Source organism: Pongo pygmaeus, chromosome 10 (genome assembly GCF_028885625.2).
Source record: "Pongo pygmaeus isolate AG05252 chromosome 10, NHGRI_mPonPyg2-v2.0_pri, whole genome shotgun sequence".
Taxonomy (NCBI): Eukaryota; Metazoa; Chordata; class Mammalia; order Primates; family Hominidae; genus Pongo; species Pongo pygmaeus.
In genome coordinates, this window is record NC_072383.2 from 21992765 (window position 1) to 22212689 (window position 219925).

At 45.8% G+C, this 219925-nt stretch overlaps 2 protein-coding genes, 1 long non-coding RNA gene and 2 pseudogenes across 3 annotated transcripts; 2 read left to right on the forward strand and 3 right to left on the reverse strand.

The window, feature by feature from the left end:
• Positions 1-14861: 14861 nt before the first annotated feature.
• LOC129009332 (myosin-11-like) lies at positions 14862-159528 on the forward strand. The gene is given in 34 exon segments (XM_054442080.2): positions 14862-15206; positions 29766-29922; positions 54992-55043; positions 66625-66727; positions 70877-70969; positions 74514-74577; positions 77461-77559; positions 82072-82215; positions 90227-90322; positions 93468-93586; positions 95019-95171; positions 96787-96951; positions 98272-98445; positions 101303-101417; positions 104840-105033; positions 106988-107109; positions 107213-107282; positions 107426-107583; positions 109908-110016; positions 113178-113210; positions 113212-113310; positions 113400-113606; positions 114897-115034; positions 116405-116528; positions 117475-117646; positions 119531-119743; positions 122398-122542; positions 137368-137514; positions 140829-140916; positions 145587-145662; positions 148599-148709; positions 152621-152797; positions 155814-155981; positions 159392-159528. Coding segments are annotated over 32 exon segments (4191 nt in total). The 3' UTR covers positions 152727-152797; positions 155814-155981; positions 159392-159528.
• LOC134740361 (uncharacterized) lies at positions 148845-159284 on the reverse strand. Its single transcript, XR_010127774.1, has 3 exons — positions 159268-159284; positions 154249-154471; positions 148845-148914 (listed from the first exon to the last, which is right to left on the reverse strand). It is a non-coding gene; the product is annotated as an uncharacterized LOC134740361 (long non-coding RNA).
• Positions 157337-192307, forward strand: LOC134740360 (bMERB domain-containing protein 1-like). Its single transcript, XM_063672504.1, has 5 exons — positions 157337-159575; positions 171745-171818; positions 185062-185176; positions 187000-187082; positions 189327-192307. Exons 2-5 carry the CDS (start codon positions 171746-171748, stop codon positions 189539-189541), a joined length of 486 nt encoding a protein of 161 aa, XP_063528574.1. The 5' UTR covers positions 157337-159575; position 171745; the 3' UTR covers positions 189542-192307.
• On the reverse strand, positions 163008-164014 carry LOC129010677 (large ribosomal subunit protein uL22-like; annotated as a pseudogene).
• Positions 192308-192801: 494 nt separating the features above from the next.
• On the reverse strand, positions 192802-193286 carry LOC129009330 (large ribosomal subunit protein eL21-like; annotated as a pseudogene).
• Positions 193287-219925: the final 26639 nt, after the last annotated feature.

A 219925-nucleotide genomic window follows, 5' to 3' on the forward strand; every position in this document is an offset into this window, starting at 1 on the left:
ATAGAACTTTCCTGTACCAGGCTGAAAAATACAAGGCCCAGAGAGGGCAAGTGACTTGCCTAGCATCACCCAGCGAGTTTTGGGCAGAGCTGAGACTTGTAACTCGAAGACCTAAGGTCTTCCACAGGCTAATGAATAGCTTGTTTATGCTCAAAGGATGAAGCAGTGAGTTGTTAGGACGGGACTGTGAATAGGGCTGACACATTCAGATGTGTCAAACATCGCTAATGCCATCTCTGAGTAAATTAGGCTTCAAATAGATCTGGATTCTAATCCAGGCTCCAACTTTTACAAGGGAGGGCCTTGCATTTACCTTTCAAGACCTCGATAGGCTTAGCAGGAAAATGGGAATAATAGATAATGCCACTCTTTCATCCTTGGGCTTTTTGTCTAATTATATGAATTTATCTGTAGGATAAATTCCCAGAAATGCCCTTGCTAAGTTAAAGGGCATGCATATCTAAAATTAATAGATATTGCAAACGACCGGCTAAAGACATCGCAGGCTGGGCGCAGTGGCTCACGCCTGTAATCCCAGCACTTTGGGAGGCTGAGGCAGGTGGGTTACCTCAGGTCAGGAGTTCAAGACCAGCCTGGCCAACATGGTCTCTGCTAAACCCTATCTCTACTAAAAATACAAAAATTATCTGAGCATGGTGGTGGGCACCTGTAATCCCAGCTACTCGGGAGGCTCAGGCACAAGAATCGCTTGAGCCTCGGAGGCAGAGGTTGCAGTGAGCCGAGATCACACCACTGCACTCCAGCCCAGGCAACAGAGTGAGATTCGGTCTCAAAAAAAAAAAAAAAAAAAAAAAGGCATTGCAAATTGCAACTTGTTGCAGTCACATAGGACAGCAGTCCCCATCCTCTTGGCACCAGAGACTGGTTTCGTGGAAGACAATTTTTTCCAGGGTGTAGCGGGAAGGATGATTTTGGGATGAAACTGTCCCACCTCAGATCATCAGGCATTGGTTAGATTCTCATAAGGAACACACAACCTAGATCCCTCGCAGGTGGAGTTCACAATACGGTTCGTGCTTCTGTGAAAATCTAATGCTGCTTATCTGACAGGAGGCGGAGCTTAGGCAGTGATGGTCACTCACCCACCATGCCCTCCTGCTATGTGGCCTGGTTCCTAACAGGCCATTGACTGGTAGTGCAGCACAAGGGTTGAGGACCCCTGACATAGGAGACTATACATTTATTTTAAGCTGTGGTATGCCAGAATTGTAAAATATAAAACACGGTGGGGCTTTTAGGGCCAGAAATAATCAGTTCTTGCTCGCTTCCAGAAGCATCCTTCACAGGGGCTACCGTAACTCTTACCAACCAACTTCTCTTGGTTGGGAGGAAAAAATAGTGTTATGCATTAACAGAACTTCTTTCTGGAGTTACTTGAAACCGTTGGTATTCAGATGATTAGGCAGATGTCACAAGGCAATAAGAACGTGACAGGTTCACCATTCACTTTTTTTCCTGTGAAAGTGAGGTAGGGCTTTCTTGGGAACAAGCCCTTGGGAGGTGGGGTGATGTGAATGGTGAGGGGAGAGTGGAAATGGTGGAGTAGGGTCCGGGGCAAGAAAGGGACTTTCTGCTAAGAATTAATCGGGTGTCCATTTAATCTTAGCAGTCTGGATTCTACTCCTGACTCCAAATTTTACAAGTGGGGGCCTTGCATTTACCTTCCAGGACCTCGGTCATCTTAGCAGGAAAATAGCAATAGCAGGTGATGCCACCTTACAGAGCGCTTACGAGACAGTGAGATGGTCTATATAGGAAGCTGTCTGGCCTTATACGCGATGAATACAAAGGGCCCAATAAATAGAGTGGCTGTTAGGAATAATAGATCTAAACTGCCTTTGTGGTACTACCAGGGACCTGCCGAGCAGGTGCATTTAGAGTATCCAGTCCCTCTCCCTGTGACACATTTGGCGCCTCCCTACACCTGGACCAGACCTTGAACTAGGATTTCCACTGCAGAGGTCCTTCCAGCTGGCGAACTGTGTTGCAGATCAGGTTCAGAAAACTTCTGTTTTGCCTGAATGGCATTCATTCATTCGTTTATTTGAAATAGAGATGGGATCTCACTATGTTGCCCAGGCTAGTCTAGAGTTCCTAATTCAAGCAATCCTCTTGGCTTGGCCTCCCAAAGTGCTTGGATTACAGGTGTGAACCACTGTGTCCAGCCCTTTATGACATTTAGAATATGAGCAATTTTTCTTTTTTCTTTTGTTTCTTTTTGAGATGGAGTCTCACTGTCACCCAGGCTAGAGTGCAGTGGCATGATCTTGGCTCACTGCAACCTCCACCTCCCAGACTCAAGCAGTCTTCCCACCTCAGCCTCCTGAGTAGCTGGGACTACAGGCATGTGCCGCCATGCCTGGCTAATTTTTGTATTTTCTATAGAGATGGGGTTTCACCATGTTGCACAGGCTGGTCTCGAACTCCTAAGCTCAAGCGATCTGCCTGCCTTGGCCTCCCAAAGTGTTGAGATTACAGGCGTGAGCCACAGTGCTGAACCCTGCATGGTATTTAGAATATGAGCAATACTCTAACATCTGGTCTGGGTCACTCTGTATTACTTACCCGATCTCCAAAAACATTTGGGTTTGTGTCTCTGGTCTGAAATCTTCAGCCAATGGCTTGGCAGTAAAATCCTGAGGGAAGCTGTTGACCAGTTGAGGTGATGTGCAAATCCTATATGCTCTGGGCTCTGGGATATTTAATTTACTATTTATTTATTTTCGAGACAGAGTTTTGCTCTTGTCGCCCAGGCTGGAGTGCAGTGATGTGATGTCAGCTCACTGCACCCTCCACCTCTTGGGTTCAAGTGATTCTCCTTCCTCAGCCTCCTGAGTAGCTGGGATTACAGGCACCCACTTCCACACCTGGCTAATTTTTGTATTTTTAGTAGAGACAGGGTTTCACCATGTTGGCCAGGCTGATCTCAAACTACTGACCTCAGGTTATCTGCCTGCCTCAGCCTCCCAAAGTACTGGGATTACAGGCATCAGCCACCATGCCCGGCCTAATTTACTTTTTATTAATGCTGAAGCAGAGAGGGCAAAATCGTTTGCCTCTGAGTTCTTCTGGGAAAAATGAAACTGATGGCAAAACAAACTAAAGCAGCCTGACATTCTCAGTTGGTCCAGTTTCAGCCCTTTGACCAGGAGTCACAGACGGGTCCCATAAAATGGTAGAGCTGGGCCAGCCTACCATTGATTTCTTTTCCCTAAATGAAAAATACAAGGCCCAGAGAGGACGAGTGACTTGTCCAGAGTCACCCAGCAGGTTTGGGGCAGAGCTGAGACTTGTTACTTGACATCCTAAGGTCTTCCAGAGGCTAATGAATAGCTTGTTTGTGCTCGAAAAATGAAGCAGCCTGGGCGCGGTGGCTCATGCTTGTAATCCTAGCACTTTGGGAGGCTGAGGAAGGCAGATCACTTGAGCTCAGGAGTTCGAGACCAGCCTGGGCCACAAAGTAAGACCCCTGTCTCTACAAAAAAAATGCAAGAATTAGGAAATTAGCTGGGTGTGCTTGTGCGTGCCTCTGATCCCAGCTACTTGGGAGGCTGAGGTGAGAGAATGGCTTGAGCCTGGGAGGCAGAGTTTGCAGTGAGCCGAGATCACGCCTCTTCACTCTAGCCTGGGCGACAGAGCCAGACCCTGTCTCGAAAAAAAAAAAAAAAAAAAAAAAGTATGAAACAGTTGTTGGTCAGGACAGGACTGTAAACAGGGCTGACACACTCAGATGTGTCAAACTTCGCTAATGCCAAAGGTGACAGAGTCATTTGTTTTCATCGAAACATTCGAGAAAGTCAGATGAGGTGACTCACGCTTGTCATCCTAGAGCTTTGGGAGGCCAAGGCAGGAGGATTGTTTGAGATCAGGAGTTTGAGACCAGCCTGGGCAACATAGCAAGACCCCCATCTCTGCAAAAAATAAAATTAGCTGGCCATAGTGGCCCACACCTGAGTTGGGAGGATCCCTTGAGCCCATGAGTTTGAGCCTGCAGTGAGCTATGATTGCATCACTGCACTCCACCCTGGGCATATAGTGAGACCCTTCCCCCAACCAAAAACATTGAGAGCAGCTCTTGATGAGTGAACTGTGCTTCGTGGTCAGCAGTTCTGGGTAGTAATTTCAGAGATGTCCTTTCAGCCCTTGGAGCTGATGCAGGTCCTTAAACATGAGCGATGGTAGGTTGGGAGGGTTGGGAAGGTGCATCAAGGTAGATGAAGAGTGTCCCTGGGGTTGGGCCAACTGGTGGTCCGTCTCTGGTCCAATATGTTCATGTTGCCCCCGTCTGACCTTCTGCGGTTGGTATTCCGAGTTGAGTTTGACTAAGTGAGAGCTGCTCTCAGCTTTAACTGCCTTTCCCAAGACAGCCCTTGTTTTTATTCTAAAACTGTGGTTCTCAACTAGGAGCAGTTTTGCCACCCCAGGGGACATCAAGCAGTGTCTGGAGACATTTTTGATTGTCATAAGTGGAGGAAAGGGTGCTACTGGCATCAGGTGGGCAGAGGCCAGGGATGCTGCGGAACATCCCATGATGCACAGAAGAACTCCCCTCACGACACAGAATGACGCAGCCCAAGAGCCACAGGACAGAGTTTGTGGCCAGCTGCGGTGGCTCACGCCTGTCATCCCAGCACTTTGGGAGGCCAAGGTCGGAGGATAGCTTGAGGCCAGGAGTTTAAGACCAGCCTGGCCAATATGGTGAAACCCCATCTCTACTAAAAATACAAAAATTAGCCAGGCATGGTGGTGCATGCCTGTAGTCCCAGCTACTTGGGAGGCTGAGGCAGGAGAATCACTTGAACCAGGAGGTGGAGGTTGCAGTGAGCTGAGATTACATCACTGAACTCCAGCCTGGGTAACAGAGTGAGACTCTGTGTCAAAAAAAAAAAAAAAAAAGACTTAGCAACTATTATTACTAGTATTAGTATCATTAATTTGTCAGGCTCACTGAATTTTCTCAAGGGCAAATCTGTGGCCAAATGTTGTTTTGGGGACCAAAGGCTCATAGGAGCAAAATAGCTTTCAGGTTTCTGGATCTGCCAGAGACTTAAGTGTCCTGTTGTGTGTTTTGTGTCTCAATGAGGGAAAGGGAATATGTAGCACCTTCCAAATGGATTTGACCTTGACTGCCCCACTGTTTGAAGAGCTTCTCAACCTCCGCAGCTCCACCCCAGCTCAGATATTTCAGGGAATTAGGGTTCCAAGGAGCATGCTATGGAAAACACCATTCTAGCATGAGTCAAAGCTTCTCATCCCCCATCTTGCTGTCTTTTGACCAAAGCAGATTTTGCACATCATAACTCTCAGAGACATCAAAGACAGAGGGAATCCAGCCTGCTCCAAGCTCTCCTTTTTTGGACAGAGACTGAATCTTTGCACTTGATCTTGTTTGTGTTTTTAAGTCTGAGGTTAGACAGGGTCCCAGGCAATGGAGATGTGTGTGTCCTTTTATTTTTCTGTTGTAGTTTTTGCTATTTTTTCTGACTTTTAAGGCAACTCATCAACATGGCAATTAGAGCCCACTTAGGGCTGGGCGCAGCGGCTCATGCCTGTAATCCTAGCACTTTGGGAGACTGAGGCAGGCAGATCACTTGAGGTCAGGAGTTCAAGACCTCAGCCTGGGCAACACCGTGAAACCCCGTCTCTACAAAGAATACAGAAAAATAGCTGGGCATGGTGGCAGGTGCCAGTGGTCCCAACTATTTGGGAGGCTGGGGTGGGAGGATCACTTGAGCCTGGGAGGCAGAGGTTGCAGTGAGCTGAGGTTGTGCCACTGCACTCCAGCCTGGGCGACAGAGCAAGACCCTGTCTCAGAAACAAACAAAAAGTCTACTTTACTTGTCATGATGCTTAGAACAAATGAAACACTGTCCTAGCCCTCTTGGGATGTAATTGGCTACCATCTGCACAAACTCTTCATTATTGCACAATAATATCAATATACTTAATGCTACTGAACTGTGTTTAAGTGGCCGAGGTGGTGAATGTTGGCTGTATTTTACCACAATTAAAGATAAGAGGGAAGGAAAATGAAGTGTACTTTACAACCAAAAAAGTACACACACCATGGGTGTGCAGCTTGATGAATTTTCGAGAGGATACTTTTTTTTAGATGGGATCTCACTCTGTCACCCAGGCTGCAGTGCAGTGGCATGATCACGGCTCACTGCATCCTCGACCTCCTGAGCTTAAGTGATCCTCCCATCTCAGCCTCCTGAGTAGCTGGGATTGCAGGTGCACACCATCACACCCGGTTAATTTTTGTATTTTTGCTAGAGACAAGGTTTCACCATGTTGGCCAGGCTGGTCTCAGACTCCGGCTCAAGTTATCCTCCTACCTCAGTCTTCCACCCAGGTAATTAAAAAACAGTTTTTCTTAAAGGTGGGTCTTGCTGTGTTGGCCAGGCTGGTCTCGAACTCCTGGGCTCAAGTGATCCTGTCATCTTGGCTTCTCAAGGTGCTGAGGTTGCAGGCATGAGCCATGTCACCTGGCCCAACAGTTTGATGAATTTTCAGAAAGTGAACACTCATAGGGCTGGCATTCAGATGAAGATCTAGAGGTCAACCCTCACAAGCCCCCGTCACGTTCTGTCCTTGCAATCACTGCACCCCCGAGGCTCATTCATTCCTTATCTGAGTTCTATCACCATAGATTAATTCTGCCTGGTTTTGGACCTCAGTTTAACAGTCACAGAACCTGTGCTTTTTGTGACCACCTTCTTTTGCTCAAGGATGTGTTGTGAGATGTCCTTTTTTGTGGTGTGGAGCTGTAGTTTACTTCACCTGATTCAAGTCCTATTTTGGGTGTTTGTAATGTGTCAGGCACTGTGCCAGGTGCTTTAAAGGATCGATTCCTTCATGGGCATCTGACAAGCCCACCCACCTTATGTGAAAGGCAGAACCACGTAGACTCCAGAATGAGACCCAGGTTTGGGTCCCGGCTCTGACGCTTCTTTTTTTTTGAGATGGAGTCTGACTCTGTCGCCAAGGCTGGAGTGCAGTGGTATGATCTCGGCTCACTGCAACCTCCACCTCCCAGGTTCAAGTGATTCTCCTGACTCAGCCTCCCAAGTAGCTGGGGCTATAGGCACGTACCACCACTCCTGTCTAATTTTTAATTTTTGTATTTTTAGTAGAGACAGGGTTTCACCATGTTGGCCAAGCTGGTTTCAAACTCCTGACCTCAAGTTGTCCTCCTGCCTCGGCCTCCCAAAGTTCTGGGATTATAGGCATGAGCCATCACACTCGGCCTACTTCATCTTCACATCCTCCCATTTCTTTTATGCATCCTCCAGTTTCTCTCTCTCTCTCTTTCTTTCTCTCTCTCTCTCTCTCTCTCTCACACACACACACACACACACACACACACACAATCTGCTGCAACACCTTAAGAAACAAGAGATTATCAAGGAATTATTGAATACTTTGCCGCATTTCCTATTTTGCTGCCTGTTTAAACTAACCTCGGTTATACTATTAAAAGAAGACGCATCGTATCAAGCCACTTCTGTGACCATGGCTGTCCAGAAATAAACATAATTAAAGCATCCAATAGTAGTAAATGCTATTGGTTAGGAATGAGCGAAGTGGCTTAGAGTCGTGGGAAGTGGGAAAGGGCATAGAAACAGAAGGTACTTGGTATAGACCAGGAGTATCCTATCTTTTGGCTTCCCTGGGCCACCCCGGAAAAAGAAGAATTGTCTTGGGCCCCACGTAAAATACACTAACACTAATGATAGCTGATGAGCTAAAAAAAAAAAAAAAAAAAAAAAATCGCAAAAAAAAATTACACTGTTTTAAGAAAGTTTATGAATTTGTATCGGGCCGCATTCAAAGCCATCCTGGGCCACATACAGCTCATGGGCTGCAGGTTAGGCAAGTTTGGTGTAGAGAGTTTCATCTAAACCTCATGGCAGCTCTGTAGGGCACCCATTAGGTCCCCAGTATTAATACACAGTAAATCTGGGTCTCAGAGATCTACGTAAGTCGCCCAGAAGCACGCCTTCTGCAGTGGCAGAGTCACGTTTGAATTAGCGTCTGATTGCAAAGTCTGGATGTCTTTTCATGACTGCAGGTTATCTTACCTCTCAAGATGAGGCAACCAATCAAATTTTGCCAGCACCAATGAACTTGTATGTTATCTAGGCTCAGAAAGATCTTTTAGGCTAATGAAAATGCCCTATATTTATGAAATGTTCTCGTTGTCTGTGGCTTTCTCTTTTTTGAGACAGGGTCTCACCCTGTCACCCAGGCTGGAGTGCAGTGATGTAATCATAGCTCACTGCAGCCTCAAACTCCTGGGCTCAAGCAACCCTCCTGCCTCAGCCTCCTAGTAGCTGGGACTACAAGCATACATCATCATGCCTGGCTGATATTTTTTTAAAGGGATGGGGTCTTGCTATAATGCCCAGTCTGGTCTCGAACTCCTGGGCTCAAGCAATCCTCCTGCCTTGGCCTCCCAAAATATGGGATTATACGTGTGGGCTACTGCCAGCCTGTTTTCTTTCAATTATTTTTTAATCTATAGGTTCCCCTCCTTTTTGTTTGTATTTTATTTGTTAAAGAAACAGAGTCCTGGCCGAGCATGGTGGCTCACACCTGTAATCTCAGCACTTTGAGAGGCCAAGGCGGGCAGATCACCTGAGGTCAGGAGTTTGAGACCAGCCTGGACAATATGGTGAAACCCCGTCTCTACTAAAAATACAAAAATTAGCTGGGCGTGGTGGCATGCACCTGTAATCCCAGCTACTTGGGAGGCTGAGGCAGGAGAATCACTTGAACCTAGGAGGTGGAAGTTGCAGTGAGCCAAGATCCCGCCATTGCACTCTAGCTGGGCGACAGAGCATAGTCTCTCACCTTTGGGATTTTACTGCATTGTTTAACATGCTCTCCTGTGCCTTGCATTTTCCATAGACAGGCGTTAGATCTGGAGGCTTCATCGCCTTCATCCCCCATCTCCATCCCCTTTTCTTTTTAGCAAGAATATGTCATTAGTGGCAACGGCACTTCCTGTAGCGCCCCATCTGCAGGCATGTAATGTTTATAATGTCTAGTTAGCTCTCTCTTTTTGTGACGTTAGGGTTAATTAGTAGATTTAGGTGATGTCAGACGGACCCATCCCTTATAAAATTCCACAACAGCTCTTCATCTGATATAGTCAGTCTTGTGGTGGGGACCCTAGACCAGCATCATCATCATCACCCGGAAGCTGGTTAGGAATGCATATTCTTGGGCCCCATCCCAGTCCTACTGACTCAGAAGCTAATGCACCAGGAAATGTGAGCCCCCTTGGCCTAATGGTTTTAGCAATTACTGGTAGCCCTTGCCAACTTGCCAAGACTCTTTCTTTCTTTTTTTTTTTTTTTTTTTTTGAGACGGAGTCTAGCTCTGTCGCCCAGGCTGGAATGCAGTGGCGCAATCTCCACTCACCCACTCACTGCAAGCTCCGCCTCCCAGGTTCACGCCATTCTCCTGCCTCAGCCTCCTGAGTAGCTGGGACTACAGGCACCCGCCACCACGCCTGGCTAATTTTTTTTTTTTTTGGTAGAGACAGGGTTTCACCGTGTTAGCCAGGATGGTCTCGATCTCTTGACCTCGTGATCCTCCAGCCTCAGCCTCCCAAAGTTCTGGGATTACAGGCGTGAGCCACCGTGCCCGGACTCTTCCTTCCTTTCTTCTTTCTTTCCTTTCTTCCTTCCTTCCTTGGCAAAGTCTTGCTCTGTTGTCCAGGCTGGAGTACAGTGGCATGATCTCGGCTCATTGCAATCTCCACCTTTGGGGTTCAAGTAATTCTCCTGCCTCAGCCTCCTGAGTAGCTGGAATTACAGGCGCATGCCACTATGTCCGGCTAATTTTTGTATTTTTTAGTAGAGACAGGGTTTTGCCATGTTGACCAGGCTGGCCTCAAACTCTTGACCTCAGGTGGTCTGCCTGCCTGGGCCTCTCAAAGTGCTGGGATTACAGGTGTGAACCACCGTGCCCAGCTTGAGACCCACTATTTTATTAGCTTTATAAACAGTTACATCCTAGTTTTATTGTTCTCCATGTATTCACTGGAATTCTTCCATGTAGAAGGGAGTCTTTTTTAAGATAGGGTAAGTGGAGTCAGGGGCAGGACACTGTTGGTCTTACTATGAGCTAAGCCAAATTCAATAACGATTTTAAAATGCAGAAAGGAGGATTGTTAAACTTAGGACAATACATGTTGTCTACCAGATCTTTATTTCTCTTTCTGGATATCTGAAGTGATTATTCAGATTTAGATGGGATTTCCTCATTTCTCTGCTTTTATTTATTTATTTATTTATTTATTTTTGGATGAAGTCTTGCTCTGTTGCCTGGGCAAGAGTGCAGTGGCACCATCTCAGCTCGCTGCAACCTCTCCTTCCTGGGTTCAAGTGATTCTCCTGCCTCAGCCTCCCGAGGAATTAGGATTACAGGTTCCTGCCACCATGCCCAGCTAATATTTTTGTATTTTTAGTAGAGACCAGTTTTCGCCATGTTGGCCAGCTGGTCTTGAACTCCGGACCTCAAGCAATCCTCCTACCTCAGCCCCAACAAAGTGCTAGGATTACAGGTGTGAGCCACCGCACCTAGCCGCCACTTTTTTTTCATCAGCTACTATATCAGGTCTCCCAGCAGAAAATCTCTGAGCAAATCAACTTCCAGGTTTGTTTTTTGTTTTTTTGAGACTGAGTTTCACTCTTACTGCCCAGGCTGGAGTGCGGTGAGTGGCACAATCTTGGCTCACTGCAACCTCCACCTCCCGGGTTCAAGTGATTCTCCTGCCTCAGCCTCCCGAGTAGCTGGGATTATAGGCGCATGCTACCATGCCCAGCAACTTTTTGTATTTTTAGTAGAGACGGGGTTTCACATGTTGGCCAGGCTGGTCTCGAACTCCTGACCTCAGATGTTCCGCCGGCCTTGGCCTCCCAAAGTGCTGGGATTACAGGAATGAGCCACTGCACCCAGCAGCAGGTTTTTTAAATTAGTTTTTTAATTATTATTTTCAGCCCTGAAAGGAAAAAAATAGGTATTGGAATATCTGCCACTCCCATTCTGCCTTGCAAAATCTGCATCACCCAAAAGGTTGGGTTTCAGGGTTGGGTGCTCAGCTCTAGGGATCCAGGAGTGGGACATGGGTCTTTATTCTGTCGCTGTGGGATTTGGGGCCCAAGCATGGGGATTATCAGTGAATTCAAAGGAATTGTGAATTCCCTGCTGAAGGAGGGATGTCAACCACACATAGATCCTGGTGGCCATATGTCCCCACTTAGCCAGCAACTCAGTTCTTTGGATCCCAGCAGCAAGAGGTGGAAGGGGCTGTGAGCCAGTGTTTCCAGGACAGCCCCTGCAGCTGTGGTCAGAGAGTCAGGAACAGGGGCCCGGACAGGCCTATAGAGTGTGTTGTCTCTGTCCATCTCCTCATAAACGCATCTGGATAACAGGACAGATAATGTGAATCTACCATCAATGGGCTTCCCATGTAGAGAGGACACTTAATGACCTAATCTTCCATCAAGAGAGACTTCTCCTTTTTAATTTAGTTACCCTAAGGAACAATTTGTATAGAAAAGGCAGAATCAAGATTTTCACATTTCCACCCCACTTTCTGTACCCATTTAAAAAATAATGCATTTGGGGCCAGGTACGGTGGCTCATGCCTGTAATCCCAGCACTTTGAGAGGCCGAGGCTGGTGGATCACTTGAGGTCAGGAGTTTGAGACCAGCCTGGCCAACTTGGCGAAGCCCCGTCTCTACTAAAAATACAAAAATTAGCTGGGTGTGATGGTGCATGCCTGTAATCCCAGTTACTCAGGAGGCTGAGGCAGGAGAATCACTTGAACCCAGAAGGCAGAGGTTGCAGTGAGCCAAGTTTGCACCACTGCACTCCAGCGTAGACAACAGAGGAAGACTCCATCTCAAACAACAACAAAAATCATTTTGAACAAATGGATTTAAATATACTTGTCTTTCAACCCTTTTTGGGGTGTTGGGGTGATGAACATATAATTATTTTTCTTATTGATATTCACACTGTCTCATATTTGACCAGCTAGAACCCTAGTATAATATTTTGGTATGCAATTTTCTAGACTTTTAGAAATGTACACACAAACATATAAAGACAAATATTTTATGACAAATATTTTAATCAGCTTTATTGAGGTATAATCTATATAAAGTAAAACTCACCAACTTAAATTCAAGTTTTTTTAAGTGTATAGCTTGAGTGAGTTTTTTCAACTTAAAAAATTTATGTCTTAATTGACAAATGATCATACCTGTTCATGGGGTCCATAATGATTTTTTTAGTTGTTTGGTTGGTTGGTTTTGAGACAGGGTCTCACTCTGTGGCCCAGGCTGGTGTGCAGTGGCATGATTACAGCTCACTGCAGCCTTGACCTCCTGGGCTCTAGCCATCTTCCCATCTTAGCATCCTGAGTAGCTGGAACCATAGGCATGCACCACCATGCCCCGCTAATTTTTAATTTTTTTACAGAGACAAGGTCTTCTTGTGTTGCCCAGGTTGGTCTTGATCTCCTGGCCTCAAGGGATCCTCCTGTCTCAGCTTCACAGAGTGCTGGGATTACAGGTGTGAGCCACTGAGTCCAGCTCTTAGTAATGTTTTGATATTAATACATATAATGTGTGGGGAGATAAGATCGGATAATTAGCATATCCATCATCTCAAGCATTTACCATTACTTTTATTTTGCTACTTCCTATGTAATGACTGATCATCTCTTTGTGTTGGGAACATTCAATGTCCTTCTTCTAGCTCTTGGAAATGGTGTAATATTTTATTGTTCACTTTAGTCATCCTATAGTGGATAGAACATTCTTAATGAGTTTTGACAAATGTATACAGCCTTGTAAGCACCACCATGACCACAGGGAATACTTTTATCACACCAAAAGGTGGTGCCTCTTACCTCTTATGTACCTCTTCTGTGCCTCTTACTAATCCATTCCTTTCCTTGCCACTGGCAACTCTTTTTTTTTTTATTTTTTTGAGACAAGAGTCTCTCTCTGTCACTCAGGCTGGAGTGCAATGGTGCAATCTCAGCTCACTGCAGCCTCTGCCTCCCGGGTTCAAGCAATTCTCCTGCCTCAGCTTTTTGAGTAACTGGGATTACAGGTGTGCACCACCATGCCCAGCTAATTTTTGTATTTTTAGTAGAGATGGGGTTTTACCACATTGGCCAAGCTGGTTTCAAACTCCTGACCTCAAGTGATCCCCCCGCCTTGGCCTCCCAAAGTACTGGGATTACAGGTGTCAGCCACCATGCATGGCCTCCACTGGCAACTCTTGATTGCCTGTCACCATAGATATGCCTTTTCTATTTTGCCATTACTTTTTTTTTTTTCGAGACAGAGTCTCGCTCTGTCGCCGAGGCTGGAGTGCAATGGTGCGATCTCAGCTCACTGCATCCTCCACCTCCTGGGTTCAAGCAATCCTCTTGCCTCAGCCTCCTGAGTAGCTGGGACTACAGGTGTGTGCCACCACACTCCCTTAATATTTGTATTTTTAGTAGAGATGGGTTCTGAACATGTTGCCCAGGCTGGTCTTGAACTCCTGACCTCAGGTGATCCACTTACCTCAGCCTCCCAAGGTGCTGAGATTACAGGTGTGAGCCACGGTGCCCGGCCACCATTACTTTCAATCACAATAACCACACTTACTTTTGCACCAGCCTAATAGTTTTTCGTATTGAAGGAATAATACAGCGTGTGGCCTTTCTGGTTTGTTTCACTGAGCATGATGCTCTTGAGACTCATTTATTTTATTGCATAATTTCTTTCTTTTTACTGAGTTTCCAGTTATATACATTGGGTTGTTTATTTGTTTGTTTGTTTGTTTTTAAGGCAGAGTCTCACTCTGTCACCCAGGCTGGAGTGCAGTGGCTTGATCTTGGCTCACTGCAATCTTGACCTCCCAGGCTCAGGTGATTTTCCCACTTCAGCCTCCCAAGTAGCTGAGACTACAGGTGTGCTCTACCATGCCTGGCTAATCTTTTGTATATTTTGTAGAGGCAGGGTTTTGCCATGCTGCTTAGGCTGGTCTCCAACTCCTGGGCTCAAGTGATCTGGGTAATTCTATGTTTAATCATTTGAGGACTCTTATTTTGCAGTGCACAGTTAGACTTAACCATCTTCCCATATCAGCACGTGTAGACATACTTCCTGCTTCTTTTTTTTGTTGTTTTTTTGTTTTGTTGTTGTTTTTTTTTTTGAGATGAAGTCTCGCTCTGTCACCCAGGTTGGAGTGCAGTGGCACTATCTTGGCTTACTGCAACCTCTGCCTTCCGGGTTTGAGCAATTCTGCCTGAGCCTCCCAATTGGCTGGGATTACAGGTGCGCACCACCATGCCTGGCTAATTTTTGTATTTTCAGTAGAGACAGGGTTTCACCATGTTGGCCAGGCTGGTCTTGAACTCCTGGCCTCAAGTGATTCGCCCACCTTGGCCTTCCACAGTGTTGGGTTTACAGGTGTGAGCCACCTCGTCCAGCTCTTCTTCCTACCTCTTGAGCACTGGGTAGTAGTTCACGGTATGGAAATAGCATGGCTTATGTATCCAGCTCTATGTTGATGGACATTTGGGTTGTTTGAATTTTGGTATTTTAGGCGATGACACACATCCCTTTCTGAAGAGCCTTTGTGTGGTCTCTGTTCTTCGACCACCTACAAAATACTGCAGGTCTTTTTACTTGGTGGGATGTCTCTGCAGACCGAGTTCCTAGACAGGGCAAGGTGAGTGGTTGATCTGTCTTCCGGGCTTAGTTGTGGTCTGATTCTGACCCTGTTACCTTGTTCCACAGGGGACCAACAAGGCACCATGGTGCAGAAGGGACAACTCAGTGACGATGAGAAGTTCCTCTTTGTGGACAAAAACTTCATCAACAGCCCAGTGGCCCAGGCTGACTGGGCCGCCAAGAGACTCGTCTGGGTCCCCTCGGAGAAGCAGGGCTTTGAGGCAGCCAGCATTAAGGAGGAGAAGGGGGATGAGGTGGTTGTGGAGCTGGTGGAGAATGGCAAGAAGGTCATGGTTGGGAAAGATGACATCCAGAAGATGAACCCACCCAAGTTCTCCAAGGTGGAGGACATGGCAGAGCTGACGTGCCTCAACAAAGCCTCCGTGCTACACAATCTGAGGGAGCGGTACTTCTCAGGGCTAATATATGTGAGTATTGCAGGCAGCCAGGTACCTACTCCTGGCCTCATGAGGAAAGTAGGCATTAGAAATGTGTTGGGAGGGCTGGGCACAGTGGTTCATGCCTGTACTCCTAGCACTTTGGGAGGCTGAGGTGGGTGGATCACCTGAGGTCAGAAGTTCGAGACCACGCTGGCCAACATGGTGAAATGCCATCTCTACTAAAAATACAAAAAGTAGCCGAAGGTGGTGGTATGCACCTGTAATCCCAGCTACTGGGGAAGCTGGGGCAGAAGAACTGCTTGAACCCAGGAGGTGGAGGTGCAGTGAGCCAAGACTGTACCACTGCATTCCACCCTGGGTGACAGAATAAGACTCCGTCTCAAGAAAAAAAAAGGAAATGGGAGGCTGAAGATTTGATCGAGGGAGATTGCAAGATGAGGTGGAATCTTTCCAACGTGGGTTCACATCTCAGCCCTTGAAGAGGTTATTTCCCCTTTTGAAGCCTCGGTTTTCCTATCCATAAAATGGGAATAATCACCCTCATTACAGACAGGAGGTGTGACAATCCCATGTCATCACATATGCCAAGTGCCAAGACATATGATAAACTCTCAACAGATTTCATTGGCATCGTTCTCTGTCCTTCCTTCCTCTTGAAAATAAAGAAGAGCTCATAACCGCTTTGGAAAGGCTGGTTTTTCTTGGCAGCCAGGTGTGTAGGAGACATAAGGATGTGGCTAGGTTTTAGGGAGGTCTTCCTTGTCACAGAGGGGAATGTTCAGGTTGGTCCTAGGACTCTTTTAGGTAGACTTGCAGATCAGAGTGGACTAGAGATGGCACAATATGGTACCCACTGGCCACTTGTGGCTAACTAAATTTAGATTTAAATTAATTAAAAGAAACATTAGACCGGGTGTGGTGGCTCATACCTGTAATCCCAGCACTCTGGGAGGCCAAGGCGGGTAGATCACCTGAGGTCAGGAGTTTGAGACCAGCCTGGCCAACATGATGAAACCCCGTCTCTACTAAAAATACAAAAATTAGCCAGGCATGGTAATGCACATCTGTAATCCCAGCTACTTGAGAGGCGGAGGCAGGAGAATTGCTTGAACCCAGGAGGCAGAGGTTGCAGTGAGCTGAGATGGTGCCATTGTACTCCAGCCTGGGCAATAAGAGCGAAACTCCATCTCAAAAAAAAAAAAAAAAAAAATTAAAAACTTTATTGGCTGGGTGCATGGGCTCGCACCTGTAATCTCAGCACTTTGGGAGGCTGAGATGGGTGGATCACCTGAGGTCAGGAGCTCTAGACCAGGCTGGCCAACATGGTAAAACCCCGTCTGTACTAAAAATATAAAAATTAGCCAGGCGTGGTGGTGTGCGCCTGTAATCCCAACTACTTGGGAGGCTGAGGCAGGAGAATCGCTTGAACCCGGGAGACAGAGGCTGCAGTGAGCCAAGATCGCGTTATTGTACTCCAGCCTGGGCAATAAGAGCAAAACTTCATCTCTAAATAAATACATAAGTAAAAGAGATAAAAAATAACAAATTTATTTCTTTTGTTGTATTGGCCCTGGGTCAAGTAGTCAATAGCCACCTGTGGCTAGTGGCTGGTGTACTGGGTAGCATAAGTGCAGAATGTTCCCATTATCATAGAAAGTTCTGTTGGACTGCCTGGACTAGATGATTGGGCTTGGTGTGTGATGTTGTGGGTCATGGGTCACCAGACTGGTGCGCAGAGGTCACCCAACCCAGCCTACGTCTATCTCTTCTCTCTGAAAGGGCTTGCTCACCCTTGAGCAGGTTACCTCATGCTTCTGAAGCTTTGTTTCCTTTTCTGTAAAATGGATGCAAGAATAGTGCCAGCCTCTTGGGAGCCGGGCATAGTGGCTCATGCCTGTAATCCCAGCACTTTGAGAAACTGAGGCAGGTGGATCACTTGAGCCCAGGAGTTTGAGACCAGCCTGGGAAACACGACGAGACCCCATCTCTGCAAAAATTAATTAGCCAGGTGCAGTGGTGCGTACTCATAATCCCAGCTACTCAGGGAGGATGAGGCAGGAGGATCACTTGAGCCCAGGAGTTCAAGGCTGCAATGAGCTATGATTGTGCCACTGCACTCTAGCCTGGGTGACAGAGCGAGACCTTGTATGTTTTAAAAAAAAAAATAGTACCAGCTTCATGGAGTGGGTTACTCTAAATAGAAAGCACTTAATACACTTCCTGCTACATGTTAAGTGTAGGCACTGAAAATGTTAAGTGTTATTAGATTGGTTTTTGCTGTGGTTATGATCAGTTTTGATTTTACTAGTAAGATGTTCTTCTTCCATCACTTGGCATCCTTCTGTCCCTTTGGTCCTGGTCTGTACATTTTGCCAAATGAAAATTACAAAAAGCCCCTTGTCATCTCTAAAAATGTCCTGCACATTTTTTTCCTAATTAGGAAACTAAGACACGTTCACTACGGAACACTTGGAGAATTCAGAAAGCATAGTGAACACAAAACAGAAAAATTAGTCCTTAACCAGAGATGCGGTGCGTTCTTTGTCTCTTTGTGAGCATGGTATCTGTTTACATATTTAAAAGCCTGTTGGGCACACAGTTTAGTGACTTGCTCTTTTTTCCATTTGGAAATGCTCAGTGTTGGCTTGTGTAATGTATCTCAGGCAGCCCCAAAGATACCCCTCGTAAGGGGTAGTATAGAATCTGTCATGGGGATAGGCCATTTTTCCACTGTTCTTATAGATATTTCAGAAGGGGTTAGAGTGGCTTTTCAAAGAGCCAAATGCTAAGTAAGAGTGAGCAACTGAGCAACTCATAACTTTTTTTTTTTTTCTTTTTGAGATGGGGACTTACTCTGTCATTGAGGCTGGAGTGCAGTGGTTCCATCATAGCTCACTACAGCTTCCAAGTCCTGGGTTCAAGTGATCCTCTCACCTCAGCCTCCTGAGTAGCTGTGGACCTCAGGCGTGCACCACCACACCTGGCTAATTTTTAAAAAAAACTTTTGTAGAGACTGGGATCTCACTATATTACCCAGGCTGGTCTCAAACTCCTGGCCTCAAGCCATCTCCTGCCTTGAGTTTTCATGGCGCTGGGATTATAGGAGTGAGCCACTATGCCTGACCGTAACTATTAAATATGTCCTCCAATCCAAGTGCTGTACCTGGACACATTTTATTTTATTTAATACAACATCCCCTGAGTTAAAAATGTTTGCCCCTTTTAGGGAAGGAAGCTGAGGTGCAGTGTTGCAAAATGTATCTTTACTTTCTTAAGTAGGGGATGTCTCTTATCTGTGGCACTGTTTGTATGGAAATATTATTGATCTGGGGCTGTTCGTATGTTGGACATTTTCTTTTTCTTTCTTCTTTTTTTTTTTTTGAGATGGAATTTCACTTTTGTTGCTCAGGCTGGAGTGAAGTGGAGCAATCTTGGCTCATTGCAACCTCCACCTCCTGGGTTGACGTGATTCTCCTGCTTCAGCCTCCCGAGTAGCTGGGATTGCAGGGATGTGCCACCATGCCTCGCTGATTTTTGTATTTTTAGTAGAGACGGGTTTCACCATGTTGGCTAGGCTGGTCTCCAACTCTTGACCTCAGGTGATCCACTTGCCTCAGCCTCCCAAAGTGCTGGGATCACAGGCCTGAGCCACCATGCCCAGCCAGTATGTTGGATATTTCTAAAGAGGCCCGTCTGTAGGGAGCTAGAGGGAAAATTGGACTCTTTGGGGCCCAGGTCTTCCATCTAAGATGTATCGTCACCATCTAGGGAGTTTCAGGACAGGCCTGTGTATTCATCTCACCTGCTGTCCTCAAATAGAAATCAGAAAAAAAAAAAAAAAATAAGGGGCGTATGAAGGTCCTGAGACCCAAAATATCTTCTGACAGCAGATTAAAAATAAATGAATCAAAGCTTCAAATTCCTGCTATGCTTCTCTGGACAGATTAGATTAAAATCCTTTCAGCCTTGTGATGATGGCCCCGCTCTTCTCTTGTTCCTTTCTGGTCAGTTTAATTGCTTAATAGAAACTGTTGTCATGACAGAGAAAATAAAGAAGGAAAGGGGTTGGGGTGGGGGAGCACAGTGAGTTACTCTCCCAGCCCATAATAGCAGCATGCGTGACTCTTGTTAACAGGCGGGTAGTGAGGTGAGGCCAGGTCCGTGGTCTGGCATGCATGACTTTGCCCTCTGTGATGAAGATAAACTTTCTCCTCTGTTCTGCAAGGCTCGCCTCAAATGATGCGCCTTTGAGAAGGTTATGGCAGACCTCTTGTGCTCTTGGATCTAGAAGAGTCTATAGAAGCCAGAGGAGCTTGTCTCCTTATCTTAGAGATGCAGGTTCTGGGCTCAGCAATGTCTAGCAATCTACCTAAACCGCTGAAGACTTGTAGCATACCTGGCGGGGAGCATAGCTTTGATGCCTGGTCCTAAGGGTCTCTTGGTCTTCTGAATGCTGTCTTTTGGCTGAGTTTGTCTGCCTCGAGTGAGTTCGTTCCTTTCCTTTTCTTTTTTTTTCTTTTCTTTTCTTCCTTCCTTCCTTCCTTCCTTCCTTCCTTCCTTCCTTCCTTCCTTCCTTCCTTCCTTCCTTCCTTCCTCCCTTCTTTCTTTCTTTCTTTTCTTCCTTTCTTTCTATTTCAGTCTGTCTTCTTTTTTCTTTTTCTTTCTTTTGAGATGGGGTCTTACTTTGTTGCCCAGGCTGGAGTACAGTGGCATGATCTCAGCTCACTGCAACCTCTGCCTCCTGGGACTCAAGGGATCCTATCTCAGTCTCCTGAGTAGCTGGGACTACAGGCACGTAGCACCACGCCCGGCTAATTTTTTTTTGTTTTTGATAGAGGTGGGGTCACACCGTATTGCCCAAACAGATCTCGAACTCCTGAGCTCAAGCAATCCGCCCCCATTTGGCCTCCCAAAGTGTTAGGATTACAGGCATGAGATCGTGCCGCTGCACTCCAGCCTGGGTGACAGAGTGAGACTCCGTCTCAAAAAAACAAACAAACAAAAAAAAGGATGAGGATGCTGAGGCTTAGATGTGCTCAGTCCCATCACTGGAAAGTGGGCAGAGCTGGGATTCAGACAAGGTCTGTGTGAGTCCAGGGCCAGGGTGAATACCTATGATTAGTAGCAAAGAGCTCTTGGGGTAATAAGCTTAGAGCAGGAGGTGATGGTCATGGGCTGGAGCAGGAGGGAACAGTGCCAGAGGCCTTGTTAGCTTTGAGGTAGACAAGATTTAAGTGCAGAGCAAGAAGGAATTGAACCTTTTATTATGATTCTTTGAGCACCTAACTAGATGCTAGACTAATGATTACAACCTGCTAACACAGAGGAGTGATTTTTGTTTTTAAATTGAGTTAACTTAATATATCAAAAAAGGAAAGAAATCTGTTTCTGGCATTGCTGGAAAAAGCAGAGGACCTGACACTGCAGAATGCAGGGTGCGAGGTAGCAGTCCCTGTGAGATGGGCTTTTATGCTCTCTGCTTTTCCACAGACCCCACCACTCCCTGTCGTCTCCCAGGCCCTGGTAGCCATTGACCGTGGCACCTCTTTTGTTCACTCACACATGCCCTGCTTCACTCATGCCTTACCTGCTTTGTCTCTGTAGACAGTGGGACCCTCTACCCTAGACCAAACCTCTGGGGTTGGGAAAATCATGATCCAGAGCCAAGGTGGATGGGCCTCCTTGCTCATTGGAACTCCAAGCCCAAGTCCCCGACCCATGAACCCCAAAGGACATTTTTCCAGTTCTGGTTCTGCTTCTGGAATGCCCCAGGGGGTCAGGAGAAGCCCTCCTTCCAAACTTTAGCAGGTTACAATTTTTCCGTCTTAGAGACCTGGCCTAGCAATCTTAGCCCACTCTGGAAGTAGTGTCCTCCCAGGGACACAAGGAACAAGCAGATTGTGAACAGAGGCCTCCTGGGTGCCAGCCAGTGCACTGGTCCCTAGAGGGTAGAAAGACACTATAACTGGAAGCTGCCCTTTGTTAAGCCCCAGGAATTAGCCCTTCTGATCTTTTTTTTTTTTTTTTTTTTTAAGCTGGAGTCTCGCTCTGTCACCCAGGCTGGAGTGCAGTGGTGCAATCTTGGCTCACTGCAACCTCCATTTCCTGAGTTCAAGCGATTCTCCTGCCTCAGCCTCCCGGTAGCTGGGATTACAGGCGCATGCCACCATGCCTAGCTAATTTTTGTGTTTTTAGTAGAGAAGGGTTTTCACCATGTTGGCCAGGTTGGTCTTGAACTCCTGAACTCAGATGATCCTCCCACCTCCGCCTCCCAACGTGCTGGGATTATAGGCATGAGCCACTGTACCCAGCCTTCTGATCTTTCAAGTCATTATTGCTTGAAAGAACCTCCTCCAGTAACACAAGGATAATCTATGCAAAGACTGGAGGCAAACATGATTCACAGGTTCATGTATGTACACACACACACACACACACACAACAAACATAAGAAAAAGTCACTCCTTGTATGTTTTGCAGTATGATTTTCTTCCACTTAACCCTACCTTATAGTTTTTTCTTTCTGTTCATAACTATCTAGTCAGACTTAAAATACGTTTTTGAATAGGTAAGACATGCAAATATGAAATAAAATAGTATATAAGGGAATATAGAACTTCCCCCTTCATTCCTATTCCTCGCCCTTCCAGTTCCCCTTCTTAGAGACACTGTGGTTGCTGGTTACATATGTAGCCCTCCAGTCGTGTTATTTATTTATTTATATTATTTTTCGAGTTGGAGTCTCACTCTGTCACCCAGACTGGAGTGCAGTGGCATGATCTTGGCTCACTGCAACAGCCCCCTCCCAGGTTCAAGCAATTCTCCTCCCTCAGCCTCCCAAGTAGCTGGGACTACAGGCTTGCACCACCATGCCCAGCTAATTTTTGTATTTTTAGTAGAGAGGGGGTTTTGCCATGTTGGCCAGGCTGGTCTTGATCTCCTGACCTCAGGTGATCCACCTGCCTCAGCCTGCCAAAGTGCTGGGATTGCAGGCTTAAGCCACTGTGACCAGCCTATTGCTTTTTTTGTGATGAAGTCTCACTCTGTCACCCAGGCTGGAGTGCAATGGTGCGATCTCGGCTCCTACAACCTATGCCTTCTGGATTCAAGCGATCCTCCTGCCCCAGCCTCCTGAGTAGCTGGGATTACAGGTGTGCACCACCACACCCAGCTAATTTTTGTATTTTTTGTAAAGATGGGTTTTTGCCATGTTAGCCAGGCTGGTCTTGAACTCCTGACCTAAAGTGATCCACCCACCTCAGCCTCCCAAAGTGCTACAATTACAGGTGTGAGCTGCTCCATCCAGCCTCCAGTGCTGTTTTATACATATGCAGCCACATAGAGAGCCCCTCCTGCACCCTTCCAAAATGGCAGCACAGGCCACGGCTGTTGTGTATCTCAATCTTTGCATCTGACTGTGTATTTTGGCCATTCATCCATAGTAGTAGAGGGCCACTGCACAGTCTTCTGCTATAGGGATGAACCGTAATGATTAAGCCTGTCTGCTATTGACAGGTATTTAGGTTGTTTCTAGTCTTTTTGGTCTTAAAAGCAAGGCTGCAGCAAAAACACGTGCTTGGTGGACCACATCTGTCTCTAGGTTGGGTATTTAGAAAGCCGTGATTTTGCACTGCAGCGTCATAAAGAAGGTGTGATTATCCATCACTTTATTGAGGAAGCTCAGGTGTAGGTCTGTATGCACAAGTCAGACAGGTGATAAGGCAAAGCCAACACTCTGCCCAGGCCTGTGTGTGTGTGTTTTGTTTTTTTTGTTTTGTTTTGTTCTGTTTTTTTTGAGACCGAGTCTCCCTCTATCGCCCAGGCTGGAGTGGAGTGGCACAATCTCAGCTCACTGCAACCTCTGCCACCTGAGTTCAAGCAGTTCTCCTGCCTCAGCCTCCCGAGTAGCTGGGACTACAGGCACACGCCACCATACCTTGCTAATTTTTGTATTTTTAGTAGTGATGAGGTTTCACTGTGTTGGCCGGGCTGGTCTCGAACTCCTGACCTCAGGTGATCCACTCACCTTGGCCTCCCAAAGTGCCGGGATTACAGGTGTGAGCCACTGAACCTGGCCAGCCCTGTGTGTCTGAAAGCCAGTGTTCCTTCCACTTCCCTCCCTTCCTTCCCTGTTCCTCATTTCTGCTGCAGGCCCTGGGAGCACCCCCTGGTCAGGGCTCTGTGGCTGACCACATAAAGCGTCAGAGAAAAACTGGAGCTGCTTCCTAATATGGTCACAAGAGGGAAATCCTGGGCCTGCAGCTGGGACTTGCTGGTGGCACAGGGCCCATGAGATGACGGCTGGGACACAGGAGGCTGGGATGTTGAAACCTCTGAATTTAACCAGCTAGAGAGGGGCTCATGGGGCCAGAGAGGCAGAAACACAGCCAACTATGGTTGGGCTGGGTCGAGGTGAAGGAGAAGTGGCTGAACAATGTGGGAGGAAGAGCCAGAAGCTGAAGCCCCACGGCCCTGCCGTGAGATGTGCGGCTGCCTGCACCAGTCTTACCTTCACTCCATCGTCATACCCTGGCTTGCTTAGAAAGCTTTTACAGAACTCAGCAGATTCAGATCTACCTGGAAGTATGGATTAAGTGCTTGCTGTGTGCATGGCACTGGGAGAGATGTCCCAAACAAAGAGGATGAAAGTCATATTCCTCTTTCAGAAGCTGGTGATGGAGTTGAAAAGGCAGTGTGGTCCTTCCTTCTTTTTAAAAATTCATTTTATTCTTTTTTTTTTTTTCTTTGAGAGAGTCTCACTCTGTCACCCAGGCTGGAGTGTGGTGGCATGATCTCGGCTCACATAACCTCTGCCTCCTTGGTTCAGGTGACTCTCCTGCCTCAGCCTCCTGAGTAGCTGGGATTACAGGCATACGCCACCACACCCAGCTAATTTTTGTATTTTTAGTAAAGACGGGGTTTTGCCATGTTAGCCAGGCTGGTCTCAAACTCCTGACCTCAAGTGATCTGACCTCCTTGACTTCCCAAACTGCTGGCATTAAAGGTGTGAGCCACCATGCCCGGCCTCTTCCTTCTTTTTAAAAATTCATTTTTTTCTTTTCTTTTCTTTCTTTTTCTTTCCTTCCTTCCTTCCTTCCTTCTTCTTTTTATTTATTTTTTTTTTATTTTTTTTATTTTTTTTATTTTTATTTAGAGTCTCACTCTGTTGCCCAGGCTGGAGTGCAGCACCATGATCTCAGCTCACTATAACCTCCACCTCCTGGGTTCAAGTGATTCTCCTACCTCAGCCTCCCAACTAGCTGGGATTACAGGCGCCTGCCATCGCGCCTGGCTGATTTTTGTATTTTTAGTAGAGATAGGGTTTTGCCATGTTGTCCAGGCTGGTCTCGAACTCCTAACCTCAAGTGATCTGACCTCCTTGGCCACCCAAAGTGCTGGGATTACAGCTGACTGAGTGTCTACTCCGTGCCTGGTGCTGTGCGTGGTGCAGGACATACAGTAGTGTGGGGGTCACACTCCAGGAGGTGATATTTAGGCAGAGCTCTAAAAGAGGAGAGGGAACCAGCTGTGCAAAGATGAGGGGAAAAGTGTTCCAAGTGGAGGGAACAGCGTATTGAAGGCTCTAAGGTGGCAAGACTTTCCCTCTCATGAAATGAAGGGAGCATAGTAAGAGTCACTAAATAACATTGATTGAGCACCTACTACATACCAGCCACCATGCTAAGTGCTTTTGGAGCATTATCTCACAGCACACCTGTGAAGGGCTTGTTAGTATGCATCCCTGTTTTGTAGATGAGGATAAGTGAGACTCAGAGAGGTTAAGGGACTTGCCCAGGGTCACACAGTGAAGAAGTAGCAGAGTAAAGGTTCAAATTCAAGTACCCCATACCCAGTTCTGAGCCCTTAGCCACTGCCCTTTACTGCCTCCAGGTCAAGGGCTTGAGTGAGGACGGGTTGGGCTGTAAATGATACCTACATTCAAAAGGGGCGTGGCAGTGGACATGGCCCCAGAGGAGCTGGAGATGGAGTCGAGGCCTGAAGGAGGGTGGGGCTTGATTGACCCTTGTTCAGGTGACCACGGACGGGCGCTTTTCTTTGGGAGGCTTGTCCTGGGGACAGGGGACACCGATTGAACAGGACATAGCACCTGGCCTGGCTCAATGCAGTCCACTGAGTACCTACTGCTGCAGTGCAAGGCCCCCAGGTCACAGAGGTGAAGTCAGGCTGTCCCTGCTCCCAGGAAGCTGTATCATTAATTTATTCCCCTGGTATGTATTTAGAAAGCATTTAGTTAGCACCTATTCTATACCAAGACCTGTGCTGGGACTGAAGAGGAGAAAGAGGGGGTTCCCCAGCCTCAAGGCACTTGCAGCTGGTGTTTGCAGGATGGGTGGGAGGGTCCTGGGTGATGAAATGGGGAAGAGGGGTATCCAGGCAGGCAGCCCCCCACTCCCAGCCCCACCAGGCTGGATGTTGCTCCTGGGCCCTGCTTACCTCTCACCCTTGCTCTGCTTCTCCATTTCGGTCCAATGGAGCTGCTTATACCAAGCTGCTTGTAGTTCACCCCCATGGACCCCGTGTCCTGTTTTTCTGCCCATGTCCCTGCTTTGTCCTGAGCTGGTTAACACCTTGTTGTCCTTTAAGACTCAGCGCAGGGAATACCTCCCCACCTGGAGGTTTCCCTGACCACCCCCACCGTGGGTTAGGGCCTTCCCTTCCTTGTTCCTATCATTCTCTGTTCTTATGATGTGTTTTAATGTACTTGTCTCCCCCTCTGATCTAAGTTCTTTAAGGGCAGAAGCTATCATTGATTTCTTTATCTCCAGCCTCTGACATAGATGTGGTATATAGTAGGTGCTCAGTAAATGGTTGATGGCTATTTAGACAGGCATATGCTGACTCATTCATGTTCCTTTTAGTAGATGGTGAGAACCTCTGTCTCCATGAATCCTGTTTCTTTTCTTTTCTTTTTTTTTTTTTTTTGAGATGGGGTCTCCCTCTGTCACCCAGGCTGGAGTGCAATGGCACCACCTTGGCTCACTACAACCTCCCTCCACCTCCCAGGTTCAAGTGATTCTCCTGCCTCAGCCTGCCCAGTAGCTGGGACTACAGGCATGTGCCACCATTCCCTGCTAATTTGTTGTATTTTTGGTAGAGACAGGGTCTCACTGTGTTGCCTAGGTTGGTCTTGAACTCCTGAGTGTGAGTAATCTGCCCTCCTTGGCCTCCCAAAGTGCTGGGATCATAGGTGTGAACCACTGCGCCCAGCAATCCTGTACCTTCAAAGAATATCATTCCTCTGCAGCACCCCCAGACATTACATACCATTGTCCCTTAGCAGACTGAGCCCTGGAAGGACCTTCCCACTCTCTCTTTTTCTTTTTTTTTTTTTTTGAGACAAGGTCTCACCGTGTCACCCCAGGCTGGAGTGCATGGCACAATCACGGCTCACTGCAACCTCAACCTCCCAGGCTTAAGCAAACCTCCCACCTCAGCCTCCCAAGTAGCTGGGACTACAGGCAAGTGCCACCATGCCCAGCTAATTTTTAAATTTATTGTATAGATGGGGTCTCACTGTGTTGCCCAGGCTGGTCTCAGACTTCTGGGCTCAAGCGATCTTCCTGCCTTGACCTCCCAAAGTGCTGGGATTACAGGTGTGAGCCACCACACCTGGCCAGACTTTCCCACTCTCTAATTGGCTCCAGCCCTTGACTAAAAGCCCCTTGAGGGCTGGGACCCTGTGTTTTTTTTTTAATGTTCTAATGTAGTCCCAAAACGTTTTGCATGGCATCTGGGACATACAGAATGAATGAATGAAGGAATGAATGCAGGAAGGAAGGAATGAATGAATGAACGAATGAATGAACAATCAATAGTTTCTGTTTCTGTTGGATGGGCCTAGGCTGGATAGCATAATGGACCATGCTCATACCTGGGGGTGGGCCAGCCTGGGCTTGGTGCTGCCAGGATCTTCTTTGGTGACCTCGGTCAAGTCACTTAACCCTCTGTTGCTTGGTTCACTCTAGTTGTAACTGAGAGGTGGATCTGTGGTTCTCCCTAAGTCACTTGCAGGGAAGAGGATATGCTTTATGGCCATCAGAATCTTGGGCAGTACTGATGTTTATCGTTTGGGAAAAGCAGTTCCTGTGAGACGGGTTGCAGCCTGTCTCCTGAACTGTGACCTCAACCATGGGAAAATCTAGTATCCAGTAAGGAAAAATCATGACGATAGTGCCTTACCACGTACGGCATGGCGGGACTCACCTTGTGCCTTGACTCCTCCGTCCCTGATCTGATTATTTTCAGATGCTCCTATTCACCCAGTAGGACAGGACTGCTATTTTTTAAATGGTAAAGTGCATATAACGTAAAATTTACCATTTTAAACATTTTAAAGAAAACAGTGCCATGAAGTGCATTCACAATGTTGTACAGCCATCAATTTCAAGACAGGGTCTTGCTCTGTCACCCAGGGGCTAGAGTGCAATGGTACAATCATAGCTCACTATAACTTTGAGCTCCTGGGATCAGGCAATCCTCCTGACTCAGGCTCCCAAGTAGCTGGGACTACAGGTGATCACCACCATGGCCAGCTATTTTTTTTTTTTTTTTTTTTTTTTTTTTTTTTTTTGGAGAGAGGGGGTCTGGCTGTTGTTGCCTGGGCTGGTCTCGAACTCTTAGCCTGAAGCAATCCTCCCACCTTGGCCTCCCAAAGTGCTGGGATTACAAGCATGAGCCACTACACTCGGCCCCAGAGCATTTTTATAGCCCCAAAAGGAAACCCTATACCCGTGAGCAGTTCCTCCTCATTTCCCCCCTCTCTCCAGCCCCTGGGAACCGTGAGTCTGTTTTCTGTCTCCGTGGCTTTGCCTACTCTAGACACCTCATATAAATGAGATGATACAGGAAGTGACCTTTCGTGTCTGGCTTCTTTCACTAGGCGTATTTTCAAGCTTCATCCACATTGGAGAGCTGGTGTCAGTGTTTGTCTCTGTTTTCCAGATGGGGAAGGTATTAATGGTCACGAGCAGGTGCTCTGGGGTAACCAGGAGTTCTAGTTCCCAACTTCCCTCCAGCTGTGTAACCTGGTGACAACCTCACCACGCCTCACTTTGCCCTCCTGTCAAACAGGCAGTGGGGAAATCACTGTTACTGAGTAGTTGTGAAGATTCCATAAGGAGATGCCTCTGCCATCTTCCAGAGACTGAGTCACTGGGGTTTCTTCTTAGATATGGACATTGGAAGGTCCCAGAAAGAGATCAGAGGGTGGTGGGAGGAGAGAGAGGTTGGAGGATTATTACCTTTTCCTCCCTCCCTCCTGGACCACAGTTTTGGCAGTTGTGTTGCTATATGGCTGCGGATCCCTCTGGACAGCCCCTTTTTAGGGGTGCGTGGCTTTCTATGTCTCCAATGTTCAGTTAATGACATTCCCTCTCTGGCTGGGTGCGGTGGCTCCCACCTGTAATCCCAGCACTTTGGGAAGCTGAGACTGGCGCATCGCCTGAGCTCAGGAGTTCAAGACCAGCCTGGGCAATATAGTGAAACCCTGTCTCTACAAAAAATAAAATGAAATAAAAATTACCTGGGCATGGTTGTGCACACCTGTGGTACCACCTACTTGAGAGGCTGAGACGAGAGCATCACTTAAGCCCAGAAACTCAAGGTTGTAGTGAGCCAAGATCACCCCACTACACTGCAGCCTGGGCGACAGAGCAAGACCCTGTCTCAAAAAAAAAAAAAAAAAAAAAAAAAAAGGTAAACAACATTCTCTTCTGTTCTTGCTCTTCAGACTTAACTGCTCCCGTCACTGGTTGGGTTTCTTTAATTCTGCACACATATCTGTAAGCAGTCTCTTTATTAAATGTTCCTGAGTTAATATCCTAAGTGCGCTGTTCATTTTCTGTGCCACCTGTTAAATGATGAGCATTTAATACGATTGTGAACATCCAAAAAAATCCTGTGTAGTGCTTAGTTTGGTGCCCAACACATAGTAAGTGCTCAATGAACAGTGGCTGTTATTTAAGCCAGCGAGGTCCAGGGAGGTAAAGTGGCAGCTCGGAGGAGTGGAGCTGAGATTTGAACCCAGAGCTCTTCAAAACTCCACAGTTGGGCCAGGTGCAATGGCTCACACCAATAATCCCAGTGCTTTGGGAGGCTGAAATGGGAGAATTGCTTGAGCCCAGGAATTTGAGACCAGCCTGAGCAACACAGTGAAACCCACGTCTCTACAGAAAATACAAACATCAGCCAGGCCTGGTGGCACCCGCCTGTAGTCCTGGCTACTCGGGAGGCTGAGGTAGGAGGATCACCTGAGTCCAGAAAGGTCAAGGTTGCAGTGAGTCATGTTCACACCACTGCACTCCAGCCTAGGTGACAGAGTGAGGCCCCATCTCAAAACAAACACAAAACCCCCCAACAGTTGCAAAATATAACATAGGCAGCCTGGAAACCCACTCTCGCCCTTTCTCCTCTTGCCCCATACGTGGAATATCAGTGAGGCCTAGGATTTCCACTAAGACTCCAAGCTCCAGTTTCCCCATCTCTAAAATGAGAATACTGAGTGCTTCTGTGCGATCTGTCTTCCCTGGAGGAGGTCTGAAAGTAAGCTGGGTTCTCTGTCTGCAGACGTACTCTGGCCTCTTCTGCGTGGTGGTCAACCCCTATAAACACCTGCCCATCTACTCGGAGAAGATCGTTGACATGTACAAGGGCAAGAAGAGGCACGAGATGCCGCCTCACATCTACGCCATCGCAGACACGGCCTACCAGAGCATGCTTCAAGGTGACTGAACTCAGTGAGGGCTGCACAGGGCCAGCTCCAGGGAGCCCCTCCTGTCCTGCTTGTCTGCAGTTCTTGCCAGGAATGGGGAGTTTGGCAGGTGGTGTGAGGGACCAGGAGTTACTGTGGCTGAAAAAGGGAAAAAGCAAAAGGAACATCTGTGTTTGCAGCCTGGGAGGGTGAGGGAGAGCCAAGAGCTTGGGCAAATACGGGCATGGGCCCGCTCCAGCTCCAGCTCCGGGGTTCGCTGCCCAAGGGCCCTGCTGGGCCAGCTGTCTGCAAAGGATGGGAAGAGGGTGGGGAACAGCCCTGGGGCTGAGCCATTGTGGTCTGCGTTGACACCTACCTGTCCCTCAACCCCTGTGGGACTGTGGGTAAATATCTTTTCCTCTTCAGCCTCAGTTTCCTCATTTGTCAAAAGGGGTGATAGTCTCTATCTTGTAGCTTCTTGTGAAGATTGTTAATGCTGGTTTTTCCAAACTTAAGACTTGTGCCTATTACTTTCATGTTTATATGTTATTATTTTTACTATTGTTTTATTATTTTTGAGACAGGGTCTCACTTTCTCACCCAGGCTGAAGTGCAGTGGTGCGATCTCGGCTCCCTGCAACCTCCGCCTCCTGGGCTCAAGCAATTCTCCTGCCTCAGCCTCCCAAGTAGCTGGGACTATAGGTGTGGACTGCCATGTCAAGCTAATTAGAAAAAGGTGTTGTTTTTTTTTTTTTGGAAGTGACAGGATCTTGCTATACTGGTTGGTTTCAAACTCTTGGCCTCAGGCCATCCTCCCACTTTGGCCTCCCAAAGTTCTGGGATTATAGGCATGAGCCACTGCACCCAGGCCTTCTCACCCTCTATTTAGAACACTTTGGAGCCCCTGAAATAGCCACCCCCAAGTCAAACAGAGGGACTAGGCAGTTAATACAAACAAGTGTACCAGGTCAGGCAAAGAGTACAAGAAACTTGAAAACTCACACCCACTCTGAAAGGGCACCGACAGGTGGGAACCCAGGGATCTGAGTTGGGAGTTGAGAGGATCCCAATTCTGGAAGTTCTTGAGGCAGGAATCCAGGTGTGCCTGAGAGATGCCACGACCCCGCCCCCAAGGTAGAGGGACTCAGGTATAAGTGCCCCGACTTTCTGACAGTTAGCCAGACTCCACAGGTAGGACCAGAACCTTGGCCCCTCTAGGCAGGGCCTGCCGTTACCTCCAAAGACCAGCAGGTGGAGCCTTGCAAGGACAATCTTGGAGCTGTAATCTCAGGTTGTAAAGTGACGGCTCCTGGAGTTAGGTATCTGTCTTTGTATTAAACACACAAACACACACATTCTTTATGGTCTCCCTTGATGGAAGAGTATTTACAAAGTGGTTCGTGTACATCTTTGGGAAGCTGAGCATCACAGACTTCAGTGTTCCTGTCATTTGGGGTGCTTTCGGTTGCAAGTAAGATAACAACTAACTAAAGTGGCTTAACCAGTAGGAGTTCATTGCCTCACATAACAGGAAGTCTAGTGGCTGATTTCAGGGTTGACTTCCTTGGGATTTTTCTCAGCTTCTTCCTCATGGTCACAAAGTGGTAGCCATAGTTCCAGATATCACGTTTTCATGTGATAATATCCAAAAGCATGAAGGAAGTGGAGGGTAAGGTTCTTTTCCTGTGTCTCTCTCTTTTTTTTTTTTTTTTTTTAAGTCAGGTAGAGACTTGGTCATATGCTAACGCCTAAAGCAATCACTGGCAAAGGGGATTGGAGTGTTTATGATTTGTTTGAACCATTACTGGTTCTTTTTTTTTTTTTTTTTTTGCTTTTTTGAGACAGGGTCTCACTCTGTTGCCCAGGCTGGAATGCAGTGGTATGATCTCAGCTCACTGCAACCTCTGCCTCCCAAGTTCAAGTGATTCTCCCAACTCAGCCACCAGAGTAGCTGGGATTACAGGTGTGCGCCACCACGCCTGGCTAAGTTTTTGTATTTTTAGTCAAGACCGGGTTTCACCATGTTGGCCAGGCTGGTCTCGAACTCCTGACTTCAAGTTATCCACCCGCCTTGGCCTCCCAAAGTGTTGGGATTACAGGCATAAGCCACCATACCCAGCAATTCCTGGTTCTTTTCTGGAGCTGAGGTCCTACTAAGCACATTTTAATCTAAATACCAAAAAGAAATAAAATTCTGTTAGCAAAGGAGAAGGATGGGTAAGTATTTCTACAGTGCTCTGAAAAAATTTATTTGTAACTTTAAAAAGTCTTTAATATTGTATTTAAAGAACTTGCTGGCACCTATGATTCTATCGTCCAAAACTCATCACCATTAACATTTTGTTATGTGACCTTTCATTACACTAACTGAGCTAAATGGCATGAAATGAAGGAAATTTTTACTATCTGAAGATAATTCGTTCCAGAAAAAGATCACTTAGAACAGAGACCAAAGTTTCACTGTAGAATAGTATGTGTGCGGAGGAGGGAAAGAGAGTGGGCAAAATATTTGACTGAGCTTGAAAAATGACATTGCAGGCCGGGCACAGTGGCTCATGCCTGTATTCCTGGCACTTTGGGAAGCCCAGATGGGTGGATTGCTCGAGGTCATGAGTTCGAGACCAGCCTGGGCAATATGGCAAAAGCTTGTCTCTACAAAAAATACAAAAATTACTTTGGTGTGGTACCACATACCTGTAGTCCCACTTCTTGGGAGGCTGAGGTGGGAGGATTGCTTGAGACCAGGAAGTGGAGGTTGCAGTGAGCCGAGATCACGCCACTGCATTCCAGCCTGGGCGAGAGAGCCAGACCTTGTCTCAAAAGAAAAGAAAAGAAAAATGACATTGCAAATTATAAAAATAGGTTAATTTCATCTTACATGTAATAAAAATTTTATTTTAATTACAAGTAGGTGCTAATTTGTAGATTCAGTATAAAATGAATTAAGAGTGGATTTGGTTTTTTTTCCGTAACTTTTTTTGGGGTGAGGGGCAAAATCATGTGAGAGCGTAAAACGACATTCTTCATGTCATGCTTGACTTCCGCAGCCCGAGCTAAAGAGGACCATTTTTACAGATTTATTTCATGGGTCACCAGTTTTCCTAAGAGCTTCTTTTACTTTGGTGTTTAAGTCTCTCAAAGCCCCTGTGGTCTTAGTGTTCATTCAGCTGTGAATTGCCTTGAATCTTTTTCTTTCTTTTATCTTTCCTTTTTTTTTTTTTTTTTTATGGAGCTTCCCTCTTGTTGCCCAGGCTGGAGTGCAATGGCGTGATCTCAGCTCACTGCAACCTCTGCCTCCTGGGTTCAAGTGATTCTACTGCCTCAGCCTCCCAAGTAGCTGGGATTACAGGCATGCACCCACACCCGGCTAATTTTGTATTTTTAGTAGAGACGAGGTTTCACCATGTTAGCCAGGATGGTCTTGATCTCCTGACCTTGTGATCTTCCCACCTCAGCTTCCCAAAATGCTGGGATTACAGGCATGCACCACCACACCCGGCTAATTTGGTATTTTTAGTAGAGATGGGGTTTCACCATGTTAACCAGAATGGTCTCGATCTCCTGACCTTGTGATCTCCCACCTTGGCCTCCCAAAGTGCTGGGATTACAGGCATGCACCATCACGCCCAGCTAATTTTGTATATTTAGTAGAGACGGGGCTTCACCATGTTGGTCAGGCTGGTCTTGAACCCCTGGCCTCAGGTGATCCGCCCACCTCGGCCTCCCAAAGTGGTGGGATTACAGGCGTGTACCACCGCGCTCGGCTCCTGAATCTTTTTTTGGCCCTTCCAAGGCCACTGACTTTGCTAGTCACTGCACCTTATTTCGTAGAGCTGCCACTTGGTTTTGTGTTCATATCATGATGGTGGATATTGACACCCAGTAATTGGCAAGGTGAAGCCATTTAATTGTAGGTGGTGGAGAAGGAGGTTTCGGTGGAGTTTGATCGCTCATGTAGTCATCAAAGAATATTTTTGTGTTGTGGGGACTTTTGCTTTCCTAGACCAGCAGTCCTCAACCTTTTTGACACCAGGGACCAGTTTCATAGAAGTCAGTTTTTCCATAGACCACAGGGGAGAGATGGTTCGGGATGATTCAAGTGTATTACATTTTTTGTGCACTTTATTTCTATGATTACATTGTCATATATAATGAAATAATTATACAACTCACCATAATGTAGAATCAGTGGGAGCCCTGAGCTTGTTTTCGTGCAACTAGACAGCCCTATATGGGGGTAAGGGGAGACAGTGACAGATCATCAGACATTAGATTCTCATAAGGAGCACACAGCCTGGATCCCTCATGTGTACACTTCACAGTAGGGTTCGTGGTTCTATAAGAATCTAATGCCGCCTCTGATCTGACAGGAGGCAGAGCTCAGGCAGTAATTGGAGTGATAGGTAGTGGCTGTAAATACAGATGAAGCCCACTACTCACCTCCTGCTGTGCAGTACCAGTCAGTAGTCCAGTGGTTTGAGATGCCTGCCCTAGACCACCTCTTAACTGTGGGGCAATGTTGTAATTGACAAGGACACCCTGTGTTCATACATTTGATTCCTCGTGGGCTCTAGGTTTTAACACGAAGTTACATAGTCAGCTCTCTGAAACTACTTAGAAATGCTCACTTGACACGTAGTAAGCTCCAATAGGAAATGACAATCATGATTGAGCATATCGGCATGTCTCCAGTCCTAGCATTTTGGGAGGCCGAGGCAGGAGGATCAGTTGAGGCCAGGAGTTACAGACCAGCCTGAGCAACATAGTGAGCTCTTGTCTCCACAAAAAAATAATTAGCTGGCCACAGTGCATGAGTTTGTAGTCCTAGCTACTCTGGAGGCTGAGGCAGGAGGATGGCTTGAGCCCAGGACTTCAAGAATGCAGTGTGCTATGATCGTGCTATGGTATGTACTCCAGCCTTGGCAACAGAGTAAGACCCTGTCACAAAAGAAAGAAAGAAAGAAAGAAAATGAAAACCGTGAGTATGCACATCCATAAAAGATAAACTCTTTACTTAATTTAAATGTTAACCAACACCTGCTATGCACTTGTGTATTTTGGCATGACCTGTGCTTTCTGGCAAATCATTGATGGTGGACTCCAAAAATAAAAAGAATTGGGCCAGGCGTGGTGGCTCACGCCTGTAATCCCAGCACTTTGGGAGGCCAAGGTGGGCGGATCACGAGGTCAGGAGATCGAGACCATCCTGGCTAACACGGTGAATCTCCATCGCTACTAAAAAGACAAAAAAGTTAGCCGGGCGTGGTGGCAGGCACCTGTAGTCCCAGCTACTCGTGGTGGCTGAGGCAGGAGAATGGCATGAACCCGGGAGGCGGAGCTTGCAGTGAGCCGAGATCGCACCACTGCACTCTAGCCTGGGCAACAGAGCAAGACTCTGTCTCAAAAAAATAAATAAATAAAAAATAAAAAAAATCTCAAAAATCATGGAGAAAAATTTAAGCTTGGGAAGAATTCTGCTCATCTGCTTAACTTTTCCCCCCATTCCTAAGTAGGAAATTGGTTTTTGTGAAGAAACATGTAGGCCCAGTGTGTTGACTCCATTGATAAATGGCACTATCTCATTCTGTTAAGTCACTGGGCTGGGATCCACACTAAGCTTACCGTGAAGGTGGAGAGGGAAAGCTAGCACACGTGGCTTCTTCCTTGAGTTCTTCATGGAAAAGATGGGGTGTGAAAAGGTGGGATTGAGGAGGGATGGGTAACACATGTGCACTGAATATAAGATGAAGCATTGCATTTGTGTCACATGGACAGTAAGTTCCTGAGGACCTATAAACTCCATCCTTCTCTGCATGTTCATCATTGTATCTCCAGCACATTTTCTGGTGCCTGGCACATAGTAGCTGCTCAGTTAGTATTTGTTGAATGAATGAATTATTAGAGTTATAGAAAAGAACCTACCAGGGTCAGGATGGATGGGGTGGGTTATTTGAGAGAGGTGGGGCTTTATAAGCCTCGAAGAATGGTTTGCTAAGGTGAGAGAAAGAGGACAGAGATGGCTTTCTAGCCAAGAATAATAAAAGCATAAATGTAGGGTGAGAATGGGTATGATGAGTGTGGGAGGAGCTAGTTTAGAGGGGCTGACTAGTATACTGTGGCAGGGAGCTCAGAGCCAGAGCTCAGCCCTTTGCTGCCTCACAGGAGTTGGGAAAATGGGAGGGACTTTCTTAGAGATACTTTACAACATGGCCCCCTCCCAAATGGAAGCCAAGCCCCTTGAGGGTATGGGGAAGAGAAGCTGATATTTAAAATATGTATCTTATATCTGCATATGCATAAATTATGTCATGTTTATTTTTTAAATTCCACCCCTCCCTTTTTTTTTGAGGCAGAGTCTCGCTTTGCCACCCAGGCTGGAGTGTAGTGGCACGATCTCAGCTCAGTGGTATGATTTTGGCTTACTGCAACCTCTGTCTCCTGGGTTCAAGTGATTCTTGTGCCTCAGCCTCCCGAGTAGCTGGGATTACAGGCACACACCACCATTCCTGGCTAATTTTTGTATTTTTAGTAGAGACGGGGTTTTGCCATGTTGGCCAGGCTGGTTTCGAACTCCTGACCTCAGGTGATCTGCCCACCTTGACCTCCCAAAGTGCTGAGATTACAGGCATGAGCCACTGCGCCCAGCCGTAGTTTGTTTTTGGAAAAATGATACACACAAATTCAAAAGGTGAACTTCTCCCTTCAACCCTTGTGCATTAGACCCTTAGCTTCCCTCCCAAGAGACAACTATGGTTTCTAGTGTATGAGGTTTTCTCCTAGAGATATTTTTGCAAGTATAAGCAGATAGGTATCTATTTTCTTCCCTAAGGTTTCCCTACAAATACTAGCATTCCATAAATATACAGTTCTATATTTTGCCAGAGGGTGTTACATATCAGTGCACGTAGGAATTCCTTGTTCCCTTTTTTAAAAAATTGGTTTTTATTTTTGTTAAAAGTATTCACACAGATAGCTTAGAGTCAAGTAATTTTTGAAGGCTTGTTAAGAAAAATAGCCATCCTCTGCTACTTCTCAACTCCTTTAATTGATTTTTTTTTGTATTTACCACTATATCTCTAAAAACAACACTTGTTCATAGTGCTGCTATCTTATTTGTTTTCAATTTTAGGTATCATCTATTGACTTTCCTCTAAGAAAGATGAAATTTAGCTCATTCACTCCTTGGATTTGCCCCTACTTCCTCATTCCAACACACATGCCTCATCTCAGAGTCCCAATATAATTTTATCTTAGTTTTGACAAACTCAGTGTTCAGAGTTTCCATTATTATGACTATGTAATGCTATATAGAGTTTACATTATTATGATTATGTAGATGTTATTTGAATCTGCGCTGCACTGCTTTGTGACTACTTTTCTTTTTTCTGTATGACTTTTCTTTTTCCTGGAGTTAGCAATTGCCTTTTTTTTCCTCCCAACCTTGTTTTCCGTGTACTTAACCACCAAGTCTGCCCCAAATCCTCCTTCTAAATGTGTTAATCTCCTTTTAATATGTCCAGACATGTATTGGGGATCATATTGATATCATCTCCTTGAAGGTGATCTCTACTATAGCCTTCTGATCTGCCCTGGCTTTCTCTATAGCTAGTAGCTGTCATATAGGATCTTTTTCACCATCCTTGAAATTCCCTGTAATGCTTTCATAGTGGATTCCTTGTTTCCCAGCTTTCACGTCTTCCTCTTTCTTGCTTTACTCTCCTACTGAAATCAAGCACTTTGTCCAGTAGCTTCTCAAGAAAGAATGTATGTGATCTTGAGGCATTGAGAACTTCCATATCTGAGAGGCTTGATGCTTCTCTAACACTTAAAGGATAGTTTTTCTGGGTTTAAAATTTCAGACAAGAAAGTTGTTTTCAGAAAGTTATAAATAACTTTCTTGCCTGAGCTTTTTAAGGCATTTGTGTTGTTCCCTTCTAGTTTCAGTTTTGAGAACCAATCTGATTCGTGTGTGTGTGTTTGTGAGTGTGTTTTTGTGTGTGTGATTATATTCACCTTCCTGGCTGAAAATATTCGTGATCCTTTGTACATGACCAGTTTTTGTTTTTCCTCCTTCTCTAGAAGCTTTTAGACTGTCTTTGTCCCCCTATTCGTGATGATGGGACTTGCTATGAGTCCATTTTTGTTCGTTATGCTGGACACTTAGTGGCCCAATTAATCTATAAACTTGTGTCCACAAATTCTGGGAAATTTTGCACATTATTTCCTTGATGCTCTCTTTCTCCCTGTGTTCTCTGTTTCTTTTTCCTAGAAGTCTTTTTATTTCCATAATGGAACTCCTAGACCAATCCTATAATTTTAATCTCTTTTTCTTGTCATTTTCTTCACTTTAATGTTTTTAATTGTATTTTCTGGGCACTTACCTCAACTTTTTCCCCTAACCCTTCCATTGTGTTTTAAATTTCTGGTATATATTTTATTAAATTCCAAAAATTCTATTTTATTTTTAAATGTTTCTTTCATATGACATTCTTTTTCTGTGGATGCACTATCCTGTTTCTCAAAGGATATTTAATGCAGAGTCTATTTCCTCCAAGATACATATTTTCCTATTTGTTTTAACTTCTGTCTGTCATATTAGTAGATTTCTTCAGACATCTTGGGATTCTTGGCTATCCATTCATCTTGGATGCTTTAGTGCATGGGATACCAAATTGTTGATGGAAGCTCAGTGCTTGTAGGATGGGCTTGCTGATGTGCTTGGCTATAATATGAAAGCACTGGGCTACCCCATTAGGACACTTCTGATTTGTCTTTCAGTCTTTTGTTCATGGGCTAATCTGATTCTTCAGAGAAGGTTTGTAGAAAAATCTTCTGCCTGGAGGTTAAAGATTTGTCTAGCATCATTTTGAGGGTCTAGTTGAAAAGAAGCTGAGGGTTTCAAAATGTGGGGTGAAATTTATACATTACCTTCCTTCTTTCAGTATGGTTCCTGGTGTCCCCCCCAGGACAGAGACCCTCTGTTTAACCCTCACCAGAGACTAAACCCACCCCCTTCTGTAGGGTGTGAGAAGGGCAGTCACTTGGCTTCAGGGAGTGTAGAAGGTATCAGAGGGGTCTAAAAGTGCCTTATATTTGACCCAGTCCTTATGTTTTTGTCTCCTCCTTGATCTTTTCTTCCAGAGGCCCCTGGCATTGCCAGTTTTTGAGGTTTGGGATAGAAATGGGGAATTCTCTGTTGAAATTAGGTCGTTTCTCACCTTTCTTCACTGCTCACTTAGACTTTTCTTGGGACTTTTTTTTTTTTTTTTTTTTTAGATGGAGTTTCACTCTTATTGTCCAGGCTGGAGTGCAATGGCATGATCTTGGCTCACTGCAACCTTCACCACCCAGGTTCAAGTGATTCTCCTGCCTCAGCCTCCCAAGTAGCTGGGATTACAGGCATCCGCCACCACACACGGCTAATTTTTGTATTTTAAATAGAGTTGGGGTTTAACCATGTTGGTCAGGCTGGTCTCGAACTCCCGACCTTAGGTGATCCACCCAACTCGGCCTCCCAAAGTGCTGGGATTACAGGCGTGAGCCACGGTGTCTGGCCTTTTTCTTGGTACTTTTCAACGCTTATCCCATTTTCTGGCTTCCAAGATGGCTTTGCTGTTCTCCCCTCTCTAGTTCTTTTTAAACTGCCTCATGTATTTTTACACTTTTTGGTTTGTTTGTTTGTTTTTTTTTTGGGATGGAGTTTCTCTCTTGTTGCACAGGCTGGAGTGCAGTGGTGCGATCTCTGCTCACTGCAGCCTCCACCTCCTGGGATCAAGCGATTCTCCAGCCTCAGCCTCCTGAGTAGCTGGGATTACAGGTGCATGCCACCATGTCCAGCTAATTTCTGTATTTTTAGTAGAGACAAGTTGGCCAGGCTCGTCTCGAACTCCTGACCTCAGATGATCACCCACCTCAGCCTCCCACAATGCTGGGATAATAGGCGTGAGCCACCACGCCTGGCTTTTTTACACTTTTTTTGTTTTTTTGCCTTTTTCCCCCCCTTCTGTGTGGAGAACGGGGTCTTGTTGTATTTCCCAAGCAGGTCTTGAACTCCTGGGCTCAAGCTTTCCTCACACCTGTGTCTTCCTAAGAGCTGGGATTCCAGGCATGAGCCACCGTGCCCGGCTAAACTGGTTCATGTATTTTTGTAAAGTCTTTTACTGTTATTTTGGTAAGGTTTAGGAAGGAAGAGAGCTAAATGCATGCACTCAGCCTGCTATCTTCTCATGGGAATTCTCTCATGCCTTCTTTTACAGAGAAGCGATAATAATAATCATGGATTTTTATTATATGCTTCCTATAAAGCTCAGGGCTTTACAGAAATATTCTCAGTTAATCTTTACCACAAACCTACAAGGTGGACAGGACCAGCTTAGGAATTTTAAAATTAAGCCCTGAAACTATTAAGGTGCAGGCATATGTCATCAAAAAAAATTAAATTATAAAGTAAAGAAGGCTGACAAAATTGTTTTTGTTTTTGCTTTTTTTAGAGACAGGGTCTTGCTCTGTTGCCCAGGCTGGAGTGTAATGGTGCGATTATAACTCACTGCAACCTCAAACTCCTGGGTTCAGCAATCCTGCCTCAGCTTCCCAAGTAGCTGAGACTACAGAGATGCACCACCATGCTCAGCTAATTAAAAAAAAAAAAAAAAAGTGTTTTTTTTTTGTTTGTTTTGAGACGGAGTTTAACCCCTGTCACCCAGGCTGGAGTGCAATGGCGCGATCTCAGCTCACTGCAACCTCCACCCCCCGGGTTCAAGTGATTCTCCTGCCTCAGCCTCCTGACTAGCTGGGATTACAGGTGCACGCCACCATGCCCAGCTAATTTTTGTACTTTTAGTAGAGATGGTGTTTCACTGTGTTGACCAGACTCCTGACCTCAGGTGCTCCTGAGCTCCTGACCTCAGGTGATCCACCCACCTTGGCCTTCCAAAGTGCTGGGATTACAGGCATGAGCCACCGTGCCCAGCCTTTTTTATTTTTGAGACAGGTTCTCACTGTCACCCAGGCTAGAGTGCAGTGGCAAGAACACAGCTCACTGCAGGCTTGACCTCCTAGGCTCCAGTGATCTTCTCACCTCAGCTCCCCCAAGTAGCTGGGACTACAGCCACGTACCACCACACCCGGCTAATTTTTGTATTTTTTGTTGTGACGGGATTTCACCATGTTGCCCAGACTGGTCTTAAACTCCTGAGCTCAAGTGATCCACCTGCCTAGGCTTCTCAAAGTGCTGGGATTACAGGTGTGAGCCCACCGTGCCTAGTGAAAAAACTTTTTTTTTTTTTTAAGAGATAAGGTCTTAGTGTGTTGCCCAGGCTGGTTTCTCATTCCCGGCCTCAAGTGATCCTCCTGCCTTGACCTCCCAAAGTGCTGGGATTATGGGCATGAGCCACCGTGCCCAGCCTAAAGTTGCTATTTTTCCCATGATGTTTATCTTGGTGGTGCTTATGAAATGGCAACTATGGCATTCCTCCTCCTCGTGCATGCCTGCGTGGTGTGCCCTCGGCATATGCTTACAAGGTTTATTGGGTGATCCAACGCTAGCCGCAAGAGCTATTATTAGCCCCCTTTGACAGCTGGGAAAACAGACTCAGAGGAGTGGAGAACTTGCTGAAGATTTGTTAAGTGTCAGAGCTAAATATACACTTGGATTATCCTGACTCCAAAGCCAGAGCCCTGCTGGTCAGTCGGTGACACCGGGCAACCACAGGGATCCCCCTCAATCCTACGGAAAGCTGTCTACTGTCTTTCATCTCAGAGTGTTGACGGCTCAAAGCTTAGGAGGCTGGAGCTGAGTTCGATAAATGAACGTGATGAATAGGAGAAAAGCACCATTAAAGCCCTCTAGACAAGAACCACTTTGGATCCCCTCCATGGGTCCCTGGGTTGTAGGAGAGGCAGGAAAGCAGGTAAGATTCCATTCTGAGCCTCTGCACTTGCCCTGTGCGAGATAGCCACAAGTAATGTTTTGTCCTCACCTCATTAGCAACAAATGGCCATTCTCAGGGGATTATAAAAAGAAATAACAGCCAGGCTTTATCAGCTTGGGGCTCTTGGCTAAGTCCTCTCTAAGCTTAAGACAACTCTGCAGGTGGAGTGGTCCGAACGACTTTCTCCACTTTGCAAGTTCCCACACTGGGCTGTATCCCTCTGCCTGAGATTGGCAGCCCCTTGGGGGCTGGTTTCTGCTCACCCAACTCCCCTGAGGCTGCTCCCCAGTAGAGGCAGAGAGAGGAAGGGCACTGATGTCCTCAGGGCCCCTGCAATAGGTCAGGACCTGGGTTCACTGCTCCATCAATCCCACATTGCTCGGCCCTCACTAGCACCACACGGGGTGGGTGGCAGCCTCCCCATTTGATCGATGAGGAAATCTCAGCACACCTACTCGGCCCCAGAACTGAAAGTCAAACCTGGGGAACCGGCTTGGCTGCCCTCAGAATGTTACTCTTCCCTCCGAGGTAGTGTGGTATAGATAGTGTAGTATTCTTGTCCCCATATAACAGAAGAGGAAACTGAGGCCCCCAGAAGGCTAAGGGACTAGCATAGGCCTTGTGTCTTAGCCTGTTAAGGCTGCTATATCAAAATACCATAGACTGGGTGGCTTTTAAACAGATATTTGTTTCTCGTGGTTCTGGAGGCTGGGAAGTCCAAGATCAAGCTTGGTGTCTGGTGACGGCCTAGTAGTGCCTTCTTGCTGCGTCTCACATGGTGGAAGGGACCTGCTAGCTCTCTGGGTCTCTCCCCCCATGAGGATTGAACCCCCATGATCTCATCACCTCCCAAAGGCCCCACCTCCTAATATCATCACTTTAGGGGTGAGGATTCCAGCATATGAATTTGAGGGAGACATGAGCATTCAGACCATGACACCTTGTAATCAGAAAGGGGTTAAATATCCTTGGTTGAATATCCTGTCCTGCCGATTCAGAATCACTGCTGTCTGTAACCTCTTCCCTAAATCACTATTTTAGATGATGATGATGATGATAAAGATGATATTAATGGCAATTACTAAGCTCTTAACTGTGCTATGGGTAATTTTAAGCTCTTTCTGAATCCAGTGTGTTTTAATCATCTTCATGCCCTTGAAAGGTATGGATTTTTGTCGATTTCCCTGGTGAGGAAACGGGCCCTGGGGGCAGAGGTGATAGGGTGGAGCCAAGAAGTAATTCCCAGCTGTTTCCCTGCAGAGGCAGTGCTGCTACAAACATATCTCCAGGAAGGGGTACAGCCAAATGCTTCTCTGTCTCTTGTGGGTTTTGCAGTGGCTGAGACTTGAGGGGGGACTGTGTGTGGGAATGAATGGCTCTGTCTGACTCAGTCTTTACAGAGGTGCTAGGAGTATCTGTTTGGTGCTCTGACTAATCATGAAAAGTTCACGTTTTTATTTTTATTTTATTTTTATTTTTGGTACCCATGGTGCATTACAGGGAGGGAGACAGCAAAGGAGATTTATTTTTTAAAAAATAGTAAATATTGGCCAGGCACAGTGGTTCACACCTATAATCTCAGCACTTTGGGAGGCAGAGGCAGGCAGATCATCTGAGGTCAGGAGTTCGAGACCAGCCTGGCCAATGTAGTGAAACCCCATCACTACTAAAAATACAAAACCTTAGCCAGGCATGGTGGTGGGCGACTATAATCCCAGCTACTTGGGAGGCTGAGGCAGGAGAATCGCTTGAACCTGGGAGGCAGAGGTTGCAGTGAGCCGAGATTGCCCCACTGCACTCCAGCCTGAGCAACAACAGCAAAACTCCGTCTCAAAAAAAAAAAAGTAAATATTAAATTGAAAAAGGGACATACTTAAGGGAGTGAACTTGAAAAGCCCCAGCTGACACTTGGCAACACCTTCCTTGTTTGTTTTGGGCTTTTTTTGAGACAGGGTCTCACTCTGTTGCCCAGGCTGGAGTGTAGTGATGTGATCTCTGCTCACCTGAGCCTCAGCCTCTCCAGGCTCAGGTGATCCTCCCACCTCAGCCTCCAGAGTAGCTGCATACAGGCATGCACCAGTACAACTGGCTAATTTTTGTATTTTTTGTGGAGATGAGGTTTTGCTATGTTGTTCAGGCTGGCCTTGAACTCCTGAGCTCAAGTGATCCACCCACCTCGGCTTCCCACAGTGCTGGGATTATAGGCGTGAGCCGCAGTGCCTGGCCAGCACCTTCCTTTTTAAATTGCATGTGTCAGCCACCTCCCTCGGTGTCCTTCCAGGCTCTGGGGAGTCTGGCTCCCCATTCTCTTGTTTATCCAACAGTATTTTTTTGTGAGACAAGGCCTTGCCCTGTTGCCCGGGCTGGAGTGGAGTGGCACACTCATAGCTCACTCCAGCCTCCAACTCCTGGGTTCAGGTGATCCTCCCCTCTCAGCCTCCCAAGTAGCTGGGACCACAGGTGCAGATCATCACACCTGGCTAATTTTTTGATTTTTTGTAGAGATGGGGTCTCATTATGTTGCCCAGGCTGGTCTCGAACTCCTGGCCTCAAGCAGTCCTCCCACCTCGGCCTCCCAAAGTGCTGGAATTACAGATGTGACCCACCACGCCCAGTCATTCTAACGATATTGATTATTAGATGTTGCCCTAGACACAGCCTACTGTGCGTATGTGTAAATATGAATTGAATCATCCCACAAGTAGCTGCTAAGAAGACGAGGTCCAGGGAGTGAGGAAGTGTAGTCCTGGGGGCCTTGGGAGGACAGGGGAGGCCTCCTTGGAAGGTGAATTGTAGGCTTGACTAGGGAACTTGATATAGGTTCTATGAGGCTGCTGGGGCTGGAGCAGAGAGAAGAGGGAGAATGTAGGAGGTAGGAGTGGAGGCCCAAGAGGGAGGGTGTTGGTTTTCCTGTCTCCCACACCCCTTCACTGGCCAGTTCTGCTTTCATGTTTTTATTTATTTTATTTTTTTAGAGACAGAGTTTCACTCTGTCACCCAAGCTAGAGTGCAGTGGCACAATAATAGCTCCTGTAACCTCGAACTCCTAGGCTCAAGCAATTTTCCTGCCTCAGCCTTCCAAATAGCTGGGGCTACAGGCACACACCTCCGTGCCCAGCTAATTAAAAAACAATTTTTTTTTCATAGAGATAGAGGTCTCACTTTGAATCTCAAACTCCTTGCCTCAAGCAATCCTTCTGCCTCCGCCTCCCAAAGCACTGGGATTACAGGCATGAGCTCCTATGCCTAGCCCAGTTCTGCTTTTAAAATACCAGGGCTTCCTGTAGGTTTGGAAAATACCTGTTGGGTTGCAGCACAGGCTCTCAAAGTATCTCTTCTTACTCAGCATCTCATCCTAACCAACTCTGCCAGGAGAGTAGAGTGGGGAGATGAAGGCTGGAGAAAGAGAAGGGCCCTCACTTACAGAGTGGCTTAGGGCATGAGCTTTGGAGCTGGGTTCAACTCCCAGCTCTGTCCCGGCTATTACTTTGTGCCTCAGTTTCCTCATTTGTCCCGTGAGGATGATGACTGTGCCTACTCCAGTTGTTATAAGGGTAATTTGGTCAGTGTGTAGGGACACAGTACATGGACAGGACAAGTTCAACAGGCATTAGCAGTCAGCTACCGAGGACCCACCGTCAAGGGCCATGCAGTGGCGACGTTCACAGTCACATCACAGAAGATCCAGAGCATCTGGCATCTGCCTCCGTGCGGGGCATTATGCAGAGAGCCACTTTTCTACAGGTAATGGAGGCTGAGACCTTTCTTCCTTACTAGCCCAGGGGTATTGATGGCCCTGCAGAGACGGATTTTGATTACCTCTCACTGGATCCCCCAGCAGCCTGTTACCAGAAAGAAGGGCAGATGCAGGGAGCCTGGGTGTGTGCTCAGTCCCCGCTGGGTTTTCTCCTTTTATGGTCAGCCTGCAGTGCTCTGGCTCCCCAGCCAGAATCCACCAGCTTGTGTTTGGGCTTGGGCCGAAATAGCTGGTCTGTGGGGAGCTGGGTACCTCCTGGGAGTCCTCAGGCCCACAGTGGGGGAGGAACTGCTGAAGCCCTTTATCTTCTCAGGAAACGTGCCTGGGGTCTTGCACATCCAAGGCTGGATGGGGAGTCTGGGGAGGAGGAAGGGAGAGAGGCACGTTTAAGGATGGGGTGTGAGGTGACATGAGCCCCAGGGATCTGGGCTGGGAAGCTCAGCCCCAGGCGGGTCCTGATGACGGCGGCCACCCCCAGCTCCAGCCTTCCCAGCCTCCACGAAGGCTCAGTACTGTGTCCCTGCCCACTTCGGAGCTTCTGTCCCAGGCCCTCTGCTTGGGATGCTCTGCCTCGACCTCTCCCCAGGAGATTCTTTCACATTTTTCTTAATGCTGTTCAGTGGTCACCTCTGCCGTGAAGGCTTCCTGTCTTGCTCAGGTGGTGTCAAACAAACAAACAAACAAAAAACTTCACATCTATAGCACTTGGGTTCACATCTATCATAGCATCACTCATCTCTTACAGTCATTTCTTTGCCCATCTGACCCCCACCCTGGGTCATGAACTTCTCAAAAGCAAGGATAAGCAAGTCATGAAGCCCGGTGCATTGGCTTGAGCCTGTAATTTCAGTTACTTGGGAGGCGAAGGCGAAAGGATCACTTGAGGCCAGGAGTTTGAGACCAGCCTGGGTAATATAGTAAGGCCCTGTCTCTACAAAAAAAAAATGGAAAAAAAAAAAAACCATTAGCCAGGCGTAGTGGCATACACCTGTAGTCCCAGCTGCTCAGGAGGCTGAGATGGGAGGATCTGTTAGCCCAGGAGTTCCAGACTGCAGTGAGCTATGATCGTGCTACTGCACTCCAGCCTGGGCATCAGAGTGACACCTCATCTCTTAAAAAAGAAAAGAAATAAAAAGCAGATCTTATTGACTTTTGTGCTTTCAGTACCTGGCTCAGGACTCGTTTGTTGAGTGAATATGTGAACACGTGAATATGCATTTTCCATTGCTTCTACCTCGGTTGCCTCTCTGAGCCAGAGAGCAATTCAAAGTAACAAGCATTTCCTGAGCACCTACTATGTGTCAGGCATTGTTCCTTGTACCTGGGATCAGGCACAGCCCTTGACCTTCAGGAGCTCATTGGTTCATGGGAAAAGCATTAAAAACAAACAATTTTGTAATTGTTGGAAACCTAATAGATCTGCGTGAAGTGGAAGAAGCCAGATTTATAACGATTCAGAGGTGGTATAAAATGAACATCTTTTTAAGAAAGCTTTATGCAGTATAATTTAAATAAATTCATTTTAAGGATACAATTCACACCTAAATTACTTTGCAGCTATGTCTGCATAACTGTCTAAATTCACTAGTAGTTTACACGGTTATGCAGCCATCGCTGCAATATAATTTTATATTTCTATCATCCCCCAAAGAAATCTTGTGCACATTTTTTTGTCACTCCATATTCCTACCCGCAGCTCCTGGCAGCCACAAATTCACAAATCTACTTTGTATCTCTATGGATTTGCCTATTCTGGACGTTTCATATAAATGGAATCATATGTGACCTTTTGTGGCTGGCTTTTTTTTTTTTTTTTTTTTTGAGACAGAGTCTTGCTCTGTCGCCCAGGCTGGAGTGCAGTGGTACGTTCTTGGCTCACCACAACCTCTGCCTCCTGGGTTCAAGTGATTCTCCTGCCTCAGCCTCCCGAGTAGCTGGGACTATAGGCACATGCCACCATACCTGGCTAATTTCTGTATTTTTAGTAGAGACGGGGTTTCACTATGTTGGCCAGGCTGGTCTTGAACTCCTGACCTCGTGATCTGCCCACCTCAGCCTCCCAAAGTGCTGGGATTACAGGTGTGAGCCACCGCGCCCAGCCGGCTAGCTTCTTTCACTTAGTATAATGTTGTCAGGGTTCATCCACATTGTATCATGGATTCATACTATTTATATATTTTTTAAGACAGGGTCTGTCTCTGTCACCCCGGCTGGAGTACCGTGGCGCAATCTTGGCTTACTACAACCTCCACCTCCTGGGCTCAAGCCATTGTCCCACCTCAGCCTCTTGAGTAGCTGAGACCACAGGGATGTACCACTATGCCCGGCTAATGTTTGCATTTTTTTTTGTAGAGACAGGGTTTCACCATGTTGCCCAGGCTGGTTTTGGACTCCTGGGCTCAAGCAATCCACTTGCCTCAGCTTCCCAAAGTGCTGGAATTTCAGGCATGAGCCATGGCGCCCGGCCATAACATCCTTTCTTTTCATGGCTGAATACTATCCCACTGTCTGGGTAGACCACATTTTGTTTATCCATTTACCCATTGATGAACATTAGGTTGTTGCTATTTTTTGGATATTATGAATAATGTAAAGTCCATAATTGTTCCCAATATGGAAAAGAAAAACAAGAAAAACTCTGAATGCCATATCATAGATAGATGGCCTGTTATCATTCCATATCATCTGCACCTTTTTCCACCAAAATGTTTTGAGACATTTGTTAAATAAGGATCACAATGACGATAATTACTAAAATGGAGAGAACCTGTGGACCGTGGGAGCCACTAGGCCACGTGACACTCACATTTATAGAATTAGAGAAAGGCACTCTAATTTTTCTCAAAGCACTTTTCCTCCATCTGCTGAACGATTATTAAAATAAATACACACATCTACAATGACCAATGCAAATAGTTTCTCCATAGAGTTATGCAGTCTACAACATGCACTACTGTCCATGGCCATCATGCAGGTAGGAGATCAAGTGGAACAGTCTCCAACTCAGCTCTAGAAAAGTGCAGAGTTAGAGACGGTATCATGGAAGAGTTGACTCCCAAGATGATGTTTCAAATACAGATTAGGGTATATACCCAGAGAACTGAAAAGGTACTCAAACTAAAGCTTGTACAGGAATGTTCATAGCAGCACTATGCAGAATAGCCGAAAGGTGGAAATAACTCAAACGTCTGTCAATTGTTGAATGGATAAGCAAAATATGATCTATCCATACAATGTGATATGACTCAGCCACAAATAGGCATGAAGTCTGGGACCTGCTACAACATGGATGAACTTCAACCACATGCCAAGTGAAAGAAGTCAGACACGAAAGGCCACACATGTTATAATCCCATTTATGCAAAAATATCTAGAATAGGTAAGTCCACAGAGACAGAAAGCAAATTGGTGGTTGCCAGGGCTTATGGGGGAGTGACTGCTTAATGGGTAGAGGGTTTCATTTGGGGGTGACAGACTATTTTAGAACTAGATAAAGGTGGTAGTTATGTAACATTGTGAATGTACTAAACGCCCCTGAATTATGCACTTTATTTACTTTTTTATTTTCGTTACTATTTTTTGAGATGGAGTCTCCCTCTGTTACCCAGGCTGGAATGCAGTGGCACGATCTCAGCTCACTGCAACCTCCACCTCCCCGGTTCATGTGATTCTCCTGCCTCAGCCTCCTGATTAGCTGGGATTACAGGTGTGCACCACCGCGCCCAGCTAATTTTTGTATTTTTGGTAGAGACGGGGTTTTGCCATGTTGATCTCAAACTCCTGACTTTAGGAGATCCAGCTGCCTCGGCCTCCCAAAGTGCTGGGATTACAGGCATAAGCTACCGCATATTCACTTTAAAATGGTTCATTTTATGTAGTGTAAATTTTACCTCAATGGAAGAAAAAGAGAGAGAGAGAATGGATTAGGCCAGAGGAGAGGTGGTGGTGGGTGCACTGGGCAGAAGAAATCGGCTTTGCAAAGCAAGGAAAGAGTGACACTGCTTTGTACGGCGGAAAACACTGCTTTTGAGTCCAACACAAGCTCAGGCTTGGGGAAGGAATCAGATAAAAAGTTCCAGGATCTCAGAGTTCCCTGTGCTCCACATGGGTTGGCAGACAGCACCCACATGAAGTCCTTCTGCTCGAAACCAGCACCCTGCAAGCTTCCCACGCCTGGAAGTGGTATGTTTCCGATGGGAACGTCAGGCCAGAGGTCTCCCAGCAGCCCCCAGCTCGTAGCCTCGCTGGCAGCTCCCAGGCCTTCTCCTGGAGCCCGCTCCCTCTCCTGGGAGGCCTGTGAGTATCTGAGCCCATAAATCTCTCCTGCTCTGGGCCTAGGATTCACAAGGCTGCCAGGAAAGCCTGCCTCTCTCCCTGAAGGAGTGGATCAACATAGCCCATCTGTCTGTCCATCTCAAAATCTTTCCTTAAGATAGTGGAGGTTGTCTGGGCTGATCCCAGGAGGTTCTCTCTGCCTGGGTTCCAATCACAGGGTACCTGGTTCTTCTATCCTTCAGCCTCTTTTAAAAAATCACTTTTTAGTACTTTGGGAGGCTGAGGCGGGCAGATCACCTGAGGTCAGGAGTTCAAGACCAGCCTGGCCAACATGGTGAAACCCCATCTCTACAAAAAAAACAAAAATTAGCCGGGCGTGGTGGCACGCACCTGTAGTCCCAGCTACTTGGGGGTCTGAGGTGGAAGAATTGCTTGAAACCAGGAGGCAGAGGTTGCAGTGAGCCAAGATCGAGCCACTGCACTCCAGCCTGGGTGATAGAGCGAGACTCCATCTCAGAAAAAAAAAAAAAATAATTAAACTGGTTTCCCATTTTGCTCTGTCCTGGAGTGAATTTCTCCCGCTAAGTGGAAGCTAAAGACACAGATGTCTGTCTGTCTCCAGAGTATAATGGAAAGATTAAAGTTTGATTGATTTTTTCCTGTTTCTTTTTTTTTTCTTTGAGATGGGGACTTGCTCTGTTGCCCAGGCTGGAGTGCAGTGGCGCAATCTCAACTCACTGCAACCTCCATCTCCTGGGTTCAAGCGATTCTCCTGCCTTAGCCTCCCGAGTAGCTGGGATTACAGGTGCCTGCCACCATGCCTGGCTAATTTTTTGTATTTTTAGTAGAGATGGGTTTCACCATGTTGCCCAGGCTGGTTTCGAACTCCTGACCTCAGGTGATCCACCCACCTCAGACTCCCAAAGTGCTGGGATTACAGGTGTAAGCCACCACGCCCAGGCTCCTTTCTCTCATAAATAGGGACACCATTGATTTAGGTCTCACTCCAAGCCAGGATGACCTCATCTCAACATCCTTCTCTTAATTACATCTGCAAGACCCTTATTCTAAATAAAATCACAGGTGGGATACAGTGGCTCACGCCTGTAATCCCAGCACTTTGGGAGGCCGAGGCAGGTGGGTCACTTGAGCCCAGGAGTGTGAAACCAGCCTGGGCAACATAGCAAGACCCAATCTCTACAAAAAATACAAAAATTAGCCGGGCGTGCTGGCATGTGCCTATAGTCCCAGCTACAGGGTAGGCCGAAGAGGGAGGATTGCTTGAGCCTGGCAGGTTGAGGTTGCAGTGAGCTGAGATCACACCACTGTACACCCGCCTGGGTGACAAAGTGAGACCCCATCTCAATCAATTGATTAGTCAATAACATTGCAGTCTGAGGTTCTGAGTGAACATATCTTTTGGGAGTCACAGTTCAACCCACCCCAGTGACCTTGGGCAAGTTGCCTCACTTCTGAACCTCACTCTCCTTATTTGTAAAATGGAGGCAATGCCAGAACCACCCCAGGGGCTGCTGAGAGAATTCAGTGGGTCACTTCAACACAGAAGGAGTTCAGCATACGCCTGCAGTGAAGTGAGTGCTCGGGAGATCAGAGCTGTTAGTGGGATCGTAATGCGGTGGCTCTTTCTTTTCTGTCTTTTTTAAGCTTTGTGGTTATGATGGTTTCCTGAAGAACAATACCGACTCTTTTTCTATTGAGCATTTTTGGTGAGATGAGGAAAAGGTTGTATGTGTTCAAAGCACAAACATAACCCGGATAGAAGTAGAATCAGTGAAAGCAGGTCTTCCTTCTGTCCCTTTTCTCAGTACTTCAGGCTCAGGCCTGTTTGTTGGTTTTTGTTTGTTTGTTTGTTTTGTTTTGTTTTTGGAGTCTCGCTCTGTTGCTCAGGCTGGAGTGTAGTGGCGTGATCTCAGCTCACTGCAACCTCCACCTCCTGGGTTTAAGCAATTCTCCTGCCTCAGCCTCCGGAGTACCTTGGATTACAGGTGCCTGCCACCATGCCCGGCTAATTTTTGTATTTTTAGTAGAGACAGGGTTTCATCATGTTGGCCAGGCTGGTCTTGAACTCCTGACCTCAAGTGATCTGCCCGCCTCAGCCTTCCAAAGTTCTGGGATTATAGGTGTGAGCCACCACGACCATCCCAGGTCTGTTTTTAGAGATAGGGTCTCACTCCATTGCCCAGGCTGGAGTGCAGTGGTGTAATCACAGCTCACTGCAACCTGGAACTCCTTAGCTCAAGGGATCTACTGTCTCAGCCTCCCAAGTAGCTGGGACAAGGGGTACATCCATCACACATAGCTAATTAAAAAAATTTTTTTTCATAGAGACTGGGTCTTGCTATGTTGTCCAGGCTGGTCTGGAACTCCTGGCCTCAAGTGATCCTCCCATCTCAGCCTCCCAAAGTGTTGGGATTATAGGCATGAACCACTGCATCCTGCCTGTATATCTGTCTTTTTAAAACACAAAAGGTATAACACTATGCTACCTCATCTTTTATTTTTAGCTTAATGTATTTTGGATATTTTTCTGTGTCCATCCATAAAGCTCTGCCTGGTTCTTTTCAATGGCTGCCTGTTTTATTTATGTATTTATTTTTTATTTGTTTTTGAAACAGAATCTCGCTCTGTCGCCCAGCCTGGTGTGCAGTGGCGTGATCTCGGCTCACTGCAACCTCCGCCTCCCGAGTTCAAGCAATTTTCCTGCCTCAGCCTTCTGAGTAGCTGGGATTATAAGCATGTGCCATGACACCCAGCTAATTTTTGTATTTTTAGTGGAGATGGGATTTCACCATGTTAGCCAGGCTGGTCTGGAACTCCTGAACTCAAGTGATCCACCCTCCTTGGCCTCCCAAAGTGGTGAGATTACAGGCATGAGCCACTGCACCCGGCCTGCCTATTTTTAAATGTGCCATTATATAAACACACCAGAATTGAAACCCCAGAGTTGACTAGTCTTTAGGCCGTTTGTCTTGAGGATTTCATTCAACCAGGCCACCCAAACATCCATCTATAATCCGAGGGAAGAGAGAGAGAACTGATTGGAGTTGGGCATAGAATCTGAGGAATGTGCCCACCTCCAATCAGCTCTCCCTTAAGATTACAGATGGAAGAAAGAGTCATCTCTTTCACCTTGCCTTCTTCAGTCCCATCCATCATCCCATTCATATTCCCATCCATCCATCCATCCATCCATCCAACTCATTTAACCACCTATACACTCTGTCCTCCCTCCCATTCACCCACCCATCCACTCTCTCATCCACCCACTCATCCTTCCCTCTTCCATCCAACCTTCCATCCACCCACCCACCTACCCATCTACACACCCTTCCCTCCTTTCTTTTTTCTTTCTTCCTGTCTATCCATCCATCCTTCCTTCCTTCTTTCCATCCATCTATTCGTCCATCTACCCACCCACCCACTCATCCATTTGTCTTCCTGTCTCTTTACCTATCCATCTATCCATCCTTCCATCCAGCCATCTATCTACCTATTCACCCAACCTCCCATCCATTTATCCTCCCATCCATTTACCTATCCATCCATTCTTCCATCCACCCATCCTTTCTTCTTTCCTTCTTTCCTTTCTTCCTTCCTTCCACTCACTTACCCATCCACCTCTTCTTCCATCCTCCCATCCATCTACTCATCTATCCATCCATCCATCCATCCACCCATCTTCCCACCCATCTGCCCATCCACCCACCCACCTACTCACCTACTCATCTGCCTATCCACCCTCCCATCCATCTGTCTATTCATCCATCCATCCACCCACCCATCCATCTACCTACCCATCTACCCACCCTTCCATTTACCCATCTACACTTCCTTCCTTCCTTTCTTCCTTCCTTCCATCCACTCATCTTCCCATCCATCTACTCATCCGTCCCTCCATCCATCCATCTAACAAGCATAATTCAGCACCTACCATCTATCTACCAGTACTAGAGATACAATGTTAAACCAAGCCTAGGAGATTTTTGATGAAATGAAGCTTGTGAGAGCTGAGCACTGAACTAGTAGGACTGAAGCCAGGGAGTGGATTTAAGAAATGCTTGTTGCTGTGGCATTGTCTACCAGCAGATATGATGCTGGGATTTCTACACTGTTAGGTGACCACTGAAAGTGTTGGTAACTGTGTTCAGATCTCTCTTTGGGAAGGAAATGAGTCTTCAGAGCCTGGCTCCACCTCAGAGGCCTCTGTAAGAGTAGAAGGTGATGGGTAATGTCTGCTTAATCACGTCTAGTTCTTTTATGACCTCTGTATCTTTTGGGTTTTTCTGGTGGTAAACAAGAGAGACTGACCCTGTCATCTAATAGAGGAAAGGGATTTGTAGGGGAGTATGGAGGAGCTCACAGATGTAGCGGGAACACTGGTAATCAGGCTAGGTAAATGATAGAAACTGGGCTGCTTAGGCCCAGGGGCAGAAAGGAAGTCTGCCTTAGGGCTCTGTCCACCTGCTGTGCTTCCCTGTCCTTGACTGAGCTTGGAGTTTTAGGCCAGAGAGTCTGACCAATGCAGCCTGGAGCACATTCTTACCTCTTTGTTGAAGCTACTTGCGAGGCATTCCCACTAAGACTGTACATGATGGCAGGGGTGATGGGGGAAACCTCAAGGACCACAGGATGCTTCTGAAAGAAGAGGAAATGGATGCTGGATTTACAAAAAAACACAAATGTGCACAATACTATATTACAGATGAAGGAACTGAGGCATGGAGTTTAAGAATATTTGCCCAAGGCCACAGAGCGGAGAAGTGGCTAAGTGGGACCCGGATCTGTATAGATCCAACATCTGCGTTTGGTCCCTAACCTAATCTGGGTGGGGTGGGCCTCCCGGGACACCTCCAGAGCTGATGTGGCTGGATGCTAATGACTCCTGGATCAGTCAGGCTCCAGCATCTTTCTGGGGCTGCCTCTGGGACTTTGGGGCTGCACTTTTGGCTTTGGTCTTGGCCCCTGTGGCCTGGGCAATGAGCCCAGCTGAACTGTTGTCACTTCCAATGAGGCCAGCATGGAGAAGTTTTAGAATGGGAGGGCCCTGGGAGGAGCCGAGTCCAGACCCTTAGCTCAGAGCTCATTTTAATTCATGGCTCTTTTTTCTTTCTGTTTGCAGATCAGGAGGACCAGTCCATTCTATGCACATAAGTGGAACTGCTTTTTATTCTGTTTTTTGTTTGTTTGTGTGTTTGTTTAATCTGGAGTCGAGATCCAACCTATGAAAGAAAAGATCCATGAGTGCAGAGATCTTTGATTTGTTCATGGTTCCAAGTGCCTCTCTTTATACCTGGCACAGTGTAGATGCTCATTAAACATTTGTGATATATGGTCTTCTGTGGAGGCAGGCAAACTTAAACTCTTAATGACACCTGGTATCATTTGGTTCCATACCTCTCCTCCTTCAAAAAACTAGCATTTATTGAACATGTACTCTGTGCCAGGACTTGAACTACAGATTTTATATGCAGAATCTAATCTAATTGCATAACAGCCATCTGCGTTGATAGGGAAGATGTTAAACTATCACTTTAATATTTCACATTTATCAAGCCATAAACACATCAGTGCCATATTTGGTGATTGGTGTCACTGTTTCTTTGAAGACCTAGGTACACAGGCAGAAGATAGTAACTCAATTTTAGAATCATTCAGAGAGTTTTCACTATTGTATTTATATGCAAGTAACATATATTAATATATATTGTTGAGTCATTGACATTGAACTCACAGCCAGCAGCTCTGTGGCTGATGCCTGGATGAAGTTTATCTGATGTGTATTTCTTACATAATGGATATCACAACCTTATTGTGCTTGGAAACATGAGCCAACACTTGAGCACTATGCTGGGGACATTTTAGTATGTGTGCTGCCGAAGGGAGCACATCTGAGGGGACATTTTAAACTGCAAAATAACTAACAAAAAGCCACAAAAATACAAAAAAAGGTGGCACTAAATACACTACAAAAAGGACACTTGTTTACAGTATGAGAGTTGAAACTAGAAGGTAGAGCATTCCCCTGTTCAACCTGAGCTGGGAACGTGTGCATTGAGGGAATTGAATTTTCCTTGCTCTGCACATGTTCACAAATGACCACAAAAGTGCCATGAATATTGATTTTGGGGTTGTAAATAACTTTCAGTAGGTTGGTGAATTTGCAAATATGGAATATGTAAATAATGAGGATAGACTGTGCATATATATATTTACATAATATATAATATGTATTATATTTAATATGTTTATACTCATATATATATATTTTTGAAGGTCTGGAAGCAACTAAAGCTATAATCAACAGAGGTTATTTAAATAAAATATAGCATTTCCAGGTAGCCACTACAAAGAGTGAGGCTGATCTATTTATGCTCAGAGAGAACGCTCTTTATAGATATACTGTTGAGTGGAAAACACAAGGGCAAACCAGCATATGCATAATGTAACCGTGTGTGTCTTTAAAAAGAGCAGGAATGCATGGATGTGCATATGTTTCCTATTTGCATGAAATTATCTGGAAGGACAATTAAAAACTAGTAATAAGAATTGCAGATGGTGATGGATGGTAGGATGGCAATGAACTGTATCGAGAGAAGGTTGAAACAGTTAATAAGTTTGGGGTTGATACAGATAGAAAACCTGGAAACAATAAAACAAAGGCAATTATAAACTCCAGGAAAAACCAAAAGTTGGGATGGAAGGAGAAGTAATCACATTGGACTAAGGAGCCCAGCTGTGCAAGTCTGGAGTATTTATCTAACCAGATTAACTACCTGTGATGGAATTGGCTCTGTAGGGAAAGGGAAGAGGATTAGATGGGAACTGAATTCTCATATTCCATGGTAGGACGTAAACATTTGATGTTTGACAATGAATAGTCTGGATCTAGAGATATAATGCTACCTAGATATGTGGATATAAATGCTAAAACAACCTGCTGACCTGGTTTCCTAGTTTTCTGGCTTCCGGGGGTCACCTGCATTCCTTGGCTCATGGTCCCTTCCTCCGTCTTTAAATCCTGCAGTATGGTATCTTCAAATCTCTTTCTCTGGTCCCCCTACCTCCCTCTTATAAGGCCCAGTACCTTTGTGGTTATATTAGCCCCACCTAGATGATCCAAGACAGTCTCCTCATCTCAAGCAAACATATTCACAGATTCTGAGGATAGGCCATGGACATTCTTGTGGGGGCTGTTTTTCAGCTGACCACAGAGGCATTTGATCCTAGGAGCCAAACCCATGTGTGAGCCACATGTCATCTCCCCAGAAACCAAAATAGTGTTGCTCAACTGCCCTCTGTTGAGTGAATGAATTAAGTGTGGTAACAGAGAGGTGCAGGAAAGAGTAGGACTTTCAGATGGCTTCCTAGCTATGTAGCTATGCATGGATCACTTGACCTCTCTGAGCTGAGCTTATGGAGAGGCTGTGAAGATGAAGAAGAGGCCATCCCGCTCTCATTTCCAGCACCCATGCCATCAGCAGGTGCTGTTTCACCTAAAACAGTGCTGTCCAGCAGAACTTTGTGATGAGCATAAAGTTCACTTAAAATGTTCACTTAAAAGTTCACTTAATTGAGCTCTTAAAAAGTGGCAAGTATATTGCAGAACAGAATTTTTAAGATTATAGTTAATTTAGATAGTGGTTCCTGCCTTGGACAGTGTGATGCTGAAATATTTCTCATCTCTGTCCATTCCTCTGACTCCACCGCCTCTTTCTAGTTCAGGGTCCCATCACCTCTCACCAGGGCCTCTGTAGCAGTCTCTTAAGCTCCCTGCTCCCATTGCTTGCTTGCTTCCTTCCTTCAATAAATATACATTATAAGAATATTCATTCATTATTCATTGAATAAATTTTAATTAACATGCTGTCATAAAGTGTGGATTCCAGAACCTAACCCCTTGGGTTTGAATTCTGGCCCCATCATTGTATAGTTAGTTGTATGCTCTGGGAAACAGGTCAGTTCACTTCTCTGAGCCTCAGTTTCCCCATCTGTAAAATGGGAACAATAAGTGCCCCATTGGGTTGTTGGAAGGATGAAATGAGTCACTACATGTGAAGGACTGAGAAACGGGCCACTGCCCCATGGTGAGCACTTTGTAAGGATCAACTGCTATTGTAGTGAAAGTGCTCACTATTTTTTTTAAATCCTTCCTGCAATCCAGTATCCATCCTGCAGTTTGTTTGTTTGTTTATTTTTGAGATGGAGTTTTGCTCTTGTTGCCCAGGCTAGAGTGCAATGGTGTGATCTTGGCTCACTGCAACCTCCACCTCCCAGGTTCAAGTGATTCTCCTGCCTTAGCCTCCTGAGTAGCTGGGATTACAGGCATGTACCACCACACCTGGCTAATTTTGTATTTTTAGTACAGACAGGGTTTCGCCATGCTGGTCAGGCTGGTCTCGAACTCCTGACCTCAGGTGACCTAGGGAGCCTTCACCTCCCAAGTGCTGGGATTACAGGCATGAGCTGCTGTGCCTGACCCATCCTGCAGTTTGTTGTTGTTGTTGTTTATTTTTTTTGTTGAGACAGTCTCACTCTGTTGCCCAGGCTGGAGTGCAGTGGTGCGATCTTGGCTCACTGCAAACCCCGCCTTCTGGGTTCAAGCAATTCTCCTGCCTCAGCTTCCCGAGTATTATGCCATCATGCCCAGCTAATTTTTGTATTGTTAAGAGAGATGGGTTTTCTCCATGTTGGCCAGCCTGATCTCAAACTCCTGATCTCAGGCGATCCACCCACCTCGGTCAGCCTCCCAAAGTGCTGGGATTACAGGCATGAGCCACTGCACCCAGCCCATCCTGCAGTTCTGATTCTCCCCACACTGGTACTAAAGCCCCGTTCCCCTCCTGAAATGGTTTCCTGCACCCATGAGAATAAAACTCAGATTCCTTACTGTGACTTGGAAGACTGAGTGTGATCCGCTCTTCCCTTATCACTTCCTGCTGTCCCCCTCCCTTGTGGCCCTCCAGCCACACTGGGGGCCATTCTGTCTCATACCTGGGCCCAGCATTTCCCTCCCTTGGACCTCTGTCCATAGTGTTTGCCCTGCCTGGCCCATCCTTCCCTCCATCCTTCTCACAGGGCTCTCTTGTAACTTTCAAGGTTCAGCAACTCCCTGGCTTCCCCATCCACAGCCTCCCCTCTCCTCCCTTCCCCTCGATCTTCTCAGTCATATCACCCCGATGTAGCAATGATATCTCCACCACAAAATATCTTGATTATTTGTTTGTTTACTTGGCTGTTGTGTATCTCCATCTCCTGGAATGCAGCGTTAGCAAGGACTTGGCACACTGCCCACACATGGCCAATGCTGGAGAAGGAGGCCTTAACCGTTGTTAGGGAGGAAATCCCAAAACGATCCAACTTTTATTTGCAAATGCATCCGGTCAGCCCAGAACCACCAACATCTTCGGTCTCTGTATTCAATTTTATTTTGCTTGTGTGAAATTCAGCCAAAGTGACTTGAAGGACCTATAAGTTGACAGCAGGGCTGAGCTTTTAGGCATAGTTGGTGGTTAAGAGAAGCCAGGCTGGAACCAACTGTTTGGTTATGCAGTTAAGAAACTGAAAATTGGCCGGGCGCCGTGGATCACGCCTGTAATCCCAGCACTTTGGGAGGCTGAGGCGGGTGGATCACGAGGTCAGGAGTTTGAGACCATCCTGGCTAACACGGTGAAACCCCGTCTCTACTAAAAAATACAAAAAATTAGCCGGGCGCGGTGGTGGGCACCTGTAGTCCCAGCTACTTGGGAGGCTGAGGCAGGAGAATGGCGTGAACCTGGGAGGCAGAGCTTGCAGTGAGCCAAGATTGCACCACTGCACTCCAGCCTGGGCAACAGAGCGAGACTCTGTCTGAAAAAAGAGAAAAAAAAAGAAACTGAAAATTGGCTGGGTGTGGTGGCTTATGCCTGGAAACTCAGGGCCTTGAGGGGCCGAGTCGGGAGGGTTGCTTGAGGCCGGAAGTTTGAGACCAAACTGAGGAACACAGTGAGACCCCATCGCTACAAAAAAATTTAAAAATGAGCTAGATGCGATGGTACACACCTGTACTCCCAGCTACTCAGGAGATTGGGCAGGGAGGGTCACTTGAGCTTGGGAGTTAGAGGCTAAGTGAGCTATGATGGCACCACTGCACCTCAGCCTGGGCAACAGAGCAAGACCCAGAGACAGGAAGGAAGGAAAGGAAGGCAAGGAAGACAAGAAAGGAAGGAAAACTGAAAGCTGAATAAATGTAATTTTTAGGCCTGTGTTGTATTTTGTCTAGCATGTAATCCATCCAGTGTAATCAGTTTAATTAGAGGCCATGGGCCTGGCTGGAGAAAGAGCTGTGTGATCAAGGGGCTAAAGTAAGAGGAGGAGGGTGGTTTCACATAAAATTAGAGAGAGGTAGGGGGGTGCTTCCAGGCCCTGGGGAGGAGTTTAAACTTTCATCTAAAATGGATGACAGGCTGGGCACGGTGGCTCAAGCCTGTAATCCTAGCACTTTGGGAGGCCAAGGCAGGCTGATTGCTTGAGCTCAGGAGTTCAAGACCAGCCTGGTCAACACGGCAAAACCCTGTCTCTACAAAAAACACAAAAATTAGCTGAGCATAATGGCATGTGCCTGTAGTCCCAGCTACTTAGGAGGGTGAGGCAGGAGGATCTTGGCTCACTGAGCCTGGGAGGCAGAAAGTTGGCACTGAGCCAAGATTGAACCACTGCACTTCAGCCTGGGTGACACAGTGAGACCCCCATCTCAAAAAATATATATAACAATCAAATAAATAAATAAAATGGATGAGAACGTGCTAAGGGACTGAAGCCAAGGAAGGACAAACTTTGACCAGTGGGTCAGATCAGGCCCTTGTCTGTTTGTTCTAGATAAAGTTTTATTGAAACACAGCCGCACCCACTTGTCTACATATTTGCTTTTGTGCTGCAGTGGAGAGCTGAGCAGATGTGACAAAGAATGCATGAACCTCAAAGTCTAAAATATTTACTGTCTGACCTTTTACAGAAAGAGTTTGCTAACTCCTAGCTTAAACAGTGGGAAAATGTGAATATTATTTGTATTTTAATGGTAGGATGAATGTTGAAAATCATTATACAAACAATAACCTCTATGGAAGCAGTGGTTATAAAAGTAATAATAGGTGGGCACAGTGGCTCACACCTGTAATCCCAACACTTTAGGAGGCCGAGGCAGGAGGATTGCCTGAGGCCTGGAGTTCAAGACTATCCTGGGCAACTTAGCAAGACCACACAAAATCAAAAAATTAGCTAGGTGTAGTGACACATGCCTGTCATCCCAACTACTCAGGAAGCTGAGGTGGGAGGGTCATTTAAACCCAGGAGTTGGAGATTGCAGTGAGTCAAGATTATGCCACTGCACTCCAGCCTGAGCAACAAGCAAAACTCTGTCTCAAAAAAAAAAGTAATAATAACTAACATTTTGGCATACCTGGCGTTGTTCTAAGCACATTTTATATAAATATTCACTCATTTAATCCTCATAAGAATCATATAGAAGGTCAGGCATGGTGGCTCATGCCTGTAGTCCCAGCACTTTGGTAGGCTGAGGCTAGAGATCACTTGAGACCAGGAGTTCGAGACCAGCTTGGGCAACATAGCGAGACCCCTGTCTCTACAGAAAATTTAAAAATTATCCAGCTGTGGTGGTGTGCACCTGTAGTTCCAACTACTTGGGAGATTGGGATAGGAATATCACTTGAGCCTAAGAATTCTCAGCTGCAGTGAGCTATGATTGCATCACTGCACTCCAGCCTGGGCCACAGAGTGAGATCTTGTCTCAAAAAAAAAAAACAAAAACATACAAGGTAAGTGTTTTTATTATACCCATTTTATAATGGGGTAAAGAAACTGAGGTATGGAGAGGCTAAATGACTTGCCTAAGGTCACACAGGTAACTGGCAGAGCAGGGATTTGAACTTGAGCAACCTGGCCCTGGAGTCCATTATGCTATTCTGCCAATGGATGCTGTAGGGGAGAGAGGCGTTGCTTCTGCCTGGGGTTTTGCAGGATGTATAGGAGTTGTATAGTACAAAATGCCAGGGTGCTTTGCCAGTCACATAAAGACCAGGGACTGAATAGCTGTGAGGTTCATCAGAGACAATTTGGCTTTCCTACCAGTGGCAAACCACAGGCTGCAATGGACTTGGCAATATTCAACCCTGGGAGCCAGGACCAGCTGCAGAATTTGTAGAATTTTGCAAAATGAAAATGCTGGCTGAGTGCAGTGACTCACACCTGGAATCCCAGCACTTTGGGAGGCTGAGGCGGGCAGATCACATGAGGTCAGGAGTTCGAGGCCAGCCTCGCCAACATGGTGAAATCCCATCTCTACTAAAAATATAAAAATTACCCAGGCATAGTGGCGGGCACCTGTAGTTCCAGCTACTTGGGAGGTTGAGGCAGGAGAATCACTTGAACCTGGGAGGTAGAGGTTGCAGTGAGCCAACATCACACACTGCACCCCAGCCTGAGCAATAGAGCAAGAGTCAGTCTCAAAAAAAAAAAAAAAAAGAAAAGAAAAGAAAAAAGAAAATGCAGAGCCTTTATAAAGAATTAGGAAGAATTTCCAGATGGCAACATTAGAGTATTAAGCACAGGGTGGTCCCTGTGAGACAGTACAGGTCACACTCATGAAGCCAGCCTGGCTGAGGGGTTAAGTGGCCATTGAGTGGTTCCTCCCAGCCGCTGGGGCTGGACTGATTAAAAGGACTTTGCATTGGGGTGGTTACAAGGCCAGGAGGCCATAACGTGGTCATGAGTCTGGTCCTTCTCCAGGAAGAGGGAGCGCAGTACCAAATTCCCCAAGAAATAAGAAAGGAGTTTAGGGTGCTCAGACCAGGAAGGCATCTTCACCCCTAGAGGTCAGGGGTCAGAAAAGCCAAGCTATGAATGTTTCTGGACCAGCTCTGAGCACATCAACCTTCAGACACCCATGAGCCTGGAGCTTGGGATGTTTTCTTTGGCAGAACCTCCCAGGGCAATTTATTTTTCTCAACAGAACTTGGAAACAGTGGAGCCCAGCAGCTACATGGGAAGGGGTAGATTCCCAGAGTTTATGTCCCACTCCCCATCCCAGGCAAAGCAGAAGACCATAGCCATGGACGGGGCACGTTGATGTCTTTGGTTTTTTTTTTGTTTGTTTGTTTGTTTTTTGAGACGGAGTCTCATTCTATTGCTCAGGCTGGAGTGCAGTGGCACGAGCTCAGCTCACTGTAATCTCCACCTCCTGGGTTCAAGCAATTCTCCTGCCTCAGCTCCCTGAGTAGCTGGGACTACAGGCGCCCACCACCATGCCCAGCTACTTTTCGTATTTTTAGTAGAGACAGGGTTTCACCATGTTGGCCAGGCTGGTCTTGAACTCCTGACCTCAAGTGATCCACCCGTCTCAGCCTCCCAAAGTACTGGGATGACAGGCGTGAGCCACCACACCCGGTGATGTCTTTGTTGTAAAAGGGAGGAGGTGAGAGAGGTTCAAGGCCAGGATGGAAAGGAAGGAACTGTTGTGGGAAAGGAGACGTGAGCAGCAGCAGTCTAGGAGCACTGGTTTGTCAGCATGAAGAGTGTGTTCCACACGTGTTGTTGGTGCACACCGCTGTCCTGATTCTTGTCTTGGATCTGAATAGGTTCACGACCACCTACGCAAGTGGTTTCCTACATCCAAAAATTTCTCTCCTTTCTCTTGCTTTAATCGGAATCCATCCCCTTCACTTTAGAATGAAGTCTACCAAAGTTCTGACATTAGCCTGATTGAAGTAATTCATACTTAGGTGTGAATGACTGAGTGGCTTGGTTCATTGATTGGGGCAAGTAAAGCCTCCTGGAATATATGGCAGAACTCCGGTGGAGTGGGGCTGGGACTTCACTCTGTCTTTTCTCTTTGCTGATTTGTTAAAATAAAAGGGTAGGAGGCAGAACATGGGCCCTGGTGTCAACTGGACCTAAGTTCAAATCCTGCTTCTCCTCCATTTCCTATCTGTGTGAAAGCAGGAGCAATTGTGGGCTGGAGCAATTTACTTCAACCTCTCTTTGCCTCAGTTTCCCCAGGTGGGTGATGGGGATAATTAATAACTCTCTCATTAGATTGCTGGGTAGAGTAAATGAAAAGATTTGTGAGCCCAAAGCCTAGTACTGTGTAGGCCTTCAACAAATATCAATTCCCCTTCCCCTGCCCTTCTTATGGACTTAGAAAGCAAGTCCCTAGAGGGTTGGGCCTGTGTCATGGAACAACTTGGTGAAATGTAGTAAAAGGAATTCTGATTGCATTAGAATCAGAGACCTGACTTTCCATTCTGACTGTATCCCTTCTTTGCTGTGTGACCTAGGGAAAATTGCTTTCCCACTCTGGGCAAGACTCTTCCTTCTTTAATAACATGGAGGCAGGAAGAGGATAAAGGAAATAATTCATGTACAGCAGTTAGCAAAGGGACCCTTCCCCCTATATCCCCCCAATGACAAATGCCAATTCTTCTCTCTCTTAAGAGATGGGATCTTGCTATGTTGCCCAGGCTTCTCTCAAACTCCTGGCCTCAAGGCATCCTCCCAACTCAGCCTCCTGAGTAGCTGCGATTATAAACATGGCCAGTTCTCTGCTGCACCTGGCCAGTTCTCCTCTTTTACACACACACACACACACACACACACACACACACACACACACACACACACTCTGGTCTTAGTTTCCCCTTCTGGGGAAATGGGGTGATGCCTTCATGGTCCCCATTTCATAAACTGCCTCTGAGGCCATGTGAAATAATGTGACCATTGGGAAGGAAGGCCTCTAGGAAGGGAAGGGACCACACAAAGTCACTGAAAGATGTTTCATCATTCTTGGCCATCAGACACTTGATTTCTGGACAGTGGGACCTGTAGGATTAGGCCCAGCAATTTAGGCACTTTTTTTTTTCTTTCTCTTTCTTTTTTCTTTTCTTCTATTTCTTTTTTAAGCCATGAGCCAAGTTATTAATGGGCCCTTGGCAGAGAAAATTAATTTATTTCCTAATTAGGAAGAAGAGCAGAGACTGTACTAGCTTTGGTGGCACTGGTTCAGCACAGAGAACCTTGGGCTGACCTCGGGGTGAACAAATTCTTTTCCCAACTTAAAAAAAAAAAAAAAACTCTCTTATATTTTAGAGTATTAAGTGAGCTCAGAAAATAAGAGAGATAAGGCAAAGAAAGGAAACACAAAAAACAAAAGTAAACTGAAAAATAGAAGAAGACAATAAACAAGTGAAGTTTTGGTCAAGGCACTGTCCTTATCTTTCACTAGGAGTGGTGGGACATAGAGGCAGTATCTGGATGGAGCCGTTCCATTGTGATGAGTTCTGGTGGCCAAAACAGGCAGCTAGTTCACGAAAGCCATCTTGGTAAAAAAAAAAAAAAAAAAAAAAAAACAAAAAACTACCTTCATATTCCAGGAATACATACTTTTTTGATAAGACAAACCATGTCATGCTGATCTAAACATATCAGTCATTTACACTTTAGTGTGAATTACTTCAACTGGGCTTATTCTTAGATACTTGGCTGAGATCATCAGCTAGCCTCCTGATACATGGGGTGGGATTCCTCAGAGGATAAAGGGGCTTGCATCTGCCCAGTGACCAATGGGATAACTGGTTTTTTGGTAAACTTTTCTTTCCATAAGGGAGCTTCTTAAACTTTAGGTCCTGGTACTCCAGAGGCACTTAAGTCCTTTCTTGAAGGCTGCCTTGTGCCTGGTCTTTCCATTTCTAGCAATGCTAATGATGTCTGCAGGCGGATCACGAGGTCAGGAGATCGAGACCATCCTGGCTACCATGGTGAAACCCTGTATCTACTAAAAATACAAAAAATTAGCCAGGCGTGCTGGCGGATGGCTGTAGTCCCAGCTACTTGGGAGGCTGAGGCAGGAGAATGGCGTGAACCCGGGAGGTGGAGCTTGCAGTGAGCTGAAATTGTGCCACTGCACTCCAGCCTGGGGACAGAGTGAGACTCCATCTCAAAAAAAAAAAAAAAAAAAGTAGATGATTCCAAATAAACCTGTTTGGACCTATGTAAGAAAACTAAGGTTTTCTTGTTCACCCTATTTTTTAGAGATGAGGTCTTGCTCTGTCACCCAGGCTGGAGTGCAGTGGTGTGATCATGGCTCACTGTGGCCTCAAACTCCTGGGCTTAAGCCACCCTCCCACCTCAGCCTCCTGAGTAGCTGGGACTACAGGCATTCACCACCATGCCTGGTTAATTTTTCTTATTTTTGATAGAGTCAGGGTTGCGCTGTGTTGCTCAGGCTGGTCTTGAACTCCTGGACTCGAGTGATCCTCCTGCCTCAACTTGCCAAATAGCTGGGACTGTAGGCATGTGCCACCATGCCTGGCTAATTTTTAAATTTTTTTGTAGAGGCAGTGTCTCTCTGTGTTGCTGAGGCTGGTCTCAGACTCCTGGGCTCAAATGATCCTCCCACCTCAGCCTCCCAAAGTGCTAGGATCACAGGCATGAGCCACCGCGCCCGGCCCCCCTTTTCACTCTTTGTATCTGAATTCTTTTCTATGTCCTCTTGGAAGGAATAGATTGGGCATTGGACCTAGGCTGGGGACCCAGTTCAGCTCACTACCAGAGATGTGACCTTAGGCAAGTTACTTCCCCTCTGGGAGCCTCTGTTTCACCCTCTGGGAAATGGCGGTGATGATCATTATTGTCCTGCCTGGCTCATGGAACTGCGGAAAGGTCACCATGGAACGTGTGCATAGATGATGTTCCTGTGTCTTTCAGAGGCGAGTCTGGAGAGGGGAAAACCGAAAACACCAAGAAGGTCATTCAGTACCTGGCCGTGGTGGCCTCCTCCCACAAGGGCAAGAAAGACACAAGTATCACGGTGAGTGGCAGTTCCCAATCAGAGGCCATGATTTAGCCAACCAGTCTCCAGCTTGCAGCCCAACTGAGATACAAACAGAACATCGTTGCAAGAACTCAGGCTCTGGCTGACTACCCCTCCCCTGAAGACTCAAAGAGGGACCGTCTTTTTGGCAAGCAGGCCTATTGAGTATGGGTGATTTCTTGGCTCAGCTAGAAGCATCCCTCCAGAAGGGGGCCCGTTTTGTAAAATGATAATAAGCCCTTTCCTTCCACAGTGAAATCTTCCTCCACGTCGGGGCTTCTCAGTGGTGGCACTGATGTCATTTTGGAGCAGATAACTCTTCCTTGGAGGGGCTTCCCTGTGGCTCATAGAATGTTTCACAACATCCCTGGCCTCAACCCGCCAGATGCCGATAGCCCCCTTCCCTCCAGTTGTGACAACCAAAAATATCTCTAGACATTGTCAGATGTCCCCTGGGGTGGGACAGTTGCCCTAGATTGAGAAGCACTCCTTTCAGTGAATCTCTGTAATGTCCCAGGGGTTAAGGTATCTTTTGGGTTCCCAGATCCCTCCACGTGTCCCCCTGTCCCTGGGATGGAGATGCTGGCATCACTCGGCCCGTGGGCTTCAGTGCAATGCCATTCAGTAACTGTGGATTGAGCACCTACTGTGTGCCAGGCACCACTTGGGGTGGGGACCTGGGGATAAGTTTGAGAGATGTTGTTATTCTCTTCTCTGAGCTTCCGGACCTGTGGAAGAGCGCGTAGTTGTCAAAGAATCCCTCAAATATACAGAGATGACACAGTATGACTAAGAGCTTGGGAGGAAAAGAAGAGCAGATTTCTACAGTCATCTCCTCTAGGGCCCATGCTTCTCTTCCTCCTCGTGTGTCAGCCCTGCCCCATCTATCCCACAGGAGGGGGCATGTGGTAGGGCCACCAGGACTGGCCGGCACCTCCGTCTGCAGGTTCGTGGGTGGGAAGATGGTAGGATGGAGATCTGACCACGGCGTGGGGTGTCTCCAGTGTTCGCCATTCCAGATGTCGCTTTGCGCCCTCAGAGGGGACTCTGGGGCAGCCACCATGGCCGGCTTGTCTGGAGGCCCTTGGAGATCTAGGATGGGCACTGGTCGTGGCTTTGGAGAACTTTCCTTCTCCAAACAAATGCAGGAAACTCAAGATTCAGCATCCTAGAATTGTCTCTGGCAAGTTGGTTTCTAGCCATAGTGAGTGGGAACAACGGCCCCAAAGGCTGCATGGCAGTTTAAATACAGTTTCCACTGCCTTCCCTTTCCCTAAAGAGTAAACACAGGAGATAATACTTTCTAACAACTCATCGTTATCAAAGGCCTACTATGTGCTGCTTGTTTCGGCTGCATGTGTAAACACATCTCAGACATTGTCTCACTGCATACTGTTTTAAGGAGCCTAATGTGGCCCCAGTAATTATGAAAACCTTTAAAATGTCTGGATCTCTAAGAAATTAGAAAAAGGAGGGAATGGCTGAGCATGGGGGCTCATGCCTGTAATCTCATTGTTTCGGGAGGCCAAGGTGGGAGGACGGTCTGAGCCCAGGAGTTCAGGACCAGCCTGGGTGACATAGTGAGACCCTGTCTGTACAAAAAAAAAAAAAAAATCAAGAGAATTAGCTGGGCCTGGTGTGCATGCCTGTAGTCTTAGCTACTTGGGAGGATGAGGCAGGAGGATTGCCTGAGCCCAGTAGGTTGAGACTGCAGTGAGCTGTGATCGCATTCCTGCAGCTAAACAGAGAGAAAAGAAACAGTATCAAGGAAAAGGAGCTGACCTGTCTGTCTGGGGGACTCCAGGCTGTTTGGGGGGGATCAAAGTCATATATTCTCCAGCCCCTGATGTCCATGTGATGGAAATAACACTGACATTTGTTTTATAATGTGTTGTTCAACCACAGCAAGGCCCATCTTTTGCCTACATGAGTAACTGAGAGTGTTTTCCTGGTGTGTAAGGGAGGCACGGAGTGAATTTAGATCTGCATGATCCTGTTGCACCCACCGAGTCCCGTAGCTGGTGGTAGAAATGGGGTAGGCCCTAGAGTTTCACAACTTAAATCAGTAAATGCACCAAGATACCATCCTGTGGGTGTCTGATGCCAGGGAAGGGTGTGGGGGTGCATTTACCACCCACGGGACTCCTATTGGAGTCCCCAGGGTTGCGCTCCAGCCTGAAATGGATTTCTCCGGTTCAGAATGAACCCCTGCACCCTTCAAAGCATCCACTCCTGGTACCCTTGACTGGAACAACCTAGACAAAGACGTCTGCCCCATGTGGCTGAGTGTTGTAGGACTGTCGGGCCCCAAAGCTTCCCTGGCTCGATGGACAGTCGATGGCACAGCTGTGGCATGCCTCCCTCTTCTCTCCCTGCCATCATCCCTAAGTTTCTTCCCTCAGCCCTGTCCCTGGTACACCAGTGTGTCCCTGTGCATGCGTGTGCGGTGCGTGTCTGTCTCTTGCATGCTGGTTGCTTGACTCAAGCCTCCAGAAACAGTCTTGGAGGTCGCGATGCACTAGCTTTGGTGGCGCGGTAAGGCCCCAGCTACGCAACGCATAACCTGGTCCTGCTTGGACCTGTGCATATGTAAACTCTTCTCTAACACAGAGCTTGGGGGGCTGATGTATGGGTCCCAGCCTAGAGGAAACCCACAGGTGTCTTCCTTGGCTCCCAAAAAGATCATTCAGTCCATCTTAGTTAGACCCTGGGTGACCGTGTTGCAGATCAGAAGGAGAATTATAGTTCTTATTTGGGATCTGCTTTTGTGTGACCTTGGCCGAGTCAGTTAACTTCTCGGGGCTACGGTTTCGTCATCTATAAAATGAAGGGTCTGAACCAGGTGCCCCCATTTAAAGCTCTCTTGACAAGACTTTTCAACCTTACCTGCCAGAATCCCCATTCTAGAAAGGGAGCCTTTTTCAGAGAGCATGGAGACCCCAAGTTTATGTGAACAAAAGTGATTCCTTTAATCGTCTTCCCACCAACAAAGAAATGCCCATGGTGCTGCTTGTAAATTTCCACCAGTCTCAGCTGTGGTGATTCCACTTGTGGCTGAGATTTGTATGCGGATGAGGCTTTTGCTTCATCTTTCTCTGGGAGCTACATAAAGGAGGATGTGTGGACAAATCAAAACAGAAACAAATAGCAGCTTCCTGCTTTGTCCTGTAGACCAGGTACCCTGATGCCTTCCTGGCATGTGGAGGAATGAGGAGGAAGCCATGCCCATCCTTGTCCCCTCTAGACACTTTCCCGGCTCCTGTCCAGCCCAGCCCTGCTGCCTGGAAAAATGAGGAAGTGAAGGCAGGAGGGAGAACAAGGAGAAAAACTCCCAGAATCCAGGGCCTGGAGGCCTCGGGGTCCATCTGCGGCCGCCATGTTTTAGGGCTAGGCCAAGAGCAGCTCATTTGCTTTCCCAGCTTAACTTACCACATTGGTCCTTTCCTGCCATGATTAATCACGTGACCGCGTCTGCGCACAGGCATCCCTGCAGAGGGGGCCGGTGGGCTCTGTAGGGTCTCAGCTGCCTTTAACCCAATGAATGGAGCTCAGGCAACCTGCTTTGAAGCTTTATTCTGCAGTCCGCTAAGAGGATTCCTGGTGGGTTTTGTGCATTCCTTACTTGTCTGCTGTAGGAGACTTCAGAAAACCAGTCCTGAGAAAGGAAAAATTGCAACTTAAAAAAAAATTGCACTAAAATAATCAGAAGAAGGATTGTAGTGATTTAGCTTGAAGAAGGCTTCTTGTTAAACATGAACAGCAGCACGACTGCCATGTACAGTGGGACAGGTGGTGCACTGCACAACTCCGGGGGGCACCATTCATCATGATGTAAGTGGCATCACCGACATTGTACAAGGCAGTGGCTTTGAGTGGCAGTGATGTTGCACAGATGAGCAGGCCCTAGTCTTGAAAAAAGTGACCTTCCTAGGGAGCAGATGTCCTAGCTATTAGAGAGCTCAGACAGTTGCTTCTCTTCTGAAATCCTCCTGTAAATCTGAACATTAGCATCAGGGTCTAAGAGGAGGTAGGAGATAGGAGATAACCTGTGGGTTAAGGGTAGAGTTTTGTGACAACATCCATCCAAGGTAGAACTGTCAGGACCTAGGTTGCTTTCTCCAATAACTAGATGTGAATGAATTTTAGGGAGAGCTGGAAAAGCAGCTTCTACAAGCAAACCCGATTCTGGAGGCTTTCGGCAACACCAAAACAGTCAAGAACGACAACTCCTGACGATTCGTAAGTAGCAAAGCCATGTGGATTTTCCAGAAAAGCTTTGGTGTCATCTCCTGCCTGGGGCTGCAGAGTGTTTGCGTGCAGAGGTAGGAGGGGCGTCTGACCCTGGAGAGTTGGGCTGTACCTCACAATCTTGCAAGGGCTCCTGCCTCTCACTCTCTCATTCATTCATTCATTTATTCACTATTCACTCAACAAATATTGATTGGCCTGGTGCGGTGGCTCACACCTGTAATCCCAGCACTTTGGGAGGCTGAGGTGGGAGGATCACTGGAGCCCAGGGGTTCTAGATCAGCCTGGGCAACAAAGCGAGATCCCATCTCTATTATTAAAATAAAATTTAAAAAATTATTTATTGAGCACCTGGTATATGCTAGACCCTTATATCCAATACCATTTTATGTAACAAAACATGAATTGAGTGCCAACTATGTACCAGGCACACACCTCCTCCAAGAAATACTTAGTAAGTACCTACTGTATACAATTACTCTGGTAGGTACTTTTACATGTACCACCATTCTCTGTTTTTTTCTCATTTGCTGTTTTTATTAAGTGCCTACTATATACCAGGCACTGAGCGAGTCTCACAGGATTGCGATGAATAGTTCAGATATGGTTCCAGCCTTCGTGAAGATGGTTCTTCCAATTGAAGAACAGACAGTAAGTGAGGCAGGGGGTACTACCTTCTCACGCACACCCCCCCAGGCTCCAAAGCAAAAGGTTTTTGCCTGAGCCCAACAGGGGCAGGGGAACTCTGAAAGTGGGTGGTTGATGATATAGACAACAATGGTTTTATTGTACAAAAGAAGCGGTTGTCTCTGTAGCAGGGTCAGAAAGATATTTTAGTGAGAAAAGATGAAGGAAAAATTGCCTCTGCATTCCAGGAGAAAGGGGGTCTCTGAACTGTTGCTCACTGAGATGGGGCCCTGTGAAAGACTCTTTCCAGAAAACTCTGCTCTGCTGAGCATATTCACATGGTGGTCCCTGACCCTGCCATCCCCAAGGCCCATTTTAGTAACAAACAAACAATTACATAATGTCTCCTTTCCTCGCCCGAAATTAGAATCATAGATAGTATCACCTCCTACACATATTAGATGAATACATATCAGCATAATGCCCTAACTGGAATATGAAGAAAGAACATAAGACAATTCATAATAAAAGTGTGCATTTCAGGCCAGGTGAGGTGGCTCATGCCTGTAGTCCCAGTACTTTGGGAGACTGAGGTGGGCAGATCACTTGAGCTCAAGAGTTTGAGACCAGCCTGGGCAACATGGAGAAACTCCATCTCTACAAAAATAAATAAATAAATAAAATAAAGTGCATTTCAGCATATCAATGCTTGGGCCAGGCCACACCAACAGAAGACACAGTAAGAGACGGACACTTAAGTCTATCCACTGCGACAGCTACAAATACAAGGAAAAGGGTCAAGTTCAGGCACTGATGATGTTGGCATGGGATTTTCCAGAATGGCAACTGACTCTCAGTGAAGTGCTGAACCAAAGAACAATCTTCTCTAGAGTCACACAGATGGGATATTCTTGTATTAGAACAACATTTTAAACACTTGTTAATGCTTTTATTTAAAAACATGAAAATCTAGGCCGGGCACAGAGTGGCTCACACCTGTAAACCCAGCACTTTGGGAGGCTGAGTTGGGAAGATCACCTGAGGTCAGGAGTTTGAAACCAGCCTGGCCAACATGGTGAAACCCTGTCTCTACTAAAAACACAAAAATTAGCTGGGCACGGTGACATACACCTGTATTCCCAGCTACTCGGGAGGCTGAGGTGGGAGAATCGCTTGAACCCGGGGAGATGGAGGTTGCAGTGAGCCAAAGTCACACCACTGCACTCCAACCTGGGCGACAGGGTGAGACTCTGTCTCAAAAAAAAAAAAAAAAAAAAGGCATAAAAATCTAAAGACATAAAGGTTAGGTTCTAAGCCTGGCTAATTACAAGCAGATTTTTACCTCCATGAGTGTCAGGTGAGACACTGGAAGAGTCATAAGGGTTATAGACAAGGATTGGCATCAGAGACTCCAGGTCATTGCAGGACTCCCAAAATATCCTTGGCCCCACTGTTCACTAACAGCAGTGGCCCCCACCATCATGTGACAAGCCAAATAATGGCTTCCACCAATTTCCAAAATCTCCATAGCAGATGTGCCGCCTCCACTGAGAAGCACTGTGTTTGCATGTTCCAATTCTGTGCAATGTTTCTAGCCCATCGTAAATGGAAGCACGTGCAAGACAAATCCCTATAAACATCCTCCACTCACTGGCATCCCTGCCATCTTGGGAAGGAGAGTGAAGAAGGTGCCTGGGCCTTGCCTGTGACCAGCCGGCTCTCCCTGGCTCCATTTGGGATATGGTCATCCCAAATCACTCTACTGCATGTTTCCCAATGGAGAAAGTTTGAAGGTTTTGTCAAGGACTGAGCAAGCCTAGGGGATTGTGTCCACACATGCCAACACTTCCCACCATGTTATGTCATGATGGGGAAAGGATGAAATCCTGTCTCGCCTACTGAGGAAACAGGCAAAGGGTTGATGCCAACAGATGGAGGATTGGGTTCCATCCTTGGTTTCATGGCTTAGCTGAGGCAGGTAGATAGGGCCATCTTTGGAGATACTTGTTGAGCCTCTGGGATCAGGGACATGAGCCATTCCTGCCCAAAGGACATCCTACACAGGGCCTGCTTGGGCAGTGTGGCCAATGCATACTCATCTGTCCCACAGAAAAGGTTTAATCCATAGTTGGATGATGTGGATGCAGCATGTTTTGGAGCAGGATGGGGCCTGGGGAGGGAGCCCTCCAGCCCCTGAATATGGAAAAACCTTCTTTCTGCTTAGGGCCCTACCTCTCAGGAGCAATGTCACGTTGGATAAGTCACTTGATCTCTTTTAGCCTTAGTTTTCCCAGCTTTAAAATGGGAATAGTGGGCTGGGTGTGGTAGTTTACTCCTGTAATCCCAGCACTTTGGGAGGCTGAGGTGGGAGGATTGCTTGAGTGCAGGAGTCTGAGGCCAACCTGGGCAACATAGTGAGATCCTATCTCTACAAAAAATTTAAAAATCAGCCAGGTATGGTGGTGCATGCCTGTAGTCCTATCTGCTTGGGAGGGTGAGGTCATGGGGAAAAGGGGATTGCTTGAGCCCTGGAGTTCAAGGTTACAGTGAGCTGTGATTGCACCACTGCACTCCAGCCTGGGTGTCAGAGCAGGACCTTGTCTCTAATAAATAAATAAAATTTTTTAAATGGGGATAGCCATGATGGACTATGGTCATTGCAAGAGCCAAATGAAATTGATCTGTGAACATGTTTTACACGTTCTGTTGCTGTCAGGCCTGGGGTGGTTTCAGCTGATCAGATGTTGCTTCTGCCTGACAAGTTGACCTGTGGGGTTCTGAGCATTTGCAAGAATCTCCCCACCCCACCTCCGCGTCCTCTGTAACATCTCCCTCCTGCTTGCCCACAGCGTGGGGTTAAAGGCTGAAGCTGGGCAGCAAAGCCTGAACTTTGTTTTCCTGTTGGCAGGGCAAATTCATCCGCATCAACTTTGACGTCACGGGTTACATTGTGGGAGCCAACATTGAGACCTGTACCCTTTCCCTGAGTCTGGGCCAAATGGGTACCCCTGCCCCATACCAATCTCCTGCCCAGAGGCTGGGAAAGTCCAAGAGCCACCCCTGTCTTTCCAGCCTCTTAGGTTTCTTCCAGAACAAATCTCCCCTTAACAGCAGGCATTGTGGTGCAGTGGTTATACACGTGTGGACCGGACCCCTGGTTTGAACCCTAAACAAGCAGCCTAAGCCTGCATGTGATGCTCAAATGACCTGTCCCTTAGCTGAGTGACCTTGGGTTGGTTACTCCACCTCTCTGTGCCTCATCAGCAAAATGGGGATGATAATGAATGGTACCTGCCTCATAGAAATGTGAGAATAGAGTGAATGAACTCATATAAAGCTCTAGGCAGCATGCAAGGTGCAGAGTAAGGGCTGGCTACGTAGTGTCTGTTGTATGATCTTCACTTCATCCTTATCCAGCCATTGTCTGAGGCCAAATTCTGGACCTGTTGTCCTCTTAAAGAGTTGGTCTGTGATCGGCTCCACTTCTTAGGTAGGAAATTGATGAAAACAGAGTTTACCCAGAAGAATGCTGATATCGCAAGGAACAAGTAGAGCGTCTCTTTCATGAATCTGAGTGGTGAAGTGGAGCCAAGTTAGAAATTTCTGGACGTGGGGGAACAACCAGGTCTAGAGTTCAGTGACTGATCAGCCTCAGGAGCTTTGCAGGCGGCCCTAGGGCTCAAGGGTGTCGCGTGTTCACAGCTTCCTGTGGAACACGTGCTTGGCAATGAATAGGACCTGGGGGGCTGACTTAGCTTCTTTCTGCACCTGAGGTCCTCTAGCAGCACTTAGTGGTCCCATTTGTCCACGTTATGTGCCCTGGATAAGAGGGTGTGTTGTGGAGTGGCCTCCTCTCCAGTGTACTTGTCTAAGCTGTGGGGATTTGGGAAAATCACTGAAGCTCTCTGGGCCTCAGTTTTGCCTCAGTAAAATGGGGGTGATTGCACCTACTTTCTGGAGCTGGTGCAGTGGTTAAATGAAATAATATGCGTAATAATATGCACAGCCCTTGGTATGGTGCTGGGCCCAAAGTGAGCATCTCATAGGTGGTGGCTATTGTGTTAACAATGTTTTCTACGTTTCTACTTTAATCTGCCCAAACCAGCCAGGATTCCCATCCTGCAGGTGGGAGGGCTGCCAGGCTTCGGTCAAGTCCAGAGCCAGGGCCCTCTTGTCCTGCAGCCCTGCACACACCTCTCAGCAATCCATTTCCTTTGTTTAGAGCAAGCCCCAGGCATAGCCCCGACCTTCTGTCCTCAGCCTTCCTTTTAGATCAGTGGTTCTCAAAGTATGTTTCCAAACCAGCAGCATCAGCATCACTTGGGAGCTCCTTAGAAACACACATCTCAGCCAGGCACGGTGGCTCACGCCTGTAATCCCAGCACTTTGGGAGGCCAAGGCGGGCAGACCACTTGAGATCAGGAGTTCGAGACCACCTGGCCAATATGGTGAAACCCTGTCTACTAAAAACACAAAAATTAGCCAGGCATGGTGGCATGCACCTGTAATCCTAGCACTTTAGGAGGCCAAGGCAGGCAGATCACTTTAGGTCATGGGTTCAAGACCAGCCTGGCCAACAGGGTGAAACCCTGTCTCTACTAAAAATACAAAAATTAGCCAGGTGTGGTGGCATGCACCTGTAATCCTAGCACTTTGGAGGCCAAGGCAGGCAGATCACTTTAGGTCATGGGTTCAAGACCAGCCTGGCCAACAGGGTGAAACCCCATCTCTACTAAAAATACAAAAATTAGCCAGGCGTGGTGGCATGCACCTATAGTCCCAGCTACTCAGGAGGCTGAAGCAGGAGAATCGCTTGAACCCAGGAGGCAGAGGTTGCAGTGAGCCAAGATCACACACTGCCCTCCAGCCTGGGTGACAGAGCGAGACTCTGGCTCAAACATACGTGTGTGTGTGTGTGTGTGTGTGTGTGTGTGTGTGTGTATACCCGTGTACACCATGAGAAAGTCTGAAAATCAGTGCTTTCCAGATTGGACATGGGCTGTGGTAGCCCAGGCACTGCTAGCTGGCTTTAGGACTTGAAGAAGACAAGGTCTGCTGATCTAGCCCCATCATCCCGCACCATCACGCTTAGTGCTATGGAAATCCACCCAGTACAGTAGCCCAGCCTCCCAGCTGCCCTCTCCCATCACCCCGGCCCCTGTGATCTCCATGCCAGCCTCATCTGCCCTCCCCTCTACTCTCCTTCCTGCCACCCCCCATGGCGGAGCAGCTCTCCTGAAATTAATTAGTGTGGCGTGTTTACGGTCTGTCTCCCCTCCGTCCCATCAGACCCCACTCTTGGAATGGAGAACATGGAAGACAGCTTTGCCGCTTGCTAGCTGTATGATCTTGAGAAAGGACTTCTCTTCTCTGAGCCTCAGTTTCCCCTTATTGAAAACACCGATAATAGTTGCACTTACTTCCTAGCATACTTTGTGAGGCTTCAGTGAGACAATTTATGTCAATCGTTTCACATAGGAATGAATCATAAATCATAGGATCATAGAGGGTGTCATTATTTGTATTCTGTAATGTCTGAAGACAGCTCATTTTAAAGAAGATTTGCTGGTGATGGCTGTTAGGGGAACATCTCATTACCATTACCATCTTCCTGGAGACTTTTTATGCTTTTTCTTTTCACTCTATTCCCCTCCCTTCTTTTTGCATCTGAAGTCTGCTGGCAGCACCCAGTGGTTCCATTTGTCCACAGGGGCGATGGTCAAAGTTAGACATTACCGATCCCAGGGGCAGAACTGGAAAGTCATCCCGTGTGAATTGGGTGTGACAGGGATGGAGGTGGAAGACCAGAGGAACACCCGCAGTATCCCCAGAATCCCTAACTCCCTCCAAACCAGATCTGCTAGAAAAATCACGGGCAATTCGCCAAGCCAGAGATGAGAGGACATTCCACATCTTTTACTACATGATTGCTGCAGCCAAGGAAAAGATGAGAAGTAAGTGACTAGCAATGACATGTGATTGGATGGCTTGAATCTTCCCTTTCATCAGAATCCGGGGTTAAGGGATTGGCTATTAAAACAGTCTCAGATCCTGCCAGAAAGGACCATGTCTGTGAGTGACATATGAGCAGTTCTTCATCTCCTCCCAGTGAGTGAGTGTGGCTTGTGTTCAGTCATTCTCATTTACTGAGCACCTACTATGTGACATAGTAGCCATCAACTCCAATTAGACATTAGATCATTAATGATTCATGTCTAATTAGACCAGAGAGCATCAAGTCCAACTAGACACAATCTATGCCTTCAAGGAAAGGGAGAAAGACATTTGCCTTACTTGCCAATTTATAAAACTTGCAAATATAAAGATGCATTCTGGTTTTATAAGGAATTTTCAGGGGCAGCAGGGCTAAGCATTTTTCATTATACATGTTTTGCCAGTGATTTTGTAGAACAGGGGTCAAAACTTTTTCTGTAAAAGGCCAGATAGTAAATCTTCAGGCTTTGCAGGCCAGGTGGTTTCTGTCACAGCTATTCAACTCTGCCATTGTAATACAAAAGCAGCCACAGGCAATACATAAACCAACGAGCACAGGCAACACATAAACCAGTGAGTGCAGGCAACACATAAACCAGTGAGCTCAGGCAACACATAAACCAATGAGCACAGGCAACACATAAACCAATGAGTGCAGGCAACACCTAAACCAGTGAGCGCAGGCAACACCTAAACCAGTGAGCGCAGGCAACACACAAACCAGTGAGTGCAGGCAACACATAAACTAATGAGTACAGGCAACACATAAACCAATGAATACAGACAACATATAAACCAATGAGCACAGGCAGCACATAAACCAATCAACATAGGCAACACATAAATCAATGAGTGCAGATGCATCACTGTGTTACAATAAAACTTTATTTACAAAACAGGCAGTGTGCAGAAGTTTGCTGACCTCTGTTGTAGGGAAAAATGTTTTTTTATGTAAATACAATACACTGTATACGAAACTCCAGTAGGAAGTTATGAGTTCTGGACATGCAGTTGTTTACTAACTCTTAAAAATATATACAAATCACATAGCTTAAAAAAGAAATGGATCAGTGACTATCTGTACATAGTAGAGTCTACATGTTAGTAATAAGTTTTAAGTCTGAAATTTTATAGGAACAGTACAGACTTTGCTTTCCATCTCTTTTGTGGCCCAAGGTTAGTTATTTTGGTTAAGACAGTAACCAAAAGGATCTGTGTGAGCTCAGAACTTCACTGTGTCGGAGTGTATTGTAGAGCTCAGCTACTAGTGGGTGGCATTATCCATTATTTAAATTTCCAGTGTGGGGCGAAGTGGCTCTTGCCTGTAATCCCACACTTTGGGAGGCAGAGGCGGGCAGATTACCTGAGGTCAGGAGTTTGAGACCAGCTTGGCCAAGATAGTGAAACCCTGTCTCCCCAAAAATACAAAAATTAGCCAGGTGTGGTGGCTGGCACCTGTAATCCCAGCTACTCGGGAGGCTGAGGCAGGAGAATCGCTTGAACCTAGAAGGTGGAGGTTGCAGTGAGCTGAGATAGCACCACTGCACTCCAGCCTAGGCGACAGAGTGAGACTCTGTCTCAAAAAATAAAAATAAGTTTCCTTAATGGCTGGCTTTCGGGAACATAAGATATGAGGTGGAGCAATTTTTGGTAAAGGGAGAATGGTGAATGGATTTCTTATGTACCAGCAAACATGGTATATTAGCAGTTACAGTGCAGGACCCTGTGGAATGGGCCAGGGAAAAATGTTGACTTTCCTTTTCCTTTTATTTGGCACAAAAGAAAACAGTTTGGTTGTCTGGTACCTTGGGTTCCAGTTTTGTGCTTTGCCTCTGGTCTTCCAGAAATGGGCAAGTATAGGGCTCACAACTAAATTCCCAGGGGCCCTTTGTATTCTAGATGATAGAACTGGAAAGATGTTAGGCTTTTAGAGAGAACCAAATATTCCTAAATGCATCCAAACTCGGGATAATGAAGTCTTGGCAAAGACCTCAATCCTCGTGACTTGAATCAGGCATTTCAAGTTAATCCAAAAGTTTGAGTTAACTGGTGTCTTCGGTCAATTTAACCTCGAGTTTATCAAGCAACTTCCAAGTGACTTGACCCATAAAAGACCTTTATTTTAAAAGAAAAATATCTCGCTGACGTCTCTCCAAAAGTATAACCGAATCCAGCCTAATTAAAGATTGACCTGGAAGAGGATCCTTGATGTATTGGAGGGTATAATAAAAGCAAATGGTGCAGGAGAAAGAAAGGCAATTATAAAGTTGGGGGTGGGGGAGAAGCTGAACAACAACAAAGGAAATGTAATCATAGGATACAGTTTTACAGAGAATATCTAATTAATGTCATAATAAAAAGGGAGTTGGCAAACTATTTTCACTAAAGGGTCAGTAGTAAACGTTTTAGACTTTAAGAACCAGATGGCCTCTGTTGCAACTACTCAACTCTGTTGCCTAGTGAGAAAGCAGCCATGAGAAATAAACAAGGACATCAGAGCAGCTGTGTTTCAATAAAACTTTATTTACAAAAACAACAGGGGACCAGATTTGCCAACCTGTGATATGAGCCTTATATATTGATTCAACTAAAAATAGCTGGGGGTGGCTGGGCACGGTGGCTCACACCTGTAATCCCAGCACTTTGGGAGGCTGAGGCGGGTGGATCACCTGATGTCAGGAGTTCGAGACCCTAGCCAACATGGTGAAACCCCGTCTCTACTAAAAATACAACAAATTACCTGGGCGTGGTGGTGGGTGCCTGTAATCCCAGCTACTCGAGAGGCAGGAGAATTGTTTGAACCCGGGAGGCAGAGGTTGCAGTGAGCAGCCAATATTGCACCACTGTGCTCCAACCTGGGCAAAGGTGAAACTCCCAGTCAAAAAAAAATAGCTGGGGGAAAGGAAAGGTAGTATAAGAAAGCTGCATTTTTGCCTACCATAGCAGGAAGTCACTAGGTACTATCGAAACTTGACATATCCAGAAATCGCCTATTACAACGATTGTGCTTTGCCTCTGGTCTTCCAATAGGCCAAAAGCGCCTGTTACTTTTGGCGCTGAGGACTGGTTTCCTGAAAGAAAATTTTTCCACAGATTGGGCGGGCAGGGTGTGGGGGATGGTGTGGGGATGATTCAAGTGTATTACATTTACTGTGCACTTTATTATTACATTGTAATACATAATGAAATGATTATACTACTCACCATAATGTAGTATCATTGGGAGCTTGTTTTCCTGCAGTCCCATTGGGGGGTGATGGGGGACAGTGACAGATTATTAGGCATTAGAGTCTTATAAGGAGGGCGTATGTGCAGTTCACGACAGGGTTTGTGCTCCTATGAGAATCTAATGCTGCTACTGATCTGATGGGAAGTGGAGCTCAGACAGTGATGCAAGCGATGGGCAGCAGCTGCAAATAATGGATAAAGCTTCACTCGCTCACCTACTGCTCACCTGCTGCTCACCTCCTGCTGTGTGGCCTGGTTCCTAACATGGACCAGTACTGGTCTATGGCCTGTGGGTTGGGGAACCCTTGGCCTATTATATATAATACATAATGGAATATACATTATAATAGGCTAGTATATATAGTAAGCCTGTTCTGCAGAGAGATAGTGGTAACTGCCAGATAAAAAGCAGCTAAAAGAGATAAAAGCAGGTATTATGGAGTAAGGTAGGAGTTGGAGAAGGGATGTGACAGAAGAATGCTATTTTTCATTATAAACCTTTGGTAGTAATTGACTTTTAAAACTCATGTGCCTGTTTGAATTTGGTAAAAATGTTATAAATACATGAATAAGGCCAGGTGCGGTGGCTCACGTCTGTAATCCCAGAACTTTGAGAGGCCAAGGTGGGTGGATCACCTGAGGTCAGGAGTTCAAGACTAGTGTGGTCAACATGGTGAAACCCCATCTCTACTAAAAATACAAAATTTAGCTGGGCGTGGTGGCGGGCACCTGTAATCCCAGCTACTCGGGAGGTTAAGGCAGGAGAATCGCTTGAACCTGGGAGGTGGAGGTTGCAGTGAGCCGAGATTGCACCACTGCACTCCAGCCTGGATGACAGAGTGAGACTCTGTCTCAAAAAAAAAAAAATAAAATAAAGAGTAATGGTTGATCTAACTCTTCTGACAGCTTTGTCTCTGAAGGCAGGGTGCCTCTGGACAATTGAGGTAAAGGCATCCCTTCCTCCAGGTAAATGTAACTTCGTGCCAGGGATTGTGGCTTAGCAAGCAGAACCAAGGCTGGATATCAGCTGCAGTCACTGGTGCAGTGCACAACCTGCACCACTATGCAAGACTGGCAGTGGTTGGTGAGGCTGTCTACATGACGATGCATGAGGGTTTTAAATGGTCCAAGCCTTGAGAAAGGGAAAGGAATTATGATGGCCCAGACCCTTGACCAGATCTCTATCTCATGTTGAAATTAGAAGTGTGTCTTATTGACTCTGACCTCTCTTCCTCTCCTTCTAGGTGACTTGCTTTTGGAGGGCTTCAACAACTACACCTTCCTCTCCAATGGCTTCGTGCCCATCCCAGCAGCCCAGGATGATGAGATGTTCCAGGAAACCGTGGAGGCCATGGTGATCATGGGTTTCAGCAAGGAGGAACAGCTATGTAAGTCTCACACCTTGAGTCTGGAGGGTAGCCTGCCTGGATACCAATGGAACCTGTTAACTCTTTTCTGGTCAGGACAGATTTCTGCTCTCTGAATTCCCCACCTTCCATTAGGAAAAAAAAAGGAGGAAAATGAATTTTATTCTAGGTAGTTTGTTTGTATTGTAGAAAAGTGGCTGTATAAATAGGACTCTTTTAGTTGCAAGTAACCCGAGTTGGCTTAAACCAAAGGGAAAGTGACTAACTCACAATGTTGATAAGTTCAGGGAGGTTAGGCACAGTGGCTCAGGCCTGTAGTCTCGTGCTTTGGGAGGCCAAGGTGGGTAGATCACTTTAGGTCAGGAGTTCAAGACCAACCTGGTCAATTTGGTGAAACCCTGTCTCTACTAAAAATACAAAAAATTTAGCCAGGGCTGGTGGTGCACACTTGTAGTCCTAGCTACTCAGGAGGCTGAGGTGGGAGGGGCTGAGGTGGGAGGATTGCTTGAACCCAGAAGGCAGAGGTTGCAGTGAGCTAAGATCACACCACTCCACTCCAGCTTGGGAAATGGAGCTAGACTCCATCTCAAAAAAAAAAAAAAAAAAAAAAAAAAAAAGTTCAGGAATTCAAGCTTCAGGTACAGTGAGATCTAGGTGTTCAAAAGATTTTTCTAGAACCTAATTTCTTGTCTTCTATCTCTCTCTTGATTACATTGTTTCTCTGTAGGATGCAGTTTGTTGACAGTAACATGTCTGGGTTCCAGCCCTTATATTCTTTGGGTTTATGTCCAAAGAACAGAGTAGATTCCTGGCTTAAGTTCCTGAACGATGTGTCATTGACTCTGATTGGTTAGCTTAGGTTGATATGCACATTACTGAGCTATGCAGCATAGGCAGGGTTGTGGAAAGCACAGGGTGGTTTCATTATGGTCCCTAAGAATGGATTCTTGGAGCTGAAGGTAGAGATGTTGGCCTCATCAGGAACATGTGGGCAGGGTTTAGGGGAGGGGGAGTGATCAAGGCAGTGGATTTACTCAGGCTCTTCCTGGAGGGGTTGCTCTGGTGATCGATTGATACTGATAAAAATCATCCAACCAATGGCCAAGAAACACACTGGGTCTTGAGAACAGGACAGCTCAGAAAGAAATTCTTGGTCAGGACACTGTGTTTCTGAAATGATTTTCCTTCTGGGTTAGATGTGCCTCAGTGTTCAAGGTTAATCTCTTTCAGGAACACCAGGCCAGAACTGCGGAAAGTTTCCCTTCCTTCCCACGCCTACGCCTGGTTGGAGCCCCAGAATAGCACTGAGGTTGCTGAAATGCTGCATAAGGGGAGGGGCAGCTCCTCCAAAGATAACTTGGGGTCTAGAAAAATAAGGCTCTATGGGTCGGTTGACAAATGAATGGTGTGTGTGGGTCTTGGCCAGGGTCCCACATCAGAACCTAGTGCTGATAGCCTCCTTGTCTGAATGACATAGGCTCTCCAAGAATGATTCATTTTATTTGGGACAGGGGTCAGTTTTGCTTCTAATCTTGCTTTTAAATAACAATGAACAATGGTTAAGTATTTGCTGTGTGCCAGGAATTTACCAAATCCTTTTTTCTTAATGTACTACACTGTTCAGTATAGTTTTATTTAAATAATAAAAAACTGGAACAGGCTTTGCACAGTGGCTCATGCCTGTAATCCCAGCATTTTGAGACACTGAGGCAGGAGGATTGCTTGAGCCCAGGAGTTCGAGACCAGCCTGGACAACATAGTGAGATTCTGTCTGTACAAAAAAAAATAAAGAAAATAGAAAAAAACTGGAACAAACTAAAATAGGTTGATTGATAGAGGGTTTATTAAATCATTGTCTGTCCTTGTGAAAGAAAACAATGAGACCATTTAAATTGTTTTGCTCGGCATGGTGGTTCACGCCTGTAATTCTAGCACTTTGAGAGGCCAAGGCAGGCAGATCACTTGAGCTCGAGTTTGAGACCAACCTGGGCAACATGGTAAGATCCCTTCTTTACAAATAATACAAAAAATTAACTGGGTGTGGTGGTACACACTGTAGTCCCAGCTAGTTGGGAGACTGAGGTGGGAAGATTGCTTGAGCCCAGGAGGTCGAAGCTGCAGTGAGCCGAGATCACGCCACTCTGTCACCTAGGCTGGAGTACAGTGGCACAGTCTCAGCTTCCTGCAACCTCTGCCTTGCAGGCTCAAGCAGTTCTCCCAGCTCAGTCTCTCAAGTCATTGAGACTGCAGGCATGTGCTACCACGCCTGGCTAATTTTTGATTTTAGGGTTTTTGTTTTGTTTCATTTGAGATGGAGGCTCGCTATTGTCACCCAGGCTGGAGTGCAGTGGCACGACCTCGGCTCACTGCAACCTCTGCCTCCCGGGTTCAAGCAATTCTCTTGGCTCAGCCTCCCGAGTAGCTGGGATTACAGGTGCCCACCACCATGCCCCGCTATTTTTTTTTGTATTTTTAGTAGAGACTGGGTCTCACCATGTTGGCCAGGCTGGTCTTAAACTCCTGACCTCAGATGATCCACCTGTCTTGGCCTCCCAGAGTGCTTGGATTACAGGTGTGAGCCACCATGCCCAGCCCCCAGTGTTCTCAATGTACATTGGCACTTGCCAATTTCCACTTTAACCACAGAGACCAGACCCCAGGCCCGGCACCTTTGGCAGGCCCAAGTATCTAGCTAGAATTTGGTAATACTGTTTTCCTTGTATTTATATTTATAATTGCCATCTATTTATGGCAAGTGAAGATGATTTTTCACTTAAGATAGAGAAAGTTTTCTATTAAAACAAATGTAAGGAAGGAGAAAGAAGTAAATTTAAAGAAAATGGTTAAGCAAATAATGGAGCAGATGGTACACAGAGCAAGCATTCAGATGATGGCATGCAAATGACCAACTCTCATGGGAACCAACTTAGTCCCAAATGTACACCAACCCCATTTATAAACCAAGAGCAACTTCTAAACCCTCCATCAAGGGGCCTATGGAGAAGGGGGGTGGGTCAGGCTCCAGGCTGGAGCTTCATGAGGCTCCAAGTGACCAGGGGAGACTAGGATTTTCTCCACCACATTGGGTTCTTCAGCCTTGAACTCCTGGGCTCAAGATATCCTCATGTGCCACCATGCCTGGCTAATTTTCTTTTTCTTTTTTTTTTTTTTTTTTTGAGAGAGAGTCTCACTCTGTCGCACAGGCTGGAGTGCAGTGGCGCGATCTCGGCTCACTGCAAGCTCTGTCTCCTCCCAGGTTCATGCCATTCTTCCGCCTCAGCCTCCGAGTAGCTGGGACTACAGGTGCCCACCACCACGCCTGGCTAATTTTGTTTTTGTATTTTTAGTAGAGATAGGGTTTCACCGTGTTAGCCAAGATTGTATGAGTCTCCTGACCTTGTGATCCTCCCACCTCAGCCTCCCCAAGCGCTGGGATTCCAGGTGTGAGCCACCGCACCTGGCCCATGCCTAGCTAATTTTTTAATTTTTTATAGAGACAGGGTCTTGCTATGTTGTCCATGCTGGTCTTGAACACCTAGCCTCAAGCAATCCCCCGCCTCAGCCTCCCAAATCCTTGGGATTACAGCCATGAGCCACCATGCCTGGCCTGGTTATGCTGTTTCTAACATATTTTTAAGATGATAAATAAAATCATCTAAATTGTCCATCCTATGTCCCCTTGGTGGCACACATGTCTGGTGTTGGAAAGTCCTGTTTCTTATTCCTCAGTAAGAAGAGAGGTGTAAGGCCACTGTAAAAAATTAGCACAAACTTGATGTCTTAAAACAACAGAAATTTATTTTCTCCCAGTTCTGGAGCCCAGGGTTCTGAAATCAAGGTGTTGGCAGGAGCCAGGCGTAATGGCTCATGCCTGTAATCCCAGCACTTTGGGAGGCCAAGGCGAGAAGATCGTTTGCGGCCAGGAGTTCAAGACCAGCCTGAGCAACATAGCAAGACCACTTCTATACTAAAAATTAAAAAAAATTTTTTTTTTTTTTAAAAAGACAAGATGCTGGCAGGGGTTGTTGCTTCTGGAGGCACTGAGGGAGATCTGTTCCTTGCCTCTGTCCTGGCTTCTGGTGGCTCTGGCAGTTCCTGGCTTTTCCTTGGCTTGTCTCACTCCAGTCTCTGCCTCATCCTTCATGTGGCATTCTACTCTGTGGGTCTTCTCTTCTGTCCATCATAGACACTTGACATTAAATATAGGGCCTACCAGGTTAATCCAAGATGATCTCATCTTGAGATCTTTTGCTTGATTCCATCTGCAAAGACTTTTTTTTCCAAAATAGGCCACGTTCAGGCTGGGCGCAGTGGCTCATGCCTGTAATCCCAGCTGTCAGGGAGGCAGAGGCAGGAGGATAGCTTGAGCCCAGGAGTTCGAGACCTGCCTGAGTAATATAGTGAGACCCAGCTCTCCACAAAAAGGAAAAAAAAAATAAGTGTAACCCCCCCAAATTAGGCCACATTCATAGGTTCCAGGTGGATATATTTTAGAAAGACCAACCTTCAACCTAATATAGGTGGCTTCCACTCTTTACCACCTACTAGCCAGGCCCTTGCTCAGCATCTTACAAGACCTAAACTTCACAAAGTAGGTACTACTGTTACCATCTCCGTTTTGCAGATAGGGAAACTGAGGCTCATGGGACTTATTGAGACTCATGTAGAGTCTCTATCCTCTATTCATCCATGATTCATCCATCAATCAATCCTGTATTCATCCATCTATCCTCTACTCATCCTTCCATCACTCATCCATCCCTCCATCTACCCACCCATCCATTCATCCATGAACCCATCCTCTATATATTTATATATTCATTCATCCATCCACCCTCCATCTGCCATCCGTCCATCTCCCTCCCTCCCCATGTGTATCTGGACCCTGAACTAGGCTTTGGAAATTCAAAGATGATGAGATTTATAAGAAACAAAGCTGGGATTTGAACTCAGGACTCTAACTGCAGAGTGCGTGCTTTGCACCAGTGCACCAGGATGCTGCCAGCTGTCACCACCCTTGCTGTGTTGTGTCTCCTCACTGGTTTACTTCTTTGCTGTGTGCTAACTCTGCCCCAAGGCTCATCTCTTATGGCCTGGGAGCAGTGGCGTTCTTTTGTCACTTCTGGAATTACATTAACTATACCAGAAAGTGCAAATCAGTGGTTCCTGAGCCCACAGGAGAGATCGGCCACTACAACCTTCAAAATTTTTAAATGTTGGTTCCTAAAGTTTAAATATGGGTAGGCCGGGCACTGTGGCCTGTAATCCCAGCACTATGGGAGGCCAAGGCACATGGATCACTTGAGATCAGGAGTTTGAGACCAGCCTGGCCAACATGGTGAAACTCCGTCTCTACTAAAAATAGAAAAATTAGCCGGGTGTGGTGGCACACGCCCGTAGTCCCAGCTACTCTGGAGCCTGAGGCAGGGGAATTCCCCTGAACCCGGGAAGCGCGGAGGTTGCAGTGAGCCGAGATTGCACCAATGTACTCCAACCTGGGTGACAGCAAGACTCCATCTCAAAAAACAAACAAACAAAAAAAACAAAAACCATGGGTAGACTTCACATAAAAACTCTGGGTTTCCATTATCTGGAAAAATCAGAAGTTCTAGCAACACTGGGCTAGATGGAGTAGCTGCTGGTCCCTTCAGATGGGTTTGTGGCCTCCTTGGGTCCCCACAGTCCTCATTAGTTGGCTTTGTTCATTTAGACCAGTGGTTCTCTGCCGGAGGTGAGTTTGCCTCCCAGGGGACATTTAGTAGTGTCTGGTGACATCTGTGGTTGTCACAACTCTGTCGGGGTAACCACCGCTGACATCTAGTGGTTGGAGACCAGGGATGCGACTAAACTTCCCATGATGCCCAGGGCAGCTCCCCACAACAGAGAATTATCTGGCCCAGAATTTCTGCAGTGACAAGGTTGAGAAACCCTGAGTTGGCTGGCTCACCTGGGCTGTGCAGGCATTTCAGCAATCTTTAGTGTAAATTTACACTTTTAAAACTGTGAGTACAACTCTTCATAGTTTACAAAGCCTCTTTCATAGATGTTATGGTTAAAAGGAAGTGTCTTTCCAAGCCCTGTCAACAGCAGCTTCATTCATTTTGGGGAGAAGGCTTTCTGCCATAGTGAGTGGGAGCAAATGGGTGGGCGGTCAGCAGCTGGGTCCTTTTGCTGAGCTGAACCAGGGACCCCGTGGTGTGAGAATAGCTGTTGTGAAGGGCCTTGTAATGTCTGGTTTGGACTGAGGAACCGGAGAAGTCTGGGATCTCTAGGCTTTGTTCCTGGAACATAGTGACTGATTTGAAGCCAGAACTCTGGGTGATTTGTACCTGAGTTAAGCTAAGCCAAGAATTTGTGTTAATCATCATCCATTCTCCATCCATCCATCCATCTACCATCCATCCATCCATCCATCCATCTACCATCCATCCGTCATCCATCTGTCATCCTTCCATCCATCCATTCATCCATCCATTCATCCATCTATCTATCATCCATCCATCAATCCTCTATCCATCATCCATTCATTATCCATCCATCCATCCTCTGTCCATTCCATCTATCCATCTATCCTCTATCCATCCATCTATCCATCCATCCATCATCCATCTATCCTCTATCCATGCATTATTCATCCATCAATCCATCCTCTATTCATCCATCTATACTCTACTCATCCATCCTTCACCCATTCATCTACGTACCCATCCATTCCTCCATTCATCCATGAACACATCCTCTATCCATTTATTCATTCATTGATTCATCCATCCATCCACCTTCCACCTACCATCCATCCATCTCTCTCCCTCCCTCCCATGTGTATCAGGATCCTGGACTAGGCTTTGGAAATTCAAAGATGATTAGGGCAGGCCCCCCACTCTCCAGAAACTCATCATCTTGTGGGGATTTCAGACATAGAAACTATTGTAACCGTAACATGGCCTGAGTATGGAGTCAGAAAGGTTCCAAGTATTCTGGGAATACAGCGTTTTTGTTTGGAGACACCTGAACAACAAGTGGAAACAAATGTATATCTTCTTCATCCCAACATGGGCATCTGGTACACCCAGCAGAGTATGTAAGAAGTACAGGGTTTTTATTTCAAAAATCCTTTTATTGACATATGATTTACATGTAGAAAATTGTGTATGCCATAGCGTGCAGTGCAAAGAATTATTATAAACTGAACACGTCTGTGTAATTAGAATCCATTTTAAATAAGAGAATGCCACCAGCCCCACAGAAGCTCCAAAGTGCACCTTCTAGAAGCTTCCCTCAATTAAGGATAATCATTATCCTGATTTCTAACAGCATCGATTAGTTTTGCCTTTTCTTGGATGGACTGTCTATATATGGAGTTAGACAGTATGTTCTTGTTTCCATCTGTCCTCTTTTGTTCAGTATTTGTGTCTGGAAGATAAGTCAGGGTTTTTTTTTTGTTTTAGAGACAGGATCTCCCTACATTGCCCAGGCTGTATCAAGCTCCTGGCTTCAAGCAGTTCTCCCACCTCAGCCTCCCAAAGTGCTGGGGTCGCAGGCATGAGTCACCATGCTGGCCCCAATACATCAGTTTTGATTTTTGGTAGTTGTAGCTCATTCATTCTCACTGTTCTGTGGCAGGGGTTGCTAATACATTTTTCTGTAAAGGGTCAGATAGTAAATTCTTTAGCCTTTGTAGGCCAGACAATCTTTGTTGCAACTCATGAACTCTGCCAGTGTAGCATGCAAATAGTTATAGACAATATGTAAATGAATGAGTATAGCTGTGTTCCACTAAAACTTTATGTATAATAGCAAGCAGTGGGCCAGATTTGGTCCATGGGCTATAATTTGCCAGTCCCTGCTGCATGGTATTCCATTGTAACGCAAGGTTTTAAGCAACCATATGAAAATATTGAGCTCAGAATTTAGTTTCTTCAGAGGAAAGATGTAGGCTGACTCTGGGTCCCCAGTGGCTTTAGGCTCCAAAACTCCAGGGTACCTTGGCATTGACCTCTGTGTCTGCTCTGCTCTTCTCTCCCCACCTCAGCCATATTGAAGGTGGTATCATCGGTCCTGCAGCTTGGAAATATCGTCTTCAAGAAGGAAAGAAACACAGACCAGGTATCCATGCCAGATAACACAGGTACTTGCCACCTTTTCCCAATGACCAATGACTTTGGGGTTGGGGGGGTGGGGAAGGTGACATTTAACCATCGGTTATTTTTCAAGGTGAAGGTATCTGGGATTTTAACAACAGATGGACTAGGTTCTTATCACTCACTTTTCTTTTTTCAAACTTTTCAGTGCTCAAGACCCTATGTGGAAAGTTATTGAATCAGAGTGCAGGGATAAAAAAAAAAAACCTAATAGTTTTACTTATTTGTTCTTTTTTAAAAATACAAAATTTTACAGGTTTTAATAGAAACGAGGTCTCACTGTGTTGCCCAAGCTGATCTTGAACTCCTGAGCTCAAGTGATCCTCCCACCTTGGCCTCCTAAAATGCTGGGATTACAGGCAAGAGTCATCACATCCCACCCCAATAGTGACCAGACAAGATCCTGAGGGACCCTCTCTTCTAAAATACTCCACTTAATTGTTTTGTTAAAGAAATATTTCTCAAGCCCCTGCAATATGCCACTGGGATACAGCAGGAAATGACACAAGAATAGCTCTTCTTACGGTATCTGTGGTTGTCTTGGGGAGACAGACCTCAATTGCCCTGAGAATTAGGGGTGCCAGATAAAATACAGGATGTCCAGATAAATTTCAATTTTAGGTAAACAACAAACCTTTTTTTAAATTTTAAGTATGTCCCTTGTAACATTTGGACCACGATTATACCAAAAGAGTATTCTTGTTTATCTGAAATTCAGGTTTAACTGAGCATCCTGTAATTTTTCCCCTAAATCTGATAAACCTACCCACAAATAAACAGTATTTTGTGTTTTGAGAAGCTGGCCTGGCTACCACTATGCTTATTAGTGGCTGAGCTGAGAGCAAAACTTAGGTTTCTTATTTCCCAGCCCAGGCTGTATATTGTGTTGCTTTTTCTCGCTCCCTAGAGCCCACCTTGATCAAACCTGTTGCAACCGCTTACTGGGTTTACCTTGCCCACTGCCTAGTCAGAGCCAATTAATCAAGACAGGGGAATTGCGATAGAGAAAGAGTAATTCACGCAGAGCCGGCTGCATGGGAGAACAGAGTTTTATTATTACTCAAATCAGTCTCCTTGAGCATTTGGGAATCAGAGTTTTTAAGCATAATGTAACGGTTAGGGGGAGGCCAGTGAGTTGGGGATGCTGATTGGTTGGGTCAGAGATGAAATCACAGGGAGTCGAAGCTGTCCTCTTGCCCTGAGTCAGTTCCTGGATAGAAGCCGTAAGATCAGATTAGCCGGTTTCTCAGTCTGGGTGGTGTCAGCTGATCCACCTGGTGCTAGGGTCCACAAAAATATCTCAAGCACTGATCTTAGGTTTTACAATAGTGATGTTATCCCCAGGAGCGATTTAGGGAGGGTCAGACTCTTGTAGCCTCCAGTTACAGAACTCCTAAACCATAATTTTTAATCTTTGGGCTAATTTGTTATTCCTACAAAGGCAGTCTAGTCCCCAGGCAAGAAGGGGGTTTGTTTTGGAAAAGGGTTCTTGTGTTTTAAACTATAAACTAAGAGGTTGGGCATGGTGGCTTATGCCTGTAATCCTAGCATTTTGGGAGGCCGAGGCGGGTGGATCACTTGAAGTCAGGAGTTCAAGACCAGCCTCGCCAACATGGTGAAACCCCATCTGTACTAAAAATACAAAAATTAGCTGGGCGTGGTGGCAGGTGCCTGTAATCCCAGCTACTCAGGAGGCTGAGGCAGGAGAATTGCTTGAACCCAGGAGGCAGAGATTGCAGTGAGCCAAGATTGTGCCACTGTGCTCCAGCCTGGGTGACAGAATGAGACCCTGTCTCAAAAAAAAAAAAAAAAAATCTATAAACTGAGTTCATCCCAAAGGTAATTCGACTTACACCCAGGAATCGTTCAGTGGAGCTTGGAAGTTAGAAGCAAGATAGAGTCGGTTAGGTCAGATGTTGTTCAGTGTCTCAGTTATAATTTTGCAGTGGCAGTTTCATTCTCAGGTGTTTGTTATATATTAGAGTCCCTAAATCTGGCAAATTAATGGAATCCAGATGCCAAGGAAAGACCTCAGGGAAAGAGAAATGAAAAAGCGTTCTTACCAAGAGATGGGGGAAAAAATCCTAAAATAACTCTATTTACTATGTCTTGCACATGCAAAGCAGCATGTAATGCTATTTTCATGTTAAGGGATCAGCTCATGGTCACACCACTGCGCTTCAGCCTGGGCGACAGGAAGACTGCAGCTCAAAAAAAAAAAAGAGCATTTAGGTTGATTCTAGTATTTTGCTATTGCAAACAATGCTGCAACACATATCCTAGAAGGGTGAAACAAATGTTTATTGAATAGTAAGTATTCAATAAATGTTACTATTAGTAACTATTAAATAAATCTCAGGGGCCAGTGGCTCACGCCTGTAATCCCAGCACTTGGGGAGGCCGAGGTGGGCGGATTGCCTGAGTTCAGGACTTCGAGACCAGCCTGGGCAACATGCTGAAATTCCGTCTCTACTAAAATACAAAAGAAATTAGCTGGGTGTGGTGGCAGGCACCTGTAATCCCAGCTACTCAGGAGGCTGAGGCAGGAGAATTGCTTGAACCCGGGAGGCGGAGGTTGCAGTGAGCTGAGATTGTGCCTCTGCACTCCAGCCTGGGTAACAGAGTGAGACTCCATCTCCAAAAATAAAAATAAAATAAAAATAAATCTATCTATCTATCTATCTATCTATCTATCTATCTATCTATCTATCATCTCAGGGACTTTACATACTTTACCTTATTTAGTCCTGGGTACCAACAAGGTACTGAAGAGCTGACCCTTTTTAAAGCTGAGAAAAGCAAGATTCTGGGAGGGTAAAGAGCTTTTCCAAAGTCACATGACTTGGAAGTGTGAAGGGACAGGGACTTGAGACTAGAACTACCTGACCCTAAACCCCCAACTGGGGCCTACTTTAGCCCACCCCAATCATTGCCTCTCAGCAAAATACTGGGGAGTGTGACCACTAATGACAGCAGCCTTTAGGACACTTCAAGCTATATTCACGGTCAGTGGGTCCCATTTCCCCAAGAGAACCCGGTGTATTCACACATCACAAATGTCCCATGTGATGTGCCTTTCTGCCAAGCTGTTTCTTTTGTGATGCACTCGAGATGTTTCTTTTCTCCATCCAGCTGCTCAGAAAGTTTGTCACCTCATGGGAATTAATGTGACAGATTTCACCAGATCCATCCTCACTCCTCGTATCAAGGTTGGGCGAGATGTGGTACAGAAAGCCCAGACAAAAGAACAGGTAATGATGTACCTTCCGTTTGCTTATCACTTACCCATCCATGCACCCACCCATCTGTCCATTCATCCATCTATCCACCTGTTCACTCATTCATGTATTCATCAATCCATTCACCCATGGTCTGCCTCTGCATCTGTCCATCCATCCATCTTTCTGTCCACTCATTCATCTGTCTGTTCATCCATCCATCCATCCATCCATTCATCTGTCCACTATCTGTTCACCCATCATCTGTCCATCCCTCACTCATCCATCTGTCCATCCATGACCCAGCCATCTGTCCATCCATCCATCTTTCTATCCACTCATTCATCTGTCTGTTCATCCATCCATCCATCCATCCATTCATCTGCCCATCTATCTGTCTACCCATCATCTGTCCACTATCTGTTCACCCATCATCTGTCCATCTATCTGTTCACCCATCATCTGTCCATCTATCTGTTCACCCATCATCTGTCCATCTATCTGTTCACCCATCATCTGTCCATCCCTCACTCATCCATCTGTCCATCCATCCTTCTATCCACTCATTCATCTGTCTGTTCATCCATCCATCCATCCATCCATTCATCTGTCCGCTATCTGTTCACCCATCATCTGTCCATCCCTCACTCATCCATCTGTCCATCCATGACCCAGCCATCTGTCCATCCATCCATCTTTCTATCCACTCATTCATCTGTCTGTTCATCCATCCATTCATCTGTCCGCTATCTGTTCACCCATCATCTGTCCATCCCTCACTCATCCATCTGTCCATCCATGACCCAGCCATCTGTCCATCCATCCATCTTTCTATCCACTCATTCATCTATCTGTTCATCCATCCATCCATCCATTCATCTGCCCATCTATCTGTTCACCCATCATCTGTCCATCCATGACCCAGCCGTCTGTCCATCCATCCATCACCCATCCAGCTGTCATTCCATTCATTCATTAATTCATCTGTCCATCCATCCACCCATCCATCTCTTTATCCCTCATTTATTCAATACTAGAATATTCAAAGTCCCATGTCAGGTTTTGTTTGCTTGTTTTTTGTTTTTGAGCCAGAGTCTTGCTCCGTCGCCCAGGGTGGGGTGCAGTGGTGCCATGGCAGCTCACTGTAGCCTCTGCCTCCCAGATTTAAATGATTCTCCTGCCTCAGTCTCCCAAGCAGGCATGCACCTGCATGGGACTACAGGCATGCACCACAACGCCTGGCTAATTTTTGTATTTTTAGTAGAGATGGGTTTTTGCCATGTTGGTCAGGCTGGTCTTGAACTCCTGACCTCAAGTGACCCACCTACCTCGGCCTCCCAAAGTGCTGGGATTACAATGTGAGCCACCACACCCGGCCAAGAATAAAAATCTTCGCCACCAGCCTGGCTTATGTGAGAATGGAACCCATTGAGAATAACCGGGTTCTCCTGGTTCCCCTCTGCAGGCTGACTTTGCTGTAGAGGCTTTGGCCAAGGCAACATATGAGCGCCTTTTCCGCTGGATACTCACCCGTGTGAACAAAGCCCTGGACAAGACCCATCGGCAAGGGGCTTCCTTCCTGGGGATCCTGGATATAGCTGGATTTGAGATCTTTGAGGTACAGCTCGGTGGGATTGTAAGAGCCATGGTCTTGGTTCTCTGAGATGGGCTTTTTTTTGGAGGAATCATGATTTTGGAGAAAGGCATATAGATGGCTACTGTAGGATAGGAGGCTGTCTAGTTAGGGGTGAATCCTTGAGGGTATAAGAGACAGAAATCCAACAGGAAATGCATTGGTTTCTGGAACTGAGAAGGCCAGACATGTAGCTGGATCCTGTAGGCAGGATCTGATCTCCCACCATCGTTCTCTCTCTCTGTGCCTTCCTCCATATTGGCTCCATTCTCAAGCAGGCTCTCCCCTCATGGTGGCAAGATGGCTGCCACAGCTCCAGCTCCAGCCAGACTGCCTCTCAGTAATCCTGGCAAAAACAAAAAAAAACAAAAAACAAAAAAAAACAAAAAAAACAAAAAAACCCCCACATATCTCTTTTCTAACAGTTCCAACCAAAATCTTGGAATTAAGTCTCACTGACTCTTACTCAGCTGAATTGGGCTACATGGTCACCTCCAAGCCAAGAACTGTTTGCAGGAGCTTGCAATACCTCATGTAGTAGAAACATGGATATTGGATCCATGCCCATGGGTTTGAGGAAACTTCTCAGAGAAAGGGAAGGGTTTTTTTTTGTCTTGTTTTGTTTTTTGAGATGGAGTCTTTCTCTGTCGCCCAGACTGGAATGCAGTGTCACAATTTCGTCTCACTGCAGCCTCTGCCTCCTGGGTTCAAGCAATTCTCTTGTCTCAGCCTCCTGAGTAGCTGGGACTACAGGAGTGCACCACTATGCCCAGCTAATTTTTTCTTTTTCTTTAGACAGAGTCTCACTCTGTCACCCAGGCTGGAGTGTAGTAGTGTAATCTTGGCTCACTGCAACCTCCGCCTCCCAGGTTCAAGTGATTCTCCTGCCTCAGCCTCTCGAGTAGCTGGGAGTAGTGCCACCATGCCTGGCTACTTTTTTTTTTTTTTTTTTTTTAGTAGAGACGGAGTTTCACCCTGTTGGCCAGGCTAGTCTCGAACTCCTGACCTCAAGTGATCCAGCGGCCTCAGCCTCCCAAAGTGCTGGAATTACAGGCATGAGCCACCGTGCCTGGCCAATTTTTGTATTTTTAGTAGAGAGAGGTTTCACATACTATGTTTGCCACGCTGGTCACAAACTCCTGACCTCAAGTGATCCTCCCGCCTTGGCCTCCCTAAGTGCTGGGATTACAATCATGAGCACCACACCCGGCTGGGAGGTTTTAAGATTGATAGATATCCTGAAAGAGGTGTACTACCGAGTTACTTTCTCTCTGCGCCTCTGTTTTCACATCTGTAAAACGTTTCCACATTTGTACACGCAGTAGCATGCCTTACGAGGTTTGTCCATCCATAGATGGTTGTGCAGATGGAGGAGATAAGCATCTTTAGGGTGTGTGAGGGCCATGTGATGTCAACTTTGCCAGCCCTGGTGGACTCTAGGCAGCATGTTTTGGGGCCTCAGCCCCGTCTGGGTGCTGGGATGGCAGAACAGGATGTGGGCGAGCCATGGGGGCACTGTCGGGTGGAGCTTCTGTGAGGCTCTTTGTTTTCTGACTTAATACCAAGATGCTTACGCTCCGCCCCCATGCCATGTGCTCAGGTGAACTCTTTTGAGCAGCTGTGCATCAACTACACCAACGAGAAGCTGCAGCAGCTCTTCAACCACACCATGTTCATCCTGGAGCAGGAGGAGTACCAGCACGAGGGCATCGAGTGGAACTTCATCGACTTTGGTCTGGACCTACAGCCCTGCATCGAGCGGCCGGTGAGGGGCACGTGGGTGTGCGGGGCTCCGTCACACCTTGCACACGTGTGTGGCCTCTGTGGAGCTGACGTGGACCCCACACTCTCCCCGTGCGCACAGCATTCCCCCACCCAATCCATCACCCAGTCCTGAAAGGCTGTAAGCTGAATTCTTGTGAACTGTTATAATTTCCATTAACCCACATTTTCATATCAAAGGTATTTTCTTTAATTTCTGCCTTCCTTCCATCCTCTTTTTCCTTCCTTTTTTTTCTTCCCTACCCTCTTTCCCTTCCCTTTCCTTCTCCGCCGTTGCTTTTTTTTTTTTTTTTTTTTTTTTAATGACATGGTCTGACTCTGTTGCCCAGGCTGGAGTGCAGTGGCACAGTCTTGCCTCACTGCAACCTCTACCTCCCTGCCTCAAGTGATCCTCCTGCCTCAGCCTCCCAAGTGGCTGAGACTACAGGCATGCACCACCACGCCCAGCTAACTTTTGTATTTTCAGTAGAGACAGGGTTTCTACTAATTAACCGGGCCTGGTGGTGCACGCCTGTGGTCCCAGCTATTTGGGAGGCTGAGGTGGGAGGATTGCTTGAGCCCTGGAGGCAGAGGTTGCTGTGAGCCGAGATTGCACCACTGCATTCCAGCCTGGATAACAGAGTGAGACCCTGTCTCCAAAAAAAACTTTTCTAACAGGAACCCTATGTGAATTCAAGTCAAGCAACAAATTCATTTGCAAGAATTATGAACACGGCTGGGTGCGGTGGCTCACGCCTGTAATCCCAGCACTTTGGGAGGCCGAGGCGGGTAGATCAAGAGGTCAGGAGATCGAGACTATCCTGGCTAACACGGTGAAACCCCGCCTCTACTAAAAATACAAAAAATTAGCCGGGTGCCATGGCAGGCGCCTGTAGTCCCAGCTACTCGGGAGGCTGAGGCAGGAGAATGGCACGAACCCAGGAAGTGGAGCTTGCCGTGAGTCGAGATCGCGCCACTGCACTCCGTCTGTCTGGGCGACAGAGCAAAACTCTGTCTAAAAAAAAAAAAAAAAAAAAAAGAGAGAGAGAGAATTATGAACTCTTCATGATGTTGCGTGTTGCCCACTAGGGGGCAGCAGCAAACATTATGTTCTGCCTTCCATCCCTGTTACTGGTCCATTGGGCACAGGGTAATTTGAGGGTAGATTTGGAAGCATGGGGGTCATAAACTCATCTTTATATGTGGGCAAATACAGTATCAGATCTCGGCGGATGCCCATGCGTTGTGTATAGTTGGCCAGCTCTTCGTGGAATGCCCGAGGTTGGGTGTTCTCTCTGATTCAAGCCCTACTTGTCTCCCACAGAACAACCCTCGAGGTGTGCTGGCCCTGCTGGACGAGGAGTGCTGGTTCCCCAAAGCCACGGACAAGTCTTTCGTGGAGAAGCTGTGCACGGAGCAGGGCAGCCACCCCAAGTTCCAGAAGCCAAAGCAGCTCAAGGACAAGACTGAGTTCTCCATCATCCATTATGCCGGGAAGGTACCAGCCTCAGGGCCCAGGGGACTCTGTCTCAGGGGAGCCCTAGTGGCTGCTCAGCGCAGAGATAGTCTGAGAGTGGCAGAACCTTGGGCTGCCTGGAAACTGCAAAACCATCTGCTACTAAGCAAATCCCAACCAAGTCCTATTCGTAATTTGTCTACGCATCTGTAAGGCACCAGCTGTAGCCACTCTCATGTTTTCCAACCGTGATGTCCAGACAGTTATTTCTTTCTGTTTTTATTGAAGACAGGGTCTCGTTTTGTCGCCCAGGCTGGAGTGCAGTGGTGTGATCATAGCTCACTACAGCCTCAACTTCCTGGGCTCACACGATCCTCCTGCCTCAGCCTCCCAAGTAGCTGGGACTACAGGTGTACACCACCATGCCCAGCTAAATTTTTTTTCCTTTTTGAGATGGAATTTTGCTCTTGTCATCCAGGCTGGAGTGCAATGGCGTGATCTCTGCTAACTGCAACCTCTGCCTCCGGGTTCAAGTGATTCTCCTGCCTCAGCCTCCCAAATAGCTGGGATTACAGGCAACTGCCACCACACCCAGCTAATTTTTGTATTTTTAGTAGAGAAGGGTTTTGCCATGTTGGCCAGGCTGGTCTCAAACTCCTGACCTCAGGTGATCCACCCGCCTCGGCTTCCCAAAGTGCTAGGATTACAGGCATGAGCCACCATGCCTGGACGCTCAGCTAAATTTTTAAATTATGTGTAGATATGGGGTCTTGCTATGTTGCCCAGGCTGGTCTTCTATTCCTGGGCTCAAGCGATCTCCCTGCCTCGGCTTCTTGAAGTGCTGGGATTATGAGCATGAGCCACTGCACCTGGCCTCAGCCTGCTTTTCTTGTATAGACCCTAAATCCTTCCTGCTACAAGTTATACCCAACAGGCGGGGCCAACTGGAATGGGGTGACTAATACATCCACACCTGGCTTCAACAAAAATCTCCCATGTCACGGCCTTGAGTCTGCTATTGCCAGCCTGCTCTGGCCAGGGAAATCTATGATAGTTGTATTCATCATCATCATCATCATCATCATCATCATCATCATCATCATCAACAACATGCCTTGGCTGTTATTGTATAGGCCCTTGCCCTGTGGCTCTCAAGAGTCCTGGATAATGTACAAAGGACATAGCTTAGTCTGGCTTGCAGAATTGTAGTATTCTATTGACTCCTCAGTACCTACACTGCATCATGGGAACAAACAATGCTCTCTACCAGGGGCTGGCAATAGAGTCCAATCTGGCCCACAGCTTGTTATTGTAAATAAAGTTTTATTGGAACACAGCCATGCCCATTTGTATACATAATGTCTATGGCTGGCTGCTTTTGTACTACAGTGCCAGAGTTGAGTAGCTGCGACAAAGACTGTATGACATGGCTGGGTGTGGTGGCTCACACCTGTAATCCCAGCACCAAGGCAGGTGGATTATTTGAGGTCAGCAGTTTGAGACCAGCCTGGCCAACATGGCGAAACCCCGTCTCTGCTGAAAATACAAAAAAAAAAAAAAATTAGCCAGGCGTGGTAGCACACACCTGTAATCTCAGCTACCAAGGAGGCTGAGGCAAGAGAACTGCTTGACCCAGGAAGTTGGAGGTTACAGTGAGCTGAGATCGCACCACTGCACTCCAGACTGGGCAATGGAGAATGACTCTGTCTCAAAAACCAAAAAAAAAAAAAAAACCCCCCCCCAAAAAAAAAACAAATACAAAACACTGTATGACTTGCCAAGCCAAAAATACCTACTATCTGGGCCTTCACCAAAAGTTTCCCAACTCCTTGCCTATATTCAAGGGGGTATATGTTCCTTTAAGCATATAGAGAGACCACTTTTCTTTTCCCTACTTCATCAGTGGAATTTTTTTTTTTTTCAGTCTTCTCTCAGGTCAAGCCTAGCTGTTATCCTGATAACCCACACCCCATGATAACCCAGCAAAGCTGTATTATCAGTTCCTTTCATTTAATATTCACCATAATAAAAATTAGAGCTGTGGGCATGGTCAGTGTTGGAGTCAGGAGTGTAAAATGCCTAGATGTCCTTTTTCTGTATATCCACATATCAGGATCTCTGAGTTACAAATTATGCTCATTAGAGAGTGGAAAAGAGGATTCCATGCTTAATTAATTAATTTATTTATTTTGAGACAGAGTCTCACTCTGTCACCCAGGCTGGAGTTCAGTGGCGCAGTCTCAGCTCACTGCAACCTCCGCCTCCCAGGCTGAAGCAATTCTCCTGCCTCAGCCTCCCGAGTAGCTGGTATTACAGGCGTGCACCACCATGCCTGGCTAATTTTTTTTTTTTTTTTGTATTTTTAGTAGAGATGGGGTTTCACCATGTTGGTCAGGTTGGTCTCGAATGCCTGACCTCAAATGATCCATCCACCTTGGCCTTCCAAAGTCCTGGGATTACCGGCGTGAGCCACCACGCTTGGCCGCCATGCTTAATTTCTAAACCAGGATGATTGGGAAGATGATGAGGGGGTAATTTTGCATGTCGGTGGGAGGGCATCTGCCATCATGAAATCTCTTAATTGTGTATAACTCACAGGCACTGTGCTGGCTTAGGAGGAGGGAGGCTACCACAGCAGTGTTAGCAGGAGAATATGGAATGGAAACTAGGCTTTGCCCGCAATGGCTATCATTGGCTGATGTCCTACTACATGGGCACAGGTCCCTGGGCTGTTGGTCTCTTCATTGTTGTTTGTGGAGTCCCATCATGGTGGTTATAAACGTCATTTCCTCTCTGACCTCAGAAGATCTGGAAGGACAATGGGAGGGCTGGGGTCCTGGCCTTGGTTTCTAAGTTTCTAGTTTCCCAGGGCTTCTGACCAGCAGGGTGTCCTTGGCAGGTGGACTACAATGCGAGTGCCTGGCTGACCAAGAACATGGACCCACTGAATGACAACGTGACTTCCCTGCTCAATGCCTCCTCTGACAAGTTTGTGGCTGACCTGTGGAAGGACAGTAAGGCCTTCTCTGCTTGGGTCCATGTTCTGCCTTGAGCTGCAGAATTGAACACCCAAGTGCCCCGGCTCCCACACCTGCCCCAGGAAGGGGGGAGGCCTTTGCATGGGAGCAGGGCAGGAAGAGCATTGGCATGTGCTGGTGATGTCTTGTTGAAACAATCTCTTCCTGAATGGGGTTCCCTGTGCCCCTCAATCCTACATGTCCCGAGGGGATTGAGGTCCTGAGGTCGGGGCTCAGGCAACGGATGCAAGAAACAGCACGCCAGGCACGGGGAGTTAGACTGCCCTGTCCAGAGTCAGAAGGACTTCACTGCGTCTTGTCTCTGCCACCTCCTAGCTCCGTGGTCTTGGATGAGTCACCCAATGTCATTAAGCTTCATTGTCCTCATTAGTAAAACAAGGAAACACAATAATAGTTGCCGTCTCTACTAGGGGTATTGCGAGGGTTAAATTAGACCAGTGGTGCTCAAACTCAAGCAGGCATCACGACCCCCCGCAGGACTTTATTTATTTATTTAGGGACACAGTCTTGCTCTGTCACCCAGGCTGGAGTGCAGTGGTGTGATCATGGCTCACTGCAGCCTCCACCTCCTGGGTTCCAGTGATTTTCCTGCCTCAGTCTCCCAAGTAGCTGGGATTACAGGCACACACCACCACGCCTGGCTACTTTTTGTATTTTTAGTAGAGACAGGGTTCCCCCATGTTGGCCAGGCTGGTCTCAAACTCCTGACCTCAGGTGATCCGCCCGCCTCAGCCTCCCAAAGTGCTGGGATTACAGGTGTGAGCCACCGCACCTGGCCCTCTTTGAAGGGCTTTTTAAAACCCCGATGGCTGGGCCTACCCTAAGATCCGATTCTGCAGGTCTGGGGCCAGGGATGGGGTGGGCCTGAAAACGTTCATCCCAAGTGATGCTGCTGGTCTAGGGACCACACTCCGGCTCCCTTTGAGAACCAGTGAATAGATGATCCCTGTGAAGAGCTGCTGGAGTGATGATGAGGGGAGGGGGTTTGCTGTTTGTCCCTGGCCATCAGTGTCCACAGCAGGTTTTATTCTTGGCACAGGGCCTGTGGGCCTGGGGCTTACAGGACTGGTCTCCCCTTGTTTTAAGCATGCTAAAAAAGGCTCCAGGAGGGGCCAGCTGTGCCCTAACCATATGCCAGGCTCTGGGCCTGGGAAACAGCATCGCACCCTGGGTCTGTGTCACCCCAGGACACATGATGAAGCCTGTGGTCCCTCCTCTGCGGGACCCACAGTCTTATGGGAGAGATGAGACTCTCAAAGACAAGCAGACAGACAAGCATGAGGCTGCGCGCAGTGGCTCACACCTGTAATCCCAGCGCTTTGGGAGGCTGAGGCGGGAGGATCACTTGAGGTCAAGAGTTCGAGACCAGTCTGGCCAACGTGGTGAAACCCCGTCTCTACTAAAAATGCAAAAACTAACTGGGCATGATGGAGGGCACCTGTAATCCCAGCTACTCGGGAGGCTGAGGCAGGAGAATTGCTTGAACCTGGGAGGAGCAGGTTGCCATGAGCTGAGATTGTGCCATTGGACTCCAGCCTGGGCAAAAGAGCAAGACTCTGTCTTGAAAAAATAAAACTAAAAATCAAAAAATAAAAATAAAAACAAAAGCCCAGGCGCGGTAGTTCACACCTGTAATCCCAGCACTTTGGGAGGCCGAGGCGGGCGGATCATGAGGTCAGGAGATCAAGACCATCCTGGCTAACACGGTGAGACCCCATCTCTACTAAAAATACAAAAAATTAGCCGGGCGTGGTGGCAGGAGCCTGTAGTCCCAGCTACTCGGGAGGCTGAGGCAGGAGAATGGCTTGAACCCAGGAGGCGGAGCTTGCAGTGAGCCAAGATTGCGCTACTGCTCTCCAGCCTGGGCAACAGAGCAAGACTCTGTCTCAAAAAATAAATAAATAAATAAATAAATTAATTAATTAAAAATAAAAACAAAAAAAAATTAGGCGTGCTGGTGGGTGCCTGTAATCCCAGCTACTCTGGAGGCTAAGGCAGGAGAATCACTTGAACCTGGGTGGTGAAGGTTGCAGTGAGCCAAGATCGTGCCACTGCTCTCCAGCTGGGCGACAGAGCAAGACCTTGTCTCAAAAAAAAAAAAAAAGGTTGTTACACGGAATCTAAATGAGTACAAGGTGAAGAAATGGTGCTGTCCATGGCCTGTGGGTTGGGCTTGGCATATGCAGGACCTGCTGGGCTGGTAGAAAAAGAACCTTGGTGGTGGTGGTGGTGGTGGTGGTGGTGGTGATGATGATGATGATGATGATGATGATGATGATGATGATGATGATGATGGCTGGGCGCGGTGGCTCACGCCTGTAATCTCAGCACTTTGGGAGGCCAAGACGGGAGAATCACCTGAGGTCAGGAGTTCGAGACCAGCCTGACCAACATGGAGAAACTCCGTCTCTACTGAAAATACAAAAAAATTATCCGGGCTTGGTGGTGCACGCCTATAATCCCAGCTACTGGGAGGTTGAGGCAGGAGAATTGCTGGAACCTGGGAGGCAGAGGTTGTGGTGAGCCGAGATCATGCCACTGCACTCCAGCCTGGCCAACAAGACTGAAACTCCATCTCAATAAAATAAAATAATAATAATAATAATAATACCTACTTTTTGTTGAGCACTTACTGATGTGCCAGGCTTCTATCTTGGAGTGTGTGCTGTATCTTCTGCCTCAGAGTATTTATTCCGTGGATACCTACATGGTTACCCACTCATTTCTTACTGGTTTCTGCTCAAATATCGACTTAGCAGAGCCCACCGCCTCCTTATCTAAGAGAGCACCCTCATCACTCTCTCTCTGCTTTACCCTGTTTTTATTTTTCTACGCACACCTCACTACTCAAGATATTCCATACCTAACATCTGTGATCTCTGTCTGTCTCCTTCCCTGTGATATAAGTGGGGTGAGGGGCCGGGTCTTTTTTTGCTCACAGCGGTGTCCCCAGGGCCTGGAGCACAGAAGCTCCTCAATAACTATTTGTTGGTGGATGAAGGATTGGAGGCTGGCAGGGAATAAGTGCCTTCTGTGCCTTATTTTTTTAATCCCTGCCCTAGAAGGTAGATGGTGTTGTTTCCTCCCTTTTGTAGAAAGGGAGACTGAGGCACAGGATGGTGCCAAGCCAAGGCTAGTCAGTGAGTGGACAGCAAGAGCAGGCTTGACTCCTAGGTCAGCATGACTCCATCACAGGGAATTTGCTCTTTCTGCCACTCAGGTGCTCTCAGGATTTCCCCAATAGACAATACTTGGAAACCCTGACTGCCAAAGGAGGCATTAGTGATGGAAGGAAAGATTGGAGTGGGCAGGTTGGTGGGTGGGGCTGGGGCTGGGCCTCTGGCCTATTTAGGGGTGGGTGGGCCAGAGGCTGATGCCACCCTGGCTGTGCCCCATAGTGGACCGCATCGTGGGCCTGGACCAGATGGCCAAGATGACGGAGAGCTCACTGCCCAGCGCCTCCAAGACCAAGAAGGGCATGTTCCGCACAGTAGGGCAGCTGTACAAGGAGCAGCTGGGCAAGCTGATGACCACGCTGCGCAACACCACGCCCAACTTCGTGTGCTGCATCATCCCCAACCACGAGAAGAGGGTGAGGCCCGCCGCCCAGACCCTGGGGCTCCCAGAAGCCAGGGCTGCCCCAAGCGGTCACAGCGTCCCCCAGGCACCCTCCGCCCCTACCCACCCCGAGGACCCCATTTGCCATGGGGGGAAGGCTGTCTGAATCTCGGGCCCATTCCCCATCCCTGGAGGCAAAGGAGGAAGGGAGGACACATCCGGAGACTTTTCAGCCGTGGAGTTGCTGTGCAGGTCATCCAGCCACTCATTCATTCATTATCCCAGGAAGTATTCACTGGGCTCCACTCTGTCCTGGGTGCTGGGGAGACAGTGTTAGAAAAATTGTAGCTCTTGCCTGTGGGTTTCTCATAATCTGGTGCAGGCATCTTCAGCTTGGGCCGATTGTGTCCTCTATGTGGACATGTCTACAGACATTTTTGGTTGTCACAACCAGGAGGGGGCTGCTAGTCAGCATCTAGTGGGTAGGGGCCAGGGATGCCCTAAGCATTGTACAGTGCACGGGATGGTCCCTCAACCCCCAGCACAGAATCCCTGCAAGATGCCAGTAGTGCTGAGGTTATGGGAGACATGGGGAGAGGTAAACACACAGCTGATGATGGTGATGGAAAGTGGTCAATTACCAGAACACCAAAGAGCCAGGGCTCCTCCCACAGCCTCAGGACTCAGAGAAAGCTTCTGGTGAACTTGAACGTTAAGAATGTGTGGCCATCAACTTGGTGATGTGGAAGGCAGGGTCGGGCCTAGGATAAGCAGAGGGCCCAGGATAAGCAAGAGTGTGGAGGTGAGAAATGAGGGATCTAGGTAAGAAAATGCTAGATAGTGTCAGGCGTGTCGCTCATGCCTGTAATCCCAGCTACTCAGGAGGCTGAGAAACAAAAATCTGTTGAACCCAGGAGGCAGAGGTTGCAGTGAGCTGAGATTGCACCACTGTATTCCAGCCTGGGCAGCAGAGCGAGACTCCATCTTAAAAAAAAAAAAAGGAAAGAAAATGCTAAATAGGTCATTTCATGTTGCAAATGTGTGATGGCATGAGGTAGGAATCAGATGGTGTGAGGTAGGAATGAGGCTGAATGGGTAGGCAGGGGCTAGATCGTGGTGCTCCTTGTGTTCTTTCTGGAGCTTGGCCTTCTCTCTCTAGGGATGCCATTGGGGGTGTTTAAGTAGGGCTATGTCATGGTCAGATTTACATTTTAGGAAGTGAATGAGGGGGCTGGGCATATGCTGGCTCATGCCTATAATCCCAGCACTTTGGGAGGTTGAGGTGAGAGGATCACTTGAGACCAGGTGTTCAAGGCTAGCCTGGGCAACATAGCAAGACCCTATATCTACAAAAACATTTTAAAAAATTATCCAGGCATGGTAGCACATGCCTGTGATCCCAAATATTTGGGAGGCTGATTTGGGAGGATCACTTGAGCCCAGGAGTTTGAGGCTGCAGTGAGCCATGATCGCACCACTGGACTCCAGCCTGGGTGACAGAATGGGACCCTATCTCAAAAAATAAAAAGGACAAAGGGATTGAAGGGAGAGGCAAGACCAGAGAGAGAAGACCAGGTGGGTGGTTTCTGTGGTTGTCCAGGCAGGAGAAGATAGTGGAGGCAATGTGAGGAGAAGTGTAGGGGGTGGGGGGGTTGGGAGATATTTGGGAGCTAGAAGCAATTGAACTGCTGATGGACAGGAAGTGAGAGAGAGGAGGTGATGAGGAGGAAGCCCCAGGTTCCAGCCAGGCGATGCTAGTGTCACCAAGAACCAGAGAGATCGTGAGGCAGCCATTGCCAAAGCAAAGAGATGAAAACCCAGAGAGGGGGCACTGCTTTGCCCCTCGGCCCTCAGCTAAGCCCTCCCTAGGTGCTTCTGTTGGTACCCTCGTGGCCTGGCCAGGCGGGTCATCCAGGTAGGAGGTTTAGGGCTTTGCTGTGCCATGGGTCCTGGCCCCAGGGATCCACTGCCCTCTTTGGTCTTTGCAGTCCGGCAAGCTGGATGCGTTCCTGGTGCTGGAGCAGCTGCGGTGCAATGGGGTGCTGGAAGGCATTCGCATCTGCTGGCAGGGCTTCCCCAACCAGATCGTCTTCCAGGAGTTCCGCCAACGGTAAGTCCCAAGGTCTGGCCCAGGCAGGGCAGGGGGTGAGCGGGACTGGGCAGAGGAATGGATGCTGGAGGTACGCGCGGTGACTTCTGCTCTGTGTTTCAAGCTACGAGATCCTGGCGGCAAATGCCATCCCCAAAGGCTTCATGGACGGGAAGCAGGCCTGCATTCTCATGGTGAGCCCAGAAGTCCACCAGAGACCTCCCAACCTCTGGCCGCAAGCCACCTGCTGCTCTTGGCGGGACCGTTCTTACACATGTCATCACTGGCCAAATGGCACAGTGGAAATCAGGAGCTCTTCTTTTCCTTCCTTTTGCAGATCAAAGCCCTGGAACTTGACCCCAACTTATACAGGATAGGGCAGAGCAAAATCTTCCGAACTGGGGTCCTGGCCCACCTGGAAGAGGAACGTGATTTGAAGATCTCCGATGTCATCATGGCCTTCCAGGCGATGTGTCGTGGCTACTTGGCCAGAAAGTAAAGATGCTTTCCTGCATCCTAATAGCTCCAATGCAAATCACAAACAGGGGCCTTTCTGTTCTGATTCCCCGATTCTAAGAGGCCACCTGTTTAAGATGCATCATTGACTGAGTGACAGCCTTTTCTTGAAGGGGAAGAAATGCTTCTACTTTAAATAAATGTGCCAGTTATGAGTGCAGGAAGGGAACGAGTTTTAGACCTGGGTTCTCATCCTGGAAGCCCCAGTTTTTGCTGATGAACCTTGGGCAAGTTACTCTACCTCTCTGAGCTTCGAGTTTTTTAGCTGGAAACTGAGCATAATCATCTTGACCTCAGAGAGCTGTTCATGAGGTGTCACTAAGATAACACATGACGAGAGCTTAGAACAGTGCATGGTTCTTAGGTCAAAAATGATTGTTGTTGTTTTTACCTCCCTCCCTCCCTCCCTCCTTTCCTCCCTCCCTTCCTTCCTTTCTTCCTTTCTTCTTTCTTTTTGAGACAGAGTCTCTCTCTCTCTCTCTGTCGCCCAGGCTGGAGTGCAGGCGCACAGTCTCAACTCACTGCAACCTCTGCCTCTTGGACTCAAGCGATTCTCATGTCTGAGCCTCCCGAGTGGCTGGAATTACAGGTGCTCACCACTACACTGGGCGAATTTTTGTGTTTTTAGTAGAGACAGGGTTTCACCGTGTTGGCGAGGCTGGTCTCAAATTCCTGGTCTCAAGTGATCCACCCGCCTTGGCATCCCAAAGTGCTGGGATTATAGGCAAGACCCACTGCGCCCGGCCTAGAAATGTTAGAATTGGATAAACCATTGAGGAAAGAGGACTTGACTGTGTCTAGATCCCCATGTCCCAATAGGATTTATAAGGCAGGGTTTTGGAGGGTGTGATGTCCCAGCTGTTCTGTGAAGACTGGGAGCCAGGGAAGGGCTCGGGTTCCTCAATGAAACTCACACCCCAGGGACTGCAGGGACAGGTGGAGTCGCTCTCTGTCTGGGGTGTGTGTTGTCACTGGGCAGAGACCACACCCTCACCAGTAGGATCCTGATGTGTCAGGTTCATTCCTTGACACATGGACCCAAGATGGTCAAGGCCAGCTTTGGGAGCTCTTGGTCCTCCCACAACAGACCTAACTTGTCAAGTTTCGTTACTAAATTCCCTGTTGCTGTCCTTCCTGGTTCCAGGATAACTGGGGCAATTTTATTCTTAAAGTTTTCCCATGTCCAAGATGGCAGCCAAGCAGGGAAGACAGAATTGCGTTCACCGTTCTATCGTTTCTCAATCCGATAGCCCTTAAACGGGAAGAGTGCTGGTTTAGGGTCACAGTGTGAAATTCCTAAAACAACCCAGGAGAGAATAGGTTTGACAAGGCTGGGTGTGGTAGCTGACACCTGTAATCTCAGGCACTTCAGGAGGCCGAGGCAGGAGGATTGCTTGAGCCCAGGAGTTTGAGACCAGCCTGGGCAACATGGCGTGACCCCTATCTCTACCAAAAAAACTTTAAAAATTAGCTGGGCATGGTAGCATGTGCCCGTAGTCCCAACTACTTGGGAGGCTGAGGCAGGAGGATCATTTGAGCCCAGGAATTTGAGGCTGCAGTGAGCCATCATCACACCACTGCACTCCAGCCTGGGCCGCAGAGCCAGACCCTGTCTCTGAAAATAAATAAATAAATAAATAAGTTTGTCAGAAACAGCTGGTGCAGGCTGGGCATGGTGGCTCCTACCTGTAATCCCAGCACTTTGGGAGCCCGAGGTGGGTGGATCACCTGAGGTCAGGAGTTTGAGACCCGCCTGGCCAACATGGGAAACCCCATCTCTACTAAAAATACAAAAATGAGCCAGGCATGGTTGTGGGCCCCTGTAATCCAAGCTACTAGGGAGGCTGAAGCAGGAGAATCACTTGAACCCCGGAAGTGGAGTTTGCAGTGAGCTGAGATCGTGCCACCGCACTCCAGCCTGAGCAACAAGAGTGAAACTCTATCTTAAAAAAAAAAAAAAAAGAAAGAAAAAAGAAACAGCTAGTGCAGCTGGGGAGTATGGGAGCCCCTTTAGGAATGATGCACATAGTTGTGTTTTCTGAGTGGTGTTTGGATCTCAGCTAAGGCCAGGGCATGTAGTGAGCCCTGGGTCTTCCTTGTCCACTGAGAAAGGCTCTGGCCTGTGGATGATTTAAGTTGTTTGCAGCCAGACAATACAGGTGTCACACAGGGTTTCTGGAAGAACCAGAGCTGGGGAGAATGGGGTATGTCCCTGTGCAGGTTCAGAATGCTACGGGGCAGGGCTCTGTGGACAGCAGGGTGAGACTTCATGACCCCCGCACCTTCTCTTCCCCCCTCCCTAGGGCTTTTGCCAAGAGGCAGCAGCAGCTGACCGCCATGAAGGTGATTCAGAGGAACTGTGCCGCCTACCTCAAGCTGCGGAACTGGCAGTGGTGGAGGCTTTTCACCAAAGTGAGTGCTCTGCCCCAGCCCCCTTCCCAGGGGCCCGCAGCCCTGGTTCTGCACTCTGGAGCCTCCACATTTGGGACAGGAGGTGGTCGCAAGTGGGTGCGGAATGGAGGGCTCGAACTCAGACCTTGCGCATTGGTGGTTCTCTGGCCCGAGGAGGCCCTGTCCTTTGGCACACAGGCTGTAGCCAGGACCTTAACACAAAGTATTAATATTTCCATCAGCACTGGAATCCCTCGTGTGGCCCATTTATACCCACACCCACTTCCTCCATAGCCCTGGAAACCACTCTGTTCTCCAGTTCTGTAATTTTGATGGTTCAAGAATGCTGCCGGGGGCGGCAGCTCATGCCTGTAATCCCAGCACTTTGGGAGGCCGAAGCAGGTGGATCACTTGCGGTTAGGAGTTCGAGACCAGCCTGGCCAACATGGCATAACCCCATCTCTACTTAAAATACAAAAATTAGCTGGGTATGGTGGCAGGCACCTGTAATCCCAGATACTCAGGAGGCTAAGGCAGGAGAATCTCTTGAACCCGGGAGACAGAGGTTGCAGTGACCTAAAATCGTGCCTGCACTCCGTGCTCACACCTGTAATCTCAGCACTTTGGGAGGCCAAGGCGGGCAGATCACAAAGTCAAGAGATCAAGACCATCCTGGCCAAGATGGTGAAACCCCGTTTCTACTAAAAGTACAAAAATTAGCTGGGTGTGGTGGTAAACGCCTGTAGTCCCAGCTACTCAGGAGGCTGAGGCAAGAGAATCACTTGAACCCGGGAGGCAGAGGTTGCAGTGAGCCGAGATCGCACCACTGCACTGCACTCCAGCCTGGTGACAGAGCAAGACTCCGTCTCAAATAAAATAAATATTCTATACATGGAATTAGAGAGCATCCAGACTGTTGCATGTATCAATACTGCAGTTTTTTTTTTACTTTTTGCATTTTTTGAAATGGAGTCTCACTCTGTTGCCGAGGCTGGTCTTGAACTCTTGGCCTCAAGCAACCCCCCTGCTTCAGGCTCCCAAAGTGCTGGGATTACAGGCATGAGCCACCTCATCTGGCCAACAGCATATTATTTTTTATTTCTGGCAGTCAAGGCCTCCAGAGGACTCAACTGGTTCCTGTAGTGGCACTGGTTGCATTGTCCCCATGGCACAAAGACACACTCTGTTGCAATAGACTAGGCTTCTCCTTATACGCCCTTGAGTGTGTACACTGGTGCAAGGCTTTTTCACCAAGCAAATAGATATTGAGTGCCTGCTGTATGCCAGGCATATGCTAGGTGCTGGGGGTGTGGCTGTGAACACACACCACGGTCCCTGACCTCCATGAATATTCTGACCGAATTGGTGGGGAGTAAACAATAAACAGATAATCACAGAGACAGATACCTAATGGCAAACTGTAATAAGTGCATGAAGCAAGCTGCTGGAGTACATAGCAGGGTCTTCCTTGTGCCAGGCAGGGGCTTGAAAACAAAGAGTTAGGAGGCAGCCCAGGGAAGGAGAGCAGATACTGCTTTTTGGAAATGTTCATCCCCACTGAACCAACTTCTGAAAAACTATCCTAAGAAAATCATCTTAGCCGGGTGTGGTGGCTCACGCCTGTAATCCCAGCACTTTGGGAGGCCAAGGCGGGAGGATCACCTGGATTCAGGAGTTCGAAACCAGCCTGGCCAACACGGAGAAACCCTAACTTTACTGAAAATACAAAAATTAGCCAGGTGTGGTGGTGGGCACCTGTAATCCCAGCTACTCAGGAGATTGGGGCAGGAGAATCACTTGAACCCAGGAGGCGGAGGTTGCAGTGAGCTGAGATCGTGCCACTCTACTCCAGCCTGGGTGACACGGTGAGACCCCGACTGAAAAAAAAAGAGAAAAGAAAAGAAAATCAAGAGTTAAGGTCATTCATTTTGGCCTTATTTACAATAGCAGAATTTCAGTGTCTGGTCCTAGCTGAATGATGAATTCAATAGTGGTTCATCCATCAATGGAATATTTTCAGCTATTAAAATGATAGCTTGGATACGGAATAGATCTGCTAAAAAAAATGACAACTACCTAGCTGTCTAGCTGGACACTGTGGCATGTGCCTGTAGTCCCACCTACTCTGGAGCTGGAGTGGGAGGATCGCTTGAGGCCAGGAGTTCAAGGCTGCAGTGAGCTATGATTGTGTCACTGCGCTCCAGCCTGGGTGACAGAACAAGACCATCTCTAAATAAATAAATTAACTTAAAATAAAAAGATGACTATGTAACATTGTAAGAATGAGGTGACAGCATGGGGTAATAAATATCTTATAATTTTTTTTTAATTTTAATTGTGGAGACAGGGTCTCTGTCACCCGGGCTGGAGTGCAGTGGCACAATCATGGCTCACTGCAGCCTCAACCTCCAATGTTCAAGCAACCTTCCTGCCTCAGCCCCCTCAGTAGCTGGGACTACAGGCACACACCACCATGCCTGGCTACTTTTTTTTGTAGAGATGGGGTCTTGTAATGTTGCCCAGGCTGGTCTCAAACTCCTGGGCTCAAGCACTTGCCTCGGCCTCCCAAAATGCTGGGATTACAGGCATGCACCACTGTTCCTGTCTGTATCTTATAATTTTAAATAATAAAAGCAGCCTCTACAACTAGGCAGCATGGTCTGAAGTCTATTTTTTAAACATAGAAAAAGATCCAGGAAGGAAATGTAAACAATGTTAATAATGACTTTGATAGGGAGGTGGGTGGGATATGAAAGATTTTTTTTCTTCCTTTTGTCCTTGGAAGGAAATATCACTTTTCAGCAGTAGCTCTCTGTTGCGATGGTTATAAAGCGGGGAAGATGAGACTTTTTCCTTTCACTTTGCACCTTTTCTGGTGCTGCAATTTAGAGTTCCTCAATCTTGCCACTGTTGATATTTTGGGGTGACTAATTCTGTTGTGGGGGCTGTCCTGTGCACTGTAGGGTGTTTAGCAGCATCCCTAGCCTGTACCTACTGGATGCCAGAGGCACCCCCCCCCCCCCACCATAGTTGTGACAACCAGCAGTGTCTCCAGACAATATCCCCTAGTGGGGATCGGTGGGGGCAACATTGTCCCTGGCTCAGAACCACCGATTGAATTTATTATGACAACATATCCCTTTGACACAAAAACAAATGATGGGCTGACTGTGTGTGTGCAGGTGAAGCCACTGCTGCAGGTGACACGGCAGGAGGGAGGAGATGCAGGCCAAGGAGGATGAACTGCAGAAGACCAAACAGCGGCAGCAGAAGGCAGAGAATGAGCTTAAGCTGCTGGAGCAGAAGCACTCGCAGGTACCTGTATGGATGCGTGGCTGGGGCTGCCTGGGAACAGGACTTGGCCCCGTGGGGCTCACCCGCCTCCTCCCACTCCCTGCGTGCAGCTGACCGAGGAGAAGAACCTGCTACAGGAACAGCTGCAGGCAGAGACAGAGCTGTATGCAGAGGCTGAGGAGATGCGGGTGCGGCTGGCGGCCAAAAAGCAGGAGCTGGAGGAGATACTGCAAGAGATGGAGGCCCGCCTGGAGGAGGAGGAAGACAGGGGCCAGCAGCTACAGGCTGAAAGGAAGAAGATGGCCCAGCAGATGCTGGTAAGGTGTCATGGGGGCAGCCCGCAGTGGGTAGCAAATCACTTGACCCTCACTGCAGGCCTGTGGAGGTGCATCCAGGGATACGTGTCCCTGCTGGGACAGATAGAGACGGAGGCTTGGAGAGGGTTGGTCGTCTGATCAAGGCCACACAGCTGGGGTTGGGACTTGAACACAGTGAGCCCATTCTGTTCTATTGCCCTGCCTTGCATGTGCTAACCCCTTTTCTCCTGACAGCAAGCCTGAATGGAGGATAATTGTATTTGTTAGCTATTGCTACATAACAAAACATGCCAAACTCAGCAGCTAAAAATAAAAAGTATTTATCTTACATAGTCAGGAATTTGGAAATGGCTTAGGTGAGTGGTTCTGGCTTAGGGTCCGGCCTGAGGTTGCAGTCAAGGTGTTGGCTGAGGCTGCGGTCATCTGAAGACTCATCTGGGGCTGGAGGACCCACTTCTACTTGGCTCATTCACACAGCTGTTGGAGGAGGCCTGAGTTCCTTATCATGAAGGCCTCTCCCCTCAGGGCTGCTTGAGTGTCCTTCCAATATGGCAGCAGAGCTCCCCCAGAAGGAGTGATCTGAGAGAGGAGAAAGGAAGTCGCAATACCTTTTGTAGCCTAATCGCCGAAGTTACATTCCATCACTTCCTCCTGATTTTTGTTGTTGTTGTTGTTGTTGTTGTTAGAAGCAAATCTAACCCCCACTCAAGGGGAGGAGAATTAGGCTCCACCTTTTTGGAGTAACAAAGAACTTGTGGATAGATTTTAAAAGCACCGTGGTGTACCTACTGTGCTCATTTTATAGATGAGGACGTTGAGGTTCCATGAAGCAGACCATCTTACCCAGGTCCTTTTTTTTTTTTTTTTTGAGACAGAGTCTCACTCTCTTGCCTAGGCTGGGGTGCAATGGTGCGATCTCAGCTCACTGCAACCTCTGCCTCTTGGGTTCAAGCGATTCTCCTGCCTCAGCCTCCCGAGTAGCTGGGATTACAGGAGCCCAACACCATGCCTGGCTAATTTTTTTTGTATTTTTAGTAGAGACGGGGTTTTACCATGTTGGCCAGGCTAGTCTTGAATTCCTGACCTCAAGTGATCCACCCACCTCGGCCTCCAAAAGTGCTGGGATTACAGGTGTAAGCCACTACACCCAGGCCTTTATTTCTTCCTTTTAGGAGGCTACAGAGTACTGGGCATCTTCAGGCCTAGCCCCTGTATTCATTAGTCCCCAGATCACCATGATAGTAAGTTTGTTATAACCAAAGCTGTTACTCTTTTTCCTCCACAACAAAGGACCTTGAAGAACAGCTGGAGGAGGAGGAAGCTGCCAGGCAGAAGCTGCAACTTGAGAAGGTCACGGCTGAGGCCAAGATCAAGAAACTGGAGGATGAGATCCTAGTCATGGATGATCAGAACAATAAACTGTCAAAAGTGAGTAGGGGCCGGGTGAGGTGGCTCACACCTATAATCGGAGCACTTTGGGAGGCTGAGGTAGGTGGATCACTTGAGGCCAGGAGTTTGAGACTAGCCTGGCCAACAGGGTGAAACTCCATCTCTACTAAAAATACAAAGATTAGCCAGGTGTGGTGGCCGGTGCCTGTAATCCCAGCTACTTGGGAGGCTGAGGCAGGAGAATCACTTGAACCTGGGAGGTAGAGGTTGCAGTGAGCTGAGATCGTGCCACTGCACTGCAGCCTGGGTGACAGAGTGACTCTGTCTCAAAAAAAAAAAAAAAGTGGAATCAAGTTTCTGCATTAAAAACAACAGGCTTACCAGGATCAGGGAGATTTTGGGGATTTGGGACTTTCAGTTCTCAAAGCAGAAAAGCCCTTAGAAAACCAGGACACCGTAGTCAGTAGTCACTAACCAGCCCCACGAGGGTGACCTGCTTTTAGTTCTTTGAGCTGGATGTCAGCTTGGCCCCTACTGTGAGCCAGGCTCTGTGTCAGATGCAGGTATGCATGGTGAAGGAGGACCCTTCCCTTCTGGGGCTTATACTGTAGTGAGATGGCAAATAATCGTCATTTACCATGATGATCAGGGCTCTGAAGGAAACGTTCACCATATTATAACAGTGCGGCAGGCTGGGTGCGGTGGCTCATGCCTGCAATCCCAGCACTTTGGGAGGCTGAGACGGGTGGATTACCTGAGGTCAGGAGTTGGAGACCAGCCTGACCAACACGGTAAAACCCCATCTCTACTAAAAATACAAAAAATTAGTTGGGTGTGTTGGCGGGCGCCTGTAGTCCCAGTTACTCAGGAGGCTGAGGCAGGAGAATCACTTGAACCTGGGAGGCAGAGGTTGCAGTGAGCTGAGATAGCACCACTGCACTCCAGCCTGGGCGACAGAGTGAGACTCTGTCTCAAAAAAAAAAAAAAAAAAAAAAATACAGCAGTGGGGGATAGAGGAAGGGTATTCAGGGAAGGCTTCCTGGAGGAGGTGACATTTAAGCAGAAACTTGAAGATGAAGGAGCAGTTAGAAGGGAGTAGAAGAGCATCTCAGCTGGTTGGCCCACTGTGCAAAGGCCCTGGGACAGGGAAGAGCTGGCCAATGGCAGGAATGGAAGGAGGTTACCTTTAGCTGACCATACAATGTGAGGGACACACTGGCATGAGATGAGAAATGGCCAGTTTTTGGAAATTGTTATGGGACTTCTCTTTACCATTTAAAACTCTAGTTGTATTTTGTTATAATGTGGGTTTTTCTTTCAACTGTTTATACGGAAATCACTAAAAGTGAAACATAGGTTCTAGAGAAAAGAAAAATGCTAAAGCTATCTCTTTCTCTTTCCCCAAAAAGGAACGAAAACTCCTTCAGGAGAGGATCAGTGACTTAACGACAAATCTTGCAGAAGAGGAAGAAAAGGCCAAGAATCTTACCAAGCTGAAAAACAAGCATGAATCTATGATTTCAGAACTGGAAGGTAAACCAGCTACCAAGAGATTTATTTTTATTTTATTATTTTTTTTAGAGATGAGGTCTTGCTCTGTTGCCCAGCCTGCAGTGCAATGGTGTGATCATGGCTCACTGCAGCCTGAAACTCCTAAGCTCAAGTGATCCTCCTGCCTCAGCCTCCTGAGTAGCTGAGACTACAGGCGTGCATCACCACACCCAGCTAATTTTTTTTATTTTTTATTTTTTATTTTGTAGAGATGGGGTTTCACTATGATGCTCAGTCTGGTCTCAAACTCCTGGGCCCAAGCAGTCCTCCCACCTTGGCCTCCCAAAGTGCTGGGATTATAGGCATGAGCCACTATTCCTGGCCTTGAATGGGTATTTTTAAAAGCAGGAAAATCAGAAAGGAAATTTGAGAATGGCAGATCATCCCATGAGTGACAACTAACTCTATCCCACCTCTCGAAATCACCCTTAGTCATCACACACACTACTAATAGGATAAAAGGGTTGGGTGTGGTGGCTCTCGCCTGTAATCCCAGCACTTTGGGAGGCCGAGGTGGGTGGATCATGAGGTCAGGAGTTGGAGACCAGCCTGGCCAATATGGTGAAACTCTGTCTCAAAATACAAAAATTAGCCCAGGCATGGTGGCGGGCGCCTGTAATCCCAGCTACTCGGGAGACTGAGGCAGGAGAATCGCTTGAACCTGGGAGGCGGAGGTTGCAGTGAGCTGAGATTGCACCATTGCACTCCAGCCTGGGCAACAAGAGCAAAACTCCATCTCAAATAATAATAATAATATGACAATATAAGGTGCTGCTCATCAGGAGATAATGGTCCAGGCCGTGACTATGATGGTTACTGATGGGGGGATGTCTTCATCTCCTCTGGGTAAAATGCCTGGGCAGGAAGGCTCATTTCTGGGCATCTCTCTGGGGCCTCCCCTTCCTGAAGAGCACCTTGGTTTTTGCAGTGCGGCTAAAGAAGGAAGAGAAGAGCCGGCAGGAGCTGGAGAAGCTGAAACGGAAGCTGGAGGGTGATGCCAGTGACTTCCACGAGCAGATCGCTGACCTCCAGGTGCAGATCGCAGAGCTCAAGATGCAGCTGGCGAAGAAGGAGGAGGAGCTGCAGGCAGCCCTGGCCAGGTAGCGGGGCTGGCAAGGGGCATTTGCTGTGTGTCCGTGTATTCCCTGGGCCCCTGCTCATTTGCTCAATTGCAGTGGCTGTCTTGGTCAAGGTGGCCCCAGGCCCTTGGCATGAACTTTGTTTCCCAGGCCAGGCCTCCCACAAGCTTTCCCGACCCTGTTCACTCCCCCAGATCCTCACCTTCGACTTTCTTCTCTTCCCTACAAACACATCATGTCTTTGCAGTTGATGTCACCTACTCCCATGGTGTTGCTGCTGCCTCTTCGACATCCAGGCTTTTCTCATCTAGACCCCCTTCTGAATTTTTGATTGCCCAATGAGTCAATTTCCACCGTCATCTCAAACACCCCTGTCTAAGGTGGGAATGACCTTCCTTTCCCCAGCCCCTCCCTCTAAGGGCCCTCTTTTTTGTGAACACCAATCTCTTCCTTTGTTTCTGCTGACCCACAGCAAGCAGCAACCTTCAGATTCTGCCAGTCCTTCTAAATATCCCCCACCCATTTCCTCTGTTTTTTCCCGCTTCCTGGCTCTTAACTGGATTTACACTAATGCTGATACTGCAGCAGCCACTATGAATGATTATTTACCTGCTCACTCAGTGCTAAGTTCTTTTCAAGTAATACCTTTGCAGACACCTGGCCAGGTGTACTGCCAGTGTCTTTGAGGAGGAAGCTGAGCCTCCTAGGGGTAACGGAACAGGAGCAATGTCATTGCTTCTAAGAGGCAGAGCTGGGATTTAAGCCTCAAAGCTTTCTGATTGATCCCCTGGCCTGGCTCTTTTGTCATCCAATTTGTGTTATATTGACAGTGCTATGGTGATGAAGGGAAAGCATCCCTCTGGGGCACAAACCTGCTCACAAAACTGCTGGCTGGATGCAGTGGCTCATGCCTGTAATCTCAGCACTTTGGGAAGCCGAGGTGGGGGGGATTACTTGAGGCTAGCAGTTTGAGACCAACATGGGCAACATAGCAAGACCCTGTCTCTACAAAAAGTTAAAAAATGAGCCAGGCATGGTGGTGTGTGCCTGTAGTCCCAGCTACTCAGGAGGCTGAGATGGGTGGATCACTTGAGCCCAGGAGGTTGAGGTTAAAGTGAGCTATGATCATGCCACTGCCCTCCAGCCTGGGAGTGCAGAGCAAGCAACAGAGCAAGCAAGACCCTGTCTCAAAACAACAATAACAACCAAACAAAAACCTAACTTCACTGGCTTACTAGGGAAAATCCAGTTTCCTTACCCTCACCCTCAGAGCCCATCCACCCTCTGCAGTCTCACCCCAACCCAACTATTTCACTTTCTCTCTTGTTGCTGCCCATTCACAAGTACAGTAAAATCAAAGTGCTTGCCTCTCCTGCAGCATTCTGCCATTTAACAGGGCTTCTTGCAGCCCACCTTGATCTGTGGTCACCACCTCCACCAGATGCAGAGCCCCAGTCTGAATATCGCCTGCAAGCAGTGGCTGACCAAGTGCTGTGCATGGGGCGGGTACTCAGTCACTGAGCAAATGCAGAAAGAACAGACAGTTGCTAGGGAAGAATAACTGTCCAACATTCAGAAAGCATCTACACAGTCCCTACTGTGACCAGGTACCTTGCCAGTCTGGGGCCAATGCTTTGCATTCTTGCGCACACATGCACACATGTGCATACACACGTACACACACCCATGCACATGTACAACCTGTTTTGATGTCAGACCTTGGCACTCGTGTCCTATGTTAATCTCAAATAGTCTGGCATGTCAAGAAGCAGACCTGGGGACATGGATAGGTGTTGGATGTCTCTGCAACATAAGTGTCTGGTCCCAGAAAACAATTTTTGCCACATTGTAAGAGACGAAACCAAGGGCCCTGGGGATTCATTCTGTTGGGTCTCTTCCTGGAAGGCTTGACGATGAAATCGCTCAGAAGAACAATGCCCTGAAGAAGATCCGGGAGTTGGAGGGCCACATCTCAGACCTCCAGGAGGACCTGGACTCAGAGCGGGCCGCCAGGAACAAGGCTGAAAAGCAGAAGCGAGACCTAGGCGAGGAGCTGGAGGCCCTAAAGACAGAGCTGGAAGACACGCTGGACAGCACAGCCACTCAGCAGGAGCTCAGGTGAGGGGCCCATCAATCCCACCATCCTGCTGTCCCACTGCACCAACGGGATGGGGGCAGGAGAGGGGACAAACCCAAAGCAAATGCAGCATCACAGGATTTCTCAGCCCCTGTGCATTTACCTTCCTGGCTGCGGTTTGCTTTAACTTGTATAGAAGCATGGTTGTTTCTTTCTTTCCTTTTTTCTTTTTTTTTTTTTTTTTTTTGAGGCAGTCTGGCTTTGTTGCCTAGGCTGGAGTGCAGTTGTGCCATCTCGGCTCACTGCAACCTCCACCTCTGAGATTTAAGCGATTCTCATGCCTCAGCCTCCTGAGTAGCTGGGATTACAGGTATGTGCCACCACACCGGCTAATTTTTTGTTTTTAGTAGAGATGGAGTTTTGCCATGTTGCCCAGGCTGGACTTGAACTCCTGGCCTCAAGTGATCCACCCACTTCTGCCTCCCAAACTGCTGGTATTACATGTGTGAGCCACTGCACCCGGCCCTCATCATCTTATTTCTCATCAGAAGAGTAGTATATACCAGGATGTACAATCTTTTGACTTCCCTTGGCCACATTGGAAGAAAAAGATTTGTCTTGAGCCACACATAAAATACACTAACATTAATAATAGCTGATGAACTAAAAAAAATTTACAAATTAGAAAAAACATCTCATACTGTTTTAAGAAAGTTTATGACTCTGTGTCAGGCTGCATTCAGAACCATCCTCATTGGAAAGCTTGGATATATTCAGAACAATTTGAAAAGTATAGAAAAGCAGACATAAAAAAAAAATCACCTTTAGGGTCGAGCCCACGCCTATAATCTCAGCACTTTGGGGGGCCAAAGACAGTTGGATCACTTGAGGTCAGGAGTTCAAGATCAGCCTGGCCAACATGGTAAAACCCTGTCTCTACTATAAATCCAAAAATTAGCTGGGCGTGGTGGTGCATGCCTATAAATCCCAGCTACTCAGGAGGCTAAGGCAGTAGAATCACTTTAATCTGGGAGGCAGAGGTTGCAGTGAGCTGAGATCGCACCATCGCATTCCAGCCTGGGCGACAGAGTGAGTGAGACTCCATCTCAAAAAAAAAAAAAAATCACCCTTAGTCACACCAGTTAACATTTTTGAGAAATTCCTTCCTGTCTGTTTGGGTGTGTATCAGTCAGTCCCCAAGCTCCAATTCCCAAGTATGTGTGTGTACAACTTCTGTGTTAAATTTTAAAAATAAAATTGATCAGATTGGTTTTCAATTTAAGATTCACTGCAAATGAACAAACAACAATAACAAACTGCCTGCCAGATCACGAATCCTGACTCTAGTGAAACTAGGTCATTGATTCATTCAGTAAACACATAAATGTATTTTGATGCAATCTGTGGTGTTGGCATAGCATATACCATAGCATATAGCTATGCTAGCTATGCCAACACTGTATACCCTGAGGTTCATTTCCCCCACTTTGGGTTTTGTGCAGTGTCACATGCACATAGAGTCACAATGTTTTGCTCCCTTGCCGCCTGGCCTTTGATACAGAAAAGCCCAGTGCATGGGCCAGGTATGGTGGCTCACGCCTGTAATCCCAGCACTTTGGGAGGCCAAAGCAGACAGATCACCTGATGTCAGGAGTTCGAGACCAGCCTGGCCAACATCATGTAAACCTGTCTCTACTAAAAAGACAAAAATTAGCCGGGCGTGGTGGTGGGCGCCTGTAATCCCAGCTACTTGGGAGACTGAGGCAGGAGAATCCCTTGAACCTGGGAGGCAGAGGTTGCAGTGAGCTGACATCATTCCATTGTATTCCAGTCTGGATGACGGAGCAAGATTTGATAAGAAAACAAACAAAACAAAAAACCAGGCTGAGTGCGGTGGCTCACACCTGTAATCCCAGCACTTTGGGAGGCCGAGGAGGGTGGATCACCTGATGTCAGGAGGTCGAAACCAGCCTGACCAACATGGTGAAACCCCATCTCTACTAAAAATATAAAATTAGCTGGGCGTGGTGGCGGGCATCTGTAATCCCAGCTACTTAGGAGGCTGAGGCAGGAGAATCGCTTGAACCCGGGAGGTGGAGGTTGCAGGGAGCCAAGATTGCACCATTGCACTCCAGCCTGGGCAAGAAGAGTGAAACTCCATCTCAGAAACAAACAAAACCATGGACTCAAAGTCAAGGTTTAGCTTCTAATTCTAGCTGCATCACACAATGGCTGTGACACCATGGGTAAAACTGCTTGTCCTCTCTTAGCCTTAGTTTCCTCATTTGTAAAATGGAAATAATAACACACCTGCCTCTTTGGGTCACTCTGAGGATTAGATGATGTATATAAAAAACTTAGCTCAGGGCCTGGCATATAGTAACTGCTCATTAAATAAGAGCCAACATTAAGCAAAATTTTGCAGTTCACAGACATCCTTTCAATTCTATTACTTTGTGTATTTGTTTGCCGGTCATTACAGACGTCCTAGGAAGGTGATATGCTCCACATTTTGCAGCTGAGGAAATTATAGGTCCAGAGATGTTAGGTGAGTGACCCAAAGTCACACAGCTAGAGAGGAGTGGTGATGAGGATTGCAGCTCTGGGTCCTGGAAAAGCTCTCATTCTTTTGCACGGCACTGAGATGACCGTCTGTCTCCACCCAATTGCCATTCACTGTGTTCCTCCCGTCAAGAGCCAAGAGGGAGCAGGAGGTGACAGTGCTGAAGAAGGCCCTGGATGAAGAGACGTGGTCCCATGAGGCCCAGGGCCAGGAGATGAGGCAGAAACATGCACAGGCAGTGGAGGAGCTCACAGAGCAGCTTGAGCAGTTCAAGAGGGTAAGTGGTGATGCTTTTTGGTGATGACACATAAGACTGACATCAGCAGCCTCAAATTACTACATGTCAGGGTCTGCATAAAGACAAAAAACAAGTTACGTAAGATTCTAATGATGATGACAGCAGCTTATATTTATTTACAAAACGCTTCCCATACAGGCTGGGTGAGGTGGCTCACACCTGTAATCCCAGTACTTGGGGAGGCTGAGGTGGGAGGATCGCTTGAGCTCAGGAGTTGGAGACCAGCCTGGGCAACATAGTGAGACCTTGTCTCTATCAAAATTTTTAAAAAGTAGGCCAGGCCAGATGTGGTGGCTCAAGCCTGTAATCCCAGCACATTGGGAGGCCAAACCGGGTGGATCACCTGAGGTCAGAAGTTCGAGACCAGCCCGGCCAACATGGCGAAACCCTATCTCTACTACAAATACAAAAAATTAGCTGGGCGTGGTGGTGCATGCCTATAATCCCAGCTACTCGGGAGGCTGAGGCAGGAGAATCACTTGAACCCAGGAGGCGGAGGTTGCAGTGAGCAGAGATCATGCCATTGCACTCCAGCCTGAGCAACACAGCAGGATTCCATCTCAAAAAAAAAAAAAAAAAAATTGGCCAGGCCTGGTAGTGCATTCCTGTGGTCCCAGCTATTTGGGAGGCTGAGGTGGGAGGATCATTTGAGCCTGGGAGGTTGAGGCTGCAGTGAGCCCTGTCTTGCCACTGCACTCTAGCCTGGACGACAGAGTGAGACCTTAATCAAACAATAAAAATAGGCTGGGCATGGTGGCTCACCATGTCTGTAATCCCAGCAATTTGGGAGGCAAGGTGGGCAGATCGCTTGAGTTCAGGAGTTCGAGACCAGCCTGGCCAACATGGTGAAACCCCATCTCTACCAAAAATATAAAGAATTAGTTGGGTGTGGTGGCATGTGCCTGTAATCTTAGCTACTCAGGAGGCTGGGGCAGGAGAATCACTTGGACCCAGGAGGAAGAGGTTGCAGTGAGCTGAGATCGTGCCACTGCACTCCAGTCTGGGCGACAGAGTGAGCCTCCATCTCAAAAAAAAAAAAAAAAGAATGAATAGAAATGCTTCTCATACAGTATGTCAGTTAATCTTCACAACCACCCTGTGAGACGTGTACTATTAAACTCATTTTACAAGCAAAGAAACTGAGGTCCAAGGTGCCTAGAGGTGAAGAGACTTACCCAAGGTCACACTGCTGGTAAGTGACAGAGCCATGATTTGCACCCAGACAGTCTGGCCCTAGACCCCACTTTCTGGCCTCTACAGGACTGAAGGCCTATAGGATGGGTGGGGCCTATTAATATACTGCCCTTCAGGGATAAGCAAAGGTGTAACAACACTTTTGGGGAGATTTAAATGAAACTTAAAACTGGGATCATTCTATACACTTTAATTTCTCTGCAGACTGGAGGAAGGCCAGGCATGGCGGCTCATGCCTCCCGTAATCCTCGCACTTTGGGAGGCCAAGGAGGGAGGATTGCTTGAGCCCAGGACTTTCAGATCAGCCTGGGCAACATAGCGATTTTTCTTTTGTAAAAAAAAGACTGGAGGAAACTTGTCATTATTTGATTTCAATGGCAGAGCAGCTCTCTCCGGCATAATTTGAGAATGACTAGGTCAAATCACTCTCATTTTGTTGGACTCTGCGGTGTATGGGAGTGGGAGCTGGTAAATAGCAGTACTGAATGCTGAATCTTGGGTGCTCTTCGCTCCTTTGGGGTAGTTCCTGTGCTTCATTCCCCAGGGTTAGTTTTTTAGCTTGCGACCTTCTGCCAGATTGTTTTCCTGAAAGCCTGAGTTACATCACCCTCAGCGTTCCAGCTCCTCCACATCCCCTTCAGTGGAAGCTTTTGGTTCTGCTAGATTAAGTGGGTGCAGCATTGCCTAAAAATTGTTGGGAGTTTGCATTTGGTTCTATCACTAGTGTATTAGTCCGTTGTTGCACTGCTCTACAGAAATACCCAAGATTGGATTATTTGTTTATTTTTTGAGCAATGGAGTCTTACTCTGTCACTCAGGCTGGAGTTCAGTGGCGTGATCTTGGCTTACTGCAACCTCCACCTCCTGGGTTCAAATGATTCTCCTGCCTCAGCCTCCCAAGTAGCTGGGACTACAGGCACACACCACCATGCCCGGCTAATTTTTTTTTTTTTTTTTAGTAGAGATGGGGTTTCGCCATATTGGCCAGGCTGATCTCGAATTCCTGACCTCAGGTGATCCACCTGCCTTGGCCTCCCAAAGTGCTGAGATGAAAGGTGTGAGCCACTGCACCCACGCTGAGATTGGGTAATTTATAAAGAAGAGAGGTTTAATTGGCTCACGGTTCTGCAGGCTGTACAGAAAGCATAGCAGCTTCTGCTTCTGGGGAGGCCTCAGGAAACTTACCATCATGGTAGAAGGCAAAGGGGAAGCAGCCATGTTTAAATGACCAGAGCAGGCAGAAGAGAGAGAATGGGGAGGTGCCAGACACTTTTAAACAACCAGATCTAACGAGGGCAGCACCAAAGGGATGGTGCTGAACCATTAGAAACTGCCCCCAAAGGCCAGGCACAGTGGCTTATGCTTGTAATCCCAGCACTTTGGGAGGCCGAGATAGGTGGATCACCAAGTCAGGAGTTCAAGACTAGCCAGACCAACATAGTGAAACCCCATCTCTACTAATAATACATAAAATTAGGCCAGGCGCAGTGGCTTACGCCTGTAATCCCAGCACTTTGGGAGGCCGAGGCAGGCAGATCACCTGAGATCAGGAGTTTGAGATCAGCCTGGGCAACACGGTGAAACCCTGTCTCTACTAAAAATACAAAAATTAGCCGGGCGTGGTAGTGCACGCCTGTAATCCCAGCTACTCAGGAGGCTGAGGCAGGAGAATCGCTTGAACCTGGGAGGTGGAGGTTGCAGTGAGTCGAGATCACGCCATTGCACTCTAGCCTGGGCAACAAGATTAAATCTCCGTCTCGCCAAAAAAAACAAAAACAAAAACCATAAAATTAGCTGGGGGTGTGGTGGCGGGTGCCTGTAATCTCAGCTACTCAGGAGGCTGAAGCAGGAGAGTCACCTGAACCGGGGAGGTGGAGGTTGCAGCGAGCCGAGATCGTGCCACTGCAATCCAGCCTGGGTGACAGACAGTGCAAGACTCTGTCACAAAAAAATAAACAAAAAAAAAAAACTGCCCCCATGATCCAGTCACCTCCCACCAGCCCCCAGTGTTCACCTTGATTGGTTCTTACAGTTTGGATCTGCATCCCCACCCAAATCTCATGTTCCGCTGTAATCCAATAGAACATGAGATTACAATTGAACATGAGGTTTGGGTGGGGACACAGATCTAAACTGAATCAACTAGTCAAGGTGAACAGTCTTCCACGTGGTGGTTTACTGAACAGCTTTCTGGGGCTGGTTCATTGCCTGGTCTGTTGGAACCTCAAGTGTTACTTTATATAAAAATAATAAGTAAAATAATACAATAAAAAGTGTAGCACTTATGTGCCAGACACTATTCCAAGTGCTTTACAAATGAATTTCATTTCACCTGTGGCCCCTGTTAATGTACAAATTTCCAGCCTGCCCTTGATCCTGATGGAGGTGGTCTTGGGAGGACCATCTGAAAAGCACTGTACGGGACTGAGCTCACCCTCACTCTCCAAATGAATCAATGGACTCTTACTACTTGTTGAGTGGGATCTAAATACTAACCCTCAACAATTTGTCAACTCTCTATGTATTTTGGACAAATTGGATTTTGCTAGTTGTAACTATGACATACATTTCCCCATTCAATTGGATTCCTTTTATTATGTTCAAAAGTTACTTTTTATTTTTTAAAAACTGTTTGTTTTTAGAGACAAGGTCTTACTCTGTCACCCAGGCTGCAGTGCAGTGGTCTCCAGATGTCAGCTCCAGATGGGCATTTTTGTCTTTTCTATTGACTGCTGTATCCTCAGTAGGTAAAACAGTGCATAGCAGGTGCTGAACAAATATTTGGCATCCATTGTAAAAAAAAACAAAAAAACAAAAAAAAAAACAGAAAGAGAAAGATATAAAATGAAAAGTATATTGTCCTCTCTTCCATCAGTTCCTCTCTTCCAAAGTGACAGTTTTATGTATGCTTTTAGAGAAAAATGGACAAGCATATAGGTATTTAAAAATACTTTGACAGATTTAAATGGAATCATACTGTACATAGTGTTCTCTTTCCTGTAGTTAATAATATATAATCTTGGTTCGTTCATTCTGATCTACTTCATTTTAGTTTTTTTGGGGGGTTTTGTTTTGTTTTGAAATGGGGTCTCGCTCTGTCCCCCAGGCTGGAGTACTGTGGTGCAATCATAGCTCACTGCAGCCTTGAACTCCTGGGCCCAAGCAATCCTCCTGCTTTAGCTTCCTAAGTAGCTGGGACTCCAGGTGCACCGCTACCACTCCCAGCTTGTTTCCTTTGCGTTCATGATGGATGCTTGTCTGACGTGTGGATGTGCCCTGCTGGAATTACCCTTTCTCCCATTCCTTGCAAAAACAGGTTGTTCCTCGTTTTTTCTGCTATTATGATCCATGCTACACTGAAAGTTCTGGTACCTGTCCTGGGGTACGGTAATGGGTCTATCCCTGCCTAGCTGGCTTTGAAAAGTTTAAAGACAACAGTGCAACTTACCATTTTGCAAAGTTGGCTGCAGATCAGGAGACCATACAGAGATGGACTTTGGAAATTCCCTTTTAAGCACAATTAAAAACAGTTAGTGGTGAAGGATGACTTCAGATCATGCCCCATGTTTGTTTTCTCTTTCTGTCTTTTTATTAACTGTGTCATTCTTTTCGTAATGTTGTGCTCATTACAACTATTCCTTCTTGGTCAGGTTGGCAAATTATATGTTTTTCTGGCAAGTTTCTGTGAAGCAGAGTTAAACATGTTTATGAATGTGAACTTTTCTGTTAAACTACCACCTGCTTCATCTTAGCTGAGTTGCAGGTGGAATGTGTAAGGAAGCTCTAGCCGTTTCAGCATTTGCGAAAGTGTGTTCATGCTGACACTGAATTTTCTTAGTCTTGCCTTACATCTCCCAGGGTCTGGAACTGCAGGAGAGATGGTGTTCAAATTCAAGCCTGCATCAGAATCACCTGGAGAGCTTGTTATTATATTTTATTATTTATTTATTTATTGAGATGAAGTCCCAGTCTGTCACCCAGGCTGGACTGCTGTGGCACGATCTTGGCTCACTGCAATCTCCACCTCCCGGGTTCAAGCGATTCTTCCACCTCAGCCTCCGAGTAGCTGGGATTACAGGCGTGCAGCAACCATGCTCAGCTAATTTTTAAAATATCTTTAGTAGAGATGGTGTTTCACCATGTTGGCCAGGCTGGTCTCGAACTCCTGACCTCAGGCGATCCGCCCGCCTTGGCCTCCCAAAGTGCTGGGATTACAGGCGTGAGCCACTGTGCTGGCTGCTAGCTTGTTACTATAAAACTCAGCTTTCTGGGCCCCACCCAAATTTTCAGCTTTAGTAGGTCTGGGTGGGGCCTGAGTATTTGCATTCCTAACATATCCCTAGGTGCTGCTGCTTCTGGTTCAGGTCGACATGTAGAGACACTGGAGTGGATCCTCACTGCCTAAAGTATGGTCCGTGGACCAGCAGCCATGGCATCACCTGGTGCTTGTTAACAGTGCAGAATTTCAGGCCTCAGCCCAGATCCACTGAAACTGAATCTGAGTTGTAACTAGTTCTCTAGGTGGTGTGTATGCACATTAAATTTCGAGAGAGACTGGCAGAAAGTAGGAGTAAAGAAACTTTTTCTGTAAATACTTTCGGAATTCTGGGCCATACAGTCTCTGTCACAAATACCAGTCTCTTCCAGCATAGTGCAAAAACAGCCTTAGATAATACGGAAATCGATGGGTGTGGCTGTGTTCCTGTAAAAAAGTATTTAGAGACACCAAAATTTGAATTTTATAGAATTTGCATGTGTCATGTAATATTCTTTTGATTTTTTTAACTTTTAAAAAATATGAAATCTGGCTGGGCGCAGGGGCTCATGCCTGTAATCTCAGCACTTTGGGAGGCCGAGGTGCTTGAGGCTAGGAGATTGAGACCAGCCTGGCCAACATGGTGAAACCTCGTCTATACTAAAAATACAAAAATTAGCTGGAAGTGGTGGTGCGCACCTGTGGTCATAGCTACTCGGGAGGCTGAGGCAGGAGGATCAGTTCAACCCAGGAGGCAGAAGTTGCAGTGAGCCAAGATCATACCACACACTCCTGGCTGGGCAACAGAGTGAGACCCTTTCCCACTGCCCCCTCCACCCACCCCCCCAAAAAAAAAATTAGCCAGGTGTGGTGGAGCATGCCGGTCATCCCAGCTTTTTGGGAGGCTGAGGTACGGGAATCGTTTGAACCTGGGAAGCGGAGATCGCACTGAGCTGAGGTCATGCCACTGCACTCTAAGCCTGGGCAACAGAACAAGACTGTCTCAAAAAAAATTTAAAAAATGAAATCAATGCTGAGCTCATGGGCTGTATGTAAACAGGTGTGGGCCAAATGTGGACCTGAGCCATCCTTGGCCAGCCCCTGGCTTAGAAGACTGGAATGTTCTTCTGAGAGTCAGGACACCTGCCACATTCTACTGCCAGCTCACAGTGTGACCCCAAAGCTGGTCATCTCACCTCGCTGGCTCTAGATTTTGTCACATGGAAAATGAAGGGGTTAGGTTCCAAGCATGTCAAATACTGGGCCCTGTCCTCCCTCCTCATGCCCACAGCAGACACCCACAGTCACTCATGGGGTTCTTTCCCACTGAGTTATGCTCAAGCAGCCCTCCAGGTGACTGGTGCCAGTGGCCTAGAGTTGAGCAAGAAATGGCATCTCGTTGCCCTTCTGTAACTCCATGTTCCCTAAGATCACTTCCAGCTCCAGTGCCCCTGCATTCTGCCTTGTACATTGCATTCTTCTTACACTCCAATACCTCGACTTTACTGGGGTGCATTGACAAACTCTCTCTTTTTTTGTTTTTTAGGACCGAGTCTCGCTCTGTCACCCAGGCTGAAGAGCAGTGGTGCCATCTTAGCTCAAAGCAACCTCCACCTCTGATTTCAAGCAATTCTCCTGCCTCAGCTGCCCAACTATCTGGGATTACAAACACGCACCACCATGCCTTGTTAATTTTAATATTTTTGGTAGAGACGGGTTTTTGTCATGTTCGCCAGGCTGGTCTCGAACTCCTGACCTCAAGTGATCCACCTGCCTTGGCCTCCCAACGTGCTGGGATTACAGGTGTGAGCCACCGCGCCTAGACTCTCCTTTTTTTTGAGAAGGAGTCTTGTGATCTTAGCTCACTGCAATCTCCGCCTCTTGGGTTCAAGCGATTCTCCTGCCTCAGCCTCCCGAGTAGCTGGGATTACAGGCGCCCACTACCATGCCCAGCTAAGTTTTGTATTTTTAGTAGAGACGGGGTTTCACCAAGGTTCAAGCAATTCTCCTGCCTCAGCATCCGAGTAGCTGGGATTACAGGCACATGCCACCATGCCAAGCCAATTTTTTGTATTTTTAGTAGAGACGGGGTTTAGCCATGTTGGCCAGGTTGGTCTCAAACTCCTGGCCTCTAGTGGTCCACCCATCTCGGCCTCCCAAAGTGCTGGGATTACAGGCATGAGCCACCATGCCCAGTCGGTCTTACTTTAAAAAGTAGAAAGTAATGTATTTACATATGGTGAAACATAACTAAAGCTGCACCAGATGGTATTCATACAGCCAGATTTCTCCACACGTGGCCACCTCAGCCTTCTGACATTTGCCAACAGGTCATCCTTTGTCCCTGTGTTGTAGGGCCTGGCCTGCACATTGTAGGATGTTTCCCAGCATCTGTGGCCTCTACCTGCCAGATGCTAAGTCGTACCTCTCCCTGTTCTTCCCAGTGGTGACAATGGAAAATGGCTCCAGGCATTGCGAAGTGTCCCCTTGGGGGACAGAATTCTCCCATTTGAGAAGCGCAGTCCATAGTGAAAGGCCCAAGCCCTTCCTCCTAACACCAGTCACCTTGCTTCCCTCTCTCCATGTTTCTTGTGTGTTTTTCCAGAGTCTATGTCTGTATCACTGTAATGGTGGATACATGTCATACATGTAGTTATGGTTACTTGATTCTGTTTACTTTACTTTGATACAAGTGATAGTAAGAGTCATACATAAATACATACAAAATGGCTTTTTTTTCTTTTCTTTTTTTTTTTTTTTTTTTGTTTGAGATGGGGTCTCACACTGCCGCCCAAGCTGGAGTGCAGTGACATGATCTTGGCTCACTGCAACCTCTGCCTCCCAGGCTCAAGTGATCCTCCAACCTCAGCCTCCCAGGCAGCTGGGACTGCAAGCATGCACCACCATGCCCACCTAATTTCTGTAATTTTTGCAGAGACAGGGTCTCACTTTGTTGCCCAGGATGTTTTCAAACTCTTGAGCTCGAGCAATCCGCCTGCCTCTGTCTCCCAAAGTGCTGGGATTCTAGGTATGAGCCACTGCGCCCGGCCTTGATGGCATTTTGAAAGGTCTTCTCTTAGAGGAAAAGACACAAGCCAGAGGGCACTGGTGATGAGGTTTGGTCTGTGCCTTGTGTCCCGCTGAGGAGGGGATGGGCAGTGTGTTCTCACCGCTTTTTGCTCTGCACATTGGATTCGTTGGCAAAACCCAGTTTCCAGGCTGTCACCAAACTTTGCTTATCACTTCCTGCCCTGTTCCCCATTAGGAAACCACAGCAGAAGATGCTTAAGAGCAGGACTGGCTTTTCTTCTCTTTTTTTTTTCTTTCTTTCTTTCTTTTTTTTTTTTTTTTTTAAAGAGACAGGGTCTTGTTTTGCTGCCCAGGCTGGAGTACAGTGGCTTGATCATGGCTCACTGCAACCTCCAACTCCTGAGCTAAAGTGATCCTCCTGCCTCAGCCTCTGGAGTAGCTGGGATTACAGATGTGAGATACTGAACCCAGCTACCAGCTTTACTTAACCTTTTCTTGACCTTTCTTGCCATTGAGTTTCCCGGAGTTTCCAGAGACAGAGTTTGTTGAGCTGTTTGGCAAGAAACAGATGGGCCTGGGTGTCAGTTGGGGAGACCTTGTCCTGGCCGAGGCATCGAAGACTCTGACTACATTAGGATAAAATATGTGGCCTTCAGTTCCCCTGGAAGGTGCCTGAGTGTTTTTTCCACTGGTGCATTCCTGTGCTTCAAAGACGATGAGGTGTTTACCCAGCGGTAGGTGTGATGGAACACAGAGGCCGGGGAAGGCCAGGGATGCCATCCAGGGACTGATGGGACTGTTTTTCTGGAATAGCAAACCGGGCATTTACCACATCCACCTAATGCACTTTCCTAAAATAGCATCACCAGGCAGCTGTCAATATTTAACATTTTCTGTCTTGGATGATTTGTGAGCTTCTTGCCTTCTGTTTACCCTGAATCTCCCTTTGTTAGAATAATTCATCATTTTCTATGGTAATGATCTGTCCTGTAGTTCTCTGCTGATCATATCCTAGGGTCCACAGAGACACGGCTATGACCATGTCATTTTATTTATTTATATATTTATACATTTCTGTATTTTTGAGACGGAGTCTCATTCTGCCGCCCAGGCTGGAGTGCAGTGGCACAATCTCAGCTCACTGCAACCTCCACCTCCCGGGTTGAGCTGGTTCTCCTGTCTCAGCCTCCCGAAGAGCTGGGATTACAGGTGTGTGCCACCACACCCAGCTAATTTTTTGTCTTTTTAGTAGAGATGGGGTTTCACCATGTTGGCCAGGCTGGTCTCAAACTCCTGACCTCAAGTGATCCACCCACCTTGGCCTCCCAAAGTGCTGGGATTGCAGGCGTGAGCCACCACGCACAGTCAGACCTTGTCATTTTGTGCTTGTACCCCCAAAGCATAGGGAACTTGGCAAATAGTTCATGCTCTGTAAATGTATGTAGGTAAATGAATAAATACATGAATGAATGAGAGGTTGAAATAAATCATATTAATTAGGAACTGTCTTGCAAGTAACAGAAACCTAGCTGAAATCAACTAGAGTAAGAGAAGAGGGGGATTTTTGAGTCACAAAACTGAAAAGTTTAGAAAAAGACTTTTAAGTATGAATGGGGTTCCAGGCATGGCTGGATCTAGGAGTTCCCAAGATAATGTTGGGAATAACAGTGTCTCTGACTCTCAGCTCTGTTTTCTTGATGGTGGTTTCTTTATTAGCTGGAAGTTTCCTGATCATCCTGTCACCTCAGCAACCCCTGTGAACAGAGAGTCTTACTCTTTTCCCCTAATAGTTCCTGCAAAGCTATGGGATTGAGTCTCATTGGTTGTGGTCGATCACATGCTTCTTCCTGAACCAGTCACTGAGGCCGGGGAGATAGGATGCGTGGGTCAGCCAGGGCTGGGTCATGTCTTTCAGGGCTTGGGGCCAAGGTAGGGGGTGAGGGAGGAGGTTCATCTGTGGCTGAAGCTCATAGGTTGACACTGGGAGAAGTTCAGTTCCCTCAGAGAAAATTGCATGTTGCCATAAACAGAGGAATAGATGCCAGGCAGGCAGTAAGAGCAGATAACTGCACACAGGGCGTCAGGATTTTTAGGGTGGGCTGGAGTGTAGGGGTTCCATTCATTGGTTTTCCACGTTTCTCAGAAAAGGCACCTAGGGGACAGGTGCTCCTCACTGTGTATGAAGGACTTTTGCACCCTTGACCCTTGCCTATTACAAGGCGAACTCCAGTCTCCTCCTGCCTGGAGCCCCAGTCATTGTTCCCATCCTACCAGCCTCTTCGGATTTCCAAACACTGCCTGTAGGGAACCTGTTAAAGCCTGTGCTTCCACTAGACTGTGCATCTCAGGGTTGCCAAGCCCACCTCAGTCCCCAGCGCATGAGGGGTGCTCAGTTAATAACTGAGGGTTGGATGGCTAGATGACCTCCTCCTTCTGGAGAAGCCGGGACCATGGACCTGAAAGGGGCTGCGTGATGTTGTCCTGTCCCCTCTCTGTGTGTGCCCTGTTCTGCCGGCAGCCGGCATTGATTGGTACTTGGCTCACTAAGGGGGCTGGTACGTTTGGGTGGTGAGATGCCTGAGGCCTGGTTTGCTTCACTGCTGAAGAGACACCTCTGATGTGCTCTTCTGCCCTCAGGCAAATTCACCTACCCCTTCCCCACCCATTTATCCACTCCCACCCATCCATCATCTATCCAGCAGACATTCACTGAGCACCATGATCTGGGCTCTGTCCTAGGCTCTGACAATACAGCAGCGAATACTACAGGTAATAATCTCCAGTCATGGAACATTCATTTTCACAGAGAGAAACAGACAAGAAACAATAGATGCAATAAATAAATCCTAGTGCTAGAGAAAGCCATCCTAAGTGCTATAGAAAGAAAACAGTCAGGTCTTTATAATAGGGGCAGCTTGCAGTTTTAAGTAGGGTGGTCCAAGCTCACTGAGAAGGTGACACTTGAGGAAAGACTTGATGGAGGTAAAGAGGCCAACCAGGGAGTAGCAAGAGCATGTGCAAAGGCCCTGGGGCATTACTGTGCCCGTTCATAGGTGGGATAACCATGGAGGCTGAAACAGTGGGAGTGAGGGGAGAGTGACAGATGAGGCCAAATGAGGTACAGGGAAGGGACTTTACAAATCAGCTGGGCCCTGGGATCTGAGTCAGCACTTTGACTTCTACACTAAAAAATAGGTTGACTTTGGAGAGGTACTTTTTAAAAAATTACTTGTTTAGAGATGGGGGCCTCACTCTGTTACCCAGGCTGGTGTGGGGGCACAGTCATAGCTCACTGCAGCCTCGACCTCCTGGGCTCAAATGATTCTTCTGCCTCAGCCTCCCTAGTAGCTAGGACTACAGGTGCATGCCACTATGCCTGACTTATTTTTTATTATTATTATTATTATTATTATTGTTTTGAGATGGAGTCTTGCTCTGTCGCCCACGCTGGAGTGCAATGGTGCAATCTTGGCTCATTGCAACCTCCACCTCCCGGGTTAAAGTGATTCTCCTACCTCAGCCTCCCTAGTAGCTGGGACTACAGGCATGTGCCACCACACCCGGCTAATTTTTGTATTTTTAGTAGAGACAGGGTTTTGCCCTGTCTGACAGGCTGGTCTTGAACTCCTGACTTCAGGTGATCCACCTGCCTTGGCCTCCCAACATGCTGGGATTACAGGCATGAGCCATTGAGCCCAGCCACTTGGCTTATTTTTAAAAAAATTTTGTAGAGACAGAGCCTTGCTTTTTTGCCCCGGCTCAGCTCGAACTTCTGGCCTCAGGTGATCCTCCATCCTCGGCTTCGCAAAGCATTTGGATTACAGGCATGGGCTACCGTGCCTATTGACATTTATTTTTTTAATGGAGGTATAATTCACCATTTAAAAGTGTGCAATTCAGTTGTTTTTTTGTGTAGGTGGTGTGATGCTCACCCATTGGGTTTTTGTGTAGGTGGTGTGATGCTCACCCAGTGGGTTTTTGTGTAGGTGGTGTGAAGGTCACCCAGTGAGCTTTTGTGTAGGTGGTGTGAAGGTCACCCAGTGGGTTTTTGTGTAGGTGGTGTGAAGGTCACCCAGTGGGCTTTTGTGTAGGTGGTGTGACGCTCACCCAGTAGGTTTTTTGTATAAATGATACGACAGTCACCACTAATTCCAGGACATTTTCATTACCCCAAAAGGAAGCCCTGTACCTGTTATCACTTGCTCCCCAAACCTTCCATTCCATCCCAGGCAACCACTAATCTGCTTTCTGTCTGTCTCTGTTTATCTACTGTGGACATTTCATATAAATGGAATCAAACAACAGGTGGCCTTTTCTGACTGTTTCTTTTTTTTTTTGAGACGAAGTTTCTCCCTTGTTGCCCACCTGAAGCGCAATGGCACGACCTTGCCTCACTACAACGTTTGCCTCCTAGGTTCAAGCGATTCTCCTGCCTCAGCCTACTGAGTAGCTGGGATTATAGGCATGCACCACCACTTCTGGCTAATTGTGTATGTTTAGTAGAGATGGAGTTTCTCCATGTTGGTCAGGCTGGTCTGGAACTCCCGACCTCAGGTGATCCGCCTGCTTCGGCCTCCCAGAGTGCTGGGATTTCAGGTGTGAGCCACTCCGCCTGGCCATCTGACTGGTTTCTTAGCGTGATGTTTTCAAGGTTTATCCATGTTTTAGTATGTATAAGAATTTCACTCCTTTTTATGGTTGAGTAGTCTATCATGTAGATACATGTAGACCTTTTGGAGTAAAGAATATCTCTGGGCCGGGCATGGTGGCTCACACCTGTAATCCCAGCATTTTGGGAGGCCGAGGCAGACAGATCACTTGAGGCCAGGAGCTCAAGACCAGCCTGACCAACGTGGCGAAACCCCATCTCTACTAAGAAAAATACAAAAAAATTAGCCAGGCATGGTGGTGGGTGCCTCTAATCCCAGCTACTTGGAGGCTGAGGCATGAGAATCATTTGACCCTGGGAGGCAGAGGTTGCAGTGAGCTGCGATCACACCACTGCACTCCATCTTGTGCAAAAGAATGAGACTTGTGTCTCAAAAAAAAAAAAAAAAAAAAAAAAAAAGTATCTTTAGGTAAGATGCCAGTGTTTCGTTACCGCTTAGAAGATGGGAGCCAGGATGGGTGCAGTGGCTCATGCCTGTAATCCCAGCACTTTAGGTGGCCGAGGCAGGCAGATGGCCTGAGCCCAGGTGTTTGAGAACAGCCTAGGAAGCATAGGGAGACCCTGTCTCTACAACAATAAAAAAATTAGCCGAGCATGGTGGTATGCGCCTGTAGTCCTAGCTGCTCGGGAGGCTGAGGTGGGAGGAATGCTTGGGCCCGGGAGGTCGAGGCTGTGGTGAGCCACGATTGCACCACTGCATCCAGGGATCGTGTGTCCCTGTCGTTTTGAGCACCTTGCCTCCCTCTTGACATTGGAGCCTGGAAAATTTCTGTGCCATGGCTCAGCGTCATCTGTCTTGTTAATGTCAGAGCCAGAACACGAACCAGCTCTGGCTGCCCATGGGACCGGGCTCTCGCTTGTGGGACCACGTTAATAGATTCCTTGGAAGAATGATCTAAGGAATTTGGACCAAATCTTGTAACAAGAAATAAAAACAGCTGCCATCTGTTGAGTTTTACTGTGCTTGGGCCCTGTGCAAATAAGCACCCTACATAAGTGCCAACAGCCCTTAAAAGCCTATCATGACTTCCATTTTATAGATGAGAAAATAGGGGCTCGCCTGGAGAGGTGAAATAACTCAACCAGGGTCCCACAGCGGAAATATGGCAAAATGCATACACTTTGCCTTTTTTTTTTTTTTTATTTTTAAGCTGTATGACCTTCCAGGAAGTAACAATGACTGGCAGTGCTGAGACCCTGAAAATACATGGGACGATGGCCAGATGGCAGGGCTATTTGGGTAGAGTGGGAGAGGCAGCTCCCTTGAATGGTGAGAGGGAGGAGCCAGGTGGCCACCTGGATGGAAGATGATTTCAGGCAGAGGAAACGGCAGGGGCAAAGGCCTGGCTAGGGGATTGTGCTTAGTGCTTTTGAGGAATACTAAGAATGCCCCTCTAGGACATCGCTGAGAAAGTTGATGGGAGAGGCCGGCTCTTTGGGCTCCTGGTCGTTGATTTATCCAGTTCATTCCCGGAATGTTTAGTGAGCACCTGCTATGTGCCAGATACTGCCCCAGGTTTTTCCACGAGCTCCAGCAGCCGGTCAGTTGTGGCCACCTGGGGAGGGCCCGAGCGCGTCTCCAGGGCCTGTCACTGCTCCTAGGATGATGACTCTCACTCAGGGCACAGCAGTCAGCACTGGGCGTTCTGCTTGCAGGTGGCCCTGTGCACATTTGCCGTCTACGTGACCATTGACAAGAACAACATCCTGGATGCCCAGACAGCCTTCGTGTCTTTGGCCTTGTTCAACATCCTCCGGTTTCCCCTGAACATTCTCCCCATGGTCATCAGCAGCATCGTGCAGGTACGGGGGAAGCTTGGGCAACTTCTGAGAGGGGGCCTTGGGGTTCTAGGCCACAAAAGCATGGAAGTGCCCCTGAGCGCAGCCTCTAGATCACACTCCCGATCGGGCTCCATGAGGCCCGGACCAAGGCTGCCATGCTTTTGTCTGGTCATCCCTGAAAGAAAGAAAATGCATTTGACTTCTTGACAGAGAACTCGCACTTGAGTATATGAATCAAGTTTAATGCAGCATGGCTTTCCCATGCTCTGGAAGAATCTTTCCGAAATACTCTGTTCTCTTTTGCTATTCCTCCGCCATTCCTGTCCTTTTTTTCAAAAATGTAGCTCTTGTCTGACTTGATTGATTTTACAACCCACTGATAGGTCTTGACCACCCACGCTTTGAGAAACCCCAACCTTACAGCCAGGCACAGTGGCTCACACCTGTAATCCCACCACTTTGGGAGGCTGAGGCGGGTAGATCACCTGAGGTCAAGAGTTCGAGACCAGCCTGGCCAACATGGTGCAACCTCATCTCTACTAAAAATACAAAAATTAGCCAGGTGTGGTGGCAGGTCCCTGTAATCCCAGCTACTCGGAACACTGAGGCAGGAGAATTGCTTGAGCCCAGGAGGAAGAGGTTGCAGTGAGCCAAGATCGTGCCATTGCATTCCAGTCTGGGTGACACAGCAAAAACTCCGTCTCAAAAAAAAAAAAACAACAAAAAAAAACCCCAACCTTACGGCCGGGCATGGTGGCACGTGCCTGTAATCCCAGCACTTTCGGAGGCCAAGGCAGGTGGATCTCTTAAGCCCAGGAATTTGAGACTAGCCTGGGCAATATGATAAAACCCTGTATGTACAAAAATATATATGTGTGTGTGTGTGTGTGTGTGTGTGTGTGTGTATTTGAAAATTAGCCAGGCATGGTGGTATGCCCCTGTACTCCCAGCTACTCAGAAGGCTGGGGTGGGAGGATCAGCTGAGCTTGGGAAGTTGAGGCTGCAGTGAGTCATAGTCACACCACTACACTCCAGCCTGGGTGAAGGGAGTAAGACCCTGGTTTTTTTGTTTTTTGTTTTTTAAAAACAATGTAGACCCTGTAGAATCTCTAAAATTGCTGCCATTGACTATGTAAGGAGGGGTGGCTTTCTGTTTTGTCACACTTGGGCACTATTGGAAGCTCCTGTCACTTTTCTGCACTATTTTCACATTCTTTTTCCGAGCATTGCGAACATCCATTTTGAAGACTCCATTTTAACTGCATAGACAAATCAACCTTAAAATTTGGTTGTACAACGCTGATTGCAGGCTTTGTCAAAAACAAGAAAATCCATTTTATTATGAAAAATGTCAAGTGTACACAGAAGTAGAATAGCTTAAAGCTTGTAAGGTGGTATTAAAAAAAAAAAGAAAAAAAAAGCCAGGCATGATGGCTCACACCTGCAATCCCAGCACGTTGGGAGACCAAGGCGGGCAGATCAACTGAGGTCAGGAGTTCGAGACCAGCCTGGCCAACATGGGGAAACCCTGTCTCTACTAAAAATACAAAAATTAGCCAGATGTGTTGGTGGGTGCCTGTAATCCCAGCTAATCTGGAGGCTGAGACACGAGAATCGCTTGAACCTGGGAGGTGGAGGTTGCCGAGGTTGCAGTGAGCCGAGATTGCGCCACTGCACTCCAGCCTGGGCGACTGAGTGAGACTCAGTCTCCAAAAAAGGAAATAATACAACATGAACCCCGTGTACACATCACTCAGATTCAACATCAGCATTTTTTGGCTGGGCGCAGTGGCTCACGCCTATAATCCCAGCACTGTGGGAGGCTGAGGTGGTAGGATTGCTTCAGCCCAGGAGTTCAAAATCAGCCTGGGCAACATAATGAGACCCCTGCTCTACAAAAAATAACAAAATGGGTGTGGGGTGCACACCTGCAGTGGCTACATGGGAGGCTGAAGCAGAAGGATCGCTTGAGCCTAGGAGTTTGAGGCTGCAGTGAGTTATGTTTGCACCACTGCACTCCAGCCTGGGCAACAAAGCAAGACTCTGTCTCAAATAAAGAAACCAAGGCTGGGCGCAGTGGCTCATGCCTGTAATCCCAGCACTTCGGGAGGCCGAGGTGGGCAGATCACGAGGTCAGGAGATCGAGACCATCTTGGCTAACACGGTGAAACCCTGTCTCTGCTAAAAATACAAAAAAATTAGCCAAGCGTGGTGGCAGGCGCCTGTAATCCCAGCTACTTGGGAGGCTGAGGCAGGAGAATGTTGTGAACCCGGGAGGTGGAGCTTGCAGTGAGCCGAGATCGCGCCACTGCACTCCAGCCTGGGTGACAGAGCAAGACTCCGTCTCAAAAACAAAAAACAAACCAAAAAACCCAAAACATTTTGCCACAGTTGATTTATCTCATTGTTTTTCAGTATCCCTCCCTTGTCCCTCTTTCCCTTCATTTGTTTTTAATGCTAAACTCTGCTGTCTATCCCTTCATTCTTTCCTTTCTTTGCTGAATAATTTTAAAGCAAATCTCAGACCCCTTACATTCTACCCACAAATATTTCAGCATGCATTTTTTCCTACATAATATAATACCATCATCATGTCTAAGCAAACTAACAATAAGTTTTTACAATAATACTCAGCCCATATCCAAGTTTTCTGGAGTATCTCAGAAATGCCTATCCCATTGAGTTGTTTGAATTGGCTCTGTTGCATTTGCTGTTACATTTCCACAGTCCCTTTTCCACCAGGCCTCTGCCCTTTTATTCTTTTATTTTTATTTTTATTGATTTATTTTTTGAAATGGAGCCTCACTCTGTCGCCCAGGCTGGAGTGCAGTGGCATGATCTTGGCTCACTGCAACCTCCGCCTTCCCAGGTTCAAGTGATTCTTCTGCCTCAGCCTCCCAAGTAGCTGGGATTGCAGGTGTGTGCCACCACGCCAGGCTAATTTTATGTATTATTATTATTTTTTTTTAGCTGAGGCGGGATTTCACCATGTTGGCCAGGCTGGTCTCAAACTCCTGACCTTAAGTGATCTGCCTGCCTCGGCCTCCCAAAGTGCTGGGATTACAGGTTTGAGCTACCGCGCCCAGCCATTCGCCCATTTTTTCTGAAGTACCTTTTGTGGGCTTTTAAAACAAAGCAGAACCAAAACCTGTTTCTTTTTTTTGTTTTGTTTTGTTTAATTCTAAAGTATATGCTGGTTCTAAGAAATGTGGGACCTTCAGAAATAAGGGAGGGTGTGTGCCCTTCCACACCCGGGGAAACCCTTGAAAGTTAACCTTGGTTTTGCAAAAATGCTTTTTAAAAATAACTCTCCCCTGCCATTGCTCTCTGTATAGGCGAGTGTCTCCCTCAAACGCCTGAGGATCTTTCTCTCCCATGAGGAACTGGAACCTGACAGCATCGAGCGACGGCCTGTCAAAGACGGTGTGTGTGTGTTCGGTCCTGGCTTCTGGAAGTGGCCGCCTTTCCATCTCCCACTGGGTCCTCCCTACTTGGATTTCTTTCCCTTGGCTGCCCTCAGATTTGACTCTGCCCAGTCGCTTGTCTGCGAGACCCCAGGGGACAAGGGTTCTGCAGAGCCGGCAGAAGGGAAGGGAAGCCTGGCCTCCTGGGCTTCTGTCCTGTCTCACACTTCCCAGGAGGGTGAACTTGCACTTGCATTTTTGTTTCCTTGCTGAGGGGCAGCAGCTGCTTGAGACTTCCCCCTGGGAGTCACTTTCCAAGGCTTTGACCTTGATTCTATTCTGGGCTAAATGAGGACTCTGGAGGCTGGCCAGCCTCCACCACCCACAAGCTGTGTAGACTTAGGTCTGAGCCTCAGTTTTATCTAGATAAGGGAAACAAAAGTATCTTTCTTTGGCTGAGTGTTACTTGGATTTTTTTTTTTTTTTTTTTTTTTTTTTTTTTTTTTAGACAGGGTCTCATTCCATTTCCCAGGCTGGAGTGCAGTGGCTCAGTCACAGCTGTCACTGCAGCCTTGATTTCACGGGCTCAGGTGATCCTCTGACCTTAGCCTCCCAAGTAGCTGGAACTACAGGCACACACAGCACCATACTTGGATAATTTTTTGGTATGTTTTCTAGAGGCAGGGTTTCGCCATGTTGTCCAGGCCGGTCTCAAACTCCTCAGCTCAAGCAATCCACCTGCCTCAGCCTCCCAAAGTGCTGGGCTTATAGGCATGAGCCATTTCTCCTGGCCTTTTTTTTTTTTTTTTCAATATTAAATTTTTTTATTTGGAGAGACAAGGTCTTGCTTTATTTGGAGAGACAAGGTCTTGCTTTGTTCCTCAAGTTGGTCTTGAGCTCCTGGGCTCAAGGATCCCTCTGCCTCAGCCTCCCAAAGTGCTGGGATGACAGATGTGAGCCACTGCACCTGGCCATGTATTTTTATTGGCAGGTTTGTTTGTTTTGTAGCTTGTTAATTTATCATTTCCCAGCCCATCCCCCTGAGCCAGGGATGTTGTTTGTAACCATCTCTCTAGGCACTTAATAATAAACATTAGGCCGGGCACAGTGGCTCACGCCTGTAATCCCAGCACTTTAGGGAGCTGAGGCAGGTGGATCACTTGAGGTCAGGAGTTCGAGACCAGCCTGGCCAACATGGTGAAACCCCGTCTCTACTGAAAATACAAAAATTAGCTGGACATTTTGTTGGGCACCTGTAATCCCAACTACTCGGGAGGCTGAGGCAGGAGAATCACTTGAACCCAGGAGGCGGAGGTTGCAGTGAGCCAGGATCGCACCACTGCACTCCAGCCAGGGCAACAGAGTGAGACTCCATCTCAAAAATAATAATAATAATAATAAATATTAATGGCACTAAGTGCAGTGACACGTTCACTTATAAAGCCCCTGTCATGCACATTCTGTTCCAAGGATGTCAGTGTCCCAACTTGTCCATTACTCACCATGGCACCCCTGGAGGAGGGTGATGGAAACCCCCATTTTTCAGATGAAGAAACTGGTCTCTGAAACTTGCCTGAGATTGCACAGCTGATCAAAAGAAGAACCAGCATTCACACCCACAGCCCATCGGTAGAGTCCATGCTCTTCCTGGCCATAGGGTGTTGCCTCACTGAGATTTACTGAGCACCTACTATGTGCCAAGCATTGTGAGAAGTGCTCTGTGTGCACTGCCTCATAGACACCCCACCACAGCCCTCTGAAGTTGATTGCATGATTGTCAGCCGTATTTTACAGATGAAAAAGTGAGGCACAGGCTGGGTGCAGTGGCTCGTACCTATAATCCTAGTACTTTGGGAGGCCAAGGCTGGAGGATTGCTTGAGGCCAGGAGTTTGAGACCACCTTGGGTAATGTAGTGAGACCTCGTCTCTACAAAAATTAAAAAATTCACCAGGCATGGTGGTGCACCTGTAGTCATAGTTACTTGAGAGGCTGAGGCAGGAGGATTGGCTGAGCCTAGGAGTTCAAGGCTATAGTGAGCTATGATTATGCCACTGTACTCCAGCCTGGGCATCAGAGTGAGACCCTGTCTCAAAAAAAAAAAAAAAAGCACAGAGAAGTTAAGTAACTTGCTCGTGGCTACCCAGCTATGAAGTGGTAGCCCCAGGATTCAAACCCATACAGTCTGGCTCCAGAGTCCAGTGAATATGGTCAGAAGATTGAATGTGTGTAAATGTCAGTTATACCACGTGAGCTGTGTCTGGCACCTCGTAGGCACTCAGGTATCTTTAGTGGCACCTAAAACATTTGACATGTTTGACATAGCACCTGGTGCATAGAAGATGCTAAACAGATCGTGGGAGTTGTCATTTCTCTGGTCTGAGCGAGATGGTCTCAGCATCTTCAGCTCAGCCCCCTGGTGTGGGGTTTCTTATCCTGGACGCTACTGATATCTGGAGATACACTGTTCTTTGTGGTTGGGGACTGTCCTGTGCACTGTGGGATGTTGAGCAGCAACCCTGGACTCTACCCATTAGATACAGTAGTACCCACCCCAATTTTGACAACCAAAAATGGCTCCAGACATTGCCAGATGTGCCTTGAGAGGCACAGTTGCCTCCAGTTGAGAACCGTGGCCCAAGCGGATGCTGAACTCTTCCTCCCAACACCGCTGGGCTGTCGTCATCTGGTTTCTGCTGTCCCAGTGTCCCACATCCCCTCACATCATAAGGGAATGATTACATCTATTCTGGGGTCAAATTTCTGTGCTAAACACAGGCTGAAATTTGAGGTGGCCGGCGGTGGGCAGGGGGTGGTTTCTTGCTACTAAAGTTGTTCACAGCTCAATGCAAGCATCAGGAAATCCCTAGGCCCCTGGGTGCTGCCCGCATCCCAGCCCCTCCTTCCTGCCTTAATAGTGGCCTCCTAGGTGGTTGGACTTTCTGGAATGTTTAGCACGCTCTAGCCAGTGGGGGCCCCCTTGGCTGCTTCCCGCTCCCAAGCTAACCGTTCTCTGCAACCTCTCTCTCTCCAGTGGCTTTTCTTAAATTCCTTAAATAGCAACTCCCAGTTTCCTCATTCCACGTCCACTCTTTTAGAAGAGCTGAGGGAGAAAGTTAATCTAGGTTAACCAGCACCTTCCTCTCTCTGTAGGTTTTTTGTTTTTTTTGATGCATGGAGGAAGTTATTTCTTCATTTGACAACTTAAACAAAAAATACTCCTGTATTATCTCCAGATGGTCTTAAGGTGGCTTCATAATTCAGAGAGTTGCTTTTCTGTTTTATCTTTTTTCTTTTTCTTTTCTTTTTCTTTTTTTTTTTTGAGACAGAGTCTCACTCTATTGCCCAGGCTGGAGTGCAGTGGCACGATCTTGGCTCTCTGCAGCCTCTGCCTTGGTTTCAAGTGATTCTCCTGTCTCAGACTCCCGAGTAGCTGGGACTACAGGCATGCGCCACCACACCTGGCTAATTTTTGTATTTTTAGTAGAGATGGGGTGTCACCATGTTGGCCAGGCTGGTCTTGAACTCCTGATATCAGGTGATCTGCCTGCCTCGGTTTCCCAAAGTGTTGGGGTTACAGGCATGAGCCCCTGCGATTGGCCTGCTTTTGTTTTAAGTGAGAGACATGAAGTAAAAGGAAAATAACAGGAAGAAGAGTAAAAGAAGACAGAGGTGCTAGGAGCTTTAGAAGTGTGGAGCTGGCCGGGCATGGTGTCTCATGCCTGTAATCCCGGCACTTTGGAAGACCGAGGCAAGCAGATCACTTGAGGCCAAGAGTTCGAGACCAGGCTGAGCAACATGTCAAGACCCCATCTCTACAAAAGATACAAAAAAAATTAGCTGGGTGTGATGGTGCACATCCCGTAGTCCCAGTTGCTCAGGAGTCTGAAGTGGGAGAATCGCCTGCGCCTGGGAGATGGAGGTTGCAGTGAGCCGAGATTGCACCACTGCACTCCAGCCTGGGTGCAGAAGCCAGATCCTGTCTGAGAAGAAGACAGAAACACGGAGCCAGTTAACGTGGGCTTTGTCTCCAACACTCTCCCCTTCCCTGTGCCCTCATACCACACTTCCTGTTCCATATCCTCTTTTTTTGAGTTTATTGTGATGGATGTTTTAGAAAGATCCACCTGCTGTGATGTGCTTTGTGTAGGGTGGTGTGGCTGGGGGAGGAAGACAGATAGAAGAGGACATGGGGAGAAGGGTGAACGACCTCCCTTTGAACCTCAAGGAGGGCCCAGCGGTCCGATGCTGGCCACCCCAGTTGAGAGAGGTTTGCATGTGGACACCAGCTGTTTCCCACTGACCTTGGCCACTGCTCGGCCCTCCCAGCTGGAGCTGCCCCGAACCTGCCTGAGAAGGGCCAGGGCGTCGAGAGCATTGAGTAATTCTCATGCGGCTCCTGCCTCTGCAGTCATCTCCCGAGATGATCGTCCAGATGGCGCAACCCCATCTTGCAAGGAAAAAGCTTCTTGCAGTTTCCTTCTGCTTTCTGGGTCTGGGGCTGCCTCCAAAACAGCAGGTTGAGTTTCTTCTTTCAGAACCTGTGGCTGATGTCACCAGATAATAATGCCTAGCGCCATTCGTGTCAAGCGTCTGGGGTTGAACCACTCAAGCAGAGAAAGAGAGCGTTCTGTTCATACGGAGTCCCACAGCTCAGCCTGTGCCTGACGTGTTGTCTCTGTGCTTTGTAGGCGGGGGCACGAACAGCATCACCGTGAGGAATGTCACATTCACCTGGGCCAGGAGCGACCCTCCCACACTGAATGAGTAAGCCGGGACGTGGATGCAGGTGATGGTGTGGAGACAGCCACGGGGCTTTTGTCAAACGTGGATTCGAATTCCCACCGTGCTCCCTCTCTGTGACCTTGAACAACTCACTTTGCCCATCTAAGACTTAGGTTACCCATCTGGAAAATGGGTGCAGATACACCTGCATAGGCTGTCGTGAGAAGCAGACACAGAGATGTCTAGCACAGAGGGTTCCCTGTGATTGTAAGTTACAGCAGCCTTGGACAGCTAGACTTAGACAGTACAGGAGATTCTTGGCTTGCATAACTGGGAAGTTCTACTTTCAGGTGCGGTGTGATCCAGGGACTCTGCCGTCGGAACTTTCTTCATATTTTCTTTGTTTCACTTCTCCTGGTCTGCTTTATCCTCACGCATCCTCTCCCCTTGTGATGGCAAATGGTCCCAACAGCTCCCACTGTGTATCCCACTGTTAGGAGAACTGCCTGCTTCTTATTGACCCAGATTGGGTCCTATGCCCTCTGTGAGGCAATCACTATGCTTTCAGACACTGAGTATGCTGATTGACCAGTCTCAGAGGCTGTGATGCTGCTCAACTCCAGTGCCCCTCAGCTGCCCAGCTCACCCTTTCTTGCCAGCTTTCTACCTGGCACCCCACACACTACAATCCTTACCTTTCCAAAGCACATGATGTCTAGGAAATTGAGCTTATCCCCAGGCAACTTGTCAAGCACCTCTCATTTTTTTTTCTGAGCAGAGGCCTTGATCAACAGCTTTTTAGGCCCGCTTAAGGAATCCGAAAAACACGGGGGTGATGGGACCCTTTTAGAGGTTTAGCTCATGCCTGGGTAGCCAAATCACTACTGTATTTTATCATGTAGGAGAGAAACTCTCCAGAGAAAATAATCTGTAGAAAGCCTGCATTGAAAATTCATGGGGGTACTGCATGCTTAGGAAGTCCTTCCTTATGTCTAACTTAAATCCTGCCTGCTTCAATTGTAGCTGTTCTGTCTTGTTGAGCTCCACAACTAATCCGTACCTGTGTCCCTTTCCTGACCCAATGGTTTTCCTGTTCAGTTACCTTCTCCCCACAAGCCCCCAGAACCTTTCTCTAACCCTCATTCTTCATCGGCCTGTAAGAATATTTCAGTCTCACGTGGACAGTGGCAGGTACTGTCTCACTGGGCTTCCTGCCCACTCAGGCCCCATAATCCATTCCCTACCAGCACAGGAAGAAAAAGCCTGATGAGTGTCACCATGCAGCAGTGTCATCAGAATGAAACAATCAGTGACAGCAACGACTATCAGCATTTCCACTAATACTCTGAAATCAGAAAGGCGGCAGTTAAAAAGCACAGAGTCCCAGCATTTTGGGAGGCCAAGGTGGGCACATCACCTGAAGTCCAAAGTCTGAGACCAGCCTGGCCAACATGGTGAAACCCTGTCACTACTAAAAATAAAAAAATTAGCTGGGCATGGTGGTGCATGCCTGTAATCCCAGCACTTTGGGAGGCTGAGGCGGGCAGATCACTGGAGGTCAGCAGTTTGAGACCAGCCTGGCCAACATGGGGAAACCCCATCTGTACTAAAAATACAAAAATTAGCTGGATGTGGTGGCGCTCACCTGTAATCCCAGCTACTTGGGAGGCTGAGGCACAAGAATCACTTGAACCTGGGAGGCACAGGTTTCAGTGAGCCACGATCGAGCCACTATACTCCAGCCTGGGCCACAGAGCGAGACTCTGTCTCAAAAAAAATAAATAAATACTTAAGTAACTAAATACAGATAAATACAAAATAAAAGCACATTCCATATAAGTGAGTCCAGCAAAGCCTTGCATGTGCCCTCTCTTCCCTGGGAGGATGGAAACCCTGCTCTGGCTGTGTCGTCTGCAGTGGGAGTGGCCTGGGGTTGACTTGCCCCATTGACAGCCGGTCTTGCTGGGAGAATGCTGAGCTTATTTTATTTTGCTTTCTGCTGTTCGTTAAAGGATGGTTTCAATAGAGACATCTTCCTGAAATTCAACTCAGATTTATTCATATCTGTTTCCTTTTTCAACCCTTTTGTGGCTCCCACCTGGCAGAGTTCAGGTGTCTCAGCACAGTGTCCCTCCAGGGCATCTTTCAAGGTGCTCCCAGGCCTGGCCACTACCCACCTCAGCGCCATCGCATCCCTGGTTACACCCTGTGCCTTCACCCCTTTACACCTTTCTCCGGCTATCCCCATGTTTCCATGTCTGGGACATGACTGCTTTTCTGTCAGAGTTTTTTGTTTTTTTTATTTAATTATTTTTTTTCTGAGACAGAGTCTCACGCTCTTGCCCAGACTGGAGTGCAGTGGCACGATCTCAGTTCACTGTAACCTCCGCCTCTTGGGTTCAAGCGATCTTGTGCCTCAGCCTCCTGAGTAGCTGGGATCACAAGCCCCTACCACCGCGCCTGGCTAATTTTTATATTTTTAGTAGAAACGGGGTTTCACCATGTTGGCCAGGGTGATCTCGAGCTCCTGACCTCGTGATCCACCCGCCTTGGCCTCCCAAAGTGCTGGGATTACCAGCACTGGCATGAGCTACCGTGCCCGGCCCCAGTTTGTCTTGAGGTGTCCTCTCCTTTCAGACCTTGCCTCATGCCCCCAGTGAAGTTTCTGCCCCTCCGAGGGGCAAAAACTATTCCAGAAGCCCAGTGTGACAGGATCCGTCAGGTTACTCCCTGCCTCTCTTCTCTAAGGGACACCTGTCACCTGCCTCCCACCTGGAGGACCCCTGAGACAGGTCACTGAACTGAACTCAGCAGTAGAAACGGAAGGAATGTTGAGGGCTTCAGTGTTTAATATGGCCTTGCCTTTTGTCTGTCTTTCTCTTTCTCTACTAGGGGTAAATTGAGGCTCGGTGGCCATGGGCATTAGCCCGGCAGGCCTCATTCAGCGTGGCTGAGCCAGGTGTGTTGTGTCATTTCAGCATCACCCTCTCCATCCCAGAAGGTGCCTTAGTGGCCGTGGTGGGCCAGGTGGGCTGCGGAAAGTCGTCCCTGCTCTCAGCCCTCTTGGCCGAGATGGACAAAGTGGAGGGGTACGTGGCTATCAAGGTAGGGTGAGGACCAGCGGGGAGGGGCAGTGGGGAAGCTGGTGGTCTGAGGAAAAGCTCAAAAATGATGGTGTTTCTTTTGACTGTTCCTGTGCCAGAAGCGAAAGTAGCAACGTCTCTTCTCCTCCTCCTCCTGTATCTTTCCGCTGTCTGTTTCTCTCTCGTTCTTTCTGTTCTGTTCCGTGCTGTCCTAGAAGGCAGGATTTTGGTGTCATTTATTTCCACCTGTCTCCCAGCACTTAAAATAGTGCCCAGTATGTAGTAGGCACTTAATATTTATTTTGTTACCTCCTTATTAAGCTGTTATTTTATTATTATTATTATCATTATTATTGTTTTTTTTTTTTTTGAGACAGGGTCAGGCTCTGTCCCGCAGGCTGGAGTGAAGTGGCGTGATCTCGGCTCACTGCAGCCTCTGCCTCCTGGGTCCAAGCGATTCTCCCTCAGCCTCCCGAGTAGCTAGGATTACAGGCATGTGCCACCATGCCCAGCTAATTTTTATATTTTTTTAGTAGAGACGGTGTTTTACCATGTTGGCCAGGCTGTTCTCAAACTCCTGACCTCAAGTAATCTGCACACCTCTGTCTCCCAAAGTGCTGGGATTACAGGTGTGAGCCATCGCATTCAGCCACTTAATAAATACTTAGTAGACACATGAATACTCCCTGGTGCGCGGCCTGTGTCTCCTTCCCTTGCGTCTCTGCCTGTCACTGAGTGTCTCTTGGTCTGTTTGGGTCTTTTTGGATCATTCTTTATCTTTGTGGATCTCTCTGAGTATCTATTCTTATAAATGTAACAAAACAAAATTGTTTATGTGGTTGGAATATTTTCTTAGAACATTTTTTAAAGGGAACAGTTTAAATTTTTAGTGTTGAATTCTTAATATGGAGCTAAAAGAAGACTGCAGTTTTACTGCTTTTAAATACACAGTGTACTTTGAAGTAAGTTGAAATTTCCCAGGAGTGAGCTTAAGAGGCTCCTTTACAAATAATCCCCACTGGAAATCAACAGCCTTTGTTTGCATTTAGTTCACTCCCCATGAAGGCTTTTTCCTAGTGTAACAATACATCCCTGGAAGTTTTGCTACCAGCATTTCCAGGAGTGTGGTCTGCAGCCAGCTCATCTTGCAGGACATTTGGGGGATAAAGAACCCCAGGCTCAAACAAGCATGGGAAATAATGCATATTCCAGCCCCATCCCTCTTGGAGACTTATAGTAAACATTAGCAAATTAAAGGCTCTGACAAGTCCTGCAATGATAAAAAAAATCTATTAACTGTTTAACCTTATGTGTCCCAGGTGTACTTGTCTGCACCTCTTTAGTGTCTGTGCAACTGCACATATGTCTCTTGGAATCTGCCTTTGGGAATGTCAAGTTTATGACGTTGTTTGTTGTTGTGGGTTTTTTTTGAGACAGTTTTTTTTTGTTTCCCAGGCTGGAGTGCAGTCGTGTGATCTTGACTCACTGCAACCTCTGCCTCCTGGGTTTAACTGATTCTCCTGTCTCAGCCTCTTGAGTAGCTGGGATTATAGGCACCCACCATTACTGCACCCGGCTAATTTTTGTATTTTTAGTAAAGACGGGGTTTTACCATGTTGACCTGGGTAGTCTAGAACCCCTAACCTCAGGTGATCTCCCCATCTCGGCTTCCCAAAGTGCTGGGATTACAGGCGTGAGCCACCACTCCTGGCCTAGTCTATGACATTGTTTTTTATTTCAGAGCAAAACCCTTTCTTCGGCTGTACAATGCCTTTAGAAAGTATACATTGTGGTTGGGTCCAAATTAATGATCTTTAACTATTGTTTTAAGAAATGTTTTATCATTACTTTCAAGTTCCTGCCATAAAATAAGATGAATGAACCATGAGAGCTAGATTAATAGAAGAAAATTCCAAATCCCGGTGGGATCCACATTGCTTTCTGTTTCCTTAACGCCAGCTTTCTGCTGTCCTGGCACTATTATCATTTCAGGCCAGATGATTATTTATTATTGGTTGTTTTGCCCAGGTAAGGGGAGTGCTAGAAATGTATATAAAATATTTATCTTTTCCCAAATGTTTTAGTCGGTGTGGTTTGTGTATATTATGTCTGAATTTTCTGTGGGTTCTATGGTAAGGCACCACTGTTGACCTTTTGGCTTCTTAAAAGTTAGGATATTCAAGTCAGCAGGTTAATTATTTGAGAATTTAGAGTAAGAATGAGGGTACCTGGGACCTGCTGTCAGCTTTGCCCTCTCTAGAATTCCCTTATTCAAGAATCTTCTGGCTGGGCGCGGTGGCTCACATCTGTAATCCCAGCACTTTGGGAGGCTGAGGCAGGTTGATCACCTGAGGTCAGGAGTTTGAGACCAGCCTGACCAGCATGGCGAAACTCCGTCTCTACTAAAAATACAAAAATTAGTGGGTCTGGTGGTGTGCGCCTTCAGTCCCAGCTACTCAGGAGGCTGAGGAAGGAGAATCCCTTGAGCCTGGAGGCAGAGAGTGCAGTGAGCTGAGATCTTGCCACTGTATTCCAGCCTAAGCGACAGCGAGGCTTCGTTTCAAAAAAAAATCCTCAGGGGCTCCCTTTGCCCTTCTGATAAAGCCCATGCTCCCCACCATGTATAGGCCCCCTTGCTGTCCCTGGTGTGTTTTCTGCCAGTCATCCCTCACAGGATTGATCTATGTTCCTGTCACACTGGCCTTTCTGTTCCCTGAATGTGCCAAGTACTTTTCACTTCCAGGCCTTCGCATGTGCTGTTCCCTCGGACTTGAATGCTCTTCCCTCTTCTCCTCATGAAACTGACTCATTCTTCACTTTTTGGTTCTTGTCTAAATATATGTTTGAGCTGAGCATGATGGCTCATGCCTATAATCCCAGCACTTCAGGAGGCCAAGGCAGGAGGATCGCTTGAGGCCAGGAGTTGGAGACCAGGCTTGGCAACATGGCAAGGTTTTGTTTCTACAAACATAATAAATAGATAAAGAATTAACTACCTCAGCATTTTCATTAACAAAATACACAAAACAAATATCCTTACTCTAGCCTTTATTCTCATGTTGTTTGTGATACCTGACATATGGAAATAAAAATAAACCTTTGAAATGGATGCTTTGATATAGGAGTTTTTGCTTCAGTTTTTAGCAAGGATATTTCCTCAAGGATCCTTCCCAGATGTCCCAAACTAGGTCAGTCTTTTATTTTTAATTTTTTTGAGACAGGATCTTGCTCTGTAGTCCAGGCTGGAGTGCCGTGGCACGGTGCAATCTCAGCTCATGGTACCTCCATTTCCTGGGCTCAGGTGATCCTCCCACCTCAGCCTCCCAAGTAGCTGGGACTACAGATGCACAGGGCCATGCCTGGCTAATTTTTCTTTTTTTTTTAGAGATGGATTTCTCTATGTTGCCCAGGCTGGCTTTGAACTCCTGACCTCAAGCAGTCTGCCTGCCTCGGCCTCCCAAAGTGCTGGGATTACAGGCATGAGCCACTGTGCCTAGTCAAGTCAGACTCTTAAAAAGTGTCATATATCTTTTTCTCTTTGCATCCACCGTAACTGTAATCAAGTAGTTTTCCGTCATGTCAGGGACTTCCACTCTTTGGAAGCAGGGGTTTTGATCACCACTGTAGGCATTGAGTTAATAGCTAGCTACTAAGTAAATAACTGTAATCTTATCAATAAGGATATCAACTCTTTGACTCCTGATATTGGAGTCAGTGATTCACCTGCTGTGGGTTCTGATCCCAGCCCTGGCATCTGTTGTCCTTTGTGACTCAGTTTCCCTCTTGCCAAAGCAATAGTTGTGATGAAAATGACTTGTGAAGTGAGGCCCTCCTAGCAGGCGTGTGGGCCAGCTGCTGTCTCATTGATCAGATCTGTCTGTGTGTCTGTCTCACCTCCTTCTCCATTTGCAACTTAGGGCTCCGTGGCCTATGTGCCACAGCAGGCCTGGATTCAGAATGATTCTCTCTGAGAAAACATCCTTTTTGGATGTCAGCTGGAGGAACCGTATTACAGGTCCGTGATACAGGCCTGTGCCCTCCTCCCAGACCTGGAAATCCTGCCCAGCGGGGATCGGACAGAGATTGGCGAGAAGGTCAGTATAGTTTCGATGCTGGCCCCTGAATCAGTCAGCTGTTGCTGCATAACAAACGCTCTCACAATCTCAGTGGTCTGTGAGTCTGCTGCTATCAGCTGACCTGGCAGGGCTCAGCTGGGTGGCTCTGCTGCATGCTGCAGGCCAGCTGAGCTTGGGTCCAGGCTGTGGGTGTGGCTCAGGTCTCCCTTATAGAGCTTTTCCTGGGGACCGGGGTGAGGGGTCCACAGCTTTCCAAAAGGGGGCTCTTCTCATGGTGGCAGCAGAGGCCCAAGATAAGCCCCCCAAAAAGCGTGCAATGTCCCTTAAAGTACACTGTCCCTTTTACTCACAAAGCAAGTCACTTGACCAAGCTCAAAGGGACCAAGAAGGAAGTACATTCTACCGTTGTGGTCACGTGACTGCAGAGTCACATGACAGAGGACATGCTGTTGGGAGGAGGGGAGTTGATGATTCAGATGTTCACAGTCCCTGTCAAGATAGCCATAATACTGAAAATAGCACAATAGCTAACACTTACCGAGCATTTTCTCTTTCTTTTCTTTCTTTCTTTTTATTTATTTATTTATTTTTGAGATGGAGTCTTGCTCTGTTGCCCAGGCTGGAGTGCAGTGGAGCGATCTCAGCTCACTGCAACCTCTGCCTCCAGGGTTCAGGTCATTCTCCTGCCTTGGCCTCCTGAGTGGCTGGAATTACAGGTGCATATCACCACACTCAGCTAATTTTTGTATTTTTAGTCGAGGCAGGGTTTCACCATGTTGGCCAGGTTGGTCTCTAACTCCTGACCTCAAGTGATCTGCTGGCCTCAGCCTCTCAAAGTTCTTTCTTTTTTTTTTGAGATGGAGTCTCTCTCTGTCACCCAGGCTAGAGTGTAGTGGCACAATCTTGGCTCATTGCAACCTGCACCTCCTGAGTTCAAGTGATTCCTCCTCCCTCAGCCTCTTGAGTAGCTGGGACTATAGGCCCCAGCCACCACGCCCAGCTAATTTCTGTATTTTTAGTAGAGATGGGATTTCACTGTGTTGGCCATGCTGATCGTGAACTCCTGGCCTCAGGTGATCTGCCCGCCTCTGCCTCTCACAATGCTGGGATTACAGATGTTAACCACCTCGCCCGGCCTATAACTTGAGTATTTTCTGTATGCTGGGAACTATGCTAAACATTTTACACGTAATTCTTCCTCACAGCAAGCCCATGGGTGGAATTTGTTGTTACACCTAGGTAATCATTGAGGAAAAGGAGGTACAGAGAGGCCAAGTGACTTGCCTGAGGCCACACAGCCACAGAGCTGCAGAGAGCATGGTTCCTGTGTCCATGTTCTTACGTGCTCATTTTGTCATCTCTAAAAGGGCCATTCTGTGTGCCTTTCACCACTGCAGACCCTCCCTCTCGCTGTACTCCATCCCCCAGGTTTTCCTGCTGCTCCTCAGCAACCCCCAGCCCATGCTCACCTCCACACCTTGGTCTGAGCCTTCCAGGCCTGGGGTGCCCTCCCCTGCTGCTTGCCTGGCCACTTTGCTCTGGCACCCCATGGTGGTCGTCTGGTGTGTCGCCTCTTGGAAGACCAGGAGTGAAAAGCACTGGCCCATTTCTGTTTTTAGTTACAAGCCAGGGGCTCCGTCAGCTTTCTTATTTGGTGAATGATGTTTAAAAATTGAGGTAAGTCTGCAGCTCCTTAGAAATAAAAAACAAATTATTGGCCGGGCGCGGTAGCTCACGCCTATAATCCCAGCACTTTGGGAGACCAAGGTGGGAGGATTGCCTGAGGTCAGGAGTTCGAGACCAGCCTGGGCAACATGGTGAAAACCCATCTCTACTAAAAATACAAAAAGTTGCCAGGCATGGTGCAGTGAACCTGTGGTCCCAGCCACTTAGGGGGCTGAGGTGAGAAGATTACTTGAACCTGGGAGGTGGAGATTACAGTAAGCTGAGATTGTGCCACTGCACTCCAGCCTGGGCGACAGAGTGAGATTCTGTCTCCAAAAACAAAAGGCACCTGGCTCCCAGGACCCCACCTCAGTGCATGGGTGCCAGGGCAGGCATCTCAGGAGGGGCTGGGCAGTAACCTGTGATTTCCAGCCAAATAGGGAAATGACGTTGGCTTATCTGACATGGTGGGAGCTGGCGCTGCTGCTGGTCCATGCATTGTCCTTCCTCCCGGTGACTGGGATATGGGCTGGATTTCAGCGTCCCCATGCCGGAGCCTTGCTTCACCTATATGTGACTTTGCCGGACAGTGACAGATCCAGAGTAAGCTGGCAAACACGGCAGCTGTCACCAACAGCAGCAGTAACAATAATATGACCACGTCCACCAGCGCCTTCCATGAGACTAAGAGATCAGGGCCTTCCCACTGCCCAACAAGATTTGGTGCTGTCAGCCACCCTTCGCTGAGCGCTCGCTGTGTACCCGCTGTGCGCCAGGTGCCCTGCTCAGCACCTCACGGGAGACTCAGGTTTTCTCTTTTGCCCAGTTTACAGGTGGGGCTAAACCCCGTGCCTGTGATCCCATCCTTGGTGGTGGTGGAGCTAGGGCCTGGTTCCAGGTTTGTGCAGGCATGACCTCATGTCTTCAGCATCAAACTTAAAGAAGAGGAGGTGGGTGCAGCTCTGCAGGGCCTTCACCCTCGACCTGCTGTGTCCCGAGCAGGCTCTATGCCTTTCTTTCTTTCTTTTTTAAAGAGACAGGGTCTCATCTGTCGCCCAGGCTGGAGTGCAGTGGCCCAGCCATGGCTCATTGCAGCCTCGAACTCCTGGGCTCAAGCCATCTTCCCACTCAGCCTCCTGAATAGCTGGAACTACAGGCGCACAACACCAGGCTTGGCTAATTTTTTCCTTTTTTTGGAGAGACAGGGTTTCCCTATATTGCTCAGGCTGGTCTCAAACCCCTGGCCTAAAGCAATCCTTCCACCTTGGCCTTCCAAAGTTCTGGGATCACACCACACTCGGCCTGCTTCTACGTATCGTGAGTCTCAAGATTTCCCAGGAAACCTACTCCTGTGCATGTGTCTCTCCAGGGCGTGAACCTGTCTGGGGGCCAGAAGCAGCGCGTGAGCCTGGCCCGGGCCATGTACTCCAATGCTGACATTTACCTCTTCGATGATCCCCTCTCAGCAGTGGATGCCCACGTGGGAAAACACATCTTTGAAAATGTGATTGGCCCCAAGGGGATGCTGAAGAACAAGGTGCCTGCTGGCGGGGCGGGGTTTGGTGTTGGGCCGTCTCACCCTTTGGTTAAGTCGGAACGTGTCCCCTTTAGGAGTCCTTTACTTTCTCTGGCTTTCTTTGTTTTTCACTGGACTTTATAGAACACATTTCTCATGCTTCTCTTGGAAGCCTTCCTAAGACAGCCGTCTTGTACTTGTCTTTATAGGGGTAAGTCCTCCGCACAGAGTTAAATTCATTGCCTCTGCATGGCCAAGGGAGGCCTCTCTTCCTGATTAAGTCACAGGGCTGGCTTCTTAGAGGGGAATCCCACCCCAAGACATTGCCTGTGACCTAGCAGGCTGCATTTTCTTACTTTCAGAGGTGTCTGTGGGTAGAGGGGTCAGAAAATTGCCACAACACCTTAACATGATAGGAAATAGTTCCTGTGTTCTCTTTATAGGGTAGTTGTGGTAATGGGTACACACTGGCTCTTTTTTTTTCTCCCCCTGATTTTATTTTATTTTTTTGAGGTGGAGTTTCGCTATTGTTGCCCAGGCTGGAGTGCAATGGCATGATCTCGGCTCACTGCAACCTCCGCCTCCCGGGTTCAAGCAATTCTCCTGCTTTGGCCTCCCAAGTAGCTGGGATTACAGGTGCCCACCACCACGCCTGGCTTTTTGTATTTTTAGTAGAGTCGAGGTTTCACCATGTTGGCCAGGCTGGTCTCGAACTCCTGACCTCAAGTGATCTGCCTGCCTGGGTCTCCCGCAGTGCTGGGATTACAGGTGTGAGCCACCACACCCGGCTGTTTCCCCTGATTTTAAAACTAACACATCCCCATGGGGGGGATATAGATTAAGAAAAACATGAAAAAGAAAAATGGAAGCAGTTACACACATTCCACTGGTTAGAGGTTTTGTATTTCTTTCAAGTCTTTTTGCTCTGTGTGTAAACTTTTTAAATAGGGTTACCTTGTTACACTTATATATACAGGAAACATCATGCTACATGACCTCTTGTAATCATTCCCACACATACCACTTAACTGTCTGTGTAAACATATTTTAAAATAGTACAAAACATTTTTGAAAATGACTAAGTAATACATGCCCATTGTAACAAAATTGAAAAGTACAAGAATATGGATATATTCTTATAACATATGCGTGTATGTGTGTGTGTGTGTGTGTGTGTGCATGTATATAAAGTAAATAAACCTGGGCACGGTGAGTAATCCCAACACTTTTGGAGACCTAGACCAGTGGATCACCTGAGGTCAGGAGTTCGAGACCAGCCTGGCCAACATGGTGAAACCCTGTCTCTACTAAAAATACAAAAATCAGCCGGGTGTGGTGGTGCATGGCTGTAATCCCAGCTACTCGGGAAGCTGAGGCAGGAGAATCTCTTGAACCTGGGACGTGGAGGTTGCGGTGAGCTGAGATTGTGCCACTGCACTCTAGCCTGGGTAACAGAGTGAGACTCTGTCTCAGAAAATATATATAAATAAAGTAAATAAAATAGTCCCTCTTCATCTTGCATCCCTAATCTTTAATTCTTCTCTTAGAGAGCAAGGGTTAGCAAATCTGGCCCACGGCCTGCTTTTTGTATGGCTCTTGAGCTAAGAATGATGTGTGTATTTTTAAATAGAAGAAATCTAAACAGGAAGAATATTTTATGACATTTGAAAATTGTATTAAATTTAGATATCAGTGTCCATAAATAAAACTTTATTGGAACATGGCCAATGTATTTTTTTTCTTTTTTCTTTTTTTTCTGGAGACAGGGTTTTCCTCTGTTGTCCAGGTTGGAGTGCAGTGCCCCCACAGTCATGGCATGGTAGCCTCCAACTCCTCTTCCTGCCTTCTGAGTAGCTCCTGGGACTACAGGCATGCACCACCATGCCTGGCTAATTTATTTTTATTTATTTTTTTATTTTGTGGAGACAGGTCTCACTATGTTTCCCAGGCTGGTTTCAAACTCTCGGCCTCATGGAATCCTCCTGTTTTGGCCTCCCAAAGTGCTGGGATTACAGGTGTGAGCCACCGCACGTGTCCTGTTCTTTAAAGCATCATCTACAGCTACTTCAACTCGGCAGAGCTGAGTTGGTGCCATGGCAACTGTAAGATCCATAAAGCCGAAAAGATTGACCGTTAGTTGTTTAAGGAAACGTATGCTGACTTCTATTAATAGTTTGATGAATGTCTTCCCAAACTTTCAGATCTGCAGATAAAATGTATGCATGTGCATATATTGTAGTGGTTTTGGGAGCGGCTGACAGCGGGAGTTGTTTTAGAAAAAAGTTAAGCCAGGGCTGGGCGCGGTAGCTCATGCCTGTAGTCCCAGCACTTTTGTAAGCCAAGGCGGATGGATCGCTTCATTTCAGGAGTTCAAGATGAGCCTGAGCAACATGATGAGACCCCTGTCTTGACAAAAAATACAAAAATTATCCGGGCATGGTGGCACATATCTGTAGTCCCAGCTACTTGGGAGGCTGAGGCAGGAGAATCGTTTGAACCCAGGAAGCATAGGTTGCAGTGAGCTGAGGTCGCACCACTGCACTCCAGCCTGGGTGACAGAGCGACACCCTATCTCAAAAAAAAACCAAAAAGAAGAAGAAAAAAATTAAGCCATTGGGCCGGGCGCAGCGGCTCACACCTGTAATCCTACAACTTTGGGAGGCCGAGATGGGCAGATTGCCTGAGCTCAGGAGTTTGAGACCAGCCTGGGCAACATGGTGAAACCCCATCTCTACTAAAATACAAAAAAAAAAAAAAAAAATCAGCCAGGTGTGGTGGCGGGCACCTGTAATCCCAGCTACTCAGGAGGCTGAGGCACGGGAATTGCTTGAACCCAGGAGGCGGAGGTTGCAGTGAGCCGAGACGGTGCCACTGCACTCCAGCCTGGACAACAAAGTGAAACTCTGTCTCAAAAAAAAAAAAAGCCATTGCGTACAAACTGTTTTGCTGTGGCACCATCCTTTTATTCCTTTACACACTTGTATGGTTCCCTCCCTACCTCTTGTCATTCGGGTTTTTGTTAAAAAATAACCTTCCCCATCACCTTTGTTAAAATTGTAAAACCCGCACACTTAATACACCTGTTCCCCTTTTTGCTGCGTTTTTGCCATTCAGCAAGCACTATTCTACTAGTGTCCATTTCTCCTGTGGCCCTGGAATCTGGGGCAGGGGTCTTTGTTTCCTTCCCCTTCCCCAGCTTTTAGCTCAGCACCTGAGGCGTGGCAGGCCCTTTGCACATGCATGTAAAAGGGCCGTGTGCACAGATTCAGCTGCTCCTGGATGCTGTTATCGCAGGTGCATGTCCCACCTTCAGACCTGAGTTCTGCCCGCCAGGTGTTCGTCAGCTCATTCCTCCTTTAGTCTTCACTCTGCCAAGCTAGGCAGTGTCACACGTGTGTACTGACGTGGCCGGGTGTCCCCTTTGCCCACAGACGCGGATCTTGGTCATGCACAGCATGAGCTACTTGCCGCAGGTGGACGTCATCATTGTCATGAGTGGCGGCAAGATCTCTGAGATGGGCTCCTACCAGGAGCTGCTGGCCCGAGACGGCGCCTTCGCTGAGTTCCTGCGTACCTATGCCAGCACAGAGCAGGAGCAGGACCCAGAGGAGAACGGTAGGGGCAGCCCCAGGGTTCCACCCGCTCGGGGTGTCTGGCACCTTGAAGGGCCACACTGGCCTCTTTGAGGTTGCCACCAGCCACTCGGGGAAGGCGGCTCATCAGGGCATGAGGGTGGGAGCTGGATAGAGCCCCCTAAAGAAGCAACGTGGAAAACCACCTTAGTCCCTGCAGCGCTGAACTGGGAGAGAGTCTCGGTGCTTTATGGCCAGGGGACGGGAGCACCAGGCTTCAGCTCAGCTGACCTCAGGGCAGGGTCTAGCACCTTCCTGGAACATGACCTAGGACCTGATGAGTTTCAGGGTCCTTATGGCAAAAATGGGAAGGATGGTAATTAAAGTCCTGGCTGTTGGAGCTGAGAGAAACTGAGGACATACGTGAGACAAGAGATGTGAGAGTTGTGAGGTGAAGCACGGAGTTAAGTTGGCAGGCTCGGGTTGGTGACGTCTGGGTTCAATCCCCGGCCGCTCATCTCCCCAGCTATGTGACCTCAGGCCTGCCCTTCAGACCCATCTGAGCTTCACTTCCCTCCCTCATAAAGCAGTTCAGCAGGGCCAGATGTGGTGGTTCCCAACACTTGTTATCCCAACACATAAAGAGGCTGAGGTGGGAGGATTGCTCCAGCTCAGGAGTTTGAGACCATCCTCGGTAGCATGGCGAAACCTCATGTCTACAAGAAATACAAAAAATTTGCCAGGCACAGTGGCTCACACCTGTAATCCCAGCAGTTTGGGAGGCCGTGGTGGGTGGATCACTTGAGGCCAGGAGGAGTTCAAGATCAGCCTGGCCAACATACTGAAACCCCAACTCTACAAAAAAAAAAAAAAAAAAAAAAAAAAAAATCAGATACTATTAAGTGCTTTGGAGGGGGAAAAAAAAAAGACAATGCCATGGGCTGAGGAGTGATGGGTGTCATTGTGGCAACTCAGGCAGGGGATAGGGAAACCCTCTCTGGGGAGGTTGCATTGGCATGGGAAGGAGCCAGCAGGGAGAAGATCTGGGAACAGTGTTGTGGGCAGAGGGAACAGCAAGTGCAAAGGCCTCAGGACCAGCATGAGCTCAATTTGTTTACAAAACAAAAAGGCTGGTGTGGCCAGACCATGGTGTGCCAGGACATGGCGGGCAGGAGAAGAGGTCAGCACAGTGATTGTCCTGCAGGGCCTTCCAGGTGGGTTTTGGTCTAACGGCCCTGGGAAGCCACTGAATGTCAGAGAGGCAAAGTGACCAGCCCCAGGATACACAGCAGCTGCTGGCAGGGTTGGTTCTCAAGTTGGTCTCTGAGTTTCTCATCCTTTGCCTGGGGTGGGAGCTCCTTCTCTGCAGAGGTCCTAGTGGTCTCTAATAAGTGCTTTCTTGAGATGTAATTCATACACGTAGGCTGGGCACAGTGGCTCACGCCTGTAATCCCAGCACTGTGGGAGGCTGATGCAGGTGGATCACCTGAGGTCAGGAGTTCGAGACCAGCCTGGCCAACATGATGAAACCCCATCTCTACTAAAAATACAAAAATTATCCTGTCATGGTGGCGCACACCTATAGGCCCAGCTACTGGGGAGGCTGAGGCAGGAGAATAGTTTGAACCTGGGAGGCGGAGGTTGCAGTGAACCGAGATTGTGCCACTACACTCCAGCTTGGGCAACAGAGCAAGACTTAGTCTCAAAAAAACAAACAAACAAAAAACCAAACCAAAACAAAAATTCATACGACATACAGTTAACCCACTTAAATCACACAATCCAACCATCGCCACAATCAAGTTTAGAACTTTTTTTAATCACCTCTAAAAGAAACCCCAATCCATCAGCCATGACTCCCTATTTTCCCCAGCACCCCCCAAGCCCTAGTCAATGACTAATCTTTCTGTCTCTCTAGATTTGCTTATTCTGGACATTTCATATAAATGGCATCACAATAGGTGGAATGTTGTGACTGGCGGCTTTTACACTTAGCGTGATGTTTTCAAGGTTCAACTATGTTGTAGCTTCATTTCCTTTTATCGCGGAATAATATGCCATTGTGCAGCTAGACCACACTGTGTTGATCTGTTCACTGGTTGATGGACATTCGGGTTTTTTCCACTTTCTGACTCTTATGAATACTGCTGTCATGAGCCCTGGTGGCTTTAAAGGAAAAGTTGGTGGCCAGGTGTGGTGTGGTGTTTGTGTCTGTAATCCCAGCAGTTTGGGAGGCCAACGCAGGTAGATCACTTGAGGTCAGGAGTTCAAGACCACCCTGGGAAGCATGGTGAAACCTCGTCTCTACTAAAAATACAAAAATTAGCTGGGATGGTGGTGCACACCTGTAGTCCCGGCTATTCGGGAGGCTGAAGTGGGAGAATCTCTTGAGCCTGGGAGTCAGAGCCTGCTGTGAGCCAAAATCATACCACTGCACTCCATCTGGCCTGGGTGACAGAGCAAGACCATGTCTCAAAAAAAAAGTTGGATTTTTGTTTCTTGCCAGTGCATGATAGCTGACATTCCCTTCAGCTTTTAAATTCTTTGATTAGACTGAATTTCTGCATGTTCATTCCCTTGTGGTTGGGAGGTTCTACCTTGAGTCTAGCCTGTTTCTTCTTGCTGCAGAATCCCGCTTTGTCTGTCTCTCAGCCCGAGCAATGCGTTGTGGCAACTTCTTGGTGACTTTTTCACTGACCTGTTTGGCAGGCTACTTTTAGGTGAAAATATCCTTTGTGCTTTCTAAACCAAAATGTGTGGGTTTAGCTGAATCTTTTGCCCAGCGTGAGGTCTGTCTCTCTACCCTTCCGTCCAGGTGAGCAAAAAATGTCCTTAAACTCTCTTGGACCCAGATAGGTTCCGCACACCCCCCCTTCCTTTCCCAGCTGCTAGAGTACCCAAGCAGTGTATACAGAACATGGAAGGCTGCCAAATGCTTTATGATTTTTGTACACATCAGCACTTAATTTGGTGATGCAAATGCCGCCCACCACCCTGGCACCTCGTGCGTTCATTTCCCGTTTGACCTCCCCACCTCCTGCCTTTGAGGTTACATAGAAGTCCTTGGCAGTGGGTCTTATATCAAACTGGGGCACCCCCCTCTCTCACCACCCACCCTTTTCCATTGCTCTGGAGGGGCCTTGGCTATAAAGTCTTGACATCAGGGTCTGGTCTTGCCCAGCCTCAGCCAACTCGAAGCACCAATGACCTTGGGTTTGTTTAAACCACATTTTTGGCTCTTCCTAAAGGGGAACTTTTTTCCTTGTTGGATTAATCAGCTCTTTTTTTTTTTTTTTTAGAACACCCAGGCTGAAGGGGGGCAGGTGTTGGTATTTGGTTTGGGAGGCTCCTTGAGGGGGGATGGGCAGGAACCAGGCTTGTGAATGGGGTGATACCGACGTCTCTCCTGGGATATTCAGTTTACTGATTTCTAAGAAATATATCTTTTTTACTGTTTCTCTCTCTCCTTTTTTTTTTTTAACTTTTAATGGCATTCCTTTTATTCCTAATTTATTCCCATGCCATAAGCTTTTGTTTCTTCAATTTCTTCTGGGATATATTTTTCTTCTGTGCAGCCTCCCCTTCCGGTTTAGGAACAATTTGTTCCCTTTCAGGCAGGATCATCCGGATGTGGCAGGGTGAGCTCACCTATGGGTTAATCCGACCGACCCTGAGCTCTGTAGGTCTGGCGGCGCATCTTAGGTGCTTTGTTTAGTTGGATATGCTCAAGGACCAGAGAATCTGCATCTAAACCCTTAAGCTCAGCGTGACTCTCTGTATTTTTAAGCATGTGCAGCAGAAATTCAGTGCTCTTTTTGGGCCGCTGACCGTGTGGCCAGCCCCACTTCTTGGCCTGGGCACATCTACCAACTCCACCATTATAATGTCAGAATGGTACATGTTGTTTCTGTAAAGTGGCATCTTTCTGATACTTCGTGGCCTTTTGTATGTGCGTACCTGGGCACTTTCAGGAGTGTTCTTCTTGGGTTTTTTTTTTTTTTTTTTTTTTGAGACAGAGTCTCACTCTGTCACCCAGGCTGGAGTGCAGTGGCGTGATCTCGGCTCACTGCAAGCTCCGCCTCCCGGGTTCACGCCATTCTCCTGCCTCAGCCTCCCAAGTAGCTGGGACTACAGGTGCCCACCACCACGCCTGGCTAATTTTTTTTGTATTTTTAGTAGAGACGGGGTTTTCACCATGTTGGCCAGGCTGGTCTCGATTTCTTGACCTCGTGATCCACCCTCCTCAGCCTCCCAAAATGCTGGGATTACAAACGTGAGCCACCGTGCCCGGCCCAGACATGACATCTTTTTCTCACCTGTCTTAAGATGCCGGCAGCCTCTGTAACTTATTTTTAAAAGGAGACAATAAAGACTATTTTTAAAAGTCAATCCTTGCCTCTGAAAACCTGCCTCTGCCTTTGTCGTGGTCTCTGCTGGGTTTCCATTAGGCCGCAACTCAAGCTGCTGATGCCTCCATTTCATGTCGTTTTCACAAACATTTTGTAAAGCAGCAGCTCTATTATTCCAGCAGGGCCTGATCACCTCTCCCCACTCAATGCTGATAAAAATGACCCACTTTCCCCTATCGTCCCAGCGTGAAAGGCCAAGATGCTGAATGACACGGGTTGGCTTTCTTTTCCTTCCGAACGTTAATCAGGTTCTTGAAGATAACATCTCTCTCTGGAATGAGCCGGCAGCAGCAGAGTTTGATTTCCAGGTTCAGCCCTAATGGTACAGAGACCTGGACTAATGTGGCTTATTCAAAGTTCCAGCCATGCTTCTAAAGCATGGCTTATTCAAAGTTCCAGCTATGCTTTTAAAGCACTTTGCATGAACTAGTCACATGTCTTTTGAACAATATGATTTAATGGCATTGGAAAATCATCATGATGTCATGCTTGCAATGAGCGGGACAGCTGTAGGTATGTCTTGATCCAATACGCATTAAAAATGCACCTATCCACACACATGTATCTGTGAAAATGTCTTCAGCTGCAAGTAACACAGCATCCGATGACTAGTGTCTTAAATCTTGGGTGACCAGCTGTCTCTGTTTGCCTGAGACTGAGAGGTTTCCAAGGATCTGGAAATTGCAGTGCAAAAACTGGGGCAGCCCCAGGCAAACCAAGTCTGTTGTTCACACTGCTTAAGTCATAAGGGCATTTAATATTTACTTGAGGCTGGGCACGGTGGCTCACACCTGTAATCCCAGCACTTTGGGAGGCCGAGGCAGGTGGATCACAAGGTCAAGAGTTCAAGACCAGCCTGGCCAAGATGGTGAAACCCCATCTCTCCTAAAAATACAAAAATTAGCCAGGCGTGGTGGCGGATGCCTGTAATCCCAGCTACTCGGGAGGCTGAGGCAGAGAATTGCTTGAACCCGTGAGGCGGAGGTTGCAGTGAGCCGAGATCACACCACTGCACTCCAGCCTGGGCAACAGAGCTAGACTCCGTCTCAAAAATAAAAAATTTTTTTTGACTTGATAAGCAGTCCAGATGCAGGTGGCCCGAGGGTCAGTGGGGTGGCCCCAGGATGCTATCAAGGGTCTGGCTGTTTCCTCTCCTCCCTTCTGCCCTAGATAGCGAACCTGTCTCGTTCTGCCCATGCGTGGTAAGCCAATCACTGTTATGATGGATTTGGCAAAAGAAAAGAATTTATTCACACCAATGCAGCCAAGCAAGGAGGCAGGAGAAAAGGTCTCATACTTGCCTCCCTGAATATGGAATTTAGGGATCTTTATGGAATAAAGGAGCAGGGTGGTCTAAAGTGTGGGGAAAGGTGATAGGAGGCAAGGAAAAGTGAGATCATTAGCAATCCGCACACACATAGCCAAGCTTCCTGGATCTTCATAGGATGCATGTTTAGAAAATGGCAGCATTAGCATGATCTCAGGGAGTTTTGGGCCCTCTGACGCCAAAAGGTCACTTCTCCAGCATTTGCACAGGTTCAGTTGAAGGGTCATTGATCTCAACGGGTTCGAACTGGTCAAGAGCTGCCCCCATAGTCCTGAAAAACAACTTTAAGCAACCACTACCATAGTCACATATGTGTCGTAGTGACATATGTGACATATGACATATATGTACCATAATAACATATAGTGACATATGTAAGGAAGCCAGTGAGGGGGTTAGGTATATATCATTTGGCTGCTTGACTTTTAGCTATATAAGTTTTAAGACCAGCTATAAGTAAGTGGTTAAAAGCAAGCAAGGCAAGTTAAGTTTGGTGGACTTAATCAGGTTAGCGTTCGGTTTCACCATCCTCACGTGAGTGGCTGTAGGAGCTTAGGACCAGGACGGGGGAGAACCAAAGGCCCTAATTATCCTTCCCAGAAGCCTGCCCAAGCGAACTTTCTCTTAAGGGCTTTCTCTAAAAAAAAAAAAAAAAAAAAAAAAAGGCCAGCGTGGTGGCTCACGCCTGTAATCCCAGTGCTTTGGGAGGCTGAGATGGGAGGATCGCTTGAGGCTAAGAGTTCTAGACCATCTTGGCCAACATAGTAAGATTCTGTCTCTACAAAAAATTTAAAAATTAGCTGAGTGTAGGGGCATATGCCTAAAGTCCTAGCTACTTGGAAGGCTGAGGCAGGCAAATCCTTTTACCCCTGGAGTTCGAAGCTGCAGTGAGCTATGATTGCACTGCTGAACTCCAGCCTGAGTGATAGAGCCAGACCCTGTCTCTAAAAAACATAACAATAGTAGACAGCATTTACTGGGCATTTGACCGTGTAGGTCCCAGGCACTGTGCTCAATGCTTAACGTGCATAATAATCCCAGCAAATAGTACTGCCATCATTCCTATTTAAAACATGACGGCTAGGTGCGGTGGCTCACGCCTATCATCCCAGCGCTTTGGGAGGCTGAGGCAGGTGGATTGCCTGAGGTCAGGAATTTGAGACCAGCCTGATCAACATGGTGAAATCTCGTCCAAAAAAAAAAATTAGCTGGGCCTGGTGGTGCATGCCTGTAATCTCGCTACTTGGAAGGCTTAGGTAGGAGAATCACTTGAACCCAGGAGGTAGAGGCTGCAATGAGCCAAGATCGCGCCATTGCACCCCAGCCTGGGCAACAAGAGCAAAACTCTTTTTCAAAAAAAAAAAAAAATAGATAAATAAATAATTAAAAATAAGTTAGGTGAGACAGAAAAGGAAGTTACTGTACCATGGCCCTTTGAGCCAGAGTTGTTTGGTGCCAAAACTCTGCCTCCTAATCACTGCCTGTCTCTCCTTTTGTCCTTTCTCCATCTTCTCCTCTCTTACCTCTCAAAAATTATCAATAATTTGATAGTTCTGTGGTTAGAATCCAAGATTCCTCAACTTCAGTGTGATTGACATGGTGGCTGGCCCACTGTCTGTTGTGGGAGTTGTTCTGTGCACAGTAGGATGTTTAGCAGTGTCCCTGGTCTCTACCCACTAGATGCCAGTAGCAACCACACCCCTCCCCAACACACACACAATTATAATAACCAAATATGTCTCCAGGCATTGCCAAATGTTCCTGGGGACCAAGATTGCCCTGATGTAGCCTGATCTCTGCAAAAGCACTTGGAGTCTCTCCAGTTGAACGATCGCTGATAGAAACCCACGGGAACAGTCTGTCCCCTCCCGGCAAGTCCACGCTCATTTGAGGCAGCTGTCACCTGCTAGGACATTCCAGGGCAGGGCTTGAAAAATGCTTGGCATGCCTCTGGCAACAAGAGATGCAGGCTGAAGCAAAGCATTCCTGCCTCTTGTCCTGAAACTGGGATGCTGGCATTAGAATGGACAGCATGAGTTGTTCTTGAGTGGCAAAAGGCAAGGGGCCCTGCTGTGATTTTTATGTTTGTCTCCTCCAAGTCTCATGCTGAAATTAGTCTGTTCTCACATTTCTATAAAGAACTACCTGAGGCCAGGTGCGGTGGCTCACACCTGTAATCCCAGCACTTTGGGAGGCTGAAGTGGGTGGATCGCTTGAGCCAAGGAGTTGGAAACAAGCTTGGGCAACACGGTATAACTCTATCTCTATTATAAAGAAAAAAAATTTTTGTTTTTGTTTTTTTGTTTTTTTTTTTTTTGAGACAGAGTCTCGCTCTGTCACCCAGGCTGGAGTGCAGTGGCGCGATCTTGGCTCACTGCAACCTCCGCCTCCTGGGTTCACGCCATTCTCCTGCCTCAGCCTCCCTAGTAGCTGGGACTACAGGCAACTGCCACCACGCCTGGCTGATTTTTTGTATTTTTAGTAGAGACGGGGTTTCACCGTGTTAGACCGGATGGTCTCGATCTCCTGACCTTGTGATCCACCCGCCTCGGCCTCCCAAAGTGCTGGGATTACAGGCGTGAGCCATCGTGCCCAGCCAGAAAAAAAAATTTTTAAACTACCTGAGATCGGGTAATTTATACAGAAAAGAAGTTTAATTGACTCGCAGTTCCACTGGCTGTACAGGAAGCGTGGCTGGCGAGGCCTCAGGAAACTTACAATCATGGTGGAAGGCGAAGGGGAAGCAGGGAAGTCTTATATGGCTGGAGAAGGAGCAAGAGAGCAAAGAGGGAGGTGCTACACACACTTAAACAGCCAGATCTCATGAGAACTCAATCACTATCAGGAGAACAGCAAGGGAGATGTCTGTCCCCATGATCCAATCACCTCCCTCCAGGCCCTTCCTCCAACTGGGGATTACAATTCGACATGAGATTTGGGTGGGGACACAGATCCAAACTACATCATAGGGCCCCGTAGGAGGTGTTTGAGTCACTGTGGTGGATCCCCCATGAACAGATTAAGCTCTTCCTGGGAGGTGGGGGTGAGTGAGTTCTCACTCTTTTAGTTCCTGGACAGCTGGTTGTTAAAAAAAAAAACCCTGGCACCTCTCCGTCTCTCTTGCTTCCCCTCTTGCCCTGTGACTTCTGCACACATGAGCTCCCTTTCACCTTCTATGAGTGTAGCCAGCCTGAGGCCCATGTCAGATGTCCCATCTTCCAGCCAGCAGAATCATGAGCCAAATAAACCTCTTGGCTTTATAAAGATATTATTTCCTCTTCATTAAAGAACCATTTTTCTAAATGTTGGGGGAAATGTCCATAGTCATTACTCAATCAAAACTTGTGTTCTCATAAGCCTAAGGACCATTTTAGATTTTTTACATGTTTTTTTGTGTGTGTGTATCCATAAAATGCATATGTAAATTTTTTTTTTTGTTTTTAAGCATTCACCCAAACAAAAAAGTCACAGGTAAACCCATATTTCTGAGATGCCATTATTCCAAGCAAAATAAGAGATAATCACTTCAAGTTAAATTGAAAATTTTCCTGAAGCCATACATTTCAAGTGAAATAAGTAATTCTAAATAGGACAATTTAAGTTGGATAATTTTAAAGCATCTATAATTAGTTTATTTGCAAAATTCCTGAAAGGAAAAATTTTATCACTGCCATCACAGCAGGTTTCCTCATCCGGATGAGGAAACTAGACAAATGCTAGTGTGTTTTAACTAGCTAAACAAAACTAAGTTAAATGAACATTAAAAAATTTCCCTACTGGGCCATTCCTTAACAAAATATTGAAATCCCTGTGGCTACGTTGACTAAAAGGTCATGATAAATGGATTATATAAGACTTGACTCATAGAAACCTAATCAGACGGTTAGAGATGTTGGCAGTTTAGGACCTGCTGCCATAAATGTGTGAACAACCTTTTGTAATCTAACCTATTGACCTGCATGTTTTTTCTTTACTCCAACTCATTCCTTACATGTAGGCTCAATCTTCAGTTTGCTTTACTGGTTCAGCAAAAGCCAGGAAGAACAACTTTGTAGTAATCAGAATGTTATCCAACTGTATATTGTTTACTTTATTGTAAATACTGGTGAAAAGTGGTTAATAAATAGTTTTATATTCCTTCATGCAAAAAAAAAAAAAAGTACTCAGCCACAGGCATTCCTTGATAGCAACACTTAACAGACTAAGACAGGGCCCCATGCCGGTCTACAGATGGCACTGCTGAAAGGAGTCAGCAGCCCCAGCCCTTGATGGAGATGCTGAGGAATGAGGCAGAAAGATCAGTGGACTCAGACTCTGAAGGGTCGATTTCTAGTTTTGGTCCTACTCCATGAGCTGTGTGTACTCAGTTGAGCCTCTTTACCTGTTTCCGCATGAGCAAAATGAAAATATAATTTCTGTCCTCTGGCTTTTCCTAGGATAGTTGTCAGGAGCAGCTAGTGGTTCCACTTCTGAGAATCTAAACCCCAAATAATCCAGCATGGAGAAAAAGCCTTAGAGGAACTGATGTTCATCCTGCAGTGGCCAAAATTGCTCAAACCTGAAAAGCCAGCCTTAGTAATCAAGATGAGGGTGTAATTAGCACAATCCTGATGAATCTCATTTGTGAAATTGCAGACAGCCATTACAAATATTGTTTACAGCAAGATGAGTTAATTTTTGTAGCATACACACAAAACCATAATGTGTAATGCAAAATTATAATGTGTAATGCAAAACTGGGTTGCAAAAGCAACCCAATTACTGAGACGACAGGAGCCAGCAACCACTGTCCCCCACAGCCACACTGTTGGTAATGTCACGCACGATCTCTCTGAAGGGCAATTTGGAAATTCCTACTACAATGTAAGTGTTCATGTCACTAGACCCAGCAATTGCATTTCTAGGAATCTATCCTAGAAATGTGTTAGGAAACAACCCAGATGTCTATGAATAGGGGAATAGTTAAATAAATTAAAGTTAAATAGATCACTGTATTATCAGCCGAGTGCAGTAGCTCATGCCTGTAATCCCAGCTACTAGCTACTCTAGAGGCTGAAGCCAGAGAATCACTTGAACCTGGGAGGTGGAGGTTGCAGTGAGCCAAGATCACACCACTGCACTCCAGCCTGGGTGATACAGTGAAACTCTGTCTAAAAAAAATAAAAATAAAAATAAATTGAAAAAATAAAAATAAAATAGATGACTGTATATCAATATAATGGTATACTATGCAGCCACTAAAAACGTGGAGATTTGCATATACCGATATGGAAAGATGATCAAGACTATTAAAGATTATTAAATTGAAAAACAAATTGCAAAAAATTTTTGTACAATAACAATGGTGTCATATATGATATTATAAGCATATGCATTTTTTTCAAAATCTGGAGGAGACTGGGTGCAGTGGCTCATACCTATATCCCAGCACTTTGAGAGGCTGAGGTGGGAGGATTGCTTGAAGCCAGGAATCCAAGACCAGCCGGGCAACATAGTGAGGTCCCTGTCTCTACAAAAAACTGTTTAAAAATTAGTCTGTAGTCCCAGCTGCTCCGTAGGGGCTGGGGTTGGGAGGGGTTGTGCAGAGGTGGGAAGATCTCTTGAGCCCAGGAGTTCAAGTCTGCAGTAAACTATGATCACGCCACTACACTCCATCCTGGGCAACAGAGCGACACTCTATCTCCAAAAATAAAAAAAAAAAATTAAACATTTTCAGAATAAAAATAATGTTTTAAAAAATCCAGAGGAATACATACTAAATTGTTGACAATGATTCTCTCTGAAGGACAGAAGGAGACTTTCCTCTATGTTATGAATTTCTGTAATGTTTAAAAAATGTAAACTTTAGCTGAAAAACAAAACTGAATATGCCATATGAACCCACTCATATAAGCAAACCAAAGTCAGGCACATGAAGACTGGAAGGAGGTCTGTCGAGGTGTTATTAACAGTGACTGATGGCCAGGCACCACGGCTCAGGCCTATAATCCCAGCACTTTGGGAGGCTGAGGTGCGCAGATCACTTGAGGCCAGGAGTTCAAGACCAGCCTGGCCAACATGGTGAAACCCCGTCTCTACTAAAAATACTACTAAAAATACAAAAAATATTAGCTGGGCATGGTGGCAGGCACCTATAATCCCAGCTACTTGGGAGGCTGAGGCAGGAGAATCGCTTGAACCCAGAAGGCGGAGGTTGCGGTGAGCCAAGATCATGCCATTGCACTCCAGCCTGGGCAACAGAGTGAGACTCTGTGACAAACAAACAAACAAAAAATAGTAATTGATCATTTCTAGGTGGTGGGATAATTGAGCAGTGTTTGGCTTTTTCCTTTTGAGGGAAAACCTCTACAATGAGCGTGTATGGCCTCTTCAAAAGATAACCCACCTTTAACAGCTTCTTTGTGTTAACCGGATGATGCTCAGGGTGTAATGCTCTGCTGATGTAACCTGCTGTTGGTGGTGTCCTGTTTCCCCAGGATGGATGACATCCAGCTCTGCAAGGACATCATGGACTTGAAGCAGGAGCTGCAGAACTTGGTCGCCATCCCAGGTAACCATTTGCAACTTCACCTTGTGCTAAGCAGGTGCTTGGGGGCCCCCAGCCTGGCCCATCTGTACGCCTGGGTCTGGAAGACAGAGCCTCATTCTTGCAATGCAGTGCTCCCTGACTGCATGTGTCAAACACAGCTTCGAGTCAGGCAGACCTGGGTTCAAGTCCTAGTGAATTCTGGTCACCTTCTTGTCCTTGGACAAGTCACTGTACTTCTCTGAGACTCAATTTCTCCTCCTCTGAAAACTGGGTAGTAATAGTAAGAGGGCCTAATTCATTGAGTATAAATATCATAAAGAGGCTGGGCACGGTGGCTAATGCCTGTAATCCCAGCACTTTGGGAGGCTGAGGTGGGTGGCTCACTTGAGGTCAGGAGTTTGAGGCCAGCCTGGCCAACATGAGAAAACCCCATCTCTACTAAAAATACAAAAATTTGCCGGATGTGGTGGCGGGCGCCTATAATCCCAGCTAACCAGCAGGCTGAGGCAGGAGAATCACTTGAGCTCGGGAGGTGGAGGTTGCAGTGAGCTGAGATTGTGCCATTGCACTCCAGCCCGGGCAACACAGCGAGACACTGTCTCAAAAAATATATAACTAAATTAAATTAAATGTCATAAAAGTCAATGAGATGATGCAAACTAAGTGCTTAGCTTGATATTTGGCCTCAAGAGTCCAGTAAATATTAGCAATTATGACCATTATTATCCTACTTGGAAACAGATGAAGTGTGTACAGACTCTAACTTTGAAGTCGCCCCAGATTTGGTAGTTATTAATGCCTGACTTATTTGGCATCTTCTCCAAAAAATTTTCCCCTGCCCATCAGGCTGGGTTAGTTGCCCTCTGTGGGGGGCTTACCCTTATCAAAATACTAGTCGCAGGCCAGGCATGGTGGCTCATGCCTGTAATCCCAGCACTTTGGGAGGCTGAGGGGGCAGATCACTTGAGGTCAGGAGTTTGAGAACAGCCTGGCAATCATGGTGAAACCCCATCTCTACTAAAAATATGAAAATTAGCCAGGGGTAGTGGCGGGTGCCTGTAATTCCAGCTACTCAGGAGGCTGAGGGGGGAGAATTGCTGGAACCCAGGAGGTGGATGTTGCAGTGAGGTGAGATCTCACCACTACATTTCAGCCTGGGTGACAGAGCGAGACTCCAACTCAAAAAAAAGAAAGAAAGAAATACCTGAGTAATTTATAAAGAAAATAAGTTTAATTGGCTCACAGTTCTGCAGGCTGTACCAGAAGCATGATGCTGGTGTCTGCTCAGCTGCTGGAAGGCCTCAGGAAACTTATAATCATGGTGGGAGACAAGGGAGCAGACATGTCATGTGCCCAGAGCAGGAGCAAGAGAGTGAGGAGGGAGGTGCCACACACTTTTAAATGACTAAATCTCTTGAGAACTCACTATCACAAAGACAGTACCAAGGAGGATGGTGCTAAACCATCATGAGAAACCTCCATCATGATCCAATCACCGCTTATCAGGCCACGCCTCCAACACTGGGGATTACATTTCAATATGAGATTTGGGTGGGGACACACAGCCAAACTATATCCGAGTGGATGCTGCTGATTGGTTGGGGATGCAATCATAGGTGTGTGAAAAATGGTTCTCAGGGGTGCTAAGTCCACTTCTGGGTGGCAGGTCCACATGGATCATCATTCATCAGAAATACAAAACCTAAAAAGATATCTCAAAAGGCTGATCTTAGGTTCTGCAATAGTGATGTTATCTGCAGGAGTAATTGGGGAAGTTGCGAATCTTGTGACCTCTGGAATAATGACTGTAGTCATTTATGTCTCTGCCTTAGCAGAATTCAACCTCTTCCCATCCTTCTAACATGGGGACCTTTTATTAGCTTTAAAAAGGCAGTTTAGTTGGTGGGAAAGGTTATAATCATTTAAACTATAAACTAAATGTCTCCCAAAGCTAGCGTGGCCTAAACCTGGGAATGATTAAGGGCAGTTTGGAGGTTAAAGGCAAGATGGGGGTTGGTTAGATCAGATCCCTCTCACTGTCCTAATTTTCTCACTGTTATCATTTTTGCAAAGGTGTTTTCAAATAGGCCAGATAAGCACCCACCATTACCCTTGACTTGAATGTTTTTGCCATGCTGTCCATTCAATAACTATGTCCCAAGAGGCTGTTCTGCAGCAAGCCCTGAACCTAGGAGCCGGGCTTGCAGTGATGAACAGAGAAAGGCTCTCCACTCTCAAGGAGCCCCCAAGTTAGCAGAAAGAGACTGGGCCCAGCACACAATGGGTGCCCATAAGTGGCAGTTATTACTGAGCTACAAGTGCAGCATGATGAGCCTTAGAGCAGCATTTCCCAACCTTCAACTATTGATATTTGGGGTTGACAAATGTCAATATCTTCCTCTGGGGTTGATCATTTTTTGTTGGGGGTACAGGGCTCTGTGTTGTGTCTTGTGGGATGTTGAGTTTCATCCCTGGCCTCTACCCACTGTAGGCCATTAGCACAACCTACCTCCCCGCTACCTTGCAATAGTGATGTTACCAGAAAGGGATCCTGATCCAGACCCCAAAGTTATTGGACCAAGAGCAAGAAAGAATTTAGGGCGAGTCCATAAAGTGAAAGCAAGTTTATTAAGAAAGCAAAGGAATAAAAGGATGGCTACTCAGTAGGCAGAGTAGCAGCTTGGGCTCCTCGATTGATTGTACTTATAGCTATTTCTTGATTATATGCTAAACAAGGGGTAGATTATTCAAGAGTTTTCTGGGAAAGGAGTGGGCAATTCCCACAACTGAGAGTTCCTCCCCTTTTTAGACCATATAGGGTAACTTCCTGATGTTGCCATGACATTTGTAAACTGTCATGGCACTGATGGGCATGCCTCTTATCATGCTAATACATTATAATTAGCATATAATGAGTAGTGAGGACGACCAGAGGTCACTTTCATCGCCATCTTGGCTTTGGTGGGTTTTGGCAGGCTTCTTTACTGATGCTGTTTTATCAGGAAGGTCTTTGTGACCTGTATCCTGTGCCGACCTCCCATCTCATCTTGTGACTTAGAATGCCTAACCTCCTGGGCATGCAGCCCAGTAGGTCTCAGCCTTATTTTATGCAGCCCCTATTCCAGATGGTGTCGCTGTAGTTCAAACCCTTCTGACAGTGACAACCAAAAATGTCTACAGATGTACAGATGTTGCTGAATGTACCCCAAGTGAGGTCAGGGGGGCGTGGAACATTGCCCTGTGAAAGGAAAATAAAGTCCCAGGACCCCAAATTCACTATACCAAAAGGAAAAGTTAAGCTTGGGAACTATGAGTCATACAAAAAACCTACTTTTTTTTTTTTTTTTTGAGACGGAATCTCGCTCTGTCCCCCAGGCTGGAGTGCAGTGGCGCGATCTCTGCTCACAGCAAGCTCTGCCTCCCGGGTTCATGCCAGTCTCCTCCCTCAGCCTCCTGAGTAGCTGGGAGCCTGTAGGCACCTGCCACCATGCCCGGCTAATTTTTTGTATTTTTAGTAGAGACGGGGTTTCACCGTGTTAGCCAGGATGGTCTCGATCTCCTGACCTCATGATCCACCCACCTCAGCCTCCCGAAGTGCTAGGATTACAGGTGTGAGCCACTGCGCCCAGCCAAAACTGCCTTTCTTTTTTTCCTAAACAGATAGCTGCAAGATAAAAGGCCACCTATCTTCCCAGGGGCCTCCCTCACCCTGTCAATGTAAATTAACAGCTTATCCTCACAGGTAGGGGACAAAGACAAGACTATAAATCATCCTCCCTCTGCCCACCCGGAGACAAATGCACATTTGACTTCCTCCTCTACTCCACGTTTCCTTTATCCTATGTAAAATGCAGATTCACTGAGGGCCAGAGAATGCAATCCTCCCCTTCCTGCCCTCTCTGTCCCCTTTAAATATTGAAGTCCTTAAGATCCTCTGCAGGAAAAAGCACAGGCCAGGGATCCTACTGCTGCCTGTGTCTCTTTTTCCCAGGCGCCTCCTCGACTTTGGCAAAATAAACCTCCAGATTGATTGAGACCTTCTCAGACACCTTGCAGCTTACAGCCCCCACATAAGAACTACTACTTTAGTAATTAGGGTGCAGCAATCTGGGTTTGAATTCAGCCTTAGCAGGCAGGTGAACTTCGTGAAAGTTCACGACTTAATTTCTCTGAGCCTTGAATTCCTTGGGAAAATGAGGCCAATAATACTACCCCGCATGGTTGTTGTGAATATCCCATAAATAACAAAGGCAAGGGGTAGGGGTCTTCGACACAGTCTTGTTGTAAGGGTAGTGTGCGCAATGACAGTAGAACTGAATCCTCTAGCTTTCGTGAGTATTTACTAGGTGCCCAGCACTGTGCAGGTCCTAAAGATAAATGAGTGAATAGACTCTCCTAATTGAAAGAGAGTGACAGCTAGTGGGTATGGAGTTTCTTTTAGGGGTGATTAAAATGTTCTAAAATGGATTGTAGTGATGGTTGCACAACTCTGCAAATACACTTGGAATAGATGAACTGCATGGTATGTGAATCATATTGCAATAAAGCTGTTACCAAAAAAAGTTAAATGTCAAACATAAAACAACAAAGGAATGAAGGAAAACTACCAAAGTCTATTCACCACCCACTAGAAACCCCAATGCAATTGATCTAGCATTGTTGGCTTTGGACTCTGGCATTGTAATAGAACTCAACTAGTGATATGCTTTGGTTGTGTTCCTACCCAAATCTTATCTTGAATTGTAGCTCCTATAATCCCCATGTGTTGTGGGAGGGACCTGGTGGGAGATGATTGAATCATGGCAGACAGTTTCCCCCATATTGTTCTCATGGTAGTGAATAAGTCTCATGAAAGCTGATGGTTTTATAAGGGGTTTCCCCTTTTGCTTGGTTCTCATTTTCTGTGCTGCCTGCTGCCAAGTAAGATGTGCCTTTTGCCTTCTGCCATGATTGTGAGGCCTCCCCAGCCACGTGGAACTGTGAGTCCATTAAACCTCTTTTTCTTTACAAATTAACCAGTTTCGGGTATGTTTTTATCAGCAACGTGAAAATGGACTAATACAACTAGGATCTGCTCACCTGGCACAGTAAGACCAGCTGTCTCCCCAGAGGTTTTGCAGTGGTAAAAAGGAAGAAGTTTATTTGCAAGGCTCCAAGCAAGGAGGACTGGGAAGCTAATGCTCCAAGCCTGACCTCCTCAATTGGCTTATAGGTAATGTACTGTCCAACAGGTTCACCTTGTCCTCTGCCTAGACAAAGCCAATTTATCAAGACTGGGGAATTACAATAGAGAAAGAGTAATTCATGCAGAGCCAGCTGTGAGGGAGACTGGAGTTTTATTACTCAAATCAGTGTCCCTGAGCATTCCAGGATCAGAGTTTTTAAAGATGATTTGGTGGATGGGGGGGGTGGGGGGGCAGCGAGTATGGAGTGCTGATTGGTTGGGTCGGAGATGAAATCACAGGGAGCCGAAGCTGTCCTCTTGCACTGAGTCAGTTCCTGGGTTGTGGCCACAAGATCAGATGAGCCACTTTATCAGTCTGGGTGGTGCCCACTGACCCATCAAGTGCAGGGTCTGCAAAATATCTCAAGCACTGATCTTGGGTTTTACAATAGTGGTGTTATCCTCAAGAGTAATTTGGGGAGGGTCAGCATCTTGTAGCCTCCAGCTGCGTGATTCCTAAATCATAATTCCTAATCTTGTGGTTAATTTGTTAAGTCCATTTTCACACTGCTGTCAAGAACTGCCCGAGACTGGGTATAAAGGAAAGAGGTTTCATTGACTCACAGTTCGGCATAGCTGGGGAAGCCTCAGGAAACTTACAATCATGGTGGAAGGTGAAGGAGAAGCAAGGCACTTTCTTCACAAGGTGACAGGAAGGAGAATGAACGCAGGAGGAACTGCCCAACCCTTATAAAACCATCAGATCTCATGGGAACTCACTCGCTATCACGAGAACAGCATGGGGAAACTGCCCACGTGATTCAGTCACCTCCATCTGGTCTCTCCTTTGACACGTGGGGATGATGGGGATTATAATTCAAGATGAGTTTTGGGTGGGGACACAAAGCCTAACCATATCACCTACAAATGCAGTCTAATTCCCAGGCAAGAAGGGAGTTTGTTTTGGGAAAAGGCTGTTATCATCTTTGTTTTAAATGATAAACTAAGTTCCTCCCAAAGTTAGTTCAGCCTATGCTCAGTAATGAACAAGGACAGCTTGGAGGTTAGAAGCAAGATGGAGTTGATTAGGTTGGATCTCTTTCACTGTCTGTTATAATTTTGCAGTGGCGATTTCAGTGCGGGTTTTTAAAGGCAGGGGTAAATTTCAGTCAAGCAGAAGTTACAGGCAAAATTGTAAATCAATACATTGAGATTACATATTGGTTTTGGCCTAAAAGGGCTGCATATGTTGAAGCTGGGGCTCACAGGTCATAGGTAGATTGAAAGATTTTCTAATTTGCAATTGGTTAAGGAAGAGAAGCTTTGTTTAAAAATCGGGGGTCAAAGCCAGGTGCGGTGGCTCACGTGTATAATCCCAGCACCTTGGGAGGCCAAAGTGGGCAGATTGCTTGAGGCCAAGAGTTCGAGACCAGCCTGGCCAACATGGCGAGAGCCCTGTCTCTACTAAAATTACAAAAATTAGCCGGGCGTGGTGGCGCCTGCCTGTACTTCCAGCTACTCGGGAGACTGAGGCAGGAGAATTGCTTGAACTCGGGAGAGGGGGGTTGCAGTGAGCCAAGATTGTGCCACTGCACTCCAGCCTGGGCGACAAAGCAAGACTCTGCCTCAAATAAATAAATAAATAAATAATAAAAATAATAAAAATCGGGGGTCAGCAGAAAAGAATGTCAGCCCTGGCCCATGGGTGTGACTCCCTCCAGGCCTCTCTGGAAGACACTTAGAACAAGGAAAGATGGTCAGAATTCAGTCCTTAGTTTTCCCTTATCTGATGTCTATATGCCAGTGGATCCATTTGGTAGGGTCCTGGGTTTCTGAAAAACAACTCAGACATATATGCTAAGATGTTTATCTTCAGTTTCTATAGAAAACAAAACATCTCCAGACTCTAACTTCCTTGGCTATTGTTTTAGGCTACTATTACCTTCTTACTAATAAGTTGCTTATTGACTTTTCAAGGCTAGCTAGGTGCCTAGAATTTCCTTTGAGGGGACTCAAGATTTTCCTTTATTTCCATGCTTGGGGTGGGGGGGCTCCCACAGACCCCAAAAAGGAGTCCCTGTGTTACTGGTGGAGGGTGTCCAGGTTCTTGGTGTTTTGAACAAAGAATTGGACAAAATGCACACACACACAAAATAAGCGAGGAAAGAATGAAGCAACAAAAGCAGAAATTTATTGAAAATGAAAGTACACTCCACAGGGCGGGAGTGTGCCTGAGCATAGGGGCTCAAGAGCCCCAGTACAGAATTTTCTGAGGTTTAAATACCCTCTAGAGGTTTCCCATTGGCTACTTAGTGTACACCCTATGTAAATGAAGTAGTGGCCCACAATTAGTCTGATTGGTTGCAGAAAGCTTTTGCAGTTGCTTTGTGCAACCAATCAGATATACTTTCAATTTCTCATCTGCCACACAGAAAAGGAGGAGGGTTTGCAAAGGGAGTAGCCTCCAGTCCTTTTGTTACTTAGGTGTGGAAAGTTGGGGTTTTTCTTTTGATTTAGTTCTAGGAAGTTGGCCCTAGGTTCCCTGCCTCCAGACCATATTCTCCTGCCTCACCTCATCCATCTCAGCATTAGTAATTTTTTTTTTTTTTTTTTTTTTTTTTTGAGACGGAGTCTTGCTCTGTCACCCAGGCTGGAGTGCAGTGGCGAGATCTCGGTTCACTGCAACCTCCGCCTCCTGGGTTCAAGTGAAGTGATTCTCCTGCCTCAGCCTCCTGAGTAGCTGGGATTATAAGTGTGCGCCACCACCAAGCCCAGCTAATTTTTGCATTTTTAGTAGAGACAGTGTTTCACCATGTTGACCAGGCTGGTCTTGAACTCCTGATCTCAGGTGATCCACCTGCCTCAGCCTCCCAAAGTGCTGGGATTACAGGCATGAGCCACCATGCCCAGCTGAGCATTGGTAATATTTTTTTTTTTTTTTTTTTGAGACAGAGTCTCGCTCTGCCGCCTAGGCTGGAGTGCAGTGGTGCAATCTTAGCTCACTGCACCCTCTGCCTCCCAGGTTCACGCCATTCTCCTGCCTCAGCCTCCTGAGTAGCTGGGACTACAGGTGCCCGCCACCATGCCCAGCAAATTTTGTTTTTGTATTTTTAGTACAGACTGGGTTTCACTGTGTTAGCCAGGATGGTCTCAACCTCCTGATCTCGTGATCTGCCCGCCTCGGCCTACCAAAGTGTTGGAATTACAGGCGTGAGCCACCGTGCCTGGCCAGCATTGGCAATTTTTAAAGCTTCGCACATGATTGTGATGAGCAGTGAGGGTTAGGAACCACCAGGCCTGTTCCACTCCCTCATTTCACGGTTCTCCAAGGATTAGTCTGGCTGAAAGGTACAGAAACCCATCCAAGCTTATGTAAGCACAAAACAAACAATTACTGGAAGGACAGTGGAGTCTCCTGAAGCCCTAGGGCATTACATTCATTTCCCAGAGCTGCCTAACAAATTGGTGCAAACTGGATGGCTTAAGCAACAGAAATGTATTCTCTCTCGGTTCTGGATGTATTCTCTTTCGGTTCTGGAGGCCAGACATCCAAAATCGAGGTGCCAACAGGACCTTGTTCCCTGCTAAGGCTCTAGAGGAGACTCCTTTGCCTCTTCTTAGCTTCTGGTAGTGTTAGTGAAATAGTGTTGTTGACTGGGGGTAAATACCCAAGGTTCGTTGTCTCTCTCCAAGCAGATTAAGGATACAGACACTGACATACAGAGGAGTGAGTTTAGGAGTGGAGGTTTAATAGGCAAAAGAAAGAGAAAGGAGAACAGCTCTCTCTGTCTCTCTTGAGAAGTCCCTGAATGGGAATTCTGGCCTGTGGTGGAGCGCACCAAATTTTACAGACAAGCTTGAGGTGGTGTCTGATTTACATAGGGCCCACAGATTGGTTGGAGCAGGTGTGACGTTTACATAGCACGTGGGGAAGGCTGGCCACTCCACCCTAATCAACTAATCTTATTATGCAAATGGACTTTACACTTGGGTGGTGCCATGTTGTCTTCTCCTTACGGTACACATGGCTGGCAAAGAGAAGGGAGCATGGAGCCACCATTTTGAACATACCTAGACCAGGTAGCCTTTTCCTATGCGCACAGCTGCCAGAATTCACCTATGTAAGCTTCCAGCTCCCTTGACTATGTCTACAGCTCGATTTTACCGGCTGCTCCTTGTTAGAAAAGAAAATGATTTGGGGGCTGCTTTTCATTAAAAGGAAAACGTTAGCGAGGACTTCCTTACCCTATCTGCCTAAATAATTTCTTCTTAACTCCTGTATCATTAGCAGTAGCAAGTCCATACGAGTCTGAAGCAACTTGGCTTTTGCCTCCTCAGAGGAAATAATTCCACCAGTGGGCATAAGGCAGAGTGAGAGACCGAGGCAAGTTTTAGAGAAGGGCAAAAGTTTATTACAAGTTTTAGAGCAGGAATGAAAGGCAGTAAAGTACACTTGGAAGATGGCCAAGTGGGTGACTTGAGAGATCCAAGTGCACCACTTGACCTTTGATTTGGGGTTTTATATGTTGGCATGTTCCAGGGTTTTATGTCTCTCCTCCCTTCCTTTTTCCTCAGGGCAGGTTGTGCGCATGCACAGTGGCCTGCCAGCGCTTGGGAGAGGCCGCAAACACAGTGTATTTACAGAAATCATGTGCCTGATCATTTGAGATGTTTTTCCCTCACCAGTTGAGTGTTCCTAGAGGAATGTCATATAACAGTTAGACTCCGCCATTTTGCCTCTTAATGTGCATGCTTGAGCCCAGTTGCCCAACTCCTGAGATCTCATTGGGAAGCCGCTGATCACTTCAGGTGTTTTCTATCTGTTGGGAGATGGCCTTTCCCTGGCACCAGCTGCGACCAGTTATTATTTTAAAGAGACAATTTTAACAACTGCCTGACATCACCTGATGGTTGCCTGGCAGTCCTTGGGGGGAAATCCCCTCTCCTTTCTTGCTCATGGCTTCCTGGCTACCTACTCTAACAGTAGCACACACAATCCTTGGCATTGCTTGCCTTGTAGTTGCACCACTTCAGTCTCTGCCTCCATCTTCACATGACCCTTTGTGTGTCTGTGTGTCTTCTCCTCTTCTCCTTTTTTTTTTTTTTCTAAAAGACAGGGTCTGGCTGTGTTGCCCGGGCTGGTCTAGAACTCCCAGGCTTAAGTGATCCTCCTGCTTCAGCCTCCCAAGTAGCTGGGATTACAGGTGCAGGCCACCATGCTTGGGTCTCTTTCCTCTTCTTATAAGGACACAAGTCATTGGGTTTAGGGTCCATGCCAATAAGTATGACCTCATTTTAGCTTAACTATTATAATTACATGTGCAAAGCAACTTCCAAATTACTTTGGAAATAGAGTATTTCCAAATAGAAGAGATATAAACTGGGGAAGACTATTTCCAAATAGGGCACACATGAACTTTGGGGGTGCCTTAGTCTCTGTGGCTTGCTCTAGACCGGGGGCTTGTAAACAATATTTATTACAGTTCTGGAGGCTGGGAGGTGCAAGATCAAGGTGTTGGCAGATGCAGTGCCTGGTGAGGGCCTGTTCCTTATAGATGGTAACTTCTCACTGTGTCCTTGTGTGGTGGAAGGGGCAAACAAGCTCCCTTGGGCATCTTTTATAAGGGCACTAATTCCATTCATGAGGGTTCTACCCTCATAATCTACTTGCTTACCAAAGGCCTCATTTCTTAATACCATGACCATGGAAGTTAGGATTTCAGTGAGTGGCACCTGTAGGCAAGTGGAAGATGATGGGAAAGGTATGTAGCACACATGCACGTGAGCAGCACTGGCCAATGACTTGGATACTTGGGCTAGTCATAGGTCTGTGAGCTGACGCAGGCCACTTGTGTGAGTAGGTGGTTTCTCCTGGGAGTTGCTGCAGATGAGGCTGGGGAATGCCTCTATTGGTGAGTGACATAAGACGTGGATGAATGGCTTGGAGACAGAGGTTTGCAGATGCTGGGGGCCCAGCCAGTTGTTCGCTGATTCTGGCTAAGATCTAGAGAGCAGTGGAGGGCACTGGGAATGTCAGAGTGCTGTCAATGGTTATTTGGAGAGTAAAGTCACACCACGAGCTCCTGAGTGAGCAGGGTCCTGGTGAGTCGATGGGTGTTGGTGCGTGCTTGGAGAGGGCAGGGAGCGGCTCTGTGGTGCTGACGAGTGATTTGGGGAATCAGACCCGACCCACAAGACTTACCACGGCAGGAGCAATGACACCATCATCCAATGCACCAATGGCTGGGAATGGGGAGTGGCTGGCAAGCCCATTGCCCTTCTTCGTGCAGTGGTGGACTCCTAGTTAATGAGAGAAACCAACTTTCTCTCCTATCCAAATATTATGTTCTCCTTACCCTGGGTTCTGCTTCCAGATCCAGAAGAAATGATCAACATCAGTCATGGGCAGGCAGACAAGCTGTCCCACATTTTTTATTCTGAAGGGATTTGAGCAGAAAGAGCCCAAGTGGGTTTAAGTTTTTGCTTTCTAATTTTCTCAAACCTCATCTTCAGCCCTCACTCTTTTTTTTTTTGTTTTTTCTCTTTGGCATCCTAGCACTTAGTGTTTTGGGACAGGGTTAATGTCATCAGCATGGATGATTTTCTTCTGGTAAATTGGTTTACCCTCACCAAAGGAAAAAAAAAAACAAAAAAAACTAGTTCCATCCCAGCACCCCTATCTGAGCCTCTTCTCACCTGCCTTTGCGGAAGCCCCTGGCTTTGTCATGACCATTTACTGAAGGCTCTCAGCCAAGGCCAAGCACTCCACTAAGCCATTTACTAACATTACTGCATTTCAAAATTGTATTTTATTTTATTTATACGTCCAGGGTACATATGCAGGATGTGCAGGTTTATTACATAGGTAAACGTGGGCCATGGTGGCTTGCTGCACCTATCAGCCCAACACATAGGTATTAAGCCCAACATGCATTAGCTATTTTTCCTGATGCTCTCCCTCCCCACGCTCACCCCGCCCCCAATTTTTTTTTTTTTTTTTTTTAAGAGTCAGGGTCTTTCTCTGTTACCCAGGCTGGAGTGCAATGGTGCAATCATAACTCACTGCAGCCTTGAACTCCTGGGCTCAAGAGATCCTCCCACCTCAGCCTCCCAAGTAGCTGAGACTACAGGAACACTCCATCACACGTGGCTAATTTACAAAGAAAATTTTTGTAGACATAGGAGGGTCTCACTATGTTGCCCAGGCTGGTCTTGAACTCCTGGCCTCAAGTGATCCTCCTGCCTTGGTCTCCCAAAGTGCTGGGATTACAGGTGGCAGGCACTATGCCCAGCCCATTACCCCCATTTTAAGCCTCACTGTGTATTTTACAGATGAGAAAACTGAGGCTTGAAGAAGTCAAGTTGCTTCTCCAAGTTCATCCAGAGGGTGGAAGGGCAGAGTCAGGACTCCAATCAATCCTGGCTGCTCAGCTCAGGTGCTTTTTTTTTTGAGACAGAGTCTCACTCTATCACCCAGGCTGGAGTGCAGTGGTGCGATCTCAGCTCACTGCAAGCTCCACCTCCTGGGTTCATGCCATTCTCCTGCCTCAGCCTCCTGAGTAGCTGGGACTACAGGCACCTGCCACCACACCCAGTGAATTTTTTGTATTTAGTAGAGATGGAGTTTCACCATGTTAGCCAGGATGGTCTTGATCTCCTGACCTCATGATCCGCCCGCCTCGGCCTGCCAAAGTGCTGGGATTACAGGTGTGAGCCACTGCGCCTGGCCAGCTCAAATGCTTTTAGTGGTCACCCTCTCATCTGTCTCTCTGTAGTTTTTTTTTTTTTTTTTCTTTTTTGAAACGAAGTCCATTCTGTTGCCCAGGCTGGAGTGCAGTGGCACAGTCTCAGCTCACTGCAACCTCCGCCTCCCAGGTTCAAGCAATTCTCCCGCCTCCCGAGGTGGTGGCTGACAGCCTCCCAAGTAGCTGGGATTACAGGCGTGTGCCACCAAGCCTGGCTAATTTTTGTATTTTTGGTAGAGATGGGGTTGTTTCACCATGTTGACCATGCTGGTCTCAAACTCCTGACCTCAAGTGATCCGCCCACCTCAGCCTCCCAAAATGCTCATCTGTCTCCTTGTTGATGTCTTCTTTCCAGAAAAAGAAAAAACCAAACTGCAGAAGCAGAGACAGGATGAGCTAATCCAGAAGATCCACAAACTGGTGCAGAAGAGAGACTTCCTGGTGGACGATGCGGAGGTCGAGCGGTTACGGTGAGTGCACTGAGGGTACCCACACACTGGGCTGCAGGACCGCAACCTTCTGCTTCCTTCCAGAACCCATCTTCTGCTCCTGGGACTCACAGCCTTGCCTAATAGGCATGGCCTGGACCCACAGTCTCTGGACACTGAATCCCAAGGAACCCCAGCCTTCTGGCTTGAGAACTCATTTCGTATATAAGAGAATTTCCAATCTGTGCCTCTTGAGGGAATGTTGTTCCAGAAAGTGACCAGGGAGGAGTCACATCCCATAATACATGGCAGAGCTTCCTTCACATCCCACCACTCCTCAAGGCAATGTCTTGAAACTTCTGCTGTCAGTTTCTACCGAAACTCTGCCACCTGAACTGACTTGCTCCCAACCTCTGCCCTCCCAACCTCCCAGCTGTGTTCTCCCCTTTCCCTTCCCCTGAGTGGTGCCAATGCCCTTTTCTAAGTATCAGAGTCTTCTCTTTGCATCTGCTGCCTTGACCTGGATAACCACAGCCCTGGAGCTGCAGTGTAAAAATATGTTGTAAATGTTGAAAATGTGGAAAGCTGTACATGTTGGTTCTTGATTTTTGTTTTCTTACACCAGAGCAAAGCTTTTAGGGCCTTTCACAAGGAAAGAGGCCCTTGCAACCCATAGGGCAACTTGCTCTTTATTGTCTGTGTCCTCAGAGACCTTTCTTCAAGGGTCCTGGGACTAGCAATTCCACTGCCCTTCTTCATGCTGCAATGGACTTCTAGTTAATGAGAGAAACCAACTTTCCCTCCTATCCAAATATTATATTCTATGGCCGGGTACAGTGGCTGACACACCTGTAATCCCAGCACTTCTGGGAGGCCAAGGTGGGTGGATCACCTGAGGTCAGGAGTTCAAGACCAGCCTGGACAACATGGTGAAACCCCGTCTCTACTAAAAATACAAAAATTAGCCGGGCGTGGTGGTGCATGCCTGTAATCCCAGCTACTTGGGAGGCTGAGGCAGGAGAATCATTTGAACCTGGGAGGCAGAGGTTGCAGTGAGCCAAGATTGTACCAATGCACTCTAGCCTGGGTGACAGAGTGAGATTCCATCTCAAAAACACAACAAAACAAAAAAACACAAAAAACTACAACAAATGTTATATTCTCCTTACCTCCGGTTCTGCTTCCAGATCTAGAAGAAATTATCAATGCCAGTCCTGGGCAGACAGACAAGCTGCCCCAACATAGTGAGACCCCCCTATCTCTACAATTCTTTTTTAATTAACTGGGAGTGGTGGAGTGCTCCTGTAGTCTCAGCTACTTGGGAGGCTGAGGTGGGAGGATCTCTTGAGCCCAGGAGTTCAAGGCTTCTGTGAGTTATGATTGCACCATTGCACTCCAGCCTGGGTGGCAAGGAAAGACCCTGTCTCTTCAAGGCAGTTCAGCAAGTCTGCACCCACCTACTTTATCTTGGTGATCCTTGGAAGAGCTGGAGTGACTTGCTCTCTGAGACCTGCCTCATACTTTGTGGGAGCACAGGTGAATAGGGTGGCTTCAAAATACAAGGTCAGGAGAGGTGCTGCCTCACTCACTGACCCCCCAGCAGGGTCCTGTAATGTCCCTGCCTCTGCCCTGGGGTCACTTACCTACCTCTGGGTAAGCATTTACCCCATCATTGATACGTGTCTCTGGTTCAGAGCAGGTTCATCAGATACAACATATATATACTGTGCATGCATAACACACAACAACATATATGCACCATCCACAAAGCCTGTTGCTTAACCTATTGGTTTATTTCATTGGTTCCTTGATGCTTTCCTTGCTTGCTGTATATCTTCTTTTCTTTTACCCATCTACTTTCACAGGGAGCAAGAAGAAGACAAGGAAATGGCTGATTTCCTGAGAATCAAGTTAAAACCTCTAGACAAAGTAACCAAATCTCCAGCCAGTGAGTATATACATTATTCATTCCCCTCCCCAACAAGAGAGAAAATATATTTCAGGCCAGGTGCACGGTGGATCACGCCTGTAATCCCAGCACTATGAGAAGCTGAGGTGGGTGGATCATCTGAGGTCAGGAGTTCGAGACCAGCCTGGTCAACATGGTGAAACCCCATATCTACCAAAAATACAAAAATTAGCTGGGCACGGTGGCACACACCTGGAATCCCAGCTACTTGAGAGGCTGAGGCAGGAGAATTGCTTGAACCCGGGAGGTGGGGGTTGCAGTGAGCTGAGATTGGGCCACTGCACTCCAGCCTGGGTGACAGGGTAAGACTCTGTCTCAAAAAAAAAAAGGCCATTTCAGAGAAGTCTGGGAGCCATCAGAGGCACAACAAAATGCTTTCTAGAGATCAGATCTAGAGATCAGATTTCAGCATGGGATGACAGCTGGCAGGACCAGCCTCACGGGCCTACAGGCAGTTGCCTGGGGCCTCATGCCTGACCAGCCTCATGGGCCTGCAGGCAGTTGCCTGAGGCCTCATGCCTAGAAGGGTGCCATGCTTGGTTTAATGTTCTCCTGTTGCTGTCTAGAAATTGTTAATATGTTTGGAACATGGGGCCCTACATTTTCATATTGCATTGAACTCTGCAAACTAGGTACCTGGTCCTGGTAGTTGTTCCTCCCTAATTGCAAAGTTTGGTGCATTTCATAGAAGGAATTGGGTAGCCACTGAGGCTCAGGGAGCTCTGGCCTCTGTTAGGTCTGGAATCTCTGGAGAAGCCAGAAGCATATGTCTCAGAATATTAACCTCATGAGATCCTCAGAGCAAAGAGGGTTTTGTATGAAATAAGTTTGAGAAATGCTGTTTACTTGACCTTGTATTTAGAGAGTCCCAAAGTCCATTAGGATATTAAAGTGATGATGGATCCTGCTGTCAAGAAACTGTCTTTTCTTTGTTGACCCAGCGTTTCTCAAATGTGTTTAACTGCTGTATTAGTGAGGCCTCTTTCAGTTATAAGAAATGAATGTCTGGCTGGGCGCGCTGGCTCACGCCTGTAATCCCAGCACTTTGGGAGGCCAAGGCGGGTGGATCACAGTTCAGGAGATCGAGACCATCCTGGCTAACACAGTGAAGCCCCGTCTCTACCAAAAATACAAAAAATTAGCCGGGCATGGTGGCGGGCACCTGTATTCCCAGCTACTCGGGAAGCTGAGGCAGGAGAATGGCGTGAACCGGGGAGGCAGAGCTTGCAGTGAGCCGAGATCACGCCACTACACTCCAGCCTGGGTGACAGAGTGAGACTCCATCTCAAAAAAAAAAAAAAAAAAAAAAAAAAAAGAGAGAGAAATGGATGCCCAATTCAAACTGGTCTAAGCAAAAAAAGGAATTTGTTGGAGAAAGAGCAATAAGAACTAGAGCCTCAAGGACTGAACACTATTACCTCCCCTCTTTTTCTTCTTTTTCTCATCTCTGCCTCTCTTTGCATGTAAGCATCATTTTTTCCTACAATACAGGCCTTCTCCATGGGAAAAGAACCCTAGAACCATAGCTTAGCAACTCTGAGGCAATACCACAGATTCTTTTCCGTGGTATTGAAATACGTAAGTCTCAGGGAAACATTCTGATCAGCCCTTCTTGGATGATGTTCCCACCTCTTAGATCCATTACCATCACCAAGAGGCTGGGGGTACTGGGATTGGCCAGGAATGTATAACATGCCCACTCCTGCAGCCACAGGGACATGAACTGTTAGAGGAAGAGGGACTTGAAATCTTGCTGGGAAGACAAAAACCAAAAGCTGCCACTGTCTATAAAACTACAAACCCAGTTTTCATTAACATCCTGTGAAACATGGTTGGAAGGAGTAAGGAAAGAGAAGGGCAATGATCTCTTCTGCTGGCTCCTATAACCACAAGGCATGTGATCACTGCCGAAAGCCAGCATCCTCCTCAATGGACACTTTCATGAAAGGCAAGGTAGAAAAACTCCACTTAGCAGCATGGAGGAGGAGCAAGGAAACTTGCCTTCTCTATTGGATTATGGGTGGAAAAAAGAAATGATTCTAGCAAGAAATCAAAACACCAAGCGTGCACCACATGCAAGGGGCCAACTTTACACTACTCATCTGGTACTGGAATTCCAAGTTGAAAAATAAAAACTATTGTAAAACCTGTAAAACTCCTTCGGAGTACCTGGGATTACAGGTGTGTGCCACCGTGCCCGACTCATTTTTGTATTTTTAGTAGAGACGGCATTTCGCCATGTTGGCCAGGCTGGTCTCAAACTCCTGGCCTCAACTGATCCACTCTCATTGGCCTTCCAAGGTGCTGGAATTATAGGCGTGAGCCACCACAACTGGCTCAGTAAGTACATTTTCTATTATCAAAAAAGGGTAGTATATGATTGGCGTATTCTGTGTAGAATGTATTTTATTGATGTCTTCTATTTTTGTAATTTCTGAGTTAAGTACTTTTTAATGGATGCTTTTTAGTTTTGGGCAGATTCAGTTGACTAAAGCACCTCATTTCCCAGATACATGAAATAAAACATTTGGCTTCTTTTCCAATTTCACACTGGTTATTTTGTGAAAATCAGTGCTTTAAGATAAACCTTTATACTTTAAGGTAAACATGAGAAACTTGATCTAATATTTAATATTTATTCAGTTCTACACTTTATTAACTTCTACACCAGCAGATTTAAAAATTATGTAACTATCTCAAGAAGTTTCACTTGGATGTAATGGTTCACGCTTGTAATCCCAGCACTTTGGGAGGCTGAGGTGGGAGGACCACTTAAGGCAAGGAGTTTGAGACCAGCCTGGGCAATACAGCAAGATCCCATCTCTATTTTAAAGAAAAGTTTCACTTTGGGATGCCAAGGTGGGCGGATCACAAGGTCAGGAGATTGAGACCATCCTGGCTAACATGGTAAAACCCCATCTCTACTAAAAATACAAAAAATTAGCCGGGCGTGGTGGTGGGTGCCTGTAGTCCCAGCTATTCAGGAGGCTGAGGCAGAAGAATGGCATGAACCCGGGAGGCGGAGCTTGCAGTGAGCTGAGATTGCGCCACTGCACTCCAGCCTGGGCAACACAGCGAGACTCCGTCTCAAAAAAAAAAAAAAAAAAAAGTTTCAGCAAATTCCACCTAAGAATTCCACCAGAGTTCTGTTGTCTCCAATGTCATCTTCCACAGATTTCAAGTTGTGAGGCCCTGAACTGTTAGTTTATCTTGAGAATGTATATTTAAGCTTAAAGACTATATACCTAAAAATTGAGCATATAATTTGTATAATTTGTTTATGTAAGTTTCTGTAAGTCGTAAGTATGTAGTTTCCAAGTGTATAATTTATCTGAATGTAATAGGCATTAATATATTTTACATTATTGGGACCATAGTACAGAAATTTCTAAATGGTTTGTAAAATAACTTGTTATTTGCATTGTTGTAAAAGTAGTTAATACAATGGAAAAACTCGTAATAAGAAGGCATATTTTAACATCAAAAAGTTTACCCAAGGTAATTATAAGTACTACCTGGCAAAACTTTACAGAAGCTGTGGTATCACTTTTATGATGGAAGAATAGTGTTTGCATTTTGTGTAAAAGTACTTGGGGCTGGGCGTCGTGGCTCATGTCTATAATCCCAGTGCTTTGGGAGGCGAAGGCAGGTGGATCATCTGAGCCCAGGAGTTTGAGACCAGCCTAGGCAACATGGCAAGAGCCTGTCTCTCCAAAACCTACAAAAATTAGCCAAGCACGGTGGTGTGAGCCTGTAGTCCCAGCTACTTGGGAGACTCACGCACGAGGATCTCTCAAGCCCAGGAGGCAGAAGATGAATAAATAAATGGATGCAACTGAATGAGATGAGGTCTCTCTTGAAGGAGAGAGCAAAAGAGATTTAAATAATAACAATTATAATAAGGCTGGGCATGGTGGCTCACGCTTGTAATCCCAGCACTTTGGGAGGCCAAGGCAGGCGAATCGGTTGAGGTCAGGAGTTTAAGACCAGCATGACCAACACGGTGAAACCCTGTCTCTATTAAAAATACAAAATTAGCTGGACATGGTAGTGCATGCCTGTGGTCTCGGCTACTCAGGTGGCTGAGACAGGAGAATCGCTTGAACCTGGGAGGCATAGGTTGTAGTGAGCCGATAAATATAAAAAGTATTAGAGTACTAACAGAGGAAAGTTTCCACTGATCACCTTTTAGCTTTAAATAATGCAGAAGCACTTGCCCAGTTTACTTGTAATTAAAAATCATGCATCATTCACAATTTATCAGTCTTTTTTGTTTGTACAAAAACTAATACAAATTATTCTCTTTTATCTGTACTGTGATTGGTTTGGTGAGAGGGAATTAGGCCACTTGAGAATTTGTGTGTGTTTAAAATTTTCTGGCCAGGCACGGTAGCTCATGCCTGTAATCCCAGCACTTTGGGAGGCCAAGGCGGGTGGATCACTTGAGCTCAGGAGTTCGAGACCAAACTGGGCAACATGGTGAAACCCTATCTCTACCAAAAATACAAAAATTAGCTGAGTGTTGTGGCTTGTGCCTGTCCTCCCAGCTACTTGGGGGGCTGAGGCAGGAGGATGGCTCAAGCCCAGGAGGCAGAGGTTGTAGTGAGCTGAGATCACGCCACTGCACTCCAGCTAGGGCAACAGAGCAAGACTCTGTCTAAAAGAAAAAAAAGAAAGAAAAGAAAATTAACTTTGGTATTTCAGGTTGTATTTAAATGGGGACTTCACATGAACTATGTTCATTACAGTTGACCAAGTTAAGTGTAGACAGTCTCTTTAATAGAGAGATTATCTGGAGCTGCAATTTCTAACTCATACATCATTGCTACAAATCTTATTTGTTTACTGTTTCTCTTCCAAGGACCGTCAGTCATCCTTTAAAATTCATTTGAAGCTCTGAAAAGATATTTTTTGTTACATGGGCAATTTACTTTTAATACAGTAAAATGTTATGTGAATTTCTACAGTATGTTTGCCAAAATGAATTATATCTAGAATATGCTTAACAATATATTCTGGAGGCAGCTTTCATTTGAAATTAGGTTCATCTTCTGAAAGTATTAAAAAGTTAATGGGTTTTTGTGCCTGAAGATTTTGATGTTGCATTTGGCTACATTTAATCCACTTTCACCCATAAGGTTTAGCATCTAAAAAAATTAAATCACTGCTAATGCAATTAAAATGCATTATGAAATGCATTTCTGTCCAGGCTGGAGTGCAGTGGCACAATCTCGGCTCACTGCAAGCTCCGCCTCCCTGGTTCACGCCATTCTCCTGCCTCAGCCTCCCTAGTAGCTGGGACTACAGGTGTCCGCCACCACGCCTGGCTAATTTTTTTTTTTTTAATGAGGCGGAGTCTTGCTCTGTTGACCAGGCTGGAGTGCAGTGGCGCGATCTCGGCTTACTGCAAGCTCCGCCTCCCGGGTTCATGCCATTCTCCTGCCTCAGCCTCCCCAGTAGATGGGACTACAGGTGCCCACCACCACACCCAGCTAATTTTTTATATATTTTTAGTAGAGGCGGGGTTTCACTGTGTTAGCCAGGATGGTCTTGATCTCCTGACCTTCTGATCCGCCCGCCTTGGCCTCCCAAAGTGCTGGGATTACAGGCGTGAGCCACCGCGCCTGGCCCCGGCTAATTTTTTCTTTTTTTTTTACAGCCCAGAGGTCTTTTATTTATTTATTTATTTTAACACCTATTATGCCATGCATTCGTAGGGAATAGGTTCCAGCACTCAGGCTCCTTCCCATTGGTTCTCACAAAGTGTGCTTCTCTGGGTGGAGCAGGCTGGCACTTTAGTTGAACCCAGGTACCTTTCTCTTTGGCTTCTTTCTTTTTCTGATCATTTTCCTTCACACGTTTCAGGAAGCTATCTCGGCTCTTAGAGTGCTTAATGTGCTCAACACGCACATTAATTCTCTTGGCAAGAATCTTGCCCTTCACTTGTTTGTTTACAATAATGCCAACAGCATGCTGGGTAACATTGTAGACTCTTCCAGTTTTGCCACGATAACACTTGTGGGGCATTCCTTTTTGAACAGTACCCATTCCCTTGATGTCTACAATATCACCTTTCTTATAGATTCACATATACGTGGCCAAAGGAACAACCCCATGTTTTCTAAAAGGCCTAGAGAACATACATCGGGTGCCTTTCCTTTTTCCCTTTGTGTTCATCATTTTGGCAAATTACTGGAAGATGGTGGTTCCGGCCAAAAGGGCAATTTTTTCTATTTTTTAGTAGAGACGGGGTTTCACCATGTTAGCCAGGATGGTCTCAATCTCCTGACCTCGTGATCTGCCCGCCTCGGCCTCCCAAAGTGCTGGCATTACAGGTGTGAGCCACCGCGCCTGGCCACGAATTGATATTATTTTATTATCTTTAAGGCAAAATTAGGAATGCCTTTGTTCTCCAGATATTGGGATATTTGGACACTCCCAAGTCTGGGTCTGCTTGGTAAACATTATTAATTTTTTCCCTTAACTGTAAGCAGCCAGCAGCTAGGACTGCTTACCTTTCTGGGAATGCAGCCCAGGAGGTCCTAGCCTCATTTTCCTAGCCTTCAATCAAAATGGAGTCACTCTGGTTTGAATACCTCTGACAGTACTCTATGTCAATAAAAAGAATTAAACTCTGTAAAATATTTTAAGAGGTTTATTTTGAGCCAAATATAGGTGACCAAGGCCTGAGGCACAGTCAAGACAGCCTGAGAACATATGCCCAAGGTGGTTCAGTTACAGCTTGATTTTATACATGTTAGTGGGACAGAAGTTACAGGCAGACATCAATCAATACATGTAAGGTGTACACTGGTTGGGCCCGCAAAGATATAACTAGAAGCAGCGGGCAAGCAGGGCTGGAGGTGGGGGAAAGTTACTAGGTCATAGTTGGATTTAAAGATGTCCTGATGGCAATTGGTTGAAAAGGTTACGCTCTGCAGTCTGAAGTCTGCAGAAAGAAATGTTTGTAGTGAAGATAAAGGGGGTTGTGGAAGCCAAGGTTCTTGTAACGTAGATGAAGCCTTCAGGTGGCTGACTTCACAGAATAGATGATAAATATGTCCTATCAGGCCCTAAAAGGTGCCAGCTTAGTTAAATCTCTCCCAGATGAGGGAAAGACATGGAAAGGGAAGGAGATTCTCTATAGAATGTAGATTTTCCCCAAAAGAGATAGCTTTACAGGGTCATTTCATTTCATAATACGTTAAAATAATATATTTGGGCATAAAATACTTTGATTTCTTTCAGGGCTTATTATCTGTCCTGACTAGGGTCAGGCTATAATTTGGTATCTTATTGCTACAAAGAGTCTGTTTTGTCAGTCTTAAGGCCTCTTTTTTTTTTTTTTTTTTGAGTTGGCGTCTCACTCTGTTGCCCAGGCTAGAATGCAATGGCATGATCCTGGCTCACTGCAACCTCTGCTTCCTGGGTTCACGTGATTCTCCTGCCTCGCTGGGATGACAGACGTGTACCACAATGCCCGGCTAATTTTGTATTTTTAATAGAGACACGGCTTCGCCATACTGGCCAGGCTGGTCTTGAACTTCCGACCTCAGGTGATCCCACCTTGGCCTCCCAAAGTGCTGGGATTACAGGCATGAGCCACTGTGCCCAGCTTAACATCTCTGTTTTAATGTTAATGCTGGTCAGTTGTGTCTGGATTCCAGAGGGAGGAAGGTAGAATGAGGCATGTTGACACCTCCCCTTCCCATCATGGCCTGAGCTGGTTTTTTCAGTTTACTTTGGAATGTCCTTGGCCAACAGGAAGGGTCCATTCAGTCGGATTGGGTGGCTTAGAATTTTATTTTTGGTTTACATCTAAACTATCACAGCAGCCGGGTGCAGTGGCTCACGCCTGTAATCCCAGCACATTGGGAGTTTGAGGCAGGGGGATCACCTGAGGTCAGGAGTTCTAGACCAGCCTGACCAACATGGAGAAACCCCTGTCTCTACTAAAAATACAAAATTAGCCGGGCGTGGTGGTACATGCCTGTAATCCCAGCTACTCGGGAGGCTGAGGCAGGAGAATCACTTGAACCTGGGAGGCGGAGGTTGTGGTGAGCTGAGATTGTGCCATTGCACTCCAGCCTGGGCAACAAGAGTGAAACTCCGTCTCAAATAAATAAATAAATAAATAAATAAACAAACAAACTATCACAGCATAAAGTAGGAGAGATATTTCGTTACTGTCTAGTTAAACTGGTTAATGCAGAAAGGAAGTCTGGAAATTCCAGTTTTAAAGTAAAATTTTGGACATTGTAGGATTATTTGGCATAGTTGTGATGTTTGTTCCTGCATTATGGTTTTGTTGTCAGGGCAGCCTTTAAGGACCTGTATATTTTCTTCTAGACTCTATATATTCCCTGTGAGTATTAGTTCCATGGCCAAACTGGCAAATTTTACCATAGGTATAAATAATAGAGAATGTGGAAGAATAGTGAATAGTGTCAGAGATAGTTAAAAGTCCATACAATAGTAGAGAAGGTAATAAGTAATAGTGGCTTGAACTAAATATTTGTTGAATAAATTTTTTAAAAAACAGGCTACCTAAAATTTGTGTTGAAGATATGAATGAATGAAGTTTCCACACCCTTACGTGGAGTCCTGATAAGTAAGCAACAATAAGGAAGGGTCCCCAGGTTGGGGAGAGCCCCAAGTTGAGGAGAATAATGAACAATTATTGTACGAACAATTGTCAGAGACAGCTAATCACAAACACCCTGCAGGCACAATGACCTCATTCCACATGTAGCACCCTTCAGCATGACCCTATAAAACTTTCCTCCAGCCCTTGCCTCTTTGCAGATAGCCCCTTCTCTGCTGAGCTGCCCATTGCAACCTTGCAACATATTTTCATAATTTCTCTAATAAATCTGCCTTTCTTTACCTACAACTATCTTGGTAAATAGCTTTACCACCTGCAAAACCGACCCTAGGTAGTTGCTACCTGTTATGGTTTGGATGCGTCCCCACCCAAATCTCATCTTGAATTGTAGCTCCCATAATCCCCATGTGTCATGGGAGGGACCTGGTAGGAGGTAATCAAGTCATGGGGGCAGGTTTTTCCCATACTGTTCTCATGCTAGTGAATACATCTCACTAAATCTGATGGTTTTATAAAGGGCAGTTTCCCTGCACATGCTCTCTTGCCTGCTGCCATGTAAGATGTACCTTTGCTCCTTCTTTGCCTTCCACCATGATTCTGAGGCCTCCCTAGCCTTGTGGAACTATGAGTACATTAAACCTCTTTTTCTTTATAAATTACCCAGTCTCGAGTATTTCTTCATAGCAGTATGAAAAGTAACTAATACACTACCCGAGACACCTTAGGAGATTTGTAATAGCTGTAATGCCAGGTCCACCATATTTTTAGCATAAAGCAAATGTTTACCCATGATATGACTGCACAGGCTTTCAGCTGGAGCCATAGCAACTCAAGTAGTAACCCTATCTTAGTCTGATTAAAAGTAAATATTAGTCTAGGCATGGTGGGACATGCCTGTAATCCCAGTACTTTGGGAGGCTGAGACAGAAGGATTGCTTGAGCCCAGGAGTTTGAGACCAGCCTGGGCAACATGGAAAAACCCCGTCTCTACAAAAAATACAAAAATTAGCTGAGCGTGGTGGCACACACCTGTAGTCCCAGCACCTTGGGAGGCTGAGGCAGGAGGATCTCTTGAACCCAGGAGGTGGAGGCCGCAGTGAGCAGTGATCATGTCAGAGGCATGTGAACCAGAGCAACTCCATTTAAATAGGAGCTGGGAAAAATGAGGCTGAAACTACTGGGCTGCATTCCCTGATGGTTAAGGCATTCTAAGTCACAGGATGACATAGAAGGTCAGCACAAAATACCAGTCATAAAGACCTTGCTGATAAAACAGGTTGCAGTGAAGGAGCTAGCCAAAACCCACCAAAACCAAAATAGTGACAAGAGTGACCTCCCGTCATCCTCACTGCTACACTCCTATCAGCACCATGACAGTTTACAAATGCCGTGGCAACATCAAGAAGTTACCCTATATGGTCTAAAAAGAGAAGGCATGAAAAATCCACCCCTTGTTTAGCATATCATCAAGAAATAACCATAAAAATGGGCAACCAGCAGCCCTCACGGCTGCTCTGTCTATGGAGTAGCCATTCTTTTATTCCTTTACTTTCTTTTTCTTTTTTTTTCAGATGGAGTCTCACTCTGTCGCCCAGGCTGGAGTGCAGTGGTGCAATCTCGGCTTACTGGAAGCTTCACCTCCCGGGTTCACGCCATTCTCCTGCCTCAGCCTCCAGAGTAGCTGGGACTACAGGCGCCCACCACCACACCTGGCTAATTTTTTTGTATTTTTAGTAGAGATGGGATTTCACCGTGTTAACCAGGATGGTCTTGATCTCCTGACCTCGTGATCCACCTGTCTCAGCCTCCCAAAGTGCTGGGATTACAGTCGTGAGCCACCGTGCCCCTCCTCCTTTACTTTCTTAATAAACTTGCTTTCATTTCACACTGCGGGCTCACCCTGAATTCTTTCTTGTGCGAGATCCAAGAACCCTCTCTTGGGGTCTGGATTGGGACCCCTTTCCTGTAACTATCATGCCACTGCACTCCAGCCTGGGCAACAGAGCAAGGCCCTGTCTCAAAAAAAAAAAAAGTAATATGACTTAATACATTCATTTTGGAGGTTAGTCTCTCAAAATAGGCCTTTCACTGGGAGAAAATGGTAAAAATACTCCCTGGTAATTCAAGAATTGGAGACTCCTGAGATGCTGCTCATATTAGCTGAACACTTACCAATACTTCACTTTTTTCCATATATACTCAAGGAACAAGTGCTATTTAAAGTGTTTCACTCTGCTGTGCTAGGTGCAAGACTATAAAGAGGTGTGAGGATCAACACTTTTATGAAAACCAATGTCATTGTGAATATAGTTTGAGATGCTAGTGCAAAGGAAGCTCTTGGTATACGGAAAAAGTATTCAACAATAAATTAGGCATGGTTGCTTCTATTTTCTGCCTCACATATTTTTTTTTTCATGGCTAAAGTGATGAAATGTCTATGATATTTTAGATTGTCAGTTGAAACTAGTGGTCCTCAGCATGCTTTCTATGACACCTACAAGGTTTGAAGACTTTGATTTCATATTAAAAATCTGGGTTTCAGGCTGGGTGTGGTGTTGCACGCCTGTAATCCCAGCACATTGGGAGGCTAAAGCGGGTGACGAGTTCGAGACCAGCCTGGCCAACATGATGAAACTCTGTCTCTACTAAAAGTACAAAAATTAGCCAGGTGTGGTGGCGTGTGCCTGTAATCCCAGCTACTCGAAAGGCTGAGGCAGGAGAATCGCTTGAACCAGGGAGGTGGAGGTTGCAGTGAGCCAAGATCGTGCCGCTGCACTCAAGCCTGGGCAATAGAGCAAGACTCCATCTCAAAAAATGAATAAATAAATAAATAAAATCTGGGTTTCAGGCCAGGTGTGGTGGTGCACTCCTGCAATCCCAGCACTTTGGGAGGCTGAGATGGGCAGACAGCTTGAGCTCAGGAATTCCAGACTAGCCTGGGCAACATGGCGAAACCCCATGTCTACAAATAATACAAAAAAAATAGCTGGGTGTGGTGGAGTGCACCTGTAATCCCAGCTACTTGGGAGGCTGAAGTGAGAGGATTGCTGGAGCCTGGAAGGTTGAGGATACAGTGCGCCAAGATCGCACTCCTACACTCCAACCTGGGCAACAGAGCCAGACCTTGTCTCAAAAAAAAAAAAAAAAAAATTCTGGGTTTCTGGCATCTCAAAAAAAAAAAAAAAAAAAAAAAAAGGAAAGGTCTGGGCACATGGCTGCTACAGTCCTCTATTAAGCAATGTGCCGCAGCAGGGGTCCCTGACCCCCGGGCCATGGACCTGTACTGGTCTGTGGCCTGTTAGGAACTGGGCCACAGAGCAGGAGGTGAATGGTGGGTAACAATTGAAGCTTCGTCTGTATTTCTGGCCGCTCCCCATTGCTTGCATTGCTGCCTGAGCTCTGCCTCCTGTCAGATCAGCAGCATTAGATTCTTACAGGAGCATGAACCCTGTTGTGAATTGCACACATAAGGGATCTAGGTTGCATATTCCTTATGAGAATCTAATCCCTGATGATTTGAGGTGGAACAGTTTCATCCCAAGACCATTACCGTCCTAAGCCCCATCCCTTGCCATCTGTGGAAAAATTGTCTTCCACAAAGCCGGTCCCTGGTGCCAAAAATGTTGGGGACTGCTGTGCTTTAGAATGTGCCATGAATCTGCAGCCTCTATTATATAGTTCCCTATAGACTTTGCTTCCTACCGTCTTACATTCTGCCCTATAGGCATTTGTGTTTGCAACCCTTGTTTTTGTTAGTATGCTATGCTGGTGACATTGACCAAATGACCACACATTAATTATAAGCTTAGTTGGTGAAGACCTCAATGGAATAACATGACATAAGTACTGTGACAGTACTTCTTGCATGTATCTGCAGGTGGAATTGTAAACCTGGTGGTCTGAGATGGTCTAATTCGATCTTCCTATGTATCTCCTTATATTAATAGTGGTAACATTTGAGGTGGTGATTCAGCGTTTCAATGCCTCTTCTCAAGGCAAAAACAAATGTTTTCCTTCTAAATCAGCATTAACCTAGATGTTACTGTGGATCAAAATTAGACTGTACATTTTCAACCACAGAAATATGGAGCAGTAAAAATTTTCTTAATATTGATTGCCTACGTAGGTTGTGTAATTAGCATATGTTTATAGCTCTGTGATTTATGCGTGGCTGCTACAGAGCCGGAGGGGGTAAAGCAACAGTGTTTTCTCAGTTGTGTGAGCAGCATTACATTATAATGATTAGGTAATATTAAACTGGGCTGATGAGAGTTGCAAAAGACTACTTTAAAGTTCATATGGAACCAAAAAAGAGCCCGCATTGCCAAGACAATCCTAAGCCAAAAGAACAAAGCTGTAGGCATCATGCTACCTGACTTCAAACTATACTACAAGGCTACAGTAACCAAAACAGCATGGTACTGCTACCAAAACAGAGATTTGGACAAATACTTTGAAGGGCACATTTCAACTCACTACATTGGGCTATTCATATTTGTGGAAATTTCCTTCAATTTATATTAATTCATGCTATAAATATCATTCTAAATTGAAACAACAAATTATTAAGGTCCACATGGGAGAATAAATAAGATGATGATGCAAAGAAATTTTTAAAGGGTGAAAATAATAAAAATATTTGACCTGAAGAAAAAGATGTAAAGGAAAGGCAGCAGCATTGCATAGGGGTGAGAAGAGAATGGATATTTATTGAATGCCCACTACCACCTTGGTGCTGTGCTAGTATATACATACATTATACAAAGAAAACATAATCAAAAAGTTTTATTCAAGCAACGACACAGAAACACATCACTGATATGGTTTGTCTGTGTCCCCACCCAAATCTCATCTTGAATTGTAGCTCCCATAAGTCCCATGTATTGTGGGAGATAACCTGTTGGAGATAATTGAATCACTGGGGTGGTTTTCCCCATACTGTTCTCATGGTAGTGAATAAGCCTTATGAGATCTGATGGTTTTATAAGGAGAAACCCCTTTTGCTTGGTTCTCCTCTCTCTTGCCTGCTGGCATGTGAGATGTGCCTTTTGCCTTCTGCCATGACTGTGAGGCCTCCCTATCCATGTGGAATTGTGAGTCCATTAAACCTCTTTTTCTTCATAAATTATCCAGTCTTAGGTCTGTCATCATTAGCACTGTGAAAATGGACTAATACAGTAAATTGGTACCAGTAGAGTGGGGTGCTGCTCTAAAGATACTTGAAAATGTAGAAGCAACTTTGGAACTGGGTAACAGGCAGAGGTTGGAACAGTTTGGAGGGCTCAGAAGACAGAAAAATGTGATAAAATTTGTAACTTCCCAGAGACTTGTTGAATGGCTTTGACCAAAATGCTGATAATGATATAGACAATGAAATCCAGGCTGAGTTTGTCTCAAACAGAAATGAGGAACTTGTTGGGAACTGGAGTAACGGTAACTCTTGCTATGTTTTAGCAAAGAGATTGGTGGCATTTTGCCCCTGCCCTAGAGATCTGTGGAACTTTGAGCCTGAGGGAGATTATTTAGGGTATCTGGCAGAAGAAATTTCTAAGCAGCAAAGCATTCAAGAGGTTACTTGGGTGCCATTAATAGCATTCAGTTTTAAAAGGGGAACACAGCAAGTTTGAAAAATTTGTAGCCTGATGCTGTGATAAAAAAGAAAAACCCATTTTATAAGAGAAATTCAAGCTGGCTGCAGAAATTTGCATAAGTAACGAGGTACCAAATGTTAATTGCCAAGACAATGGGGAAAATGTCTCCAGGGCATGTCAGAGACCTTTGCAGCAGCCCCTCCCGTCATTGACCCAGAGGCCTATGAGAAAAAAAAAATGGTTTGTGGTCCAGGCCCAGAACAACCTGCTGTCTGCAGCCTAGGTACTTGGTGCCTTGTGTCCCAGCTGCTCTAGCCATGGCAAAAAGGGGCCAAGGTACAGCTCAGATTGTGTCTTCAGAGGGTGCAAGCCCCAAGCCTTGGCAGCTTCCACATGGTATTGAGACTGTAGGTACACAAAATCAAGAATTGAGGTTTGGGAACCTCCTAGATTTCAGAGGATGTATGGAAATGCCTGGATGTCCTGAAAGAAGAAGTTAGAGGCAAGCGTGAGGCCCTCATGGAGAACCTCTGCTGGGGAAGTGCAGAAGGCAAATGTGGGGTTGATGCCCTCATACAGAGTCCCTACTGGGGCACTGCCTCATGGAGCTGTGAGAAAAGGGCCACCATCCTCCAGCACCCAGAATGGTAGATCCACCAACACCTCACACCATGTGCCTGGAAAAGTCACAGACAATGCCAATTTGTGAAAGGAGTTGGGAGGCAGGCTCTACCCTGCAAAGCCACAGAAGTGGTGCTGCCCAAAGCCATGGGAGCCCATCTCTTCCATGAGTGTGACCTGGATATAGACACGGAGTCAGAGGAGATCATTTTGAAGTTCATATATTTGACTGCCCCACTGGATTTTAAACTTGCATAGGGTCTGTAGCCCCTTTGTTTTGGTTAATTTCTCTCATTTGGGACAGCTGTATTTACCCAATGTCTGTACCCCATTGTTTCTAGGAAGTAACTAACTTGCTTTTGATTTTACAGGCTCATAGGTGGAAGGGACTCGCCTTGCCTCAGATGAGACTTTGGACTGTAGACTTTTGAGTTAATGCTGAAATGAGTTACGACTTTGCGGCACTGTTGGGAAGGCATGATTGGTTTTGAAATATGAGGACATGAGATTTGGGAGAGGCCAGCACAGAATGATATGGTTTATCTGTGTCCCCACCCAAATCTCATCTTGAACTGTGGTTCCCATAATTTCCATGTGTTGTGGGAGGAAACTGGTGAGAGATAACTGAATCATGGTTTCCCCAATACTGTTCTCATGGTAGTGAATAAGTCTCACAAGATCTGATGGTTTTATAAGGGGAAACTCCTTTCACTTCGTTCTCCTTGTCTCTCTTGCCTGCCACCATGTAACATGTGCCTTTCGCCTTCCACTATCATTGTGAGTCCTCCCCAGCCATGTGGAGCTGTGAGTCCATTAAACCTCTTTTTCTTTATAAATTACCCAGGCTCAGGTCTGCCTTTATCAGCAGTGTGAAAATGGACTAATACAATCATATTAATTTTTATTGCTTTTACAAAAGTCGTGTAAGAAATATATTTCAGCACATTTTAGAATGACTCAATTTTCATTAGAGATAGTTCTATGTTTCTATATCTCCAAGTGCATTTGACTTAATTTTCTTTAGTGTGCTATTTATATTTTTATTTGTGCAACATTTATAAGTAGGTAATATTTTATTGTACACTTCAGTTTAAGTTTTATTTGAATATATTTTTATAGTAGTTTAGAAACGTATTATGGAGAAATAGCCTTTGTTCAACATATTTTATATTTCCTGCTCATCTAAATTATATTGGAGCTCAAAAAGTTGATTTTATTTTCTCCTTTATTTGCTTCAGCCCCTAAGACCTTGTTAAAGCTTACTAGATAACTAAATATAAGTAATAATGCCATCCTAAAATACATTCAATTATTCTATGATATCATTTCTAATTGAAAATTACAATATTTAATATAGAGTAAAACACAAATGAAAGCCAAAAAACAATATATTTAGGATTTATAGTAGGCATAAACACCAAGGTCAAAATAGGCTAATATTTATCTAAGTTTTATGTTAGATCAAGAAGTTGAAGAATATGGTTCTTACATGATTTGATTCTTTACCTTAGGTTTCCCCTACCTCTCTGGAATTTGCTTTATACTATTTCTTATCTATTGTTTTCCTTGGGAGCAGGGCTGGCAAAGAAAGAGAAAGAGAAAGAAAGAGAGAGAAAGAAAAAAAAATTTTAAACCACATATAGAAAAAATATTTATTTAGAAAGATAAGTGGTTTCCTCTCTCTTTAAAAATACTGCTTGCAGGTCCTAAAGAAGCATTGATTGTTTTTTGGGTCATTACTTTATAAAAATTTTTTCCCAAATGTTTAATGATTTTAACTCAGATCCATACTTTGTCATAAAAAGTATGTTTTAAATTACGATTTAGTGTACCAAGATACCAACATTAACTATAAAATAATAGAATACAATTTCAACCTAATCTGTCCAAATTTGGTATCTGTTTTTCTTTCAGGAAAACGTACTTTGAGTTCAGGTGATTTGTAACAAAACATGCCAACCTACTTTGAATACAGAAATAATAACAGCAATGATAACAGCTAATGTTTATTGCCTTCTTATTAGATGTCAGTTTTTTTGAAGTGATTTATACATATTGTGTCACTTATCACATCAACCTTATGATTTAGGAAAGGTTTATTATCCCTATTTTACATAGAAAAACAGCAAATACTGGGACATCACAATTTCAAGTAAGGGTCCCAAGGCAACTTAGCTAGGAAGTGGGAGTCTGGGCAATGAACACAATACCAGATTGTATAATATGTGTGTAGCACTGTGCTAAGTGCCTATGCTGTGTGTGTGTGTGTATATGTGTGTGTGTGTGTGTGTATACACATTATGTTTTTATGCTGTAAAGACTTTCCTGGGGTGACAGAGTGTGACTATGTAATGGAATTAACTATTCTTTTGCAACATTATCTATAAATTTGTTCATAACAGTAAGTTCTCCAATATTACACAATAGAAAAGACTCAGGTATCAATACCCAGGTATTTTGAATTTGGAATGAAAAGAATGGTGCCTTTCAAACTAAAATTTGTGGAATATAGTCAAGGCCCATAAATTTGTATGCCTTGAAGTATTTTTAGCAGAATTTACTTTTATACTAATATTTTTAAGATTAATTCATATTTGTCTTTCCCTGTGTTAACAGTGGACATTATTTAAAAAATAAATCCGTGAGATAAATGCCTACTCATAACAAACTCCTTTTGATTTATCTGGTAAATTTCTTGATTGAAAATTTCTATGCAATGTAAGCGACATCCACAATTCCTATTCTCTACTTGAGTTCACAGCTGGCCCATGCAAAATAAGCCATTTTGTAGTCCATCTGTTCTAAGGAAGTGATTTGTAACAGTGCACAACTTAGACCAGTACTGCTTTATCACTAGAGTTGCAGTTTCTAAATAGATTTCAAAAATAATGATGTTCAGTTTCTACTTTTAGATACCAGTGAGATAACACCTGTCTAGACAGGTGGTCTCTGGACTGTGAAACTAAAGACAGCTGAGAAGCAGAAAAAATCAAGTTGGTGACTAGTGTGAAACCATTAGTATATCTTGTGGAAACCTTTTAGTCTCTGAAAAATACTTTCTATTAAGATTTATGGGAAACAAGCACGCTATGAATATGAGTATAGACTCAAGTAATTGAAAGAAAAATGTACATAAGAGATTAAAGGAAAGTGACTCATTATTGTCTTTAAGAAGAATTCAGGAATCAGATAATTAATATTTTATATTAAACAATCGAAGACTATCGTTTTCTTCCCTCAGAGACAAACAGCAGTTACTAGCAGTTTTTATTTGCCAAAAGTCAGATGATGAAAACCTCCTAGCAGAGAGCTGATTTTTCTCTTTTCATGCGATTGTCCCCTGTGGTGTAGGTGACCTTATCATAAAGTCTTCTGCTTTTTCAGCCACTAGTGTTGTGGTCTATGTAAGTGGAAAATTAGTCTGGGTACCTCGAGGAAATAAAAAGCAGACTTCCAACCTGTACTGCTCTGATTACACTGTCTTGCATGGCCTACTTTGTCAACTATGTCGCTTCTCAAGGTTAATACCTGCTTCTTCAGGAATAATACCATATGCCTGATGGAAATTCATCTGTTTCAATCCAGTGTACAGACCTAAACATTCATCAGTAAGTAACTCGACAAATATCTTTTTATGACCAAAAAGTCCAACTCTTTGAGATTATTGAAGCCATGAATGAGAAATGTGTTGTCTCTGATCTGGTAAATGCTGCTTAATTATTTACTTGGAGAAGGAAACCTTTATTCCCCCTCTCAGGTAACTACAGGGCAAATGAGGTATATAGAATTCCACCTTTTCTAACAGAACCTAGATACAGCAAATTTATTGAGGTTTAAAATTTAGTTTTTTTCACTCAGAAATTATATAAGGAGTATAATTCCCTACTAATGGTTTTTAGTTTAATGTTGTATTGATTTTTAAAATCTTATTTACTTCCTTTTCTCACCACTTTTCTTACTATGTAAACTGGCCTTTTACCTTCAGTTTATATAGGTTTCAATCCTAAGAGCAAGACATCACCTGGCTTAAAGTATAAATTGTTTTACCTATGTAGGAAAGACATTAGCACTTAAAACTAAGGTGCTTTCTATTACCAAAATAAAGCAAATATGGTTCTTGAAAATAAATTTTCTCAAATTGTATCAATAATGGCTTAAATTTTCAGAAATAGATATAAAGGTTTTGGTGAGGCATTCTAATATTAATTCACCTAGAATATAGTAATATAGTTAAAGTAATTTTTATAACTCAAAATATGAAGAAATTTATTATCTCTGTAAATGCATGGATGTTACAAAATGGTATTATGTATGGTATGCTATTATGGATTTGATTTCAAAATTATGTAAATATCACAGAAAAAAATCCTTACGGTCTTGGTCAAAATTAAATCATTGTAATAATGTATAGGTAAGTGAAATATATTCTGCCCTAGAGAAAATTTTCAGGTATTGAATTAGTGATAATACATCATATTTTTGCTTTGCTTGTTCTTCTCTTTTCCAGTGGAACGTATATAATCTCCAACCCCATCTCAGTTTGTACTCATATTGTCTAATGGTTGATGACTTTGACATATTTGTATGCCTCTCTAACACTAAAAAAATTGTTGGACTGTATGTGCAAGGGACATTGGATTAAAATACACAAGGTGACATTTGGATAAAAGGATATACCAATGGTTTTCTTTATGATATTTATCTAACTCCAATTATGTGGATTATAAGAAAAGTGAACTCAGTGTAGATTGAATAATGTTTTTTAACACAGACACATTACTTGCAAATATGCACAGAACATAGTCATAGCTAATAAACTGTAGCACTGTATACACATACACAACAGATATGATTGTGATTTTAAATTCTTATAACAGGACATTCCTCCTAATTAAATTTAGAAATTGAGAACTACAATGCTTTTGAAAGAGTCTTGAAATCATTATCTGCAAAGTATATCAGCAAGGAAAATAAAGCCTGTCATATAATAAATTTAAGCCTTAATGCATCCAAATGCAAGCAGTATGACAGCGAGAAAAATTAGATACACCTTCATATGTGTTTAGTAGACTAGTTTTTGAATGCCTTGACTGAAAAAAAATTGGAATGTTTTTGTGCAAAAGAAAGTCTAATAACAGCCTACTCCCAGTAAAGAAGATATAAAAAATAAATAAAAACACAACTGGGTCCTAATGTCAGACTTGAAACCTTGGAAAAGTCATTAAAATATTAACATATTTTACCACTTGTTTTTCCTATCTTAAAGAATTACCCTGGGGATCAAATAAAATAAAATCTATGAAAACACTTTGAAATCTATACAATCATAGACAACTCTGTGGCAATATTATATTCTGCATGTTTCTAGTTAAAAGGAAACAATTAGGCAACTGTTCTTCTCATCTTGGATGCTTATTTTAAATTACTGGTCCATTAAATTCATGAATCTCATCCATTTTATTTTTCCTGAAACAGAAGTATTACTTCTTGTCACCAAAGTCATATTATTGTTTTCATCACAAATACTTTCCATCATAGCAAAAAGTAATTGCATAGAAATGAACAAATTTTATCCTAAATTAGGCATTTTTACTAATTTTAATAGCTTTGTATCTAAAACCAATTATTTTTCAAAACCAATGAACTTTAATGTATATTAAGTTATTTTTATCACATTATCTTCAGTTGGATACATTTATTTAACCAGTAGATATTTTTCAAAGGAACAAAAGGATTTCCACTGAAGTTATTGCAAGATATTAATTCAACTAAAACATCTATGTTGAACCATTCATGTAAATTAAAGACGATTTAAATATTGATGCTGTTTGAATAAAATTGAATGAATATCATTATATCATATTTAAAACCAATGCACTTAAACAGAATAGATGAAAAAGAAATAAAACCAATTTATATATTGAAGGACTATGAATACTTAATTTTTTGAAAAATCACATCATGTCTCTCAATATAAGTTATCTTGTTCTTGTCATTGCCCCGAACATAAAGTTTGTGGCTCCTGATTGCTCACAAAATAATGTCCAAAATACTTAGCTTGCCTGCTAAATCTTTATCCAAACTACAGTCCCAATTTCATTTGTTAATTTGCCCTCTCTTTCCATGCTTATACAACCCAAATATGCATATAAGCTTCTACCACTATACACAGGCACCTACATCTCTTAGTTTCCCTCACTCTACTCAACAAGCCTGATATTAATGTACTTTTATGTCTCTTCTCCTACGTTTATCTTAATGGTGATTTTCTGCCCTTACTCTTTCTTGGCTGGCATTCCACTCATCACTCAAGAGCTACCATAAATGCTAGTATTTCATACATGCCCCAGGTAAAAGAAGTAACATCCATATAAGCATGTATTTATAATGATTTGTACTCTCATTATATTATGGCCTATTGGATACATCTATCACTCTCACCATTTTGTATTTTTGATAACAGAGTACACATTGAGCTTTCTTTTACATACATTCTTTCAAATTGGCCAGTTTTTAGGTAGTTTTTTATAAGTGCAGTTGATCAACATTTTGACAATTTTTAATGCAAAAATAATGTAATATATAGTCTTAAGTGTGATAAACTAAGTAAGTCTTTGTTCCATAAAAATGATGTAACTACTGTTGTCATATATAAGCTCAGATATTTAGGAGATACACAGAATACTCAAGTACTCTGCATATCTTTGCACAATAAAGCAAAATACAATAAATGAGGTATACTTGTATTAGCTATGGATTGTAATCTGAGATGGATTGGACTACCAATTAACTTTTCTAAGATAAATTGTTAGAAAGGTTATATTGATACTACTTTTAAAAATTGCACCTAAAGTACTGAAGAAGTCATACAATTATGATAGGTCTGCACTAAGGAACTGTTAGTAAAACAATAAACTAAACAACAACAACAAAAAACACATTTTCTTTCTTTCTCATGTATTGGCTCCTGTTTGCAAAATTGGGGAAGAAAAATCATTATTAATACACCATTTAATATATTCCAGGGATATCATACTTTATTAGTCTGATTTCATTTAATTTTAATAAAAATGCTGTAATTTGGATAGCATTCCTCCAATCTTAAAGAAAATGAAACTGAGATTTAGATATAGAAACTATTTGACCAAGATCATTGAGTTAGTTTTGTTTTTCTCCATTTTGTTTTGGCTTTTTCTCCTCATATCCATTGTTTGTCCTTCCTCTGCTCTATTCTATATCACAAATGTCCAACACATAAAAACTAGGTTGCTCAAGTACTGTTGCCAACCAGCCTTTAGTCAATGAGACACTTAGCAGGAAACCAGAGGGTGACAAAAAGAAGCCAAAGTAAGTTCCCTTCCTCTGCTCTAAGCAGCATCCCCTCAGATGAAGTACCTCTTCTGTGATTTCAGCTCCTGTTAGACAACCTCTCCCTTGGTGGGCGCAGCTCTCACAAAGCAGCGTAACTGTGATTCCAGCTCCTCCTAAGTGGTGGCGTCTACTCTGGAGCTCTGTAACACTCCTCATCTCTCTGACTTGCCAATCTTAATGGAGGTAACAGCTTTCTACTCTGTGAATTTCTGGGTTGGTCTTCGTTCCTTGTGCCTTACAGACCTTTCAACAACTGTATCATTTGGTTCCAAAGAAAACTAGCACCAGAGACCACAAAACTATTTCACGTTTGTTCTGTTTTCCTGATTAGCCCCAGTAATCAAATCCAGGTCTACCTGGATTCAAGGTGTGCAGTTGTTCCAGTTTTTCATGTAGGAATTTCAATGTAATTGCTAATCCTAGAGCAAAGGGGAAAATGACCAAAGTAATAGTAACAGAACCGCAAGTGGTAGGAATTGTTTGTTCAGTCTATAAATTCTTCAGTTTAGAAAGGCAGATATACACAAATGGCACATCCTTATCACTGTCTTTGATTTAGGTCTCGACTTCATTTCTTGCATTTCCTGCAAAGTCAGGAATCTTTCATAGACATAAGGCTTTTTTTTTTTTTTTTTTGAGACGGAGTCTCGCTCTTTCGCCCAGGCTGGAGTGCAGTGGCGCGATCTCGGCTCACTGCAAGCTCTGGCTCCTGGGTTCACGCCATTCTCCTGCCTCAGCCTCCCCAGTAGCTGGGACTACAGGCGCCCGCCACCGCCACCGCGCCTGGCTAATTTTTTGTATTTTTAGTAGAGACGGGGTTTCACCGTGTTAGCCAGGATGGTCTCTATCTCCTGACCTCGTGATCCGCCCGCCTTGGCCTTCCAAAGTGCTGGGATTACAGGCGTCAGCCACAGCGCCCGGCGGCTTTTTTTTTTTTTCTGGTGAGCAGAATACATCAGAAATTACCTTCCTGATAGTATGAAGTACTTTGTCCTTTGACACATTTCTTTTTTTTCAGGCTATAACTTCTTCTTTTTCCTTATAACTAAGATCCTTAATATGGAAACATTTCACAACATACTTGCATAGGTATAAGGGATTTGTGGATTTTGTTCTGTTATTATATTTAGCTGTCTTTATCACATGATCTGATAAGCAAATAATTTTAAAACTTCACAATGTATTTCACTGGCTGAAACTGATTAATAATCAATAAGTTATGTCACTTACAGCTATGAACAGAGTTAATGCTGAGAGAACTGTATTTTGCATCCCCAATTTCTCCTTCTGTGCCTTTTACTACCTTTCTGTTTTATAAGCCACAACAGGTACATAATAACTTCAAGGGGCTGCTGATCTACTTACTTTGTAATAAGACATCCCATTTAAACGAAAAAAATTCGCATCGAAATACATAGGTGGCTCTTGATGTCAATGAACATCTCCATTGTCTCTTTCTACATAATATTCAGAAATAGTGACATATGAATGAACAAAATAGTTGAGGAAGTGGGTTCTCATGAACTTTTACATTTATCTATTAAAAGCAATCATCATGGTTAAAAGTATTTATTGAGCACTTCTTATACCCCAAGGTATGAGACTCCAAAGAGAGAAACAGAATTTTTCTAAAACGTGGTATATTACCTTAGGTACGTTCCAGATTCGCTGTAGTAAATGTCTATTTGTTCTCTGAATAAATGGCTAGGAAAACCATTGAAAAACTGATATTTAATCAGTATCATAGACCCGCACCTATAAAGACTGCCTTGCAAGCAAACATAGTATGCCAAATGACAAGGCTAGCCCAGATGACAATTTTTAAATGTTAACACTCATTTAATATAAAAAGTAAAGTTACATGTGAAATATTTATGGTATGGATATTTGTACTGTGTTTAGAGTTTTACTTACTATCTAAATTTTAATTAAAAATACACTTAGATAGTTTACTCTAAAATTACCAATGTATTTCTAATAATAATATGGTAACACAAGTTGCTAACTGGTAGCTTATTTAATGCTTGTTTAATGCTAAATGACTTTCTTCAGCAACAATATACAGTAAAGTGGCTAAAAGCACAAAATCTGGATCCCTGGTGTCTGGAACTGGGACTGAATTTTGACTCTGTGTCATTTACTCTCTAAGAAACACTAGGCAAGTCATGAAAACACTATTCATCCATGTCCTCATCTAAACAATGAGTATAATGATTGTGCTTATCTTATAGGATTAAAGCGTTAAATGAGAATAAAAGAGTTGATCTACATAAAGTGCCTATAGTTATATATGATGATCTGTATAAAGTGTTTCCCAAGTAATAATAAATACTATATAAATGCTATTTACTGGATTTTACAGTGACTCATAATAGCTGGTATGCTTTCTGCTATAAATGTAACTGTTTATAAAATATTTGTATACTAGAGATAGAAATTACAATTAGTTTTATGTTGCTGTCATTGGAATTAAGATTAGACACAAAAGGCCTGCTATGTTGAATACAGTATAAATTCAATGTTCTCTCATGAATTTACTAATATTATGTGAACTGGTATTTATACCCTAATATTATCAGTTTAAGGCTAATGTCCAATTCAATTTTTTTAATCAGTTATTAACTATTCTCTCAACCAAATATTTTACAGAAGTTGTGTTTTTGTGTTGATTTATTTTCACTGATGCCCAACCAAGAGACTAATAACTGTATCATATATTTCTTTTGTATATAATATAAGTAAGCTCTGAAAGCAAAATTGAGTAGAGAATTGATAAACATTGATTTCCTTACTTAAGCAAATAATTTAAAAATGACAGTAAACATCTTGGAAGGATACGTGGCTAAATTCAAGGTCTTGGTCCTATTAATTTCTCATCCTCTTCTAGCTTGACATGCAGTGATTTCTTTTTTCCCACTAGTATTCAGCATTTGGCTACTCAGTGCCTAGATTACTCCGAGTTGCTGTAATATACAGGTCTTATATAACATATGTGTTTGCCACTCTTTCATTCTTTTCTCATGTTTCTGTGGCTGCTGCTGCTGTTGCTTTTGCCACACCTTCTACGTTTAGCCTTTGGTGAATCATTACCAAATGATTTAAAGGTGCATCCTTTAAAGGTGCAGTCTTTAAAGGTGCATCCTCCTGACAAAATCAGCATTTCCCTCTCAAGATTTATACTTTATTTTTATTTTTAATGTTTTGGTCATCTGGCAGGTAAGGAATGTGCCAAGATTTCACTTGGTCTTAAAGGTCACGACCTTGATCTCAAGGCCAAAGGAAAAAATTCTTAACAGGTCATATACTCAGATCTTACCAGTATTCCTCCAAAATCATATAAGCATATTTACCAATCTCTGTAATTGCAATGATTGCTTGCCAAAAGACGCCATTACCAGCACTACCAGGGCACAGATAAGAACACATCAACCTTTGGTGCATGCAAAGTGAGTGATGAATGCACTAGTAGAACATAGAGAAAAAGACACTGACCTCTATGTGAAGTATATGTGTGTGAGGGTTTTCTTGGGGAAGATTGCTAGAAGAGGTGAAATAGTTGTACCTGAACCCAAGGTTTAATATTCCCTTAACATCTGCTCTCAGCACCTCTCCTCCAAAAAGGCTATTTACATTAGCCACATATATTTTGTGGAGCCTAGTGCAAGATAAAATTTAGGAATAATCGTGCAAAAATTATTAAGAATTTCAAGACAGTGACAGCATAGCATTAGGCTAAGCACTTGGCCCTTCTGACCATGGGACTCTGTGGCCACATAGGTTGCATGCCCGTGAAATTGAATCTGCAGGAAGAAGACTGTCTTAGGGAAAATAAAATTTATTTACTTTATCATTTCAACTAAAAAAAGTCTTGTTATTCTTTAGCCTTGGATAACAGACTTAACTGTAATACATTTTGAAACACAAAGCTTGCAATGAATTGAATTCACTTCTGCTAATATTTATGGAGTAGTTACTTTGTACAGGGGACCACATTTATTTTTAGAAAAGACAAAGGTATACTCTGGGTCCTAAAGGATATCAAGAAGTACTAGGGAGATGATTGTGCACAACCACCTGGATTAAATGTATGACAGTGGCAAATGCTGTAAAAGAACCATGAGTATTATGTCCCTTCCACTTCCTCCTGCAACATTGCAATTGTTTCTGTGCTTGTTTGTCATCTAAGAGTCCTCAATTACTGTTTATCACAAAAATCTCAGTACCTCACATTGTATCTGGTATATAAGAAACTTTCAATATTTTTATTTTCTGAGTAAATAAATGGCCCAAGGAAGAACCATATAAAAATTATGACTCTTTAAATTTATACCAGATAAAGTAGTGAAGGCAGGGACTTTTGAATCATGTGCTACCTGAGGTTGAATTGCAGCTCTGACTCCCATTTATTTTCTGCTTAGATAACTCATGTATCCTCTCTGTTCTTTAATAGCATAAGAGTTAATCAATGTGAGAATTGCTGTGAGATTTAGAGATAATGTATTCTAAATCTATGTGCTTGGCATCACCTCAATTCAAAATTCTTCACAGGATTAAACTTCTCGCTGATCTTCTGTTTCCCTAGTATAGTAAGGAAAGAACAAAAACCCCACAGCCAGATTCAGTGGACTCAAAATCAAGCTTTACCACCTACTGAGTGATAATGGTCAGTTTACTGAACTTCTCCAACCCTCCATTTTCTTCCTCTATGAAATAGGGACAAAAGTAATGCTACTAGCATGATATTGTTATAAAGATTATATTCATTCATATATGTAAAAGAGTGGGAAGCTATATGTGGCATATGGTAAACATTTTATAGAGCCTTTGAAATTATTAATTACTGTAACCCCATTATTTAACTGGACCAGTATCAGAACATCAAATTCATATTAGACTCCACCTTTATCATTGCTTCCATCAAAACAGCTCTCACATATATTCCTTCGATTCCACACCAATAACTTCACTAGTTTATGCATGTTTATATTCTTGAATAAAGTACAGCAGTTCCTGGAGTTACATCATTTTATTCAATACCATTTCATTATAATGTTGATGAGAAAACAAATCAATCCCTGACCAGTGAATCATGGTGATAAGTGAGTTCTCTTTCAGTTAGCTCACACATGATCTGATTGTTTACAAGTCTGGGACCTGCCCCGCTCATTCTCTTGATCCTGATCTCGCTGGCTCCCCACTTTACCTTCTGCCATGAGTAAAAGCTTCCTGAGACCTCACCAGAGCTGGATGCTGGCGCCATGCTTCCTGTACAGTGCAGAACCTTAAGCCAATTAAACCTCTTTATAAATTACACAGCCCCAGCTATTCCTTGATAGAAATGCAAGAATGGCCTAATACAATTGGCTTGTCTAAAAGATCACAGTCTGTTGAGTGTGGGTGTGTGTGAGATGGAATGGCACCCTGTTCAGGGCTGGCTCCCACCTTGCATTTGGGAGCTGCTGGGAGAGGATCCAGTGACCCACTATCCTGACTTGGAAGAAGTGGGTTGGAAAGTAGATGAAGAATGTATACAAATTATTATAAAATAAAAATGTGGAACATATAAGATAATCATACCAATGCAGGACGCAGTACTAAAGTGCTCAATGGGTTCAACATACTGATTATCTTGTTTTAAACTGCGTACTGGTAGGAGGTATGCCTATTGCTCCTAGGCTACAAATCTGTTACAGTGTGTTACTGTTCTGAATACCGCAGGGATTAGAATACAATGGTAAGTATTTCTATATCTAAATATGTATAAACATAGAAAAGGTAATACATTGTGCAACAGTGTTAGGATGGCTAAAATGTCACTAGGTCGGGGGAATTTTTCAACTCCACTGGAATTTTATGGGACCACCTTCCTATGTGTATGAGGCCTATCCTTAACTGAAATGTTATTATTCAGCATTATTGTGTTTACGTTAAATAATTCAAATATTTAAAAATAGATATTAAACATAAGCTTATAAAATGTTCTTCTATCCAAATGGTATTCCAAAATAACGAAATTATTGTTAAATCTACTGATATTTTACTTCACTAATTAAGCTAATGTGCCTTTGAAGACTCTTAGAAAAACTCTTACAAGGCACCAAAAAGTATGAAGTAATTCTTTTTATTATGATAATTCCGAAATTTCAAAAATGTTAGAAAAACTCAGGATCTCAAGCTGCAAAGTAATATTAATCTTAATCTTTAATAATAGCCATATAAAAAACCATTTGGTTACCAGGCTCGGTGCAGTGGCTCACGCCTGTAATCCCAGCACTTTGGGAGGTTGAGGCAGGCAGATCACGAGGTCAGTAGTTTGAGACCAGCCTGGGCCAACATGGTGAAACTCCGTCTCTACTAAAAATACAAAAATTAGCTGGGTGTGGTGGTACCTGCCTGTATTCCCAGCTACTGGGGAGGCTGAGGCAGGAGAATGGCTTCAACCCAGGAGGTGGAGGTTGCAGTGAGCAGAGATTATGCCACAGCACTCTAGCCTGGGTGGCAGAGAAGGACTCCATTTCAAAAAAAAAAAAAAAAATTGGTTACTAGTGAATATGTAACTTTCTTAACAAATCTTCTTTCCTAACCAACATAATGTGAAAATGAAAATTAAACTTTGCCACAATTATAATCCTATTTGATTAATTACTGAAAAATATATTAATCAGATAAACCATATCTTAGAAAACCTGAAGATCTGCCATGATCAAAATTTGGATACTTAATTGTTTGAGAGAAAATTTGAAAATATTTTGGCAAATTAGTGAGAAATAAAACAAAAAAGGAAGATCTTACAAAGTTATGAGGCTTTTTTTTTTTTACTGTTATGAGGCTTTTTAACGCAATACTTCCTAAAACTTAGAGCACTTTTTCCCCACACTTTAAAACTGATATCATATTATTAGCACAATATTACCAGCTCACTAGAAAATCAGAAAAATTGTCTGAGACAGTTGAAGAAAAAGGTAAATTCAGTTGAGAAAAAGGGAAATCTAGAAGTAGAAGGTAAGAAGAAATGTTAAGAAAACAAGGATAAATTTAATTAAAAAACAACTCAACAGTCTGAAAACATAACAGGTAAAGTTATAGGTAATTAACAGTACAGTGGACAACACAAATATCATCATCTGTATTTCTTTGTGTATTTACTCAAGGAATTTTTAGTAAACCTCTAGTATGTTCAAGGCAATGATTTATGCTTTGGGAAACATTAAAAATAATCATCCAGATACCTGCCCTTAAGTTGCCTAGGGCCAAATAGGATTTCTAATACATGAACATAAATAATCAAAGTGCAGAGCACAGAGAAACAAAAGTCACAAAGACTACAGACCAATTGCTATACTGTTAGAAGATTCAAAGAATTACTGCCATAGAGGTTGTTCTTGAGTTGGGGAGACTTTTCTACAGATAGAACAAGAGAGCACAGTATTGTATGATAGGAAATGACACAAGCATATATGGGGAACAGTAGTTTATTTAGGCTCAAGTGTAGCACGTGTGGATACATAGTTGGTGGGGAGAAGATAAAGGCAATACTTCAATAAGGGTTTCAAGCACTCAAATAATAACTGAAGATCTCCATTTTATTGGTAAAATAGAGCAATTATACACATTTTTTTGAACCAGGAATAATGTCAGTTAAGTAATGTGATAAACTCTTAATAAAGATAAAATATTCTAGGGATATGATGCCAGAAATCTACATAAAGGGCTCTCAACCCTAGAGAAAGGGCCATTTGCAGAATACAGTGATGAGGCCTCAAGGGCCTGGTGTGGTGCTCACTGCAGGAAAGGGAATCAAGATGAGTGGCTTATGGAGTGGAAGTTTAAACACTCACTTCCCCACAATTCATTCACCTCCTCTAATTTTAACATAAACAACTAACGTTTTCTCCACTAAAAATGTTGTATATTTTGCAATTACAACTTTCCCTCTTGCTACAAAATTGCCACCCATGAGTTCCTCTGATACAAATTCTGGATATACCCACATAAAAGTTAAATTTTTTTTCTTTAAAAAAAGAACACTTCTAGAGCCAGTATTAGAGAAGGTTGTCATGAAGAAAGAATCAATATTATACACTATTAGGAAGTAAGATTTGCAGTGATCACTGGCATTTTAAGCCTGAGAGTTGGAGTGATCATAAGAAGGAATATGCTAATGTATAAACAAGATGAGCTTAATGGTAGGTGTAATGCATTTGAAGTGCCACCTGATACCAAAGGACATGATCAAGTTAGTGCCTAGGAATCAGTAACTTCATCTCGAGACTACAGTTGTTTTAGAGCTTAGAAGAGAGGACACGTGTGAATAACACCAGTGAGAAATAATTTAAAAAAGGAAAGGAGGGAAACTGAGGAAAGAACACTGGAGAATATCCAAATTTAACTGATGGGAGAAGGAAGAATAATTGCAGAAGTAACACAGTAAATGCATTCGGGAGAAGGAAAAACAGGTGGCAGTGAAGATTTAAAAAATAAAAAGTAAATAATTGATGAACAACAACCTTTGTCAATTCTCTGACTTTATCTAATGTCTTCTTCGTGTGTGTGTTTGTGTGTGTGTGTGTTTAAATCATTTATTGTAATATTTTGGAAATCATCAATAAGAAGGGGGAATGTAGAAAGAAACATAATTACCATAATCCTAAAATCTAGAATTAACCACTGTGAAGATTTTGGCATATTTCCCTCAATGCTATTTAAATGTACTTTACTTATGTGAAATCATACAAATACCAAGTCATAATGTAGCTATGTTTTTCCTTGTTGTGTAATGTATATAATCATTGTATTTGAAACTCTTCTAAAATATTTTAATGGAGATATATCTACCCTATATTTATGTAATAATTTAGATAATTTTCTCAGTCTTTCATAAAGCATATTTTACATATATCTCTTCCTTCACTTTTTGAAAAACACTTAGAATTGTGTCTTAAAGAGATCAGCAAACCTAAACTCACAGGCCAAAGAATTGGGAAATATAAGTTAAAGGTTTTATTCCTTGCTATTTATTCATTCCCAGATTACATAATTCCTTGCACTAAAATCAAAAGGGTCTCAATCCAAGGCAGTGGTTCTCCCGGAAAGCACATTTTAAGTATCTGTTTTTGGCCTGGCATGATGGCTCACGCCTATAATTCCAGCACTTGGAGGGCTGAGGCGGGCAAATCACAAGGTCAGGAAATTGAGACCATCCTGGCCAACATGGTGAAACCCCATCTCTACTAAAAATACAAAAATTAACTGGGCACGGTGGCATGCGCCTGTAGTCCCAGCTGAGGCAGGAAAATCGCGTGAACCCAGGAGGCGGAGGTTGCAGTGAGCAGAAATTGCACCACTGCACTGCAGCCTGGCAGCAGGGCGAGACTCTGTCAAAAAAAAAAAACAAACAAAAACAACTGCTTTTGGGTTTGGGGAACACTGGTGGTTACAATGGTTGGACACCACTGGCATTGGCAACACAGGACCTGGGGTGATTCTGTATTAGGAGTAAACATCTAACTACTCCACCGTAATACATCACAGAGACTTGCTAAGCATCTGCATACAGAAATTAAAGTTAGTTTAGAATTGCAATCATTTGTTTCTCTTTTATGCTGCAGTTAGTTTATTACATATTACATAGATTTTTAAAATTTTGTATGCCATATTATCTATGAATTTCATTTTAGTTTAATAAAATGGATATTATACTGGTTTTAAAAGGGTGCAATGGCTCTAAAATGGGGACATCTACTAGTCTCAAGCATTATATTAATAAATTTCTTAATAATTGATAAGATCCCTACCTGCCTGCTAATCTAATAAAATACTCAATGTGCTTATTTTTACACTATGTGCTATGCATTTTAAAAGGTGTGTGTTTATTACTCTTGTTCTTAAGACAGAAGGTAAGTATAAATGTTTAAGGAAACCCGATTTATAAAAATGTAATAATTTGAAAATAACTGGAAAGAGACTAAGAATATCAGTGCTGTACCTTACAGTGGTTTATTTCAATTTGTTGGTGTTAGAAGGATCAATAAGTAGATATGATATCATCCTGAGATCACTGTTTAGGTATGAGACTGAAACTTCTGAGAAATGCATTTGTGATTATTATTTTTTCTCCTAAGTTACAGATTAATTGAAACAGAGAAAAGGAACTAGACCAAGTTTCCTGGGAAAATGTAGAAAGGATCATTAGAGCTTGTGTGTTTGGGTTAATAAAATTGAGAAATGTTTTCTACACATCTGCCTATGCTTTATGTTTATTGAAGTAAGGATATTTCTTTGTTAAATTAATGAGGTTGCAGCTTCACAGTTAATTCTGAAGAGTTCCACTCAATAAAAAGCACTACACATATCGAAGAGGCTGCAAAAAAGGGATTTATTTCTTTGAAAAGTCAGCCTTTCCATTTTATTGAGAAATGAGGAAGAACATATGTTGGAGTAATTGAAAAAGCAATGTACAATGGGATGTTTTGTTTACAAATATTTTAAAATTATTCCATGAACTTATATTTATATTTTAGGGGGTTGCATATGCATTTGGAAAATAAAAATTTCCATTTTACCATATACTCCATAGCTTCCTGACAACAGGGTATATGTTCTTCTGAAAAAAAAAACAAAAACAAAAACTGATT

Excerpts from the sequence above, each read along its gene's own strand:
- LOC134740360 (XM_063672504.1), top strand. The coding sequence starts at position 171,746 with ATGGATGACATCCAGCTCTGCAAGGACATCATGGACTTGAAGCAGGAG. Across the intron at positions 171,819-185,061 it reads GAACTTGGTCGCCATCCCAG|AAAAAGAAAAAACCAAACTG; the intron begins GTAACCATTTGC and ends TCTTCTTTCCAG. Across the intron at positions 187,083-189,326 it reads AGTAACCAAATCTCCAGCCA|AGACGGCATTTCGCCATGTT; the intron begins GTGAGTATATAC and ends TATTTTTAGTAG.